This window comes from Puma concolor, chromosome A2 (assembly GCF_028749965.1).
Source record: "Puma concolor isolate L17-30 chromosome A2, mPumCon1.1.hap2, whole genome shotgun sequence".
Lineage (NCBI taxonomy): Eukaryota > Metazoa > Chordata > Mammalia > Carnivora > Felidae > Puma > Puma concolor.
The window spans coordinates 54,308,484-54,596,841 of record NC_141668.1 but is presented as its reverse complement, the minus strand read 5'-3'; the positions used below and the strand labels follow the sequence as shown (position 1 = coordinate 54,596,841).

Here is a 288,358-nt window from a genome sequence, read left to right as displayed (position 1 = left end):
ACGTGTGTATGTACATCTGGTGCTTAAAACACAAGTTCTCTGCTCCCCTCAAGTCCCATCACAGACAGCACTGCTCTGGGCAGCCCCATGAGACCCGGATCAAGTTTCTCCTTCCGTGTGTCCCAGGATGTGGCATGTCTACCACTTAGAGGTACAGGAGATGACTTTACAGTACATTATCTTTCTATAGATAGAAAAAGACACAACTAGTGTATCAAACCCCTGCATTTGGAGTACTATTGTTTAGGATGAGATTAAAGTGTTGATGTAGATTCAAAGATAAATATTAAGTAAAAAGTACACAGAGATGATAAAAACCATAAAGGTGGTACGAGAATGAAGTTGAGGACCCTGCTCTCTCTCATACTGACTAAAACATGGTGCTTCATCAGAGTTCATTAATGTGATGCCTGACCGTCTTCCATGCTTCTTCCAGCAATATTCTTTTTTACATTTTTCAATGTTTATTTATTTATTCTGAGAGAGAGAGAGAGAGCGCACAAGCAGGGGAAGGGCAGAGAGAGGGAGAGAGAGAATCCCAAGCAGGCTCCAGGCTCACCACGGAGCCCCATGTGGGGCTCAGTCTCATGAACTGTGAGATCATGACCTGAGCCAAAATCAAGAGCCGAACGCTTAACTGACTGAGTCACACAGGAGTACCTTAAATTATTTCTTAATGTTTAAGCAATTTTCTTTTTTATTTTTTTATAATTTTTTAAGTTTATTTATTTATTTTGAGGGTGGGGGGAGAAAGAGAATCCCAAGCAGGATCTGTGCTATCAGCACAGAGCCCGATGTGGGGCTTGAACTCACGAACTGTGAGATCATGACCTGAGTCAAAACTAAGAGTCAGATGCTTAATCGACTGAACCACCCAGGCGCCCCTATTTTTTTTAAGCAATATTCTAAATAAGCTGCTGTAGGCAAAGCACATTAACCTAGTGGCTGGCTTTCTGTGTTTGCCTGCTTCCTGCATAGCTGGTGCAACAAGGCAGAACCCACTGGCTTGAATGACTGTGCTGCACTTGGGTATCAGAGAAGGCTTTCAGGCATTTATCTGTTCAGTGGCCAGTGAGTTGATTTGGATTTGTTTTAGTTTTGAGAAAGAGGAAGAGGTTGGTAGTGATCTTCTCCCCAGGAGCCCTGGACAGCTGACTCAGTGTCACGGGCTTGTTGGCCTGGCAGCATTTCAATGGCAGGCTCAGACTCTCGCAGAGCAAATCCCATGACTTCATGGGACTGCCCGGGTCACTGTTGTGCCAGAATGTTCTTGTGGATGATACTGTTGAAGTGAGTAGGTCCTGAAAAATCTTTTTATCTTAAAGGAATTTTATGAGAAGAGGCCACTTGATATAGGGTTTTATTTATTTTTTATATTTCCATTTTTTAAAGGTTTTTATTTTTGAGAGAGAGAGAACAAGTGGGAGAGGGGCTGAGAGAGAGGGAGACAGAGGATCAGAAGCAGGCTCTGTGCTGACAGCAGAGACCCCGATGCACGGCTTAAACTCACAAAATGTGAGATCATGACCTGAGCTGAAGTCAGATGGTTAACTGACTGAGCCACCCCAGTGCCCCTAGGATTTGATTTCTTTTAACAATTGTCATTTAGTTTATTGCATTACAGCTTTTTTCTAGAAAGGATATGAAATGACTTATAAAAATACATACAATAAGATAAAACTTTAATAGATGAGGAAACTGGGGCAAAAGGAGAAGGAAGGCAGGAAAGATAAAATGGAGCCAAGAATGAAGACAGTCACAAATGTATGCATCAGGGGCTCCACGGTGGTGGCACAGCTGGCTCACCTTCCTCACAGCCAGACAGCAAAGGCAACAATGACGTATATGGTCCATAGTGACCCTAATGTTTTCTTTCTAAAAACAAACCACTGCTCAGGAGAAGGCTAAGCATCCCATGTGCTGAGATCAAAAAGAAGTTTCTAGTGTACATGTGATGCTGTCAACAGGGTCCTCAATGATTTCTCTGGGATGCACCATAGTGGCTTCACAGGGCTGTTTTGTACCACATCCTTCAGCAGAGTTGGGGGCTTCAGGCCAAAGCAAGCATTGGAAATCAATGTTACAGGGAACCAAGACTATGCCCTTTGAGGACACATCTCAGCTGGTTAGCCTAACCCCTCGGTGGGTTTCAGAGGGCCTGGTGGCACGGCCAGACGACACCTCCATAGCCATTATTTCTAAGCCAGCTCTGCAAACTCTTCAGCACCGAGGAGTTCAGGGAAACACTCCCTGACAGCCTAGGATGTGGATGTGGCCCTTCCAGGCTGCAATGCTATGTGCTCTAAGACGCCAACTGGAGGCAGGACCCAGACTAGCTCCATAATTTGTGGGCCAAGGGCAAAATGAAAATACAAGTTTCCATGTGCAAAACTTAAGAATTTCAAGATGGTGACAGCAGAGTGGTGAAGCAGCCACAGGGCCCTTGTAAGGATGGAGCCCCGTGGGACTGCACAAGTCACTCACACACCTATGGAGCAGCCCTGGGTGCATTGAATAGCCTCATGAAAAACTGGAGAAACTAGTGAGGACACAATATGTGTTTGTGTTGGCTAGATAATAACTATTTTAATTAATAATTATTGTTTTTTTTTTAATTAATTTATTTTTGAGAGAGAGAGAATGTGTGTGTGAACAGGGGAGGAGAAGAGAGAGAGAGGGAGAGAGAGAATCCCAGGCAGGCTCTGTACTGTCAGTGCAGAATGGTGAGATCATGACCTGAGCCAAAATCAAGAGTCAGACGTTTAACCGACTGAGCTACCTAGGTGCCCCTAATAATTATTGTTTTAATTAATGGTATTGCAAATGCAGATACACAATACACTGTGTTTATTTTATTAGTTTTTGTTGTTACTGTTTTCATTATTATTATTGTTGTTATTATTATTGTTATTTATGTATCTGAAGTTTAGCACGATGGACCAGGCTGGAGATTGTTTGGAGTCAGCAGCATGCAGTAGGCCTTTAAAGCCATGAGAGTAGATGGGCTCACCTAAGGACTGCATGCAGGTAGAGGATTGGAGCACCATGACAGCTAGGGGTCAAAGAGTTGGGAAGAAACCAGCAAAAGAGATTGAGAAGGAGGGAGAGGACAGGAGTGGGTGGGGTGCTGGACTCCAAGAAAAGACAGTGTAAAGAGGAGGAAGGGGATCAGCTGTGTTTGATGATGCTGTTGGGTAAAATAAGATGAAAACTCAGAATGGATCATCAGATTTGACAATATGGAGGTCACAGTGACCTTGGTAAGAGCTGTTCTAATGCAATGGTGGGATGGAAATCCTGACTGAAACGATTTCAAAAAAGAATGGGAGGAAAGGTTGTGGATGCAATGAATGTGGACATACTTTTTAGGAGTCGTGCTGCAAAGAGCAGACAACAGGGACAGCAGCTGACCAGCAAGCATGGGAACCTCAGTCCTATAACCACAAGGGACTGAATTCTGCTAACAACCACTTGAGCTTGGAAGAAGACCCTGGGGTCTAGAAGGGAGATGCAAACCAGCTAACACCTTAATTGAAGTCTGTGGGACTTTGAGCAGAGGGCCCAGGTAAGCCGTGCTCAGACTTCTGACCCATCAAAATCAGCAGACAATGAATTGGTGCTATTTTAAGCCACAAAGTTTGTAGTCATTTGTTATGCAGCAACAGCTAACTAATACAATGGACTAAGTATAAAATGATATTAAGGAATTATTAGAACTGTCACAATTTGGAATTACAAAAAATGTTCTTGCTTTTTTAGTGACGGGCACCGAAGTATTCAGGAAATGTCTGGGATCTATTTTAAAATTATAGCAAAAATAAACAGATGAAAAATATATGAAGAAAATATGGCAAAATGCTGTTAGCGTGAGACCCAGGTAATGGATATACGGGGAATCGTTGCGCTGTTCTGTTTTCATGTATGTCTGAAATTTGTCATAATAAAATGTGAACATATAGACATAGACATGGGTGCCTAGACAGAAAAGTTCAGGCTTAAGTCTCCTTTCTCCTCCCTCTTGTCCTCTTCCTCCTCCTCCTCCTTCTTCGTGTTTTCTAATTGTCACTTTCATTTGTCTCATTTACGAGGCTGCCCCCTACATTGGCCTGCTGTCTTTCTGAAGGATGTACCTGTTAAAGAATATTTTCATAATTCTCTCCTCTTAAAAGTTGGATTAAGCCTCTCAGCTGCAGCCTCGTGTGTCACGGAGCCCAGCGTGAGCTGACCCACAGGGACGGCCACCTCCCCGCAGCAGGTCTGCTGCAGGCCCTGGGGCTGAAGTGTCCTGGAACAATGGCCCTTATTCGCAGCAGGGCCCCCTTTCAGGAGCCTGGTGTGTTCTCCTGATGCCAGCCCCAGCTGTCTTTTTCACCATTCTGAGCTCTCCTCACCACCTCTGATGGGGGCCTTGATTCTTTCTCAGAAACCCGATTCCTTCGGCAGAAGCCACGTGTTCCCCTCAGGCCCCATCTGACAGCTGTGGCCCCTGGCCTGGCCCCACAGACACTCACTGTTCCCTTTCACAGACTTGGAGGTGTTCCTGCCAGAAAAGTCCACTTCCTTTACGCGTCTCTTTCTCATGGTGTCACTCTTTTTGGCCTTGAGTGTCATGCCAATTCCTTGCACACTTAATGAAAAGATGCAGGGGCAGAGAACTTGAATCAATGGGGTCTTTTTATTTTTGAACATCAGTAAACAGCACAAATCAGTTCAATGAGTTCAGACTTTCAATTATTTCCACACTTGCTGCAGTCTCTACCCAGCATTAAATCCCGCTGAAAATGCCTCTTGTTATCTCCAGCTAATGAAGAATGTCGCTCTTTTTTCTGGGTTTGAACACACTCCAAAACATTGGCCTGAAAGATCAATTTAACGCTGGAGAGCCCTGAACACAAGAATCTTTAACTTTGCCTTTTATGCAGTTCACTGGCATTATTCTAATCGTTTTCTTTCCTCTTCATTTTATTCTGCTCACTGACGGTATTTTTATGTTTGGTTGTGTAAAACACAATCATTTATTTTCAAGACTAATGAAGACATGCCAGATCTTTTCCATGGACTAAGTTACAAATGACATAATTTGCAATTAAAAGCTCCAGCTAACCTATTAATTTGCCATGTTTGTAACTCCGTCAAAATGGACTCTTCCCACCGTTGTCATTCTCAATATCCAGGCCCAGGAAGGACACTTCATGGTATATTTGTGGCACCAGCAAAGAACATGGCCCTCTGTCTCTCTCTCTCTCTTTTTTTAAATGTTTATTTATTTTAAAAGAAAGAAAGCACACAGTGGGGAGGGGCAGAGAGAGAGGGAGAGAGAGAATCCCAAGCAGGCTCTGTGCTATCAGTGCAGAGGCCAATGTGGGGCTCAAAACCATGACCCTGAGATCATGAGCCAAAATCAAGTCATTAAACCGACTGAGCCACCCAGGCACCTGGCCCACTATATTTTTTATTTAAAAGTAGTCAGTGGCATATTAAGTTATTGAAAAATAAAACCATAGAGCAAGAATTTTTGAAAAAAGATTTAAGACAAAAAAATCTATGTATTGTCCCTGGTACTACTGAATGCCCCCATATTTTAAAAAAGTTAAGGGGCGCCTGGGTGGCGCAGTCGGTTAAGCGTCCGACTTCAGCCAGGTCACGATCTCGCGGTCCGTGAGTTCGAGCCCCGCGTCAGGCTCTGGGCTGATGGCTCAGAGCCTGGAGCCTGTTTCCGATTCTGTGTCTCCCTCTCTCTCTGCCCCTCCCCCGTTCATGCTCTGTCTCTCTCTGTCCCAAAAATAAATAAAAAACGTTGGAAAAAAAAAAAATTTAAAAAAGTTAAGCCTTTTATAATTAGACCATTAATACCAACAGCATAGTTAAGTGGTGCAAGTGATATAGTGAAACCCTCAGCACAGGAAGAGGATTCAATGGCAGATTCTGGAACCAGACTGCAGGGGATCCAAATCCCAATTCCAGTATTTACTAGCTGTGTGAACTTGAGCAAATTACCTCACCTGTCTGTGCCCTGGTCTTCTCATCTAAAAAATCAGAACAATTAAAGTACCTATCCCAGGCAGGTTGCTATGAGATGTAAAACTCTTAAGTTATGGTCTAGCAAATGAAAAGCAATCAGCATTGCCATTGGTGTCAGGGTCATCTTGGGTGAACGATGTTAACTCTGATCTATCTGGCCTCACACCCCTGCCAGAATGGTCCTCCTGCGGCACTGCTCCAATCCTTCCTCACACACTTGCTCCCTAACACCCGCCCACATCTCACATCTCATCAAGTGGTCCGCCACTCCCCTTAAGAGGAAGCTGCCTTGAAAACACAAATGATCCAGTGAAGAAATGGGCAAAAGACATGAATAGACACTTCTCCAAGGAAGACAACCCATCATGTGCCAACCGACACATGAAAAAATGTTCCACATCACTCATCATCAGGTAAATACAAATCAAAACCACCATGAGATACCACCTCACACCTGTCAGAATGGCTAAACATGAACAACTCAGGCAACAACAGATGTTGGCGAGGATGCGGAGAAAGAGGATCTCTTTTGCATTGCTCGTGGGAATGCAAGCTGGTGCAGCCACTCTGGAAAACAGTATGGAGGTTCCTCAAAAAATTGAAAATAGAACTACCCTACGACCCAGCAATTGCACTACTAGGTATTGATCCAAGGGATACAGGGATGCTGTTTCAAAGGGGCACATGCACCCCAATGTTTATAGCAGCACTATCAACAATAGTCAAAGTATGGGAAGAGCCCAAATGTCCATCGATGGATGAATGGATAAAGAAGATGTGGTATATATATATACAATGGAGTACTAATCGGCAATCAAAAAGAATGAAATCTTGACATTTGCAACTACATGGACGGAACTACAGGCTATTATGCTAAGCAAAATTAGTCAGAGAAAGACAAATATCATATGGCTTCACTCATATGAGGAGTTTAAGACACAGAACAGATGAACATAAGCGAAGGGAAACAAAAATAATATAAAAACAGGGAGGGGGACAAAACATGAGACTTTTAAATATGGGGAACAGACAGAGGGTTACTGGAAGGGTGGTGGGAAGGGGGATAGGCTAAATGATAAGGGGCATTAAGGAATCTACCCCTGAAATCATTGTTGCACTATATGCTAACTAACTTGGATGTAAATTTTAAAAAAAGGGGGAGGGGGGAGGAGGAAGCTGCCTTGCTGTGGCATGATAAATTACCAAACTTTTACTTGGAAGGCAGTCATGATCAGGAAACCGCAGGTCACAACATGAACCAGGTCTGGTTTTTCAAGATGCTTATTACTTTTGTTAAAAATACTAACCTACATGAGGAGAGATCATTTTATTCCTCCTTTTGAAGCATATGCTTGTCATAAATCTCCATGTAAGTCTTTTCCCTTGCTTTATTTATTTATGTATTCCCTTATTCACTTTCCTCACTACCATATGCCTCCACACACATTCTGTGCTGAAGGTGTCTCTCAGTTTCCCAGTGTTTGGTAAAGGGAGTATGCTGGTGAATGCCCTGGTCTTTACGGGTCCTTACTTACATGCATGTTACATGTACCTTTTCCCTATGGTCTTAAGATCCCTGTTGCTATGAGGATTTCAAGGCTTCTGTTCTCCTGGCTGCCTGCATCCTAGATACACATCCTGTCATTTGACGTCCCCCTACCCCAGGTGACAGACACCTAGGTTGCCCCCAGCCATCCTCCACAACAAACCAGGGAAAAGAGGAGTTTCTCAGAAGATGGCCTTGGAAAATCTTGGTACTGCATGGATACAAATAAAACTGGAGCACCACCCAACACTGCATACAGAGTGAACTGCAACTTGATTAAAAATCAAAATCTCAAAGCTGGAACAATGGGATTAATAGAAGAAAGAGCGGGTGAATGCCTCAGTGGTGGGGGTTAGGGGGAGATTCTCAAACCTCAAAAACAGAAAAGCACTTGAATATCTCTTCCATTCACGATGACTTTCAGTCCTCTCCCATCTCTGAGCCCTTCGCAACTGCCCAGAGCTTTTCTTCTGTGTAAGGACAAAAGTGGAAGAACAACAAAATTTTAAAGCTTGTCTTTTCCCTACTTTCAGCTTTCCCTTCCTCTAAATCAAAAAGATTTCTTTTCTGTAGTCCTCCCCTTTTTCCTGCACCAGGGTTGGTGATCTACAGCCCACGGGTCAAATCCAGCCCATCTTCAAGTTAAGTACAACCCACTAAGAAAGGTTTTTACATCCTAGGGGCACCTGGGTGGCTCAGTCAGTTAAGCGTCTGACTTCAGCTCAAGTCATGATCTTTCAGTCTGTGAGTTCGAGCCCCATGTTGGGCTATGTGCTGACAGCTTGGAGCCTGGAGCCTGGTTTAGATTCTATATCTCCGTCTCACTCTCTGTCCCTCAAAAATGAATAAACGTTAAAAAAAATTAGAAAGGTTTTTACACCTTTAGATGGATGAAGAAAAAAAAGAACGTTTTGTGACCCTTGAACAATATGTGAAATACGAATGTCAGTGTCCTTAAACAAAGAACTTGACCTAGTATGTCCTTCTCTTATAGGAGAGGAAAATATTCCCCGAGACTCCCCAGCAGACCTCTCCTCATGGTGTGAGCCAAAAGTGGATCACACACTGGACCAGGGGCCAGACCTCCCTCCCCCGAGAACTAGAGATCTCCTCCCAAAACTCAAAGATCATCAGGGAATGAGGAATAAGAGAATGGCTTTGGGGTATGCAATAAAAAGTGTCCCCCGAGGCTGACAGACAGTGAGGCTGATGTTTTACCTTGGAAAGGCAACCCAGAAGTTTGAACAACGTGTTATGAACGAAACCAAGCAGAAGCTTAATTCCCATCTTTCCTAAGACTGTGACTCGTTTTACAAAAGCGTATCTTTACCAAATATTTTCAGATGGTTTTCAAACCATAGAAGCACCAGAGTTGGCTGAGTAGCTTTTTTAGCTTTTTCTAGACAGTTGGCCCTTTCTAATAAATTGTATTGTTCCCCAGTCCCCAGGACTCTCTGCGGCTGCGCACTCGTGGGTTAAATGGCTCTTGTCCTCAAAACCCTCCTATTCCTAATGTCTGGCTCATCGGGATCGCTGGAGTCCTCTTTTGCAATGGTTAAGCAAGCAATCAAACACACTATTATGTGTAAGTGTAAGTAATGGCTTACAACCAGAGTTCTCCGCTGCATGTAGAAATGAAAGAGTAGGACAAGAACACACAGGCTTGGAGGAGACAGGAGCCGGTGCCCAGCCTGTGATCTGGGGCCTCATGAGTCAGAGCTGTGGGCCCGTGAACATGCAGTGACAGATGGCTCCTTTGATCCTCCAGACCCCGTGCTACACGTTCTGTTTATGTGCCTCTGCTCACTCGATTCAGTACATGTGCAAATGAAGGCACCGTCAAACAAGGACTAACAAGGAAAGTAATATTTTCTTATACCTTTTAAAGTTAGAAAAGTTTAAAAAGTTAGAAATCCTGAAATGCCAACTCCAGAAGCAGAGAGGTGTGATAGGGTGGGTTTTACATACTTTTAAAAACATTTGGCTGCTCTGCTTGCTCCATGGCACCGTTTCTCAATGACCGTTTAGTCTGGTGACTCTGGTGGGATGTGTGCCCACATTCTCTCCCTGTCCCGTTCTGACAACCCCACCTGCCTTAGATCCAGGCATGAACATAAAGGAGTCGATGCACACAGTCCTCCCCACGGAAACTTGGAGGGAATAGGGGTGTGATGAGAAGTTGCTAACTCACACATAGCAAATAAAACACTTTGCTTCACAAAGGCAACTGCCTTGACCAGCCCTGTGCATAGCCCTGACTTTGTAGATGTTTCCTAACGTCAGAAGGTAGTGAGGAATTGGTCAAAGGAACAACAAAACATATTTAAATATTTAAACTTTAAAGCATCGATGACTGCCATGAACTATAGTCTCTCCAAACCTCTCCCAGAAATTCAGATATGGCTATGGAGGCCTCTCTGCTTCAGTCAGACTTCCATTGTTATCAGCACCTCAACCCACTGCACAAGCAGGCACTCAAAATCGTAATCGAATTTGCATTCCCTGGCGAATGGGTGAGAAGGAAGGGAGCCAAGAGAGCCGGCACAGCTTGAAGGCATATCCTCTTTCCAAGCTGGGATCCGCAGATCCTGGGAGAAGTGAGGATGAGGCCTGTGGTGCTGGACCTTAAATCTGATCCTGCTCAGAGGTCTTGGGCTCTGGAACGCCCAACTGAGTTGTGTTACTTTTGCATTTCCATATTTAGCGGTATTGAGCAAAACCCCCGTTTCATTTTTTTTTTAATGTTTATTTATTTATTTTGAGAGGTGGGAGGGTCAGAGGGAGAGGCAGAGAACCCCAAGCAGTCTCCACACTCAGCACAGAGCCCCTCATGGGGTTCCATCTCCATCACAAGATCATGACCTGAGCTGCAATCAAGAGTTGGTCACTCAACCAACTGAGCCACCCAGGCGCCCCACCCCTGTTTCATTTTATAAAGTATGAATGAATATGTACCATTCAGCTACAAAGCTACATAAGCTTTACAATTTACATGATTAATAAAAGAAAGGTAAGTAGATGTTTTTCAAACCCAAAGAACTAAGCAAATGCTGAAGGTAAAGAGGTCAAGCTGGATAACTTCTGGAATGTAGCCTCTTATAAATATTGATCTGTTAGAATAAAGGAAGAGAGTATTCTTGTGTGTGTGAGCTATGTCTCTTTATACCCAGGTGAATGTTTTCAGTGAAATCACATTCTAAATATGTTCAGAACTTTCTCATACATTCTAACATCAGAACAAGATTGCTGCAGTTTATGTGAATGAAACTTTAATTTGTTTTATAAATTTCATGTGACAATTGGAGTAGCCCTCTCTTAGTGACCTAAAGGCCTCCAAACCTCAATCAACAATGCTCCAGGGCCTACTCCATGCCTCACCCTGTGCTAAGAGATTGCATGAATTTCTGGTTAAATCATATCCTCTTAATTTAATGAGCTAAAAGTGATCAACAGATACTGGAAGATGAGATGCTCTGAAAAGGGAGGAATATTATTTATGTGGTATTCCTATTCAGGAATACCTCAGCACAAGGAAATACCAGACAACTCCAAAGTGAGGGGCACTCTATAAAAACTTGGCCAATAGTCTTCACAAATATTAATGATATGAAAGATAAAGTGGGCCAAGGGATTGTTCTAGATTAAATGAGACTAAAGAGACATAACAACCAAATATAGTGCACGATCTTGGATTGGATCCTGAATGGTGGAGCCAGAGGGGGAATTGCTCTAACGGAGGTTATTAGAGGGGCGCCTGGGTGGCTCGGTCAGTTAAGCATCCGACTTTGGCCCAGATCATGATCTCACTGTGCGTGGGTTTGAGCCCCACGGGTGTGAGCCCTGCATCAGGCTTTCTGCTGTCAGCACAGAGCTGGCTTTGGATCCTTTGTCCCCCTCTCTCCTGCCCTTTCCCCACTTGAGCACACTCACTCTCTTTCTTGCTCTCTCTCTCTCTCTCTCTCAAAAATAAATAAACATTTTTTAAAAAGGGATGTTATTGGGGCGCCTGGGTGGCTCAGTCGGTTGGGCGTCCGACTTCAGCTCAGGTCACGATCTCGCGGTCCCTGAGTTCGAGCCCCGCATCGGGCTCTGGGCTGATGGCTCGGAGCCTGGAGCCTGTTTCCGATTCTGTGTCTCCCTCTCTCTCTGCCCCTCCCCCGTTCATGCTCTGTCTCTCTCTGTCCCCAAAATAAATAAACGTTAAAAAAAAAATTAAAAAAAAAAGGGATGTTATTGGAGTATAGGAAAAATTTGAAAAAAACTGGGGATTAGATAGTATATATATATATTTTTTTTCAGCGTTTATTTATTTTTGGGACAGAGAGAGACAGAGCATGAACGGGGGAGGGGCAGAGAGAGAGGGAGACACAGAATCGGAAACAGGCTCCAGGCTCTGAGCCATCAGCCCAGAGCCCGACGCGGGGCTCGAACTCACGGACCGCGAGATCGTGACCTGGCTGAAGTCGGACGCTTAACCGACTGCGCCACCCAGGCGCCCCTAGATAGTATATATTATGTCGATGTTAGATTTCCTGATTTTGATAACTGCACCGTACTTATGTCAACAGATTGCCCTTGATTTTAGGAAATGCTAGCTAAAGAAAAGAAGAGTAAGGGAGCGTAATGTCTGCAATTTATATTTCATTAAAAAATAATAACAGGAATAAATGTGCATATGTATGTATGAGCACATGTATATGTAAGTCAGCGCACACATGTGGCTGAATGTTAAAACTGGTAAATCTGGGTATAGGGTATATGGGAGTTACTCTTCCTGTAACTTTTCTGTGCGTTTGCGATTATTTTGAATTGAAATTAAAGTTTAAAAAGTTATGGGTGGGCACCTGGGTGGCTCAGTCTGTTGAGCATTGGACTTCGGCTCAAGTTATGATCTCATGGCTTCTGAGTTCGGGCCCCGCTTCAGGCTCTGTGCTGACAGCTGCTTTGGATTCTGTCTCCATCTCTCTCTGTCCCTCCCCTGCTCATGCATTTTCTCTCTCTCTCTCTCTCTCTCAAATATAAGTAAACATTAAAAGAATTTTTTTTAAGTTATAGGGACATACGTTACACTTCTGAAATCACTTGCCTTGAGAGATACCACTCTTGGCTAACACTGAAATATTCTCTTGAGCAAGGCACTGATGATTAAGTTGAAATGAACAAGTTTTACAACCAAGTTTTGCAAGATTTATTACCACTTTGAAAAGAATGCTGGAGACGGACAGTCGGGGTGTTGGGGGTGGGGAATAGTCATTAAATCAATTTTGTGTAAGAAAAATCAATTATGCATAATGACAACTCTGCCTCTCTTCTTTATCTCCACTCCTGGGAAATCAGAGAAAAAAAGACCAGATGTTCATTAAAACATACTCCCTGTTACACTCACTTTCCATCAAAACCGGACTGGACCCTCTACCCTGGCTGCTTGTCACCCTCACAGCTGGCAGACAGCAGCCCTCCTCCAGCCTCTGCTCCCCTCTGGGCTGTGGCCCCCACTTGCTCTGCCTGGAGCAGCACAAGTCCCAGGCCATGCCTCACCCGCTGGAGAAGCTTCTCCTGTCCCTCCAGGGTGGCGCTGTCCCACACACCAGCCCCTGGCCCATGCACCAGTGAGCACCGGCTGGTCTAAGCGACATGTGCTGTAAGTGCAAACACTGAATTTCAAAGACCACATGAAAAAAAGAATGTAAAAGATCTTGTTAAAAATTTTATACATTGATTACAGGCTGAAATGATGTTTTAGATATATTGAGTTACATGATGCATAATAGTATTAAAATAATTTCAATTGTTTCTCATTACTTTTTTTAATGTGGCTACCAGGAAGTTTTATGTATGTAATATGTGGCTTACGTTATATTTGTATGGAACTGCGCTACCCAGATGAAACAGAACAGCCACTTTTTTCTGCCCCTACTATGCACCCTGACATATTCCCCCTCTCAGCACCTACACGTGCTCCCTCACTGGGCTGCTGCCTCCAACAGGACTGGAAGCCCCAGAAAGCCAGGTTCCTTATTCTTCTCTGTATCCCAGTTTCTGGTACCACACCTGGCACACCTGACAAAGGGTACTGAGGAGTTGATCATTAAAATTTTTTAAAGAATCATAATTTTTCTTTTTCTTTTTTCTTCTTTAAATTTACATCCAAGTTAGTTAGCATACAGTGCAACAATGATTTCAGGAGTAGATTCCAGTGATTCGTTCCCTACATATAAACACCCAGTGCTCACCCTTAATGCCCCTTGTCCATTTAGTCCATCTCCCCACCTAAAACCCCTCCAGCGACCCTCAGTTTGTTATCTTTATTTAAGAGTCTCTTACGTTTTGTCCCCCTCCCTGTTTTTATATTATTTTTGCTTCTCTTCCCTTGTGTTCAACTGTTCTGTGTCTTAAAGTCTTCATATGAGTGAAGTCATATGATATCTGTCTTTCTCTAACTAATGCCGCTTAGCATAATACCCTGTAGTTCCATCCATGTAGTTGCAAATGGCAAGATTTCATTCTTTTTGATTGCCGATTAATACTCCATTGTATATATATACCACATCTTCTTTATCCATTCATCCATCGATGGACATTTGGGCTCTTTCCATACTTTGGTTATTGCCGGTAGTGCTGCTATAAGCATGGGGGTGCATGTGCCCCTTCGAAACAGCACACCTGTATCCCTTGGATAAATAAATACCTAGTAGTGCAATTGCTGGGTCATAGGCTAGTTCTTTTTTTTTTTTTTTTAATTTTTTGAGGAACCTCCATACAGTTTTCTGGAGTGGCTTCACCAGTTTGCATTCCCACCAGCAGTACAAAAGGTCCTCTTTCTCCACATCCTTGCCAACACCTGTCGTTGCCTGAGTTGTTAATTTTTGACAAGGAATAGTAATTTTTTTAATCAAGGTGAAATTCACATAACATAAAATTAACCATTTTAAAGCGAACATGTAGAGGCATTTAGTACATTGGGGTTCGAGCCCCACGTTGGGCTCTCTGCTGACAGCTTGGATCCTAGAGACTGCTTTGGATTCTATGTCTCCCCCTCTCTCTGCCTCTCCCCCACCCTGCCTCTGTCTGTCTGTCTCTCTCAAAAATAAATAAACATTAAAGAAAAAATTTTTGGAGGGTTCCTAGGGTTAAGCGTCTGACTTCAGCTCAGGTCATGATCTCATGGTTTGCGAGTTAGAGCCCCACATCCGACTCTGTGCTGACAGTTCAGAGCCTGGAGCCTACTTCAGATTATGTGTTTTCCCTCTCTCTCTGCCCCTCCCCCACTCACACTCACACACACACACACACACACACACACACACACACACACTCTCTCTCTCTCTCTCTCTCTCTCTCTCTCTCTCTCTCAAAGCTAAATAAAATTTGAAAAAAATGAAAAATATTTTTTTAAATTTCGTTAAGAAAAAAACAAATTTAGGTATAAGAGTAATGATCCAATATGCTTTTCTATCTTCAGTTTCCTGGCCTTTCTTCTACAGTCAAATCCCTTTTTTATTTCTCTTCTAGCTTCTTCTTTCTTGGACTTACAATAGATTTCTAGTGAATGAGTGCAATGCACTTACTTGCTCCAGTATTCTGAAACATTTCTAGATAATCCCTAATTATCATAAAAGTGGAAGCCAAGTTTCCATTCAGATTTCTATTTTGGCCCCCTCCTTCCTTTCTCTTTCTATAGATCCATTCTATTCCTCCCTTCTCTGTCCCACTGCTCTGTGGGCACCAAAGGTAGAAAGGAAAGGAGCCGATTTTTCTTTGCTACTGCATTCACACAACAAACTTGTGTCTTAGTCTCCTGTTACACTAAGAATACAGAGAAACGAGGACTTCAGTAGTGTGATAATCCACACGTTTCTAAACCTACTGATGTTTTTCATTTCAAATGGGGCCAGTAATTCCATAAGAAGAGTCATGTCAAAAAATATTTGCCATCAGGACTCAAGAAGAAAATCCCTTTGGCCGAATCAAGTAGCCAATTCCTTCAGGTGCAAAATCAGGCTAAAAATACAACAGCTGTTGATGCTTTGTGATTGCTGAAGTGACCAGAAAAGAAGGCATTTACCTTGGTGGTTCATTTTCTCCTCTTTCTCTGAAAATCTAGGAAAAATATTTTGGTGGAAGAGTAATTTCAAAACTTACTAAACCTGGAAACAAGGGAGTTTAATTACTTATTCATGTGGAGAGAAGCCAGACAGGAGAGCCCAAAGAAGTAGACAGTAAACAGAAGTCTGTGAGTCATTTGTTAATGCTTAAATCTGAAAACCATGACTCTGATTATAACACGTTAAAAAGCCCACATTAGGACAAGGCAGTCACATGAGCCTTCTCTCTCTCTGAACTGATTCCTTTATCTTTAGTTTATTCTTGCCTTTCTGCTCTGCCAAATATCAAAGCCTTTGTTTCAACAAGTCTCGTAATCTTTGAGAAGTACTTCCCATGACTGCTCTCATCACAAACTCTTCTTCACAAAAAGAATTTTTGTTAAGTCACCTGTTAAATGACTGTGATAAACAGAATAATGGCCCCTAAAGATGTCTACATCCTAATCTCTGGAATTTGTGAATATGTTATATGGCAAGGGGGGATTAAGACTGCAGATGGAATTAAGGTTGCTAATCAACTGACTTTAAGACAAGGCAAGTAACTGGATTACCCAGGTGAGTTCAATGTAATCATAAGTTCCTTATAAGTGAGAGAGAAAGGAAGGAGATTCAGTGTCAGAATGATTCCATATGAGAAAGACTCAGAGGACTGGCCACCGCTGGCTCTAAAGATGGAAGGGAGTTTTGAACCAGGAAATGAGGGGAGACCTCTTGAAGCCGGAAAAGGCAAGAAAACAAATTCTTCACTAGAGCTTCCCTGCTGACACTTTGATTTGGGCCCAGTGAGACCTACTTCAGAAGTCTGACTTCCGGAAGGTAAGGTAACAGATTTGTGTTGTTTTGAGCTTCTAAGCTTTTGCAGTTTGTTACAGTGACAATTTATAAACAAAAGTTTATAAGAGTTGGGGAGAAAAAGACCTTAATTTTTATTATATTACTTAAAAACACCAGTTTGAACTGAGAAATTTTTAAAGTTTATTTTTTGGAAAGAGCAAAAGAGAGCACGAATGCGAGTGGGGCAGGGGCTGAGAGAGAAGGAGAGACAGAGAATCCCATGCAGCCTCCGCTGACAGCACAGATCCGTAGTGGGGCTCAATCTCAGGAAGATCATGCAAGATCATGACCTGAGCAAGATAATGAGCTGAGCCAGTATCAAGAGTCAGATGCTTAACCAGCATGCTGAGCTACCCAGGCACCCCTGAACTAAGAAATTTCTAAAATTAAAAGTGTTAACTCCCTGCCACCTGCCACTGCCCACATCTCCCTTTGGGTGGCCGCTATAGGGACTTGGGGGCTGCTTCTCAGGTTAGGACTGTGGACACCACACGAGGGGCATCAGGAACCAGGACCCTTAGAGGAAATTTAGTACATTCTCCAAAGCTGACTATTTTCTCAGCATCATTTCCAAACAGAATAATCATGTTGTTAATACCAAGTAACTGAAGGTTCCCTTTTTTCAAATAACTTAATTCTGAGTATGATTTTATAAAAACAAACAAACAAAACACTTGAGCGGCACCTGGGTGGCTCTGTTGATTGAATGTCCAACTTGGGCTCAGGTCATGATCTCACAGTTTGTGAGTTCAAGCCCCTCATGGGACTCACTGTTACCAGTGCAGAGCCTGCTTCGGATCTTTGTCTCCCACTCTCTCTGCTCCTCCCTCACTCTCTTTCTTCCTCTCTCTCTCTCTCTCACAAATAAATAAACACTAAAAAATTTTTTTAATAAAAAAAACACTTGAGAATATTTTTTTTATCCAAAATAACCCCGAATCTACATCCTAAGAAGTACACTACTTCATATGCCATCAGCTTGTGCTAATCAAGGCACAGGCGATCCATGCAATTAGTAGTGCTTTACAATGAACAACTAACTTCTGGTTTCTTCTTCACCTCCGGCCAGCTGCTCCCGGTTTTTCCTATTGCCGTAGTCCTTGCCGTCTGCCCTGGAAGGAGCAGGAAGGAGAGAAGACATAAAAGAAAACTACATCTGTCTCCTTTCTAATTAAGGTTTTATAACAGAAGACTTTGACACTTCCAATTTAGTTAGCAACAGAGGTAGCTAATGTGGCCAAACATAAAAGCTGGAATTGTCTGTAACAAAGGGCAAAAATATTTAAATATCAACAGTAAATTTTCCCTAAAATGAAAAGCCTTTATTATAAAAGTTACACGTTGGTTGGAAAAAAGCAAACAACTATATAGATGATTCACATTACATAAAATAAGTACTTCCGTTAATTTATTCATCCGTATTTGAAAATAGTTTTGTTTCAATCATGAATATGTTCCTTGGGATTTTTTTTTTTTTTTTTCTTTCATACTGTCTTCCAAATCTGTAAAAGGAGCTTTTTAAAGAGCTGCGTTGCAGCCTTAGGGTAGGGGGCTGGCCTGCCACACCTGCTTGATGGGCTTCAGTTTCTTTTCTTTTTTTTTTTTTTTAACGTTTTATTTATCTTTGAGAGAGACCGAGACAGAGTGCGAGCGGGGGAAGGGCAGAGAGAGGGAGTCAAAGAATCCGAAGCAGGCTCCAGGCTCCCAGCTGTCAGCACAGAGCCTGATGCGGGGCTAGAACTCACTAACCCTGAGATCATGACCTGAGCCGAAGTCGGACACTTAACCAACAGAGCCACCCAGGTGCTCCTGGGCTTCAGTTTCTATTCTTTGTTAGCACAGGTGAAACGTAAACTAATACCCCGAGTTTTACCCGCACCCCCACTGGGATTTTTATATGTACTGAAGATGGTCATGTGGACGTGACCTAGACAAACATCACATGCAGTCAAGTGTTCATGTTGCCACATTTTCTGCACACTCTATAACCAAACACGATTTGCTTATATAAAACTCGTGTTCCAGGCAAGAGTGTTTTTTCACTCAGTGCCTGTTCTCTGTAACATGAAATACACAGTATGTTTTATGCAGTTGGCCTTGTGTGGTATGACACAGGAACGCTTGGAGAGCAGTTACCAGAAATGATGCAGGTTGTTCCAAACACTGTATGGAATTGCACAGATCTCCTAAAATGGGCTCATAAGTACATTTCTCAGCAACTGGCAGCCTGTGCAGCTGTTTCCAGCACCTTCTGGTGCAACATATGCTATTATCCATATATGTCATCCCCAATTTCAAGTGATGGAAGAGATCACTCCCCCACTTGTGTCTCCTCTTGGGAAGGGAATGTACAAGCACTGGGAAGAGCTGGTCATCTGAAGCACAGCAAAAGAAGCGCAATTGTGACATGGCCACGTGAGCTGTGGGTGAATGACTCAGTAAAGGAACCATACCAAGTTGATAATGAGGTTGGAGATTGAAATTTTGTTTGATGAAGGATATTAAAGTAGGGTCCAGAGGAAAGGAAGTCCGTTTAACTAGAAATGTGGAATCCCAACATTGAAACGGTGCACATCTGAAAAGAGAGAATAGATGCTAAGAGTGAGTGAGTCAGAAGCACATGAGTTGTAAGAGCTTGAACTCCAGAGACCAGATCAGGCAAGACTGCTTAATACCATCACATGATCTGCCCTGAGGCACCCTGTATTTAATTAAAATAAGGAGTGGGGCGCAGCAGAGGCTAGAAGAGCACTGTTGTTCTTAGCGGGTGGAGCCAAGGGAGTTAAAAGTTAAACCTTGATTGCCTGGGTCTGTGAGAATTCAGCATGGAATGTTTCTCCTGTTTCCTGGGGTTGCTGCTGCTGCTGGCTGCAAGATTGCCTCTTGATGCTGCCAAACGTGAGTAACTGAGTTTCTGTGTTTAACCCGTTCTTTGTCAACTAAAAGGATGGATTGCCTGAAGTATTGTTACCTAAGCCAGAAGGGGACTTCCTGAATCTCTTCAGGAAACTTTCATGCTCATTCATTTCTTCTGGAAACACTTGGGAATGTTGAAACCACAGCAAAATGTCTCCAGCTCCAGCTTTTGCTTCCTGCTCTTGGAAAGTAATAGCCACGCAGCCCCTCTCTTAAGGAGCTTTTTTTCCATTGCACTGGCCACCTTCTCTTGCCACACTCCGGGATCAGGGAGGGTGGAGGTGTGAGGGGAACAGTCTCTGGCCTGAGAACAAAGCAATGGCTCCCACGAAATTTGGTCTAGTTTCTATCCAGTAGCGTAGTCAGCTCAAATGAAATGAGGCCTAAAATCTAGATCTGCTCACTAATCATCCCAGCCCAGAAGCCGTTGCTAGTCTTGTTGAGATTTTTTCACAGACCTGCAGGAGCTCCTTTTCGAGTGAGGTTACTAAGAGAAGAGCCGAAGCCCTGGGTCTCAATTCTAGTCCCACGTTAGAGGTTGGAGATTTTCTAACCATGCTGAGAGGCTCGGATCGATGAAACCAGAATCTTTGGAGATGTGCTTGGAGCCTCCTTGCTTAAAAAGCTCCTCTTGTAATTGGAATGCAAAGCTAGGGTTTCAGTTCCCTGCACTTGTGTGCGTCCCACTTGTCTGTCCAGGGGATGGGTGGCTGTGGTGGCCCCCCACGCTCCTGCAGGTAGTGTGCAGTGGGAGAGGGAAGGTCTCCCAGAAGGTCCACCCCACCTCATTGCAACAGAATAGGGACATTCAGTGATGAGAAGTCTGGGGGTCCTTAGGCACCTGGGTGTCTCTGCTTGACAGCTCAGACCCTGGAGCCTGCTTCTGATTCTGTGTCTCCCTCCCTCGCTACCCCTCCCGCCCTTGCGCTCACGCGCGCACTCTCTCTCTCTCTCTCTCTCTCTCAAAAATAAACATTTAAAAAAAAAAAACCACTTTAAAAGTCCAGGGGTCCTGATTGTGTCAGACCATTCCATGGGGTTTAGAGGGTGGGGGGAGGATGGTAGGCATAGGGAAGGGGCCAGTGTCTACCTCGTGCCCGTGTGTAGCCACTCTGCAGCTATTGCACTTACATCACTCAAGTACTCATCCCCACAACCACCACCGCGGAGCAGATGGTCCTCCCCCTATTCCACAGGTGTGGGAACCAAGAGCCCAGGTCTTGCTTTGCACCTGCTGGGCCCACTTGTGTGTGAGCAGGATCCTGGACACATGGGCTAGGCGCCCACACAAACCCTCTTTTCTCTCCCCTTCCTCCTTGTGGAGGGAAAAGTCCTTTAATTAGGTTGTCCTTGCAGGGTGGGATCCCAGCAGGAATGCTGAGTCTAGAGAGAGGAAGAGGGGGAGCTGCTGGTACCCGTGGAGTGCAGGCAAGGTTCCCCAAGACTGGTGAGGCTGAGAAGGGGCTGTTGGGGGCCACAGGGCCCCCCAGGTGAGGGTGAGGGGCAGGAGCAGAGTGGCCAGAGGCACAGTCCATTTTCCTAGTGGCTGAGCTCTCAGGCTTGGGCTGTGCTGGTCCCCAGAGACGCCAGCCCTGCCATCTCTTGTGACTGGGTCGGGGAAGAGGCACCCTGTCGTTGATGAGGGAGTCCAGACCAAGGATTTCACAGGGTGCCGCGGCTGGGAGGCTGGCACTGTGATGGTCGTGTTTCCTAGACATGGAGCCTAGCCACAAAGAAGGCAAGTAACTTGACCCAGGCTACACAGCAATTAAGAGGAAGAAAGCTCAAGCCAACCATGGTCCTTCCTGCTGTTGGACAGACTTGGGTTCCCTACCAGCTGTGGGACTGGGCCACAAGTGACTTAGCACCATTGAGCTTTCATTCTCTCATTTGAAAAATTGGGTAATAGGGTTCTTGTGACATTAGCTAACAGAAGGGGTTTGGGGTAGGAGTCCTACAAGGTAGCAATTGTATTACCTCAATGTAGCTCCCAGGACAGAATTCCCTAGAGTCTGCAGTCGTAGGAGATAGAGGGACAGAGAAGTTGACAGTCAATGGAGACCCTGTGCCTAATTCTAGCCTTCTTTCCATCAGTGCTAATTTGTTCTGCTCAGTGAAACAGATTAGCCTGATCTTAAATATTGGCTGTGGGTTTGAGAAGAGTCCCAACTTATTAAGCAAAATGTAACAAAACCTGTCATTCCTGTCTTCACCTTGCCCTAGACTAAATATTCTGTCCAGAAAAAAATAAGGATGGGTAGAATTTACCATTGTATCAAACACCACGGGATTCCTTGCCCCTTTTCGATCATAGCCCTGGTAAAAAGGAGGCAAGAGTAGGTATCAATAAAGTTGTTAACAGCCAACCTGGCCACCACCTGTCTGCTGGTAGACACAGCAGAGATTCGAGAGTGGAGACAGAAAAGCCACAGGGGTGCTGCGTGGGATCCATTTCCCTTCACTTCTAGCCCTGCCCTCCCCCCCACACCTCTTTTTTTCTTTTAAAACCTTACTGTTAAGTGTGTCTTATTTTTTAATTTTTTTTTAATGTTTATTTTTGAGAGACAGAGTGTGAGCAGGGGAGGGGCAGAGAGAGAGGAAGACACACAATCTGAAGCAGGCTCCAGGTTCTGAGCTATCAGCACAGAGCCCAACGCAGGGCTTCAATTCACAAACCATGAGTTCATGATCTGAGCCAAAGTTGGACACTTAACTGACTGCGCCACCCAGGTGCCCTGAGTGTGTCTTTTTTTTTTTTAATTTTTTTAATGTTTATTTATTTTTGAAAGAGAGCAAGAGCAGGAGAGGGGGAGAGGGAGACACAGCATCTGAAGCAGGCTCCAGGCTCTAAGCTGTCAGCACAGAGCCCAATGCGGGGCTTGAACTCACAAACCATGAGATCATGACCTGAGTTGAAGTCGGATGCTTAACCATCTGAGCCACCCAGGTGTCCAAGTGTGTCTTATTTTTAATTTCACCTCTTGAGGTCCTTGTAAAGTCACATGCAGTTTTAAGAAATAATGCAAAGAGATTCCCCTATACACTTTATCCCATTTATCCCAATGGTAATATCTTGCAAAATGATTATACAGTATCACAGGCAGGGTATTGATACTGATACAGTCAAAATACCAAATTGTTCCAACACCACAAGGGGCCTTCATACCCTTTTAAACCTACAACCCTTTCCTACCCCACCTCCTGCTCTGGTAACTGCTAATCCATTCTCCATTTTTATAATTTTGTTACTTCAAGGATGTTATATAAAGGGAATCATTACAGTATGTAATTTGAGGGCATTGGCTTTTTTCACTCAACATAATTTACTGAAGCTGTTGCATGTATCAGTAGCTCTTTTTTATCACTGGGTAGTGGTCCACAGTATAGGATATGCCACAGTTTAAACATTCTCCCATTGTGGGACATCTGGATTGTTCCAGTTTGAGCCACTATGAAGAAAGCTGCTATGAACACTCATGTACAGGTTTTTGTGTGATGATAAGTTTCCATTTCTTTGAGACAAATGCCCAAGAGTACAATTGCTTGGTTGCATGTTAATTGCATGTTTAGTTTTACAAGGACCTGCCAAACTGTTATCCAGAGTGGCTGTACCATTTTATGTTCCCACCAGCAACGTATGAGTGATCTGCTGTCTTTAACCCATGCCTACGTTTGGTATGTTACCATTTTTTATTTAGTCATTTGGATAGGTGTATAGTAACATCCCATTGTGTTTTTAATGCACATTTCCCTACCGTTTAATGATACTGGACATGGTTTCATGTGTTTCTTCTGTCATCTGTACATTCTCTTCAGTGTAATATTTGTTCAGGTCTTTTATCCATTTTTAGATTGTTTTTTAATGTCGAGTTTGGGGAATTCTTTATATATTATAGATATCGGTCCTTTATTGGAAATGTGGTTTGCAAATATTCTCTCCTAGTTTGTAATTTGACTTTTCATTTTCTTCACATGATATTTCACAGAGCAAAAGTTTTTCATTTTAATGAGGCCTAACTTATCTCTTTTTTTCTTTTATGGATCATGTTTTTAATGTCAAGTCAAAGAATTCTTGCCTAGTGTAGAGACTGAAAATTCCTCCTATGCTTTTCACTTTTTCAGAGCACCATTCATTGAAAAGGCTGTCTTTCGAAACTCCATTGGGTTGTTTTTGCATCTCTGTCAAAAATCAGTAGGGTGTATTTGAGTTGGTCTATTTCTACATTCTCCATTCTGTTCCATGGACTTGTGTATCTATTCTCTGTCACTCTTTTAAGTTTGTATTTTTCCTTGACTGCTGACATTTAAAATCAGAGGAGAAACCCATGTTTTGATTATGTTTCCGGAAACACCAGCTTTATTCTGGATCTGAGGAAGAGAAAGACTCTTTGGAGCATTGAGAGAAATAGGTCCTGGGAATCAAAAGATGTGAATCTTCATTTCCACTCCATGAAAGGTGACCTGAGTGAATCCTGTCACTTCTCTAGGCCTGAATTTCTTCATCTATAAACTGAAGTGATTTGAACAAATGTTAGTTCTTTCCACATTGAGTATTATAGTACTCCATGACTCAATTCAAATGAATATCCACTTATAAACATTGATTGATAAACCTGCCTTCACCTAGTATCTGTTTCCAAATAAAAACAATCTCACAGACTCACAAGACATTTGGGTTTTGTCTTACTTGTTTTTTCTCTGATTTGGAAGTCTTTAGAAGACCTGGCCTGAGGTTACACAGCTTGTTTAGTAACAAAATCAAGACTAGAAACCAAGTTTCATAACATTCACCCATTGTGAGACATCTGGATTGTTCAGTATTCATTTCAATATTCTTTTCCATTCCATCCGCCTCCCTTATAAGATGGAAACAACAGGCTGCTCCCTCCATCTACCAAAAAGGAGAAATAGGTTAGTGGCATCCATTCAAAATGGCTTCTCTTAGCACCTACCAAATACCACACCTTCTGAAAGTTCTCTTTCAGTATTAAAGAGAAGACAGGATTTCTGGTCCAGATGATACAAGGCCATATGAATTGATGAGAGGAGATTTTAAGACAGTGTATGATTAGGGGCTGGCTGTGAGTTATAGACAATTAAGCTTTTGGTTGTGAATAACAAAATACTAAAAGGGTTTGAGCAAGACATATGTTACCTCAACCAGTACAGATGCAGCCAAGGCTAGATAGATAAAGAGCTCAACAGCATCAAGAACTCTTTTTGCATCCTCACTGTGTTGGCTGCTTCAGATCTGTGCCCTCATGATTAAGTATGGCTGTCACAGCTCTGGGCCTCACATTATATTACCAACTGCCAGATCACTTCTTATGTGAACGAAAATGGAGGCTGTTTATTTTATTTTATTTTATCTTATTTTATTTTATCTTATTTTATTTTATTTATTATGAAGGAGGAAAACCTTTCCCAGAAGCACTCAGAAGACTTCCTCTTAGCTCCGAATGGCCAGGTTCTAATCACCTGCTCCTGCCCATACTGTAAAGAAAGCTAGGAAAGTGAGCCTTTGGAATTTTGAACTGTTAGAATAGAAGCTCTGTAACAAGGCGGGGAGGACAAGCAGGGCTGCAGGCTGGAATGGCTGGTAGGTAGGCAACCAGCAAATCTGCTACAATCCTCAAAGAAAGGAGAGACCATGTGAACCCTGGAATTGTCAGGCAACGCCAAAAGACCAACTCAAGATGAGAAAGAATTTCAAAAGAATTAGAATTTTGTAAACCCTGGAACAGCCACACAAAAAGATATAGCTAATAAGTCAGAAGAAGAGATAAACTCAAAAAATAACCTCGTAATAAAAAAAAAAAGGAACAAGGAACAGATAGGACAAATAGAAAAAGAACAAGATGGTAGATTTAAATCCCACAATATCAATAATTACATTAAATGTAAAATTACCTAAACATGCTGAAGATTAAAAAAAAACCCAATATGTTGTCTATAAGAAACCCACTTCAAATATAAAAACATAAATCAGTTAAAAATAAAAGGGTAGGGGCGCCTGGGTGGCGCAGTCGGTTAAGCGTCCGACTTCAGCCAGGTCACGATCTCGCGGTCCGTGAGTTCGAGCCCCGCGTCGGGCTCTGGGCTGATGGCTCGGAGCCTGGAGCCTGCTTCCGATTCTGTGTCTCCCTCTCTCTCTCTGCCCCTCCCCCGTTCATGCTCTGTCTCTCTCTGTCCCAAAAATAAAAAAAATAAAAAACGTTGAAAAAAAAAATTTAAAATTAAAAAAAAAAAATAAAAAATAAATAAATAAATAAAAGGGTAGAGGGCACCTGGGTGGCTCAGTCAATTAAGCATCTGACTTCAGCTCAGGTCATGATCTCACAGTTGCGTGAGTTCAAGCCCCGCATCGGTTTTGCACTGACAATGCAGAGCCTGCTTGAGATTCTCTCTCTCTTCCTCTCTCTCTCTGCCCCTCCCCTCTTTCTCTCTCTCAAAAATAAACTTTTAAAAATCTTATAAAAAAAAGGATGGAGAAAGATGTACCAGTTAATCACTAAACATTACTGTCAAAGAGTTCTTCAGACAAGGAATATTACCAGACATAAAGGGCAATTCCTACTGGTAAGAGGATCAATTCATGAAAAAGACTGCACAATTCTAAACCAAGCTTCAAAATACATTAAGCAGGGGTGCCTCGGTGGCTTAGCTGAGCATCTGACTCTTGATTTTGGCTCAGGTCATGAGATGGAGCCCTGCATCAGGCTCTGTGCTGGGCATTGAGCCTGCTTAAGATTCTCCCTTCTCTCTCTGCTCATTCTGTCTCTCTCTCTCAAAAATAATAAATAAGCAAAAAGTGATAGAACTGAAGAAATTGGCAAATCCCATAATTATAGTTGAAGATTTCAACAATCCTCTCTGAGTAATTGAAATAACAAGTGGACAGAAAATCAGTAGGAACATAGAAGTTTCAAAAAGCATTATCAGTGTGCCTGTGTGCTCATTCGGTTAAGCGTCTGACTTCGGCTCAGGTCATGCTCCCATGGTTTGTGGGTTTGAGCCCCGCATCGGGCTGTGTGCTGACGGCTCAGGCCTGGAGCCGGTTTCACATTTTGTGTGTCTCTCTCTGCCCCTCCCCCACTTGTGTGCGGTTCCTCTCTCTGTCAAATAAATAAATAAACATTTTTAAAAAAGCTTAAGCATTGTCAACCAGCTCTTAACGTAAATGATATTTAAAAACCAACAACCGGGGTGCCTGGGTGGCGCAGTCGGTTAAGCGTCCGACTTCAGCCAGGTCACGATCTCGCGGTCCGGGAGTTCGAGCCCCGCGACAGGCTCTGGGCTGATGGCTCAGAGCCTGGAGCCTGTTTCCAATTCTGTGTCTTCCTCTCTCTGCCCGTCGCCCATTCATGCTCTGTCTCTCTCTGTCCCCAAAATAAATAAACGTTGAAAAAAAATTTTTTTTTTAAAACCAACAACCGTAGGGGCACCTGGGTGGCTGAGTCATTTGGGCATCAGACTTCGATTCAGGTCGTGATCTCATGGTTTGTGAGTTCGAGCCCCATGTCGGGCTCTGTGCTGACAGCTCAGAGCCTGGAGCCTGCTTTGAATTCTGTGCCTTCTTCTCTCTCTGCTCCTTCCCTGCTCATGTTCTCTCTCCCTCTGAAAAATAAAGACGAAAAACAAAAACAAAAAACAAAACCCCCAACAACTGTAGATTACACATTACATATGGAACATTCACCAAGTCAGACCATATACTGAGCCGTAAAAAAATTAGATTGCTCAACAGTGGGCTCTCCAATACTGGTATGCATCTCTTGAAAACCTGGAGGCATTCCTCATCCTGGCGTTCTTTTAGCCAAGAGAACATTTATCATTGGCAGCAGTGTTTTCCTAATTATATTGTATCAAATTCAATATTCAGAGACTATGTACTGAGAAACCAAATAATGGCTAAGAAATACTGATTTTCAAAAATTTTCCTTTAAATCTTACTCATTTAAACTTCAGAAAGAGGATCTGATTAGTTTTATTTAAGCTATTTCCAGTAGAAATTAAAAAACAAAAACAAAAAACAGGAGTGCTTGGGTGGCTCAGTTGGTTAAGCGTCCAACTTCGGCTCAGGTCATGATCTCACAGTTCATGAGTTTGAGCCCCACATAGGGCTCTCTGCTGTCAGCTCAGAGACTGCCTCAGATCCTCTGTCCCCCTCTCTCTTTACCCCTCCCTGCTCACTCTCTCTCTCTCTCGCCCTCTCTCTCAAAAATACATATTAAAAAAAAATTTTAATACAAAAATAACTTCTATTTGTTTGACATATTGGAAATATCAAGTATTACTTTCCAAGCTTATGAAATGAAAAATTGCTTTAAGATAAGTACTAAATGAAGAATGAAATAGACAAAATAATTTGTTTTTCAAATATTGATATAGGATTTCATGATGTGCTGAGCAATGAAAGAACTTCTGGTTATATGAGGGAGTACAACCAACTCAATGGTTGGTCTTCAGATGAAAATGAGTGGAATGAAAAACTGTATCCAGTGTGGAAAAGGGGAGACTCAAGGTGGAAAAACTCCTGGAAAGGTAAATCAGAAGATTCAAGGCAAACAACTATCATTTCCTATCTAAGTCAGTCTCATAGATTGTAGACTTGGAGATCCCATGGCTTGTGTTGCTTCCATGAACTACAGTACTCTAGTAAGCGGGAGGAACCTGGATTTAGCAATCTTTATCTGAACATGATCACTTTCTAAGTCACACACAAAAAAGTTTAATATCCTCAGAAACTGGTAAATTTGTAGTTCTTGGAAGATTTTGGAGAGCAAGCAGGTTTAGCCTCAAATCTATTTACCTAATATGGGAATGGTCCTCTTCAGAAGATCTGAGACTCTGGAGTAGTTTTGACCATCTCAAAAGTGTGGTTTATCAGAAAGTGAGTATCTTGCCATTTGCATGAAAGAATGAGTCCTTTTGAGTTTAAAAAATACAAACCTTTAAAACTTGTTTTTGTATAATCAAACAGGTTTTTTTTTTTTAATTTTAAGTACATGTTCTTTCTATGCTTAGATAATTCTTTAATTGGTTTGACTTTTTTTTTTTTTTTTTTTTTTTTTTGGTCTTCTAGAATGTTGTGCTCTGAAAGCAAAAGTTAGGAATCCAGAAAATAATTGATGGTAAAGAGGCATAAAAATGGGAGGGTGCCTGCTGACTCAGTAGAGCACAGGACCCTTGATCACAAGAGTCACAAGTTCACAAGGTCACAAGTTCAAGCCCCACACTAGGTGTGGTCCTTATTTTTTAAAAAAAGGACAAATATAGGGGCGCCTGGGTGGCGCAGTCGGTTAAGCGTCCGACTTCAGCCAGGTCACGATCTCGCAGTCCGTGAGTTCGAGCCCCGCGTCGGGCTCTGGGCTGATGGCTCAGAGCCTGGAGCCTGTTTCTGATTCTGTGTCTCCCTCTCTCTCTGCCCCTCCCCCGTTCATGCTCTGTCTCTCTCTGTCCCAAAAAAATAAATAAACGTTAAAAAAAAAAAAAATTAAAAAAAAAAAAAAAAAAAGGACAAATATAAAATAAAATAAAATAAAGGCATAAGGATGCTCTGGTCCTTATTAGTGGATTTAACTCTTCTTTGTTTACTTATCAGTGAAAGGAAAAAGGTGCTTGATCATTAAGCTGCACTTTTTTATGTCTTAGGAGGCCACGTGCAGGCGATTCTGACCAGTGATTCACCAGCACTTGTGGGCTCTACTATAACGTTTGTGGTAAACCTGGTATTCCCCAGATGCCAAACGGAAGATGTTAGTGGCAACATTGTTTATGAGAAGAACTGCAGAAATGGTAAGGAATGTTACTCATGCCACAGGAACAGGCTAGTTCTATTGGAGACCTATCTCATAAACCTAAAGGCTCACAGGTACTTCTATACGTGCAAGATGCTATTATCTCATGTCACCCCCTACTGAAATTGGGTAACAGGGAGGGGTTCCCACATCAACATTAGCCAAACCCACTTGAGCAAACAAACTAATGGCTTTCTGCCTCCTGGAACTTTCTTCAAAAGTTACATTATCACGCTCAGCCTTCTCTTAGTGTCTGGTTGATTAGCCAGAAAATACATTGTTGATTCTCAGATTTTGGTTTGATTACTTGGAATTCTTTTGGCTACTCAGAGAATAGCCAGTTTGACAGATGTTTACTGATGATATTAATTTCTGCTCACAAGTATCACTTATGCAAATGTGTAGCTAACACAAATGCTCAGATGTGTATATTTTGGTTTTGCTTTGCTCTTAAAGCAGGTGAGCTCTTTGTACATGTTAAAGAGCACAAATGAACACAAATGCATCAAGGGAAATTATCTTGAGAACTGCACAGTCTCAAAAACTCCGAGCTAATTACTGAGACTCTTTGATCATTGACAAGACTGTTAAATGCACTTATGATCTGATTGATTGATTGATTGATTGATTGATTGATTTTGAAAGAGGGAGCTTGTGTGAGTGCAGGGGTAGGGGAGAGGGGCAGAAGGAGAGAGAGAATTCCAAGCAGGCTCTGTGCTGACAGCATGGAGCCGATTGCAGGACTCAATCCCACAACCCTGGGATCATGACCTGAGCCAAAACCAAGAGTTGGACGCTTAACTGACTGAGCCACCCAGGCGCCCCATGATCTGATTTTATTACTTACAACTTCTAATAGATTGTCAGTGTGTTCATTCCTTATTAAGTTATCATCTTCCTATTAGGAATTGTACATTAGATTCTGTACAAAAAGGGTTTGATATTTTTAAACTGTTAAGTGCTTAATATTTTGTAGTAATTTTTCTCTTTTCTAAAAAAGCTGATTTTTATGAATATTTCAAGTGACAATCTATCTCTCTGAGCATTTTTATATAAAGGAGTCTCAGTGACTTATGAAAATTTTTATATAATATCTATTACCACGAAAAGGAACTAGGGGATGGGGCGCCTGGGTGGGTCAGTCGATTAAGTGTCCGACTTCGGCTCAGGTCATGATCTCAGGGTCCGTGAGTCTAAGCCTCGCATCAGGCTCTGTGCCGACAGCTCAGCTTCAGATTCTGTGTCTCCCTCTCTGTCTGCCCCACTCTCGCTTGTGCTCTGTCTCTCAAAAAAAAAAAAATGAATAGATGTTAAAAAAAAATTTTTTTTTAAAGGAACTAGGGATCTTTGAGGAAAATACTAATTCCAGGTCGAGGACAGGGAAAGTACCAGGTGAGCCTGCCCCAAAGTGCGGAAATGCTCAAGGACCAATGGGGACACATCACAAGGACACAGGAGCTAGCTTGAAGGGACTCTCACTAGCTATTTGGGACAATTTAAGAATTAAAAAACAATAATAGATTGATAAATAAAAAGTTTCTTCAAAAATATCAGTGACATAAAAAACCAAGAGGGTGAGGAAACTATTCTAGGTGAAAAGATATTTACCATAACCTGTTTAAAATGAAATATGTTGGGACACCTGCCTGGTTCAGTCAGTAGAGCATGCAACTTTTGATCCTGAGTTTGAGCCCCACATTGGGTATAGAGCTTACTTTTAAAAAGAAAAGAAGAAATATATCATATATACAAAAAAGTTGAAATCAGGGTATACTGAACACACAAATACCTTCTACCTAGATTCAACAATTGTAACTTTTTCCATATTTACTTCTATTTTTTTTTCTGATCATTTGAAGAGACAGAATAGCCAAATGTTGTATGTGACCCTTGATTAGACTTTAGTGGGAGTTGTAATGATACTGAGGTTATGTAGGAGAATGTCCTTATTTTTAGGAGAAGCATGCCAAAATCTTTAAAAGTAGAGAGTCATTTGATGCCAAATGACTCAGGAAAGAAAAAAAGAAGAAGCTACAGAAAGCAGTACCAACATAAAAAGATAAAGAAAGCATCCTTCCGTTTGGTTTGAATACAGTTGTGATTCAGAGAACCAATATTAAAAATAAATATATTGTGATATCTCTAGATTGAACCTTTCTAAATAATTGCTTTAGATGAAACTTTTACTGAAATGTAACCTATCTGCAGGAAACAGGCATACATATGCACCACCAGATGAATTCTGAATTTTAGGGTTTTAGTTGTCCAACTGTATTTATATTTATGAAAAATAGGAAAAGATGTTTAATTCAGTGATGAGCATTGAGCATTCTGAGCCCACATGACAAGCTTGGCTTGTGTCTTTCTCTGTTTAGATACTGGTCCATCTTCTGACCAGTATGTTTACAACTGGACGGAGGAGGTTGACTCGGGAAATGGCAACAGCCCAGGCCATCAGAACGTGTTCCCTGACGGAAAGCCTTTCCCTCACCACCCCGGATGGAAGAGATGGAATTTTGTCTACGTCTTTCACACACTTGGTTGGACATTTTACAAAACTCCCTTATCTGCTTCTTTACTTTCCCTTAAAATTTCCCTTTTTTTTCTTTTCTTATTCCATAATCAAGAATTCTAACACTAAGAGTTTCACAACAGTTACTTTGTTAACTTTTCTTAGCTGGGGTGGAGGGTATGGAATAAAAATAAAATCTTGTTTAGCCTTAGCAAATCTTTGGGACACTATAGAATTGAAAGATGGAAAAAAACGAATTCAGCTTTCTTTTTTAAAATAAAACTACTCAATTTATTTCTGTCTAAAACAGCAATATGAAAAAATATTAGTATTTCTTTGAATGGCACACAGATGGGCATTTGATTTTTTCTTTTTTTTTTTTGTCAAGAGAATTTTTTTTTTTCAACGTTTATTTATTTTTGGGACAGAGAGAGACAGAGCATGAACGGGGGAGGGGCAGAGAGAGAGGGAGACACAGAATCGGAAGCAGGCTCCAGGCTCTGAGCCATCAGCCCAGAGCCCGACGCGGGGCTCGAACTCCCGGACCGCGAGATCGTGACCTGGCTGAAGTCGGATGCTTAACCGACTGCGCCACCCAGGCGCCCCTGTCAAGAGAATTTTTAAGAAGGAAACTTATGCTCTTTATAGGAAATTTGGAAAATACAGAAAAGTACAAATTAAAAATGCAAAGTACATAATTAACACCAGTTGTTACCACTGTTAACACAATGGTGGGTTTTTTTTTTTTTGCTAGTGTTTCTTAAGATTATACTGTATACACATTTTTGTTGAATATCATGAGCATTTGGCTATTATTAAAATTATGTACATTATTTTAATGACTGCATAATATTCCATTGTGTAAAAATAACATAATCTAACTACTATTCTTCTTTGACATAGTCTACCTTCTTTTTTTTTTAAGCACAAATGTTATCCACTTTTGTTTTATTATTGTTGAAGTGATTGTTTTTAGGAGGAGCAAATTTAGGTTATAATTAGCAAAACCGCTAAGTTCTTAGTTAAAAACATCACCAGGTCCCACCTCGCTCTGACGTACAAAGACTGCTACCAATCGTACAGGCTCTAAATTTCTAAATGTTTTGTCTTCATAAATTAGAGAAAGTTTCTTTGTCCAATTAACTCATTTATAAATCAAAACAAATATTAACAATGCACATCAGTTTAATGAAGTACAAAATATAGATCAAATATTATGCCCATCTAGTTAAATCAGGGGATTGAAGGCTGGCTTTGTTTCACTGTCTTCATGGCCCTGGCAGTCAACTCACCAAATGTCATCATTTCTTTGACTTTACCATTTGCATGGAGTCGTGTATGCTCACTAACACTCCATTCTCTTCTTAGCCCAGTTAACATCCATTAATTTAGCTAGTTAGGATGTCTTTATTAAAAATCAGCTTTCAGCCCAGAAATTGCCATTTTTCTAACAAGACTTTTGAATTTCCATATTCTGATGTCTCTGAGTTAACTGATAATCTCCTTCAACTACCAAGTACTTCTGTGGTCTTTCAATGCCCAGGCTAACATTTTCCTCACGTATAACTAACTCCCCAAGAGATACCTTCTTCCCCTACAACCTCCAACAGAACTACCCCTGCATTTCAAGATAAAGGGGATCCCACATCACATCTCCCTGAGAAGATTAGTGTATTTTTCTGATACCTTTGACCATGTAATAAATATGGTCCTTAGTCATCCCCACAAGCATCCATCTTACCATCTCTGTTGTTCCAATCACACATCTATGCTGGGTGCCTCAATGGGATTAGAAAAACATCCCTGAATCCTGAAGGACAGAAATTACCTTCACTAGCTAGCCAGTGGTAGTTAGATTTATGTGAGGGCTGGAGAAAGAAAAAGAGTGAGTCAGGAGTGTCCTAGGAATGTGTTTATAGAACCACTGCATTATTTTTTATACTCTTTTTAATCACTTACTGACTGCATTTTTATACATGAATACTATCAGAAAGTGGAAGATTCTAGTCCCCTAAAAAAAAAAAAAAGCTGCTCAATAATAGAGCTGAAATAGTAATATTGTTACAACAATAAGGTAGATTTTTGGATAATTTGTTTTAACTCCCTTGGACACTTTTCTATGGGAAACATATATATTTCAAGTGCCTGATCACTTATAAAAACTTTTTTATTTGTAAACTAAGGACTAACTGTATTATCCCACCAAACAGCTCTTTTCATTTTGACCAACTACATACAATTATATTTATTTAGTTGTGGGTTTGTTATAGAAGGTTTTACATGAAATAAACACTATCTTCCTTTCTGAACCAGTTAGGACCACATCCCCATCCTGTTTTTCTTTTTCCAGAGCACTCTCTAAGTGGCAGTCACAAGTCGTTAAGAAACAACTTCCTAAAATGATCATGTAATGTGCCAATAACTAAAAATTTCCATCTTTTCAAAGGTCAGTATTTCCAGAAATTAGGACGGGGTTCAGCAAGAATTTCTGTAAACACAGCCAATGTGCCACTTGGCCCTCAACTTATGGAAGTAACTGTTTATAGAAGACACCGACGGGCATATGTTCCTATTGCAAAAGTGAAAGATGTGTACGTGGTAACAGGTGAGTCGTGTGAACTCTAACTGATGGTGAAGCACTTAGTTCTGGTGACTAGTTGGTTAAGAAAGAGTTAGAGCCAAGTGTTTGGGTTAGGTTGTGATTCATATAGGTTCCTTCCCAGACTTATCTATTATATTGTACCCCATCTATGATTCCAGAATAACTTGGGAAAACTTGTATAGGAAAAGGGAAAATGATGCTGAATTATCCCTAATTTTAATTTTTTAACCTGAAAACATTATTGAAGTCATCCACTTAAAATCAAGCAATCATGTGTTCTTTCTATTTTCGGGTGTATTTTTTAGATCACATTCCTGTGTTTGTGACTATGTACCAGAAGAATGATCGAAATTTATCTGATGAAACCTTCCTCAGGGACCTCCCCATTATGTTCACTGTCCTGATTCATGACCCCAGTCACTTCCTCAATGAGTCGGCCATTTACTACAAGTGGAACTTCGGGGATAATACTGGTCTGTTTGTTTCCAACAATCCAACTTTGAATCATACATATGTGCTCAATGGAACCTTTAACCTTAACCTCACTGTGCAAGCTGTGGTGCCTGGACCCTGTCCTTCACCTTCACCCAAACCTCCAAAACCCACCTCTTTTCTACGTAAGTGTTTCCAGGTGATCTTTGAGTGGGGGGGGGGGGTTCCTTAACACCTAAGAAACACACACACACACACACACACACACACACAAGAACATAGGTTACATAATTACATCACTAGTTTAAAGGATCGTGTAGAAACTCTGCAGTGATGCCATTCTGTACCTGTTATTCTTTAACTACTTTATCACCATTTTAAGCTGTTAGAATAGAGAAAACAGGAGAGCATGTTTAAAGTCATTTTGCAAGTAGAATTTCATGACTTGTGCGCAGCTCTTTGAACTTCCTAATATGTACTGGTCCTCCTTATGTGTAGAGATGCTTTCCCGGTCTGGCCCATCACATTTCTGTTACTCTCCCATTTTTTCTAGCTATGAGAGGACACCTTGTCCCCTTATAAACATTCAGGCCATCCCCACTTCCAATCTCCTCCCTGCCCTGCCCACATCCACCTAGTGTCCCATGAAACACAGCCGTCCTTGAAAGTAGTTTCCAAATGGCCCAAGAAAGAATGTACCTTGAGAGTATTTCTCAGTGAGCAAGCTGGACAGACACCAGACATAAAAATTGCTCTGGATATAAGGCATAATTAATTAAATCCCACGCTCTACTGATAGTATATAAGGACATTCATGCAGTTGTTAAGAGTCTACTTTGGAAAGTGTTAGGTTGCATCTGATGCCCCATCCTACCCTACATTATTACATCTTAGCATCACTTTATCAGGGGAAGGGTAATAGACTGGCATCCCCCTCACTGGTCACAAGAGGGCGCCATCCCCAAGCCCAGAGGAAATACTCCATCACGACGTCCAGATTTGTTGCAATTCTTTTTTTTTTTTAACCAAATAATAAGCGTTATAATAGTGTGTTATGAATAAAATTAAATCTTGTTAAGTCTGGCCTAGCTAAATCAAGACAATACAAGTCATTACTGATTTTGATTCCTTCTTCTTTGAAACGTTTTAAATTACAAAATTAATGCATGCTCCTTAATAAAAATTCAAGCGATGGAGAAGTCTAGAATAAAAGTGAAAGTCCCTATTCACATTCTCCTCCCAAGCATTAAACCTTATTAATAGTTGAGAGCGTTTCTTTCCAGATCTTTCTCTATGCATCACAAACATATTCTATAAATATACATAGGTGTTGTTGGTTTGATTTTTATGTAAATGAGCTCATGCTATATATATGGTTCTGTAATTTGCTTTTCTTCACTTAACAAACATCATAGACATCGTTCCCTTGTCAGTTCATATAAATATAACTCACTTTATTCAACAGCTACACAGTATTTCGTTGTAGGTATAACACAGTATATAAGTACATAGGGTGTATAAATGTATAATTTATTTAACCATTCTCTTATTGACACTTGATTAGGTTAATCCTAATTCCAGTTAGAAATATAACTGCACTGAACAAATCTAATCATATAGCTTCATTCTGGTATTTCTGTAAGAATATCTTTTTCTATAATTATTGACGATCTTCTTTATAAGTAAGGAGACCAGGTATAAAATTCGAAATACACTGTAGATGCCTGTAATTTTAGAACTGTCCAGAAATTCCTAAATGGTAAAGGATTTAATGTTAGTTTATTTAACATTCATTTTTTTAAGTTGCATTTTTATTAAGCTGTTTTTCTTAGAATGTATTTATATCATACAGCATTTATAAAAAAATATGTTTTAAGTCACTGAGAGGGTATTTCAAATTTTTGTTATTATTTCCATAGGTTGGATCACTAGATATAAGGTAGTAACCTTATGAGTTAATCACATTTTATAGTGAAGGGAAGCTTCACTATAAAGCCTGGCTTTATCTAATTGGTCCTTTAATTATACCTTGATTTTACAGATACATGGATATAGACTTGACCTTATAGATATGTCTACAAAATTCCGTATGAGTTTTTACAAGCATTCTACCAAAGGTAGAATCTTAACTTTTGTCATTTGGGCGTTTTTTAAAAGAAGTTTTATTTTAAAAGGTCATGATTCCATGTTCTAACTTGGTAATTTCTGCCTGTTAAGGGGTCCAGCCATCTTTAATACCCAACGCAAAAGAAATCTCTTGCTGTGTCTCTTTTCCAAAGCGTGTGCCATGCAGCAGTTGTTTCCAGAGAAGCTCTGGGAGTCACTCAGAGAAGACCCTCTGAACAAAGGAGAGTCACAGGGCTCATCCATCTACCCACTAAAGGCTCAGAGGAGCCCTCGAGAAATCTCCCAACCAGCTTCATACCTACATGTCACTACGTTAGGGTGCAGCTCGTCTGAAGTTCTGATGCCCTTCCCACCCCCCAGCTAGGTTCACTTTCATGCCTTTTGAAATTTTCAATATCCTATTTTCCTTCCAGTCTTTTTATTTTAGTAAAGGAATACCAACACCATAATTAGAGCTTTTAAAATTGTAACTAATAGAGCATTAAATTCTTTGCCTTAATCATGTTCGACAAGTCATTTTCTTTTTCCAATGTTTATTTATATTTTTTTTTTGAGAGAGAGTGTGTGTGTGCACAAGCAGGGGATGGGGCAGAGAGAGAGGGAGAGAGAATCCCAGGCAGGCTGCACACACAGCACAGAGCCCAATTCAGGGCTCAATCTCACGACTGTGAAATCGTGATGTGAGCCGAAATCAAGAGTCACCCGCTTAACTGATTGAGCCACACAGGTGCCCCTGGGTTATTTTCAAAGTGTCTGGTATTCATTCCTTTCCTTCCCCACACCTCAGCCCATCAACTGCTGCAAGACTTTTAGAATGTAAGCTTTGGAGCTATGAAACACCCAAACAGGAAAAGAACTACCTTTCTCTTTGTTGCTTGCTTCTTAATCTCTTTTGCACCAAACTTCCTGTCTGTAATTATGTATCTATATATGTTATAGCATATCTACATCTAAATAGATGTATGGAGACACAGCTTGGGACAAGGAAACATATTTATTAAGGACTTCCTATATGGCAGGCATAGTTCAACCTCAGTAGATCAGAAGGTGTTGTTCCTATTTTATAGATGAGCAAATTGAAGCAAGGACAAGTTAAATGATGTGCCCACAGTCTCAAACAGCCAAAACCAAGAGACCTGAAGTCGAGCCCAGAACACCTGCCTCAAAAATTAAACTGTGCTTTTATCGATTACAGCCTGTTTGATTTAATCATGATTGCTGTATCACACATTTTAATATGCCTTTACCTTTCATTTGATTCCTGTGTTTCAAGAAGATACAGGATTTGGTTTACTTATATAATTTAATAATTATATTGCCTCAGCTTTCGCATCTACATGAATCATTACATAGTTCAAATTTCTGCAGTGATTTGATAGCATAGAACTCTTGATGTTTTTCTAAAGGGCAGGTAGATGTTTAAATTTTTGGTTGTCATGTACCTGTTTATATTTTTGGTTATTATGAATTATGTACACCTTTTACATTCTCAGCAACTAATCTAAAATCTTATTCCAACTCTCCAGCATCAGCTAGTGACAACCCTCTGGAACTGAGGGAGAGTCCAGATGAAATGTGCCAGATTTACAGATACGGTTACTTTAAAGCCACCATCACAATTGTAGGTAAGAGCAGCAGGGGGAAGGATGTTAGAATCTACCTTGGGCCACCCTCCTGCTCTGCTGAGTCTGGAGAGATGGGGGCAGGGGCACCCACTCTGTTCAAGGTGACATCACATGTGCCCAGGCAAAGACTGTACTAGTGTCTAGATTCCCACCTGCGTCCCTGGCCTTCCTTAGACATTCTGGTGGAAATGAGCCCAGCATAAGGCCCACATGCTAAGGAGCCTGATCCCCACACTGTGGAGTTCAGAAATTTGAATGAAGGTGCTTTGAAGAAAGGGCAGTAGCAAGTTCCCAAACATCCACTTTGTTCCTCCAGCTGATTTCACAAAGTCAAACTTCTCGTGTGTAAGAAAGGGCCACCAGAGATGGCTGTGCACCATGGGCACTGCCCACAGGTACCCCACAGAGAAGACAGGTGGGGGCTGAAGCCCAAGTTGCGCACGTGGGGCTGAGAGAAGGTGGCCAAGGCCTGAGCCTGAGGACTACATCTTCCCAGGAGGTAGCTTCTTCTGAAATTCTTGCCCAGAAGGAGTGCTGCCTTCTGACACATCCACAGATTCCAGAAATGAAGAGCTGGGTTGGAACGAAGAACAGTTCAGTTCAGTTCAGTTCAGTTCAGTTCAAGCTATGGGGTAGATTCCCAGGTCTGGTGTGCTTCTGGTGCGGGGAGAAGGCTGTGTCTCCTCCATTTTGTGTGGCTTTCTGGTTTATTAGGTAACAGTTTGGTTTGGCATCTGTTGTATTTTGATTTGTTTTTCTCTGGGGGCTGTTTTGTTAGAGGGAATTCTAGAGGTTAACATCGTCCGGATGACAGATGTTCTGATGCCCGTGCCACAGCCTGACAACTCCCTGATGGATTTTGTCGTGACCTGCCAAGGAACGTGAGTACACGTCAGCCAGAGGAGCGGGTCAAGGCCTGAGCAAAGGCCTTAACGCCGTCTCCCCTTCCAAGTTGATTTAGATTCCTGATTTATCAGTCAGCCACGACAAGGAAGGGCCCTATGAGGCGCTCTGACGCGCACAGTTTTGCTGGAGTTCAGCGATGCTCATTACCTTTAACTGTTGATGAAATTGAATAATAATGATTGATTGAATACTTAACTGTGTTCTTAACATTTTATATCTGTTTTCATATTGAATCCTTATCCCATCCCGAGTCTCCTCATTTTACAGATGGGCCCACTGTGGCACACGGTGCCCCGAGATGGTGGGTACCTGCAGAGCATGGTTCATAGGCTGGGAGCTGGCTCGGAACCCAGCTCTTAGGTCCCTGAGGCCCCTCTGAGTGGTGGGAAACCAGTGTAGAATGGCCATGTCCTAGTGATAATTAATAAGAAGGGACAGATAAGAAGCTTGGGAGAGGGGAGGGATGAGGATGGCAGAAAATTGGGAAAAACCTAACGGAGGAATGAAGCCAGCTGAGAAGAGTGCTTGTCCTCCATGCCACCCATACCTCACCAGCCCCTGCATCAGAGCTTGGTCTCTGCTTCCGGGAGGGCCACTCACGGGTGACACAGTGGCTAAGACAGTAATGCATGGCCACTTTGCCTCATGGTTGTCAAACCTCACTTATTCAAGTCCCAGATCCACCTCTGCTTGTGTGACCCTGGGCCAGTCTCTCCCCTTCCTGAGCTGGTTTGTCACCTGCTACACTGGGCTAATCTTACTTTCTTTATCAGGTCATTGAAAGGAATAGGCAAGGTCATGTCACACATCTGCAGCTCTGTGCCTTGCACGTAGTAAATACTGCATAAATAGTTCCTGTTGCTGTCACTGTTGTACCTCTGCAGGGACCCAGGCAGGGCCAGCTCTGGCATTTAATAATAGATTTGCCGGACACCTAAGCCGTCTGTATCTGCAGGCATTCTAGGGAGCTCAGATGTGGAGGAATGACTTGGGCTTCACACAGTTTCCAACAGCCCCTTGCCTTGGGGGTCATGATTTTTTTCTCCTCCACCCCCAGGGCCACACCTTTCTGAGGATACAGGGTAAGCAGTAGCTCACACACAGGCTTTTAAGGAATAAATTATATGTGACAATTTGACATCATATAGTTTGATATTCTTATATTGTATGCAAGAATAAAATAATAAAGTGGAATTCAGTTTTATAGATGCGTAATGATTGTGATTGTCCCTTCTAAACTGATATGACATCTCTCTCCCTTGGTGCCATTTGTACCCTCAGAATCCCCACAGAGGTCTGTACCATAGTTTCTGACCCGACCTGCCAGCTCGCCCACAGCACAGTGTGCGACCCTGTGGATGTGGACGTGGCTGGTATGTGCTTGCTGACCGTGAGAAGAGCCTTCACCGGGTCTGGGACATATTGTGTGAACCTCACCCTGGGTGATGATACCAGTTTGGCCCTTACGAGCACCCTCGTCTCTGTCCCTGCAAGAGGTAAGTTTTGTTTTATGTTGTATGAACATTTCATATTGCAGGTACAGTGTGTGTCTCATACTAAAGCCATTCAAGTCTTTGTTGTCACTGTTTGATATTCAGTGCAAAAATCATTGAACTACCGTTAATGTGGATTTCAGAACTGGCGTTAAAGTCCAACAGCAAATCTACTTAGGGCAGGGATGAGAGAGAGAGAGAGAACGAGAGAGAGACCCAATGAAATAATGACCAAAGGAAAATCGTTTGATGAAAAAAATCAGCTGTGATCATGGAGCAGTAATAATGGGATACGATCACTGCATGTTCAAAGAGATTTATGTTTCAAGGGAAAAGTGTAAAGCCCAACATCAAAAAATAACAATGTTCTTCAATTAAACTATAAAAGGGGGAGACTTGTGTCATGTTTTCATTAGAATCCACCTCGGCAAAGACATGAAGCCGAGAAGAAAAATGAGAAACCAAGTGGACTCCTGGCTCCTTTCTAACTTGCCATATGTCTCCTCTTTCCCTTCCCAAATTCTAGCAAGCATTACAGCGTGACAGTGACAAACCAACCTACGTAGTCCTCACATGTTCACCAGCAAATCTCCTCTCCTCTCTGCCCCCTACTGCCTGGAGAGCTAAAATGGTAGCAGGGTGGACTAAAGGATTTCTTTGAGAGATGTTCATTTACTGGTGGCTTCTAATTTTCCCCAACCACAAATTAGAACTCCACCTGGTGAGCCCAACTGAATTTCACTTGTAATCGACTTTGTTATAAGATACTGCTTTATCTCCTAGAAGAAATGCTTTGTGGTGGAATGGAAAGAGAGATTAAATTGTGTACACATTACAGCACTTATTTTGCTCCTTAATTTGAATCTTGCCAGGTACAATCTAATGACTAACTCACAAAGAACTCCTTTGGGGGGACGCCTGGCTGGTTCAGTTGGTTGAGCATCCAACTCTTGGTTTTGGCTCAGGTCATATCCCAGGGTTGTGGGATTGAGCACCACATCAGGCTCCATGCTAGGCGTTGAGCCTGCTTGGGTTTCTCTCTCTCTCCCTTTGCCCCTCCCCACACCTCACACGTGCTCACTTGCTCTCTCTCTCTTACAAACAAAAACAAAAAAACAGACAAACAAACAAAACAACTCCTTTGGATCTGGAGCCTATCTCATAAGGTAAAATGTACTGAAATACATATTTGCTCATTAACCATATAAAAGGCAGCTTTAACTTCCTTGAAAGAAGAACTTAAGTAGTCATACATATAATTATTTGTATGAGAGCTTACAGTTGGTGAGATCTAAGGTATAGATTTAAAAGAACAAACAAGGATACAAAGGTACCCTGCTTCCTCCAAGACAAGATGCACTGGGACCAGGGTGGAGAGCGGGGAGGGCAGGGAAGAAGGAGGCATGCTGGAGGCCCTGGACCCAAGTGAGCCTCTGTCTTCAAAACTATTGCCTCCAGGAGCTGCCACAGTTACTCCTCTTGTGCTGCTGCGGGGTTTTTTTAGAACAACGTTTTAGGGTCATAACCTATTCTATGAAGCTTCCTCAGTGCTGGCAAACCACTGTTCTCTTATCTGGATTAGATGTTTAGATGTTTGCTTTCCTTTAATTCTCCTTGCAGTGAGTGATAACTTTAGGTGACCTGAGCCATTTTCAAAATCTAAATAAAGGAAGCTCAGAAAGAGAGCCTTTAATCCAGTGGGGATTGTAACTTGATGACTTGGGTTTCAAAGTTGGAATTTCAGAAATATCCTTGTTCAAAGGCAAACCCATATACTTTGAGCAGAAATGACTTTTATTCATTGATCCCATGAACATTTGTGAAGCACCTGCAATTCTTTCAACAAATATTCATTGAGCATCTACTCTGTGTCCAACAGAGATCTAGGCAGGAGATACACAGTTCCAGATGAGTGGGGGAACCAGATGAAGAAGATTCCCACTTTTGTGGGCAGAAAGAACCAACAAATAAGATGACATTGTGAAGAGGGGTGCCTGGGTGGCTCAGTTGGTTAAGCGTCTGACTTCAGCCAGGTCATGATTTCACAGTTTATGAGATCAAGGCCAGCATTGGGCTCTGTGCTGACCTGCTTCGGATCCTCTGTTCCCCTGTGTCTTGGCCCCTCCCCCATTCTCTCTCTCTCTCTCTCTCTCTCTCAAAAATAAATAAACATTAAAAAAAAAAAAGTAGAAGAAGACACTGTGAAGAAAATAAAACCAGGCGGGGACATGGAGAGTAATAAGTATGGGAGAGAAAGGGGTCAAGGTCAGCTCTCTAGATTGGAGGTCAGGGAAAGTCCTGCCCACCCAGCAGCATCTGCTTGGCGAAGGGCCTCCTTTGAACTGAAACCTGAATTTCAAGGGTGGGCAGCCCATTTAGATCATTGTAGACCAGCGGTAGGGCTTGGGTCTTATTCTGTGTGTGAGGGTAGCCACCGGCAAGTTTGAAGCATGATCTGATTGATGCTTTTAAAGATCATTCTGACTGCTGAGTGAAGCAAGGATCCCTGGAAGGTAAAAGTGGAAGCTGGTACACAAGAGGTCCTCTTGGGGAGAAGGCTGGTGTCTGGGACTGCAGTGATGGCTGAGGAGATGGAAGAAAAATAGATAAACCCCAATCATACTTTAGTGGTAGTGATGAGACTAGTTAATTTGCCAGTTTCCAGGAATACAGAGAGTACATAACCCCTGTTTTGTGGCTCTTGTAATCTAGTGGGAGAGAAACATGGGTAAAGCAGTAATTGCAACACAATGTGATCGAGGCAGAGGAAGAGAGGCAGGTAGAGGAGTGACACAGCCAGGTGTCGTGACCCAGTGCCCTCATGAATGTCTGGAAGGCACCCTGAGGGGTGAACACTTACGAGGAGCCAGGGGAAGGACAGTCTTGGCAGAGGGCATGGGGATTTGTAAGAGCATGGGGAGGATAAGCAACTCCCAGGATTTTTAGAACCGCTGGAAGGGAGGTGGTGGGAGATGAGGCCAGAGGAGTGGCCAGGAGGGGCATGGAGCCCTTCACCTTGTGGGTGCTGCAGGGTCAGCTGAGACCTGAGCAGGTGTCTCCAGGACATGACATCTCTCTTCGGAGCCCTTTAACACAGTGTTCCAGACATGCTAACTCATTCTCTAAATGGAAGATAACCTGAACCCAAAGACTATGTATTATTTAATGGAAAAGATTACTGAAAGCCCAGAGGGAGCTATGTATCTTCTGATAGCAACTTTCCTCATTTATTTAATTGCATTATGAGTAGCATGTCCTCTAGGTGGAAGATGTCACTAATACTGTCTTGCTTCTGTTTTAAGACCCACCTTCCCCTTTAAGAATGGCAAATGGTGCCCTCGTCTCCGTTGGCTGCTTGGCCATATTCGTCACTGCGATCACCCTTTTGGTGTACAAGTAAGTTGCTGCTTTTAACACTTTAAGTTCCCATAGTATATTGTCAAAACTTCTGCATATTTCTGCATAAATGGGCCATTTTCCCTATTTTTTGCTTTTAAACATTCTGTGTAGGCGAGGAAAATCTTCCATTGAATGATGAATACCAAACTAGATTATTAATTTTTCTATGGTTTATTTTTAATCCTCAAAATGCTACCAGACATGAGTAACTACAAAATTGTGTCAGCTTAATGTTTAACATATAATCGCAAATTATAGTAGGCAGGCATATTTCTTGAATGAAGAAGGGAAAATAACTATACTTTCATAAGACATCAGTGTTTTAAAAGCTGTGGATTCGGTTAAATGGAATTAACCCTTTTACACTTGGCATGTAAGATTGTAGAAAGTAACAATTCCAGCTGGAGATCTATTTTTAATCTGTCTAACATGTTGTTTTCAGAAAACGCAAGGGATACAAACTGATAGAAAACAGTACTGGGATCGTAGTCAAAGGCAATGGCCTCGGTGTTTCCCTCAACCGTGCAAAGGCCATGTTCCGCCCTGGAAACCAGGAAAAAGATCCACTGCTCAATCACCAACCGGGAATTCTTTAACTCTTCAGCTTTATTTCTGACCAACAGCTTACTCCAGTGCCATTTATGTGAGCTGTGCCAGAATTGATGACTATTAACTTTTTTTCCTAAAAATTATTATTAGAATATATATTGTGGCTTAGGGAGGTCCAAAGGTTTTTTGGGGTTTCGTTTTGTTTTGTTTTGTTTTGTTTTTATGGGCTAAATGACATTTTAGAGAAGTAGAGAGGAATTATACTGTGCACAACCTCAGCCATGTTACAGAACTGATAAAACCAGTTAGCAGTGCTTTTTTTTCATTATGATGTATGTTTCAGTTATAATGTGTTAGGTGATTAGTGGGATAGATACACTCTGTCCAAAGAATAGGGGGAGAAGATACTATTCATTAGAGTCTTGCCTAGGTTCACTGGAAGGAGAGGCTGGACACTTTCTAGCTATCCGTATAACCAAATACATAACTCCAATGTATTCCTGTTCTTAAGATCATGTTCCAACCTAACTGAATTCTACTTCAATGAACATGCATGAGCTCCCAGCAAAACAGTAACAAGCCAAACATGCTTCTTATACTAAAAAATGTGTATATACTAATCTCATAAATAGGTGTGAATATTTTTGTGACAACCTACCTTGCCCAGATGTGTAAAGGAATGGTATTCACCCAAGGGGTACCTGGGTGGCTCAGTCGGTTAAGTGTCCGACTTTGGCTCAGATCATGATCTCATGGTTCATGGGTTCGAGCCCCACGTCAGGCTCTGTGCTGACAGCTCAGAGCCTGGAGACTGCTTCAACTTCTGTGTCTCCCTCTCTCTCTCTCTGTCCCTCCCCCACTCATGCTCTGTTTCTATCTCAAAAATAAATAAACATTTAAAAAAAGTTTAAAAAAAAAAAAAAAGAATGGTATTCACCCATTTATTCCATGGAAATTTATTTAGCACTTTCTGTGTATCAGGCATGTTGCTAGGTACCCGGCCCTGCACTCAGTGTTTATATTCTTGTGTATATATCTGGATTTCTGTACACTCTGGTGCGTGTATTTGAAATTATACATTATGATTTTCCAAAAAGGAGGCCCATGCTTTTCCTATTGGTTTTCCTATTTAAATGATATCGTAACTTGATCAGTAAGGGTTTTACCTCCATTTGTAACTAAAACTACCATATGTCAGACAAGGCCTTCTTTTTCTCTCCTTCCTGAAAAATAAAGTGTGAAAAGAGATAAGATCTTAGAATTGTAATTATTTTTCCAATTTGTTGTTTGCCTTTCTATTGCATTATAGTTTTGACACATAAAAAGCTGTTTAATGCTGCCCCATGGAGTACTGATACTTTCATAAGTATTTTATATTTAAAAATATATAGAGTATGTTAAACTTCAATAAATTTAATATATAAATGTATATAATCAGATAAATCCAAAAAAAGATTTTCTGTGAGTAATCGTCCTGGATTCTTTAAACAGTATTAAATTAAAAGTAAAGGCAAGGAGAGGGAGAGGGGGAAAATGGGGGATGGGCATTGAGGAGGGCACTTGTTGGGATGAGCACCGGGTGTTGTACGTAAGACATGAATCACGGGAATCTACCCCCAAAACCAAGAGCACACTGTATACACTGTATGTTAGCCAACTTGACAATAAATTGTATTTAAATAAGTAAGTAAATAGGCTCGGAGCCTGGAGCCTGTTTCCGATTCTGTGTCTCCCTCTCTCTCTGCCCCTCCCCCGTTCATGCTCTGTCTCCCTCTGTCCCAAAGATAAATAAACGTTGAAAAAAAAAAAAATTAAAAAAAAAATAAGTAAATAAATAAGTAAATAAATAAATAAATAAATAAAGGCAAGAGGATAGTTCTAGGTCACAGATCAGCAAACTTTTTCTGTAATGGGCTAGGGAACAAATATCTTAGGCTTCATGGGCCACATAGTTTCTGTTGTAACTACTCAGTTCTGTTCTTGCAGCACAAAAGCGATCATATATGTAAATGAAAGAGCACGCTGTGTTCCGGTGAAAGCATATTTACAAAGGCAGGTGGTAGGATATTTGGCCCACGGGCCATAGGTTGTTGACTAATGTTCTAAACTAAAAAAGACCAAAGAGACACAGCAACCAAAAGCAATTTAGGAATCTAGACTGCATGTTAGCATCAAAAAAACAAAAAACAAAACAAAACAAAAAAAACAGTAATGAAAGATATTCCTATGATAACTGAGGGGAATTTGAATGCATAATGAATACTAAATGATATGACAGAATTGTTATTGTTAATTTTCTTAAGGAGTAGTCAAGATTTTCTGAAACACTTGTTGTACACCAACATTTAGTCTAGTTCCTTCACTTCGTAGATGTCCTGGAGGCCAAAAAGAAGCTATTTTTTTCTGAAATCATCTCCAAAGAATGCAAAATTTGCAGAACATGGACCGTGAAACTTCTCTCCAATGATGTGCTGGCCATAAGTCAGTGGTCCTCAGCCAAAGGTCACTGTGCCCCTCGGGGGCATTGGCAATATTCGGAGACATTTCTGGTTGTCATAGTTAAGGTGGGGGTGCATCTCGTGCGTAGAGGCCAGAATCTACAGGACAGCACCCCACAACAGAACACCCCATGGTATCTGGCCCCAGATGTCAGAAACCCTGTTGTGGACTAAGTGAAGAGGTCCCGGACCTCTTGTAAATGTGTGTAAATGGATATAAAGATAGAAGACTTAGATTTGGATCCTGCCCTGCCACTTAGAGCTGAGTAGCCCTGGGCAAGTTTTTTGGCCTTTCTTGAACTCCGGTCTCCTCATCTATAAAATGCACATGTGATCCTTCCCTTACTTACTTCGCAGGGTTGCTCCAAATCCACCTGAAAGAACAAATGGACGTGAAAGCACTTTGTATATGGCATAGTGGTATATTCTCCAAGTGAGGCCTCGGGCCACAAGCAATGTGAAGAGGCTGTATCATTTTGATGATTAGGAGACCAGAACGTTAGTTCCTAAAGCAGAAACAGAATAACAAGTTACAGCAGAATCACTTGCAGGTTTGTTAAAACACAGACTGCTGAGCCCCACCCCCAGAATTTCTAATTCAGTGTTCCGGGGTGGGGCCCCATAATCTGGAGTTGTCACCAGTTCCCAGGTGATAAGGGTCCTGCTGGTCCAGGACCTAACTTTGAGAAATATTGGTCTTGAGATCCGCTCTTCCCTTATCATATCAACAGGGGATATTGGAGAGCCACAAACACACAACCACCTAGGAAGCCAGTGGAAATCCTCAAAACTCCCTCCATTCCAGTCTAACAAATGGCAGAAGAGGGGGCTGAAATCATGATTTTTTTTTAGATTTATAGTCTCCATGTGACCTTGGCAACAAGTCATTTAACTTCTGCTGAATCACCGTCTGTAAAATGGGGGAAATAACCTGAAAGACAGTGGGATGACTTGATTAATGTTTGCTGAGAATTAGAACTTCCAAAGAAAATTGAAATGCATAGGTCATAAATTATTCTGGGAATTCCTTATTCCGAGGACTTTTTACAAATGCCTGCACTTTGAACACTTCCAACTCATCCATAAACATTGGTTGCTGTCATTGAATTTCCAATTGTTGAAGAGTTTAGAGGGCAATACTTTCAATGCATTCATTATATCCAAAAGGGATAATAACTCTAGACCCAAGTGACAGGCTAAGAGCAGATGAGAAGATAGTCATTCAGGGGGTGAAGGTGACCACCTTCTGATGAGGCTCCTGGTGGGGAGGAATCCTTTAAGATTTTTGTTTGTTTGTTTGTTTGTTTTGTGTTTTTTTGTGTGTGTGTGTGTTTTTTTGTTGTTGTTGTTGTTTTTTTTTTTTTTTTTACAAAGAAGCATCCCAAAGCTTCTGGAATATGTACTCTAAAAATTCTGAGGTCAGTTCTCAGGAAATATTCTTTGCGGACTGATTTAATCCTTCAACCATCATTTACTGATCCCCAGCATGTTCCAGGCTCTGGTCTGGAGGGGATACAGCTATGAACAAGAGATAAAGACTCTGCTGTCCTGGGCTTGGGTTCCAGATGTTCACTGAAATGAGGGCCCTCATCTCTGGCCTGGGGTCCCCTCCCCCCATCCTGGCCAATCCCCCAATTGGCCTCAGTCTAATCTATGAAACTATTCCTCTGCTACTTATAACTGAACTGCCATTCCTTTTTGAAATTCAGGAATAAAATTTGCTTTGGAGATCATCCATTGGCTTTTTGGAATTTGGGTGTCTTAGTGATATTTTAGAATATCACCAAATTTAATTCTCTGTAATTTCCCCACAAGTATCATCATGTCATCTCACTAGGCAAAATTTCTGATGCAGTTGTCACTGTTGTTTGCATTGTATAGGTTTTAATGATACAAATTAAATATCAAGACTTGAGCTTGGTAAGTCCTTAATTTTAAGGTGTTTATTAGAATAAGTTCTTTTGGGACTAAAAAAGAAGATTGATTGCTGTTGAGAAGTGGTGGAAGGATTTTGTGGCTGTGGATATAGTTTTAGGTTTTGTAATTGAGTTGAGGAAGGTAGTTAGGACTTAAATCAAGACACATGAGCTCCAGCCTGGCCTTGTCACTCACTAGCTATGTGGCCTGAGGCCAGTGATTTTCTCTCTCTGCACCAAAACCTCCTCATCTATAAACTGGAAGAGAGGGAAACTAAACTGGATGAACTCTAAAGTCTAATGCTCTACTGTGGGAAATGCGGAGGATGATATTACCCAGTTTCCTACAGTGATGTCAAGAGGATTGTATTCTAAGTCAGAGATTGGTGCACTATGGTTTATGGGCCAAATCTGGCTTTCTGCCTAGTCTCCAATGGCCTGTAAGCAAAACTTGGTTTTTATATTTCTTAATGTTTGGGAAAGATCAAAAGAGAACATTATTTTGTGCCACATAAGAATTGTATGAAGTTCAAATTTCTGTGTTTATAAAGTTTTATTGGAACATAGCTACACTCATTCATTTATATATTGTCAGTGACTGCTTCTGTGTGAAAGCAACAGAGTTGAGTAGCTGGGACAGAGACCTCCGGTCTGCACAGTCTAAAATATTTACTGCTTAGTCCTTTATAGAAAAAGTTTGCTGATCTTTGCTTCAAAGCATTGTTCAAGTCTATTCTGAACTCAATTGAGAAACAAGAATTCTTCAGAGAATTTCAGTTACATGAATGTAATTTTCTTAACTGAGGACTTTGAGGTCTTACCCTCAATTTCATATCACATTATTCTGTAATGACAACAAATCTATATTTTCAGACATAGTAAGTTAAGTGTACATTGCATATCAACCACTGTGGGGAAATATCAAAAAAAGACCTTTCTGGGGAAAAAATATCTAATAATCCTCTCAGAAATTTCAAATCAGAGAATCACAACATGAAGAACCAAGTGATGTAGGATTTCATAAATCCCCAAAAGCATCAACCATAAAGAAAAATATTGCTGTATTGGATAATGTTACAATTTTGAAGTTCTATATGAAAAAGGCACCACAAACTTCTTGTTTAAAAACAAAAACAACACAGAATTCTCCTATACTGCTGGTTGAAGTGCCAGATGGAAAATAATTCAGCTGTTTGGAAAAACAGTTTGATAATTTCTTATGAGGTTAAATATACACATATCATATGACTTGACCCTTTTACTCCTAGGTATTTATCCAAGAGAAATTGAGACATGTTCACACAACATCCTGTACTTAAATGTTCATAATAATGTTATTTGTAACAACCTAAATTTCCATCACTTGGTGAATGGATAAACCAATGCAATACGTCCATACAATGAAATACTACTTGACAATGAAAAGAAATAAACTATTGATAGATGGAGTAACATGGATAAATCTCAAAGTATTATGCTAAAGGAAAGAAGCCACACATACTGAGTTATGTATTCATAAGACATGTATTCAACAGGCTCATACTTATGACTCTGTTGATATGATATTGAGGAAAAGGAAAACTGTAGTGACTGAGAGCAGATCTGTGCTTGCCTGGGACTAGAGGGGAGGGGAGAGGATTGACTGGGGGTACAAGGGAACTTTGAGGACAAGGGAAACTTTTTTTTTTTTAACGTTTATTTATTTTTGAGAGAGAAACAGAGTATGAGCAGGGTAGGGGCAGAGAGAGAGGGAGACACAGAGTCAGAACAGGTTCCAGGATCTGAGCTGTCAGCACAGAGCCGGACATGAGGCTGGAACCCATGAATTGTGAGATCATGACCTGAGCCAAAGTCAGACACTTAACCAACTGGGCCACCTAGATGCCCCACAAGGGAAACTTTTTATACCATAACTGCTGTAATTACATAACTGTATGCATTTGTAAAGTATCAAATTGTAGGCTTAACTTGATTACGTGTGTTTTATATAACTATACCTCAATAAAGTTGATTAACAATGGAAAGGTACAGGGGCGCCGGGGTGGCCCTGACAGTAAGCGTTCAACTTCGGCTCAGGTCATGATCTCATGGTTCTTGAGTTCGAGCCCTGCGTCGGGCTCTATGCTGACAGCTCAGAGCCTGGAGCCTGTTTCTGATTCTGTGTCTCCCTCTCCCTCTGCTCCTACCCCACTCACACTCTGTCTCTCTCTCAAAAATAAACATTTTAAAAATTTTTTAAAAACAATGGAAAGGTACAGACTAGAATATGTTTGCAATACATGTAACTGATGGAAGATTGGTACCCAGATTATACAAAGAACTGTTAGGGAAATGCAAATCATCACGCAATGAGACTTCGTTTGCCAGTAGATTGGCAAAGATGAAAAAAATCTGACAAAGTTAAGTGTTGGCAAGAAAGAAAACCAGAACACTTCTACTTTGCTGTTGGGAGTTTAAATCAGAACACTGGTTTTTGGAAACAATCTGGCATTATCTGATGAAGCTGAAGATGCGTATACCTGCGATCCAGCAACCTCACTACTAGGTATAGTATGTTCCAGAGAAACTGTTGTGCATGTGTTCCTGAGGACAAGATAAGAACATTCAGAGCAGCACGAGGAACAACCCAAATGCCCCTCAACAGTAGAATGCATACATCACTTGTGACATACAATGGAATACTAATCATCAGTAAAGATGAATGAATCTACAGCTACCAACACCAAGAAGACTCACCAATGTAATATTGACAGAGAAGAGGAAGTTGCAAAAGAATACATGCAATATGATGCCATTTACATAAAGTTTTCAAAAGCAAGGAAAACTAAACAGATGGGAAAGTATAAAAACATGTCATAAACCTACAGGAAGGAAGCAAAAGAATCATTACATGAAATTCAGCCCAGTGGTTGTTCCTGGGGAAGGGGAATGAGGTGCTCTAGGGAGCATCAAAAGTGCTAGCCGTGTTTGATTAGTTAAGCTGACTATGGGTTTGTTTTATTCTTCTTCTTTATATTTTATCTACATTTACGTGTATTCTTTAGCAGTTCTCGAATGTTTTAAGTGGAATAAAATAACTTCTAAAAAGAATTTTAAGATAAAGACAACTTAATAGAAAAAAATTTGTTATGAGCAGATAATTCACAATAGAAAATCTAAATGCCAATACACATGTGAAAGGATGGTCAACCACACTAGTAATTGGGGAAACACAAATGAAAAAAACAAAGCTATGTCCATAATAAGCCATTGGTATAGTATGATAAATAATCAGGTAAAATGTAAAAACAATACTGTAAATTGTTTATGCATATATGGAGAGATAAATAATAGAAATGCATTGGAATGGCACACATCAAACTCAGGGCAGTGGCTACAGCTAATGATTGAGAAAGAGAGACATGGAATTAGGGAAGATTGTAAAGGGGCTTGAGCTGGATCTCTAACATGTCTAAAGGGGGAAAGATCTGAAACAAATATAGCAAAATGAACATCTGGTAAATCTCAGCTCATTTGTTTTTCTCTCCTCTCTTCTATAGGTTTGAAATATAACTTTATAACTTATTAAAAGAGTGAGTTATTAGCAATCTTTTCATTCCTCATATGTAGTCTGGGCAACCCTGTAGAAATGAAATTTAAGCCATTGTATTCAAAACTGTCTAGAGTTTTGAAACTCAAAGCCCTGACTTCCTTGTCTTTTCCTACAAAATCTACCCTCCAACTTAAAGATGTTATTTCTTGTTGGATTCACATTTTTCGATCGCTAACCCAAAATATTACTTCACCTCATATAGGCATACCCTAGAGAAACTGTAGGTTCAGTTCCAGACCACTGCAATAAAGTAAATCAAATTAATTTTTTGGTTTCCTAGTGCATATAAAAGTTATGTTTACACTATACTGTAGTCTATTACGTGTGTGATGGCATTATGTCTAAAAAATAATATACATGCCTTAATTAAAAGTAGTTTGCTGCTAAAAGAAAAAAGTGCTAACCATCATCCAAGCTTTCAGCAACTTTTTGTCATCTTTTTGCTGGTAGAGGGTCTTGTCTGGATGTTGATGGCTGCTGACTGATAGGGGTGGTGGTTGCTGAAGGTTGGGGTGGCTGCGGTAATTTCTTAAAATAAGACAAAATGAAATTTGCCACATGAATGAACTCTTCCTTTCATGAAGTGCTATGGTGTTTGAGAGCATTTTACCCACAGTGGAACTTCTTTCAAAATTGGAGTCAATCCCCTCAAATCCTGCTGCTGCTTGATCAACTAAGTTTATGTCATATTCTAAAGCCTTTGTTGTCATTTCAAACTTTGTTGTTTTTCAAGCTTTGCAACCAGCCACTGAATTCTCTCTGGCTCTGAAAGTCCTAGATGGCATCTTCTTCCAATATTGGGCTGTTTTGTATAGACTGAAAGTCTGTGGTTTAGTGCAGCCACTGTCATCAATTATCTGAGCTGGATCTTCTGGAGAACTGGCTGCAGCTTCTGCATCAGCACTTGCTGCTGCACCTTGCACTTTGATGGTATGGAGACGGCTTCTCTCTTTAAACCTCAAGAACCAACCTGTGCTTCAAGCTTTTTTGTGCTGCTTCCTCACCTCTCTCAGCCTTCACAGAACTGAGGAGAGTTAGGGCCTTGCTCTGGATTAGGCTTTGGTTTAAGGCAATGTTGTGGCTGGTTTGATCTTCTATCTAGACCACTGAAACTTTCTCCATATCAGCGTAAGGCTATTTCGCTTTCTTACTCCTGTGTTTACTGGAAAAGCACCTTTAATTTCTTCTAGTAACTTTTCCATTGCACTGACAACTGGCTAACTGGCAGAAGAGGCCTAGCTTTCAGCCTATCTCAGCTTTTGACATAGCTTCCTCACTAAGCTTAATCATTTCTAGCTTTGGGTTTACAGTGAGAGACGTGTAACTCTTGGTTTCACTTGAACACTTAGAGGCCATTGTAGGGCTATTAATTGGCCTAATTTCAATATTGTTGTATCTCAGGGAATAGGGAAGCCCAAGGAGAGGGAGAGAGATGAGAGGGACAGTCAGAACACACACATTTATTAAGTTTGCCACCTTGTATGGAAGCAATTTGTGGCACCTAAAACAATACAATAATAACATAGAAGATTGCTGATTACGGATCACCATGACAAATACAATAATAATTAAAAAGTTTGAAATATTTCATGAATACCAAAATGTGACACAGAGACGTGAAGTGAGCAAATGAGGTTGGGAAAAGGATGCTCCTGGACTCACTCAACTCAGGGTTGCCACAAACCTTCAATTTGTGAAGAAAAAAAAGCATTATCTGAGAAGTGCAATAAAGGGAAACGCAATAAACTGAGGTATGCCTTTATAACAAAACCGTCAAATGCTGTAAATGTTATTGGTCCTTAAGTAATTATACATTTGATGCTACCACCTTGCTCCAGACAGCAGCTTCTTGCGTCATCAGCAGGAAATGGCTGAAAGAGCCTGGAGGAAATGTGGTGTCCCCAGAAGCCACTCATATCATGGCTAGACTTGGCCTGAGACCTTTCCCCAGGGAGCTAAGAAAGCCTCTCGGGGGGCGCCTGGGTAACTCAGCTTGTTCAGTGTCTGACTCTTGATTTTAACTCAGGTCATGATCTCACGGTTTGTGAGATCAAGCACCGAGTGGGGCTCCTCCCTGACAGAATGAAGCCTGCTTGGGATTCTCTCTCTCTCTCTGCCTCTCTCTCTCCTCCTCCCCCCTTAAAATAAATAAACTTTAAAAAAAAGAAAGCCTCTCTGTATTTTAAGTGGCTTGAATGGACCAGCCCACAGGGCTCCTAATAGTTGCGTGTGTGTGTGTGTGTGTGTGTGTGTGTGTGTGTGTGTGTATACATATATATACATACATTTCTCAGAATTCTATTCAGCACGGATTTGTGAAGCTCCCAGGGACATAGGAGAATGGATGTACCACAATCATGGCATGAATGCCTATTGTCAATTGCTTTCCTTAGGGGTGGTCTAAAACTGTGCAGTTGTGGGTGACTGGGTTGCCCAGTCGGTTGAGCATCTGACTTCGGCTCAGGTCATGATCTCACAGTTCGTGGGTTCGAGCCCTGCATCAGGCTCCATACTGACCGCTTGCTAAAAGCCTGGAGCCTGCTTCGGATTCTGTGTCTCCTTCTCTCTCTGCCCCTCCCCCACCCACGCTTTGTCTCACTGTTTCTCAAAAATAAATAAATGTAAAAAAATTTTTTTAATAAAAATAAAAAAATAAATAAAACTGTGTAGTTGTAAGGATGAGATCCTAAGTTCAAACTTGACCGATCGGTAAGCTGTCCCCTCACTGCCTATGAGCACCCTCCTGTAGTGGTGACTTGGCACCAGCCTGGAAACAACCCAAAGCAGAGACCTAATCAGGTCTGCTGAGGAGGAAGTCTGTTTGCTTTGAACCCACTGTCTGAAGTTTAGCCATCAGAAGCTACACTCATCTGCCCTTGAGAATTACTGAAGTCTTGTAATAATTATGAAATAGAGAAAATTCATAAAACTGGGATTATTATAAGGAAAAGCAAACAGAATTTTTACTGAATTGTCAACAGATCTGAACAGAAAAACTCAGAGTCCAGTCAGAAATTGGGTTTTGGCAAAAAGAAAACAGCCCAAGGTATTGTTCGTGGGGGGTGAAACTTTGATTTACCTTTTGGGTCAAAAGGGCCACAGAGCTTCTGAATCATTATTTAATGCCACCAGAGAAAGTCCATGGATCTGCAGTTCAATTACTCAGAAGGGTCGTGGGGTCTGGGGAGAAACAATGTCCTGTTAGTAATGTTGTTTTAGGTTCCATTAGGGATGTCACAGTTTCATTACCAGCAGAGCTGAGATGCAGACTCAGGGGGCTTGCTCCCGAGAAATGTAAAGTTGAGATAAATGTGGAGAGTTGTGTCTGAAACCCCTTTATCTAAAGTGTTGTACCGGGGATGGAGAGAGAGTTATCAAAACTGCTTCTCAGTGTGAAATGACCCATGTGCCTCTGATGCTTCAAGCAAGCATGAGGTCATGATCAGCTCAGGTCATGATCTCATGGTTTGTGAGTTCGAGCCCTGCATCGAGCTCTCCGCTGTCGTGGAGCCTGCTTCAGATCCTCTGTCTCCCTCTCTCTCTGCCCCTCCCCTTGTCACACTCTCTCAAAGATAAATAAATACTTAAAAAAAAAAAAAAAGAATTCCAAACAGCAGTTTCTCATAATCTATGATTTCATAGGCAATATTTGTCAGCTCTGTGTCCTTAATGTTAGTTAACACAAGTTTTTTTCACAGATTTTCCTTCCTACCTGAGGTAAAGACTTGGGGGGGGTGGAATATTACCCATTAGCGGGACCCACAGAAATACAAAATGCCCCCACTTGAGAACAGGGCTATCTGCTGTTAGGCTTGGATTTTGTTTTCATTCTGTGGTTGCTTCTAAAAGGCAGAATCAGAAGGGGATGACGGCTTGGTAATCTCTACCTTTGAGGTGCTGAGAACAGAGGGTTAAAGCAGCTTACTGAGGGATTCAGGAATTATAAATTAACCAGAGCCCATGACTAAAAGGACTTCCTAAGATTATAGACCCTAATAACATCCTTGGGGTGTTGATTCAGGAGCCTCCCGTTTGCCCTGTTTGCCACAGTCAAAAGGCTCCCAAACTTGTTTCCTGAGGCTTCATGGGAAGTTAGGACAGTGGGAAGCAGCAGTCACAGGGATGTCCTCTGCAGCTAGTCTCAGTGGCTGGAGAGGGTGAGGGTGCTACTTGGGGTGACAACACCTGAGGGGCCTCAGGGACCTGCTTCAAAGAGAATAGAGAGGAAAGAAGAACAGAGCAAGTTGGGACAAAGCAGGGCCCAGGGGCTAAACTAGAGAAAGCCTGAGCAAGCTTCCCTGATGTACACACACATGGGGCACTTAACATCACATCTGACATATAATTGTTTAATAAATTAATGACTGAGGGGCACCTGGGTGTCTCAGTTGGTTAAATAACTGACCCTCGATCTCAGCTCGTGTCTTGATCTCAGGGTCGTGAGCTCAAGTCCCTCATCGGGCTCTATGCTGGGTGTGAAGCATACTTGAAAAAAAAAGTTAATGGGGTGCCTGGGTGGCTCAGTCGGTTGGGCGTCCGACTTCGGCTCAGGTCACGATCTCGTGGTCCGTGAGTTCGAGCCCCGCGTCGGGCTCTGGGCTGACAGCTCAGAGCCTGGAGCCTGTTTCAGATTCTGTGTCTCCCTCTCTCTCTCTGCCCCTCCCCCGTTCATGCTCTGTCTCTCTCTGTCTCAAAAATAAATAAACGTTAAAAAAATTTTTTTTAAAAAGAAAAAAAAAGTTAATGATTGAATTCATATAGTTTGGGGACTGAGAAGTTTATCAAGTCCAACCTTTGCTGATTCTATGCATTAATTTCTTACACATCTTTGTTTCCTAATCTGTAAACCATGAGCCTCCTGTTGGTTGCAAAGGATCCTCAAATCCATATATGGATCAAACATTGTCTTTGGACAGAATAAACATGTTTCCCACAGCAAATGATGCTAATTGGAATTCAATATGATTTTAGTTAAAAATGTTGCTTAGCTCATAGCAGCTTTTTGTCATGCATGTATTCAAAGAGTCACAATTTTTCAAACAAAAGTTTATTAAAATTTAAAAAGTTGGGACCACTACTTTCCAGACTCAGCTGTCCTTCCTGACCTCATAGGACAGTTCATTTCATCGCTGAGCAGTTGTGGGTGAATATTCCTGCCTCATTTAAGTGTCATCCTTTCCCCCAGATTTCCACTTTCTTTGTACTAATCCTGCCCTCAGGAGACCATGCAGAGAGAAGGGCTAGGATTAAAATTACCTCTCTTACAAATCCCATTAGTTACAGCTACTCTAAGTTTATGTATTTCTATTTAAAAATTGTTTTGTCTGGGTGCCTGGGTGGCTCAGTCGGTTGAGCATCTGACTTCAGCTCAGGTCATGATATCACGGTTCGCGAGTTCGAGCCCCGCGTTGGGCTCTGTGCTGACAGCTCGGAGCCCGGAGCCTGCTTCGGATTGTGTGTCTACTCCTCTCTCTGCCCCTCCCATGCTTGTGCTCTCTGTCTCTTAATAATAAGTAAACGTTAAAAAAAAATTTTTTTTAATTGTTTTGTCCTCCTGTTTGTAAACCTCCTAATCGGAAGGGGGAGCAAATCCTTTTAAAGAGAATAGGAGCACTATGGCCTCACTATTTTATAAATGTAGGGATAAGGCACTATCTTTTTTCCCCAAAGTCCCCATGGAGCACAAGTCTGTGTTGCATGCTTTCTCAGATGTTTTGTGTGTTGGTTTGTCTGGCATGATCTTCCTGCTGTAAGGACAGGGAATCCAGTCGAAGTGGGCATCAAGGACTGCCATAAGATGAAGCACTGACCCTGTGGTTTAGGGCATCGCAGAGCACTGCCGGTGGCTTCTCACATGATGGACCATCTGAGAGAGTGGGGGCTACACCTAAATGTTTGAGGTATGTCCTACAGAGTGAGTCTGAGTTCATCATGTGAAAAGGTGGAGGAAGGGCATGCTAAACAATGAAATAGCATGTGCAAAGCTCAGCATTGAAACGTTTTATGGTATTCTTGGAAAACAGCAGGTAGCAGATGAGGCTAAAATAATTCTAGTAGACAGCATGGCATCATGAAGAATGGAAACAGTAGAAATGGATTGGTGATAGGAGAGCTAGGTAGGAGGCCGTCTTGGTAATTAGATAAGAGCTAATGGGGGGCTCAGACTGAGGAAGCGAGAACGAAGACAAGAAGTTAAATTAAAACCAAAACAAACAAACAAAAAAAAAACCTTTGGGTGGTGCCTGGGTGGCTCAGTCAATTAAGTGTCTGACCCTTGGTTTCGGCTCAGGTCATGATCTCATTGTTCATGGGTTTGGACCCCACTTCAGGCTCTGCAGTGCTTGGCTATGCGCAAGTGGTTTTTCCTCCCTAGGTCTCTTTTAGCTCTCAAATCCTATGGTTTAATACTTTAACTGGGCCTCAGCACTCCTTGTTCTCACAGAGGTGGGCACCACAGTACAGGCCGTTGTACTAAACACTACAATATGGGGAGTGTACATGAAGGGCGGATCTGCTAAGAATGTTTTCCCAACGGGCCTTTACACCTCTGCTTCCCATCCCACCTGAGCCCAGAATAACAGATTTTCCTCATGAGATTTCAAATTTGCTAGGGAATCTTGATAATTTTCTTGGTAATAGACGTTTTATGTCCTAATTCTAGCGTAATTGTTGCAGTTTCATTAGCACAATGATCAAGAAAGAATTCTTGAAATGTTTTACAGTGCACCTTATTAAGTCTATTTAAGTAGCATGGGGACAGGACTCTTGGGCAGAAAGAGCCTCATTTTTGCTGTATGAAACGGGTGGTTATATGCTTAGTGCTGGAGGTGGGGAAGGGGATGTACAGGGAATATTAGATCATAAATGTCTTCTTTGAACTTTCACTCACAAAATTACTTTCATAAGATTTCTCTGCTACTTATAATTCAGCCAGATATTAACCCTGGGTGAGAGGTACAGGCAGTCATGAGACCCTTTAAGAATGTAGCAACTAGTAAGCATTTCATCCTTATCAGAACTGTACAGGCCATAGTCAGCCTTTTGGGCTAAAAGTAAACATTTTTCTGCTTCCATCCATCGACAGCAGCATCTTCTAAACATTCAGCCTGTTCCAGGCTTTGTGGAGACAAGAGTTCAAAACAAAAAACAAAACTTTCTGCCTTCATGCTGTTTAGGAAGTGAAGTGAAGGAAGTGGACTTTAAAAAAAAAGGGGGGGGGGGGGACAACGTGGTGCAATGCGCTATGACGAAGGTCACAGCAAGGGTGGGCAGTCAAATTGTCCTTAGACTCCCACAAAACCTAATCCCAACAATCCCTTCCGGGTCATCAGCGTCCCCACTGGCCTTCAGACTCCGCCCATGACCTCCGTATTTGGGTCCTGGTCCCGCCCACTCTCCTTACGTCAATTTTCCAGGCCTTCGCGCATTGGCCTAGCCAATCGAAAGCCGAAGAACCCACTCGGGCTCCATTAAGGCCCGCCCGGTGAATCGTCGCTGGGCTACAGCGATGGGCTCTGGCGGGCTTGTGGCGCGGCGACTCGGGTCGTTGCTGTGGTGCAGGGCCCTTTCCCCGGGAGCTGGGCCTGCGGCAGGCGCGGGGCCCCGGCTTGGGCTGCTGGCCGCGGGGTGGCATAAGGCGGGACAGGCGCTCGACCGGGCCTGCCTGACTCCCGATCACGCGCGCGGCCTGCACGGCGGACCCGGCCTGGAGGAGCGGGCTCAGGGGGCAGCCGGTGAGGGGCAGCCGGAGTCAAGCACAGCAGGTACGGGCTCGGAGGAGGGCGGCGGCGACCCTTCCGGGCAGCCGGGAGCCGGGTCCCAGCGAGGAGGCTCTGAGTTCCCCCGTTTATGGATTTCTCTTGGAGTCACAAAACTCCTACTGCTCTAGAGCTGGAAGGGTTTTCACAGGTGTTGGCGCCAACTGTGTGTTTAACAGGCCAGGAGATGAACTGACGTCTCCAAAACCCCAGGCGTCCGAAAGGCCGCACCTTACCTTTGGCATCACAATCTCACCATCCTCAGCTCCCCTCACACTCTTCTTAGGGTTCCCGAGAATTGGACTTGCCGGAAGTGTTAGGGAGTAAGGATTTTGAGGAAGAGCAAGGGGCTGGGGTCTAAGAGGTGCATAAGAATCGCTAACAGGAGACGGAGCCAATAGAAGTCCTCTAATTATCGCAAGTTTTTAGAAATTTGAGTGGTTGTAGAGTATGTCTGTGAAAAGTTAGGGTGTGAGAGGGAGAGGTCTTAGTGCACTTAGATACTGGATTCTTGGGAATCAGCTTTGGAATGTAAGAGAAAGCTATAAATTTACAAGTTCTTTTTTTTTTTTTTTTTTACGCTTATTTATTTTTGAGACAGAGAGAGACAGAGCATGAACAGGGGAGGGGCAGAGAGAGGGAGACACACAATCCGAAACAGGCTCCAGGCTCTGAGCTGTCAGCCCAGAGCCCGACGCGGGGCTCCAACTCACTGACCGCGAAATCATGACCTGAGCCGAAGTCGGCCGCTTAACCAACTGAGCCACCCAGGCGCCCCTAAATTTACATGTTCTAATACTCCAAGGTAAAGAACAGAAAATATGCACATCTGTACAGAAAAAAAGTTAAGTCTGCACAGATAACAGTTGCTGCATAACCCAAAGGCCTTTCTAAGAAAAACTTGAGGATTCAAAATGAAAATCACTCTTAAAGTTTTAACTCTTTCAAAATGCAAGAGACATTTGCGTGATCAAAGTTCCTCCAGAATTGAAATATACAGATTACTTTGTGATTGGTAGTGGAACTTCTGCCTGACACTTGGATGCCATGGCTTGGGGCTGGTGCACTAATTCTACCAGGGCTAGTTTTCTTCATCTCTCAAGTGAAGGTTGTGGACCACATACTACCTAAGAGCTCCTCCGGCTCACAATTGTAGTTCTGTGTATGTTTGAGGTGTATCGCTCATTTCCTCAAGTATTAGTGAACAGAAAGTCATTTGTGGTGGATGTATGGTTTTATTGCAAACGGTGACAGCAAAGGATGTATGGTGGCTCTGTGTAACCAGAGCACTCTTCCCATGAAAGTTGAGCGGTGCTGTGTGAAACCACAGGTTTAGTTTCCAGGAGGTCTGGGCCCTGCTGTTTTTCAAAACACTTTAGATCTAAACACCCTCATAGAGGAGCAGTTTCATTGTTAGCTGCTGCGTCTCCATGCATGTAGTGTCGTCTCCTTGGCCACGTGACACAAGTGAATCTTTGTGCATTTCAGATCATACTGGCCCCAAGTTTGACATCGATATGCTGGTTTCACTTCTGAGGCAAGAGAATGCAAGAGACATTTGCGTGATCAAGGTTCCTCCAGAATTGAAATACACAGATTACTTTGTGATTGGTAGTGGAACATCTACCCGACACTTGCATGCCATGGCCTACTACATTGTGAAAATGGTAGGATGCTTTCTTTCCTCTTTGGAATCATTGACTTAATGGAATAGTGCCAGTGCATCATGTTGAGGAGTAACACTTAAAAAAAGGAAAGCCATATGAGATCATATAAGAAGCCCAAATTCTCAGAATTTGCATGCTTGTTTTATGTTTTTGATAGTGAAAGTTATGGGGATAAATGGATCAGGGTGTTTCTGATCCCTGTCTCTTGTGGTCATAAATGAGTGATGAACGAACAAACGAATAAAAAGTACAAATAAAAACATAAAAATGAAAATAAAAATAAATAATTTGAGGCAGGCTAGATGACCCAGGGGGATTTCTAGAGCAGCACTGTGCATCGTGGTAGCCACTAGCCATTGTGGCTAATTATAATTTAAAATTAAAAATTCACTTCTTCACTTGTATTAGCCATATTTCAGGTGTTCAGTGACCACTTGTGGCTAATGGCTACCATACTGTGCAGCACAACTATAAAACGTTTCCATAATTGCACAAAAGTTCTGTTGGACCTTGCTGGCCTGTAGTTTAATTTAAATGTTTGAATGTATCCAGCGTTTCCAAGTACTATGCTGGATACTGGGAAGATAAAAATGAAAAAGATTTAATCCTTACCCTCCAGATTCACAGGCCTAATTGAGGAAGGGGAATGCCCTTCTTATTGATTGATTCAGAGAGAGCACAGTAGGGGAGCGGCAGAGAGAGGGGGAGAGAGAGAATCCCAAGCAGGCTCTGAGCAACCAGTGTGCAGAGCCCGACAAAGGGCGCAAACTCACAAAACCGTGAGATCATGACTGAGCCAAAATCAAGAGTTGGACCCTTAACCGACTGAATCACCCAGGCGCCCCAGGCAGTTCATTTTCTAACTGGACTGGATAGGCATCAGAAATGAGGAAGAAAATGTACTTGGAGGCCTTTAGCCGATTCTGATAACACTCTAACATAACCTCTCTGACCTTGTTGAAAACTCGTCATAGAGGGGACAGTTAAGACCCAAACAGTAGCTAGGGTGGCCTAGAGAAGGGTGGCAAAATAAGAGGGGGACCTTTGATGCAGTATGGCAAAGCAAAGGAAGATTCCAAAAAAGTAGTAGTTGGAGAGACAGAGAGGGAACCAAGATAGCATGGAGAAGAGTTTTAAGACAGTCCCAGGGTCACTGTCACGTGTAATAGTGGGACGGAGTAAGATGAAGACTTGGAAGTGACTGTTGGACTGAGAGATCTAAGAAAAATGAGAGGTTTTCCATTTTAACCATTTTTTAGGTGTACAGTTAAGTGGCATCAGTTACATTCACATCATTGTGCAGTCGTTACCACCATCCATCGCCAGAAGGTTCTTCATCTTGCAGGACCGAAGCTTTGTATGCATGAAACAGTGATTTCCCATTCCCTCCATACCCTGGCCGCCACCGTTCTGCTTTCTGTCTCTATGAATTCAGCTACTCTTGGTACCTCGTGTGAGTGGAATCATACCCTGGTTGTCCTCTCAGGACTGGCTTATTTCACTTAGCATGTTTTCAAGGTTCATCCATGTTGTGGCATGTCTCATAATTTCTTCTTTTTAAGGCTTTTTATCTTATTGGATGCGTATATCACATTTTATCTATTCATCCCTCGAGTTTCATTTGGGTTGCTTCCACCTTTGGGAGACAGCGATGCTGCTGTAAACAGGAGTGTAGAATGTTCATGTCTCTGCTTTTAATATCAGAAGTGGAATTACTGGGTCATGGTAATTCTGCTATTAATTTTTTGAGGAACCACCATGATCTTTTCCATAGTGGCCGCACCACTTTACATTCCCACCAACAGTGCACAAGGGTTCCAATTTCTCCATATCTTTGCTGATATTTCTTATTTTCTGGGCTGTTGATCATAGTAATCCTAATGGGTGAGAAGTGGCAGCACTTTGTGATTTTGATGTGCATTCCTTTAACAATGAGTGATGTTGAACATCCTCTCACGTGTTATTGGCCATCTGTATATCTTTGGAAAAATGCCTAATCAAGTCTTTTGCCTGTGGTTTAATCAGATTGAGTTTGTTGTTGTTGCTGTTGTTGTCAAGTTGTAGTTGTGTATATATTCTGGATATTAATCCCAAAGCAAATATGTGATTTGCAAATATTTTCTCCCATTCTGTAGGTTGCCTTGTTACTGTTGATAGTGTCCTTTGATGCACACAAGTTTTTGCTTTTAAAATTTTTTTTTAACATTTATCTATTATTGAAAGAGAGAGACAGGGCATGAGCATGGAGGGGTGAGGGGCGGGCAGAGAGAGGAGACACAGAATCCCAAGCAGGCTCCAGGCTCTGAGCTGTTGGCACAGACCCCGACGCAGGGCTCGAACTCCCAAACCGTGAGATTATGACCTGAGCTGAAGTCAGATGCTTAACCGACTGAGCCACCCAGGCACCCCCAAGGTTTTAATTTTTTTTTCAATGTTTATTTATTTTTTGAGGGAAAGAGAGAGAGACAGAGCATGAGCGGCAGAAGAGCAGAGAGAGGGAGACACAGAATCCGAAGCAGTCTCCAGGCTCTGAGCTGTCAGCACAGCTCAAACCCACAGACCTCTAGATCATGACTTGAGCCAAAGTCGGACACCCAACCGACTGAGCCACCCAGGCGCCCCAAGTTTTTAATTTTGATAAGGTCCAGTTTATCTGTTTTTGTGCCTGTGCCTTCGGTGTCCTATCCAAGAAAGAATTGCCAAATTCAGTGTCATGTATCTATCATCTGTCATGAAGCCTTTCCACTGTTTGTGAAGGCTTTCCTATATTTAAGCCTGAAATGTGGGTCATTTGTTTAAATCTTAGATCCATTTTGAGTCAGTTTTTGTAGATGGTATAAAGTAAGGGTCCCACTTTGTTCCCTTGCATGTAGATATCTAGTTTTCCCAGCACTGTTGGTTGAAAAGACCGCCTTTTTCCTATTGAACGGACTTGGCACCCTTGTTGAAAATCATCTGACTGACTATGGGCTCTTTTTTTCATTCCGTAAGTCTGTCTTGCTCACTGTTTTGATTACTGCAGCTTTGTAGTTCGTTTTGAAATCAGTAAGTTGAGAGCTCCAAATGTGTTCTTCCTTTTCAAGACTGTTTTTGGCTTTTTGGGGTCCTTTTATACATATACATTTTAGGGTGGAATTTTCTATTTTCTATTTCTTTGCTGAATTCATTTATTCTAACAGGTTTTTTTATGTGGAATCTTTAGGGTTTTATACATTTAAGTCATGTTGTCTGTAAACTGTGATAATTTTATTATTTTCTTCCCAATTTGGGTACCCCCCCCCCAACTTGCTCTAATTTCCCTGGCCAGAACTTCCAGCACTGTGTTGAATAGAAGTGGCCAAAGTGGGCATTCTTATCATGTTCCTTATCTTAGAGGACAAACTTTCATTCTTTCACCATTGAGTAGGATAATAGCTGTGAGCTTATCATACATGGCCTTTATTATCTTGAGGTAGTTTCTTTTATTCTTAGTTGAATATTTTTATCATGAAAGGGTGTTGAATTTTGTCAAATGCTTTTCTGCATAAATTTGAGATGATCCTGTGGCTTTTTTCATTTTGTTAATGTGCTCTATTGTATTGATTGATTTTCATGTGGAACCATCCTTACGTTACAGGAATAAATCTCATTCAGTCATGGTGCATAATTCATGTAATATGCTGTTGAAATTTGGCTTGCTAATATTTCATTGAGGATTTTTGCATCAGTATTCATCAAGGATAATGATCCATAGTTTGTAGTGTCTTTGGCCTTGGTTTCAAGGTAATGGTAGGAAGTGTTCCTTCTTTAGTATTTTGAAAGAGTCTGAGAAGAATTTGTGTTAACTTTTGTTTACATATTTGGAAGAATTCACCAGTGAAACAATCTGGTCCAGGGCTTTTCTTTGTTGGGAGATTTTTTTCCCTCTTTGCCACCCCCACCCCCGGAGCTTTTTTTTTTTTTTTTTTTTAATTAAAAAAAATTTTTTTTTCTTAATTTACATCCAAATTAGTTAGCATATAGTGCAACAGTGATTTCAGGAGTAGATTCCTTAGTGCCCCTTACCCATTTAGCCCATCCCCCCTCCCACACTCCTTCCAGTAACCCTCAGTTTGTTCTCCATATTTATGAGTTTCTTATGTTTTGTCCCCCTCCCTATTTTTATATATTTTTTTGTTTCCCTTCCCTTATGTTCATCATTTTGTCTCTTAAAGTCCTCATATGAGTGAAGTCATATGGTGTTTGTTTTTCTCTAATTTCACTTAGCATAATACCCTCTAGTTTCATCCACGTAGTTGTGAATGGCAAGATTTCATTCTTTTTGATTGCTGAGTAATACTCCACTGTATATATATACCACGTCTTCTTTATCCATTCAGCCATCAATGGACTTTGGGCTCTTTCCATCCTTTGGCTATTGTTGATAGTGCTGCTATAAACATGGGGGTGCATGTGTCCCTTCGAAACAGCATACCTGTATCCCTTGGATAAATACCTAGTAGTGCAATTGCTGGATTGTAGGGTAGTTCTATTTTTAATTTTTTGCTGTTTTCCAGAGTGGCTGCACTAGCTTGCATTCCCATTCCCACCAAGCTTTTTTTTTTTTTTTTTAATTGAGATATAATAATGTTTGGAGGTTTTCAATTAGTGATTCAAACTCAGTTCAGTCTTAGTTCTATGTTTTTAGGAATTTGTCCATTTTGTCTAGATTATCCAATTTGCTGGTATATAATTGTTCATAGTACTCATAATCCCTTTTACTTCTTAGTAATGTCCCCTTGCTCTGATTTTAGTTATTTGGGTCTTCTGTTCTTTTCTTACTCTAGCTAAAGATTTGTTAAATAATTTTGTCTATTTTTTTCAAGGCCCAAATCTTGGTTTCCTGAATTTTTGTTAATTTTAGTTTTCTCTTAACATTATTTCCTTCCCTCTGCTAGCTTCAAGTTTAATTTTTTCTTCATTTCCTAGTTCTTTAAGGTGTAAATTTAGGTTGTTGATTTGGGAACTTTTTTTTTTTTCATGGAAGCATTTAGCTATAAATTTCCCTCTTAACACTGCTTTCACTGCATCCCATTAAGTTTTGATGTGTTTTTAATCTCATTTGTCTCAAGAGCTTTTCTAATTTCCCTTGTGATTTCTTGACTCATTGTTTTTGTGGCTTTTCTAGTTTTCCTTCTGTTGATTTCTAGTTTTATTTCATTGTGATCAGAAAATGTACTGTGTGTGATTTAAGTCTTTTTAAATTTATTGAGACTTGTTTGGTGGCCTAACATAGGATCTGTCCTGGAGAATGTTATGTGTGCCCTTTAGAAAAATGTGTATTCTGTTGTTGGGTGGAATGGTCTTTAATGTCTGTTAGGTCCAGTTAGTCTCTAGTGTTAAGTCATCTACTTCTTTATTGATCTTGTCTGTTTTTTAAATCCATTATTGAAAATGGAATATTATGTCTATATTATTGTGTTGTCATCTGTTTCTCCCTTCAGTTCTGTCCATGTTTGTTTCCACATGTTTAGGAATTCTGGTTTTTGGCGCATGTTTGTAATATATTCTCTGGGTTATATGACCCTTTATTATCATATAATATTCTTGTCTCTTGTAATAGTTTTTGATTTAAAGTCTATTTTGTCTGATATTAGTATATCTGTTGTTTTAGACCATTCATAAGACCTGTTGGGAATAGAGACATGGGATGGTAAAATCCAATTAACATTGTCATTTAGGTGGTGGATATAGGTGAGGACTAGATGTTGAGTGAGCTTGGGTCTCTCTGCCTCAGAGATGAGGCATCACCTTGGTGGATGAGTATGATGGCCCTCTCAGAAGGGTTTGGGCAGGAGGATTCAGTAGAGAGGTATAGGAGGTAGGTGGGGTGTAAGGGGAGAAAGTTTCCTCAAGTTATTTATTATGGAGTATAGTTAAGAGGAATGAGTAAGCTAGTTCCAAAATTAAGATCAAGAAAATTATGCCAACAGACCATCCTTGGTGAGAACAGAGACTTCCTCTTTAATATGTAATCTGGCTTTTTTCAGTACAAGTACTTGAAATGTAAAAGCAAACCTCATGTTAAGATTGAAGGGAAGGACACTGATGACTGGCTGTGTGTGGACTTTGGTAAGTTATTTTGACATATTTTACAGATAAATATTTAGTTTTGTCCTAATCTGGAACTGTGTTCACTTGCAAAAGGGTATCAGATTGTGCTTTTCATGTAAAATTTTTGAGGTTTATATTAAGTTTCAATTATAACCCAGGTGGTCTTATTCGCATGTAAAATTCTCACCTAATGTGATGTGTCTCTAACTAGTCATGCAGGTCAGACAGACAGTGGAGAACTGAGCAGATAACATGGCAGAGATGGGAGAGATCCCTTAGTGGTAGTAGAAGGCTTGGGGAGTACATATCTTGGCCCAGGATGACTCAGATGAGGTCAAGTTAAAGGGCATTCCAGGTACTGAGAAGGACAAGAACAGAGGACTGGAATTTCGAAAAGACCTAACAAATTTGGGTATTAATATATACATAGTTTCAAAGTATTTCCCCCTAAGATACTTAATTACAAAGGGAAAAACACTGTCAAGAATTATGAAGGGTCTGAGATTCTTATTCTTAACTAACAAGTTAGCGGCCCAGTTTCATGGGAATTGGTGAAACTCCAGGCTAGTCCTGGGTTAGAGATGAAGGATGGATGATTTTATTACTCATCACAGTAACAGCCAGTAGTTTTGTTTTTTTTTTTTTTTGGGGGGGGTGGGGGGTGGTGGGCAGGTTCCCTGAGCCCATGTCTATCGAGAGAGCAGCAGCATAGGGCCAGATGACATCTGCAGACAATGTTCTGAGAGAGGAACCTGTAGGTTAGGGTAGCTACATCTTTTATGATGGGCAAGAAACAGACCCGCCATTTGCTGTGATGGAAGACACTTTTTCTGCCAAGGCCATTAAGCCAGGGTTTCTCAGCTTTGTCCTTCATAACATTTTGGACCAGGTGATTCAGGTGGGAGTAGGGACATATACCCTGTGCATTGTAGGATGTTTATTAGTCTCCCTTCTCTCCAGCCCCAACTGTGAAAATCTGAAAGGTCTTTGAGATCCACTGCTGTAAGCAAGCCTGTCCTTTGCTCTAGAGGGAGATGGTATGTTTTTGTGACACTATTCACTGCACAGTCATCCTTAAAAGACCTTCTAGAACAAAAGGCAGTCTGTGTTTTGCTCACAGGATGTGCAGAAATGTGACACCCATGGAGAATTGTCTTCCACTAGCCCACCTTTAATCACTAGGATGAAGTTAATTAACATCACTAGTAATGTTATGTATCGATATCATGTACCTCCTGTATGATGCACGGAGAAAAGCACAGCATCATTTCTATGCTATTTTTGTTGGGATGGCATCCAGAATTTGCATTTCAGGCAAGTTCTCAGCTAATGCTAATCTAGGGCCCATACTTTGACAACCACTATTCTATCATAGAGGTGGGTGAGAGCACAAGAATAAAATGAACTGCTTCTTCGTCTTAACTCTTATCTGTCCTTGATTGATAGGCAGCATGGTGATTCATTTGATGCTTCCAGAAACCAGAGAGACCTATGAATTAGAGAAATTATGGACCCTACGTTCTTATGATGACCAGTTAGCTCAGATAGCACCTGAGACATTACCCGAAGACTTCATTCTTGGAGTAGAAGAGGACACTTCATCCCTGACTCCAGTGGAGTTCAGATGAGAAGAAAATGATATGAACTGCTTTAGTCATTATCAGATTTGGACTGAGTCACTTAAAAATTTAACTGAATGAAACCCCACCTACTTGGTCAGGTTGTTGTCAAAACAAGTCTTATTTATGGGCACTCATGCTAAATGAATGTGGAAATTGTAGGTAAGTGAGCTAATCCTCACACCAAGAATCAATACGTTCAAATTAAAATTTTAATATATTTTTATTCCTGAGATCCCAGCAGGATTTCTGGGCGCTAACACTGGCCCCGGCCTCTGTGTTCTCTGTTCACAGTTTAATTTTGCGTAAGTGTAAATCTTATTTGGTAGAATGGAATAGCCAGGTTTTTTTTTTTTTTTTTTTTAATAAAGCAGAAAACACATAACCGCCCCATTGGTGTTGTTACTTAAAACCTACAGTTTTTAGTTCATATGTACCAATATTATAAAGATCCAAAGTAAGTACTATGGAATGTAGAAAATAATGTACCACTTGATATTGGTACTTGCCTTGAGACTGACGTAGTATTACTAAAAATCTGTTTATAGTTTGACCAAATTTGAACATTCATGTTTATTTGAAAAACCAGAAATAAAAGATACCATACACCAAGCTGCACCTAATGATGAAAAACTTTATTCTGCATCAAGGTATCTGGAAAATGAAGCTGCATTTGGGGCACATTACAGATGAGGAATGATCCATGTGCGGTGAGTACAAAACTCAATTACAGAATTAGATACTCCATTACCATTGCTTAATTAAAAGTAAAACATGATTTACCACACTAAAAGGCTAGAAGTGAAATATGACAAAATTTTAAACCAGCAGATATAAATGCAGCACCTGTGTGTGTGTGTACACACACAACAACAACAAATATGGGAAAAATCAAACACTGAGGAAGAGCTCTGGCCTAACCACATCTCACCTGAAATCCAACCAGAAAGCCAGTCTGATTTTTAATTTTTGCAATTAATTGTATGAAAACATAATGCTATATGAATCGTGTGACAAAGGGCACTTTTTGGCTAAAACTACAAAATAAACTGGTTTTCTGGAAACATTTAGGAAAACATTTCAAGTCATTTTCAAAATGTCTAATTGTTAACAGTGATCTTCAGAAAAACTTACCTAGTTCGTAGAAATTCATCTTGAAGTAGAAATGAGGCCATTATTTTCTAAAGGGTTATATATATATGCCCTTCAGATCAGTGTAATATAATGACTGATCATTTACTGAACAAAAGCAACACAATTCTGAGAGCAGAATGGCCTTGGAGACCACCCACACCCACATAATTGTACATACCGGGTTTTGCCATCAAGTTAAGGAATGGGCACGTGAGTTCAGTATCAAATATCAAAGGTCAAATGTGTCCTCATAGTCAAATTATATTTCAAAAAGATTTCTGGTATCCTCCACTTTCTGACTTATTTTCAAATAAGTGGTTGCAGAGAACACAGAAATCCTGCTGTATTGTACATAATATTTTAGGTGGCCTTACATTTTTCTTGATTTATCAGTTTAAAAATCCTCGAAATAGCTTAGCGAGGCTCATGACAGTGCCCGGCCCACGGAGATGGAGCCTGTGCATTGCCTTTAAACACTGTCACACCATCTGAGTGCCCCATTGGTCTTCACAAAGCAATCCTTTTGGGGCCTGCTCCAACCCTAGACCAACTGGTCTGACATGTGTTGGCAAACTAAGCACCCCGTAAGACAAGCTGAAACTTGCTTTTTGCCAGTCAGTTCATGGTCCACGGGCTGCATCTCTTGACTGACACGCTTCCTTTAGGTAGTGATAGTCTAAAGCACAAAGCATTTTTCTGCATTTAATCACAGAGCCAAACAAATAACCGGAGTCTCCTGAAGCCATTTAAACTAGCCGTTCCAAAACCTCCTGCAACCACTTTGCTCTGTTAGTACCATCAAAAACGTTCCCTACCATAAACGAAAAATTAAATGGTATTGCTGCTCTCCAAATATAGGCACTGCTCCATATCACTGAACGTTTATTGGATTTTCCAACTAATGATGTCAAAAGCCTCAAAAAAACCTGAAATTAATTTTCCAGCTTTACTGTCACCAGTCAGGAGTAAAATTTTTCTCAGTTATTTTCCTGTCAGCTAATTAAATTTTAAGTTTTTTTTTTAAAAAACTGTTGGGCTTTTTATCTTTATAAAGTATATAAAATTCTCCAAAAACAAAAACAATTTTGTTTCCATTGCATCACTGAATACCTGAGGTAGTTGAGTAAAAATGCACGTTTAATACCCCTGCCAACACCATTCAGCACTTCCCTTAGGTTATTCGTGTTAGTGTTAGGTACAAATACAACAGAGAACGGTTTTTCTATGCTAATAGCTTAACACTTAAGTTCCCGTAATAACTCTATTCTGATCCAATTTTAACAATTGGATTTGGGAGCAATCTATATTTTATGAATTTAGTGAATGCATCATTAAGCCAATTTCTGGCACCAGGGGGTATATTAAGAAAAATTAGAATATTTGTTACACTGAGAATACAACAAAAGGGAAGTGCAGAGCTCCTCTCTTTCCCTCCCTCCCCCCTTATTTTTTTTTATTTTTTATTTATTTTTTTTAAAGCTGGGTGTCATACATTTCAGAGAGCATAAAGTATACATTCTCACAGAGACAGGAGTTCAAAAGTTGCCTGGTCCTCAGAAACAACTGGCTAGGTAAAAACTTGTGCATGTAATTCTGGATATTAGGGGTTCAGCGCCCGTCTGTTGGTTAAGCAATCTGTCTTTGGTTTGGCATCTGCCTCTGTGGTGGGCTGTTTCCTGAGCCTTTATTTCCGTCTTGACTGAGGTGGTCCACTTTGCAGAGCTTTCTGCTGTTGATGCTGCTTTACCTGAGTCAAAATTTCCTGAATTTTTCTCTGGGCAACCTGCGAAAGGAGAAAGCTTTGAAATTTCTACCCGATCAAAAGTTACTAAAATTTATTTTACCCTTCCGTTTCAACTTCAGATTTGTAGATTAAAGATCCGCACTAGTTTAGTTTGCTAGTAGAGTCTCTGAAATCACCTGCTAAAAAGGGATTGGCATGTTTAGCACCAAACGACTTTAAATATTTATATGTGGTGAGGGCACACCCAGGGGGAAGACTGCTTCCGTTTGTCAAAGAAGCAAAACAGCTTGTTTTATCACATGAGAACCCACTTGCCTGGCAAGCATAGAAGTGACCAGTTATCTTGACAACTACTTGGTCATTCTCATCAGGTGTCTGGTCACGAGGGACAACTACTTCTGCACTTGACAAATTCTGGAGCTCATTCACCTGGAAAAGATAAATACAGATCTTATTAAATCAAGGTTATTAAAAAAAAAATTACCATTTGCTGAGCACTTACTATGTGCCAAACACTAAACTGTGGCTTTACAAATATCTTCAAATCCACCAATAATTCTATCAGGTTATCAGTATTATGCCCATTTCAAGATGATTAAACTAAGACTTAGCCAAGGAAATTGACCAGTTAAACAAGTGAATGGCAGAACCAGATTCAAACCCTGAAAGTCTGATTCCCAATTGTATACTCCCAATTACTTCAAAATTGTAAACAGCTTTGAAAACAACTTAGACGTTACAGGTGTTAAAGAGAAATTGGAAACCATTTGCTTGTTATAGTAATATGTAAAGGTAGATGAAATTAAAAAAAAAATTCTTTCCATAAAGCGTGCAAAAATAGCTGACGTTCCATCAGCTGAAAACTGCCAGCTGCCCCTACTACGTTAGCCCTCTCACACAGAGTGGTCTCAAGGGGCGTTACTTTTCACTAGTAGCGGATACCAACACTCAGGAAGGACAAAAGGCAGTCTTCTCCAAACCTTGGCCCAGATGATCCTGCTTTTTATTAATTAGCCAAAATTCAGGGACTTGGAACTCCTAAGTACCTTTCAACGCTTTCCCTTTCATACCACTGCACAGGTTTTGCTGAAGTACTTGCCGTTTTGCCTCCTTTTCCAATAACTCTGCCAGCAGCAAAGGATGGCACTCTGATATGAGCTTCAAGTTTCACCTCTTCTTTAGGACTAACAAAGTTTTCTTCTTTAATTTTTCCATAAATTCTTCCCTGAGCCTACAGATGAGAACATATCCTATCAGTGTCATTCATGTAGGAAAAAAGATCTATTAACTTTAAAGACGGCTCATATCCAGTGGAATAGCCCCCTTTGCAGGGACACATCTGCATTTAATAGACTGTTGCAGATGGCCTAAGAGGCAAACTTAGGAAGGTTCACATTAACAACCACGCACCACAGAGGTGGCAACTGAATGAATAAAGAATATGGTTTATTCTTTGAACAAAAAGAGTTAAAGGCAATTAGTAGCCAGCCTACCTAGGGGCTCCTGGGTGGCTCAGTCAGTTGAGCATCCGACTTCAGCTCAGGTCATGATCTCACAGTCCAAGAGTTTTAAGCCCCACATTGGGCTCTGTGCTGACAGCTCAGAGCCTGGAGCCTGCTTCAGATTCTCTGTCTCCCTTTCTCTCTGCCCCTCTCCCCCGCCTCCCCCACCCGCCCTCAAAAAATAAACAAAAAATAAACATCAAAAAATAAAAAGTAGTCAGCCTAAGTAAAATTAAATATTTCTGTGGGCAAAAGGCCATTTGCCCTCCTATCCTACTAAACTAGCCAACTAAAAGGTAAAAAACTCTCCTACTGGAGGGAAGAAAGTAATTGCATATTACTTGAGTATAAGAGATGGGGAAAACTACAGAGTGAACTGTGGCAGGCTCATACCTGCTGAAAAGGTACTTTTTTATTTAAACACGTTTCTTTATCTTACCCATGTGGCTTCTACTTTTTGTAATAAGGCTACAAAATCAAGTTAACACACACTTCAGATATTTATAGTCAACACATCCTGATACCTACTGCATATCTAGACACTATACCTAAGAAACTTCTCCTATAGGGGTGTGTAGGTGGCTCAGTCGGTTAAGCATCCAATTCGTGATTTCGCTTCAGGTCATGGTCTCACAATTCATGAGATCAAGCCCCGTGTCAAGCGCTGTGCTGGCAGTGTGGAACTGCTTGGGAGTCTCCCTCGGCCCCTCCCCCGTTTGTGCACACAGGCTCTCTCAAAACATCAATAAATAAACCTCTAAAAAAACCACAAAACTCCTATTACGTACAACCATTAATTTGCTCTAGTATATACCAAAGGATAAAGAAGTCAGAGTTGGTTTAACTTGACAGGCCTCCAGGGCAAATCAAAACAAAAGTACCCAACACATTTTCACTTGTGCAGAAATGATAAACTCATTACAGGGTATTACAGAACAAACAAAATTCATCTTGGTACCCTATATTTCATTCATTCTCAAAAGTCTCAGGCCACAGATAATAGGTATTAACATAGTCGAACGACATAGGGATATATATGCCTCTTTCAAAACAAAAGTTTTTGAATTCTTAAGAAAAAATATGGGTTAGGAAGTTTACCACTCCTTAGATGTCTAAAATAATTCATTTGTAATTATCATTGATCACGTAAATGATATTTAAGCATTACAGTTTTTCTTAACTGTTCCATTTAAGATGACTATACCACATGGGCACTGAAGGATGGAAGGAAACAGACTGAATTTCCCAGCATACAATCATAGGAATAACAAGACAGTAGTCCCACTTATAAAGAAGTAACAGCTCAGCACCAAGAAGAAACATGCAAGAACTGATGTTTACATTTATCTTCTAAGATTTCCAACCAAAGGTGACTGATCCTGTAGGTTCAGGATACGAAGCAGTTTGTAACATTTGTGAGTTAGGACTTGAACTGCCTGGACCAGAAGGCTGGTGTGAGGGAGGAAATGTCTTCACCTGAGTTTGAGCCTAGCCAACTGCACCCACATCTCAAAGCACCTCCTTTTTCTTTCCTGTTCTTCCTGTAAAGGAAGTGAAAAAAGCTTTGGATTTTTTGTGGAAAATGTCCCACAGTGGAGAGGTCAAAGAAAGTGACAATTTAAAAGTGGGGAGTTAGGGAGAGGTAGACATTGTTACTAGCCACATGTTAGAAGTGAGGGAACTGGGGCGCCTGGGTGGCGCAGTCGGTTAAGGGTCTGACTTCAGCCAGGTCACGATCTCACGGTCCGTGAGTTCGAGCCCCGCGTCAGGCTCTGGGCTGATGGCTCAGAGCCTGGAGCCTGTTTCCGATTCTGTGTCTCCCTCTCTCTCTGCCCCTCCCCCGTTCATGCTCTGTCTCTCTCTGTCCCAAAAATAAATAAACGTTGGAAAAAAAAAAAAAAAAGTGAGGGAACTAAGGCTTAAGGTTGAAGAGTTGTCCTGTTACACAGCTACTACTAGGTGCTAAGAAGAAGACACGGGTTTGGGATAAAATAGTTACACTGTAATTCAGTAGTTGCTTTTACAACACTTGTACTAAGTTTTATGGGAGAAATCATGTACTCCAAAGTATTGAGAACTTGGCAGAGTCTTAGTCTGATTCACCCTGAGTGCTGAACATTACCACCAGCATATTCATATTATGTGATAGTCTAAGCACTGGATATATTCTCTACACTTTACAATCTTGTTTCAACCTTTTGGGTATTCTAATCCCTATTTTATAGCTGAGTAACTAGCCAGTCAAAGTTAACTTGCCCAAGGTCATACAAAGGCAAATAACAGAGCTGGGATTTGAACCAGCAGCCCAGCTGGCCAGTCTCTGCTCTTCATCAACTCTCAGTATGCAGGGAGGGGCATTCCAGCTGCAACGGCCCCAAACTCGAATAAATATGAGCAATGGTTCACATCAGGACAAATGCCACAAGAGTTCCTATGATTTTTACTTCTAAAACTGGAAGGATTAGAGTGATTTGTGGTTAGACTATGAACAAGGGCTCAGAATTAACCCAAGGGTAACAAGAAAAGGAGGGCATTTATAGTCAAAGTTAAGGTCTTTCAAGAACAAGATGAAAAATCTGGGGTAAGTTTTCTGAGGCATATTAACCACACAGGTTTGTAAATTTCAGTCTTAAAAGTCTCATCTTCATATAGTAACAAGGCACTGAGCACATTCTCCCTTGGCAGATAGTAAACCCAGCAACCATTATAAAATTCTCAAAATTAAAACAAAGTCTGGTTGATTTTTGAAAATTAAATTTGGGTTCTAAATCTTAGAAATTTCCATTGGGAGATTCCTTCTACTGAGTTTTAGATATATTTTTTTTTTTTAATTTTTTTTTTTTCAACGTTTATTTATTTTTGGGACAGAGAGAGACAGAGCATGAACGGGGGAGGGGCAGAGAGAGAGGGAGACACAGAATCGGAAACAGGCTCCAGGCTCTGAGCCATCAGCCCAGAGCCTGACGCGGGGCTCGAACCCACGGACCGCGAGATCGTGACCTGGCTGAAGTCGGACGCTTAACCGACTGCGCCACCCAGGCGCCCCAAGTTTTAGATATATTTAAGGGAGAAGCCAGGTTATGGAGTTCCTGAAAAGAAAGCATTAACATTCTTCGAATCCATTCATTTGTTACCTGTGCACACAGTAGAGCACATACCTTGAACTGAGCCTCTGGTGGCCCGGTGATAATCACCATCCTCACTTTAGCATCTGGTGCTTCAGCCGGAGCAATCTGTAACAGACACAACAAGGGGAAATGACACTTTCAGGTGACACTGTAATATCATTACACAAACCAGCCTGACATCTGTGTAGGACTTCTTGAAATGTAGAATTAAAGTCTTGTAGAAGAAAGTTGTAGAGCGGCAGTGATTAATCTGTGTTCACTGGTTATGGCTACTGTCGTCAACTATGCACTTAACACCATGACTAGCCTGGATATAAATGTCCGCCCCTAACCTCAGCTAATCCTCACTAGATAGTAATGAGGTGCTGCCTCTACAGAGGGCAAAGTGAAGGCTGAACAAGTTCAGTTACGTGGCCCATCCATAATCACATAGCTAATACAGCTGGAGAGAGCCGGATCTGTCTCCACTACCCATGTTCCTTCCTATACACTAAAACAGTGGTGCTCAAAATGTGGTCTTTGGCCCACATACATCAGAACCCCCAGGCTTTCAGTATTTGCAAGAAGTTGATATGTTCACAAATCTAAGACAATTGGTAAATCGCCCTGAAGAATATGCTCATTAGAGTAACATACGAAATTAACATTAATTTGGCAGAAGCAAAGTAAATGACTTTAATATTTTTGCAGAATATATGAAATCACACAAACAGCCTGAGCTGGGGGAAATGTTGAAAGGAGAGGAAATGAGCATTCTTCCAGAGTTCTAGGATTTGGGGACCCAGCTGGCAGGAGTTGTTCTAAAAGAAGAAAAATTTCCTAGGGGTGCTTGGTTGGCTCAGTCAGTTGAGCATGTGACTCTTGATTTTGGCTCAGGTCATGATCCCAGGGTCATGGGATCAATTTCTGCCATCAGGCTCTGCATTGAATTTGGAGCCTGCTTAAGATTCTCTCTCCCCCATCCCATACCCTCCCCTGCTCAATCTCTCAAATAAAAAAAAAAATTGCTAGACATAATGCTGTGCAAGAAGCAAATTCTTATTTATAAAATATATTATTACTACGTAAGAATAGGAAGCAAAGGATATGATAAAAACTACTTCAAATTCTACCACTCAATATGATCACTTTCAGTTACTTATACAAGCTACTAGACACTTTTCCACATATTTACAAAAAAAAAAAGGGTTTTTTTTTTTTTATACAATTTTTAAAAATTTTAGAGCATGCATACAAGCAGTTAAGGGGCAGAGAGAAAAGAGAGAGAATCCCAAGCAGGCTCCATGCTGTCAGCACAGAGCTGGATATGGGTTCAGACTCACCAAGTGTGAGGTCATGACCTGAGCCAAAATCTAGAGTTGGGTGCTTAATCAACTGAGCCACTCAGGTGCCCCAAGAATGTTTTTATTTTTAATGGAGTCAGTGCTTTCTCCCTCTCTCTGTCACCTTAGAGCCATGCTAATATTATTCCTACTTTATGAGGGACACTTACTAATTTTTAGTCTAAGTTCTTAGAATTATTCACAAGAAACCCCTGGAAAAAAGATAGCATTCTTTATCTTTCTGACTAGATTTCTTTTGTTAATACTGGTGATGGAGGCCTGGGCCTACTCTGAGAAGCCTGAAAACACATGCCCTTTGGCTCACCAGATCTATTTTTATCGACTTACAGAATAAGGTTTTTTTTTAACAATTTGGCAAATTTTGTCCATCACTGCACTATGTGCAGGGTAAGTTAGGAACAATCTTCATGTCCAACAAGTGAACACAAATAATTATATTAACAATACCAGATATATGTCTGTTACTTAACAGACATGAAGCCCAAAAGAGAAACAAGTGAATACGTAAATACTCAATTCTTGTTCATAAAATGTTCATTGCAGGTTTTCCCCCAAGCCAGTCTACTACGTTCTTTTTGCATGTGTCCAAGATTTCTTTTTAGTCAGGAAACTAGCAGGATAGTAAAGTTGGTTCACTACTTGATTGTTTACCATCTCTTTTCCTTTACCTGTTTATTTTGGCCCCATTTCCTGTTCATGTATTTTGTTATCTTTTGCTACAGGAGAGCACATGAGGACTATTACTGTGTTTTGCCTTTTTTATTCACTATTTAATTTACATCAGTAAAATTCATTCTTTTGTAACAAATGCATAGGCAGATCACCACATCAATCAAAATAAAAAGTTCCGTCATTCTCCACAATTCTTCCTGCTATCTCTTTGTATTCAAGCCTCTCTTCCACCTCTAATTCCTAGCAACCACTGACTTTTTCTTTATCCCAGTACTTCTGCCTTTTCCCATATTTTCATAAAAGTGGATCGGAGAGTATGTGGCCTTTTGAGTCTGATCCTTTCCCTTAGCACGTGTCATGAGATTCAACCATGTTCTTATTTTTCAATAGTTTGTTCTTAATATTTATTGTATAGCTTCACCACAGTTTATCCATTTGCCAGTTGATGAACATGTGCTTCTTCCCATTTTGGGACAGCTGGAAATAAACACGCTATTAACATCTGAGTGTAGCTTTGTTGTGTACTATATTCTTTTAAGTAAAATTTTTATAAAACATTAACAAAAAACACCCAAAAGATTGGTAATTTTCATGAAGGAAACTGTCACTGTATCCAACTTTTATCAACTTGTGCATTCCCTAAAACACAATGACCTGTACGTCTGATATTATACTATTTCTCAGCATATCAAAACACAGACTCTTCAGAGCACACAATTATCTATTTGGTGGATACCATTAGTTGTTCCCTGATAATTGTTATCCCACTTTCCGTAACAATAAAACATTTAGGTAAACATACATGGACTGCATTTCCCTTTGGCAGCTAGTAAGAAGCCTTTATAAGAGAAGGGGTCTTAATGTTGTCTTCTCCAGCTGGCTGGACCACAGACTGATTGGGAGAGCAGTGAATAGTGTCATCTGTGAGCTTGAGGGACCAAGGCCCTGCCTAGGGATGATCAGCTGGAAGCAATCTAGGTGGAGGACTTGGTGGGGCAAAACCACCATTATCAGTCCTGGATTACTCAACTCCTATTTTTCCTGGAGACAAAATTCGACTTACTATGTTGAAGCTACTATCGTTTGCGGTTTTGTGTCACACCCTACGTGTAACCCCAGCATACACTGCAATATTTAATTCCAATTATGAAGTGGCAGGACAACTCGTGTTTCTGTAACTTACTGTCATTAAGGCACTAAGAGCCACAGCTGGCAAAAGGGTACCTTAATAGAAGCTCCTGCAAAGCGAGAAAGCTGCTTGATGTGCTGCCCCTGCTTGCCGATAATGGCGCCGACAGACAGGGCTGGGATAAACAGGTGAACAGTCTCCGTTTCTGATTGCTGTTGGAAAGACAGGACATACATGTGAATTGGGTACAAGTCAGGCTATTATCATTGGCATAGGGATGGGGTGTTCTCATACAGTAGAAATATTAGGAAGTTGGCAAGAGTTTACCTAAAGTTGAGAAGATCTCCTGTCCAACCTGAAAGCACTCAATTTAAAAGGTCACTTTACACTATTTGCCTCAACTTTAGAATGTCACTGGTGTACAGATTTAAAAGATACGTAAATGTTGTAAAGTTTAGGTTCTTGACAAGTAAATGAAATTCTGGGCTACACATCAACAAACAACTGTATCCAAGGACACCTATTCTACACCTTATCCATGTAGGTTTTGCTTCGTAAACACACACCTATTCTCAAAGGGAACAACTCCTGAGTGTCATTACATAGGACTAAATAGTGTAAAACCTTACCACTACCATTCAGTATGCACCACACCCAAGCAGAGTACAGGACTAGAAGAAAACTTTATCACTTTAATAGTAAACTGCCCTAAGATTCTCTCCCATATAATTCTTTATTCCTTTTATCTCTGCCCTTCCTTTGCCATTTACACATGGACAAATTGGAAAATCTTTTCTTAAAGATTTGTTTCGAGATAGAGTGTGCAGAGGAGGGGCAGAGAGAGAGGGGAGAGACAATCCTAAACAGGCTCTGCATGACCAGTGTAGAGCCTGACACGGGGCTTGAACCTATAAACCATGAGATCATGATCTGAGCCAAAACCAAGAGTCAGTTGTTCAACTGCATGAGTCACCCTGATGCCCCAGAAAACATTTTGAAGGCTACCTCCTGAAAGATTTTTCAAAAATGGATTTTAACTTCCCCCTTCAAGCCAACTATGTCCTTCCTGAGTTGTCTCCCTTCAAATGGTCATTCTTGTAAGGTTAAAGGACACACTCAAGAGACACAGTGGACTGGGTTCCAAAAAAATAGACTAATCCAAAATTCAGTGATGTTATGGTGAGCTACAGGTTCTAAGATGCCAGAAGCAGTGCACATGTTCACACATTAATACTTACTTTCTAACAACATTAAGAAAACATGCTTCCAGGGAGAATTCTAAGAAATTCATTCCAAGAAATGTTTTTTTAAATATTTTATTTTCTAACACTTAAGAGCAATTTTCAGTTACAGAAAAATTGACAAGCAGGTATAGGTTTCCTACATATGCCAAGAAATATTTTTTATTTATTTATTTATTTGAAGAGAGTGAGAGAGAGCACAAGCAGGAGAGAGGGAGACAGAGAATCCCTGGTAAGGGAAAACAGCTCAATGTGGGGCTCGATCTCATGAACCATGAGATCTTCACCTGAGCCAAAATCAAGAAGCAAACATTTTTATCTGCCTGAGCCACCCAGCTGCCCCTATGCCAAAAATTATTTTAAGATGATACACAACTTAATAAACCAAGTAAAATTTAATACGCATTTAAAAAAAATACAGCTAAGCTAAGATTTACAGAGATATTAGAAGATATATTGCAATAAGAAATGTACACATTAACTACTTGGTAAGAAACACTTCACAGAATTCTGTCTTAAGTCTTCCATTCCTATTATGTAGTATACTATAGATTCCATTGTCCAGTACTCAAGTTGGTCCCTCAGTACTGTCATATGTTCACATTCGGCCATAAAACAGCTTCCATCTAATTTCTAATTTACAAAACTCTTCCCAAATTGGTAAAAAGTCTCAAACATGCCAAAGTTTTGCTTTCAAGCATCCCAGGAACTAGGAAAATCTTTAGAATGTTCAGTTTCTGAAAATCTTAGTCAAAGAAAACAGCAGTACTGGGCTTATTCATTTTTACTGTAAGTGGATACAGATTTTGTGCTATGTAATATTGGTCCACCAGATGACCATCACTCTCACAACACAAAAATTACCAGTAGCATTATCAACTCCATCTTCTCCCTATTAAGCCCAGAGTGCAAGCAGCAAGAATGGAGCACTCAGTACCTTGGGTCTATGGGGAGATAACAATGATCAACAGCAGAAACACATATGGATGCATCAGCCATGCTACTTGGCCCTCAATACGCACTTACCAGAATGCTGTTCCACAGGACAGTTTACTCACATTATTTGGTAGGAATTTTTTTTTTTAGAAGTCTTTATAGTTTCCTTCCTCCAAAGCAAAAAATTTTTATTTTTTATTAAAAAAAATTTTTTTTCATGTTTGTTTTTGAGAGAGAGAGAGAGAGAGAGAGAGAGAGTAGGAGAGGGGCAGATAGAGAGAGGGAGACACAGACTCTGAAGCAGGCTGCAGGCTCCGAGCTGTCAGCACAGAACCCGATGCAGGACTTGAACTCACAAACTGTGAGATCATGACCTGAGCCGAAGTCAGACCCTTAACTGACTGAGCCACCCAGGTGCCCCAAGAAGCAAAGATTTTTTAAACACTAAATTAGTAGGGGCGCCTGGGTGGCTCAGTCAGTTAAGTGTCGAATGCTTGGTCTCGGCTCAGGTCATGATCTCACGGTTGGTGAGTTCAAGCCCTGACTTGGGCTCTGTGCTGACAGTCCAGAGCCTACTTGGGATTCATTCTCTCTCCCTCTCTCTGCCCCTTCCCTATCCACCACTTGCACATGTGTACACACATGCTCTCTCTCAAACTTAAAAATAAAACTATTAAAAAATAATAATAAATTAGTAAACAGTTAACAGTCTGGAAATAACAAAAAGGCCAGACTGGTTCTTTAAAGGAAAACCTTTGCCTATTTACCAGTTAAACTGAAATGAGAAAAAGGAAATATTAGGTAAGATAAAAAGATAAAAGGTCATTAAATCAGAAAATGTAAAAAACTTTTCTTCAAGTTATCAATCAGGAAAATTTACACTGACCCAAATAACTGTTACCTCTACGATCAACTCAATACCCAATGAAGTGCCATGCCCAAAAAGTTCAATTCTTTCAAGCAGAACTCTCTGGAACAATGACTTAAACCCAGTGGAAAAGATGACGTGGAAAACGAGGTAAGGACAGGCAGACCCGTTTCATGGGGAGGAAATAGATTTAATGAACCAAAAATAGTAAATAAATGGGAGCATCCTACAAATAATGTGTTCTAGTTTGTTTTTTTACCATAGAGATACACTTTGCATCTCCTCCTCCCACGTCATTCAGATGCCCCTCCCTCACCTATTAGTAGGGCATTCCTCCAGCTAGACTCGACTACTGATTTATCTTGGTGCATGCGTTCGTGTGTACTTAATTTTCAACTAATTCATGTGATGGTGCAATCAAATCTTTGTACAAAAAGTTGTGCCCTTGTATACCTCTGTTACATAAACTCTTACAGGTAAAATTTAGCTGGAGACAAAGGGTCTGAACATTTAAAATTGATAATTATCAAGTTATACACAAAGTTTCCCACTCAGAATGGTGGGATTCCAGTTAAGCCATTCATGTAACATCTGAGTGCTACCTTTGTGTTTAACATGGTGGGAGATGTGTAGAAAGCCTGCAAAACTTCAGATTTAAGAAGGTATGATCAGGGAGTGTCAAGAGTTTGTGTTTCCTCTGTGAAAGGTACATTACCTCATCTACACCTCACAACCCATCCGACTAACATAAACTAACAACATTCCCATTTCTAAAAACATTTTTGAATGTTTATTTTTGAGAGAGAGACATACAGACAGAGTAGGAGTTGGGTAGGGGCAGAGAGAGAGGGAAGATACAGAATCTGAAGCAGGCTCCAGACTCTGAGCTGTCAGCACAGAGCCCCAAGCAGGGATCAAACTCATGAACCGCAAGATCATAACCTGAGCCGAAGTCGAACACTTAACCAACTGAACCACCCAGGTACCCCAACATTTGCCTTTTAAAGATGAGAAAACTGAGCCAGAGAGATGCACACAGTAATATACTGACTGGTATTGTAACCAGCATTCAAACCTGGGCTTCTCTAGCTCTTGAGCCATATTTATTCTTTTAAAATGGAGGGCAGGGGGGTCCTTGGTGGCTCAGTTTAGAGTCTGACTCCATTTTGGCTCAGGTCATGATCTCATAATCATGAGATAAAATCCTGCGTCAGGATCTGTACTGAGCATGGAGCCTCTTGAGATTCTTTCTCTCTCTCTGCCCCTCTCCCCACTTGTGCTCTCTTAAAAAAAAAAAAAGAAAGAAAGAAAAAGAAGAAAAATTAAAGGACATAACTCTACTTCCAGCAGGTATAGGATGTGCTTTGTAAGTGACTCTTAAGAAAAACAGCCCAACAGAACTTTCATTTGAGGAGGTACTGCCTTATCACTCTTCCATCTGCCTTGGTATGATTTCCTGAGTCAAAACAAATTTCTTATGTTGGCAAAAGCTTAAACCTGTGATCATCAATGTGTAAAAAATGGCATCAAAGATAGCCCCTTGATATGACTATTGTTAATTCTCTATTGCACATTTGAAAGTTGCACCGAGAGATCTTAAAAGTTCTTATCACGAGGAAAAAAAGAATTATGGTAAAGGCTGTTGACTTACTGTGGTGATCATTGTGCAATATATACAAATATCCAATCATTGTGCCCCTGAAACCACAGTTATACGTCAATTATACCGCAATAAAATTTCTTTCAAAAAACCTAATGATTAAGTAGTTTAATTGAATCACCCACCAAAAAAAAAAAAAAAAAAGATGCTCCAAGAGTACAAGCATCTGAAAGCATCAGGTCTGTTGTGCACTGCACACACCCATCTTATGCCTGTTTAAAATACTTTATAACTTAGAGTTTCGATGTTTGTTTCCACTGTTGAGAATAAAATAACCACATCTCCCAGAAGTTCTCAAGAAAAAATTCAAAATTCCTTCATCTTTATCTGTTATTTTGTTGCAGCTGAAGGTGATACTTTCAAGATCTGCAGAAAGTTTGGTTTCTCATTTTTTCACTAATTTATATAATACTGTAATCAAATCTCTAACATAAATCTTGTGCCCCTGTACAAATACTTCTAAGATTTTATGTCATGGAAGCGATGATCAGAGTATTAACATTTAAAATTGACAGATGGGGTTGGGGGGCACCTGGGTGGCTCAATCGGTTAAGCGTCCAACTTTGGCTCAGGTTATGGTCTCACAGTTCGTGAGTTCAAGCTGTGCTGACAGCAGAGAGCCCACTTCGGACCCTCTGTCCCCCATCTCTGCCCTTCCTACCCCCTCATAAATAAAGAAACCTGAAAAAAATAAAATTGACAGGAACACCTGGGTGGCTCAAGTTGAAACCATCTGACCATTGGTTTCAGCTCAGGTCATGATCTCACAGATTGAGCCCCTCGTTGGGCTCTGCGCAGACAGCACAGAGCCTGCTTGGGATTCTCACTCCATCTGTCTCTCTGCCCCTCCCCTGTTGACGTTCTCTCTCTCAAAACAAACAAACAAAAAGATTCTCAAGGGCACTTGGGTGGCTCAGTCGGTGAAGCGTCCAACTCTTGATTTCGGCTCAGGTCATGATCTCACGGTTCATGAGTTCAGTCCCTGCATTTGGCTCCACACTGGCAGTGTGGGGCCTGCTTGGGATTCTCATTCTCTCTCTCTCTCTCTCTCCCTCCTCTCTCCCTCCCTCAAAATAAATAAATAAAGCTTAAAAAAAATCTATTAAAAAAATTCTCTCTCCTCCTGCCCCTCCCGTGCTCACATGCAGGCTCACTCTCTCAAAATAAATTTTTAAAAAGTCAATATAAACAAACAAACAAACCTACCTGACAAGTTATTTCCAAGTTCTCATACTAATAAATTTATCTTATGGTCAATGGATATATTAAGGAAAAGGGAAAATCATTTTATTTTGAACCACGCCTTTCACACTTATGAAAAGTCCAGCAACACAGGATTCTAGACCCTATGCTTAGTTTTCTACAAATGAAAATCATCTAAACTGTGCTCTTCTGTGTCTCTTCCTTGATCTATAACCCACATGTACCTAATATTTCCATTAAGAGTTAATCTAAAATTCAATTCCAGGAAATATTACTGATGAAAATCATTGGGTTTTGTTGCTTTAGCATATGTAGACGTACTTATATTCTTTACAAGCTGGTATTCCCGGTGTTTCCCAGGACATCCTAACACAATGCAGGTCTTAACACAGCTGTCAGCTAAACGAAGCCTCCCTTGTAGCTCCGTAAGCACTCTTAGAACACATACACGAGAAGAGGGTTTACCTTCCCACTGAACCCTTGACTGTGGAGACCTGTGAGAGGGGCCTGTCCAGCACAGCTTGGCCAAGTCACTTCTGTTTCTATTCACCAACGAAGAACACTAAATAAAATTATTTCATTCTTTAGCATTTCCCAGTTCTAAGAATAGTGACTCTGCGTGCAAAGCACTGTATCTCACAGCCTGCCAGTGTTTTATGCAATTACCACGTACCATTTATTCCACAGGGACACTTTAAGGCCTTTCTTATTTTTTAATAACTGAATTAATGTGGACACTGACCATAAACTGTGCTCAATGTTAATACTTTTTCATTCTGGTCCTTATGGTATAACAGACACATTAATCTTAACCAGTTTTTGTTGTTGTTGTTGTTGTTGTTGTTTTTTAAAGATAGGACCTAAGTATTTTATCTGAGAACATCTACATCATGTTCTTCTCAATAATATACTTTTGTTTTGAGACTGACAGTCATAAAGACCTTTTTAATGATCAGACTAACCTAATGTGTAACTTGCTCAGATCTGCCCCATTGTGTTTTGCCATGACTGCATAATTAATTGTTTTCTGGGCCTTGTTCCAGAAAGATTTTAGGCTGCTTAGAAAATACAAGTAATCCAGAAGTAAAACAGAGGCAACGAAGAAATGAGAATATAAAGACCTGAATCTAAAAGATGAAGCCAGGAATGTTGTTGTTATATACATTTAGCTCTAAGCTTTCCAGCAGCTAATTTTAAGACAAATCAGCTGCATAACTCAGTATACCTCTAAGAGAAAAACTATCCATTTGCTTAGTAAAGAACACTCTTCCTGGGATTGATCCCAGAGAGCAACTTCTGTACGTCTTGAGAGGACCAGCGTTAACAGGCATCATCCTTGGAGTGAAAGTTGCAGAGCCTCCCTCACAAGCACAGCATACGCATGTGTCTTCGCCTAGAAGATAACTCAAGACGGCTCTGTGAGGAGAAAAGCTCCAAGGCAAAACCTATGTTGCAGCCTCGAAAGCTGAATAAAAGCAAAATAATCTTTCTGACACAGTGAAGAAAGGCCATCAATGCTTTTTTTGTTGTTGATTTTTAGGAGCGGAAATTGAGTAGGAGATAACAAATCCAATACTAAGAACAAATTTAAAAGTTGTGTGAGGCTTTGGAAAAGGAATAGTGGTCAGTAGAGAAGGGCCGAAAGAACTATTAACAAAGAGGGGGTGAAGACATCAAGGGAGAATCTGTATGCTGACAGAAAAGTATTCTGTGCTGGGATGAAAACAGAAACAAGAAAACCTATCAAACATAAAAAGCAGTGTTAGAAGCAAACCAAACGAGGAGGTGGCACCCCAGATCGATGGGCAGTGCTGTGTCCCTGGCAATAGCACATTAATAAAAAGTTGACTCACCAGACGTCTGAACATCACCCATTTCCCTCTGTGCCAATTCCTTATTCACCAAGTATCTCCCTGACTGTAGGTTACTTTTCAAGGAAATTTTCCTCTGGGAATATAAGGTACTTTGCATAATCATCCTGTCTATTTGATAATCATTAAACTGTCTCTGTGGTACAAATTACTGCTATACAGACATCTGCATAGTAAGCCATGTTTCCAGGATTTGGATACCTAACTTTTACTTACAAAACTAAGTAGCCAGAACAATGGGTTTTGATAAGCCTCTTTCACCTGTGATTCTTAAGTCTCTGAGCTCAAGCTTGAAAAAATTCATCAGCATCACCCTGTTACACATTCTTTGCATTTAAGTTAATGTTCAGCTGCATTATCCTGAATGCTTCTTACAAAACCTTCAGAGGTGAAGGACAGTCACATGACCCAAGCTGCTTCCCAGTGGATTTCTGCCAGATGCCTATCGGCAAAACTTCCTTTGGACTTCTTGGCAGACTCTGTAACTTGAAGTAACGTAAGAACAAAGCTGCTCAATTGAAGTTTGCGTAACTGGTAAAGTCTGCCAATGAGTAATTCCTAATCATCTATCATGAGGAGATACAAGAATGAGCAAACAGTAGGGTTAAGTGCATTTATACTTTGTGGGGAACAGAATCTAAGACATCACAAAGGCATGGAGACATGCGTGCCAGCCAACAAAACCAGCCTTCAGGAACCTGGAAGGATGCCAGTGTTTCCCTTTGGTTTGTAAAATAGATACTCCTGAGTTTTTTGTTTTGTTTTGTTTTAATGGATTTGGGTTTGGAACTGAAATTAAGTTTACTCAACTCTATGACCTGAACAGAATACTGAAGTCTTTAAAAAAAAAGGGGGGGGGAGGGCGCCACAGAAAATTTCTCCCATAGCTACATAACCAAGGCCTCTTAGAGGTAATAAGTGTATACAGTGAGTGATTTACTTTCAAATATTTTACTGACAAAAGACCTGTACCTACAGTAAGAAATCCTAAGGAGTAGAGCACTAAGAACTGATCTCAAAATCCTTTCAACTCACAAAATATTTTGTTTCTGACGGAGCACCTTGAACTAGCTAAAACCTAAGAAAATGTTTATCTTTCTTGCCTCTTTGATAAACAGAAAGTTTGCGATTTTAAGATCACGCTATTGTTTTGGAGATTTCTGGGAAGATTCCAAAGACGGTATCAAAATTATGAAGACAACAGCACTTGAGCTAACTTCTGCCAAACCAAACGCCAGGAAATACCATTCAGCTATGGATGCTGTTCTGTGCTATGCCAATTTCAGCTCTTGCTCTGTGCAGGAGCTGCCAACTGCCTCTTCCCTACTGTTTGAGCATTTCTGAAAGGAGCATTTCTTGTCATTTCTAAACTCAAAGTTTGCCAATTAAGTACTGCATGAGCCAGCTGCTAGGCAGGAACTAGAGACTTTTTGTCTGTTGCAAGAACCAACTCTGGCTGTATTAGGAAAAAATCTACCTGGCAGGTTCCGGTTAGAATACGTTGAGGGGGGAAGGGTGGGCCAAGTCCTGGAATGGAACAGAGGCAAGGGATTTATCCCAAGTCAAGGCACATCAATTCTCCTTTCATGTTACAAAGCAGCAGTCGGAAAACATGAGTAGCAAAATGAAACAACCCTAAAAGAGAGAGAGAGAGAGCTATACATAAAAAGAGAGAGTCTTTGAAACGTTTAGTCATCAAAACCTACTTCTTACCAGGCAATGTACATTGAAAGTAAAAGAGATTCTCTGCTCACCTACAGGCCATCAAGCATAGAGAGATGATCTTGGTAAGTAACCGACTTCCCTGTGAGAACTTCTAAGGAGCAACAAGCTTCTCATCAGCAGCTGTAGATGCTGAATGGCAGCTGCGGTGCATCCTCACGTGCTGAGAGCAAAACCTGCCAACCTTTAATCCTCTAACCCAGTTTTTAAATAAATGTATCATAGACCCCCACAGACCTACAATACTAGGTTCTTCAGCAAGAAGAAAAGTGAAGCCAACGGGAATAAAGGGAATATCAGAAGAAATGGTAAGGAGGAAAAAAAAACAACAACCCATAAAGCTTTAGTAAACTTAATTATTGCCTTTATTTTTTATTAAAAAAATATTTTTTAATGCTTATTTATTTTTTAGAGAGAGGGAGACAGAGTCTGAAGTAAGTTCCAGGTTCTGTCAAGCACAGAGCCAGAGGCGGGGCTCGAATTCACAAACCTCGAGATCATGACCTGAGCTGAAGTCAGACGCTTAACCAACTGAGTCACCCAGGTGCCCCTAATTATTGCCTTTAAAAACAACAGTTCGCTTCTCAAAGTAGTGACTACTAGGTACATTTAAGACTATTAGTGATCGGAGTTTAGAAAAAGAACAAAGTCTAATAATATACAGTGAAGGCAAAGCTATACCAACTAAGTACTCCCCCACAAAGAGGTTATATACTACAACAGAACTTGGTAAAAGAATTGTTCCCTTAAAACATTAAATCAGAAAACTGCCTGACAGCTATCTGGAAGTACAGTTCACTCTAACTGGTATCCAGAAACACAACAATTCTCTGAAAATGGTGTTTTCCCTTTAATTTTCGATGAAAATTATCTGTAAGAGTGGAATCTGAATCATGGAATTCTGTGCTCTAGAATTAATTTAGATCATTCTGGGTTCTTTTTGTGTCGTTTTTGTTTTGTCTCTGAACTTAGAAGCTCACCTCCACCCTCCCAAAGCTCTGTGAGACACCTTTTACAAGTAATACTGCTCAATTCAGTAGGGCAGATTTATTCATCTCTTCAGTTAGAGACACTGCTTCCCAGCTTCTCTTGCAGGTAGACGTAACAGACATTATCTTCTGGCAAACAAGACACCAGTGGAAGTGTAAAAAGCTATCCTCAGGCAGTGTCCTACGAGGTGGCTGTTGATTTTTTTATCCTTCATCCTTGCTGGCTGGAATCAGACTCAATGGCTGAAACCTGAGCAGTCATCCTGGGCTGGGAGGCGGCATGCCAAGCCAATAGGAGCACCTGTCCTAGATGATACAACATAACTACTACCAGCCTTGGATTGTCTACCCTTCAACTCTTCTCATGAAAAAGGAAAACTCATTTAAACCATTTCTTTTCTTGTAATACATAGCCAAAGCTAATCTTGATACACATAGTGTGCCAAAATAGATTTAGAGGCATGAAAACAGACATATGGCAGCATCCCACAGACAGCTTGGCCTGATATTTGCCTGTGAGTTGGAATTAACAGGTGATCCAGAGAAAGGGAGGTTTTCGACCACAGTTTAAAATAAAGCACCAAACAACCTAGAAAGAGGGGCATGCCTGAGTCGTTATGTATTTACATTTATCCCAAATATTATCTATCATGCATTAGCCTTGATAGATATTTTTCCAACATTTGAGTCCATCTTCCATAGAATAGTATCTGTTGCTTGCACAGTAGCAGTTTGACAATGAATGGACAACAAAAAAACTCCTGATGACCTTTACAAAAATCACAAATTTCTAGCTTCCATCTGTTCCCACTGAGATTTTGATTCGTAGAAGCCCAAGGTGAGGTACAGGTTCTTAACCAGTTAAGAAACAGAGCAGCTGGGGCGCCTGGGTGGCTCAGTTGGTTAAGCGCCTGACTTGGGCTCAGGTCATGATGTCGCGGTTCGTGAGTTCGAGCCCTGCATCCAGTTTTGCGCTGACAGCTCAGAGCCTGCTTCAGATTCCTCGTCTCCTTCTCTCTGCCCCACCCCCGCTCTCATTCTCTCTCGTAAATAATAAACATTAAAAAAGAAGAAGAAGAAGAAAAGAAACAGACCAGCTGTTGTTAACCTTGGCTACCTCCACACTCGGGTCAGTCAGAGCTTTCCAAAATAGTGACCCCTGAGAGTTTCATCTCCTCCCCAACCCCTACCCTGGGGGATTCTAATAAAAAAGGTCTGGGGTAATTCTAATGTAAAGAACAAAAAACCATTTTCCCTCACAAAGCACAAAGTAGACAAAGTCTTCTTTACAGAACATTGCCAACTAATAAATGTAAAAAAACAACAGACATAAAAATAGTAATAATGTGATTGGGCAAATGGCAGCAATGGATATTATACCCACTTTGAGAAAGACTAGAGGGCAAGATACATATTCTCTTTTAAAGTATTTTGTTTTATTTTGTTTTTTACATTTATTTATTTTTGGGAGACACCGTGAGACAGAGCACAAGCAGGGGAGGGGCAGAAATAGAAGGAGACACAGAATCTGAAGCAGGCTCCAGGCTCCGAGCAAGCGTTCAGCACAGAGCCTGACACAGGGCTTGAACCCATGAACCATGAGATCATGACCTGAGCCAAGGTTGATCACTTAACCAATGGAGCCACCCAGACGCCAGTCTTAATCATAGGTGGGAAAGGTACCTTTACAATGTGGAAACTGGACAGACACTACCTTAGCTATACGATCAAACAGTATGACCAACAATGAGACACAATGACATCATCTGCTTCCCAGTGAGACACAGAGAAGGTATTCCTTCCCGGAAAAAGGTATAACCTGAGCCTAATCACACAGAGGCATCCGTCAAATCCTAACTAGGCGACACTAACCACTAGCCTGGGTTTTTCAATGCCATAAATAAGAAAACAAGTGGTGGGTAGGGAGTAGGTGACACCAAATGGAACGGATGATGCAGGGATGGACTCCTGCAAAGATAAGAGGGGACTAGAGAGACATGACAACCAACTGCAATGCATAATCCTTAATTGGATTCTTTACTGAAAACACAGCTATATAATAGAACATTACTGGAGTAACTATGAAATTTAAATACGGGCTGCACATTAAATAATGGTCTGGTGCCGAATTTCTTTTTTTTTTTTTTTAACGTTTATTTATTTTTGAGACAGACAGAGACAGAGCATGAACGGGGGAGGGTCAGAGAGAGGGAGACACAGAATCTGAAACAGGCTCCAGGCTCTGAGCTGTCAGCACAGAGCCCGACATGGAACTCAAACTCATGGACCGCGAGATCATGACCTGAGCTGAAGTCGGCCGCTTAACCGACTGAGCCACCCAGGCGCCCCTGGTGCCGAATTTCTTAAAAGTGAGGATACTGTGCTTAATATCAAGATGAATGTCCTTGAGGTGAAAAGTTAAAAATAATACAATGCTCCCATTAATAATTACCTCCAAAGTTTGTAAAAATGTGGGTGCCTGGATGGCTCAGTCAGTTAAATGTCCGACTTCGGCTCAGGTCATGATCTTGCAGTTCGTGGGTTCAAGCCCCACATCGGGCTCTGTGCGGACAGCTCAGAGCCTGGAGCCTGCTTCAGATTCTGTGCCTCCCTCTCTCTCTGCCCCTCCCCTGCTCGTGCTCTCTCTCAAAAACAAATGAACATTAAAAAAGTTTTTTTGGGGGCGCCTAGGTGGCGCAGTCGGTTAAGCGTCCGACTTCGACCAGGTCACGATCTCACGGTCCGTGAGTTCGAGCCCCGCATCGGGCTCTGGGCTGATGGCTCAGAGCCTGGAGCCTGTTTCCGATTCTGTGTCTCCCTCTCTCTCTGCCCCTCGCCCGTTCATGCTCTGTCTCTCTCTGTCCCAAAAATAAATAAACGTTGAAAAAAAAAATTTTACAAAAAAAAAAAAAGTTTTTTTTAAGTTAGTAAAAATATATACCCAATTTCCAAGACAGAATTATATACCTATGTATTTATTTCTAAGAGGAGAGGCAATTGCAAACACGTTAAAACCCACAAAAGCACAGATTTCTTCCATTCTGGATAAAAGGGCAGTTGTCCTTTCCCTTTTAAGTTTTCTGGATGATTCCTGACACATTCTTTAAGGTCTAAGACTAATACACAGAAATAAAGTTAGTAGTAGGTTTAAATCAAGAGAGAAATCACAGTAACACATTCATCCGTAGAAAACACATGCATTATAACCCTAATTTATTAATTATACCAACTAGACAGATGATAGATTTGTCTTTTTTCTTAGCTTTTTGTGTTTTGAATGGTACCTCCTACACCAATTTAGAGAAATGTCCACATATGAACTTGGGGATTCCATTATATCACTACCCAGCATACATGTAGAATCAAAAGCCTACTTGAATTCTGCAAAGAATGCAGGCTAAGATTATCCACATTTCTTCCCTTTAAGACGAGAATTCCCTTGTCCTGTGCACAAAACCACCAGGTCCTTAGGGGGTTCTCAGCTCCTTCCCTTCAGCAGTATTTCTACCTTTACTGCCGGCAGCTTCTCCATCCTCTCCTGATCTCACTGGCTGCTTCTAATTATACCTACTCAGTTTAGTTTTAAAATCTCAGGGAAAACCAAGACCATGTGTTCCAGTGAGATCTTCCTTACATTTACTCATGGTTCACTGACCCCTTTTTCTCCCATTCTTAAAACAAAATCTTTACTTGCTTAAGTCACTAAATATTTAAATCATAAAAGTCCTTTGGAAGGGCACCTGGGTGGCTCAGTCCGTTGAGCGTCCGACTTCAGCTCAGGTCATGATCTCCCAGCCCGTGGGTTCAAGTCCCATGTCGGACTCTATACTGACAGTTCAAAGCCTGGAGCCTGCTTCAGATTCTGTGTCTCCCTCTCTCTGCTCCTTCCCTGCTCGCACTCCGTCTCTGTCTCTCTCTCTCAAAAATAAACATTTAAAAAAAACTAAAAAAAAAAAAAGTCCTTTGGAAATGTTTTAAATACAATCTCACTTTTCTTAAAACAATCCTTATTTTCCTAAGAACACAAGAACCCATTACACAAAACTATATCACTACATCACAAAATTGACTAACTCTAGGTAATATTTATGTATGTATGTATGTATATATGTATGTATCTGTCTATCTTAAAAATAGACACCTAGCAATTCACTTTAGGAGTTTTTGCTACTGAAGCAGCCAGAGAAGTGTAAAAGACAGATGTCCAAGAATGTTCTATAATGTTACCACTCATAATGTTAGAGAGTTTACTGATAACCAGTAAAGGCCTTACCTGTAACCAATAGAGAGGAAAGAATTTAAATGACACCTCAATTTACAAACTAGAAAGTGAGGAGCAGAGAGATTAAGGAGTGTGCCCAAAGACAAAGCTAGTTTAGAGCAGCTAGCAGAGATGTAGTTTAAATAAGAGTTTCTTCAGGGAAGCTCAGTCAGTTCAGCGTCCAACTTTGGGTCAGGTCATGATCTCATGATTCGTGAGTTAGAGCCTTGCATCGAGCTCTGTGTTGATAGCTCGGAGCCTGGAGCCTGCTTCAGATTCTGTGTCTCCCTCTCCCTCTACCCCTCCCCTGCTCATGCTGTCTCTCTCACTCTCAAAAATAAACAAGCATTAATAAATAAATAAATAAATAAATAAATAAATAAATAAATAAGAGCTTCTTCAGCAATGAGTTGTTTTAAATAATCAGCTCCTTACAGATTTTAATCAATGCTGCTTGACACAGAAATGTCAGAGATACATGTGCCTTAAACTCAGTAATATGACAAATTCATCTATTTATAATAAAGAAATAGGCAAATTAGACCTTAAGTCCATATTTTCTCAAATTCCTATTTTAGGTTCACTTTTACCCTCCTCTTAAACTTTTTATATTATTGAATTTTGTAAACACTAGTAATGTCTGATTTGAGAGGAGAGAGAGAAGAGTCCTGGTTCAGTTTCTTCATTGTGCAGCGAGAAGACAAACCCAGGGGGAAGAGGAGAGTGACCTATGGTGATACAAAGCGCAGGCAGAGCTGGGCTGAACCTGGGCTCTCATCCCAGAGATCCTTCCCTTAGCCCCTTTAGCATCAAAGTACAAACATGTCAACTACTTCACATCACCTTTAGCTGTGGTGGAAAGCGTCAGATAATGCATAATAGATCTATTCACACTGTCATGGGGTTGAAATTTTGATGCCTATCCATAGATGAATGGGCTTTGTTATATGGTTTCCAGGACCAAACGTGTTCAGGGTGGCTGGTGAGTTGTAGGGGAAGATGCAAATGTTGCTGACCATAAAAGCAGAAACACTACAAGAAGAGGCCAAAAGTAAACAACACCTAACACAGGTGGTTCAAGACAGGCCTAGGAAATTCTCATTCATACAGGGATAAAATATGAACAATCTCAGCAATCTGTTATCAGTACAATTCCAGGAGCATTTTACTCTACATGTAGTCTAGGCACTGTTATGTTGGAATCCCCAAGCTGTTCCAGCTGGACATTTCCCTGAATTGGAATAGGAGGTACTACTCAAAGCATATAGAAGGAAAGAGTCAAACAGGAAGGGAGAGATGTAAAAACAAATCCATAAGGAAAGATCCTAGAATGTTGTTATTTCCATGATGATTCTCTACCTCTAATTATCATTGATAACGCAACAGAACTGTGAACTACTTTAAAAAAAAAATTACAAGGTGTATGTTATACTGCAATTATTTTTATACTATCACTGGTCTCCTATTTCCAACCTCAGAAAAAAATGCTATTTTTAAGAAATAAATATAAAAATAAGGTTCCTTAATAGTCTACCTGTTTACAAAACAAATAAAAGCTGTCTAATGGTTGCACACATACACACGCACAAGAACCCATGAGCACAACTAGCTGGAGCTGTTTAAAAAGCACAAAGTGGAAAACACACTTTTATTGACCTTTCAAAGCATTTGACTTCCAGGTGAAGTTTAAGATGAAGGAAGCCTTTTAAAAGTCCTACCTTTCAACATTTAAAAATAACTTCTTTCCCCTTCCCAAAGTCTCAAACTTTTCTTTGGAGATTTAAGAGCCCATGGTGACAACCCTACTACCCAAAAACTTCAAAAGAATATTTCACGTGTCCCTTCTACAAAGGGGTAGGTAGGAAGGTTCTACTGATATGAACTAGAGAGCATGTGTTGGCTCTCAACTGATAGATCATATGGGGACCAAGTTTTACAATCAGCATCGAATGTCACCCTACTCGAGAGCAACAAAGTCTAATAACTTTGTCCCTCTGACTGCATCCCGCTCACCCATAGAGAAAGCCAAGGTACATTATCTTACCTCAAACTGTGGGTAAGGAGGAGTCATAGCTGAAGGGGGCCCTGAGGTGGGAGGTGGCATCCCTGAAGTGGGTGGGAACAGACCCAAGGCATTCAGATTTAATCCAGGAATTAAATGTGCTTGAAGCTGCAATAATAAAAAGGTCCCTCATTTTACATTTAAAAAAATCAAGTGTAATTATAAGTGACAATATTCAGATTGTGACCTTGTCTAGTAAAAAAAATTAAAAAAAATCATTTTATGACTCAAATTTTAGAACAGAGCAGATGTTCCATGTTATTATACTTGAGCACATATCTGTTTATATTTCTTGATATGTTAAAATCTGTGTGCTCATTTGCCCCCTCCTTGATCTGAAGCTACACTAGCTTTCTCAAAGCAGGCAACATACCCTCGCTTTCCTTAATTATCAGCTCACAGTGCTTAGACAAATATGTACTCTGTGTGCTATGGGCACGCAGTAAATACAGACTGAAAACCTTGCATTAGTTGAAGAAGTAAGCAAACGAGATTTGTGCACTGAAAAGCAAACCAGATATACAGAAAAAGGTATTATTAAGAGATCTTTACTCCTTGGGTAAAATTTGGCTGTCGTGGGTCTAAAAGTCTAAAACAAAGTCAAGATCTTTGGCAATCAGGTCCCATCCCATACAACTATGGCAACTAGACATATCTTTGGAGTGTATCCAGGAGCCAGAAAGAGGACTTTGTGTTGCCTGAATTTTATAAGGGCTGAGGAAGTGAAGTGGAGATGACAGTTGAGACGTGAGCATACCTGGGAATCTCTTTAAAAGGTGTATGGTTGGATTAACTCGCAACTGACTCTGAAACATCAGATGAGCAGTTATAATGGGAAGATAGATAAGGCAGCCAGTCATGGGAGGTAAAATGATCAGCATATTTCTAGGTTCCTCTCACAAAGGTATTATTTTTATATTTCCCTTCTTTTACATGTAGTGTTTCAGATGACAGGCCCAACCGAGGAGTGTTTTTTTTTTTTCATTTACTTGAAAATTCAAAATGGACTACTGACATGTTACATTTTCTGCACCATTCCATCCACTCAGGAAGGTCAGCAATTCACTTTAATTGCCTTCATTGCTCTACACAGATTATTTTGTCATTTTTAGTTGTTTTAATGCCAAGGTTTATGACTAACCAAATTAAAATTAAAATTTGAATTCTTAACAGTTGCTTTTATATGCGTGGTATCTATTATAATCCCAGTCCTAATAAGCATTCAATGTAGGCACAACAGCCCCATTTCACAGATGAAGAAACCAATGCTTGGAGAACAGGTAAGCTGTCCAAGAGAACAGAGCTGCAGCTAATCAGTGGTTGAACTAGGACTCAAACCCAGTTCACGTACCTCTTAAGCCCACGTTCCTACTCTACTAATCTTCAAATTAACATTGTGCAGAAGATACTCATCTTTTTTTAGGAAAGTATTAGCCTTATTTAACAGATAAGGAAGCTAAGGCTCCAAGACTATACCATTTGCTAAAATCAGAGAGAGCCAAACCTGATGTCAAAGCCTGTGGTCTTCCAAACTATCCCACGGCACACTCACTATGGTGCTAAAAATCAATTAGAAACTACATCTAATGCTGCCACCATTAACGACATCAGGATTAATGCAATTGAAAACATCTTTTAACTGTTCATCAAAATAAAGGCGTGTCCTCCATATTAAAACTAACATTCATAGAAGCAATATCATTTTCGTAAGACTCCCTGATTTTCTTCATGATCTCTTCCTCAGCTTTGGCACATGTTTCAACGTTGCCTTTAACTGTAATGGTGCGCTCTGGATTATACAGCGTCAATTCCTGCAATCTGCAGAATGAAAAAGAGGGAAAAGAAAAAGAATGGAAATTACAGGAGGAAGACAGTTAATAACAGTCCAGCCACAGATGGCAATTAAAACCCAACTGTGGGGGCGCCTGGGTGGCGCAGTCGGTTAAGCGTCCGACTTCAGCCAGGTCACGGTCTCGCAGTCCGTGAGTTCGAGCCCCGCGTCAGGCTCTGGACTGATGGCTCAGAGCCTGGAGCCTGTTTCCGATTCTGTGTCTCCCTCTCTCTCTGCCCCTCCCCCGTTCATGCTCTGTCTCTCTCTGTCCCAAAAATAAAAACGTTGAAAAAAAAAATTAAAAAAAATAAAAATAAAAAAATAAAACCCAACTGTGGTGCCTGGCAGTATGTAAAAGTGGGTGGTCAGACATGATGAAAAATGAGTAAGCCCCAAAAGATAGGAATCCAAGAACTGTAAAGCTGCCGAAGAAAATACTTCCCCTCCAGTCTTCTCAACAGAAATTACTGGGTGTACACAGTTCACTTAAGTCCATGTTTGAAACAAAGTGTACTTCTTGACCACTTAAGTGAACTTTTTTCACAACAATTCAACAGTGAAATGTAAAGAAAATGATCACAGGGGTATACGGTTTTAGTGGAAACCAAGAACCAGATGTACAAAAACTTTAATAAGGATGTTCCTAGACTGCGTGGACCAATTCTAAACATAATTGGCAGTCTCATGCAATTGCATTTTCTGGGTCACCAGCAAGAAATAAACATGGAAATATTCCAAAAAGGCAAACCAGAATTCATGTGTCTAAACTTACTTTTTGCCAGTAATTTTAGAGTTTAAAGTAAGCTGGAGAAAATAACATAAATCAATGTGTCTTGACTAAATTAAAAACATGATCCCTTGATGACCATATAGACCCTACATTAGAAGGCCTTAGCAGTATTCAGAAACCCTCTGCTTGACCAAGATTCTGCTGAAGCTTCATAATCCACTGAGATGACAATTGAGACTGCCTGAGCCTGAGCCACTCAACAGCCTTGAGAGGAAAGCAATGGGAGATTCTTAACCATGGAAAACAAGACTAAGTACATAGATTGAAAGGATACGGAAAACTGGTAGAGCTCTCCTTCGTAATTGTAGAGTTAAAATCCTCATTTTCACTACTTAGCAGAATGCTGTAAGCTCAACTTGAGCCAGATGAATGGGTTATTATTCCTTAACCTTTTCTCTTATTTGCTAAAAATGTAAACATCTACACAAGGAAGACTATTTGTCTTAGACGGAAAAAGTGTATTTCTCATCTCTGGTCTCAACCCACCTCTCCCTGCCAAGCATTTTATATTAGCTTTTTTCTAATAGCTGCTTTACAAAGCTTTTAAGATTTTTTTCTCTGAAAACCCTCTCATTTTGGGGTGTAAAATTCAAGACACTCTGTGTTTTTTGGTTTTTTTTTTTACAATCAGGCAGGACTTTCCTATTTCCTACCACTCCCTTCTTTGAAAACTCCTTGCTGCATGAACATGCTGCCTGTCTTTCCTTAGCATTTTTCCTTAGTTTATCAATCTCCTCTCACCTCATCTTTTTTGGGTACTGTGATGTAAAGAATAGTTACCCCCAGAAAGGGAAACCTTTCCATACAATTTCAGAGCATTCATAGACCCAAGGTGTGACAGCCAGCTTCCAAGATGACCTACTCCCCAGTGGGCCCAGTCCTCTCTCACACTGAATAGAGATGACCTGTGTCAATTATACTAGAAAAATGACAGAGTGTGACTTCTGAGGCTGTGTTATAAAAGACATTGTCATTTCCATCTTGCTCTTTCTTGGATAATCCACTCCGGGGGAAGACAGCTACCACTGTCCTAAAGACACCCAAGCAGCCCTGGGGAGAGGACCATGTGCTAAGGCCTCACATCAACAGTCAGCATGAACTTCTCAGCAACATCAAGTGACCCCCAAGCCAGAAACACCCAGTTAAGCTGCTTCTGCATTCTTGACCCACAGAAACTAGGTGAGCAATAAATGTTTACTATTGTTTCAAGCTGTCAAATGTTGGGATAATTTGTTACACAGCAGTGGATAATAAATTGGGTTACTTATTTCAACTGTGGGAGTAGTGATCAGTAAATCTGACCAAGACTTCAGCCAGAAAGTATGAATGTAAAGTATTTAGTAGTGCTTTCTGCCTCTTTAGGAGGAAAAGATAATGCTTTCAATATGGGTTAGACACAGATAGTAGGTAGTAGATTAAGTTGGAGAAACAAAAAAAAGTATGTTGGTACAGGGTAGCTCAAACTCCTGAAAGATGGGAGCGGCTCTGTATAATACACAACCCACAGCTTCACAGTGCTAGAAAAATTTCTAACTCAAAGAAAGCAAGGCAGCACTTACGGAGATATCGTGATTTTAGTGTCAGTGTCTTGCTCAATTTTTTTAAGATTTCTTCCTTCCTTACCAATAAGACGGCCTACAAAGTTATTATGGGCTAAAATCTTCAAGGGAATCTCTTCTGTGCTGTAAATAAAAAAAGAAAAAGGTCATGCAATCAGGAGAAGTAAACCTTCTCTTGGGTAAAAAGACAGTATCCATTCATTACACATTTACTTCTTACCTACGATATAGGAAGCATTATGCTAGGTTGAGTTTAAAGTCCACTGACCTCCATTCTAGCAATGCATGAATAGAGGGGGCAAAAAAACAATAACAAGTATTTGAAGGTAACTTTCAAAACCATTTTCTTCCATGCATCTCAGGGAATATCTTCCAAGGTAGACTGTTAGCTCATTGAAAACACCTCTTACTCAAACCCACATCCCTAAATCCCCAATACCAGAACACAATGTACAAATGCAAAACAATAGGATTTTACTATGAATTGTGAACTACATTCCTAGAGATACATGCACAATTTGCAGAAGGAAACAGAAGAAACTCAACAGTGATTACTCTTTAGGGGAAGAGTATAAGAGCAGGAAGGGGGGCTTTCACTTTTCATTGTGTACCTTTCTGAATTTCCAAGTGATACATATCACTGCTGAAAAATATTACCGGCATTATCTGGATAGTGAGCCTTTCCGAATTTTTTTTTTTTTTAAAGAATTATGAACTTATAACAAAGCTACATGTAACATCTTACAACTAAAATACATTTAATACATATTAAAGGTCCCTACAAATTAAGTGCTAGTGATTAGGTCCCCAGGCTAACTCCAGTACCTTAGTCTGCTCTCTCCTTTTAGGAGAGTGTTGTGCTATAAGCTCAAGTGGCATAGAACCTAACCACTGTTCAAAGTTCTTGTGGAACAGGCATTTAGAGTTTCAACCTCAAACACCCAAATAAATCTCCAGTTTCCCTTAGCATAGGATTAGAGATTTCTCCACCTCTATACTCCCCGCTGCTGCAGAGTAGGGCTGGGCAGACAATAAGAACAGAGCTCCCATGGGGTCCGAGTAAGGGAGTCAGGGTTTGAGGCCCATTTTCGGTAAATCCCAAGAAGATTTCTTGGTTCTCAGGTGGGCTTCCTATCCCATAGGTGCCTTCTCCTACAGCTAGACTCTCCCCATTAATACCAACCACCCCATATCCAAACATGATTGAAAATAAAATACTTAAAAGACTTCTACTTTATAACCAACTCAGGAGTACCTACCACCACAGCTCTTCAGGACAGCACTGCCCTGTTTGTTGACAATGCCTAAGAATTCTGTCATAGAAGTCCAAAATAAAGCAGCATGAGTATCAACCTCTTCACAGCTTAATCCTCTTTACTCACAATTTTATATCTTGAGCTTCCTTATGCATAATTTCCAGAATAGATTTACAAGCCGCAGAGGTCCCTTCAGGGGTAGAGAGGATAGTAATGGACTTCTCAGCAGCACCTGCATTCTCTTTACGATGGACATCGATTCTTACAGTGAGCACAAGGAGGAAAGGAAAACCGTAAGCATGTATTCACATATACAGAGTCTGGAATATCAACTTCAAAGTAACAGGAAAGCAAACTGGTGCGGCCACTCTGGAGAAGAGTATGGAGGTTCCTCAAAAAACTAAAAATAGAACTACCCTACAACCCAGCAACTGCACTATTAAGTATTTATCCCAAAGGACACAGAAATAAAGATTTGATGGATGCATCCTAATGTTTGTAGCAGCAGTATCAACATTAGCCAAACTAAGGAGAAAGCCCAAATATCTATCAACTGATGTAGGATAAAGAACATGTGGTATATATATACACAGTGCAATATTACCCCATCAAAAACAATGAAATCTTGCATTTGCAATGACGTGGATGGAACTAGAATGTATTATGCTAAGCGAAATAAGTCAATAGACAAATACCTTATGATTGTCACTCGTATGTAGAATTTAAGAAGCAAAACAGATGAATGTATGGGAAGGGGGCAGGGAGATAACAGAGGGAAACAAACCACAAGAGACTTTTTTAATTTTTTAATGCTTATTCATTTATTGAAATAGAGACAGAGCACGAGTGGGGGAGGGGGAGGGGCAGAGAGAGAGACAGACAGACAGACACAGAATCCCAAGCAGGCTCCAGGCTCTGAGCTGTCAGTACAGAGCCCGATGCAGGGCTTGAACTCATGAACTATGAGATCATGACCTGAGCCGAAGTTGGACGCTTAACTGACTGAGCCACCCAGGCACCCCATAAGAGACTCTTAATGATAGACAGCAAACTATGGGTTGATGAAGGGCGGTTGGTGGGGGATGGGCTAGACAGGTGATGGATATTAAGGAGGGCACTTGTGGTGATGAGCCACAAGTGGGTACTGTATATAAGTGATGAATCACTGAATTCTACTCCTGAAACCAATACTGGACTGGTTAAAGTTTAAGTAAAAAAATAATTTAAAAAACATGTTGTGAAGTTACAGATACCAACACAGTAAGAGGTCCTTCATCTTACATGAAAGAAGAAACAATACATATGATAAGGTTTCTTTTTTTTTTTTTTCTTTTTTTTTTAATGTTTATTCACTTTTAAGAGAGAGACAGAGGGCAAGCCGGGGAGGGGCAAAGAGAGAGGGAGACACAGAATCTGAAGCAGGCTCCGAGCTGTCAGCACAGAGCCCGATGCGCAGCTCAAAACCACAAACTAAGATCGTGACCTGAGCAGAAGTCAGACACTTAACCGACTGAGCCACCCAGGCACCCTAGGATTTCTCTTTTAAAGCTACCCATGTTAGCAGATACAAGGAATAAGTCCTATAAAGACAGATTCCCAACTTAACAATACTTCCAGGGATAAGATGAAAGGTAACCGCCCCCTTTTTAAAAATGTGCACACTTATTTTTAATTAAATACAAAGTGAGTCTTCTGTCGTTTAAGAAGTACAAGAAAGAAAATTATCTGAAAAAGTGTGTTTGGGGAAAATTAAATACTTGTTGAGTCCCTCTGGCCATTCAAACACTAGAAGAGCTACACAACTCCTGGCCTTAAGAACGGCTGCTTCACCACACCAATAAAGTCAAGGTTTGCATTTCATTTTTCTAAATGTTTGAAACCTGAAGATTCATCTCTGAATTTAAAGGGCAATGAGTAGGTGGGGTGATGGGTGAGATAAAGGAGTAATATTAAGAATATATTATCATGATAAGCACTGAGTAGTGTATACAATTGCTCAATCATGGTACTATACACCTGAAAATAATACTGTACCTTAATTATACTTAAATTTAAAGACATTTCCAGAACCTTTAAAAAAAAAAAAAAGGCAATGTAGAAATTAAACAAATAAGAGCTGTCTAGAAATAATTTAAAAAAATATTTCAGGTTAAGTCCCAATCTCAGGAACTATCTTTCCAAACCACTATTTCAATTCCCAATCACTGTTAAGTATTGCTTATGTTCTAGTAGGTAAAATGTTAATCTAGTTTATTTCCACCCATTCACCCGTGTTAAGGATTACTAAACTCTGATCCTCTGAGAGAAGGGAATATTGCTTTATAGATCAGGGTAGCCCTCTGAGACCATTCCAGAAACAGAAGATCTAATAATGACTAGTTTCAATGGCCAAGAGTTAATTAAATCCACTGGCAGAACTGTGCAAATGAATCATCGGATATAACAAAAATTGCTTCCCTTCCCTTTCCATCCTCCATCTTCCTGCCTTAATAAAACAAACAGTTCAATTTAATTCATAGAAGCTCTTTCCTCTGACAAGGAAATGAGTAGCTTTAAAAGAATAACTCTAATCTGCCACAGGACAAGGAAGGGAAACCATTTAATAATTAGTTTCTGCAGGTAACAGTGGATAAAGGAAAGCAAGGAGCCCTTCCATTTCAATATTAAAACCAGGCAAATTTAAGATTAAAACTTCCCCACTCCCTACATTATGAAGTCAAAGACCACTGGTTTAACACAAAGGTTACCAGTATCCCACATTTCCTGCTTCAAAGCAGGGGGAGGGAGGGCAGGATCAGACATCACCGTGCAGGTAGAGTGGGCATGCAACCACCACCAAACACAGCTCATTTCGCTTCTGCAGGAGAAATGAGTCAGCTAGTTCAACACTGGCATGGTGCCTGCGATAAATATGAATATCCTGTTAAGCTCAGGGGAACAAACATACATAATCAAGACCTACATAGTACCATAGCTGTACTTTCAGAAAAAGACTGCTTAACTCCATGGACCACATAAAATAAAGTCATTTTCCTTACTTTACTTACAAATTTAAAACACAAAATAATCCATTCATCTTCGTAGCTGGTCCAAAGACATTTCCATTTCCATTGTTGTGTACAATGACACAGCCACCTCTCTCCAGTGCGCTAACTATGGCAGCCACTGTCCCCAGAGAGGTGCTTAGTGCACTTTACAGAACAAGGGGTGAGGACAGTTCATTGTCAAGCTCCTTTGGGTCAAAAGATCCACATAGAGCCTAACAGGATGGTTAATAAGCAAATCAACATATAATGCACTGAAACTTTTAAAGAGTATCTTAGATGTATTTTAAGGGCACTAAATGTAATTTACATACAGTCATTTCATTCATTTGATAAATATGAGAGTCTTCTACCTAGCAGACCATGTGCTCAGCACTGGGGCTACCGTCATAAATAAAAACACACAGCTCTTGCTTTCTACTGCTGCAAAGCTAGCTCCAATGTTTAATGGACAATCTCCAATCCCTTAAAATTTGCATATTAAAACTATCAAATTAACATCCTAAAGAATAAGCCAATCCAACCACATGGCTTAATTATGGGATAAATTTGGACCATAAACTGAATGATTCTTTACCGACATAAAGCATGATTGAAAAACTACGTCTGTACTGGACCCAGAAAATTACTTCCAAAAACACTGAAGGCAGGTATCACTGGGGGTAGGACTGGGGACAGGGATAGGTGAGTAGAGAATAGGCAAGTAGTGGCCCTTTTATTCGCCGGTGCCTCCCGCATCAGAAGTGGATTAGGTATCATTTGTTTTCCATTTATGTGTGCAAATTTGAAGTTCTCTTTGAGATTAAGGTTTTGCCTCAGATTATCAAATCACAAGGTTTTTCCAGATTCCCAAATACTGTACAAGGAGGAATCACGGCCACACTCAGAAGGACATCAAGTACCAGAACAACTTACTGTTATTAAAATTCAAAGGGGAAAATATTAACATCCACTGCAGCCTCACCAATACTCACTTTGACTGAGTCTGTTTGGTAATGTTCCGAATGGTGGCACCTTCTTTTCCTATGATGGCTCCAACAAATTGGGTAGGGACCAGCAGGCGCAGAGGCAAGTCACATGGTTTCTGCTTAGAGATGGATCCTGGAGATCCCTGCCTCGATGAGCCCCTCTGCCCAAACCCACGACGACCCCGGGGCTGCTGTGAGGGGTTCTGCTGGGCAGCCATTTCATCAGGGATGTAGGCCACTTTCAATGTGAAGCTCTCCAACTGGAATCCATTTAGTTTGTCTAAAGCTCTGGAAGATGACAAGGAGCAGAGTATGGGAAGAGAAATTGAGTTATATATAAACCTTTCAGCAAAGCAATACCCATCTCTTTCCACTCTGGATTACCACTTCTAAAAATTCTGAACAAAGCCACTGAGCAAGTAGTAAACTCCGAACACATACAATCCAACCCCCAAACACACAGACACACGCGCACGCATAGAGGACCAAGTTTCCAAAGGGAACATATTTGCCACTTACCAATGAAAAATAGAAAAAAGGTTAATCAACAGAGTTTGATTAAAAATGGTATTACGCGTGAGGTTAATAACAGCTTATGAGTACCTAAACTTCAAAGAAGTGAGTGGACAGTCTTTGTCTTGTCTGGTTTTTCCAAATCAGAATGGAAAAGATGTTAGAAATATGTACATCCCCCACTTCACCCTCTTGAAAAATAAAAATATTAAAACATTTTAAGAATTGCAGGACAAATATCCCTAAAGCACTCATGGGAGACACATACAAATTAATACTTAGGCTAATCAGTCAGTCAATAAATTCTCAGCAGTTCATGAGCAAGTCTCTGAGAAAAAAGCAGTCCCTGACCTTGTGGAATTTATGATCTGATTTGCGGCAGAGGCAGGGGTGCTAGTGAATCAAAAAAAGCAAATGAAGCTATTTTCTACTTTATCTATCTATCCATGCATGCATCCATTTACCCACCCATCTCTCTATTTTGAGAGAAGCTCTATTTTTTTCTTCATTTTTAAACCTCATTACAGAAAAGTACCCACACTTAAGCATACATATCCAGGTGAATGTACATATCCAGATCCAGAACTAGGATGTACCAATGCCCCAAATGCCCCATCAGGGCATTTTTCAGTAATTTCCCCTCCCCTAGATTTCTAACACCATAGATTAATTCTGCCTGTTTTAAAATTCTATACAAGTAAGTACATATGAGTACATGTTATATAGTATCATGTCTCACATCTCATGAGACTCATCTACATTTTTGTGTTGTACCTTACCTATTTTCTAAGTGGATAACTCAACAAAAAAATTGATAGAAAAGATATGGCCAAGATTTCAAAAGCACATAAACACTCCTAAGAATATACACTCCCCAGTACACAACAAAATTAAAAACAAAGATCCCACACTTTTTCTCTAGGGTTACTTCAAATTCTTTGCTCAGATTCTGTCCCAATGGGCATGGAGTTCAGCCCTGGTAAGGGAAAAAACAAAACCAAAGAAACAGGAATGAAGCAGTTTCTCTCTAGTTGCCCAGAGTTATCATTTCTGGTTCACATACTGCCTTCCTTATCTGCAGATTCAGTTTCTGACGTGAATGGAAAGGGGGAAAAAAGAAGAAGATGATGATGATCCTAGCACCAAAAAGGGCACCAGAAGCACGGAATTGCAAGACAGCCTAGGCAACCAGACAAGGCATGCTGCTTGTTCTCAGGACCCAGAATTCTGCCCTCTGTTCTTACTTGAATCCCGTTTCATGGCTATCCCACAGTGCCTAGCACACGAGTGAACTCGTAAGAGATCACAATCGAACAGAGCTTTGTCTGTCCCCATCACCACCACCCCCCACCCCAGACACTTCCCAGAATCATTGTTAACTATGAAAACATCTGCAAATGGACCAGTATTTTCCATACGTTTATACATGTGTGTCTGTGTTCAGTGCCCTCTTTAAAAGCATAACTGAACCTGAAACTAATATAACTTGGTAAGTCAACTATACTCAAATGTTTAAAACATCTTTAAAAAGAGGTAAATATTTCCAGTTTTAAAAGAAGTACTAGGAGTATAATGTACAACACAGTAACAGTTATCTGTGCTTTTGGTGTATTTGAAAGTTGTTACAAGAGTAGATTCTGAACATTCTCATCTCAAAGAAAAACCTCTTTTGTGTATGAGATGACAGGTGTTAACTAATTTACATTGGTAATCATTTCATAATATATTTACATCATTGTGCCTACACCTTAAACTTACACAGTGCTGTAGGTCAATTATTTCTCAATAAAACTGGTAAATAAGAAAATTTATGAATTATACCCACAAATACACACATATATATCTGAACACACATAGAGGAAAGAACAGAGTGTGGCTTCTAGATTATCAATAATACTGCACATTCATTTTTTAATTAAAAATTACTTTAAAATGCCTACAAAGTAAAAGCATAATTGAGTTAATATAGTTTTAGGTCTTGCTTTTTTTCCCCAAATACAGTATATCTTAGAATATTTCTCAGTGATTTCTATTTCACAGGACATTCTTTTCTTGAGTTTCACAGGCTAATGGCAGATACACAGCACAAATTCTTTTATCAATGCTTTTGTAACAGAACCTTAAATTAACACATTGTTTCCTTCCTTCTCCCTCTCCTCTTTTTTCTTAAGGAAAATGTGGATTAAGGACCATAAAATATTTTGGTTATTTCTAAAGGATTACAACAGCTGAGAAATTTTATCAACAATTATGATGTAAACTTATAAAAGTTGGAACTGCCCAAGTTTCAACCAATTAGGTATTCATTCAAAGCAACTTTAAACCTTTTCAAAGGCCATGCTAAAATAGATCACTGAAGGTTCTTAAAACCTAAGAGAAGCTGAACCTAATGAAGGAATCAACGATATCTATGGGCATAAAGGCGATATAGTTTGCTGTAATACCCTTTTTCCCACTATACACTTGAGTATTGCCAGCTTCAGAAGAAAATAAGTAAAATTTGTGGAAATAAGTCAGTAATGTTACCAAAAAAAGGTAAAGAATTGATTTTTGGAGAGAGAGGACCATACAGACATAGACCCCTTTTCTAATGGGGTTAAACAGATATATATATATATCTATATATATATATATATAGATATATATATATATATATACACACACATGTAAATTACCAGCCACTTCTAAGTATAGAGCTATCTATACTTGTATGGCCCCCAAGAAACCACTCTCTCAACTTAGCAGAAAATAACTCCCAAACTTCTATGTTTTACTTTAAAAGGAGATTTTTCTCAGAGGAACAAGAAAAATTCTCTCACTCAGAAAGCCAGACAGCACAGGGCTCCAATAAATCTGTGTATGGCCTAGGTCTCAAACACTCCAGACTCAGACTGCTCCCAGCAGGGAGCATTCAGCACATACTCTGTGTATCCTACTGTCTAATTGCCAACTAAATAGAATCCTGGACCCCTCAAACCACAGTGCTCCAAACTTGGACACAGCCAAAAAGGGATAGGAGTAACCTGTGAGCAATGGCTTCCTTATGATTAAAGATTCTAAGTGTTTGAATTTTAGGTCAACTGCTGTCGTCTTTTTATGCCTGAAGTTTGAATTTCAGCTATGTCATCTGGTGGTCTGCTGAGTCCATGGGGCCAACATTATAATATTTTCACCAAACCTACTATATATGTAAGATGTATGATAAACAATTATCATAATTATTCAAAACACATGTATTTCAGTTCAACTGAACTCAAAGATGTTTATCCAACAAGTACATTACTCAGGATCCTGTTTCCCATCATTACAAGACTGCTCTGATGCGGTTTTAAGGGTTATTCAGAAGGTCCTAAGTAGTTTTGCTAGCTGGTAGCACTTAATTGTATGGATAAAAAGTTTACCGGGGTGGGTCACAGCATAGCGCTGAAAAGACCATGAGAGAGAGACTAAGTGGTTTAAGTCAATGATGAGGAAGAGAGAGAAAGAAGAATTGAGGCACAGAGAAGTTCAACTTGTCCAAGGGTAAATGCATACGGTTCTGAGCAGTACAAAAGAAGATGGACCAGGGACCAGAATTCTATTTCAACTTAAACAGTAAGTAGCCAAGTAACTTGGAAAGGTCTTTTTCTTGTTTGGCATTAGCCTTCTCACTGACAAAACTAAAAGATTAGATTTATGGTCTCCTTCAACTCTAAAATTCCAGACCTCACTATTATATATCACACAGTTCCTAACAAAATGAGGTTTAGCCGTTATGAAAAAGTCACACAGTTCTGTTTTTCCCTTGTAGCAAGAATAAGAGTTTGAGGCACAATTCATGAATAACTACTACACTTTGGGGTGCCTGGGTGGCTCAGCTGGTTAAGCATCCAACTTCAGCTCAGGTCATGATCTCACAGTTTCGTGAGTTCAAGCCCTGCATCAGGCTCTGTGCAGACAGCTTGGAGCCTGAAGCCTGCCTCAGATTCTGTCTCCCTCTCTCTCTTGCCTTTCTCCTGCTCGTGCTCTCTCAAAAATAAACAAACATAAAAAAATTTTTTTTTAATTACTAAATATCTGGTAATAACATTGCAGGGATGCAACCTAAATATTTATCTGCAAAGGCATTTATTACTAAAATGGTTCTAAAAGGGGAAAGGTAACTGCAAGCAACCTAGATGTGCAGTAGAGGACTAGATACATAAGACTACAGCAGGGACAAAAATACTACACAGAGATTACAAATGGTATAAATACAGTTAATGGCAAGACAATCTGCAAAACTCTACAAAATTACCTTTGTCACTTTTTAATTAAGTTAGGACATGGGACAATGTCTGCTAAACTTGATGGCAAATCTAACAGTGTTATCTCTGAATGGCAAAATGACAAGAAATTCCACTGTCTCACTGCTTCATCAGTCATTTCTTTTCCCAAAATCTTCTATTTACATAATTTTCATAAAGATAAATTTCCTCCCCCTTAGCCATCAGTCATATTATTTCAAAAACTCCTTCAAATGGATGTAAAGCATCTGCAATGACAGCTTCAAACTATAGACTGTATTCCTATTCTCTAACAAACAAATAAACATCAGAAATAAGAACCCTAGGAGCACCTGGGTGGTCAGTCGGTTAAGCATCCGACTCTTGATTTTGGTTCAGGTCATGATCTCGAGGTTCTTGAGTTCACACCCACATCAGCTCTGTGCTGACAGTGCAGAGCCTGCTTGGGATCCTGTGTGTGTCTCTCTCTGCTCCTCCCCTGCTCCTGCTCTCTATCTCAACAACAACAACCAAACAAAACAAACAAAAACTTTTAAAAAATCCTGAAGAAAAGAAAGCATAAGAACTAAATGCCTACAAATTCTGAAGGGTTATTTTTTTTGTCACACATTACAAACCTTCGAATGAGTAAGGTCTGTCCTTGACTGTGTTATCTAAGTGTCCCCAGAACACAGAGGAAATAGGTGATCTAGAGACCCAGATCTAGAGATCTTAGAGCTTGTCTTGCTCTAAGGAACAGTACTAAAATATGTACTTCTGTTTTTAATGGTTTTTTAAAAGTTTTCCTCATTTTTTACCCATTTTAAAAATTATTTTAATGAATCAGTAAAGACTTAAGATTAAAACAAATATATGTATCTCCTAGTAATGTATTAATTACTAACCTTCATTTTTCTTAGCCAGAAGGTGGCAGAGATTTCCATGTTAAATTTTTAGAGACATAGCCTTACTGAAGAATCCTCTTAAAAGTGGCAACCATAGGGGCGCCTGGGTGGCGCAGTCGGTTAAGCGCCCGACTTCAGCCAGGTCACGATCTCGCGGTCCGTGAGTTCGAGCCCCGCGTCGGGCTCTGGGCTGATGGCTCGGAGCCTGGAGCCTGTTTCCGATTCTGTGTCTCCCTCTCTCTCTGCCCCTCCCCCGTTCATGCTCTGTCTCTCTCTGTCCCAAAAATAAATAAACGTTGAAAAAAAAAATTAAAAAAAAAAAAAAAAAAGTGGCAACCATAGAGGTTTCAGTAATAAAGAGGCAGTCACAGACCTTTTTCAACTAGGATGTGAATTCCTGAGTGTCGGTGGCCAGTTCTGTTTTGGAGGCATTCTGTTGGTTTTTCTCAACAGCCTCAGTAGCTAAGGACTGTAATTATTCCCCCTTTACAAGATGGGGGTGAGCTCAAACAGATTAATCTGACCAGAGTCACAGCGAGAAAAGTGGTGGCGCAGAGTCCATTCTATGGAACTGGACTCCGGAATATATCCTCTTAGCCTCTGTGCTCTACTCATACCACATAAGCACATCCCAGTTATGTGGACTCTGAGTAACACATGATAAGGAATGAAGTCAAATGAGATTATCAATTCAGCTCTGATTACCTGAAGGTGTGAGCTCAGATGGTTGCCAAGGAAAGGCTGTGGAGAAATCATGCCAGGCTAGTGTAAGCAGCAGACAGTCATGCTAGAGCCCAGAGAGCATGCGTCCAAGGTTCAGTGGGGCCAGTCCTAGAGGGACCAACCTTCCCCAGCTCAAACCACTTCAAGCTACTCTAGAAGCAACCCAGAACCAGAGGGCTGAATGTGAGGTCCTGTTTACTGGGTGCCTATGTGCCAGGCCATTTGATGAGACCATTTTCTGTAAGTATGATGTGTATATGCATGAATATATTTGGTTTTTGTCAATTCTCATGTTGCAGCTGAGAAAACTAAAGATCAGAGAAGGTTATAGTCAGAGTCCTGTGACCCCAGAATCCATACTTTCTCCATTATATCCAATGTCTCTCAAATAAAATTCTCACAGAGAATGTACTCCACATCTTTTTTCAAAACTTACTAAAGAAGTTCAATAGACAATCTTCACAGCATTGCTTCACAAAATTGGTTTTGTCCATTTTTTAAAACTATTAACTTTCTCTAAATACACAATTGTTTTCTAATTCTCTTTGATTTTTTAGGAATTCTTGATGGGGAGAAAACCCAGTATCTTATAAAGAAACTCAACTTGGTCAGGAATTAAAATCAGGTGATCCCCTTCCATTACTTTTATCACAGGGAGGCCCATCCTTGAGGTCAAGGACTTTGCCTTTATTCATTCCTATCTTTTGGTCAATAGCTGGTAATCAATAAATGTTACCTGATTAACTATTAGAATAAGGGATATGATGACTACTTCCCTCACTTAACTGCCCAATTTATTTGTTTAGGTTACCTAACTACCTACATTAGAAATCCCTAAACATTTTTTCCTCCCTCCTTGGGATCAACAGGACCCTGCCAATTTCTAACAACCACTACAAAGTACCTTTAGATTAAAAAAAATGTCTCCACATTCACATTGCTGTCATGTTAAGATTAATGTCCACAGTACTTCTGCTTTGACTAGCCAGTCTACACTTCTTGTGCTTGTACTCTTCTTAAGAAGTTGGAATTTTTTTTAAGGGGGAGGGGAGTGCTAAATGTCAACTTGTCTCTACTTAAGGTCTTTCTATGTCTCCTCAAAGCTATGTAAGTTAAGTCTCCTTATAAGTAACTAACTGTTGGGGCACCTGGGTGGCTCAGTTGGTTAAGTGTCCAACTCTCAATTTTGGATCAAGTCATCATCTCACAGATAGTGAGATAAAGCCCTGTGACGGGCTCTGCACTGACAGTGTGGAGCCTGCTTACGATTCTGTCTCTGTCTCTCTCTGTCTCTCTGATCCTCTCTCATTTGTGCTCTCTCTCAAAACAAATAAACATTAAAAAAAAAAAAATAAGTATTAAGTATTTCCGCCTTTACCTAGCCTCACATAAGTTTTCAAATAAGACAACTAGGAAAGGCCCCTATCTCTGAATATCCTTAGATTTAGATGTTATCTCATATATTCTGTGTAACATAGAGATGACTCTACCAAGTATTCATTACAGATCTTTGTAAAGACTGAAGTATAGAAGACAAAATGGAGCTTCTGCGTTCTTACTGCCCTCACTCTGATACCCCAATCTACTTTCCCGTTTTTCCCCTAACATGATTTGGTTGAAGAAAAAGTTTGTTTTACAACTTGGATATTATAGGAATTATGATGCAAACACCTTCTATGAACTTGAATTTTTTCAAATGAAGGAAGGATACAAACAGAAGTAAAAATAATATACCTTTAAACATAACCAAAGTTTCATTATTAAAACATTAAAGGTGAATCCCCTAGGTCAGCAAAGTCTGATGAAGCCCCGTGTTAGGGAGAATAAAGGGAAATGGACTTTCATAGTGCTGATGAAAATTTGAAGTAGTTCAAACTCTATGAAAGCTAACTTGCCAGCTTCGGTATCCAACAACAAAAAAGTACATACATCCTGACTTAGTAAATTTAACTCCAGGAATTTAATCCTACGGCGATATTCACATATATGCAAAATGACATGCAAAAAGGGATTCACTATAGCACTGATCATAACTGCTAAAAACTTAATAAACAACTTAATATCCATTTTGGGACTAAGTCATTCCACATCCATACAGTCAAATCCTAAGGTATCATGTGTGCAAAAAGGAGGAAATATTCACACATCTGTCTTCTGTGTTGTTAGTTACCTCTGAGAAAGGAAACAAAGTAATTGGGGACAATACTGGAAGGAAGATTTGCACTGTATACATCTTTGCACCTTGTAAAATTTTGAACCATGTTAATATCACCATTTAAAAAAATAAAGCTCCATTTGGGTTATGCAAATTTCCATCTCCCCAGCCCTATCTTTCCTTTCATAGTCCCTCCCTGAGTGGGTACTACTTTTGGTAACCTAGCTTTATTCCCACCCTTGCAGGGGGTTTCATCTTTTCCTTTTAGGGCTCAGCAGCCAGCATGGTCCTTCCTCTCACCTTTCCACACAGAGACAACAGGCAGTCTGTTCCTGCCTGTACTTTATCTGGAGGTGGTTAAGACTTCCATGGTCTATTGACACTCAGCACTTGCATGTCATTCCTAGGCATGTTTGTGCTCTGAGTAGCTCTATCCAAGGCAGTGTGTGTGGCATCCTCACCTTCTTTTCTCTAGTACTCAGCCAGTTCATTAGATCACTCCCAAGCCTACAGAATTATCTTTTCCTAGGGGAGATTTTTTGATCTGCAAAGTTTTGCCTCTCTCAATTGCACTGGAATATGTTTTTCAAATCAAAAAGCAAATTACATTGATCCAATGTCTGCATGCTCCTAAATTATAATTGTCATCAATAAAAAAAAAAAATCAGTGACCAAGAAAACTTAACATTTAACACCGGTGGTAGTTTAACACATGATCAACTTACCCGCTTTACATAAAATAGCAATGTTATGTATCATATCAATAAGAACAACAAGTCTTTACGTAATTTGGCAAGGATACCCAGGCCCAGAGCTTTTTGCAAATAGGATGTAATGCAGCGTCATACAATACCACTCTATTATTGGCATTAAAGACATATGAAAAATGTAGTAAAACTTTACTAATACAGATTCTTATTAGACATTCAAATTTAAAAAGAATTGCAGGGTCAAACTGTGCAAAATAAAATTTATTTCTGCTACCCAACAGCCCAAAATGTAAGCACTAAACTTAACCTAGTTATTACGTATAGATTAAAAGTTTCAAACTGCTTACTGTCTAGCTTGGTCCTTAGTGGAATAGGTTACATTTACGACTGCAGTTTCCGAGTCAGTGTTCACTAGAGGAAGAGAAAAGTGAAGAAAAAAAAGTTAGTTTTCTTTCTATTTCCTTCCTTTTAAAAATTTGAACGCAATTGAGAAGACATGTACCTTGCTCACAGCTTTCCACCACTCCATACTGGACTAGTAAACTATCCAGCACCTATCAGGAGGGGGAGAAAAAATTACAAATTTTCAATTTCCCAAGTTATTAACAAGGGCAGAAATAGGTTTTAAAATCACAAATAACTGTGATGGAAAAGAGCCAAAAAAAAAAAAAAAAAAAAGAAATTAACTGGGGTTTTGGGACTAAAGAAGCAAGGGAAGGGCACCATAGAAAGTTCGTAGAGGGCTTCTCTCTCCTGCCTACTTCCAGATCCCTGACTTTAACCTCATTTCCTTTGGCGAAACAAGAAGTTAAGTGGCTCAGCAAGGTGTTCAAAGCCATAACCGCCTGATTCCTGAGGCTGGAGAATAAAGAAGCATGTAATTCTCATACATTTATCTCATACACATCATCATTTGAGACAAGGCCCCAAGTAAAATGTTCCTTTTCAAAGAACTTCCTTTTACAGCTACTATGGGCACATCAGAACAGACTACTCTCAAGGCAGACTGGTAGTATGAAGAGAATAGTTGATATTCTACCTGTCTTAAAGATTAACCTAAATGACCTGAAATTAATTTAACACTGTTGGAAAATGTACAATTTGAAACTATGTTTTGACCACTTTTCCTGTAGTTGCATTATTCTGAGCATGTTATTCTAAAGAGAAGCTGTTAAAACAGTAACTAAATTCTTTTATAGTATAAAATGTAGATGTACATCTCATCGTCTCATCAGTATAAACCAAATTTGACTGTCCTCAGCTTCCAAGAACTGTAAAAAGTCTTTCTTGAAAAGTAAAACAAGTTTTTATTAATTTATAGTGAACCACTTATCAGTTTAATTGCAAAATTAAAGGACAGCCCCTTCAGAATGTTTTCTGCCTCCAAGAACATAGTAAACCAGTGAGAAACACATTAAATAAATTTTTATGTTAATTCCCAACTTTATGCAATTTCTTCTAAACAAACGTTCATCTCATGTGGTATCTTTCAGGCATTTATTTTGTCTACAGATTCCAGTTTGAAATTTATAGCAAGGTTTGTCTAGGGGTGAGCTTTAATTTTTTTCCCCCATTTTAAAATAGGGTAAATACTTATTTGTTAATGGAATAGTTACCTATTTTTATACTGCATGTGGTGAATTTTGACGTGGTGAATTCCCTTTGAGTGGGGCCTATCACAGAAGCACACTAATCTTTGCCTCTAATGATAGCTATTGTTAAGTCATAAAGCTCAATATTTTATTTTTAATTCAGACTACTTAGCTGACTACATAAATTTTCATTTGCTGGGTCTTGGCCACTAAAATGTACAGTCTGCATCAACAAGAATTTTTTTGTACTATCCCTAGTGCCTAGAATGTACAGGCACAAAAAGATATTTAAATAGTTATAAGTGAAGTGAACACTTACCCAGAGGAAATCCTAGTATAGCTTATTAGAAATAATACTCTTTATAATAGTGCTTACGTGGTTTACAGGTGAATTTCCTGTGCATGTAGTATTGATCACCGACTATTTTATAAAGGCCAAAAAACAGGACACCTCTCACAATGCCATCCAAAGAGGTAATAAGCAGCATATAATGCCTTTGAAAACATTTTTTAAGGCAACCTACTTATAATTTTAAATCACAAATTTTTCAATACCAAAAAATTATGGTACGTAAGTTAACAGAATTCTAACAAGGCACTTTAATTCATTCCATCTTAAGTAAAGCAGCAGGAAAGGTAAATCCAGTATTTAAGATTTAGCTTTAAAGTGGAAGGCACTCTAATAGAGATTTATAGTAACTTGGGTATGTTAAAGGGCAGGGTTGAAGGTGGAGATGGTGGTGGTAGTGACACAGAAGGGGTGTAGGCATTAGGAGTGAATGCCAGTTTAATGTTAATTTAAATAAACATCATTCTTAATTATTTCTAAAAACAATTTGTTCAGCAATACATTAGTCTCCACATAGTTTAGCTTATACCACCTTAACTTGTACTACTATACATATATATACATACATATATTTATATTTAAATATAGAATATATACATATACACAGGCATAAAATAAATACTTTTTTTTTTACTTACAAAAATCAAGGAAATAGACCTCAAAATTTTCAATGCATATATTGTAGAAAGCGTAATATGTTCAAAACAAAATTGCTTGGGGGCACCTGGCTGGCTCAGTTGGTAGAACATGCAACTGATTTCGGGGTCATAAGTTCGAGCCCCAGGTGGACTGTGGAGTTTACTAAAGAAAAAAAAAAGAAGAAGAAAGAAAAAAAACACCAAAATTGCTTGTAGTTGCACCTTCTATTGCTATAATAAATGCTACTGGTTGTCAACGATGTGTTAAAATGCGTAACATCTCTATCAAAGTAATTAGGAACTACAATCTAAAACTAGTGAACTTTATTATATGTAAATTATAATAAAATTAGTGAATTTTATTGTATGTAAATGATACTTAAATAAACCTGACTCTAAAAACCAAAAAACAAAAAACTCTAATCCTTCAAAACAAAACAAAACAAAACAAAACCAATCGGAGGTGCCTGGGTGGCTCAGTCAGTTAAGTGGTTAACTCTTGGCTCAGGGCTTCGTGGGTTCAAGTCCCGCATCTAGCAGCTCCCACACTGGCTCTCTCCCTCTCTCTTTCTGCCCCTTCCCCAATCACACTGTCTCTGTTTCTCTCAAAATAAATAAATAAACTTAAACAAACAAAACAAAAAACCCAGGCCCAACATCAATAATTAAGAAGTACTAGTTAAGAAACAAGTTAACAACACAACCTGTAGTTGGATTTCAATGCGTCTTTGTTGTTTTAATTTAAAGCTTTATACACAAATTTGGGGGCTAATCACAAGTGAGAGATGGAGGAAGGACTGTTAATAGCCCAATCAGATTTCCAAATCCCAAAAGGGTTTCCATCCCCCAAATGATTAGGCAGTGCTATAGCAACCCGTTTCCCTTCAGTCTATTAGTTAGTCATTTATTTGAATGTGCTATGTCAAGCAGGACTACTGAATTCGATCATGCCAGTTCAACCCACTCGAAGAGTAAATACAACTTACCCTTGATAAGTTCTGACATTTTGGTTCACCCTGCATTAACTAGGAAGACAGACATTCCATTTATCTGTCACTGAAACCACCCACCCCCTAGGTTCTGGTCTCCTCTCAGGTGTTAGAACATCTTGTATTTTCTACCTCTCCCATCTATTTCGGCTACAAATGTTTTAAATTAAACAGCCTTGTCTAAAGGTAAAAAATAAAATAAAAACTTCCATTGCCCATTTCCAACATTTCCACAAATCTCTTAAACTCCCAGTCCTAAATGAAATTATTTTACTCAAGCCAGAAAGGAAACATTTCTCTCTGCTTCAGTAAGTTTTAAATTCCAACTGGAGGGGAAAGAAGTCATCAAAACAAAGCCCCAGAGAAAATGTCTTAGTGGAATGTCCCTTTTTTATATATTTAGGACTTAAAATTAAATCTCAAATATTCAGCCTTTTTAAAAAAAGTTCCTCCAAATGCAGAAATAGAATCTCGTGATAAATGCAAAGATTAGCATTGTCCCTTCACACAGCTGCAGAGAATTAAGATCATTCACAATTGTGTAGGGTAGAAACAATCTAAATGCTCATCACCTAATGAATGGATAGACAAAATGTAGTACAGCCATACAATGAAATAGTATTTGGCCACAAAATGGAATGAAGTACTGACATATGCTACAACATGAATGAACATTGAAAACATTATGTTAAGTAAAAGAAGCCAATAACACACACCCACACACAAAATACGTATTAAGTGATTCCATTACTAGGAAACATCCAGAAAAGGGAAATCTAGGGGCACCTGGTGGCTCAGTTGGTTAAGTGCCCAACTCTTGGTTTCGCTCAAGTCATGATCTCACAGTTTGTGAGATTGAGCCCCATGTCAGGCTCTGGGCTGACAGCATGGAGCTTGCTTGGGATTCTTTCTGCCTCTCTCTCTGTCCCTCCAGTGGTCATACTGTCTCTGTCTCTCTAAAAAATAAATAAATTTTAAAAAAGGGGGGGGAATCTATAGAGGCAGAAAGTACATTAGTTGTTGCATAGCGCTGGTGAGTAGGAATGTAGAGGGCGGTAGCAGAAGAGGTTGCTTTTTGAGACAATTAAAAAGGTTTAACATCAACTATGGTGACAGTTGCACTTATCCATTATACTAGAAAACACTGAAAAACACACTTGAAGTGGGTGAACTGTATGTGAATTATATCTCATTAAAGCTGTTAAAGAATAACTAAGATCAGTATTACTAGATAATAGCCTAGGTTTTGGTTTTTTTTTTTTTTTAGCACTGAAGAACTACTGAAGTGTAATAAACTGCACAAAATTTGATCAGTTTTGCCATTATGTATACTCTCCTGAGACCATCACCATAATCAAGGTAAGCTTCTTCATGCCCCTCTTCAATCTAGTAGGCTGGTCTATTCATACACAGAACACTGAGATAAAGATAGTTGAAAAACGATCTTTGTCTCACACATGATCAGATTTCGTCTGCCACAGCAGCACCACATCCACCACCACCACCCTTGCCCCCCACGAAACTAGCTGTGACTCAGCTGATCCCCTATGGGCGTGGAGTAATTCATGCTCTGCAGACAGACCTTCTGCTGACTACTTATTCTTTATACCTGCTGCTCCTGAGGTCCTATCAGCTCTGAACTATCTGAACTGAGAGTCTGACTGGTATCTTACCTCCGGTCCACCACCCCGTGACTATTCTCCTGGTACAAGTTACTACTCTTCAGTGGCTTCAAACTACTGACAGAAACTGTCACAACTTCAACATGGTACAGGAGATCATCAGTGATCTGGTGCTGCCTACCTCTCCCATCATCTTCAATATACTTCCCACACACCTACTGCTCCAGTCACACCCTGAAGACTGAGTAAAGCACCCTCGTTTCCATAGCACCTGAGCTCACCTAATCCTATAAATGAAAGCAGTGTCATTTTATAATCTCTTCACTGATCTTCATTCTCCCACTAGACTAGTCATTATTAACCATAGTGATGTGATCAGTTGTCAGGTGTGTCACAAATAATCTTTTCCTAATGGTTATACTGACTTCCATACTTAAGCTATTTATGATACAACAATAGAATCTAAACCCTCCTTGTTTGCTTCGTGTGTTTCAAAAGATGATGGGACAGTGCTGGGGTTACAGTCTAGTGCACTAATCTCTTCTCTTAAATTGCCTCTAGAAATGCCTCACCATCTTCATTGTGGTTCCTCCACAAAGAGCTATACTAGCCTCTAAACTTTAAAAGGAGAGGTTCCTGGGTGGCTCAATCAGTTGAGTGTCTGACTCTTGGTTTCAGCTCAGGTCATCATCCCAGGGTCGTGAGATTGAGCCCCATTTAATGGGCTCTGCGCTGAGCGTGGAGCCTGCTTAAGATTCTCTCCCCCACCCCTTTGCCCCTCCCCCTGGCCTTGCACACACTCTCTCAAAAACAAATTTTTTTTTCTAAAAAGAAACTATGTACTTGCAATAAAATTTTTTTTAAAAATAAACTTTATAAGGAAAGGGACCATGTCTTTGTTATCTGAGAACTGTGTTTAGCTCAGTGAGGCACAACAAAAACTAAAGGGTTAAAAAAGAAGCCACAAAATAGTTTTTGTCTAAGAGCAAAGGAAACTAATTCCAACTTCCTTTAGAAGTCCATAGTGATTGATATAAGCAAACAAGTATTTATTATGAATTCACATAAAAAAGATAAAGAAGTGTAAAGCCACAGCCATTATAAAAACCAGTTTAGGGCCCCTGGGTGGCTCAGTCCTTTGAGCATCTGACTTCAGTTCAGGTCATTATCTCACGGTTCAGGAGTTTGAGCCCCACATCAAGCTTTCTGCTGTCAGCACAGAGCCTGCTTCAAATCCTGTACCCCTTTCTCTCTGCCCCTCCCCCTGCCTCTTAAAAATAAACAGGGACGCCTGGGTGGCTCAGTCAGCTGAGTGTCTGACTTTGGCTCAGGTCAGGATCTCACAGCTGGTGGGTTCAAGCCCCATGTCAGGCTCTGTGCTGACAGCTCGGAGCCTGGAGCCTGCTTCAGATTCTGTGTCTCCCTCTCTCTCTGCCCCTCCAACTCTCATGCTCTGTTTCTATCTCAAAAATAAATAAGCATAAAAAAATTAAAAAAAAAAAAAGAATAAATATTAAAGAGGTGCCTGGGTTGCTCAGTTAAGTGTCTCTTGGTTTCAGCTCAGGTCATGATCTCTTGGCTCGTGAGTTCGAGCCACGCATCAGGCCCGCACTGATAGTGCAGAGCCTGCTGCTTAGGATTGATTGACTGATTCATTCATTCATTCATTCATTCATTCATTCATTCATTGTCTCTCTCTCTCTTTCTCTCTCTCTCTCCTCTCTGCCCCTCCCGCACTCGCTCTGTCTCTCAAAATAAACTTCAAAATCAATAAACATTAAAAAATGTTAAATTAAAACTCAAAGCAGGTATTTAATGCTCTCTTGCCCTACTACACACCTTCCGAAATACATGCACATGCATCCACACTCACACACCAATAAAGCTTCCAAATACCACAACCAGGCTCAGACTTTGGGGAGGGGTTACCAGAAAGAAGTTATTTTTAACTATTCATTATTCAACAAGAGCAAGGGGGGGGGGGACCTCCACAAGATAATCTCTGGGGAGCCAGGCATGTGGGGGTCAAGGGAACTTCCTTCAACTACAGGTCAACAATAACTCGTTGCTATTTATGGATAAAACCAATCCAGTAATTTTATTCTTTTATATCATCTATAAGAAGACTACCTACATTAATAAACAAAGAACACCTCTATGTTACAGGTACCCCAAAACGTTTGTAAAATTGGTACAAAATAGATACAAAAAATTTTAAAGAAATATCCACCTTGAGGGGAGTGGGGCGCCTGTGTAGCTCAGCCAGTTAAGCCCCCAACTCCTGATCTCAGCTCAGGTCATGATATCATGAAGGTGAGATCGAGCCCTGCGTTGGGTCCCTTGTGGGTGTGGAGCCTGCTTAGGATTCTCTCTCTCTCCCTCTGCCCCTCCTGCACCTGCTCTATTAAAAGAAACAACAACAAAAAGATCCACCTTAATGTAAATTTCCCTAAACTGTTATCATCATACTTATTTGAGTAACAAACCATTTTCTCACATCCAACTCTGTAAGCAAATTTCAACTTCAGAAGGCCAACACACACAGACCCAATCTTCCACAACCTCACAAGTCATGTTGCAAACATCTTTATCACTGATAAAACCCAGAGGGCATCTCTGCCTCCATCATCCCACAAAAACGTCCCAGCATTAGAGGCACACAGAGCAAACTCATAACTTTCTAGCCACCCTCAACTTCCGCAAGTTAGATCCCCTAACATGAGGAAGAAACAGTAATTTAGAATTTTATAAAATCATGTGATCAGAGCAACTAAGAGAGACAAGAGGCCAGGTTACCAAAGACACACACAGAGCTCAAAGTCAGAGAAGACAAGCCCTCAGGAGCTCCTACTGGGCTGGACTTTATGATTGGACATCTATGCCCAAACCCAATGCTGTGTTCACTTCTCCTGTTACTACCTTTTAGAGTCAATGGTGACCCCGTCTAGAGTTACAAATACCAGAAACCTTGCCTCGAAAATTTCACCTCATCCCCAAGAAGCTCATCAGTAAAAGTCCACCTACACATTGCTCTGGGCCTGCATGCTGCTCTCTTCCGCCACACTAGACCAAGCCTCCATGACCTACCTCTCTGCACTACTGTAGAATGCTCCAAGATCGTCTCTCCATACTCATTTCTGATTTCAATGGTTTGTTCTCAAACAGTGAGGCTTGTATTGTCAGTGTGCGAGCCACTGACTACATGTGGCTACTGGGCACTTGAAAAGTGGATTAGCCACATTTGATTAGTACAAAATACGTAATATTTCAATTTTTTAAATAATTGATTACATGTTAAAATTGTAATATTTCAGATATATTAAAATACTATTAAAGTTAATATTCACCTGTTTTCCTTTTTACTTTCTCAACACGGCAATTAGAAAATTTTAAATTGCGTAAGTGGTCTGCATTTTCTTTCTACTGGACTGTACTACCCTAAACTGATTTTTAAAAGTTGAGCTAATCAACTTACACCCTACTATTAACTCTAAGAGCTTCCCTTTGTATTGGGGAAAGGATCCAAAATCCCTAACAAGTGCCCTGAAGGCTCTGTGTGACATGCTCATCATCTAATGCCACTCTCTCCAACTACACTGGCCTTCTTTCAGTAATGAATTATGGCTGATAACATTTGGGTGCTTTCCAGTAGAAGCACTGTCTTAAATATTTTATCTATTTTAACTCATCTCATTCCACAAAATCCCATAAGGGAACATCCCATTTAATAGATGTGTTAATTATGACAAGGGGAAGTTAACAGTGTTTCAACTTGGGTAGTTAAGTGATAGACAAATGATTTAAAACCCCCACTGTCAGATTCCAGAGCCCACATTGTTAACCACTTGGTCAACTACATTGCCTCATTTTCCCCACACAAAATAAAATATAGTGACACATACTGAAGCCAGTTCAATCCTTTCAATGCTGGAAGATGAAAATCAGCCTTTGATACAAAAGATCTTTATCAACCCCAAGGGTCAACAAGACTACATAGTCCTCGTTCCAAGTGCTAAATACTGTATTTCTATATATCTCAATCAGATTAAAGTATTAACCAGCATTAATTTGTCCTACATTTTATTAACAGCAATACTTGTAAAACACTCCAAATAATATAAAGTTAGGGTCCCTTTTGACCACCTGCTTCTAAACCAGTTACTTCCCCCAAACATTTAAGGAAATCTTAAATTTTTGATGCGTCTCTCCAAATGTTTTTACAAGTATGTGTCACATGAAAAGATGCTCAATGCCACCAATCATTAAGGGAATGTAAATGAAAGCCATAGTAAGATTGCTTCACACCCATTAGAATGGGTATCATTTTTTTTTTTTTTTTAAGGAAAATAACAGAGGTCTTGTCAAGGATGTGAAAAAATTACAATTCTCATACTTTGCTGGGAGAAACGTGAAATAGTGCATCCTCTATGGAAAACACTATGGCAGTTCCTCAAAAAATATTAAAAGCAGAATTACCACACAATCCAACAATTCCACTTCTGGATATATACCCAGAAGAATTGACAGCAGGTACCCAAAGAGCTATTTGTACACCTATGTTCCTAACAAGCATTGTTCACAATTGCTGAAAGGGAGAAGCAACCCCAGTGGATAATGTAGGGTTTACATACAAATGGAGTACTTATTAGTCAACCATAAGAAGAAATTAATACAGACACCTGCTATAGTATGGATAAACCATGGAAACATTACCCTAAGTGCAAGTTGAGCCAGACATAAAAGGTAACATATTTATACAACTCCATTTATCAAAATAGGTATATCCATAGAGATATATCCAGTGTTTTCCAGGGGTTGAGAGAAAGGAGAAATGGAGTGACTGCTTACAGGTAGGGTATTTCTGGAGTGATGAAAATGCTCTGGAATTTGCAGTGATGGCTGTACAGTCTTGTCAATATGCAGAAACCCACTGAATTACACACTCTAAAATGATTACTTTCATAATTCTGTCAATGGTAGCTCAAGTTTTGTTTTTTAAATATTTATTTGAGAGAGAGAGCACAAGCCGGGGAGGAGCAGAAAGAGAGAAAGACACAGAATCAGAAGCAAACTCCAGGCTCTGAGCTGTCAGCCCAAAGCCCGATGTGGGGCTTGAACTCATGAGCTGTGAGTTCATGATCTGAGCCGAAGTCAGACGCCCAACCCACTGAGCCACCTGGGCACCCCTCGAGTTTTTTTCTAAGTATGTGTGGATGCTTAGTCACACATCCACCCATAGAAGAGAATTGTTTTAAGTTAATTTTCATAAAATATATTACTGTTCTAAACACTTTACATATATTTTCTCAATTACTCCTCACAGTGTAGCTATTTTCCACATTATGAAGATGAATAAACTGAGGCAGATTTTAAGTAACTTAAAGTAGGACATTACTGATCTTGCTTTTTTTTCCTCTCATCTGTCATCTCAGTGGTCAGTCTATGTTGGTAAAGACAAAATTAGCTTATTCTTTTTAACTGCTGCATGGATTTCCACAGTACAGGCTATTAACCTGCTGTCTTTTCTTCAGTCCCCTCAATCACAGCAGCCTCCAAACCTTGAACACTAAGCTATATGTGGCCTACCCCAACATGCCACAGAGTCTGGAGAGAGTCCAGCAGAAAACTAAGACAGCAGTGACTGCCTGGTTATCCTGCCAGGCCTCAGCCCCCAGCTCTCCAAACAAACATAGAAAGACTAAGGAATCCCAGAAGTAAACACAAGTCTCAATAACTCACTAATTTACTCCTTGAGCAGAAAGGTAGGGATTATTACTCCAAACAGCTACAAATTACTAGAGGGAAAAAGAGGGCAGTTCTAAATCCTCATTACAATTCCAACATTATCATGCGTGAAGGCACTAAAGGGGTGCCTGGGTAGCTCAGTTGGTTAAGCATCCATTTCTTGGTTTTGGCTCAGGTCATGATCTCATGGCTCAGGAGATCAAACCCCAGCATCGAGCTCTGTGCTGACAGTGTGGAACCTGCTTGGGATTCTCTCTGCCTCTCTCCCTTTCTTGTGTGTGCATGCTCTCTCTCTCAAAATAAACTTTAAAAAAAAAAAAAAAAGAGAGGTGCAACTGGGTGGCTCAGTCAGTTAAGCATCCAACTTCAGCTCGGGTCATGATCTCGTGATTTGTGGGTTTGGGTCCCAGGTTGGGTTTTGTGCTGACTCCAGCTCAGAGACTGGAGTCTGCTTTGGATTCTGTGTCTCCCTCTCTCTCCCCTCCCCCACTTGCACTCTCTCTCAAAAACAAACATTAAAAACAATAATAAAAAAGAAAAAGGGAAAAAAAGTGACTCATCTCATGAGGTGAAAAATACCCAAGATTACAGTGGCCTCCAAAAGTGGTAGATCATCCCAGATGCTGGCATTTTATCCACTGCCCCTATTTAAAGTTTCTTTTAAAATGAAAAATAAAAACAGCTGGAGTACAAAAAAGAGGTTGGTTCCAAAGTCAATACTGATAAAGACTATTTCCCATAAGAATTAGTCCTTCAGATATGCATTAGTTATTCTACTGGGTTCTATGGGGCCTTACAATAAAATACCTGCAAATGATAAATGGATAAACAATATATAGTATAATCATACACTAGAATATTGTCTGGCCATAAAAAGGAATGAAGTACATACTATAACATGGGTACACCTTCATAATGTTAAGTGAAAAAGACCCTATAATAATTCCTTTTACATAAGGTCTCCAGAACAAGCAAATCTATAGAGACAAAGTAGAAAAGTGGTTGCTAAGGGCTGGAAGAGGCTGCCAAGGAAAGAAGGTCAGTCACTATTAATGGCTATGGAGTTACTTTTTGGAATAATGGAAAATGTTCCAGAATTACACAGTGGTGGTGATGGTTCTTTATACCTCGTGAATATACTAAAAAACACTGAAATATCTGGTTTGAAATATGAATTGTATGGGGTAGCTGGGTGGTTCAATCAGTTGAGCGCCCAACTGTTGATTTTGGCTCAGGTCACGATGTCACGGTCATGGGATTGAGCCTCACTGACAGCACAAAGTCTGCTTAGGATTCTCTCTCTCTCCCTCTCTCTCTCTGTCCCTCCCTGACTCATGCACCCTTTCTCTGTCTCGCTCTTTGAAAATAAACTGTAAAAAATATATGAGTTTTATAGTATGTGAATTATAGCTCCATTTTCTTAAAAAGAATGTTTAAGACATAACAGTATAAACTTCTACGTATAACACAATCCAACCATGTTGAAAAATGCCTATCCTACCAGATTGAACTAGGAGTCATTTAACAATATTGTCATTGGGAAGAAAGACTCTTTTTCTTCTTTCCTTCTCTCTTTCCAAATATTGTACAATGAACATGTAATCCTACAATCAAGAAAAAAATGACAACATCAAACTGGATTATATTGGCCTTTAAATTGTTTAAAAAAAAAAAAGTAATGCCAGGAAAATAGTGTTCTCCTGTATCCTTAAGGCTCTCACTTGGAGACAGTTATAGAGAAACAAATGAACGAAGGGCAGAGCCAAATGCATGAATTATTTGGGCAGAGGAAAGAAAGATCCTTACCACACCAACACATTATAACCAACCCGAACCCTGCTAAGACAGTGCTAGAAGAGAGAAAAAGTGGGGATAGAAGCAGAATCCTTCCCTCCGTTGCTATTTGTTTCGTAGGACAGACATACATTTCCTAAGTTTAGTTGCTTTTCAACAGTGGGGTGGACAAATCATCACAATATTACCAAGCTATTGATAAAAGACACCCAAACAAACGTTCATGGGATTTCTTCTTTCTGAAACTTACTGGTCCAGTGGGGCAAGAGTGTCTACGGGGCAAACCGGAGTTTCCCCACACTCACCCATCGTTCTCAGTCACTGGTAGTGTGTATTCAAGATCAAAGCCTAACCTGGAGCCCAGCTATATATTTGCTATACTTAAAAACTGCTGATTAGCTCTTGAGTACTACTTTTGGTCCAAAATTCTATTGCACAAGCTTTTCACCCAGATCTTACCCCTCTGATTGTAACATAATCCTGCTATGTGCCATTTAGAAAATATTTTATTTCCAACTTGGATAACGCCTATTACTGAAGAATTGGGACTAGAAGTGGGTATGCTCAAGTAATTTTAAACCTTTTAATAGTAATGAAGGTACACATTAACAGTAAAGTAAAAGTTAGAAGACAATGTAGTTAATGGCAAGCTTTTTAGGAAATCAAGTTCACCTCTTAGCAGCTCTCTTTACTTGCCAACCAAGTTCATTTAAGATTTTTAAAGATGTTGCAAATAAATAAAATCTCAGTTTTCTAGTCTTCAAACCACTCCTCCCTTAACTGCTTCCATCTCCAACTGCACAGATTCCCAGAGTCCGGTCTAGAGTTTGCCATTCCCAGCACATAGTTGGTGTGGAAACCATACGTTCTTCTGGCTTCTACCTGGTCACTTCAAAACATACATCTACTGTATGGAGTTGTTCAATCACTATATTGTACACCTGAAACTAATATAACACTATAAAGAATATAAAACAATATAAAATTATAAGGGCGACTGGGTGGCTCAGTAAGTTAAACATCCGACTTCAGCTCAGGTCATGATCTTCAAATTTGTGAGTTCGAGCCCCACATTGGGCTGTGCTGACAGCTTGAAGCCTGGAGCCTGCTTCAGATTCTGTGTCTCCCTCTCTCTCTGCCCTTCTCCTGCTCATGCTCTCTCTCAAAAATAAATAAATGTCAAAAAAAATTTTTTTAATGAAATAATTAACAAAATATACATTCACATACTTGCCATCCAGATGGTTATGCCATAGCTCTATTATTGCTCACAAATGAATCAGTCTGAGTTTATCTAAGAAGCCAAGCCATGGGCAGCTCTCTACATCCTAGCAGCAGGTGGGACTGGAAATCTGAGCACCAATTTCTAAGAAAGACTGGAATAACTTGTTAAGTTCCTCAATTATATAAAGGCTATTTTCATGTATTCAGCCAGGAACACAACAAAAATCCACTATATTACATGAATTTTGAATGTAAAACCCTTGAGTTTACCCAGGGCTCTCAGGGAAAAAAATCCACACAAACTACTGTTTTTATTTACTATTTAGTTCAAGACTATTATCATGTACCTCTCTCCAACCTCACCTCTCACCCATTCCCAACTACAGGCTGTCCCTAACTCACAATGATTAGATTTATGATTTTTCAACTTTACCAAGGTGCAGAAGTGATATGCATTTAGTAGGAAGTGTAGTTGGCATTTTTAATTTTGATCTTTTCCTGGGCTAGTGATATGTGGTAGGACAGACACCCTTTTGTGATGCTGGGCAGCAGCAGCACAGGCGGCCTCATGATCAAGAGGGTAAACAAGTGATGGACTTCAAACTATTCTGTTTTTCGGGGGTGGCTCAGTCAGTTAAGCATCTGACTCTTGATCTCAGCTCAGGTCATGATCTCACAGTTTGTGAGCTCAAGCCCCATGTCAGGCTTTGCACTGACAGCATAGAGCCTGCTTAGCATTCTGTCTGTCCCTGTCTCTGCCCCTTCCCCTGCTTGCTCTCTCTCAAAATAAATAAACTTAAAAAAATTCTATTTTTAACTTTCAGTATAGTATTCAATAAATTACATGAGGTATTCAACACTTTATTATGACACAGGTTTTCTGTTAGATGGTTATGCCCAACTGTAGGCTAATGTTAAGTGTTCTAACACATTTAAGGTAGGCTAGGCTATGCTATCGTGTTTGGTAGGTTAGGTGTATTTTTCTTTTAAGTCTATGTATTATTGTTTGAGAGAGAGAGAGAGAGAGAGAGAGAGCGCGCGCGCGAGCGAGCAGGGGAGGGGCAGAGAGAGCTGCTGACAGCAGCAAGCCTGATACAGGACTCGAACTCACGACCATGCATGACCTGAGCAAAGTTGGCCACTCAACCGATTGAACCACCAGGCACCCCAGCATGTTAGGTGTATTAAATGCATTTTTGACTCACGATATTCTCAATTTATGATGGGTTTACTCCCACATAATCCCACTGTAAACTGAACAAGATCTGTAATTGCTTAATAACCACTTTTAAAATGAAGCACATTTTAGATCGTATTACCTGCTAGATTGCTATTCCCGATCACCCATAGTCTTGGTTAGCTCCCTGTACTATGTGTGGAATTTAAAAATTCAAGTCCACCAGTATCTGTGAATGTGGTTCTAACTCAATGAGCAGCATCCTTATAAGAGGGAAGTTTGGACACAGGGAAAACACAATGTGACCACCTAGGCAGAGACTGGAGTGATACATCTACAAGCCAAACATACCAAAGACTACTGGCAACCACCAGAAGTGAGGAGACAGGCTTGCCAGCAGCTTGATTTCAGACTGCTTGCCTCCAGAAGTGTGAGGGAATAGATTTATTGTTCTAATTCTCACAGTTTGTGTGAATTTGTTATGGCAGCCCTATGAACCCTAGTACATGTGTCCTCACCCCATCCACCATAGTAAGCACCTTGTATTTAATCCTAGGGCTTGTCTTTTCTATTCATAGGAAAGTATAGAAGAGAACAGAATGGCCATCCGTCTGTCTACGTCAGAATTAGACTCTACCTCACTGTTAGATCTACAGTAGGCCTCAGCACACAGTTACAGACTGGAAATCCAGCATGGCAACGGTGATCCCATTCTCACTGGCAGCTTTATGTTCACATGCTATAATTAGCAGCAAACATTCTTTTGATTCTCTGCATACATTAGCTCATTTAATCATCCAGACAACCTTTGGAGGTAGATATTAAACCTGTTACCAAGATGTGAACACTGAGCTTCGAGGAAAAGGCCACTTGCCCAGTCAAGACAGCAAGGACATGGGGAGTTGGGATTCAGAACCTCCATGACTCTAAAGCCAGTGATCATTACACCAAAATGTGCATTTCTTGAAAGGTCACCACACTGAATGGAAAATTATTCTTCAAAAGCTCTTTAACACCAACAAAAAGGGCAGAAAGTGGATAAATGCTGAATGAAGCTGGTTGACAGGTATAGGAGGATTCATCATCTACTCTCTACTTGGATAAGCTTATATATTAGTAGAGAAAATAGGAAAATAGAAGTTCTTTGTATTCATTAAAGTGATGACTGATTTTTCAAAATTACCTCAAAAGTCAAAGTTACGAATTAACATCAGATTTTCTCAACAATTTTAACAATCATTCTTGGGCAAAGATGTATTATTTGTGCCATTCATTAAAATTTCACCACATAGGTCATAATCTGTAAACACAAGAACAGGTCCACAGAAAAAATGTTCCTCTATTTCAGAGAATAGTGCAGACTTTCTGAGCAAAATGAAATTTAATCTCACCACATTTTTTCCAAGACTAGATTTCCCAGGATTTCAGCTATGCCATAAGGGGGGGGGGGGGGGGGAGTTCTTATTTTATAGACAAAAAAACCAAAATTTTTTAGCAATTTTTCTAAAATTAAAAAAACTCAAGCACCATATCTGTCAGAATTTCATTTATGACCGGAAGTCAAGCTAAATACACACTCACTTATTTCACAACCAGTGCATCATCTGCCACCCCAATAATTATCCCCCACCACTTTTTGTGTGATTGTTGTATTATAACCTCTAAAGTCAAACAAAAATGGCCCTGTTCATTAATGACAAGTATAAAAATCAAAATTCAGAACCCTGTAACAAAATGACTCATTTTCCTTAAGCAAAGCCAGGTGTGGAAACACTAAGTACATAGATCACTCTGATAAGCTAGTCATTAACACTAATTATTCACATACGTTCAATGAATACTGATGGAGGTATAGGACAAACATTAGGACAAGTGAGTGGATGGGTTTACGTGTTTACATGCAGGCCAACATGGAAACCATATAGCTGGTAAGTGACATGTCTATAATATATAAAGAACTCCATAATAAAAGACAACCCAATTTAAAAATGGGTAGAGGGTGGGTGAGTGAAATGGGTGATGGGGATTAAGGACTAGACTTGTAATGAGCACTGGGTGATGCATGGAATTGCTGAATCACTATATTGTACACCTGAAACTAATATTACACTGCATATTAATTAACTAGAATATTTAAAAATAAAATAAAAGTGAGCAGAGGACCTGAACAGACATTTCCCCAAAAAAGATATACAAATTGCCAAAAGCACATGAAAAGATACTTGGCATTCATCATTAGTCACTGGAGAAATGCAAACCAAAACCACAATGATAGATCACTTTAAATCCACTAGGATGGCTATAATCAAAAGGTCAGATAATCACAAAGACAACCGACCAAAGAATGTTAAGAAACTGGAGCTCTACTGCTAAGAATGTAAATTCCAGAGCGGTACAGCCACTCTAAGAAAACAGTTTGGCAGTTCCTCAAAACCTTAAACAGTTACTTCAAGACTCCCAAGAGAAATGTAAACATGTTCACACACATGAATGTTCACAAGAGCATTATTCACAATAGCCAAAAAAAAGTAGAAACAACCAAAATGTCCTTCAATGGATGAATGGGTAAACACAATGTGGTATATCCATACAACAGAGTATTATTTGGCAACAGAAAGGAAGCCAGTACTGATAGATGCTACAACACAGAGATGCCCTGAAAACATTCTGCTAAGTCTAAGAAGCCAGCCACAAAGACTACAATGATGGTGTTTTAATAAAATGCCCAGTATAGGCAACTCTATATAGACAAAAAGATGAGTGGTTGCTTAAGGCTAAAGGGTAGGTGAGGGAAAGAGGTGACAGTGATAGCTAAAAGGTACAGGATTTCTTTCTGAGCTGAAGAAAATATTCTAAAATTAACTGTGGTGACAGTTACACATTATCTGTGAATATACTAAAAACCGCTGATTTGTACACCTTAAACAGAAAATTGTCAGACATGTGGTTATCTCAATGAAGCCATAAAAGGGGGGCCTACTTATAAGAATGAGAAACTTGAAACAATCTATACACCGACAAAAGATAAATTAGTCTCTTCCAATTATATAGCTATTAAAAGAGAATGGCCATGAAGGGATCTCTACAACACACCTGGTAGATACTGAAAACTAGGTCTGCAAAACAGTGCTGATTAGGTCATTCCATGTATGTCAATAACCACATGTGTATAGCCAAAAACTAAAGCATGTTCAGAAACTTCTTCACTAAACCTCTTAGTCAATGGAAATTTTCACTTTGTTTGACCTGTTATTTAAGCAGTATGTATTTTCTTTACAAAAATGAGAGTAACTTTTAGTTTACACATTGGTGTCGTTTACATGTAGTTAGCTTCTTTGCTTTCTTCACACAGGTGTACTGGCGAAAGGACCCAGGAGTCAACCTGAAAGAGCTCCCACCAGCTAAACACAAGACAAACTATCAGTAAAGCTAACAAAAATAGACGGAGACACAAATCAATATTATAAACTCAAGTACTGAGTATATAAACTCCAATATTTGTAAGTCTCCGTTACCACTGAAGAACCCAGAACTGGTAAATAAACAGAATCAAACATTGCCTTTATTGCACGAAATGAATCTCACAGTAACCAAAGAGTATCTCTGCCAAAATTTCTCTTTATAAAAGTGTCTCAATTAACAAATGAAAGGAGAGAACTGAAATGTCCCTTTTTGCCTCCCTTCATGAAATAATCGATTACTCAAAAACTACGGATGCTCAATTACAAAAAGAAAACCAAGTATGTGCTTCCTCACACACATTTGTACTACCACCTATGAATTATTCTTGCTTTAAAAAAAAAAAGAGGGGGGGGGGGCAGTGAAAAAGAAAATCCTGCATATGGCCCAACTTTTTGTGGGCAACCCAGTGGAATCACTCGGAGAAGCTAAAATAGCCCTAACCCTGGAGTTATGATTTAATCAGTTATGTTTAATTTAAATATGGCCTGGACATTCAAATTTTTTGTGAGGCTCCCCAGGTGGTTCTAACACATAGCCAATGTGAAGATCACTGCTCTAGATCTAACTACCACTTCACAAGAATACACAGGACTGAGAAACCAAACTATAAGCGTAAAATCAACTCATCTATTGTAACAGCATAAAAAATCCAGTTTCTTGCACAAATAGCAAGGTAACAAAATGGAATGAAAATCCAAAGATTTAGGGCTTAAAAGCGGGACACTGGCTGGCTCAGTCAGTGGAGCATGGAGACTCCTGATCTCAGGGTTGTGAGTTCAAGACCCATGTTGGGTGTAAAGATAACTTAAAAAATAAAATCTTAAAAAAACGGGGGGGGGGGGGCACCTGGCTCAGTCAGTTAAGCATCTGACTCTTGATTTTGGCTCAGGTCATGATCTTGCAGTTCATGGGATTGAGTCCTTTGTCAGGCTCCGTGCTGACAACATGGAGCCTGTTTGGGATTCCCTGTCCCTCTCTCTCTCTCTCTCTGCCCCTTCCCTACTTGTGCACATGTGCACACTCTGTCTCAAAATACATAAATTAAAAAAAAAAAAAAAGGCTTAAGAGAAATCAACCAGCTGCAAAGTATGGACCTTATTTGGATCTAATGTTGGAAGGGAGGGGTAGCATATAGAGGAAATAAGATTGGCCATAAAATGATAATCGAAGTTAGGGGATAGGCTCATGGAGTCAATCATTATACTACTCTCTTTAAATCTGTATACATTTCAAACTACCCATTTTAGAAAGCTTTAAAGATGTGAAACATTTTTTCAAGTTAAAGATCTACCAATATGGCTAAAGAATGAGCATACTGTTGACACAAATCAGTAAGAAAATGAAAATTACTTCCTATATTCTTTAAATGACACTTTTAAGAAAATGAGGAGACACACAAATGACAAGACTGGAAGCAAATATTTGCAAAGTACTTATCTGATAAAAAGCTTGTATCAGAATACATACTTTATAGATTTATATACATATATATATATAATCAGAAATCTCAAAACTCAGTAGGAAAACAAGTTTTCAAATGTTCAAAAGATTTAAATAGAACATACCACCAAAAAAAAAAAAAATCTATGAACAGCAAATACATGAAAAAAATGTTCACTAATTTTAGTAATTAGGGAAATTCAAATTAAAACTACAATGAGATATCTATCACTTTGTATCCTTTTAGGATGGCTAAAATAAGGATGGCAAAGATGCAGAGAAATTGGAACCCTTACTAGTAGCTAGTGGGACTGTATAATGATCTAATCACTTTGGAATATAGTTTGGCAGTTCCTCAAAACATCAGACATAGGGTTACCACAGGAGTCAGCAATTCCTCATGGAATTGCTATACTAGGTCCCTACTCAGGGAAATGACAACATATGCCCACACAAAAACTTGTACACAAATGTTCACAGCAGCGTTATTCACAATATTTAAAATGTGGAAACCATCCAAATGTCCATCAACTGATGAGTGAATGAGCAAAATGTTACAGCTACACAATGGATTATTATTTAGCAACAAAAAGGGATGAAGAACAAGTAATATTTAGTTTACTCTAATTACAAAGAGATATATTCACAGAAGTGTATATATACAGGTCAGTAAGACAAATGTCCATGGAGAAGAATTCCAAATAATTTATGTTAGATATTCTGCCCTAAGGAGGTAGAACATAACTCCCCACTCTCTGAGTGTGGGCTATACACAGTGATTTCCTTTCAATGAATACAATATGGAAAGGGGATTGGGACAGGGGTCGGGAAGAGGAGTAGCTTTACAGTGAAGCAATCCAACATGCACTATTTCATCCAGGTGATCAAGCCTTAACATCAACAGTGATAAGTCATGTTGACAGTATACATTCTTAATATGATGTAACAGGTACAGCATCTTACCTCTGTGGTTTCCCTCCCAAGAACCCATATATCCAGTCTAATCACGAGATAAGTTTTAGATAAGTCTTCTAGAGACATTCTGCAAAATACCCTATCAACACTCCTCAAAACTGTCAAGGTTATCAAAAATAAGGAAAGCCTAAAAAACTATCAGCCAAGAGGAGGCTAAGGAGGGATGACAACTAAATGTAATGTGATATCCTGGATGGGATCCAGGAAAACATGAGTAACATTAGGTAAGAACTAAGAAAATCTGAATAAAGTATGAACCTTAGTTTATTATAAACTAGGACCTCAAAACACTGGTTCATTAAATGTGAAGAAATGTACCATACTAATATAAGACGTTAATAACAGGGGAGACTGGCTGGCATGTACATGGAAACTTTCTGTACTACCTTCGTAATTTTTCTGTAAATCTACAACTATTCTAAAATTTAAAGTTTACTTTAAAAAGAAAAAAAAAATGAAGTGGGCTCCTGGCTGGCTCAGTCCGTACAGCATTTGCCTCGTGATCTCAGGGTTTTGAGTTCAAGTTCCACACTGGGCGTGGAGCCTAACTCAAAAAAAAAAAAAAAAAGGGCAGCAGCACTGATATATGTTACAACACGCATGAACCTTGAAACATATTAAGTGGAAGCAGTCACAAAAAGCTGCATATTGTATGATGTGTATTTCAAGTGCCCAGAATAGGCAAATCCACAGAGACAAAATAGTTTAGTGGTTGCCAGGGGCTGGAGAGGTGTAAAAGAGAAGTGAGTCTACATGAATACAGGGTTGATTTGGAGGTGATGGGAATGTTCTAAAATTACATAATGGTGATGTTCCACAACTCAATGAATATACTAAGAACCACTGAATTTGTACACTTCAGGAACAAAGCTTTCATAACTTGTTGGTGGGAACATAACACGGTACAACTGTGAAAAGCAGTTTGGCAGTTTCTTAAATATTACACATATATTATGCTCACCTACTGAGAAATGTGTGTACTGAGAAATATTTGATAAAATACACTTTATGAAGCTGCACTAATGATATTTATTTAGCTAATTGTGTACAGGGATCTAAATGTGATTTCAAGTCAAGTAGACTGTTGGCCATATAAATAAGCCTGGCACAGGTGTGCAGAGTTTTAAAAGAATTAGATAACCTTATGACCCAGCTATTCCACTCCTAGAATTCACCCAAGAGAAATACAAGTGTGGGAGGAAAACCTCTTTTCCTCTACCAACTTAGGTTCCATGACTGGGGAGCCTGTGAATTTAACTGACAACAGACAGATTAATGGGGGGGGGGGGGGGGGGGGGGAGTTTATTCATATACACATGTGGAAACACAGAAGAAGTGTTTCTCCAGTAAAGCTGGGGATTTATATGGCTAACTTGATGGAGAATAAGGAGGGATGAGAAAAGGCTTCATTGCTGGAACCCGTGGGAGCTAAGGCTTGTGATAATGTTTGTTTATAAAGGAGCAAATGGTCTTTTTTCAGGCCAGTAAAACTCCCCTGGAAAGGTATTTATGTCAGCCTCCAGAAGTTTCTGTCCTCAGTCAGATAAAGGAAACTCTCAATAGGCTTCTTTCGAAATCTGTTCAGTCTCGAATGTCTTTAGGTTAAAATCATCTTCAAACCAACTCTGGAAGTCCAAGTGTGTCCCCACAAAAGTACACATCCATACAGAGCCCTGCACATGAATTTTTCTATCACCTTTATTTATAATAGTCAAAAACAAAACAATCCAAATGTCCACCAACGGACCAATACACAAATTGTAGTACACCCACACAATGGAATCCTACTCGGATATAAAAAGGAATGAGCTACTGATTCACACAGTTTGGGTAGATCTCCAAGTAATTACGTGGACTGAAAGAAGCCAGACCTAAAGAGTACATAGGACTCTCTATATAAAATTCTAGAAAATGCAAACTAACATAATGACAGAAAGCGGAGCAGTAGGTGCTTGAGGGGAGGAATGGGTGGTACTAAAAGGGCAGAAGGAAACTTTTGGGCAATAGCTATGTTCATTTTTTTATTGTGGTGATTGTTTCACAAGTATATACCTCTGCCAAAACTTAAATTGAATGCTTCAAAACTTTAGGGGCACCTGGTCAGTCAGTTAAGCATCCAACTTTGGCTCAGGTCATGATCTCATGGTTCATGAGTTCCAGCCCTGAATCACAGCTGACAGTGCAGAGCCTGCTTGGGATTCTCTCTCTCAAAACTCAATAAACATTAACCCCCCCCCCCCAAAAAAAGAAAGAAATCCAGTAATACGGTTTAAGTTGTTATAAATCAATAAGAAAATGAGAATTACCATCAACGTTTGACATGAGAAGAGGCTCAAACGTTTAAGAGGGAAGAACAAATGGGAGGAAATTACATGGAATAGTGTCAGTACTGTTTTATAAAATTATAAGCCTACACAGGTGGGGGAAAAAAAGAAATTAGATGATAAATCTTTACTATCTACACATTATAAATACTGCTTGCCCAGGAAGTATGAAAAGTCCTATCAAACATGCACTGAGTAAACAGGCCTGAAATAGAACTAACAGCCAAAGAAAGACGGTCAACATGCATTTAAAAAGTTTCACTACTGGTCAAAGTTAGGTAAATATGTCAACTGAAATAATACTATCAGTTTTTGCAGATAAGCTTGGCTAAGATTTTAAATTATTTGGCACAAATTATGCTGGAGAGAATAAGGGTGAACAATTATTCTCATCTATTACTAGGATAAGTATTAAGAACTCCAAAATTTCAACAGAAGTTTTGTAACCACAAAGGGCCTAAAAATTTACACTCCAATATGCTAATTCAACTTATGTGTATACCTACATAGAAATGAGAACACACCAAGACTTTTTGTCATTTACTTGCTAAGTTTTATCTAACATATCTTTATTACTTATAACGGGGGCAGAGAGGCATTGTAGGTCATTACTTTAGTCAGGGCTTCTGAAAAAAAGCAGTTCAAAACCAAAGTACCAACTAAACAAAACCTGACCTGTCCTGACTGACCAATAGCTAAAGATACAGATAAAACAACTGAGCCAAAGGCAAGCAAAGAATACCACTTGATTGAGTAAACCACTACACCTGTGCCAAGTAGGGCTGGTTGGAAGATTTGGGTAGCAGGCAACCTCCCTGTGACAACCCCATTCTTGCACAGGAATGAAATCTCTCAGATGCCAGCTAGAACTAAACACAGAATCTCTAAGTACACCACCATGCCTTATCCCTTCCCATCCCTCCTCTTGGTCTAAGGTATACAGCACAAAGATGCCAAAGCCACAATTACATACTGCGTAAGACTCTCACTTTGGCAAAGAAGCCTAATCACCTTGGGTTCATCTTTGCCTTTCTTTAATCTCAATTTTGTGCCTACTAAAACAGCCTCACCCCTCCGTAACACTTCCACTCTGTGCAAGGACAGCTAGGATAGCTGTGATGGGCTTTGAAAGACACTCAGACATTCTGACCTATTACTGGGGGCCCATGAAGATCTATTTTTAACTTCTTGAGAACTGAGACCCAAACAAAACACCAAACTAAGAACTGTGTTAACAAAGACCAAGGTACAACAGAGGACTTCCTTTGGACCAAGTATCATCAAACCAAGGCAAAGTAACTCAAATGTTTCATCCAAATGATTTTAAACAAACACACACTGTGGGTAGAAATAAAATAAACACTGACAGTTGTCTGTAGACATGACCGATACATACTCTTGTTGAATAAATTGTACCATACAGAAGGCAAAATAAAATCAAGGTAAGAACTTGCACAAGACAAAGGAATGTTACAGTTTATACGTGAATGTTCATTAACCACCACGTCTAGCCCTTACTCTTAAATGCATTCAGGGGCGACTAGGTGGCTCAGTTCATTGAGCATCGGACTCTTGGTTTTGGCTCACAGGGCATGATCCCAGAATTGTGGGATTGGGCCCCATGGTGGGCTCCGCAATGAGCTGGATGGAGCCTACTTGGGATTCTCTCTCTCACCCTCTCTCTCCGCCTGTCCCCACTCATGCTGTTGCTCTCCGTCTTTCTCAAAATAAATAGACATACATTAAAAACTGCATTTAGTGGGGTGTCTGGGTGGCTCAGCCAGTTAAGCATCTGACTTTGGCTCTGGTCATGATCTCACGGTTTGTGTCTTTGAGCCCCACGTTGGGCTCTACACTGACAACTGCGATCCTGGAGCCTGCTTCAGATTCTGTGTCCCTCTCTCTTTGCCCTGCCCATGCTCACACTCTCTCTCTCAAAAATAAACAAACATTAAAAAACATTTTTTAATGGATTTAGTTCAAGAAGCAAGTACATTCATTGCTAACCATCTCAAAACAAAACTAAAAATTGAACCCAGTAAATTTCATTTATAGTCATTCTAGGATATCATGGCATAAAATATAGTGCTTTTACATTAAATGTACAACACTGGTGTCATCTACTGTCCTAACCAGCTTGGCTAGCCCCATAAAAATAAAAAGACGAGGTATGTGGGTCCAGAAATTATTTGGGGGGGGGGGGTGGAGGGAACATACCAAAAAAGGAAGAGACTGCTCTTCTCTACATTCACAGTTCCTGCTTCGTAGTAAATGGATGGCCAATACTGCCCACGGTATGGCAGATGTGGCCAAGAAGGCAGGACCAGCAGTCCCTACCCTCATTGACCTATAAAAAAAAAATGCCCAACCCTTGGCTAAACCTCAAATGAGAAAAGAAAACACTGTCAGTAAACTTTACAAATTTTTTTAATGTTTATTTATTTTGGGGGGGGGGGGCGGGGGGAGGGAGACACAGAATCCGAAGCAGGCTCCAGGCTACGAGCTGTCAACACAGAGCCCGATGCAGGCCTCAAACCCACGAACCATAAGATCATGACCTGAGCTGAAGTCGGACACTTAACCAACTGAACCACCTAGGTACCCCTCAGTAAACTTTTCAGAGTCCCAGATAACACAAAGGCTCAGCTCAAGAAATAGCTGATATTGTAAGTATCACAAATGGAAAACCATTTTAAAGGAAAAATCCAAAGACACTTAACTAGCTCACCCTATACACAGATCAACAAAATACACAACTATCAATAATGGTTACTTACAGATAATAGCATTACAGGTGTTTTAACACTGTGTTTCAACTGTATTCAGTATTTTTTTTAATTAAAAAATAGAATTAAAATTTTTTAAAAATTTAAATGAACTCCTCATAGCTCCTTGTTCCTTTAAGATGGTGAGTGGTCAATTTCTCAGGAGTTCACAGAGAGGATAACCTGATATCTCAGTACTTTAGGGGGCACTCAGCAAGTCACATCACCTTGCTTAGAGCTAACCTACTTTAACTTCCAGCATCAAGGAGAACTTGCTGCCATCCAATCCAGCATATTCTCTGCCCACATGGTCTTCCAGAAGAGCCCTTCCTCTGCAGAAACTCTGTGCCCATCACCTCACTACTCATCACCTTGATTGGTTCTTCAAGTTAGCACCAAACAGCATAGTTAAGAAGGCAGAACCTCATTCTTAGAAACCTCTACACCCTTTTAACATGTAACTCAGTAATACTTTAAAATTCTTAATACCTAAAAGCTAGTTCAACTGTAATCACAGTGTCATGTCCAGGGAACACGGGCATGTCCTCTCTACTTCACTGAACAAATGTCAAGAAGAGGACAAGTCCTACACTGCAACAAGCGCGGTTTAGATCCATGTAGGATACTATACTCAATTGTGAACCCTGCCCTCTCAGAGACTCAAAAACCATACCCTCCAAAGGAAAACAAGCTGTGAGAGGTCAGAGGTGTAGAACACAGGCAGGACCGATGAATGATCTGGACAGGTACATCTCAGATCAACAATGTACTCCCTGTGCTCTCTTCACACAGTGGGACAAGCTGTATCTATGAGCAAGGTAGCAGATATCTCAAGGAAACAGAACCTAATAGAGACTTATAGAAGTTGAAATGGATAAGCTTTTAAAATATCATTTACCTAAGGAGACGAATAATGTTCTTTGTGCATTTTAGCTTCGTGCATTTAGCTTTTGGTTGTGATTATTTCAAATATTGCTTAAGAAGGAATCTGAGGCTTAATCTAGACTCAGCAGGAAAAGAGTCGCTCTGCTGCAGAGTCCCCCTGTTGTGGTAGGAAGGAGGCATGGCAACCCAAGCACCTTGGACTTCCCACCACTGATCCTTGACCAATGGATCGGATCCTTGAGAGGCCACAGTTACTGTAAGGGGTATACAAATCCATCCACTCTTTCATGATTTTTTGTTAAACTGAGTAATGAATTTTACATATGTGCATACCACAATTTCTTGGATGTATTGGATTTTAAGAACTAACTAGTCTTATTAAGAGTCTCGTTTTCAGGGCATCTGGATGGCTCAGTTGGTTAAGCATCTGACTCTTGATTTCAGCTCAGGTCATGATCTCATCGTTGGTGGGTTTGAGCCCTGTGTTGGGCTTTGCGCTGACAGTGTGGAACCTGCTTCGGAGTCTATCTCTCCCTCTTGTCTCTGTTCCTCTCCGGCTCATGTACTTGGTATCTCAAAATAAACTTAACAAAAATAAAAAAGGCTAATTTTCTAAAAGGAGAGAACCATCAATCTAGTTCATACACCAAGGTGTTTTAGATACAAAAAAAACCCTACATGACTTACAAATAACTACTTTCCAAAAGGATGAAACAACTTACAAGAGACAATCAACACAAGAGTTTTTTTTTTTGTTTTTTTTTTTTTTCCAGGAGAAAAATAAAGCCAGAAGAAATTCAGGGTTAAAAAAATTAAGTATGAAGTCAGGGGTAAAGTTAAAACTCTATACCGTAAGATAGAGGTGACCCTAAACTCAATAAAAAACAACACTGAACCCAGTCAGCAGAAAATAACTGTTCCAAGTAGAAAGGCTCTATCATGTACTACAAAGCTCTGTCTCTAGCAGCAGAGGGAAGCATATGAGCAAAGGTCCTCTTATTAAACACACATTAATTAAACAGCAAGTCAGGGTAAAATTTTTAGCTTACGGAAACAAAGATGTAGGTGATGAAATATTCGCCCATGTTTAGTTAAGCAAGAAATTAACATGATTTTGTCATGTTTTTTATGGAAAAGAAGTCATGAAGATTATTTGAAATCAGAAATACTTGTTCAGCTAGCCAACTTCAGGTCATGATCAACAATACTGGAGTATCGGAAGTACACAGAACAGGCTCAGATTTGATGGGCATGAGATTTGCTGACAAAGGAGAACATAGAGGTAATGATGGGTGCAAACTCAGGAGAGCTTAACATTAATCTATCCTAATGAGGTGAGCATCTGGGGGCACAGCCTGCTCAATAACACAGCCATAAGGAGCATCATTCGATGCTTCTGAGTTCTTTGTGACTCATTCCTTCGACACTAACATTTCTGAGGTTTTTCTTTAAACAAGAAAAAAAAAGAGGGGCGCCTGGGTGCCTCAGTTGGTTGAACGACCGACTCTTGATTTCCACTTGGGTGGTGATCCTGGAGTTGTGCGATCAAGTCCTGCATCAGGCTCCACACATTGAAGATATTCATTCACTCATTCATTCATTCATTCATTCATTCATTCTCTCTCTCTCTCCCCCCCTCCCTGGCTCACCTGTGCTTGAATGCTCTCGAAAAGAAAAGAGAAAAGAAAAGAAAAGAAAAGAAAAGAAAAGAAAAGAAAAGAAAAGAAAAGAAAAGAAAAGAAAAGAAAAGAAAAGAAAAGAAAAGAAAAGAAGGCATCCAGGTGGCTCAGTTGGATTTAAATGTCCAACTCTTGATTTCAGCTTAGGTTATAATCTTGCAGTTTGTGAGATCGAGCCCAGAGCCTGCTTGGAATATTCTCTCTCTCTCTCTCTGCCCCCCCCCCCCGACTCGTGTTCACTCTCTCTCAAACTAAATAAAATAAAACTAAATAAAACTAAAAAAAAATTAACAAGAATTAAAAAAGAAAAGCACTTCCCCCAGAATACAAAGTTAAATTTTAAGTCAAAATACTATTAGAGGCTGGCTCAGTTGGTGGAGCATGTGACTCTTGATCTAGAGGTTCTGAGTTCAAACCCTATATGGGTAGAGAGATTAACTTAAAACAAGTAGCCAAAGCAAGATAAAATATCTGCAAGGTATCTTTTTATTTCCTTTTAGAGAAAGGAAATGCAAGCAGGGAAGAGGGGCAAAGGGGGGTAGGCAGAGAATCTTAAGCAGGCTCCATACTCAGCATGGAGGCCAACTTGGGCTTGATCTCACGCTTACAACCCTTGGATCATGACCTGAGCCAAAATCAGGAGTCAGATGCTCAAATGACTGAGCCACTCAGGCATCCCACTGCAACAAATCTTTCTAAAAGCACAACCTGTTCCCCACTAGTGAAGAGCCCAACATAGTTCCCTATAGCTCTTCAACTGTATCAAGATTTCAATTTTCAATTTACTTTCAAAAAAATAAACACATCATTTAAGAAAAAAAAACTTCAGTGAACTGATTTTTACTTCAATAAAACTCAGTGACCTGGGACAACAAATTTACACTTTTTTTTTTTTAAGTTTCTCTACACCCAACATAGGTCTTGAACTCACAACCCCATGATCAAGAGCCACATGCTCCTCTAACTAAGCCAGCCAGGCGCCCCTACATTCTACTTTCTTTAAACCTACCTTCTCTACCCCTTAAATCCAGAGAGATTATTATTTTTTAAATCTATTACAGAGTTGAGTACATTTCCCACCAATAAATGTTCAGGGTGTGGATAGTGATCAGCTAGTCCACACCAAGGAATGTTCTGGTTCTTTGAGAACAACATGTGGGGGACTGGGGGCATGTCCTCGGCCCCCAAAGTTTAGGGTCTGATGTGGGAACAGAAAACAGTCAGAAGGGGCATCTGGGTGGCTCAGTAAGTTAAGCATCTGACTTCAGCTCAGGTCATGACCACACGGTTCGGTTCCTGAGTTCAAACCCCGTGTCAGATTCTGTGCTGACAACCCAGAGCCTGGAGGCTGCTTCAGATTCTTTGTCTCCCTCTCTCTCTGCCCCCACTTGCACGCTATCTCTATCTCAAAAATAAACATTAAAAATTAAAAACAAAAATAAGACAAAATATGAAGTGCTAAGTGGTACTATAGTGCTAAGTATGGGAGAAATATAGGAGACACACCTAATAATGCAAATATGGCAGAAAAATGGAAGGATCTGTAGAAGAAATGACATCTGGGGCACCTGGATGGTTCAGTTGGTTAAGCATCTGACCTCTGCTCAGGTCATAATCTCATGGTTCCTGAGTTCAAGCCTTACATCAAGCTCCCTGCTGTCAGCACAGAGCCTGCTTTGGATGCTCTGTCCCCCTCTCTCTCTGCCTCTCTCCCACACACCTTCTCTCTTTCAAAAATAAACATTTAAAAACAAAAAAGAAATGACATTTAGTTAGATGGCTAATTAATAGGAATTAAGAAAGAGAGAAAGGAGAGAATGGATTCTTAGAAAACACGTGTGGCAAAAGCGCTGAAACTAAATGCGTGGTGGGGTTAAGGAAGGAAAGTAGTTCACTATAGAGGAGGATAAAAATTCCAGCCAAAGGACATTTCCCTTGCATAAGTGCATTTATAATAAACTATGGGGTGAGGCACTGGTTCTCACAAGTATCCTCAAAGGACCACAGATGGGCAAGAGGCTCTGAATGGGAATCATCTTTACACAAAGTCTCAGTCTGCAAGGAGCTGCCCGCAAACTTCCCAGTCTTTCTACTCTGTCGTTCTGGGGCTTACTTGATGTTTGGTAATGGAAACCCCATCACTTCTGTCTTATATTCTATGAAAACACTTCCCCACATTTATATGGAAAGTAAGCAAGACATTGGAAAGATTTAGGGAAAATCAGGGCAAGGAAGAATCCCATTTTTTTGTAGAGTCCAGAGAAGTTGACTTGAAACAATACAAAGCTGCTCCATGCAGCAGATCCAGCTGTGGCACACAGCAGGGACTCCAACAGTTTCAACAAACACTTATAAAAACAGGTAGGAGCAAAGAAGGGGAAGGGCAGGGCTCAGCAGCTCTGGGAAGGGAGATCACAATAGCACTAGACCCAAGAGAGCACCGTTTTATCAGCTAGCCAAGGTCAAACATGAGATGAGACACATACTGGCATCATCTTGAATCTGATGCTAGACCACAGCAGTCTTTTCTCTTATGTCTCAAAAGACACCAAGCCTGACACAAACATGTGTCTCCTTCTTCCTTGTTATCTGATGGGGATGCCACATACTCTACACAAAATGATAAGCTATGTTCTGAATAGAGATCACCCAGGGAAGCCTGTGCGGCTCAGTCACTTAAGTGTCCGACTTCACCTCAGGTCATAATCTCACGGTTTAGGAGTTCGAGCCCCGTGTCAGGCTCTGTGCTGTCAGCTCACAGCCTGGAGCCTGCTTCAGATTCTGTGTCTCCCTCTCCCTCTGCCCCTCCCCGACTCACACTGTCTCTCTCAAAAATAAAAACATTAAAAACAATTTTTTTTGAAGACTATTTGAATAGAGATCCCTCCAGGTTTTAAGGAATTTAATATTCATGTTTTTCCCTGTGATTAGAGTCCTCACTCTTGGGATTGTAGCCCTGCCATTTATTTGACATTTGAGTGCTGACCACACCGCGTCCTATTGTCATAGTTTGAATAATGGTTCCGAAAGTGTCTGCCTCCTAATCTCTGAAACCTGTGAATGTTATTTCTTATGGCAAAAGACACTTTGCAGATGTAATTTAAAATCTTGAGACAGGGAGATTTTCCAAATGGGCCTAATGTATTCACAAGGGTCCTTATCAAAGGGGCACAAGAGGAATCCAAGTCAGAAGATCATGTGACAAAAGAAGCAGAGCCTGGAATGATACACTCTGAAGATGGAGGAAGAGGCCACAAGCCAAGAAAACCAGGTGGCCTCTAGAAGCTGGAAAACACAAGGAGATGCATTCTCGTCTAGAGTCTCCAGAAGGAACCACCCTGCCAACACCTGACTTTAGCCCACAGAGACTGATCGCAAACTCCTGGCATCAGGAGCCAGGAGCCAATTCTAAGAGCATCAATTTCTGTTGTTTTAAGCCACCAAGTCTGTGGTAATTTCTTACAGCATAACAACAAACTAATATCCCTATGTTTATGTGTAATATCTCAAATTTTCTGTGCCATCAGTTACCCTTGAATTGCTTTAAAATAATACAAAAAATAACAATAAAGTTAAGGGATACAGATGAAACAAGAACAGAATGCTGATCATCTCTGGAGCTGAGTACCTGAGAGCTCATTATACTATTTTCTCTAGGTGTGTAGGTTTGAAATCTTCCCCAATACAGAATTTTGGAAGTCATTTTTAAATTCCTAAGGAAGGTACCACATTCCTACAACTTCATCACCTTGGGATGCTCTAAGAAATACCATACACTGGGTGGCTTAAACAACAGAAATTTTTCATAGTTCTAGAGGTAGTAGTCCAAGACTAGGGTGCCAGCATGACTGGTACCTTGGTGAGGACCCTCTTTCCTGGTCTATCTCCCCTTCTTGGGTCTATCTCCACATAGCAGAGAGCAACCATCTCTCGTGCCTCTTCTTCCAAGGGCTCTAATCCCCTTCACAGGGCTCTACTCTTTTGCTTATTATCTCCCAAAGGCCCCACCTCCAAATACCATCACCTTGGGGATTAGGGCCTCACCATGAACTCTGGGGAGACACAAACACTCAGTCCACAGTACCCACTAAGACCAGATGAGCCAGTTTTTCTTTTGACATTGGAACAAGTTGTTTCTGTGGTTTAAGACCACATTGGGTTATTGACTGGTGGTTATAGGACACATGATATAAAAAGTACACATCTTTAACCAAGTTCTCAGTATGTAGGAGAGGCACACAGAAACTGAGCAACTGAAGAAACATTCCTATTTCCCATATCCTATTTCTCTAGGATGGAAGATCATGGAATAAAACGATGTATAGTAATTCTCCACCCAGTATTACTTTGGGTTTTTGTTTTTTGGTTTTTTTTTTTTTATCATGTATACATAAATCCATCTAAGATGAATACATTTCTAACACAACTCAATTCTGTGAAAGTCAAAAACCAAAACAGCCTCTGAGCCATATGTGAATAGGGTTTTGGCTTCAGAACTACAGCTGGCTTTGTTCTGCTCCTCCAGGGTACACATTTTGAGAACAAGTCTTCTTCAAAGCATACCACCACCTCCATCACACAGACATCACAACCAAAGGAGGCCATCCCAACAAAGCTGACCTAGCTTGGCAAAGCAAGGCAGGCAATAAAATCACATCCTTCAACCAAATTGCGTTTGTTATACACACCACCTAAAGACCTCAGTACTTCCATTTCACTTGAGAACAACTTCAAAAGCCACCTTATGACTCTGTGCCTAGGTCCATCCCATAAATACTTCTACAAACACGCCAAAGCCAACCCTATGTATCACAGTAGAAAGACAGCATGTGAATTGAGTCAGCTGGAAGAGGGTAGGTATTCAAGATGCTATCAAAATTCAGATTTTTAACCCACGTTTGGAGGAAAGGTCCCTATGAAAACCCGATCATTGTTCTGCTGTTCTAGAGGAACCCAAAAGTTAAGAAAACGAAGTTGGTCACAGCGAAGACTGAGTCACTCCAGCAAAACTGGCTCGTTTCCACAGCAGTGCTTACTTCCCACGTGCTTACTCCCCAGCTGAGGGGCTCTGCCATCAGCGTCACCAACATGAACTGCTGAAGCACTTTAGGATCCAGGACCCTTCCTGACTTGTTATGTGAATAATCTTCAATCACTATGACACTCACAGTATGAACAAACAGAGCAGGAAGTCTTCTGAAATTAAGGTTAGAAAAGTCACTGCTTCCCTGTGGATTTGCATGCAGAAAGCAAAGTGGATTTTCAGTATATAAAGCTAAAGTGAAATCAAAAACAGTTTGAGTTACGCCTGTTAAACTACATTGCAAATTTCTATCCTGGAATAAAAAAGCATCCCTGATAGTAAGGGCAGTTAAGCTCATTCCCATTATTACACACTACAGTAGCTTGGTAAAAAGTAATATTTACAGGCAACCGAAGAGGTGCAGGGTATGCAGCATTTGACTAGGGAGAATGGGACCAAAATCTTCTAAGAGGAATAATTTTTCTAGGGAGAGAAAGGGGACAATAAAGAGACCACACAGTGATAAGGTAAATTTAGAAATGGAGATTAAGCATTTAGAAATTTTATGGCACATTGCCAGAGTGCATTTAAATCTAATAATAAAAATCAGTGCTTGTCTTTTTGATGGACTTTAAATTTCATTTCCTGGGGCACCTGGGTGGCTCAGTCGGTTGAGTGTCCAGACCCTTGATTTCTGCTCAGGTCATGATCTCACAGTTTGTGAGATCAACTCTCATGTTAGGCTCTGCGGTGACAATGCAGAGCTTGCTTGTGAGTCTCTTTCTCTAAAATAAATAAACTTAAAAAAAAAAACCCAAAAGGGTATAGTTCCAAGGGTTGAAAATCCAAGTCTACGTATTTAAATATCCAGGTGCTCATTACAAGTCAAACATAGTAAGAAATTATAGTTTATCTAGGGGCGCCTGGGTGGCGCAGTCGGTTAAGCGTCCGACTTCAGCCAGGTCACGATCTCGCGGTCCGTGAGTTCAAGCCCCGCGTCAGGCTCTGGGCTGATGGCTCAGAGCCTGGAGCCTGTTTCCGATTCTGTGTCTCCCTCTCTCTCTGACCCTCCCCCGTTCATGCTCTGTCTCTCTCTGTCCCAAAAATAAATAAACGTTGAAAAAAAAGAAATTATAGTTTATATAAATAAAAACATATATTTTGGTGTTCAAAATTCTATGTAGACTTGCATGGGAGTGTAAAGTAAAGGTCACTCTTAGTTTTACCTAAGAGATGACAGAACTACAAAGTTTATATATAGCACTGGCTAAGAAAGGGGGCTTCACACTCAGGTTCCTGGTATGAATCCCACTCTATGTTAGCTCCAAGACCTTGTCATGTATCTCCATTTCTCATTCATCTGAAGTGTTTAGCACACTGCCCTGCCCATGGTCTGGACTCCCCATGTGAATGCTAAGTTGACCTAACTTAAAAGCAGAGGAGTAAAGAAAGAGGGGGATGTTAAATAAAAACATTTTAAAATTTAAAAAAAAAAGGGGGTGCCTGGGTGGCTCAGTCAGTTAAGTGTCTGACTTCAGCTCAGGTCATGATCTCACAGTTTCTGAGTTCGAGCCCCGCATCGGGCTCTTTGCTGACGGCTTAGAGCATGGAGCCTGCTTCAAGTTCTGTGTCTCCCTCTCTCTCTGCTCTTCCCCCACTCATGCTCTGTCTCTCTCTCCTTCAAAAATAAATAAAAACATTAAAACAATTTAAAAAAAAAGAGGGGGATGAGGAGGAAGAATAAAAAAATACGAAATATCAATTCATTATCATCAACTCAACTAAGCTAATTACACAACTCCAATATTTTCTTATGTTTTTAATTTTTTTTTTTAGCGTTTATTTTTCAGAGACAGAGACAGAGCACAAAATGGGGGAAGGGCAGAGAGCGAGAGGGAGACACAGAATCTGAAGCAGGCTCCAGGCTCTGAGCCGTCAGCACAGAGCCCAATACGGGGCTCAAACTCACAAATTGTGAGATCACAAGTCTGAGCCGAAGTTGGACGCTTAACTGACTGAGCCACTCAGGTGCCCCTTATTCCAATATTTTCTTATAGATACTTGTACACAGAGAAGGGGTGACAGAAAACAACCTTAGACCAATCAAGAATCTACCAAGGTGAACACAGAGGTCTCGATTTGGCTTATGATCATGTTCTGGAAAGCTCAGACTCTCAGCTCAACCAGTGCTTACTCAACACTATCTTTTGTTCACCAGACAAGAACCAAAAACTGAGGAATCCTGAAAAGATGTCAGTGCCTATATACTCAACATCTAGGAAGGACCACAGAAAATTACAGTCTTTCTCATCCCTACATGGGTAGAAATTCTCAACTTAAGTAAGACTGTGTTTTGGTTATGACAAAGTAGGGCACTGAGCCATGCAAAAACACAAAGGAGGAAATGCCCTGAGTACGGAGGCAACCTTGCCTTTCTGGTTGCTGATGCTAAAATTACAATTAGGATTAAGAATGCCCTGCCATTCCCAAGTGGTTTACTGTTCTAAACCCCTGCCTGGGCCCTCTCCCTCCCCGATGTTGACCTTGTATGTTTTGTTCATTAATTTCAGCGGTAGGAAGTAACAGAAAAAGAGCAACAAGTGGAGTTTTTTTTGGTGGAGTTTTGGTTTTTTTTTTTTTAAACGTGTAGTTATTTTTGAGAGACACAGACAGAGCACGAGGAGGAGAGGCACAGAGAGAGGGAGGGAGACACAGAATCCAAAGCAGGCTCCAGGCTCTGAGCTGTCAGCAGAGAGCCCAAAGTGGGGCTTGAACTCACAAACCATGAGATCATGACCTGAGCCTAAGTCGGACACTTAGCTGACTGGGCCACCCAGGCGCCCCAACAAGTGGAGGTTTTTGCACACCCATCTCTAGTGCTGAATCACATGGACAGTTTGAATAGGTTTCTTTTGTTAAATGACAGCTAAGGTTTTGTTCAGCCTTAATTCATTTCAACCAACAGCTACCTTGATCCTAAGTATATGAGTAGTTATTCTATTTTTGAGAAATAAGTGATTCAACTCACCACTTTTAAAATTCAAAAGGAACAAAAAACTCTATTCAAAGGAACGATTTAAACTTTAGTTCCAGGTTCTGGATCCAGATAAAATTGAGTAGGCATATTCTACCCTGTTTCTCTCATGAAACGCTGTGAGAAAAGCTGGATAGAATGTATGAGGCAACTATCTGAAGACTGAAAAGTAAATGGTAGCAGATGAATAGGGGAGTGTGAAACAACACTGCACCTGAGGTGATTTATCACTCCTCCCTCCCTCTGGTATGCTTCAGCCTGGACTCAGGACAGTTCAAAACTTGGAAATTGTTTGAGCGCAAAGTCAGAACTTTAAGACAAGTCCTGTGGCTCTGGCACGAGGAACAGGAAAGCGGCACCCAAAACTCTGGAGGAGAAGAGTGTGGTTCTAAGAGGGTAGGTTGAATTACATTGCTTTTTTTTCTTCTGTCCTCCTACCATTTAGCCCCAGACATGGGTGCAGTTACAAGTGCACAACTAAGGCCCTAGCTTCTGTGGCTAAAGAACCAAAGAGGGAAGCACTAAGGACTCAGCTCATGGAAAGACGCTAGCTCAGGAAAGCAACTGCATGACATTGTTTAGGGGTTCCTAGGTTTAGTCTCAATATATGCATGCTTGTATATGAAACTAAACAACATACCTAAGCTTCTGAGAGCTGAGACCTGGGAAAGGTCACCACCCAGGTCCCAAACTGGCCACCACTGGATGGTGTACACGTGAAACGGATCCAAAGAGTACTTCAAAGGCTTCAAAAATAGAAGTGAAATTGGAACCATAATCCACAGGCTAGTTGCAACTTTCAGCCTGAAGCCAACTGCGTCAACTGCATCTAAAATGAAAATTATTAACCCTCTCCATAGAATCTGAACAAGACCCAGAGTTCATAGTACTGTATGTTCAAGGTGTCCAAGATACAATCCAAACTTAGTTGGCATAAAAAGTAGAAAAATCTCAACTCATATGGGAAAGGGCAATCAACAAATGTAAATGCCAAAAATTCCACAGATGTAGAAATTATGACTTTAAAGAAACTATTATAAAAATGCTCCACAAAGGGGGAGAACTCTTGAAAAGGAAAGATAGAAAATGTCCCAAAAGTACAAAATATGAATACAATAAAAATTTAAAACCTAAATACAATAACCAAAGTAAACTCACTGGACAAATTCAACAGACAACTAGAAACAGGAAACTGCCACTGCTCAGGAAGACAAATCAATAGAAATTATTCAATCTGAACAAATGAGAGAAAAAAGGTTGAACACATGAAGAGGCTCAATGACCTATGGGAAAACATCAAAAGGCCCACTTTCATGTTATCAGTATCCCAGAAAGTCAGACAGGGAAAAGTATTTGTAGAAAATATTTTTGACTAAATGATGGCTGAAGATTTTCCAAATTTGGCAAAAGATATAAACCTACAGATTTGTAAAGTTCAGTGAAGCCCTGTGACGTAGAAAATATTATATTGGTTGGTCTCTGCCTCATAGCCCCTTCCTGGCATAGAGCTCCAAAAGCCCTTATAGTTTCCTAAGTGATGAAAACACTAGGAGCAGCTCTTGTTTTAACATTTGGTCTCTGCCACCACGGACACAAGGCTCCTGAAACTCTTGTAAATTTCTAAGTGGTAAGAGCGCTAGGAGCACCTTCGACCTACGCAACTCTGGGTGAGCTCCCAGATGGGGGCTGGTCATCGTAGCAGACCACACGAAGATTAGAAACTTGGAATTTTTATTAATGTTTATTTATTTTTACAGAGAGAGTGGGGAAAGGGCAGAGACAGAATCGCAAGCAGGGTTCGCACTGCCAGCACAGAGCCCGGGGCTTAAACCCATGAACTGTGAGATCATGACCTGAGCCAAAACCAAGAGTAGGAAGCTTAACCAACTAAGCCACCCAGATGTCCCTAGAAGCTTGGAATTTTTAGGACCACTCCCCATCTTCAAGAAAGGGGAGAGAAGCTAAAAATGGGGTTAATAATTCATCATGACTAACTTTAAAACAAAAAGGGGAGGGGGACACCTGAGGGGCTCCATGTGTCGGGCTCCATGCTGACAGCATGGACCTTGCTTGGGATTCTCACTCTCCTTGTCTCTTTGCTCCTCCCCCAGTCGCAAGCACTCTCTCTGAAAATAAATAAACTTAAAAAAAAAAATTATTGATCATGCCTACATGAGGAAGCCTCTATAAAATCCCAAATGCAGGGGGTTTTGAGAGCTTCCAAGTGGGTGAATATATCCTTATCAAGAGGGGAACAGACCCCAACTCCATGGGAACAGAAGTTCCTACACTTGGGTACCTCCCAGACATCACCCTATGTATTTCTTCATCTGGTCATGGGTAACTTTATCATGTTCTTTAATAAATTAGTAAACACTTAAGTGCTTCTTTCCCTGAGTTCTATGAGCTGCTCTAGAAAATTAACTGAACTCAAGGAGGGAGTCTTTGGAACCTCCTACCTATAGCCAGTTGGCCAGAAGCACAAGTGATGGATAGCCTGGGCTTTCAACTGCCATCTGATGGGGTCAGGAGAGCAGTCTTGTGGGACTGAGCCCCTTACCCTGTTGGATCTGACACTACCCCCAAGTAGACAGTGTAAGAATCAAGTTAAAATTGTAGGCCACCTAGCTAGTGTCACAGAGAATTGCTTACTGTAGGACAAACCACCACACATTTGGTGACCATAAGTGTCAGAATCGAGGTCTTCTATTAATAAAGCAGACATATGAAAAAGAAAAACACACAGTAGGGAAGAACTGGGGTTTTCACTACACAGTGAAAAAACTGTGTCGTTTTCCTTCCACAACCCCAAACAGTGTGAATCCAATGAAATTTATCTCCAGACACATCATAAACTAATTGTTGAAAATCAAAGACAAAAGCTGGGGCACCTGGGTGGCTCAGTTGGTTGAAAGTCTGACTTCAGCTCAGGTCATGATCTCACAGTCTGTGGGTTTGAGCCCCGCATCAAGCTCTGTGCTGACAGCTCGGAGCCTGGAGCCTGCTTTGGACTCTGTCTCTCTCTCTCTGTCCCTCTCCACCTCATGCCCTCTCTCTCTCAATAAATACATACATACATACATACGTACATACATACATACATACATATTAAAAAAAAATCAAAGACAAAAGAAAAATCTTGAAAGCAGCCAGAGAAAAATAACACATTACTTACAGGGCAGTATTTCTCAGCTGGGGGATTATGCTGTCCCCAAGGGGGTATTTGACAATGTCTGGTGACATTTTTATCTTTTTTAAAAGTTTTTATTTAAATTCCAGTTAACATACAGTGTAACATTAGTTTCAGGTGTACAATATAGTGAATGACTCAACACTTCCATACAACACCCAGTGCTCACCACAAAGTGTGTACTCCTTAATCCTCATCAGCTATTTAACCCTCTGTTGACATTTTTGATGATCACAACATAGGGAGGCAGGGAGGTGCTGGCTTCTAATAGATGGAGACTAAGGATGCTACTAACGAGCTTACAAAACCTGTCTTTAAGAAACTCAATGAGGGGTGCCTGGGTGGCTCAGTCAGTTAAGCATATGACTCTTCATTTCAGCTCAGGTCATGATCTCACGGTTAGTGGAATCGAGCCCCACACCAGGCTCAGCACTGACAGCACAGAGCCTGCTTGGTGTTCTCTCTCTCCCCCTCCTCCAATTGTTCCCTGCCCACCCCCACCCTTTCTCAAAATAAATAAACTTAAAAAAACTCAATGCGACTATAATGTTACAGGTAGCCTCAAAGTAAAAGGATACAATAAGATATATCATGCCAACAGTACTCCAAAGAAAGGTGAAGTGATATTTAATCTTAAAGTAGGCACACTTCAGAGCAAAAAAAGTTACCAGAGATAAAAGGTTCAATTCACTTTGAAAACACAGCAAACCCAAAAATATATAGACCTAACAAAAGAGCTTCATAATACATGAACCAAAAAATGACAGAACTATAAAGAAAAACTGAGAAACCCACGATTATACTGAGAGAGTTCAATACTCCACTCTTAGGAATGGATGGACTAAAGACATCAAAAATAACCAAATACACAAAACTGATTAGCATCAACCAAATGCAACTATTTGACTTTTACAGAACACCCTACCCAACAACATGAAACATTCACCAAGACAGACTGTATCTGTCCTAAAACAAAGACATAAAATAAAAATTAACAGATTTTAAAGAAGCATAAACATACAAGGTATGTTCACTAGTCATAATAGAATTAAACTTAAAGTCAGCAACAAAAAGATAACAGGTAAATCTACAATCATTTGGAAAATTAAACTACATACTACAAAATAAACAAAAACAACAAAAACCATAAGTCGAAGAGGAAAAGTCTTAAGGGAAATTAGAAAATATTTTTAAATCAAATTTTAAATTATACCAAGATTTATGGAATTCAGTGTTTAAATTTTTTTTTTTTTCAACGTTTATTTTTATTTTTGGGACAGAGAGAGACAGAGCATGAACGGGGGAGGGGCAGAGAGAGAGGGAGACACAGAATCAGAAACAGGCTCCAGGCTCCGAGCCATCAGCCCAGAGCCCGACGCGGGGCTCGAACTCACGGACCGCGAGATCGTGACCTGGCTGAAGTCGGACGCTTAACCGACTGCGCCACCCAGGCGCCCCTGGAATTCAGTGTTTAAAGGAAAATTCACAGCATCACATGCTTGCATGAGAAAAGGAGAAAGGTCTCAGATTAATAACCCAAGCTTCCACCTTAAAAAAAGTAGAAAAAACACAAAATAAACCCAAAACAAATAGAATTAAATAATGAAGAGCAAAATCAGTAAAACTGAAAACAAAGAAAGCAATCAATGAAACAAATGCTGGTTCTTTGTGGGGAGGGGGACAATAAAATGGATAAACCTCTGGCAAGACTGACAAACATGATGAGAGAGAGAATGAGAGAGAAAAACAGACAAGGCAAAATTATCAATAACAAGAATAAAAAGAGACAGCACTACAGACCCCACAGAATTTAAAGGATAACCATACTACAAAACTTTATTCCCCTCTATACAACAATGTGGGTGAAATAAATCAATTCTTCAGAAACTACAAATCACCAAAACACACCTAAGATGAAAATAGCCAGAGAAGTCCTATAACTATTTAAAAAATTGATTTTGAGTTTAATAAAACAAAACAAGCAAGCAAACAAAACGAAAAACAAAAAAACATACCAATAAAAACTTCTGAGGAAGAAATTTCTTTGCTCAGGTGGTTTCACTGGCAAATGCTATCCAACATTTAAAGAAATAATGCCAACTCGGCACTCTCTCTTGCAGAAATATAAGCACAAACACTTCTCAACACATTTTGACACTGTATTATCCCAGTTACAAAACTAAAGGCAACACAAACACACAAACCAGATCAATATCCCTCAGGAACAAAGACACAGTAAGTCATCAACAAAAGTGTTAGCAAATTGATTCAAGCAATATATCAAAATGAAACACCGTAGGGGCACCTGGGTGGCTCAGTCGACTGGTTAAGCGATCAACTCTTGATTTCAGCTCAGGTCATGATCTCACAGTTGGTGAGCTTGAGTTCCACATCAAGCACCCCAGGACAATGCAGAGCCTGCTTGTGATTTTCTTTCTGCCCCTTCTGTGCTCGCGCTTGCTCTCTTTCTCTCAAAATAAGTAAAATAAACTTTTAAAATAAGTAAAACACCACAAACAAGTAGAGTTTAGCCAAGGAATGCAAAAACTGGTTCAATATTTGAAAATCAATGTAATCCATCATAATAACAGCCTTAAAAAAACTTTGTGATTATATCTATTTATACAGAAAAGGTATTTGACACAATCCAACACTCATTCATTATGAAGACTGTCAACAAACCAGGAATAGAAGAAAACATCCTCAACTTGATAAACAACACCTACAAAACATCTACAGCTAACATTTAACTTAATGGTCAAAAAGTGAGTATTTTATCTCAAGGACTGAGAAAAAGCCAAGGATGTCTATTTTCATTGAAAGTCCTAGGTAGGGGCACCTGGGTGGCTCAGCTGTCTGGGCGTCTGACTTCGGCTCAGGTCACGATCTCACAGCTCTTCAGTTCAAGCCCCGCATCGGGCTCTGGGCGGACAGCTCAGAGCCTGGAGCCTGCTTTGGATTCTGTGTCTCCCTCTCTCTCCTCCCTTCCTCTACTCGCACACTCTCTCAAAAATAAACATTAAAAAAAAAGAAATTAAAAAAAAAAAGTCCTAGGCAATGTAACAGACATGAAAAGGGAATAAAAGGCATAAAGATTGGAAAAGAAGTGTAACCTTGCATTGTAATGACATGATTGTTTAATTAGAAAATTCCAAGCAATCTATTAAAAAATACACAACTTTTAGAACTAGTCATTTGGCAGTGTTACAAAATATTAAGGTCCATATGCAAATTAAACATTTTTGTACATATTAAAACAAATAAAACTTAAGAAAAAAGTAACCTTGGTGTGCCTGGGTGACTCAGTCAATTAAGCACCCAATCTTGATTTTGGCTCAGGTCATGATTTCATGGTTCATGGAATCAAGCATGAAACTCTCAGTCATGAGGTTGTGAGTTCAAGACCCACGACAGGCACAGAGACTGATTTATTTATTTACATATATATATATCTATATCTATATATATATATATATATATATATATATCTCCTATATATAACCTATTTTATATATATATATATATATATATAACCTATATGTATATGAGTGATATATAATGGAATATAATATATATGTTTAAACACATACAATGGAAATCCCGCTTTTTAAAAAATACATCAATTTTTTAAAAATACACAAGTAAGGGGCACCTGGATGGCTCAGACAGTTAAATGTCCAACTTCGGCTGAGCTCATGATCTCCCAGTTCACAAATTCAATCCCCGCATCGGGCTCTGTGCTGACAGCTCAGAGCCTGGAGCCTTTTTCGGATCCTGTGTCTCTCTCTCTCTGCCCGCCCCCCACCCCCCCTGCTGCCTCTCTCAAAAATAAACACTGAAAAAAATTAAAAATAAAATAAAATACATCAGTAAACAACAAGTGTTGGCAAGGATGTGCAACACTTGAGCAATATTGGTAGAAACATAAAATGGTGTAGCTGCTATGGAATATAGTACATCAGTTCCTCAAAAAATTAGAAACAGAACTGCTTTATCATCCAGCAATTCTACTTCAGGATATACCCACATGCACCCCAAAAAATGAAAGCAAGGTCTCAAAGAGATATTTGTACACTTAGGTTCATAGCAGCCTCATAGTCAAAATAGCCAAAAAGTGGAAGCCATACGAGTATCCATCAACAGATGAATGAATAAAATATGGTATATACACACAATAGAATGTTATTTAGACTTCAAAAGGAAATTCTGACACATTCCACAACCTAGATGAACCCTGAAGGCACACTAAGTAAAATAAGTCAGTCACAAAAAGGTAAATACTGTATGGTTCCACTCAGGTGAGGTATCTGGAGTGGTTAAATTCACAGAAACAGAAAGATAGGCGGTTGTCAGGGGCTGGAGAAAGGGAAAAATGGGGAGTTGTTTAATGGGTACAGAGTTTTAGTTTCGCAAGATGAAACAGCTCTGGAGATTGGTTGCACAACAATGTGAATACACTTAACACTACTGAACTATACACTTAAAAATGGTTATATGACCATTTTTATGTGTATTTTACTACCATTAAAGTAGCCTGGAGCCTGCTTCAGATTCTGTCTCCATCTCTGTCTGCCCCTTCCCCACGCGCGAGCTCTCTCTCTCTCTCAAAAATAAAAATTAAATTTTTTCAAATGAAAAAATTAAAAACCATATACAATGATACAAGACCCCTCCCCAAATTTAAACACGTAAGTATGACTCTCACAAAAAACATATAGGATCTGATTGCTCCAAGCAGGATTTTTGTGTAGATACATAGACTTCCTTGTTCTAAAATACATACGTAAAGGCAGAGTAACTAGCACTACTACAACAATTTTGAAAAAGGATAGGGGCGCCTGGGTGGCTCAGTTGGTTAGGCAACCAACTCTTGTTATCGGCTAGGGTCATGATCTCACGATCCTTGGGATGGAACCCCACATCAGGCTCTGTGCAAACTGCTCCTGCTTACAATTTTCTCTCCCTCTCTATCCGCCCCTCTCCTGCTCACTCATTTTCTGTTTCTCTCTCAAAATAAATAAATATTTTAAAAAATTAACTCAAGGGGCTCCTGGGGGGCACAGTCGGTTAAGTGTCTGACTCTTGATTTCGGCTCAGGTCATGATCTCACCGTTTATGAGTTCGAGCCCCACATCAGGCACTGTGCTGACAGCATGGAGCCTTCTTGGGTTTCTCTCTCTCTCTCTCTCTCTCTCTCTGCCCCTTCCTGCTCTCTCAAAATAAAGCATCATAGATCTAAGTGTAAAACTTTACCACAGGAGACAACATTCGTAACCTGGATTTAAAAAAAATTTTTTTTTCAACGTTTATTTATTTTTGGGACAGAGAGAGACAGAGCATGAACGGGGGAGGGGCAGAGAGAGAGGGAGACACAGAATCAGAAACAGGCTCCAGGCTCTGAGCCATCAGCCCAGAGCCCGACGCGGGGCTCGAACTCACGGACCGCGAGATTGTGACCTGGCTGAAGTCGGACGCTTAACCGACTGCGCCACCCAGGCGCCCCCATAACCTGGATTTAGACAGAGTTTTAGACAAGACACCAAAAGTACTATCCATAAAAAGGTGGTAAAAATCAATAAATTGAACTTCATTAAAAATTTAAATTTTTTTGATGTAACAATGGTAAGAAAATGGACAATTAGTCACTAGGAGAAAATATCTGTAAATCATATTTGACTACGGATTTTTATCCATAACATATGAAAAACTCTGAAAACCCAATAAGATAGCAACCCAGTAAACAGCTAAAGACTTAACCAGACACTTCAAAGAGAATACGTGGAAGGTAGGAAGCTCTAGGTTTAACATGGGGCTGGAACTCACGAACCCAAGATCAAGAGTCACATCCTCTACTCACTCAGCCAGCCAGGCACCCCTGATTACACTATAGTTTACATCATGGCGTTAACAGACCCAAATTCACATTTGATTCAGTTCCACTGCAGTCTGCTTAATTACCTTTATAAGCAGTGAAAACCTAAATATGGTAAATTAACATGGTAAATTACTTAAGTAAAAACTTAAAATTTTGCTTTGTTTAAACATATTTCATGGGGCGCCTGGGTGGCGCAGTCGGTTAAGCGTCCGACTTCAGCCAGGTCACGATCTCGCGGTCCGGGAGTTCGAGCCCCGCGTCAGGCTCTGGGCTGATGGCTCAGAGCCTGGAGCCTGTTTCCGATTCTGTGTCTCCCTTTCTCTCTGCCCCTCCCCCGTTCATGCTCTGTCTCTCTCTGTCCCAAAAATAAATAAACGTTTGAAAAAAAAAAAAAATTAAAAAAAAAAAAAAAACATATTTCTGTGTTTTCACCAAAAGTAATTAAAACAGAAAGCTGAGGAGAAGAGAATGCGAGGGGGAGAAGCTCTGTGGCATACCCTGATTTGCATCCTTTATAAGTAAACCACTAACAGTACAGAGAAAGCAAGAGGGGAAGAAAGGTTAGGAAGGGGAAGGGGCCCAAAGTGCTGTACAGGACACTGACATATGGCTTTTAACCACTTTCATCTCACCACAGATCATTTCTTTTGGCCTCTTTTTTCAACTCATGCTACGTGGTAATCTATTTGATTTATGAATGCTTCCTTCTAAATCACCTGAACACACCTCTTGAATAAATTACATGGTTACCATTAGACTTCTTATTCGACCATTCATTCTTTGAAAAGTTTTGTGTCAAGCGATGCCAGGGACTGAAGACACGACAGTCTCCTGAGGCATAAGAAATATATTTGGGGGTGCCGGGGTGGCTCAGTCTGCTAAGCATCTGACTCTTGATTTCAGCTCAGGTCATGATCTCAGGGTAAGTGGGACCGAACCAACCCCTCATCGGACTGCAAGCATGGAGCCTGCTTGGGATTCTGTCTCTCCCCTCTCATGTGCACTCACCCCCTCTCTCAAGTAACTAAAAAAATACACACACACACACACACACACACACAATTTGGTCTTTGTCCCTGGTTCTTGACACAGAGTTTCTAAATCCCTTAGTGTTTCCTAAATGATACGAGTGATCAAAGTGTCTTTTGTTCTGATGAGGCAACTCTTGGTGTACTCCTAGACAGCTTTAGGATGGGGGTTGGTCACCACAGAGACCAAGGCATGATTGGGTTGTTACAACTTATAAGCCCCACTCCCCCAGTCACTGCAAAGAAGAGAAGTGCTCGAGACTGAATCATGGGCCTGAGTGATTAATTCAATCAAGCATGCCCATGTAATGAAGCCTCCATAAAAACCCCCCAAAAAATGGGTTCCAAGCACACCTGGAGAGAGCATGTTAGCTCTGCAACCCTTTCCCCCTATCTTGCCCTATGCATTTCTTCCATTTCTTGAGCTGTATCCTCTATAATAAACTGATGATAGTAAGTGAAGTGCTTTCCTGAGTTCTGTGAGCCATTCTAGTGAATTATCGGGGTGGGGGAGGGCATGCCACTGTGATACCCTCCAAATTTGTCATCAGGCATAAGTGTAAACAACCTGGGCATCCCATTGCATCTGGCATCACAAGTGGAAGCTGTCCTTGGGGCGCCTGGGTGGCTCAGTCAGTTAAGCGTCCGACTTCAGCTCAGGTCATGATCTCATGGTCCGTGAGTTTGAGCCCCGCGTCGGGCTCTGTCCTGACTGCTCGGAGCCTGGAGCCTGTTTCAGATTCTGTGTCTCCCTCTCTCTCTGCCCCTCCCCCGTTCATGCTCTGTCTCTGTCTCAAAAATAAATAAACGTTAAAAAAAAAAAAAGAAGCGGAAGCTGTCCTATTAGACGAATCCCTTAACCTGGAGTTGTGGTACACTTCATTGGTATTGAAGAGTTAGGAGAAGTGGTATTGGAAGAGACACCATTTATTTGGTATTAGAAGTGTTCAAGTAATGACGACACATACCTCCTTCTCTCAGCATTCTTCAGCTGACAACTTCTTTTTTATTTAAAAAAAAATTTTTTTTTCACTTTTTTATTTATTTTTGAGACAGAGCATGAACGGGGGAGGGGCAGAGAGAGAGGGAGACACAGAATCGGAAGCAGGCTCCAGGCTCTGAGCCATCAGCCCAGAGCCTGACACGGGGTTCGAACTCAGGGACCGCGAGATCGTGACCTGAGCTGAAGTCGGACGCTTAACCGACTGAGCCACCCAGGCACCCCAGCTGACAACTTCTTAGCTCACATTCAGGGTACCAACTAGCACAGAAAACAGCAAGGATATGGGTATTTTGAGGGCTCCTGAGGGTTTAGAACATAAAGATCTATCAATCCCATGCAAAAAGAAAAAAAGGTTATAGTTTTTAAATAGGCTTTGTAAAAGTTACTTTGTTTATTTAGCTGTGTGGTCATAAAGCACTGAAGTTTGGATAACTCTTGCCTTATCTCCTACCCCTAGTAGTTAACTTCTTTTCCTCAGTCTTTATTCATAGGATCACACTTATTCCTAATCACCAAACTGAACTGTGAAGCAGTATGGTAATCATGTAGAAAGCTCTGCCTGAAACCCAAATAAATGAAAGAGATTTATTTACTAATTATTCCTTCTTGGATCTGCCAGGACTGCAAGTGAATAGTACTGAAACCAAAGACTCTCTTTACAACCTTTCCTGTTTACAACCATGAACGATCTGTTTGTGGCTGTTGGTAGTTTAATAGGACTGAAACAGAAAGACCAATTGTTTTCATCTGCAAAGTTTCAGGACTCATTTGCAGATTATGAAACTGAAAGAGCAACTTCACAACTTGGCACTAACACTGAATCCTAAAATTAGTGCTCAGGCACTTCTAAAGATAGCTTTAAAGCTTGAGAACACAACGCAGGAGCCCTCATGGTCAGACCTCAGAGGGTGGCTGTACCTACATTCTGGTTTTCTCCATTTATACATGGTAAGATGCTTTATAACGGTTGACTTAGGACTGGATCCTCTACAGGGTGGTGGCCATTGGTACAGGAAAGAACACCAAAGGAAGCATTGCGGGGTGGGAAGGGACAAGAGACTATGGACACTCAGTGTCCTATGGCCAGAAAGCAAAAGGGAGAGAGAACAAAGGTGACCACAAGACCAAGCCTTGAGCAGTATTAAAATTCACAGAGAAAGCCAAGAAATGATTTGAGAAGGAAAGAAACTCAGTTATAGACACCTTAAATTCAAAGCATATTCCAGGCCATGTTTGCTTCCAAGCAAGCAGCAAAGCAACAGGTAGAAACAAGTAGAATTTCTAAGAAAAAACAAGAGTAAATCACAGAGAAATGTTCACATTTAGGAATGGAAAAACATATGTCAGGGCACAGAAGAGTGGCTATAACTAAAACCTTCAGGGAAAGGAACTGAAAGCATAAATGTTATAAACAAAATGATCAATGAAGCAAAGGCCAGTGACTCTGGTCCCAAGAGGGGCATGATCGTTCTGTGGTCTCTCAACACCACTTCCCAAGGAACCAGGCTCCTGAGAGAAAGGGATGATTCCAGACTGTGGAGCAGAAAACATACAAAATGAACCAGGGGTTCTTGAATCCCAAGTCAAGGAAGACTATTGAGATAGCATTGAAAGGACACTGGCATGGTCCCAAAGCATTTTCAAGTCTCTCGGGACTAGAATAATACGAGTGTCCATATGAATGAGTCCAATAATTTTGAAACCCAAATATGTTTAAACCCATGAGCTCAAAAAAACTCATTGGTAAAAACAAAAATCCTCAGTGGTCACCAAGGCTCCCATATTTTATAAGAGAAAATAAATGGAAGAACTAAGTATTTTTCCTGTCTCTCTTATAGGGACTTTGTGTCAGGGTGATCAAAAAACTGATGACAACAAGTCTACAAAGGCATTCCAATAAATAAATGAAGCAACTGTAGAATTAAAATGTCACCATCCTATGACCACACAATAATGAATCTAAGCAACGATCAAATGGCATGTCATATCATAGAGACAGACATTATATACCTCCTAATGGAAGAATACATAACCACCTATTATTTCATTTTGTCTAAAGAAAAAACTGAACTTACATCTAATCCAAGTCCATAAGGGTCAAAGGAACATCGTAAGGGATCACACACGGATGTGGTTCAGCAAAATACAAATGTGTAACTTTCTGCAGAGTAAGTCAACTTCCACAAATACACAACACCAAAAAAAGGGGAGAGGGAGGTCCTACTGATTAAATGTCTTAAAAAAGATCTTGTTTAGGGGCACCTGGGTGGCTTAGTCGGTTAAGCATCCAACCCTTGATTCTGGCTCAGGGCTCAATCTTGCGACTCACAAGTTTGAGTCCCACACAGGGTGCTGCACTGACGGCAGAGCCTGCTTGAGATTTTCTGTCTCCCTCTCTCTCTGCCTGTTGGTCTCTCTCAAAAATAAACAAACATAAAAAAAAAAAAAGTCTTGCTTAGACCTTGATTCAAACAAACCTTTTAGAAATTGACATAATTAAATACAAATGATTAGATTTGTATCGGATATTACAGTTACTATAAATTTAGTATGTGAATTTTTAAGAGACTCTTATGGGTTAAAATGTGTATCCTCAAAACTCATATGATGAAGTCTTAACTCCCAGTACCTCAGACTGTAACCATATTTAGAGACCACATCTTTATAGAGATCAAGTTAAAATTAGGTCATTAGGGGACACCTGGCTGACTCAGTCAGTAGAGCATGTGACTCTTGATCTCCAGGGTCATGAGTTCATGCCCCACATTGGGCATAGCTTACTCAAAACGAAACAGAACAACAACAACAAAAAAAATGAGGTCATTAGGGCGGATCCTAACCCAATAGAACTGGTGTAAAAGGAGAAATTTGGGGGCGTCTGGGTGGTTCAATCAGTTAAGTATCTGATTTTGGTTCAGGTCATGATCTCATGGTTTGTGAGTTTGAGCCCCATATCAGGCTCTGCATGGACAGTGCAGAACCTGCTTGGGATTTTCTCTCTCCTTCCCTCTCTGCCCCTGTCCCACTATCTCTCTCTCAAGATAAATAAATAAACTTTTTGAAAAAAGAGAAATTACTTGCACTACAAGGGATACAGTTATGCTGTTTCAAAGGGGCACACGCACCCCAATGTTTATAGCAGCACTATCGACAATAGCCAAAGTATGGAAAGAGCCCAAATGTCCATCAATGGATGAATGGATAAAGAAGATGTGGTGTGTACACACACACACACACACACAAACACAGGAGTATTACTCAGCAATCAAAAAGAATGAAATCCTGCCATTTGCAACTACACTGATGGAACTAGAGGGTATTATGCTAAGTGAAATTAGTCACAGAAAGACAAACAATATATGACTTCACTCATATGAGGACTTTAAGAGACCAAACAGATGAACATAAGGGAAGGGAAACAAAAATAATATAAAAACAGGGAGGGGGACAAAGCATAAGAGACTCTTAAATATGGAGAACAGACAGAGGGTTACTGGAGGGGTTGTGGGAGGGGGGATGGGCTAAATGGGTAAGGGGCACTAAGGAATCTACTCCTAAAATCATTGTTGCACTATATGCTAACTTGGACGTAAATTTAAAAAATAAAATAAAATAATAAATAAATAAATGACAATCATGTCATTATTGAAAAAATAAATAAATAAAATACTAAAAAAGAGAAATTTGAACGCAGACATACCCACAGCGAAAATAGCACATGAAGATTGAAGTTTCACCACCACAAGCCAGGGAACTACTAGAAGAGAGAAGCCTTGAACAGATGCTTCCCTAACAGCACTCCCAAGAATACAAGTGCACTAACACCTTGTTAGACTTCTAGCCTCCAGAACTGTGACATTAAAAGTTTCTGTTAAGTCCCGCAATTTGTGGTTATTTTGTTACAGCAGCCCTAGTCAACTAATAGAGAGACATTATCTTTTGGAGATACATATTGTAGTATTTACTAAATGAAATCACATCATGTCTAGCTTCAAAATAATCTGGAAAAGGGTGAAGAGAGCAGAGCTATCAACAAAACAGGACTGGCTCACCATATATTAACAATGGCTGACACTGGGTATCAAGTCTGGGCATCAAAATTCTTTTAAAGCTCTCTAGATAATTCTAACGCACAGCAGAATTTGGGAACACAAGTCTAAGAATAAGTAAAATTGAGTCCAGTGAAGACTGTCCTAGCAGAGGAAATAGCACATACAAAGACCCTGAGGTCAGAAAACGTGGTGCCTTATCATACTAGCCTATTTTTATTTTTGATATTGTTTAAATAAAGGTTTAATTTATTATTTAAATAAACCTTTAAATAAAGGTTTAAATAAAGGGCCTGGAAACCTTTGAGATAACCATCTCAGAAGATCCATGGAAGCACAGGACACAAGTTCAAGCAACATAGTGCACGGACATTTGTAAACACAGGGAGGTAGAACCTTGGGACCAGAAATACTTGCCTCAAATACTGTTCATATACAGGCAATAGGTTAACTCTGCCTGTATGCCTGTAACATTTCCCTGCGTGCCTCTCACACCAAGTCATTTCTAATGAGGCCAAGTCCAACCCATCCCAGAGCACTGATGCATAAAGAACGCCGCTGTCCACGGTTCTCTAAAAGTTTACCTGTAACTTCTTCAAATAAGCCGTTCAACCCCATTCATCACTCATCACCATATATTTCCTCCAAGCCTGGTAGAATCCTTTTTCTATTGAGTTCACTATCACACTTTCAGAGGCATGCGGAAAGCAAATAAATGATGATAATTGTAAGAAAGAGAAACTTACCTTTTGGGGGAAGTGTTCTGTTTGAGTAACCTGATTAAGAGCAGAAACTCTACCACTTTCCAGTTGCGTGACCCTGGGCAAGTTACTTCACCTCTCTGTACCTCAGCTGCCTCATCTGTAAAGTGGGGACATGGGACTGTTGTGAAGATAAAACGGGTTAATTCAGCACCTACCACGTAAGTGTTCAATAAGTGTCAGCTATTTATAGGCTAGTGCTCAGAGTCAGGCTGTGGTGAAAAAAGATCACCTGTGTCAACGGTCTCCACTTGCCTCTTCTGGTCCTTCAAAATTTGGTAGAGATCAACTAGCTCTAACAACTGTTCATACTAATTGTCATAGTGATTTTCAAACAGTCCCACAAAACTTCCCCAGGGGCCAAAGAGGAAACCAGCAGACAAGGTTCTATGCCAGCTTTGAAAAGCTCGGTCTTTATATCTGTACACCAGGATTCTGCCATACCATGTGCTTTGAAGAAAAGAGAAAAGCCTGAAAATCACCTACCAAGAGAACACTGCTTATCTACTACTACTTTATTTACAACGCTAAGATATCTGCTGCAAAAGCCAACATTTAAATGGGTTATTTGTAATAATCAACATCAACACCTCCTGTGACTTTTCCTTCAGTTCATGGCTAATGTCAACCCCACTGTGTCTAGAGAGGTATTTTTCTGTTTGAGTATCTTGTATTGTTAGCTTTTCATTGTCAATTATACTTAAATGCTTTGGTCTCATCCAATTTCTGCTCATCATTAATTCACGTATTCACCATGGACCAAACACCATCTGACCAGAGCACCAAACACACATCAGCACTTGGACATATGAAGATGAATCACAATTCCTTCTGCTAAACACATCCACCAGGGACTTTGCCTGACTGACTCCATCCAGGGCCTTGGCCTAAATCTCTTTACTTGGAAGTCATCCCACCTCCCTCCATCTCCAAGACAGTCTTCCAATTCTCAGGACACATTCATCCAAGGCTTACTATAAGGGCTCTTTTTGAACAATTTTAGGTAAATATGCTATAGTTTTGTTGTCTTCCTCCCAGACTAGATAACATGGCATCACTACTTTCTTGCTTACTTCTTTTTTTCTTTCTCAATGAAGACTCCTTTGGTTTCCCTTTTGCTAGAGCCTAGCTTAACAATATTGCTATTTCTACTTCCTAGTAGAACAGCCAAGGTGTCCTCCTGTAATCATTCTTTCTTACTACATTCAGAGTCCATACGGAAAGAAAGTAACAGACTTCACTGAGATGTTACTAGCTTTACAAAGCTAATGGAAGCTAATCTTATGGAAATTTCTGACTCTACAACTTGCCTCCATTAAGCATTCTTCTAAGTGCAATGTGAATTTCTCCATTCTGTAGTACTTGCTTCAGCTCACAAAAGGTCCATTTTCTGAGGTTTCTACCTTGTTTATAGTAGAGTAGGTCTTTCATTGTGGTCTGAAATGCAGGCATCTCTCTAAAGCTTTAGCCCTTCTACCACACAATAGACACTGCTAACATGAATGTAATTTATTCGAAGTTCTGCTACATCCTCCTACTATATCTTACTATTAACCCAACACTCCCCACCACCCAACTACAAAGGAATAAACTTCTTTTCATCGTGAAGGAAGCCTATAAAGTTCTAACATTCCCTATTACCCTAGAAGTCAACTTTCCAAAGCTGGTCACTAGGAATGAGGCTCAAAACAAACTAGCCAAACAGTAGAGTGTTCTGTTAAGGCAGTGCTGTGGCCCTACAAAAGCAGAGCCTCCTAAGATTTCTTACAAGCTACACTCACTTCCAAAAAATTGCTTCAAGCTCATATGAAGCACCACAAAGACCTCTGAAAGATAAAATTAAGAACTCTGCTCGGAGAAGAAAACCAAACAGTATTTTATGCTGCATATTCCAACTTACACCTTTGGTTTTTCATTTTTAGTATAATAGTTACTTGTTTTTCATGTCAAGAACCTGAGATCAACTCATAAATGTCAGAAGACTGGATGCAAATGCAGGATGCTTTTAGTTATAAAGAAACTCCCTTTAATCCCCTATGTTTAGCCTGCGAGACAGCTTCTGCTTCCTTTATTCAATCACACCAGACTACACACATGGCAAAAACAGACCTTACACTGTGGAAATCTCTTTAGTTTCTTCTCAAGATACTCATCTTCCCAGCTCAGTTAAGTCCAGGAAAAACTGGATATCCAATCCCTGAGGTAAAAGCCAGCATACATTCTGGATTTTCTACCAAGACTGTGATTTCAAAGTATGCAATCCTGCTAAGTATTTGACAGACCACATACATATTCAAATCTTTGCCTTAGAAAATACAGTGTCTTCAGTCATGGCCAATGTCAGGGCATCGTCATGTACAACACCTCAGATGAAGACAACTAACTGTAGCTCAGACTGTTTTCCCAGACAGTAAACCAGTAACTCTGGGAACATCATTCTACTATTACTGCCCAACCCAAAAATGAGAACCTAACTCAACCTTTAAAACATTTCATTTACATAATTATTGAGTCTTACATTTCTTTCAGAGAAGGTACTCCTTTTTGGAGTTCTGTGAGTACTTATTAGGAATTTTGATTATTTAGATTGGAAAGTAGCAAGACAATGAAACTGGAAAAAATTCTCCTTGAAAAGTCCTTTCCTGAGGCTTTGGCAATTTTTTTTTTAAATGCAGAAAGACATTCTTTAAATTTAGGAAATGGGGCCCATCTGAGACATTGAGTAAGAAGAAACCGAGTGTTCTCAAAGGCTTTTAAAGTCCGGGGTTCTGCTGGGACTCGAACAATCCCACACCTCCATGCTGTTTGTCCAAGAAGGCATCCCCTCAAATCCTTAGCACTCATGTCCACGTCCCTCTGGGCATCTGAGGACCCAGGCCTGTAGGCCATCAGGACTCTTTGTAGATGTGGCCCTTCTAGCATTTTGGTCACACCAAAAATCTTCCAAGTATCTCAAAAGCAAGGGGATGGGAGGTGGAGAAACAAAATTTTCTTCTATTTCCCTTCTACTGCTACATTCCACATACTGGGGGGAAAACAAAACCACCTAATTCTCCAGCAGTAGGTCCTTCACAAAGTTAGTTTCCTCATATTTTTATCTGCCAAAAACACTTAAGCAGTCAAACAGTTGGCCAATCCAGGGCCCCTAAGTGCTTTATCATTAACCATAACTACATAGTTAGAAACCATTTAACCTCTGCCTGGCATACCCAGGATGCAAGATGCACTATACAGAGAACTTGAAAGGAATCCCCTTCTGATCATTCAGTATATGGCAATATAAAGAAAAAATAAACAATACACGAACACAAATATTAAAAAAAGTCATAATGGAATAAAATAATTAACGATCCAGCAACGGATTTAATAAAATGCCACAGAGCATCACATCCAGTGTTTCTACCAAGGTCCCAGATTCTGTCACCTCTGCAGTGACCTCACAGAAAATGGCTTACAACAGGACTGGCAGAACAGGGGTGGAATTTCACTTGTGGGTTAGAACTCTGGCTGGATATTAAGCTCTTGGTTCCAGGTCCATCTTTCAACATTTCAATGCTGAGCTTAGGACTCTGCACTCTTTAAAAGCACTCCTTTTGGGCACCCAGGTGGCTCAGTTGGTTGAGTGTCCAGCTTCGGCTCAGGTCATGATCTTAGTTTGGGGGTTCGAGCCCTGTGTCAGGCTTTGTGCTGACAGCTCATAGCCTGGAGTCTGCTTTGGATTCTGTGTCTCCCTCTCTCTCTGCTCCTCTCCCGCTCACACACACTCTCTCTCTCTCTCTCTCTCTCTCAAAAATAAACAAACATTAAAAAAAAATTAAAAACAAATAAAAACAAAAGCACTCCTTTGCCTATGGTTCTGTTAGCTTCACAGACTGGAAGACAATGGAGGAGATAAGACAGGCTCTTCCCCCATTTGTCAGCAGTTCGTATCAGCAGTGGGTTTCAGTCTCTAAATGCCATGGGCACTCCTAAAACCAGCTTTCTCACCTCCCTTCTTTCTCCCCTATGCCAGGGAGCAGCTACAACCCTTGTTCACAGTCTCAACTACTCAGGGCTCTCTTTCCAAGTTACAAAGATCTAATCATCTCAACTTCTTGCTTCGACACCTCAGCCTTCAGGATGGTAACTACTCCCTGCAGCCACCGCCTCTGGATCCTCTTTTTTCCCTTGCAGTCTTCCAGCACCTGTGTAATTCTTTACATTAAATTTCCCCTGATGAAATACCTAGCGTTTGCTGGCTCCAGCCTGGACCTGACCGAGATAAGCACCAGAACTCAAGGTTAAGAGGAGGTGAATTTGTTGTTCATTTCCTAAGCTAAAACGTAGTGTGCATTTACACATATCAAGCACTTTTTAAGGGCTTTAGTGTACATCAACCTATAAAGGTTTACAGCAACCCAATGAGGTGGCTACTATCCTCATCCTGATGTTAGAAATTAGGAAAATGAGGCTCAGAAAAACCTGCTCAGAGATCACACAACTATAAAGTAGTGAAGCTAGGATACAATTCCAAGTCTGACCCCAAAGGCCACCTACAAAAAAAACTAAGGCTTTTCTAAATACTTCACACTGCTTGAAGGGACTCTTTATATGATTCACCAATCACTTAATTCTAAGTATATACTTGCTTTTTTGTTATCCTTTTAAGACTTATTCCTTACCAGTTGCCTTCCGTTTTAACATGCCATTGTTTGACTAGTAGAACAGTCTCTTTTGTCCTGTGGAATGTCTCACATTCCGGGCTTGACTAGTTGTTTCTTCGTGGCATCATTTAAAGTTGTGCCTCTATCCTCTCTAGTTTTGGTAATTCAAAGTTAGACTGAAATTGAATACAGTCAAATCTCTATTTTTTTAGACAAGAATATTTCACCCGTGTTTCTGTGTATTTGCTATTTCATCAAATCAGGAAGTACGCAACATCTGGCCATTCCATTATCAGTGAAACTAAGATTAATGAGTGGATTCAAAGTTTAACCCCTCCATTATAAAGGCAATCTGGACTTTTAAATCCAAAATTATCACTGCCTACAATAAGGCTTTGGCACAAGACAGACACCATACTCAGTATGTACAAATAAAACGTTATAAAAAGTGACTCATCTCAAAAAGGAAGTAACAGATGGTGTTCATTCAAGTCTTCAAGGAAAGGAAACATCACAATAACTCATTCTATTCCTCACCAAATTGGTTTTATCAGTATTTCAACCATTTTTAAAAAATGTAAGAGGTCAAAAGTCAAGAGTTTCAAAGTCTACTTCCATGCTTACAATTTAGTATTCATTCCTACTTAATTCTTTGAATCCTGTGCCCATATTTATCCATCTGAAAATGGAGTTAACATCTCCAATTTCACCTTACCTCAAAAGATTAGTGGGAGGATAAAATGAAATATAAAAGAAAAAGTTGTACATGGCAAATAAAGATTTATTCTCATAAATTAAATTTTATCCAGAATGAGAAATAATACAGTAAACTAAAAGCTTGAGAAGCCACCAAAAATACAATAAAGTAAATGCTTCAGAAGTCACTGTAATCTAAATTTGAAGAGATCTTATGAATGAACTGCCACTTGCCTACAGCTGATGTGCTAGTACGCCAATATTCACTCACTTAAAATTGACGACTACCATTTTGACGATTTCATTGAAAGCTACACTAGATTTAGTTCTCAAACAGAAACTCATATTTAACATGGCCCATGTTAAAATAAGGGGATCCAATCAGTAATCTTGATTACCATGACACTTGATTTGGGTACCCATGCTCCAAGCTACTCAAGTTCCTAAACCAATGTTAATCTAAAACAGGAAAATCCATTAGGTTTAATCTTAAAAGTCACTGTTTCCATCTACAAAAATATACTTTCTATACATTATATAACTTGGAAAATATTCAGTATATATCTAAGAACCACCTCTTCCAGCAAAGTTTAAACCCAATTATATTGTTCTGAAAATAAATGCTGTATAAAATATCATGAGCATAAATGATTTGTTACCAACTGAGACATTGGACGAATCATACCTCAGACCAACACACCTTAATTGACCATAAAAGAAACCTTTCAACCATCCTTTGCATTTTGGTGAAGGTTCTGGTTTAGTGACTGACTCATCAAATGTCATTTCAGAAAACTAATATGAAACACACAAAGCTAGTTACTCTTTGTTTTTATATTAAAAATACATGCAAGCTGAGGAGTTTTCCCTGCACCATCTCTCCCAAATAAATTTTAAGAACTTTCAGGTTCCATCATCAGCAAGAGTCAAAAGACATTTTATTTCTTCAACCAGTGATATCTCAAATTCTCACCATGACGTCATTATTATCCTTTGGAAATTACGGACACTGGCTATTCAACTGTGCTAAATGGTTTGTTTATACAGTTACTACAGTGCCACCATCCGAGCAAAAGAAAGCTGAGCTCACATTTTAAAATAAAGTATAAATAGCAGGTAGGTGTCTTTAAAAAATGTGCCAAGGAGGGAAGTTCATATTTAAATATAACTGGCGAACTCATCAGAAAGATCCCAAACAAGATTCTGTTAGGATGGGACTGAATGAGGAAAACTACCCCATTAAAGTATATCAAAGAGCAGATTTTTTTTTTTATTTTAATGAGCAGATTTTTAAGAGAGACACTATGCTCCTGCAGAGAAAAGCCCACAGCAAGACATACACAAGAGAGAATTTTGTGTTTTAGCACAACCCAGAGTTGAGGGAACAAGAAAAACCCTTCGAAAAACTAAAAACAATAAGCTTAAATACAGAAATCTTAACTTTAAATATAGAAATTCTTACCTCCCACTGTAAGTGAGGCGGAATATTCCTTATCTGAAGTTTCCGGATCCTGCAGAAGAATTAAAATGTTTTATAAAAGAAAAAAGAGTATGAAAGCCAAAGACATTAATAGCCACCATGGATGCTTTAAAATATTTACATTAACTACAAGGCAATACGCAGTAAGAAAACACAACCAAAGAAGGAAAAAGGAGACAAAGTTAATCACAGGATGCATACTGAGACCATTTGGAGATCCAGCAGCATTGGATTATTACAGCTTATTTTAAAAGCCACACTGGGGCGCCTGGGTGGCTCAGTCGGTTTCCAACTTCAACTCAGGTCATGATCTCACAGTTGGGGAGTTCAAGCCCGGCATTATGCTCTGTGCTGACAGCTCGGGAGCCTGGAGCCTGCTTCAGATTCTGTCTCCCTTTCTCTCTGCCCCTCCCCTGCTTGTGCTCACTCTCTCTCTCTCAAGAATAAATAAACATTAAAAATTTTTTTAATTTATGGGGCCGTACTACAAATGTTCTTAATCTGAGATCACAGCCAAGGGGACCATAGACAGATTTGGGACATCTGGATGGGTGGAGGGGGAGTAAAAACCACTGATTTATTTTTTCACTATCCCCTACATGAAATTTAGCACTCCTTTAATTATGAATGTTGGCATGTAAGTTTAGTAGAATCACACTACTTGTAATTTTGACATTAACATCAGATATTTTTGTATCACTATAACTTGTTGCAGACCTTTATCATCTACACCCATTACTGTGAAACTTAGACATGTTGCTAGAACTTACTATGTTAAGTACATATTGTAACTATGAGTTTTAACATTTTACTAAATGTATTTCAAAATAATTAACTTCCTACCATCCTATGTATTTTATGCCTTGAAAAACATCCTAAGATATCCCTAACTTTCAGGCTACCAAAGGACTCCATGGTACAAAAAAAAACATTAAAATCCTGACCTTACCACTGTATGTTAACTAACTCAAATTAAAATAAGAACTTAAGGAAAAAGTCGTTTGAATTTTCTAGCTAGTAGTTATATAAAAGATCTTAAATGAAATATGCATTTAGCTAGGTATTACTTTTTGATTATACTTAAATTGATGGTTTCTATTGTCATTGCATAATACTCAAAAATATATTTAAGATTTCTGCCTTCATCAAGTTTATGGACTTTGTTAGGCCTAAAACCTTTCCAAGTGAGGTTATTTTGGCTGCCATTTGGAAATGTGCATCATGTCTTTATTCATCAAAAATGCTGTCAATTTGTCTCCTTACCTACTCAAACTTGCTATTAGAGTTATTTAGCATTCTTTATATTCACTTGTTATATATACAAAATATTACTACATGGTTTTGCTGACACCTAACACAATTGTAAATGTCTCAGCATCTTACATATATGTATCTTTGTGTTGTCCATTAAACTCTTTGGTATTATATGTATGTAAATCGTTTGGATACTGCTTAACTCATTGCATGTGTAATTATTATTAACCACTCTGATTCATTAAATTTTCTTATCGTAATACCAAAAAAAAAAAAAAAAGACCTCAGTTCACATGCCCACATATGTAAATATGTAGGTCACATAATATTGATTATATACAATATTTACTGTAATGTATATATCCTCTCTTCTTCTACCCTTTTTTAAATGTTGTCAGAGGGAGGAAGGGAGGAAGAGATATCAATTATGTGAGATTGTACCATAGGTGTCACACACAAAATCACCTCCTTAGAAGGGAAAGGAATTTATAGTCAACTAGGTATTAAAAAAAAAAAAAAAAGAAAAAAGAAAAAGAAAAAGTTTAGCAACTGGGCTTAACATATCAAGTGAAATAATTAAATTACTTAACTTCTAAAATTAGAAGTTTCCTTCCTGGTCAAATAACCCACTTATTTTGAAGTACCACAGCAAACCACAAGATCAGATTCATAACCTAGTCCTTTGTCTCTGCATTCCCCTCAAAGCACGAGAACAAATACCAGATACCACCTATCCCTTAGGGAACTATAAACAACATGTAAGTTAACCCAACTCAGGTACATCCTGTTTGTAAACTAAGGAAGAAGAAAAAGCAGTTTTAAATTATTTTTATGGGACCGTAAAGCAAAGCACAATCATCAGGGACAATACACCATAGAGATGGTAAGACAGCAGGTCAATTTAAGAGAAAAAAATTTCAACTACCACCATAGTCTCAGAATTTACACATGAAATGCTAAGCCTAGGATTTCTTTCATAGTAACTCATGTGCTATTAATTGTTAAAGCTGCAAGACACATGCGCTCTCTCTGCTTCTGTATATATAAATTTTATATTTCCCATAAAAGCCTTTAAGAATATACTCTACTAAGATGTGTAATACACAGATTACACAATTGCTATATATTGCTGTAGGGAGCAGAAATATTACTCAACATTATGTAATTATTTATCCTGAGTAACCAAGGAAGTTAAGATTTACTACACACATCCAACTACACATATGCAAGTACTAAGTTTTATTCAAGCACCTGACAGTAACAATTAGCAGCACAGTTTTAAGTAACTAAGTATTCATCCCCATTGGACTCTTTTGTGGGTATATGTATTACCGAAAATTTTCTCCACAAGTACACCTGTAAGTGTACATACAGAGTTTAGGTCAACTAGCAGGTAATTATTCTTATCACAAAAACAAGTATCTACCTCACAGGGCTCCCAAGAAATTCTGTGAATAGAATACCATCTTTCATATATTAGAAGTAATCCGTTAGCCATGTTTTCTCAACGCATTCTTCAAAATGTATATCCAACATCCATTTACTTATTGGTAGTTACTCCAAAATAATTCTTTTTCCTAAACGGCTGTCTAGTTTCCATTATCGGATTCTCTCAAGTTTCATTTTAGACAAACATCAGGATTATTTTCATATAGTTACTGTTCTCACATCTAGAGTTGTTCTTTCCCACTTAATCAGTCAGTAACTTATTTAAAACTCTGCAGTTTCTCCTCTGCTCCTAACCCCATGCTCCCTTCTTACCAGTTTAAGAGTCAAAAGGCTCAAGATTACAAGCGTCCCAGCAAAGGTATGAATTCTCACCATCCAGCACAAAAAAACAAACTTCTGACCTGGGAAGTACTTGAGAAAATCCATCCCACCCCACTGTACTTATCAGGTCAGCTGTACACAAAGCCCCATCACTTGCGTGATCCATGCTCCCTTCGGCAGCACATACACTAAAACTGAAACAATAGAGCAATTAGCATGTCCCCTGCATAAGGATGACATGCAAATTCATGAAGCATTCCACATTTTTTATATGTAAATTTGCTATATATAAGTTTTCCAAGTGATTTTTCTTTTCTTCCCCCCCACCTCAGTATTAGGTTTTCCCCCCTATTAATACAAGTAAATCCAGAGGGCACCTGGCTAGCTCAGTTGGTAGGGCATGCAACTCTTTATCTCAGTCATGACTCTGAGCCCCACATTGTATGTAGAGATCACTTTAAACCAACAAATAAATAAAACAAGTTTAGATTTTATGAAAAAATAATATAAGTAAATCAAGTTCATTCATTTTTTGGTTTTTTTAATGTTTATTTTTGAGAGTGAGAGACACAGAATGTGAGCAGCCAAGGGGCAGAGAGAGAGGAAGACACAGAATGCGAAGCATTCTGTCAGTGCAGAGCCCGAAGCAGGGCTCAAACTCACAAACCAAGAGATCCTGACCTGAGCTGAAGTCAGACACTTAACCGACTGAGCCACCCAGGGGCCCTGTCAAGTTCATCCATTTAAAAAAGAAAAAAAAATACTATCACTTGCTTCACTCATCTCCCATCCCAGCTTTTAACATTAGGTTATATTTAGGTTTGATCCTAAATAGTTCAGAGTCAAGAAAATAGATATTGATACATATCTACCGTATGATTACCTAATCATTAAAGTTCAGTTTAACTATCAGGAAGCAAATTAAGTTGGTGTTCTACCTCCAGCTGACATACACCTGAAAAACAATAGGAAACACACACTTTGAGAACAGAGACCAATTAGAGCATCTCATTCTCAGAAACTGGAACAGTGCTTGGCACCTGAGAAGCAATCAACTGATAAACAATCAACTGATACTTAAATCTATATAAATATAGATTATAGAATTTATTATCATCTATAAAGGGGAAGAAAAACACAAGAATTCACAGCTCTAACCAGAAACTACTAGCATTTCCAATGATTTTCTTACACCTCATAAGGAGAGAGAAAAACTGGAACATTTAATCAACTATTGTTTAAAAAAAAAAAAAAAAAAAGCCTTAACAGAATTTATTTTATCATATAGAATTTAAAGGTTTCCCCCCACAAGGAAAAATGAGGTAAAGTTTAAGTTCTCAGATAACAGATAAAAATCTTCAAAAATGCTTACTGTGCTTGAAATATTAGTTATAATGACAATTCAATACTCTTTACTAGGAAAAAATACTATTAGAAGTTTAATTACAGAATAAAGGAGCAACAGAGAAGCTCCCATAGATTCCAAAGAGCATCTTCAAGATCTTTAGTAATCAATGCAACTGATTTAAACTGATTTTGTAACAATTTTCAAAATTACATAAAACTAGAAAAATATCAACCTCCATATGCCATACCAGGTTCATTTATTAAGTACCATCACCTTATCTTGTTTATCTATAACTCAAACCAGTACCAGCCAAGTTCCACTTACATGGCCTGTCATGCAGAAATACATCAGTAAACAGCTATAAAAGGACTTTTGTTTAAAAATAACCATAGAGGTGTCGTGATGACTCAGTCCATTAAGCTTCTGACTTCAGCTCAGGTCATGATCTCAGTTTGCAAGTTCAAGCCCCGCATATGGCTCTGTGCGGACAGCTCAGAGCCTGGAGTCAGCTTCAGATTCTGTTTCTCCCTCTTTTTCCCTCTGCCTCTCTCATGAAAGCATGTGCATGCTTTCAAAATAAATAAAACATTTAAAAAATTTAAATAACTATAAAACTGGCTGACTCAGTCTGTAGAGCACACAACTCTTGATCTTGGGATTTTTAAGTTCAAGCCCCATATGGAGTGTAGAAATTACTTAAAAACAAAATCTTTAAGGATGGCTGGGTGGCTAAGTCGGTAGAGCATGCAACTCTTCATTTTGGGGTTTTAAGTAGGAGTATAGAGATTGCTTAAAAATAAAACATTTAAAACTTAAAAAAAAAAACCTATAAAGCCATCACTGCTCCTCAAAGTGTTTAACAAAAATTCCTTGATATCATATATCCACTCTACTTCCAGTTGTTTAATAAATATCTTTGTACAGCTGGCTTATTCGTATCAGGATTCTGATGAGAGTTAAGGGGTGCATGGCTAGATTAGTTGGTAGAGCATGTGATTCACGAACCTAGGGTTCTGAATTCAAGCCCCACACTGGGTGTGGAGCTTGGGAGGGGAGGGGAGGGGAAGGAAAGAAAAGATCCCAACCAGATGTACATATGTGCAGAATTCTTTTTGCCATTTACTTGACAGGTCATAAATCCTGCATGATTACTCATTCTGAATTTCATCCACTGTATCCCTTTTGTGTCGTTTTCAGTAATTGTTTAGTATATTGAATTTCATATACAATGATATGTAATATTTTTATATTATAAAGCATAAAACATCTAGGAACACAACCACCCAAATAATTAGAACAAGACAATTGAAGCTACCCATGCTTCTCTCCCACTCCAAATACCTGCCTCCTGGAATGTACTCATTGCACCAAATTTGTCATTCTTATACCTTTTATTTATGAATATTCATCTCTTTTAAAATGATTAAGTAGGCAAAATACTATTATCAATCCTTAAAAATGAACAAAAATTTAATATTAAATATCTAGTCACAGTTCTACAATTTATTTTTTTAAATTTTTTTTTCAACGTTTTTATTTATTTTTGGGACAGAGAGAGACAGAGCGTGAACGGGGGAGGGTCAGAGAGAGAGGCAGACACAGAATCGGAAACAGGCTCCAGGCTCCGAGCCATCAGCCCAGAGCCCGACGCGGGGCTCGAACTCACGGACCGCGAGATCGTGACCTGGCTGAAGCCGGACGCTTAACCGACTGCGCCACCCAGGCGCCCCTACAATTTAAAAAAATTAATTTGTTCAATCAGTATCCCAAAAGAGCTATACACTGCATTTGGCTGATTATGATTCTAGTCTCATAACCCATGTTTCCTTTTTTTTTTTCCCCCTTGCAACTTATTTGGGGGAGAAAAAACCCAAATCCTGTCATTTGTCCTATAGATTCTTCACTGCGTGGATTTTGCTAATTACACCCCCATGGTGCTGTTTAGTATTCTCCTCTGTCCCCTGTAAATGTAGTAATTAGATCTGAAGATTCAATTTGTTTTTTGTTGTTGTCTGTTTGGGGAGATACAATAATTTATCACAAGCAGTGTTTTATACTTCCACAAGGAGATGTGTTATCTCTAGCTGTCTTTCTGTGATGCTGCAATCATGAATGATCACTACCTAAATCCATTATTTCATTCAAGGTTGAAACTAACTTTCTCATTTTATCATGGCTTCTGTATTTTTTTTTTTTTTTTTTTAGCTTGAGTTCTTCTATTAAGAACAACTTTCTCAGGTGTCTGAGTGGTTCAGGTGTTAAGCATGACTTCGCTCAGGTCATGATCTCATGGTTCATGAGTTTGAGCCCACTGGGTGAGCTCCCACTTCGGGTAGAACTCAAGCCCCATTTCGCTCATGCGTGCTCTCTCTCTCTCTCTCTCTCTCTCCCTCTGCCCCTCCAGGGATTAACTTGTGCCCTCTCTCAAAAATAAAATGAATGAATAAATAAATGAACCGATCCATCAGTATTAAAAACAAAACAAAAACTTTCTCTTAGGGTGCCTGGGTGGCTCAGTCACTTAAACATCTGACTTCAGCTCAGGTTATCAGGTTATAATCTCACAGTTCATGAGTTTAAGCCCCACATCGGGTCCTCTGGTGTCAGCGCAGAGCCCATTTCCAATCCTCTTTCCTTCTCTCCCCCTCTCCCCCAAATAAGTAACAACATTAAAAAAAACCAAAAACCTAGCGTTATTTAAAAACAAAAAAAAAACACTTTCTCTTGTCAAATATTTGGAACTCTGAAGCACAGTAGGTACAGTGAAGACAGGATAAATAATTGATTATTTCCCTTCTGCAGCGGATGGTTTTGTGCCTCTTATCACAACCCCTCACTCGGGTCTGATTTCATCCACAGCTGTGGCAGACAGGGCCTAGGTACAGTGAGGTTTGCTCTGCCTCCTTCCACCCCTAAGCACACACTCAGACATCTCTGTTTTACTTCAGGGCTTTCTCCAACGCCTCAGAAGAGTAGAAGAGCAGCCTAGAAGCAAAGGAGATGAAACCCTCAAAACAATACACAGTTTACAAGAGAAGGGTACTAGCCAGGACATAAATGCCTCTCTTCATCTGCAAGGCATTCTGTACATTTCTCTAAGGTACCATTTCGTTTCAGCAATTTCATTAAAGCACCTTTCGTTAAAGCACTTTTCGTTCCAAAATAAATCAGCTTCATGAAAATCCTCATCTCCATCTCTTCTTTCAGCAGTTCAAAGGCATTGTTATTTCACAATTGTATTTTCAGAATAAGGAATTGGCGTTCTGGCATTGTCCAAAGAGGACCAAATGTTTACTTCTTTTCAGTATCATAAATTCACAGTCATAGATATTTTGAGTGTATCAATCTAATGCATTAATTCCTTTTGATGCTCCAAATACCTCATCTTTAGTCAGTCAATGCAAGCTTCTTCATATTGACTCCTGCATCTTGTGACAGGACTCCAATAACCTAGGAGAACTCCTTTGCTTTCTGTTACAACAGAACAATCCAGGTTCAGCCGGCACAGTACCTAGCCCCATCTGCAATCAGCTTTTTCTACATAAAGTGCTAGTCCTTTTTAATCAGAAATAATACACTGAGACACAATCTAGTCACTAGAGTGTTCATTATTATTGGGTTGGTCATTACTCCTAGGCCACAGCTGGAAAATATATACATTTTGTGTGAAAGAGAAATAAACCATGTGTTCATGCTGATTACTTTCAATTCAAATTTTAGATTACTAGGTTGTTGCCAAGTGTCTTTGATATTTGCATCTTTTCTTCCACTGTAAGGTCTGACAGCAGGTAAGAAAGTAAACAAGAGGGGCCTAGATGGCTCAGTTGGTTAAGTGTACCACTTTTGATTTCGGCTCACATTACCATCTGACAGTTTGTGAGTTCAAGCTCCACCTTTGGCTCCAAGCTGACAGCAGGAAGCCTGCTTGGGATTATCTTTCTCCCTCTCTCTGCTCCCCCCACCCCCCAATTGCTCACCTGCTCTTTCAAAATAAATAAATAAACTAAAAAAAGAATTTAAACAAGAAAACGCTTCATGTCTGTTATGGACAGAATACTTTTGTTCCTGCACCTCCCACCTCCCAAAATTCCTATGTTGCAGCCATAATCTCCCTTGTAATGGTACCATGTACGAAAGGGGCCTTTGAAAAGTACTAGGATGTAGATGAGGTCATGAGGGTGAAGCCTCCATAATACAAGTATGATTTTTTTTTTTTTTAAGAATTTATTTATTGAAGCTCCGTGATTCGCACCCAACCATAGCTACTCCAGTCATGAGGGACAGACAACAGCTGGATCGACGGCGAGTGGCCCACAGCATTTGCTTATAGTAGCGATGAGTTTGCCCCTCGACCCCAAACATTTCCTGAATGGATTAACAGGAAGGCCGGTAATGGTGAAACTTAAGGGGGAATGGAGTACAAAGGCTACCTTGGTATCTGTAGATGGCTATATGAACATGCAGCTTGCAAACACAGAAGAACACATAGATGGAGTATTGTCTGGACATTTGGGTGAAGTTTTTTAAGTCCTTTATATCAGGGGTGTTGAAGAAGAGGAAGAAGATGGGGAAATGAGAGAATAGCATCTTTTGTGGGGAATTTTTTATATTTCTAGACAACAAACTTTTTCCAAAAAAAAAAAAAAAAACTTATTTATTGTTTAAGTAATCTCTTCCCCCAGTGCTGGGCTCACACTCACAACCCCGAGGTCAAACTCACAATCCCGAGATCAAGAGTCACATGCTCTTCTGACTGAGCCAGCTGGACACCCAGGATTGCGATCTCTGCAAAAAGAAAGACCAGGGGTCTCTCCACCGGCACATGCTGAGGAGAGGCCATGTGAGCCACAGCAAGGAGGTATCTCTCTACAGGCCAGGAAAAGCAGACCCTTATCAAGAACAGAAAGAACTGCCTGCACTTTGAGGGTTTCCCAGGCTCTAGAACTGTGATGAATAAATGTCTATTGTTTAAGCCCCGCAGTCTGTGGTATTTTGTTATAGCAGTACACACTGCTTATGACAGTGTCTGCGTTCAACCCTCACAGCATTTTATCGATTAGGAAACAACAGCTTAAGTTTAACTTGTCCAAACACACACTGCTGGGGTCAGAATACACCTCTGGGCATTCTAGCTCCAGAGCCTATCCCCTTAATTACACTATATTCTATTTTATCGATTTCACTTATAATCCAACCAATAATGTAACCACATCAAATGACTTCAGAAAAATTACAGGCTATAATTTTTGTTAAACCCTAAAGGTCAAGTATAGGTTAATCCTACACAAAACTTTCACTTTTCCCTACAGCTTTAAACCATATGATGATCATTTACACATCAAGACTCAATACTGACATTCAAAGGACAAGGTTACATATTAATAACAAGAAAGGAAGGCAACAATGCTGAAAACTTGGCTAACTCAACTGCCCAGGACAACTGTATACACACGCCATCAGGCACTTCTGAAGCCAGTCATTTCACAATAAGTACCAATGCAAGAAACAAAAATGTATTAAGGCTTGCAACCTTCTGTCCAAACTACCTACAGATCCTGAATGTGTATTTTCTTCATCTTATTTCTTCCAAAAGGCTCTGTCACACCCCTTTCCATCAATACTTATACAAATCAAGGGAATCACTAAATTCCCACTTCATAAGGAGACTCAGGCTCTCATCACAATCTAAGGGGCTAATACCAGCAGAAGGCAGGAAGAGAAAACCAAGTCTAATATTAACAGGTTTCTCTTTGCCTTGTTTTCTTATTCAAACAAGTGGGACACATCGTCCACATTTGGACCATTTTTAAGCCTCTTAAATCCACCACTTGGAGGCACTCTGTACTAGCTCAGATTTTCATTCCAGTTGTGCCCAACCAATTCAATCTATATGTAAAAAGCAGTTTTACTCAGCCAAAATCAAAGCTGCTAATTACCTGTATTAATAGTATTCAATATTTACATACAAGTATCTCCTTTTTTATTTTATACAGTTAAGAATTTTAAGTAGCTCTTTAAAAGGTCAACCTCGGGGCGCCTGGGTGGCGCAGTCGGTTAAGCGTCCGACTTCAGCCAGGTCACGATCTCGCCGTCTGTGAGTTCGAGCCCCGCGTCAGGCTCTAGGCTGATGGCTCGGAGCCTGGAGCCTGTTTCCGATTCTGTGTCTCCCTCTCTCTCTGCCCCTCCCCCGTTCATGCTCTGTCTCTCTCTGTCCCAAAAATAAATAAACGTTGGAAAAAAAAAAAAAGAAGAAAGATAAAAGGTCAACCTCAATTTTTAAAAAGTTTAATATACCTTGCTGATGCAAAGGGGCAACTGGCATAAATAACCCTGACTCATCACTGACTTGGTCATCTCTTATCAAAGCCTCTGACTAGAGATGTAGCCTCTAACTCAAGTATTCTCTTTTTTGTTGTTGTTATTTCCTTATATAAAGCTGTAACATGCTCAAAGACCTTAAACTTGTAAATAGAGAAAACTACAAAGAACCCAGAGATCCAGGTAAAAGGGATCATTACACACTCTGGCTGGTAGAATCATGGGCAGTTTTCAAATTTTGATTTTGTTTTATAAAATAAACCTTACTAATTGTTATGGGGGAATCAGCCTTATTTCCAACCTGTAGTATAACATAAAATGAAGCAAGAGAAACCAGTTCTAGATTCCAACAGTTCTAACTAGTGTTGTAATACCAGTTTTCTCTTTCCCAAACATTTTACAGCCTAGCAAAAGAAATCAGACATTTTAGGACAGTCTTAAAAAATGGTCAGTAGAAACAGGAAGGAGGGAGCAACATGGAGATTTAGGGGTAAATCAGGTACATCTCAGGTAAAGAATTTCTGTGAAAGGGCTCTATAATGGTCGTGGAGCCTATTTAAAAAAAGAAAAAAAAAATAATTTGTTAACAATTGAATTCACTTACGGAATTGACAGAAGGTCACAAGTACTGTAAAGAAAAACATATTTGCTCCAACAGTTAAAGAGGATGCCAGATCCTAGTGAACTAAATACTGGATGGGAGAAAGGAAAATAAGACAAAGTATGTTGTCCCCTCAACTATAAAGGTAAAAAGATATGATTCCAAGTGCGGTCTAAGGATCAATTACGTTAGACCCAGGAGGGCTTTCTTAAAAATTTCAGGACCCCAATGAAGACCTCCTAAATCAGATTCTCTGGGGACCACTGATAATCTACTGATATCAGTAGGGGGCAAGTTCCAGGAAGGCAAAATTATTTCCATCTTATTCACTGTTGTATGTTCAAGTGCTTAGCAAATTGCCTGGCTCATAATTTGCAATTTACTCAACATTGCTCAAACAAGGAATAAACAAAAATTCTTTTTTGCGTAAAGTTTATTATTTTGAGAGAGAATGCACACACATGTGAGGGGGAGAGAGTGTGCATGAGAAAGAGAAGAGAAGAGAAGAGAAGAGAAGAGAAGAGAAGAGAAGAGAAGAGAAGAGAAGAGAAGAGAAGAGAAGAGAAGAGAAGACCCAAGCAAGCCCCACACTGAACTGACACATGGTTCAACCACACAACTACGAGATCATGACTGAGCTGTTATCAGGAGTCAGACGTTCAACCAACTGAGACATCCAGGCACCATCAACAAAAATTCTAAGTAAAAATCTCAAGTGTTTCTTCGTCACCCCCTCGCTCCCACATCCCCACGGGAACACATCCATGTTTTAGTCCCCTCAAATAAAAGAGGTGTATTTGTGTTTTAAAGTTGCACACCTTGGGGAGCCTAGGTGGCTTGGGATTCTCTCTCTCTCTCTCTCCCTTTCTGCCCCTCCCCTGCTTGCGCACTCACATTCTCTCTCCCTGTCAAAATAAACTTTAAAATAAAATAAATAAAATAAAACAAAACAAAACAAAACAAAACAATGTGGCTCAGTCAGCTAAGCGTCCAACTCTTGATTTCAGCTCAGGTCATGATACCAGGGTATCATGGGATCGAGAGTCGCACCTGGCTCCGCGCTGAGCCTGCTTAAGATTCTCTCTCTCTCCCTTTCCCTAAAATACTAATACCAATAATAATAATGTAATAAAAAAATAAAGTTGCACACCTCATCATCTTCATCTATGTACAACAGTCTCATAGCCCTAAATATATGGATGGGGCCCATATACTTGGTGGGGTCCATATACTTGGTGGGGTCCAAGAAAGGCTGAATGTCTATTACTAATGCTTGCAAGTACACACTGCTCACAGGAGACAATGTCCCATCGATAGAGGAATACAAAATTCTTACACTTCTTTAAGATACATCCAAAGCAACATGACAGAACAGTTCGAAAATTGATTTGATCCTTGATTCCTGAATAACCAAAGATTTCTGTAGTCTTCATAACTAACTTAATATGAAAATGAGCCTTTAACCAGAGTCATCACCAGTATTTCAACCAACCATAGGAACACACGCAGTTGAATATTAGGGAGTCACTATTTAAACAAAAAGCTCATGGCCTGTATAACTCTAAAGTACATTAACACAATAAAGCCTATTGCACATATCTTTCTTGAAAATTAGGGTGATCACAAGGGAATACTTAGGTACAAAACCTGTAATATGTTTGAGTCACAATGAAAATTAATCCTTCTCTTAAAAAAGAGACAATCATTCCATATTTTTTCACAGTTAAACTAATTTTATAAATACCAATGCATTTTTTCCAGCAAGACTCATTTTTAAAAAGTTATTTTAAAAGCTGTAGGTCTTAAAACAACTCTGTCCAATGGAATAGCCACTAGCCACATGAGGCTTAAAATGTGGCAAGTCCAGTCTGAATTATTCTGTGAGTATAAAATGTAACAGATTTTGAAGATTTAGTACAGAAAATATAAAATTTCTCAACAATTTTTAATAATGATCACATGTTAAAAGGTTAAAATTTTAGATGAATTGGTTCATATAAAATACAAATATTAATTTTACCAGTTACTTTTTACTTCTTACTGTGGCTAATAGAAACCTTAAAATTGCATATATATACAGTTTACATCTTTCAGCTGGACTGAGCTGTTTTAAAATTTGGTATACTTGATACTGAAAGGTAAAACTAATTTACCAAATTTTGCTTCTCAATGTAATTTCAGGATCAAGAAACAAAGTTTCATATAGATCAGTTATTCCTCACTTAAAAGTCACCATCACTAAGTGAACTATAACTGTATCTGCAAGAAGAGGTGTTTTAAGGTGACTAAACTTTTTTTTTTTTGCAAGTAAATTGTACTCTCAATGTAGAGGTTGAATTCATGACTCCAAGATGAAGAGTCACATGCTCCACTGACTAACCCCAAGGTGATTAAACTCTTAAGCATTGTATTAAAAAAAAAAAAAAAAGTGCTAGATTTTGAATATATGGGTATCTCTACATTAACTTTTTTTTTTTAATGTTTGTTTATTTTTGAGAAACAGACAGATTGTGAACAGGGGAGGAGCAGAGAAAGAGGGAGACACAGAATCTGAAGCAGGCTCCAGGCTCTGAGATGTCAGCACAGAGTCCGACGCAGGGCTTGAACTCACGAACTGTGAGCATGACCTGAGCTGAAGTCGGACACTTGACCAACTGAGCCACCCAGGCACCCCTCTACATTAACGCTTTTTATTTTACATTACTGTGAACTGGATGTAGTCCTTATCTAAGGTAAATCCTAAATCCTTGGATTTTTTTTTTTAAGTGAAAAGGTTAAAGTTTACTGTTATTAAGTTCTATCCCCTACTCATGAATTTTAGAAACTGTAACAATCCAGGGCACCTGGGTGGCTCAGTAGGTTAAACATCTGACTCTTGACTTTGGCTCAGGATATGATGTCACAGTTACTGAGTTTGAGCCCCACACTCAGAACCTGAATGAGGTTCTGCACTGATAGCACAGAGCCTGCTTAGGATTCTCTTTCCCTTTCGCTCTACCCCTCCCCTGCTCCCGCTCTCGAGCTCTCACTCTCTCTCTCAAAATAAAAAAATAAAAAGAATTCTTATGTAGCAAGAAAATGAAGACGCTAAGTTTGATGTAAATACCTTGATCTGACATTCCTTGCCCTAGGTAGGCAACCCAACTCTTGCATTTCTCCAAAGATATAACCTTACTCAACTTTGCAGATAATCAATCTTTCTCTCAGCAGGGAGTACAAACAACAAATAATATAAACACGATGCTACCTTGCCAACCTGACAGTGGCCAATTTTTTCCTGCTTAATAAGATACTTTTCTTTCTGTTTAGACAAAAAATAAACAAAAAAAGTATGTTTATACTACTTAAGGAAGAATACATTGAAGAATCTATGGTTCACTTCACTGCAACATGCTTCCTCATCTATATCTATCCTTGAATTCACAGGAAAAAAACTATTTGAATCTGTTATTCCTTTAAACAAATAAAACTTGGCCAAGATACTAAAACATTCTCATGTCTTGCCTATGACATGTTTGCCAATTAAAAAAAAAAAAAAAGGCATACTGAATATGATTAATTCTCTAGAGCTACGGTGTCCTCTGCAGACAGAGGTACATGTTAAAAGACACCACATCAGCAAAAATCAAGACCCTGGGAAACTCTACAACACAAGTATCTAAGTTTTCTAACAAATTTCAAATAAAAGATGGGGAGCCTAGATATTAAAAAAAAAAAAAAAAAAAAAGACAAAAAAACCCCAAAGACATATCAAGCAATCAGTAATGTACAGAACTTAACATAAATCCTAATTCAAATAAATTCCTAAAAAAATATTTAGGGGACACCTGACTGGCTCAGTCAGTAAAGCATGTGATTCTTGATCTCAGGGTCTTGAGTTCAAGCCCCATGTTAAGCTTACAGCTTACATTAAAAAACAAAATCAGAATGGAAACTTAAGGCTGGCTCAGTCAGCAGAGCATGAGACTCAATCTCGGGGTGGTGAGTTCAAGCCTCAGTTGGGTGTGAAGCCTATTAAAACACACACACACACACAACTGGGAAAAATGAGACTTTTCATTATCAGTGAATTAGTGCCATTGTTTTTTATAATTATGGTATTGTCTATTTTTTTTTTAAGTCCTTGTCTTTAAAGATGCAATCTGAAGAAATTAGGAACATAATATACTTGCTATCTTGAATTTGCTTCAGAAATCAGAGGTATTAATATCCAAAAAGGCTGGTCATCAGCTGGTGATTCTTGAAGCCAGGTGGCAGGTAAGGAGGATTTATTATATTGTTGTTTCTACTGTAGTACTTTTGAAATTTCCACATTTTTTTTCTGCTCTCTAGTATCTGGAAGTCACTATCTTCGAAAATGATAAATTCCATCAAAATCAAACTGTGGGCTTGTTAGTACTTGTAACATGAGAAAGGAAGTTTTAGATGAAAAATATCATTTAAGTTGATATAACTGTCTGAGAGTAAAGAAACTTTAAGTACTTTTCACTCACATGACCTTCAACCACACTAGCATTTCCCATACTTCAGAAACACTAAAAGGTTCTAAAATTGTTGCTTTAGACAACAGTCTCTTTTTGCCTCAGGTGGATAGTGCAAGATTCATTTTGCTCTAATAACTACAGTTAAACTTCAAATATAGAATAACCACAAAACTCTATCTTATAACAATGTATGTTAATGAAATTATCTGTACTATTCACTTAAAAAGAATCGCTGCACTGTGCAAAAATGTTATACAATGTGCATTTATGCCAATTCTGATACAAACAAGAGATGCCACAGATGAAATACATTAAAAAAATTTTTAAGTTTATTTTATTTTGGGAGAGAGAACATGCACAAGCTGGGGGGGGGGGGGTGAGAGGGGGAAAAGGAGAATATCAAGCAGGCTCCACACTGACAGTGCGTAGCCTAATGTGGGGCTCGAACTAATGAACCCACAAGATCATGACCTGAGCCAAGATCAAGAGTCCAACACTTAACTGAGACACCCAGGCACCCCAAAAAGTTTCATTTCCTAGCTAGCCAGACTAAAGTCAGAAATACCCAGGGAGGTTAATCATTTCCAGATTATTTCTGCCCCAAGTACAACTTAAGAATCAATTTTTAAATTTCAACAATATTGATAATTAAAATAACAGATACTATTTATTCAGTTACTCCTAAGGGGTAAAAGATCATGTCAGGCACTTGAAATATATTTACGCTGTGTTCTTATACCAACAACCAAGCTCAGTAGGCATTAATACTCCCACTTTATAGATTAAGGAAATTGTCTCAAGGGATTCTTTTAACCAAGGTCAAAAAGCAGGTAAATGAAAAGCCAAATTCAAATCTGAACTGCAATTTCCATGCTATTTATACATTAATTTTACAGGTCTACTATTTAGCTTCTGTGTAAGAAAAAAATCACTTGCACAGATCTTCAAGAAAACTGTCCAATATAATCATAATAATATAAATCTCAATCTCTTAAAGAAAATACTCGAAATTGTCTAGTTTACATCCACCTTTCAGAGGAGGACCAACGAGGTCACACCAAAACAGAGTAAATCATTTCAAGGTAACCAAAACATCCAGCCTCACCCAGCAGCTAAAAGGACACATGAGTAAGACAAATAACTCTGACAATAAAAGATGTAATGAATTTGGCATTTCAAGAAGTTCCCTTCTTCTGGGAAGTCCCTTCAAGGGCCCCATATGCTTAGATGGGATAGTCGCTTGATAAAATAACATTAAAGTATTAGGCATTAGTCTTTTAGGGGCACCTGGGTGGCTCATTTGGTGGAGCATGCAACTCTTATTCTCAGGGTTGGGAGTTTGAGCCCCACACTGGGTGCAGAGATTACTTAATAAAACTTAAAAAAAAAAAAAAAAAAAACTCTATGATAATCTAGTTATGTTTTTTTTTCTTTAAAACTTCAGTAATATATTTCATGTTTCCAAAACATATTCAGACTTCCAATTATATTCTGAAAAAAAAAAAAAAGATGACAAATTTCCAGGAGCAGTAATGGTAAAATCTACTTAATAAATTTAAACCAAGATGCTAGAAAATTCAATAGCTCCACTTTCAGCATCATATTTAGAAAGTAACATGTTAAAACTGTCTATCATGGGCACCTGGCTGGCTTAGTCTTGAGAATCTAGGATGTAATATCATGCTTATAATCAGTGCTATTAGGGGCACCTGGCTGGCTCAGTCATTGAAGCATGCAACTCTTGATCTCAGGATTCTGAGTTTGAGCCCACATTGGGTGTGGAAATTACTTAGAAAAATAAAATCTTGAACAATAATAACAGGGGCACCTGGGTGGCTCAGTTAAGCATCTCACTTTTGGTTTCGGCTCAGGTCATGATGTCACAGTTCTTGAGACTGAGCCCCGCGTCAGGCTCTGTGCTGACAGCACAGAGACTGCTTAGGATTCTCTCTCCCTCTCTCTCAAAATAAACACATTTTAAAATAAATAAGTATCAGTGTGATTATCTACAAAAACACAGTACCTATGACTAACATCTCCAAATCCATGGAGGACATAGTCTCTCAAAGGTTGTTTGGTTCTCTTTACCATGTTAATGTAACTGGCCAAAAAGTTTAGCATAAACCAAAAGGAGCCAGGGCACTGAGCACCAAAGATATATAAGGCTCTCACCTTTGCACAGAACATACCGTCAAACGTACCCACAGCACATCTACCTACCCTCAGCCTTTCTCTATAATATAGACATCAACAGTTTAAAATGGCCCTTTCCTCCCCTGCACCCCCAGCCCTTTCCTCAAAGCTCTAATCCTTCTGAAAGCTTTTCTAGTAGAAAAACCATCACAAACTAAATCTGTCGTTAACAATCTGCACAGGGCATTAAAATTTTAGTGGGCTGGGCTTTAGACTTTAACACCTTGTAAAAATGTTGAAATAAAAGCTTATGCATTTTCAAAACACTTAAGAACGTGTTAAGCAGCCAAGCACTTTAATTAATTGCCTCAAGACTGACTGGTAGAAACAAATGCAAATAAGCTATCAAGACGGACTATCCACCAGGAGGCAGCACGCCAGAACACAAACACACCACCCATTTCTCCACACATCAGGTCATTTTAATTTTTACCCAGGCTTCAGAAGGGCTGGGAAAGAACCTAGGTCAAAGTTTTAATCTTTTATTTCTAAGAGGTCCTACATCATACACATACACTTACATTTAGCATACTCTACTGATGATTAAAACCCCAACACATCTTATGGGGCGCCTGGGTGGCGCAGTCAGTTAAGCTTCCAACTTCAGCCAGGTCACGATCTCGCGGTCCGTGAGTTCGAGCCCCGCATCAGGCTCTGGGCTGATGGCTCAGAGCCTGGAGCCTGTTTCCGATTCTGTGTCTCCCTCTCTCTCTGCCCCTCCCCCGTTCATGCTCTGTCTCTCTCTGTCCCAAAAATAAATAAACGTTGAAAAAAAAAAAAAACTAAAAAAAAAAAAAAACCCAAGACATCTTAAATTTAAAAATACAATTTCATTTACAAATATTTGGGATTCTAATTCCTTTCCCTACAGAATTGTTTGTTGGATATCATTTAAATATTTATTTACTGCTATGTTTAGAACTGTATTTTGGGACCTGGCAAGGCTTTATAATAAGTAACTAAAAAACTAGAATTATTTTTAAGTTTATTTATTTTGAGACAGAGACAGTTTATTTATTTTGCCCAAGTCGGGAAGGGGCAGTGGAGAGAGAGAATCCCAAACAGGCTCCACACTGTCAGCACGGAACCCAATGCAGAGCTCGAACTCATGAACCATGAGATCATGACCTGAGCCAAAACCAAGAGTCAGACGCTTGACCTATGAGCCACCCACGTGCCCAAAACTAGTAGAATTCTATCTTTATTCTCATACAAGTAGAAATAAGCAACAGGAAAAAAATGCTGTATGTGCAATTTGGTCTATCTTTTCAAGAGCCTATAAGTTCAGAGTCATGACAGGAATCCAAACAAAGAGCATGAAAACAACCAAACAGAACTAAATCTGATTTACTTAGAACACACACACCTTAAAATCCTGTAAACTAAAGAGATTTCCAGAATCTTAATAGCTCCTACCTCCTCCAGAAACTGCAAAGTATCTAATCAGTCTGAAAGACTAAGTCCAGCTATGCAATTAAAGTTACTGCCGATTATGGACAATGGCTAAAAAGATGTTAATGTACATTTCATATAAATTTGTTTCAAATGAATAAAATTACCATAAAATGTTAATTCTTCTCTTTCACAACTGTAGGTTTAATGCTTTTCTATCTCCCTACCATCTGGGCACATTGGTTACCATTGGCAGGGCTCCACAGAAAAGTTGAAAGAAAAAAACTGCAAATAAGTCAGGAAGTCAACCTGCAAATACCAACAGCCTTAAAACAAACAAAAACTTTTTTTGTTGTTTGTTTATTTTTGAGAGAGAGAGTGCAAGCGGGGAAGCGGCAGAGAGAGCAGGAGACACAGAATGCAAAGCAGGCTCCAGGCTCCAAGCTGTCAGCCACAGAGCCTGACGCAGGACTCAAACCACGAGATCATGACCTGAGCCCAAGTCGGACACTTAATTGAAACTGAGTCACCCAGATGCCCCTAAAACAATCTCTTGAAACAGACTTATTATCAATTGGCTATGGGTTCATGTCATCTTGGGAATTTTAAAGTTTTGTTCAAATAATGAAGAATTGTAGTTTCAAAACTTTTAACTCAGCATTATCCTGTTTTATGACTGTAATAACAAGGATACATAATACATACTCAAACTTTCCTGACACCCAACCCCAGATTTCAAGAAGTTGTACTACTTCAAATTAACTAAAAGGTTTAAGTATTGGTGTCTGGCTGCCTCAGTCAGTAGAATATGCAACTCTTGATCTTGAGGCTGTGAGTTCCAGTCCCACAGTGGGTGGACAGATTACTTAAAAATAACATCTTTAAAATAATAAATAAATAAAATATTTCCTTCCTTAAAATCCTTCCTTTAGGCTTACAAATCAAATTGCAGTCTTTTCCAGTTATGTTAATAAGATTTTTCTGCAAAAATTCTAATTTTAAAAATAAACAGCAGTTTAGGAACCCAGAAAAGTAGTTTAAGAACACCATTAGAGGAGGGGAAAAAACAGATCAAAAGTAAAATATTTCAACTCCTTTTAAAAACAAGAATTTGGAGGGTGCCTTGGGTGCCTTAATGGTTTAAGCATCTGACTTCAGCTCAGGTCATGATTTCACCCATCCTGAGTTCAAGCCCCACATCAGGCTCTGTGCTGACACTGAGGAGCCTGCTTTGTATCATCTGTCTCCTTCTCTCTCTGTGATCCTGTCTCCCTCTCTCTCTGTCCCTAATAAACATGCTTGAGCATGTGCTCTCTCTAATAAACATTAAAATTTTTTTTTTTAAACAAACAATTTTGGGGGAAAAAAAACACTAAGAGAATTAAATTTAGAACACTGAACTAGTTCCAGTTAATGTAATATTTTTATGTACATGTTCTTTAAAAGGCCTGCTCTGGGGCGCCTGGGTGGCGCAGTCGGTTAAGCGTCCGACTTCAGCCAGGTCACGATCTCGCGCTCCGTGAGTTCGAGCCCCGCGTCGGGCTCTGGGCTGATGGCTCAGAGCCTGGAGCCTGTTTCCGATTCTGTGTCTCCCTCTCTCTCTGCCCCTCCCCCGTTCATGCTCTGTCTCTCTCTGTCCCCAAAATAAATAAACGTTGAAAAAAAAAAAAATAATTAAAAAAAAAAAAAATAAAAGGCCTGCTCTGAAATTTTCAGAGGCTTGGGGGATTTTTGTTCTTTTTATATTTTTGGTAATTATTGCACAAAAAATTTCTTCCTTCCATAACTGATGATGGAAATAAACCACATGCTGGAATTTTCAGAAAAGTAGAATGATCTTGGGTACCTGGGTGGCTCAGACAGCTAAGCATACAACTTCGGCTCTGGTCATGATCTCACAGTTCATGAGTTTGAGCCCTGCGTCGCTTTGTGCTGACAGCTCAGAGCCTGGAGCCTGCTTTGGATTCTGTGTCTCCCTCTCTCTCTGCCCCTCCCCCACTAACACTCTGTCTCTATCTCAAAAATAAACCTTAAAAATAAAAAAATTTAAAAAAAGAAAATTATAATCATCTGTAACAAGTACTACTAAGGAAACCTAACATATTATTAATATCCTACGAGTAAACAAAGACCTTTAAACAAGTTTTAATGCATTATCAGGCCAGAGATAGGTAAAGATATTCCTCAATCAAGACTCCACTATTTTGCAGGTGCCTGGCTGGCTCAATACACAGATCATGTGACTCTTGAATCTTAGGGTTGTGAGTTCGAGCTCCACGTTGGATGTAGAGTTTACTTAAAAAAAAAAAAAAAAGACTCCACTATTTTTAGTAGTATTGAACATACTGTATTACCACAACTTTCCCTCCTTCCAGCTTCCAAAGCACTCTAAAAACTGCTTTGCTCCGGCTGGCTTAGTCTAGGGGAGCATGAGACTCTTGATCTTGTGGTTTTGAGTTCAACCACCACATTCAGTGTAAGTTACTTAAAAAATAATAATAATACAATTCTTAAAAAAAAGAACTGTTTAAAACTTCTAAACAGTAAGGGGCAGAACTAAGTCGTTTTTGTTTTATTTTCTAAAAAGTGCACATTCATAGATGTTTATGTATATGTATACAAACCTCTCCTCCAAAAACACAAGAAACTACACAGTGGTTGCATTTGGAAAAGGGAAAAAGATCACTTTAATCATGTTTATGGTTTCAACTTTGCCATGTGTATTGTCTTTGTTTTTTTAATCTTCCAACCTCTTTAAAGATTTTATTATTTTTTAAGTTTTTATTAATAAGCTCTATGCCCAAGGTGGGGGCTTGAACTCACAACCCTGAGATCAAGGGTCACATGCTCTACCAACTGAGCCAGCCAGGCACCCCTTAAATCTTCCAACCTTTTTAATTAGCATAGAAAAAACTAGTTTTACCTAATTCTTGTGGGTGTTCTGTATATAATATGTTATCTAAAAAAAACAGCTTAAAATTATACTTGATTTGTTTCAGTGTGCTCATCACTCACCAAGAGACATAAGATTAAACAGAAACACTGAAGAAATGTATGGCAATGTTCTACCAATTTCACACTATCAAGTTAGCACATCAAAATTTACCTGACTGGGAAAAAGGAATGATCATGAGCTAAAATTAAGTTAGGCTGGTATGGAAAAAAATAACGTACATCTGATTAACAGTTTTTATAAGTGATGTGTACATTAGACAGTACTTATTAACACATTTTCAGGGGACACAGTATCTGAATTTAGACTTAATGTGTCCTATACATGAAGAATGACCTCATTTTCACTAGTTCTTTTTTTTTAATTTTTTAAAATTTTTTTTTATTTTTAAAAAAAAATTTTTTTTTCAACGTTTATTTATTTTGGGGACAGAGAGAGACAGAGCATGAACGGGGGAGGGGCAGAGAGAGAGGGAGACACAGAATCAGAAACAGGCTCCAGGCTCCGAGCCATCAGCCCAGAGCCCGACGCGGGGCTCGAACTCACAAACCGCAAGATCGTGACCTGGCTGAAGTCGGACGCTTAACCGACTGCGCCACCCAGGCGCCCCTTTTTAATTTTTTTTTTAACGTGTATTTATTTTTGAGACAGAGAGATGCATGAACGGGGGAGGGGCAGAGAGAGAGGGAGGCACAGAATCGGAAGCAGGCTCCAGGCTCTGAGCCATCAGCCCAGAGCCCGACGCGGGGCTCGAACTCCCAGACCGCGAGATCGTGACCTGAGATGAAGTCGGACACTTAACCGACTGAGCCACCCAGGTGCCCCTCATTTTCACTAGTTCTAAGACATCCCCAGTAGAGAGGGTCAAAGATATTAGATTTATTGCACTTAGGCACTCAAGTGTTCAAAATTAAGTACAAAGCTGCTCCTCTAAAATGAAACACTAGACTAGCATGTAAGATTTCATCTAGTATTTTGGACATTAGATTATCAAAATCATTTTTCCATCTGTGCTGAATCATGCCTTTAGCATACCACCACCATGCTAATACCTCTTAACCTTAAAAACCCTCACTTCAACAGAACAACAAAATAAGAGTAACATGCTATAACCTGTAAAATACAAACCAGTGAGTCCATATTACTGGAAACAAACAAATGAAATGAAGAGGGGAAAACTCTTCCTTAGAGTAAAATTCCAACTAACAAATATAGGAAAAGTAACATTTAGAAAGCCATTATAAGGCAGTCACTACAGTAATAATCGTTTCAAGTGAGAATCCTCATTGAAGACTAAAACTAGTGAAAGTATAAACTGAAATACGATCTTTTCACAGTCTAAAAAAACCCCCCACAAGATTCTTAATACAAAGGAGAAAATATTAATTTTACACTAGAGAAGCCTAGCAGACATAATTACTCTCACGGTATTCCACCGAAAACCCATAACCTGATGCTAACAATGGGAGGAGGGGCATCAGACCAACCAATATTGAGGGACATTCTACAAAATAACTCACTTATACTCCTCAAAAACATGAAGGTCTTAAGAAAACAACAGCAACAAAAACATACAGGAGAGGAAAGACAAAAAACTAGGGAATTGTTCCAGATTAAAAGAAACCAAAGAGGGCCACCTGGGTGGTTCAGTCAACTCGGATCGTGATCTCAAGGTTCCTAAGTTCAAGCCCCAAATGGGGCTGTCAGCACAGTGCCTGCTTCAGATCCTCTTTCTCCCTCTCTCTCTCTCTTAAAGGGGCACCTGGGTGGCTCAGTTGGTTTGTGGGTTCGAACCCCGCGTCAGGCTCTCTGTTGACAGCTCAGAGCCTGGAGCCTGCTTCGGATTCTGTATCTCCCTCTCTTTCTGCCCCTCTCCTGCTTGTGCTCTCTCTCAAAAATAAACATTAAAAAAATTTTAAAAATAAATAAATAAATAAATTAAAAGAAACCAAAGACACATCACAATTAAATACAATATGTAATCCTGGGTTCAATACAGGATCAAAGAAAAAGACATTAGTGGTACAATAGGCAAAATCTGAAGAACATCTACAGATTAAACACTATTGTATCAGTGTTAACTTTTTTATTTTGATACTTTTACTATGTCATGTAACAGAATGTTGAGGGTTTTTTGTTTGTTTGTTTTTTAAGATTTTATTTTTTAAGGGGCGCCTGGGTGGCTCAGTTGGTTAAGCATCTGACTTCAGTTCAGGTCATGATCTCATGGTTGACGGGTTTGAGCCCACGTCAGGCTCTGTGCAGACAGCTCAGAGCCTGAAGCCGGCTTCAGATTCTGTGTCTCCGTCTCACGCTCTGTTTCTCAAAAATAAAAAAATAAATAAATAAATAAATAATAAATAAATAAATAAATAAATAAAAGCGTTGTATGCTCCACCAACTGTACCAGCCAGGTGCCCCTAGAATGTTCTTGTTTTTAGGAAACACACACTGAAGTACTTACAGGTGAAGAGCAGTAGTTCTGCAACCTACTCTTAAATTTTCCAGAAAAAGTAGGGGAGTCAAAACCAACATTTGAGAAAACTAGATAGAGGGTATATGGATAATCTGTACTGTTTTTACATCTTTCCTGTAAATTGAAATAAAGTTTTTAAAGCCTTCCCTTTAAACCACAACTCCTCCAACTCCCATCCCATTCCTCTGATGTCTTTACAGCAATCTACTTGAAAGCCTACCCATGTTTACTGTCTCTACCTTTTCCCCATCTATCCATTCACAAACCCACACCATTCAGGGTTTCAGTCCTAACTGCTCCATCAAAACTCCACCTATCAGGACTCCAATAATGGTAACATTGCCAACTCCATTCTCACCCTATTCTACATTATCTGTCACAGCTGATGACTCTTACTACTTTAAACACTATGGTCAGTATATACCTCCAGGTACTTTTTCAAGATTCTTCTCCTACCTCATGGGCCTGTCCTCAGGCTCCTTCACTGGTTCCCCCTTCCTCCATTTACTATCTAGTCACTGTCCTATCTCCACGTGTCTAATAAGTATCTCAAACTTAACCTGGCAAAACTGAACTGTCTCCCCTATCCCTCATCATACTGCTCCCACAATCTTGCTCATCATGATTAGTGGAAACTTCATTTTTCCAGGTGCTTTAGCTAAAGCAATTTATAAACTGTCGAGGTATCCTTGGTTCTGTCATTACTCCCTACACCCAGCCCCTGTTACTTTGCCCAAAATTTTTTTTTTTTCCTCCAAAGTAGAAGATTCTAACCACTTGGGGTACCTGGGTGGCTCAGGTGGTTGAGCATCCGACTCTTGATTTCAGCTCAGGTCATGTTCCCAGGGTTGTGGGATCGAGCCCCACATCAGGCTCCACGTTGAGCATGGAGCCTGCTTAGGATTCTCTCTCCTTCCCTCTGCCCTCCTCCCCTGCGTTCTCTTTCTATCTTTAAGAAAAAAAAAAAAGATTCTAGCCATTCATCGCTACTACCACACTACTACCACCACACTTCAATAGCTGTGGTCCCACTACCACCATCTCTGACTTGTACAATTTTAATCTCCTAGTCTCCTTGATCCCATTCCATCCCCACCTCCAGCATCAACTGTTCTGAGAGAATTCCCTTTTAAAGATAAATCTCATCAGGGGCACCAGGATGGCTGAGTTGGTTAAGCGCCCAATCTTAATTCTGGCTCAGGTCGTGATCCCTAGGTCGTGGGATCAGGCTCCCCACTAAGTGTGGAGCAGGCCTGAGATTCTCTCTCTCTGCACTTCCCCCACTTGTGCACACATACACTCTCTCATTCCCTCTCAAAAGTAAATAAACATATAAAGATAAATTTTATCAGAACTGTCTCTTCTAAAAACCTTTCCATGGCATCCCCTCATTTCATTCCTATCCACCAACATGCATACTCATCTACAGCTCTCCTGCTCTACTCCAGACACGACGGCCTCCTTATTGACTTAAAGGCAATGAGAATGCATGAGCTTTGGCTGTCCCCTGTGCTTAGGTCACTCTTTCCCACTTGGCACCTACCTGCCTGCTCATCTCACTTGCTTAGCTCTAATAAGCCTCTGTTCATGCAGCACCATATTGGTGAGGATTTCCTTTACCATCTGATATGAAATAATCAAAACCAACCCCCTGCCAATTGTTTCATGCTTCCTTACCCAGGTTTATTTTTCTCTGTAGCCTTCAACACACTTCACATCTGTCCATCTCTCCTCTCTACATCTGTGCTGTCCAACAGAAATAATGCAAGTCACAAATGCAAGGCACATACATAATATTAAATTTCCCTGTAGCCACATTCAGGTAAAAAGCAGTAAGTGAAACATAAAAATTATCAATGAGGGGCACCTGGATGGCTGAGTCAGGTAAGCGTTAGGACTATCGACCTTGGCTCAGGTCATGATCTCACAGTTCATGAGTTCGAATACCCACATCGGGATGTGAGCTAATGGAGCGGAGCCTCCTTGGGATTTTGTCTCTCCTTCTCTTAGCCCCTCCCCCACTTGTGCGCGTGCGCACACACACACACTCCTCCTCTCAAAATAAACAAACTTTAAAAAAAATTACCAACAGAGGGATGCCTGGCTGGCTCAGTCAGTGGAGCATGTAACTCTTGATCTTGGGGTTATGAGTTCAAGCCCGACATTGGGCAGAGATTATTTAAAAATAAAACTTAAAAGAATTCTCTTTTTCAACAAAGTCTTCAAAATCCAGTATGTATTTCACACATACACAGTATCTAAATTTGGAGTACACACATTTCAATTGCTTAGTCACTGTGGCCAGTGCTGCTCCAGTGGGCAAGACAGCCCTACACCTACACCTATGCTTCACGACTGTTTGTATGTTCCATCTAATTCTCTCTCCCAAGAACCTAAAGCAGTCCAGTCCCTAGTAGTAAATACTCAAATATTTGTTGAATCAATCTTTTAAAAACTGCTAAGATCCAAGACCAGCAAAACAGAACCATTTGCAAAAAGATAACATAACAGCAAGCTACTGAGCTTTCTCAAACCAGAAAAAAAATACACAGAATGGAAAAGACTTAGTGAAATACACAAAAGGTCATTCGTTGTATTAAAATTCTTACAAGAAAAAAAAAGAAAAGTATCTCTCCTGTGATAGCAACACAAGTAGTTATTTTCTAAATTTAACCCACAGTTACTTCGGGCAAGGAAAGCTGGCTGAAATAGGTCAGAGGCAGGACTCTTCACTCGGTCATCACTACAAACACAATGAGTCACCACAAGCTTCTAGCTTCAAAACACCCCAACTGTCAGAAGAAACTGGGAAACTGTGATGATGCCCTGATATTCTAACAATTCTATTTCAATGTTTTAGGAATAACTAAGGTACTGAAATTATTCATTTCCTGAGATAAGCCGTGTAGCCAACATGTGGGGTTCACTTTGGCTTAAACAACTTAAACCATGACAGAGGGTCCCTAAATGTCCAAACACACTTCATTTTGCTCATATGCATTTCTGTGAAGTGCTCCCTATTTACACTAAATATTCTATCCTTCGTGCACCTGGATTTTTCCTTTGTGCTTAGTTCCTTTTGTTTTTTTGCTCTTCCCACACCTGTTTGTCACAAACTGACTTGTGAAGACTCCCTATCGAGGCTCACGTGCCATGGAGTTGCACAAAGTCCTCACTTGTTCCTGCCATCTGTTGTGTTATGATATAAATACATATTCACAGGAGAACCTAATCCAAATAATTTCAAACATCACATTAGTGTACAGCAGCCATTCTCAACGTACGATATGTGGACCCCTTTTGGGAGTCCCTGAGGGTTCCCTGAGGGTTCCCTGAGACACTTTCAAGAGGTCAAGAAGTCAAAATGATTTTTATTACACTAAGATGTTATTTGTCTTTTTCACTATGTTGACATCTGTGCTGAAGCAAATGGGACAAAAACAATGCTGGGTAAACTACTGGCACCCTAGCATGAACCAAAGCAGTGGCACTAAACTGTAGTCGTCCCTGCATTCACAGGCACTAGCTGCAAAATACAACCCAAGTTTCTTTTTTTATATGTATACATGTTTTTTTTTTTTTTTTTGAGAGAAAGAGGTAGAGTGAGCAGGATAGGGGCAGAGAGAGAGGGAAAGAGAGAATCCCAAGCAGGCTCCCTGCTGTCAGTATAGAGTCCGAGGTGGGGCTCGAACCTACACACTGAGATCATGACCTGAGATAAAACCAAGAACTGGATGCTTAACCAACTGAGCCACCCAGGTGCCCCAACAAATGGTAGTTTTCTAAAGGCTAGCTGAAATGTGGGTTATCACATTAATGTGAAATCATGTCAGTGAGGGTTTTTTTTTTTATTTTTTATTTTTTTTAAATAAACTTTCACAGGGGCACCTTGGTGGCTCTGTCAGTTAAGCATCTGACTTCGGCTCAGGTCATGTTCTCACAGTTTGTGGGTTCAAGTCCTGCGTCGGGCTCTGTGCTGACAGCTCGGAGCCTGGAGCCTGCTTTGGATTCTGTGTCTCCCTTTCTCTATGCCCCTCCCCTGCTCACTCTGTCTCTCAAAAATAAATTTAAAATGTCAAAAAAAAATTTTTTTAGTTAAAAAAAATAAACTACCACTTGAGTTTTGGTGTAGGAACAAAAAATATCCACAATTATCTAAAAAGATGATTTTTTTTTTTTTAGTGTTTATTTTTAAGAGAGAGTGAAAGTGAGTAAGGAGCAGAGAGGGAGACACAGAATCTTAAGAAAGCTCCAGGCTCCCAGCTGTCAGCGCAGAGCCCTACATGGGGCTCAAACTCATGAACCAGGAGATCATGACCAGAGCCAAAGTCGGATGCTTAACTGACAGAGCCACCCAAGCGCCTCTCTAAAGAGATGATTAAAAATATTCCTTTCCTTTTCTAACTACACATCTGTGTAAATTCCATGAAGTAATCGAGTACCCAGCTATTAGGCCAAACACTAAAGAAATTTGCAGAAATTGCAACTAATTCCATTTTCCTCATTTTTATTCTGGTTTTAGAAGTTTTTTTAAACAAAATTTGTGTGTTAATATATAATGGGTTTATTAGTTATTCATTTAAAAATAGTAATTTTAAACATTATTCGGTTTATTGCTAATGAATTATATATAGATCAATAAAAAAAACAAACAAGAGCTCTTTGGGGGTTCTGAGTTTTTAAGTCTTAAAGGGTCAAAACGAAAAACCTGACAAGCATTAGAACAGGGTATAAAACCAAGGGTCCACCATTAGCCTCTCCCCTCAGCGATTAGTTTCCTTTTGAGGAGATAACCACTCTTTATGGTGGGCAATCTTCCAGACCTCATTCTATGTTTTTACACCATGTGTATATCAAAGGTTTGTTTCCAAAAACCTGTTTTTAAAAAAAAATTTTATGTTTATTTTTGAGAGAGGAGAGAGAGAGAGACAGAGAGACAGAGAGACAGAGAGAGAGAGAGAGAGAGAGAGAGAGAGCAAGCATAAGCAGGGCAGGGGCAGAGAGAGAGGGAGACACAGAATCTGAAGCAGGCTCCAGGCTCTGAGCTGTCAGTACAGAGCCTGATGAGGGGCTCGAACTCATGAACGGTGAGTTTATGACCTGAACTGAAGTCAGACGTTTAACCAACTGAGCCACCCAGACGTCCCATCAAATACTTGTATTTTACGAGTTATCCCATAACTGACTTTTCAATTTCTTCTTCCAGAGTCATCTCATATAAATCTTCATCATTCTTTGTAACTGCTACAACATGTGCCACAGTATAGTTTGTTAGAATATGTACGTTTTCAGGGCACCTGGGTGGCTCAGTCAGTTGAGCATCCGACTTCAGCTCAGGTCATGATCTCACGGTTCGTGGGTTTGAGCCCCATGTCAGGCTCTGTGTTAACAGCTCAGAGCCTAGAGCCTGCTTCAAATTCTGTGTCTCCTCTCTCTCTCTCTCTGCCCCTCCCCTGCTTGTGTGTGCTCTCTCTCTCAAAAACTAATTAAAAAAATAAAAGACAACAGTACATTGTCTTTGGATGGACATTTAAGTTACTTCCAATTTTCCATTAAGTACTGCAAAACTGGGGTGCCTGGTGAGCTCAGTCAGTGGAGCATTCAATCTTGATCTTGGGGTCATGAGTTCAAGCCCCATGTCTGGTGTAGAGCTCTAAAAAAAAAAAAACAAAAACAAAAACAAAAACAAAAAAACAAGGGGCACCTGGGTAGCTCAGATGGTTAAGCATCTGACTATTGATCTCAACTCAGGTCATGATTTCACAGGTTTTTGAGTTCAAGCCCCTCATCAGGCTCTCTGCTGTCAGCAAAGAGCCCGGCTTTGGATCCTCTGCACCCTCCCCTCCTTTCTCTCTGCCCCTCCTCCCAATCATTTTCTCGCTCTCTCAAAATAAACTCTAGTATATGTGCTGCCGAAGCAAGCACTCTCAAAATAAACTCTAACAAAAAAAAATCTACCTTCTAAACCTCAGAAATGGTTAACTGTTAAATGTCCCAGTCAAATTAAGGCTAGAGATCCTCTCTGCTTGAAAAGTAGGCAATGTTAAAAGATCCAGATTATCTGTATATAATACCTATTAAAATGTAATGAGTGATATAATAAAACCAAAACATTTATCTGCAAGTAGTCTGGACTCCTACCCAGAGATTTTTTCACCAAGACCTGTGATTTGGAGATCTTTTACAATATTACTGAAAACTATGCTTACAAATTGCAGAAAACCATGAGAACTGGGTTGTTTTCCATGAAATTTGGTTGAGAGGTATTCCCATTTTAAGTTCTACTAACAGATACTGCTGAATAACAAACCAAGAAGTCTCTGCCAATTTACTCTCTAGCATTCCTCCACACTCTTGCCAACACCAGGCATTATCAACCTTGTTTTCTTCCCAAACTGACAAGGAAGTGACCATTTTAATAGGCAAGTTCTGCCTATTAATTGCCAAGATTAAGCGTCTTTTTAGATATCTCCATCTGAACTGCCACTTTTGTGTACTTTATTTTTTATACATTTTTTGTACTATGTTTTCTCCCTCTTTGAAAATAGTTCTTTATCTCCTAGCTATTTCTGTTTTTAAACAGTATCTCAAGATAAGTTCACAACTAGATACAGATCTTTAGGGATCCTAAAACCTATACATCTAGATATAAAGTACAAAGTCTTATTCACAACACACAACTCATTCTACAAAGAAACGTGAAACCTTTCTATGTGCGTATGAGACATTAATCATGGGATTATGCGAGAATAATTACCTTTTATTTTCAATTGCCATATGTAAACATACAAGCTTATTAATATGAGACAATACCACTTAGGTGTCAGATACTCCAAGGAATCCTTTACAAACATCAGTTAATTCCCAACAACCTTGTGCAATAGGTTTTACTGCCCCTATTTATAGATAAACTGAGAGGCTCGGAAAGTTTAATCAGTTTGCCCAGGATCACAGAGCTGAGCAAGGATTCCAACTGAGGTCTTGGTGATTCCAAGCAAGATGTCACTGGCCCTCCCCACTGTTGTGCTTTACTGCGGCCCCTCATTTTGCTTAACAGTATGTGCACACAGAAAGGTCTCATTTTTCTCCAATGGTTCATTCTATCATTTGATGCCTTAATAAAAATCAAATACCAGGTGCTTTAATCATTGCTACTCAGGACTATCTTGTCATACATAACCTAAAAAAGGTAATAACAACAACACTGGCTCAGACAGCCTTACTAAGGGTTCCTAGTCCTATCATGATTTACCCTAATTACCCCATCAGAAGGCTAAAAACAGCCCTAAATCCCATGGAATGTGCTGGGGCAGTTGTTCTCACAAAGCACTTCAGAGGTAAAAGCATTTCTAGATGATCTCCGGTGAGCAGAACCTAACATTAACCTAGGCATCAAGTCTTGCATAATGATCCCAAATAACCAACTGAGCCCCTAAAGTTAAACACATCAAAAATTAAATAATGGTCGCTCCTCGAGCACACAGACTGCTCTCAGCACTCCTGTAGGCTCAGTCTCCATCACTACGCTGCCTCACACTTGAGCTTCTCTAATCCCAAACAGCTTGTAGTTCCCCTACACAAACCAAGATATTTCACACTTACATGCCTTGGCTCCTGCTGTCCCTCCTGCCTTTTCCATCTCCACTGGACACAGTTAGCCTCTGTCTACCTTAACGTCTCTCCCTGAACCTGTCTCTGGCTGGCTGTACCAATACCCAGCTAAGCCTAATACCCCCCATAATTCTGGGGTATACCATATATACCCCGTGACATATTTACACCTTCTCTTTACCTGCAGAGGTATTCATCCACCCTCTGCCATAGTGAATCACTGCTGGTGTCCAAGACAAAAATATCACCCAGGCATTGAAACAACAAAGCAAAAGCTACTATGTTCCATGTACTTTTTTCTTCAGAACAAGTATCTTACTCTTCTTTCTAGCCCCTGAAACCCAGCACTGCACTAACCACGAGCCCAAGTGCTCAATCTATGCTTGTTAAACTAAAAATTTGCAGAAGCTGCGGCACCTGGGTGGCTCAGTCAGTTGAGCATCTTGACTTTGGCTCAGGTCATGATCTCACAGTTTGTGAGTTAGAGCCCCACATCAAGCTTGCTGATGTGATGCCAGCACAGAGCCAGCTTCAGATCTTCTGTCCCCCACCCCTCTCTGCCCCTTCCCCTCTTGCACTCTTTCTCTCTCAAAAATAAATAAATCTTCAAAAAAAAAAAAAAAAACCATTTGTAGAAGCCACGGGAAATAAACTCATTTCTGAATCTCAAAAGAAAAATGCAGAAATAGGTCAACTAGGGGCACCTGGGTGGCTGAGTCGGTTGCACATCGGACTCTTGATTTGAGCTCAGGTCATGATCTCACAGTTCCTGAGATGGAGCCCCCAATGGGCTTCTCATTGACAGCAGGGATCCTGCTTGGGATTCCCTCCCTCTCCCTCTGCGCTTCCCCCACTCACACGCTCACACTCTCATGCATACTCTCTCTCAAAATAAACATAAAAGAAAGGTATTCTAGCACCCAAAAATACTAAAATTACATTAAAATTTAAATTCTAAACCACACTTATCTCAAAAAAAAAATATCAACACAAGAGCCTCTGTATTTTTGCAAAAGCAACTGTTTTTAATTTTTTCCTAATGTTTATTTATTTTTGAGAGAAAGAGACAGAGCACAAGCGGGGGAGGGGTAGAGAGGGAGATTCAGAATCCGAAGGAGGCCCCAGGCTCTGAGCTGTCAGCACAGAGCCCAACGTGGGATTCGAACCCACCAACCGTGAGATCATGACCTGAGCTGAAGTCGGACGCTTAACCGACTGAGCCACCCAGGAGCCCCTGACTGTTTTTAAAACAGACATTTGGGAATCACAGGGGAGAACACAATCATTTCTTGAACAGCTTTACCATCACAGGTTCTCTATTTGCTAATTCATTATATTTGACGCACAATGTTACATTAGCTTCAGGTGTACAACAAAGTAATTCAACTAGTCTATACATTATGCTCTGCTCACAAGCACAGCCATCATCGCTCACCATACAAGGCTATCAGAGCACCATGGACTACATTCTCTGTGTTGTACCTTTCATCCTCATCCCATGACTTATTCCATAGCTGAAAGCCATCACAAGTGTTTATGGTCTGTTTTCTGTTTTGTTTAGACAGAGGTGGGGAAGAGAGGAGGGGAGAAGGGGAGAGGGGGAGAGGGGGAGAGGGGGAGAGGGGGAGAGGGGGAGAGGGGGAGAGGGGGAGAGGGGGAGAGGGGGAGAGGGGGAGAGGGGGAGAGGGAATATGAATCTTAAGCAGGCTCCACACTCAGTGTGGAGCCAGACACAGGGCTAAATACCAGGACCCTGGGATCAAGACCTGAGCTGAAATCAAGAGTGTGACACTTCTCCCTCTCTCTCTCTGCCCCTCCCCCGTTCATGCTCTGTCTCTCTCTGTCTCAAAAATAAATAAACGTTAAAAAAAAAAAAAAACTTGAATGGGACAAAAAAAAAAAAGAGTGGGACACTTAACCCACTGAGCCACCCAGGTGCCCCATCATCATAGGTTCTTTTCATCAAGCTCTCCAATCATCATCTGCCCAGCTAGTGTGGCAAGATGAGTAGCACTTGGTTTTGGAAACTAATTTTTAATCAAAATTTTCCTCAAAATAGGTCTTAGTCAAGTTCTCACAGATTATTAGTCTCTGAGGTAAAACCCAAACTTCAAAATGCTATGGTTCTAAGTCTAGGAGAACATAAACCCTAGGTGTTCAAGCTACAAGCTGTCACAACTTAATCCTCATAACTTTTACCTTAATTTTTACAAACATTGGGCTCTGTGCTAGCTGGCCACCCGGAGCTTGCTTGGGAGTTTCTCTCTGCCCCTCCCTGACTTGCTCTCTGTCTCACTCAAATACATAAATAAACTTTAAAAAATGTTTATCAACACATACATAGAAGAATTTCTGTAAAATAATAAACCAAATTGCCAGCTGGAAGACCTGGGAAATACATGGAGATGGAGAGGATTGAAAAACAAGTCTTTTCACATTTTATTTCATGTGTTCTGAATTAATTTGAATGTATACACATGTAAAAATTCAAGCTGTTAATATTGTGTCTAGGTTACACCGTGATTTTTTTTTTAAAAAGGTCATACATCACCAAAAACCATAAAATACCTAGGAAGAAATCTAACCAAAGAGGTGAAAAATCTATACGCTGAAAACTATAGAAGGCTTATGAAAGAACTGAAGATTCAAAAAAATGGAAAAAGATTCCATGCTCCTGGATAGGAAGAATATTGTTAAAATGTCAGTATTACCCAAGGCAATCTACATACTCAATGCAATCCCTGTCAAAAGAACACCAGCATTCTTCACAGAGCTAGAACAAATAATCCTAAAATTTTTATGGAACCAGAAAAGACCCCAAATAGCCAAAGCAATCGTGAGAAAAAAAGCCAAAGCAGGAGGCATCACAATCCTGGACTTCAAGCTATACTACAAAGCTGTAATCATCAAGACAGTATGGTACTGGCACAAGAACAGACACTCAGATCAATGGAACAGAATAGAGAACCCAGAAATGGACCCACAAACATATAGCCAACTAATCTTCGACAAGGCAGGAAAGAATATCCAATGGAATAAAGACAGTCTCTTCAGCAAGCAGTGCTGGGAAATCTGGACAGCGACATTCAGAAGAATGAACCTGGACCACTTTTTACACCATACACAAAAATAAACTCAAAATGGATGAAAGACCTAAATGTAAGACAGGAAGCCATCAAAATCCTCGAGTAGAAAGCAGGCAAAAACTTCTTTGATCTTGGCTACAGCAACCCCTTACTCAACACGTCTCTGAAGGCAAGGGAAACAAAAGCAAAAATGAACTACTGGGACCCCATCAAAATAAAAAGCTTCTGCACAGCGAAGGAAACAATCAGCAAAACTAAAAGGAAACCGACAGAATGGGAGAAGATATTTGCAAACGACATATCGCATAAAGGGTTAGTATCCAAAATCTATAAAGAACTTATCAAACTCAACACCCAAAAAACAAATAATCCAGTGAAGAAATGGGCAAAAGACATGAATAGACACTTCTCCAAGAAAGACATCCAGATGGCCAACTGACACATGAAAAAACGATCATCACTCCTCATCAGGGAAATACAAATCAAAACCACAACGAGATACCACCCTACACCTGTCAGAATGGCTCAGGCAACAACAGATGTTGGCAAGGATGTGGAGAAAGAGCATCTTTTGCATTGTTGGTAGGAACGCAAGCTGGTGCAGCCACTCTGGAAAACAGAATGTAGGTTCCTCAAAAAACTAAAAACAGAACTATCCTACGACCCAGCAACTGCACTACTAGGTATTTATCCAAGGGACACAGGGATGCTGTTTAGAAGGGGCACATGCACCCGAATGTTTATAGCAGCACTATCGACAACAGCCAAAGTATGGAAAGAGCCCAAATGTCCATCGATGGATGAATGGATAAAGATGTGGTGTGTGTATATATATATATACATATATATATGTATATATATATATACACAATGAAGTATTACTCGGCAAGCAAAAAGAATGAAATCTTGCCATTTGCAACTACGTGGATGGAACTGGAGGGTATTATGCTAAGTGAAATGAGTCAGAGGAAGACAATCATATGACTTCACTCATATGAGGACTTTAAAAGACAAAACAGATGAACATAAGGGAAGAGAAACAAAAATAATATAAAAATAGGGAGGGGGACAAAACAGAAGAGACTCATAAATATGGAGAACTGAGGGTTACTAGAGGGGTTGTGGGAGGGGGGATGGGCTAAATGGGTAAGGGGTACTAAGGAATCTACTCCTGAAATCATTGTTGCACTAAATGCTAACTAATTTGGATGTAAATTTAAAAATAAATAAATAAAACTAAGTCGTAAAAAAATAAAATGCTCCTCCATTTGCAAAAAAAAAACCCCAATAACACACGACTCACAGATTTCTACTTACATTTCTACTTACATGAATCCACATTCAAAATCAGAACAAAAGTTTTTCTTATTTCTGTTATCACTAATTATAATCTACATCCAGCATTCGTATTTGAATCTCAAGTGGAAAAATACAACATCAACCACTGAGGTTACTACTGAATGATAATGTACATTGATGCTTTAAACATTGTCCCCAAGATCTTATCAGGCATCCTTTACTATTATTCTAACCTCCCCAAGCTTCAATTTCCTCGTCCTTAATCATCAACATGCATTTAAACTTTTTTTTTTTTTTAACGTTTATTTATTTCTGAGAGAAAGAGTGTGAGCTGGGGAGGGACAGAGAGGGGGAGACATGGCATCTGAAACAGGTTCCAGGCTCTGAGCTGTCAGCACAGAGCCCAATGCAGGGCTCAAACCCACAAACCACAAGATCATGACCTGAGCTGAAGCTGGCCGAGCTGAAGTTTAATCAACTGAGCCACCCAAGCACCCCTCAACATCATGCATTTAGAACATGGAGTTGGGATTCAAACCCAGATCTTAGACCTCATGTCCCACATTCTTCTGGCGATGCCCTTCAGTTCACCAAGGGCACATGGTAAAAGCATCAAGGCTCCTAATCAGAAAGTTCCAGCACAATTCCTCCCCCCAGTCTCCTAATTCTTAACAATATCCCAAGTTTAAACAACTTCCTTCTGCAAGCCAGGATCCTACTAAACTTGGTGAAGAGCTGGAACAACGAGGCACCATGGACACCATTCCGGACACGTCTACCTCTTTTGCAATCTAAAACATACCCCAGGAGTCACGATCACATGGCTGCAACAAAGCCATGGCATCTACCTCCTCATGCCGTCTGTTCTACTCTCATACCTCACTGGGCCCTCCTCCAACTTCTCTGCAGTTCATTTATATCAAGATGAAGCTGCTAAAAAAAATTTAAAAAAAAAATACCTTCAAGGAAGAAGCAGTTCCTCTTTCCATCTTGAAACAAGACACCCAGATGTTTTTACTCTATAGTAAGCCCCAGATTCCAGAATACCTATACTTGTCTTTTTCCTACAGGAAGACAATAAATCAACCCTTCAAAGAAGCCAAACAAGATTTCTTTTTTCTTCAGAGAAAGTAAGAAAACAGGACATCTCTGCTCCAACATGCCACTGCAAACATGAGCAAGTTGCTGTGTAAGCCACTTTGAGGATTTGACAACTTAAATGAGAGGAATGAAGGCAGGGCAGAGTCAAAGGATGTGGAAAATGGGTTCCACTAATTACCTGCAGTGCCCTGGGCAAGTCACTTCTCTCAAATCTTTATGGAGAATCCTTTGGTAGAATAACTAATACCACTAAAAAATCTATTGTGCTATCTCATTTTCATTGGTTTTCCTTTCTTAAAATAGAAGGTATTGGACACATTCTGAAAGTAGTACTTTACTGATCAAACGACTTGCATAAACCAAGTCTTAAAAAGCATTAATCAGGGGTGCCTGGGTGGCTCAGTCAGTTGAGAGTCCGACTCTTTATTTTGTTCGGCTAAGACCATAATCTCACGGTTCATGGATTCAAGCCCTGTATCAGGCTCTGCACTGACAAGTGCAGAACCAGGTTGGGATTCTATGTCTCCCTCTCTCTCTGCCCCTCCCACCCCTCCCTCTCTCAAAAATAAATACACATTTTAAAAAGTTAATCAGATCAAGTCATCTGTCTCCAATCAACTGATCTAACACATCACCTGGTTTTGGTGACTTCTGTGGCCAAAACCAGGATTCACAATTTGAGGAGAAAGCCGCTTTACTAAGGACCGGGTTTTTAAATAAGCGAAAATGAGGCAATTTAGGGTACTTTATACAAAAGGTTTCTTGTATTTCTTATAGCTAAAATTGTATGAATAAAATGGAAGGAATGCTTTACTTATTCAGCATCCTAAAATAACAAAATGATTCAAGTATTTTAAACTCAGCCCATGATATCCATAAATGTTTTGGCCAATAGCTTCAACCCTGCTTGTCAAATCAAGTCTTTTTGTTTTTGTTTTTTAAGTTTTTATTTTAATTCCAATTAGTTAACCTCCTCAAATCAAGTCTTTAGAAAACCACAGAGAAACACTGGACTTGGTCTACACTGCCTTGGAACCTAAGCCAGCTTCACAGAATTTTCCAAATGCATATTAATAAAAAGTAGAATGGGTTATCTAGAAAGTGAGCTCAGTCACCACAACTGTTGAAACAGATGCCAGAGAGTAGGTCAACTCAAACAAACAAGTCCTGTCCACGGGCAAGAGGATCTACTAAACTTAGGACTCTTCCATCTCTAGCAAGTTATAAATATAACATGATCAGAGTCGTTTCTGGAAAGTTAAAAAATTAAGATAATGACTTCTGAAAGAAAGGCTACAGTCCAGGTTGCTCCAAAATTTGTAAATCACTCTCCATCTACCTACTGCCCAACGAGAAGACGGAGACTTAATACCAATCCCATTCACATTCATCCATCCAAATCACAAACTCTCACTGATATTCCACAGTGTTGATTACACCTTCCTATCCACAGGCCTTCTCCAAGAATCTCCCTCCCAGAAGCAGTTCACTCTGCTTGCTTTCCTCTACCTTACTGGCCTCCCTCATTCTCCTTTGCTGGTCTCTCCTCCCTCCTAAAGCCCCATACTCAGTCCCTTAGTAATCTTGTCCAATTCTAGGATATTAAATATCACAAGCTAATAACACCTCTAATTTTCACCTCCAATTCCTACGCTCGATTGATATATTCAACTACCTACTTGACTTCTTCACTTAAATTTCTAACCAGCATTAGAGACATAATATGCCAAAAATGAAGCTCTTGATTTCTACCCAAGAATTTGCTCCTTCCCCAATACTCTCCATTGTGGTAAATGACACCACTCTCCATCTAGCTTTTCTGACCTCCCCACCCCCGCGGAAAAAAAAAAAAAAAAGGTTTTTATTGAGAGATTTTTTAAGTTTATTTATTTCGAGAGAGAGAGAGAGAGCGCACAAGCTGGGAGAGGCAGAGAGTCAGAGAAAAAGAATCCCAAGCAGGCTCTGCACTGACAGCAAATAGCTTGACGCAGGACTCAAACTCACTAATCAATAGTGAGATCACAACCTGAGCCAAAACCAAGAGTTGGATGCTTAATCAACTGAGCCACCCAGGCACCCTGACCAAAAAATCTTATCATGCTTTACTTTTCTCAAAGCTTTCATCTAATCTATCAGCAAATCCTCATAACTGTTTCTTTCAAAATACACACTGACCACTATTCATTACCTCCAAAGCTAATATCATCATCTCTTGCCAAAATATTACAATGGAAACTGGTTCCCCATTTCTAGTGCTAAATGCAATTTTCAGATATTTTAGGTTCCCACCACTTTGAAGCCACTACTCCTCCCCTCCTCTCATGTATGGAAAACAATCTACAAAGACAGTCACACTATCAATTCCTTCCCCTCTGTACATTCATACCACTCTACCATCAAGAGATGGAGACTACTTCCATATCCCCCTTGAATCTGTGCTGGCCTTGTGACTTGCTTTGGTCGACAGAATGGGATAGAATAATGTGCCAATTCTGGGCCTAGCCTTTAGGAGGCCTAGCAGTTTCTACTCTCACTTGGCAGCCAAGGGCTACTACCAAGCGTTCAGGTATCTTGTGGGGAAAAGTCACGTAGACCAGCACGAAGAGGCCAGCCATGTTAATGAAGCCTCCTTAGACATTTTAGACCAGCTCAGTAAATGACCCAAAATGACACCACATGGAACAGAAACTATCGCCAAGCAGACCCAGAGAATCATGAGGAAAAATAAGTCGTTTTGAGTCACTAAGTTTTGGGGTAGTTTGTTATGCAGCAAGAGATAACTGGAAACACCAAGATAGCAGTGGAATCAACTTCTAAACAACCAAGTGATAATGCCAGCTATCCTAAGGACTTAAGCCTCTCTTAACTTAGAGAGATCCACTTGGGGGGAGGGGGGGCTGACTGGCTCAGTTGGTGGAATGTGTGACTCTTGATCTCAGGATTTTAAGTTGGAGCCCCACACTGGGTATAAATTAAATCTTTACAAGAAATTTCTAGTTCGATTAGATTTCTCAAAGAATCCATGTATAATAACTTCAAACTACCTCCTAATCAAATTAAATGGTTTCAAGATACCTCTCTACAATGCATAATTTATGTACTATGTATTCCCCTTCAGGGCAAGAAAATCCACATACTATATTAATGTTTACAACTGTGTTTATTTACCAATACTTGCCCAACAGCAGTTTCAGACCGCGATAAATTACACCCTCAGTTTTAACAGAGCACTGAAAAGTATTTGCCACCAGCTTTCAAGCAAAACCCTGGCGATTCACGCCAATTTTTTAAACATCAGATTTATGGGGCAGAGTTCTAACTAAAACGCCAATCCTATCCCTTGGTCACTGCTACCACACTGCCACCTCCTGTCTTGTGACTCTAGAAGCTTGAATCAGAGGCAACAGTTAATAAAGGAAACTTGGCTAAGAATAGCACAGCCTTTCTCCATCCTCCCAGACTAAACCAACTGCCAAAGTTGGTGGATACATAAATCATATAATAAAAAATAGATAGATCCTACAATTCAAAAATTAGTCACCGCTAGGAAAGTTTATATCTCAACACTGTTAAAAACAATTACAAAGAGTTGCTTCAAATATATATCCAGGTGGTTCAACAGCTTCACTTTAATACAAAATCCACGACCTATAACAACACATTAACTGCAATGGTATGGCTCACAAAAGGATTTCAAAATATGACAAAGATTATTTCCCTCTTGCTGACTGCCCTAAAGGGGTACACACGCAAAAGTGACTGAGCTACCAAACAACAGCAAATACAAGCTCCTTACAGGGAAAACCTCATATCTAGTTCCAAAAGGTATTTTTAAGCCTTAGCTGGTAACTCATTTCAAGCAGAACAGCAAACCTCAGAACTATGCCCCGTTAGTTTATTATAGTGGCATTTGGCATGGACAGAGAATGTAAGTGATCACACAAATAAATCAAAAGGAAAGCCAGAAACAGAAGCCAAGATTCTCAATTCCCACTGGCTCCAGGCACATGTCATGTTTCCATAATGTCTTCCTTGTTACTGTGGACAGCCACACAGAAGCTACTTATCAACATTCACTTATATGTTTTAATTCTAATAATGCCAAAGTAAGAAATCTTTTACTCTCCCTCAAGCTGTACTGAGGAAACAACATGAAATCAAGAAAAATCTTGTTGGCTACTATCACTTAAGCAGTCATGCACTACTGACCTTAAACTGAGCACTCCAAAGACACTGCTTATGATTCTTTACCAGCCATGAAGAGTTTCCTAACATTCAGAACCCCACATCTCTGTAAGAGAAATCTAACTCACAATATTCACCTGTATGAAACTAATAAGCAAGGACCAACACAACTGTTCATGCCTACGTTCAAATGTTCAGCATTAAAGAACAAGCTTTTGGGGCACTCTGATTTTGGCTGGGGTCATGATCTCACAGTTTATGAGTTCGAGCCCCACACTGGGCTCTGTGCTGATGGTGCAGATCCTGCTTGGGATTCTGTCTCCCTCTCTCTCTCTCTGCCTTTCCCCTGCTTGTGCTCTGTCTCTCAAAATAAAATAAAAACTTTTAAAGAATTAAATTAGAAAGCAACTTTTCTTGGCCTGAGACAACAGGATCATATGCCCTAGCTAATGTACACACTGCACACCATCCCAGTGGTTAAAATGCAGCACTAGCTTTTAAATAGCCATTCAAAGTAAGATACATTTAAAACTCCAGTAACTTTTTTTTACTATGTCTCTTTGGGGAGCCTGGGTGGCTCAACAGTCGGTTAAGCGTCTGATTTTGGCTCAGGTCATGATCTCACGATTCAGGAGTTCGAGCCCCCGCATCAGGCTCTGTACTGACAGCTCAGAGCCTGGAGCCTACTTTGGAGTCTGTGTCTCCCTCTCTCTCTTCCCCTCCCCTACTCGTATTGTCTCCAAAAAATAAAAAAAATAAATCATTAAAAAAAGTTTATACTATGTCTATCTAATTTACATGTTAACCTCAAGATTGTAATATGGAAATAAGTTGTTCACTTCATTTTCATTTTTTAAGGAAACAAAAAACACCGACATGTGAGCTGAGACACCAGTCTGGTTTAATGGATCCTTCCTGGAAAAAATATTAACTATAATATCCTACTATTTTTTATCCTTTATTCACATATATTTTGCCTTCACATAATCTTAATACTGACAGCTAAATCATAAGTTTAAGCTATAAAAAACCAAAAATGTGAAAAATTTTCATAACTTAAAAAAGTCATCACAAACCAACTAAAACTACCATCCTTTCTGTTCCAAGAGTGTCAGAAACTTTCCTATTCCCTCTCCCAGGCCCAACAGCCCACAATATAAAAAAGGAAATCAGTTCAATTTACATCACAGATGGGCACCTATGAGGTCCCACAAGATACCAGTGGTTCTTCCAATCCAAGAGAGCTACAGTCTTCAAAGCCACACAATTTTTACACCCACCCTTATCCAACAAGGCAGAGCGGGGAGGAGGGAGTGTTTAGGATTATACCTCAGAGGGAAGCCAAGTATTCATGTGCTAGAGCTTTTATTTTAGAAATCGAAAGCACAACACTATCACAGATACTCAGTGCAATTTTCTCTTCATTCTGGACACGGGGCTCTCAAACTCTGTGAAATAGTGCTATAATCCTCCACAACTGAGGGATATCTGAATGCAGCAAAGCAACATTCCTTCCACATTCCCTGGAGACTTCAGTAAATCAGGAGCTAAGCTTGGTCAGAACCAAACTCAACAGTGCCCCTTCCTGAAAGGTTCCTTACCCAGCTCAGCTCCCAGTCAGAGTTGGGCCAGCACGTCAAAGCTTCAAATTGCCTCCTGGGCCTTGTTTAGTTGCTGCAAGCCCATTCATCCATCTCAGAGTGCTGCCATAAGCATTCTTCAGCACCAGGCTCCCAACATGCCTTGCACAGCAGGTATAAAGGTCACTACTGCACATGTGGGTGTGCCTGCCTCAGATGCCCACATGGTGATGGGATGGAATGCAAGGGCTGCTCAGCACAAAGAACTCCACCCAGAAGTCCAGCAGGCTCACTTGGCAAGGACTGGTCTGTAGCATTCAACGAACGGTCACCAGTACAACTGCTTGACCCTTATAGGGGCTAAGCATGACTCACCAGGGTGTCTTCTCAGCCCTCTCCCAAAGCCTATTCAGACAGGGGAACAGTCCAGATAAGGGAAACTGTATCACAGTTCCAAGGTTCAGTTACAAGACTGTAATACAGATTTCCAGCAAATTTCCCTCAGAAAAAGAAACCTCTACTTTTGTTTTTCACCATCTCAACACTAGAAAAGGACTTACTTGATTGTTCCCCCTATCTGTAAATAGTTGTCTCCAATGTACTCATTCCTACTTGCTACTAACATAGTTATTTAAAATCCTGAGCATTTTAGGGGTGCCTGGGTGGCTCAGTCAGTTAAGCGTCCAACTTTGGCTCAGGTCATGGTCTCACAGTTCCTGAGTTGGAGCCCTGCATCTGGCTCTCTGCTGTCAGTGTGGAGCCTACTAAGGATTCTCTGCCTCTGCCTCTCTCACAAATGTTAAAACATTTTTAAAAAAATACTGAGTATTTTAAGTAAGCCAAAATAAAGCCTGAAATTTTAATCTACGTTGTTAATGAAACGAAAAAGCATCCGTTGATATAAATACTTGCTGCCACTGGTGGCATTTTACCTTATATGCTTTCCTAAGAGGAACCCCTGTCCGTTATAAAGTAACAAGTACGTTTTTTAGGTTGGGCAAAAGTCTGTAAGAATAAAACAGGCTGTTACCAGATGTTTTTAATTTAATTCACTACACATGGGGAGAAATTCACACCAGGCTAGAAAAGAAAATCAGGAGAGCAAAGCTAAGTAATCTGCATTTACATGCAGGTCCGTAAATTGTATCTGAAAAATGCCAGACATTTAACGTTTAAATTTAGAAACTCTCAAATGCTCAAATGCCAGTCCGACACAACCATTTGCCTCTTTTTTATTCAACATTTGAAGAAAATTAGGACACACAGGCTAAACATGAAACCAATTAGAATTTGCAGAATGTACTTACATTTTTTTTCCTTAGGTATACAATTTAGACTATGTCTTTAAATTTTTTAAGGAGATAGGACTTTACCCTCAATTTTCTAATTCCTATTAAAGAGAAATCAATTTAGATACTTTTCAGTACCTTTCTATTGTTTTAGAAACTTTTAACAAAGAATACCCCTCTATATGTGAAATAACTTGACCCCACCAAAATTCCCAACTGGAACTAAACCTATCTCATCCAACAAATGTCTTTTCAACTGTCCTAATGAAAATTAAGTACATGAACAAGAGAAATCCACAAAATTCCAGCTAACAAAAAACAAGGTTTGTAAAAATGCTTTACCTGAAAGAGAGCTCAATATAGAAATAAGCAGATGATGACATTTTATACAGCCATCTCTCTCTGCAGAGCACCAGAGAAATGCACAGCAAACCTCTCCTGCCCTCCAGCACACACACTCTCCTATATCCAACCAGACACATGCAGTCCTAGTTTATTTAGATTAACTTTCAGCTAATTACTTAGCCCAGGTTTAGAAGCGGGGAGAATGGGAGGAGAAAAGCAGAAACTCTAACCTCACCTTGTAAAACCCAGAAAAGCACAAGCTAAACCCAGCACCAGTTAGGGAGCAGCGCCTTTCCAGTTAGCGACAGAGGGAGAATCTGGCCTGCTCTTGAGAAAGAAGCCATTTCTTCAAAATACTCCAGAGGTTAAAACAGTCTCCAAACGTTTTGTAAAGTGACACACTACACATGCTCTCCAAAAAGTGCAATCCCAGTACGTAAGTAGTACAGATCTTTAGTCTTCGCTCTCTTGGTGGTTATTTCTAAGCAAAAATATTGTGCGGGGGGGGGGGGGGGGGGGGGGAGAAGGGGCGGGAAACAAAAGGCTGGTATGCAGCAACCTGTGTAACTCTAGAATGACTGAAAAGGCGCTTCTGGGCAGGAGAAGCCCAGGCATTCACTCACGTGTTCCAATCAGCAAATTTCACTCTTCTCGGATACACAGACCGCCTCCGAGGCCTCTCTGACTCCTCGCCGCCAACTGGGGGCAGAGAAGAAAAGGCACTCCACACCCACGCGTGTCTGCAGCAGCTTTCCCCTATCCTGTACTTGTAGGTGGGTAGTGGGGGTGGAAGAGGGTCACCCACTACTTCCTAATTCCCACAGAGTCCCCAAATCACCCTTCAAGACTTTGATTTCCTATTGCAGCACCTTAGAAGAACATACAGCTGTGAGGGCTTGAGAGACTTCTTCACCAGTAATAATCCAGTGGCAAGAACCACACACAAGACCTTTATTCCTTAGCAGCGCGCACGCACACACCTGCCATAAACTTAAATGCAAGGAATAAGAAACGCCGAGCCATCCAGCAATAAAATAAAGCCATCCAAAAAGCATGGGAGAAAAAGAAGTTTTCAGCTGTGTTGAATCGTTCCTCCCAATAAAAAAGTGAGAAAAGGATTAATGAGAACATGATAAATAAGCTCACCTTTGTCTTTTTGGGACTGAGTGCTCAACTTCCATAAATTTCCCGTGCAGTTCCACTTTACCTGCGGACAGACAAGAGGTGGAAGACAGTTGGCCGGGTTTAGCCGCTCTTCCCGCAATAAGGACCCGCCCAGCCTAAGCGGCGACACAAGTGACCAGAGACCCCCACGGCACGGATGCGTCTCAAGGCCGGAAGGGAAGCCCGGACCCGCGCGGGTGGAAAGCTGACCCCTCGGGGCTGTGTGTACAACTTACAGTTGGGCGGGGGTCGACTGGCTAGCCCACCACCTGGGTAACATTCTACCCCCAGGCCGCCTCCGCCCACCTCAGGGGGTCACCCAACCCCACGACAGCCGCAGAACCGACGGCCCTTCCACCCACCTCCCTGGACACTCCCATAAGACAAACTCCGAAGAGCCGGCTACGCTGGCTTTTTTCAGGGAGGGACGCCGGGCCCTTCTCCGGCTTCAAGCCCAGGCCCTCTAGGAACAGGGTAAGCGCAGAGTGCACCGCCAGAGATACACCTCCGCACAGAATGAACAAGGCGCGAAGGACAGCGCGGCGCCCGCCACGCAAAAAAACACAGGCTCCTGGAGGGACTTGAGCGCAGCCCCGCCACGCCAGGTCCCGCGCGCGCGGAGCATGCCCCGCCACCCTCCGAGGCCGGGGCGAAGAGAGAGGCCGAGGCAGGGCGCCGCAGCTGGGGCTCCCTTGCCCGCGACCACCCGCCGCCCTCGCCCACCTGCCCCTCTAGCTCGTGGGACGCGGGGAGGTTGAGCGTGGAACCTAGGTCGCACCAGCCTGCGTCCCGCAGGATCTAGAGGAAGCGCCGGGCCGCCTGTGTTTAGGCACCAGCCCGCGGCCTCACTCTGCAGCAGGGTCGAGGCCACTTTGTGTTCTCCCGCGCCTGGGGTCTGGGGGGAGACGGGGGAACTGCGAAACCAACACCGTAAATAACGTGCAAAGAGAGGAAGGAAGGAAGGAAGGAGGAAGGGAGGGAGCGAGGAAGAAACGGGCGTCCGCGCTCGGCCCCCAAGGCCCGGCGTGCCGGAGACTGGAGCCCGCGCCTGGGCCCGGGCGGGGCAAGCGCTGAGAGTCCGGCGCTCGCGCCTCCCCCAGCCCAGCTCCCGTCCGAGCCCGCACCGGGGCTTTCTGGACAGCGCGTCCGCCGTCTGCCCGCAACGCCCCGGGAGGAGGGGAGCCTGGTTGGAGCCCAAGCTCAAGAAAGCACCCTGGACCTCACGCGCGTGGGCGCCCGGGCCTCGCCCCACCTCCCCGCCCGCTCTCGCCTGGGCCTGGGGCCCTGTGTGGACGTCCCGGTGGCAGCCGCGGGCCTAGCTCCGGGTGCGCGACCCTGGCAGGCCCGGGCGGGCTGCGCGGGGCTGGAGCGGGCGCGCCGGCGGGGCTGGGGCGGGCCCACCTGAAAGCGCCTCGATGGCCTTAAGGGCCCAGCTCTCGTCCGGACAGTCCACGAACGCGTAACCAGTCTTCACCAGGAAGGGTCCCGACACCGGGATCTTGGCGTCCTTGAAGATACTTTCCAGGTCCGAAGGGACCGCATTCTCGCTGAGGTTTCCGATATACAGTTTGTTCATTGTGAAGAGTGGTTGTTATTTAAAAAAAATTTCACAGGAAAACGAAAAATTAAAACCACCCACAGTGATGGAGGGCTCCGGCGGGTTTTGTTCTCTTCGTTTTCTCGCCGTTAAAACACACCAACACAGTTACAACCAAGAACAAGAACGACGAGCGAAAAATCAAATCCGAAGGTTCTTGTTTTTCCTTTTCTGAATATTAAAAAAAAAAAAAAAAGAAAAGAAAAAGCCTTGCTACAACCCAAACGCATCAACGAGTCTTCCTAACTCTGAGGAGGAGGCGGGATTAGCGAAAAAAGGAGAGGAGGAGGAGGGGAGAAGAACTACTTTTTGTCTCTTCCTCCCCAACCCCTTTGGCATCGGCCAGCGGACTGTGAAAATATCACACTACGTGAGGGCGAGCGCCGCCTCCCCTTAAAAAAAAAAAAAAAAAAAAAACAAAAAAAAACCCAGAAGGGTGACTGGCAGGAGGGAGGGGGAAGGGGTGGGGGGGGAGGAAGGCGCAGGAGGCGGAAAAAATCCGCTCCGAGTGTCCGGCTTTTTGAATGAGCCACGTGTTCAAACTACAAATCAACGTCTCACGTGAGGAATCCCAGCGCCTGAATTAGAGTGGGTTTCGGGGGAAAAAGGAGGAAGAGAGGGGGAGGGGAAACGAGCTTGAGCGAGAGACCCTGAGAAGGGAGGAGGAAGAGGGAAAAAAAAATGCTAAAGGAGCCTCAGCCGGGGCGCGGAGGGGAGCGCGGCTGGCGGCGCTGATTGTCACAACAGAGTTTAGAAAGGGTTATCTGGTCGGGGCGGATCCTGAGGGGGAGGGGAGGAAGGGAAGATTTTTTTTTTTTTTTTAATGAGATTCGGGTGGAGGTGCTAATTAGGCAATTTCTCAGCTCTAGTTACCAGAGTTTTAAATATTCGATTTTTTTAAATAGGTAATTAACAAACCCAAAGAGTCGCAATTTCGAACTCGCCTTGTGGCTTTGATGACATTTGAAGTATAACCTCTGCAAAGCCGCAAGCACGTTTCCAGAGCTGGCAAGGGGGGAAACACAGCGAGGGGATGGGATGGGAGGGGGCGAGAGAAGCGGGCAGACGCGCCCCACCTTATGCACCCTTCAAGGGCCCGGGCACGGGGGAAGTGGGGCGGCCCCGAGCCAGGGCGGTGGGGGATGGGAGCCCGCGGCGTCCTGGGCGGGTGTCTGGGCGACACCTCCTCCGCCTGCGCTCGCGTTGGCTCTCGGCTTCGCGTTTGCGATTGGTTGCGCGATTCAGAAAAGGCTCAGAGATAAATGAGGCCGGGGGCGGGCTTGGCCACCAGTGGGGGAGGGGAGCGTAGGGGCGGAGGTATTTGGCGTGGGGATGGGGGGGGGGGTCCCCGAGCCTCGGAGGCCGGAGGAGAGAAGTCATAGTGGGACAAGTCGGTATCTAAACGGAAACCATTTCTTCCTGTAGTTTCCAGAGGAGGAGGAGTGGGGTAGGCTGGTACTTTTATTTAAAGAATTTTAGTTGGAGAACTTGGGACTCTTAAAACAGGAAGACCGCTCTGCGTTACCCCTAGGTGATATTCGCACTTGAAAAATTGTTGAAATCTTTTTCTGCCTCGTTTTTGCCGGCATTTGGCCATGAGAACCATTCATAATTTCCCCTGGATGTAACGAGTACAATGGTGGGTGTGTGGGGGAGGGTCTGGGCCCGGTGAAGCCTTTACTGGGCCAACAAAATGTAGACCGGAGAAGAGGAATACGGAAATGAACACAGTGCTCGGGTTCTTGTGGAAATCTGCAAGTGCCGTTTAATGCTTGTGCACTCTACTCAAAAGCTTCATTTCCACCAGTTACTTGTGGTATATTTTTCACAGGTATTCCATGGAAAAGACGAAAAATGATTAGTTTTAAAAAGCGAATGAAATTCTATGTAGCAGGGAAATATAAACGGGAATCTTTGATGACCTGGTACTCTTAGTAGAAAATATATTGTGTGATAGAGAAAATATGATTTAAGTGGAAACATTTCAGTATTTAAAATTTATGAGTTCGTTTCTCTGTCAAATCTGTGTATGGCATTTAAAAGTGTATGTTTTCCAATTAAAAGATGAATGACAATTTTTTTCAACATGTGGGAATTATTGCATGAAGCATTTACATCTTTTCTTTTAAAAGGAACTTACAATTTTGTGTTAAGGAACCGGAAGGTGTCAGATCATCCATTTTAAATGCAACTGTTCTAACAGGTTTTTCTTTTTCTGCCAAGCAAATCCAACTTTTTAAATATAAAAAATATAAACTCACTTTCACAGTATTTTCATTGACATTTAATTTAGTGAAATGTTTTTACTTTATGAGATCGATGTGCTATTGTGTAATAATACTTAGAACTATATTATGCGTTCTATAAAGAACATTTGGATGGTGAGATTTTAAGTTTATGGTTAGGTTTAACTTTTAAAAAGAGCTTAATTTTCCTTTTCATGTTTTTAAAAAGCCCTTTGTTCTAAAAAAGAAAAAATATGTATTCTTCCTTTAACTTACATAGTACTCAAAATGTAAATATCAAAAATGATTAATTTTTTTTCATGTACCTGTCGCATGTGATCAAAAGCTATTTGGAGAAATGTGTTTTCACTCAGTAATATTTGCTTTTCTAAGTATCTCTTTATTGCAAACCAGTCTTTTGATCATTTAGCTTTTAGTAATTTTTCATTAAGAACAAATCTTCTATATTCAGCTTGCTTCCAGAGTCATGTGAATGGTGCCTTCTGGATTGGTCACTGTATTTGCTCTTACTAAAACTGCGACCTAAGGAAGTATCTACTTCTAAAGCATGGGATAAATTGTTTATTTTCCATAAATACTAGCCCGTGCTGTCGGTCACTATCAAACACATCTAACAGCTGGAATTTAAGACAACTGTGTGCTGTTTTGATGAAATATGTTCCTGGAACTCGTGAACTTAATCTGTGTATTATTTTAACAAACTGGATACTCCGTCTTGGACCTTAGAAACATACAGGAGTTCTATAAGCTCAGACATCAAAGGGTGGTGAATACAGTGCACTCCACTTCCAGTCTTCCAACCATTTAAGGGGTAACTATGTATTCACTGGCTGAGTAAAAAGAACATGGGTAACTGTCTTTTTACTGGCATTTCAAGTGCAAAAGTATCTTTAGTGGATTTTCAAAAATGAATGTAAGGTTAGTTTAACTTCCAGTCTTCCAAGGAGTCACACAGGAAATTAGCACTGCATATGGGCTACTCGAGTTCTTGCCGAAGCAGTTGCAGCTCCTAATTTTAACCCCACGAGAGAATCCCACCTATTGTGTGTGCTCTGATGCGGCTGAGTGTCACCAACTGCAGCCTGTTTACTCTTTGGACAGCTGCACCTACTCCTTATCTCCTGAAGGCAATAAAAATGTTTATGGATCAGTGTACTATTAAAGGAGAAAAACTGTTTAGAAGGTCGGTTACCGTTGCTGTATCCACAGGTTATGAGCGAAGGCTGAGCAGATAGAGGCGAAACAAAGGGCATTCTTAATGCTACCCCTCCTAACACCCGGCCGCTTCTGGGACCACCGGAGAGCCGAAGTCCTTACCGCGGGGTGGGCACGCAATGCCCGCCGCGTCCTCGCCTGGGCCCCATAGGTGTTTTTTAACATACTCTTGCTCCTTCAAACAGCTCTCCTGGACTTTTGTGTTTAAACCAGATGCATGATAAGTGATAACCTAACTCTGCTCTCCAGAATCTGCCTTCAGCAATTTTTGTTTAAAATCAGAAATAGTGCCCCAGGAGATGAGAAGATGGGGCTGTTTCCTTTTGCCCCTGGCTCTGCCCGGAAAAAGAGGGCGGGATTCTTGCAGCTCCCACTGTGAAGATCCTTCGTCGATCGCCTGTTCGCCTCGGAGGGCCTCGATCACTGGCCCTGTGGCGGGACAGGCACTTCCTGGCTCCGCCTCGGGGTCTGTTCCTCCGCGCCGAGCTATGGACGAGTTGGACGTAGGGGTCAGGGGAACCTCTACAGTTCCCCTCGCCACACATCACCTGAGGTCCTCCTCCTCCAGCGTGCGCCCGCCCGCCCGCGGGCCGCGGCAACCGACCAGGCAGCGTGTGTTCAGGCCTATTTCGAGTGTACGAGAGGCTGCCTGGCGCTGGGGGAGGTTTGGTACCCACGGAGAGAGACTGCAAGTAGCCCTGGTTCAGCCCTGAGCCTCGGTCCGGGGCGGGGCGGGGCCGCGAGACGGGGGCACGCGGCGCGCAAACGCGGCCCCGGGGCGGAGTTTCGCGCTCCGCGGGGCCGACTCGCCGAGACCAAGTTGAGCAACCGGCGTGGAGAGAGACACCGCCCCTGGCTGGGGAGGGGGCGGGGGGGCCTTCTTCGCTCACCCGATTGGTGGACGGAGGGAGCCTATCACCGTCGGCTGCCTCCGCCGGAGCTGTTTGCTGGTTTCCATTCATTGGACCCCGAGCCTCCCTTGGATTTCCATTTTTGTGGCGCGAAAATAACTCTTTGCTCCCTCTCATTGGTTTTGTTGTTGAGGGGTGGGATTGAGTTCTCTTCGTGTTCTCATTTTTCCTGCCCTTTAACTTCGAGCCCCCAACCCCAACCCCCAAGGAGGAAAAAGGGAGGTAACTAAGGAAGAGTAGAAAATAGTTCGTGTGCGTGTGGAGCCCGCCCCTTGGGCTGACCGCGTGGTGCCCGCAGAGTCCCCACCCTTCCCCCAACGTCCAGCACCCGGAGGTCCTCGGTTTGCGCCATGCTCACCAGCTGGAGTCACATAGGCTCCCTGCCCCTTTCCAACATCTTAGAATTTATACCTCTTTTTTAGTTAAAACAAGAAAATACGTTTTCAGATACCTGCATTTTCCTGGGCTTCTAGAAAAACCGACTCTTTCTGCCCCCTCCCTTTCTAACCCCCTTTTGTGGTCCACAGGGTTGTTTTAAGCAAAACCAAACAACCCCTCCAAAAAAAGCAAACGAAAAATTCCGGGTAAAGTCAACTATGCCGAGACCACGTTTTCGTTGAAGCTGCCCTAAGACCAAAGAAGCTGAGACCGACCTTGTAGGATTAGCGATTTCTGTAACTGAAATGTTCTAATTTTACTGAGGTTTGGTAGAGACGGTGAGAAACATAAATAAGCGTTTGTCTTGGAAAAGGACAAAACAAACGAATAATCCTTTTTAATTTGGTTAACTGAAAGAGCTAACAGCTGTAGTGCTGTATTCTAGGTAGTGGTGTCTTTGGTGCGTTTGTATTTGTATACATAAGTTGCTATTGTTCTTCTCAAAAATAAAGATCAGAACTCTGGCCATGACAGAAAAGAAGGAAGTGTGAATTTGTTTGTTATATCTAATTTCATAACAGACTCAAATTATTTCATTATCTAAAGAAAATGAAATGTACTAATCAGAAATACAACATAATTTATTCACAAATAATTGTTCATTTTTTAAGTCTTGACAGAGTACTTGATTTGGTTAAAAAAACAGTAAAACAATAATTGCTCAGTAAAAAAAACTTTGAGAGAATCGGTTTAAATCTGTGAGTTCAAAATTTGTCTATATTGTTAACTCTTAGCTAGTAGGGATGTTACATCATCCTCCTAAGTTCTTTTGGAAAAACTGTATTTGTTCTTTCGTTTTAATCTCTAAAAGCCAACTAATTTAAGTAATGTAAATGACTACCTACCATAAAACTAAAAGGTATTTGAGCAACTCTTTAAAACAAAATTTTAAAAACTGACTTAATCAGGAAAGAAAAACTTCTAAAATACAGACCTATTTTGTTTACATTTTGTATATATATTTTCACTACATTTCAATAAAGTGGTTAATAGATATGTATTTTTGAAATTTTCATGTAAAATTATTTCTCAGAAACTGGGTAACTTACAAATGGTTTCTCTTGAGTTGAACAAATTAAAGCTTAGAGGCTACATTTATAGTGTAATGCTGAAGATTATAGAGTTAATAATTTAGATAACCCTTAAACACCTAAAAAATGTTAAATCCGAAGAGGATTATTTGTAAAGTGATTTTGAGTTGGGACTTACATATTCTGTAATATTTATATTTTGAAAATGACACAGTAGAAAAAAACATTAAAGAATTTTTAGAGAAAATTTCAATTTGTAAAAAAAAGTTCCAAATTTAATCTGGACAAGTCAAAACTCTAAAACCTGAGATATTTTCAAATGTTTTCTTGAATTCAAAGATTTCTATAACCAATATTTTTCTTTTAATAAACTTTGTTCTGGTTGGGAGAAATTGATTTATTAAATTTTCAACTAGTATGTCAGGAATGAGAATTTTAATCTATCTGGTAACTTTATACATGATGTTAAAGTGGTAGATAAACATGATTCCTTTTATTGCAATTATATCCTTTATGTTATTGCTTCACTTGAGCGAAACTTTAAAATATTCATTATTATTACTATTCTCCTGGGAGGAAGGAGGAATGAGACCTTTAGTGGAAAGAGTCTTTGGTAATTGGTGTGTGTACATAACTATTTGCTGACCGGCCACAGAAAACAAAGAAGATAGGCATTTGTCTGTTGGGGGAGGGGTGTGGAGAGGCTGAGAAGAGTTGGGCATTTAAATTGGTTTCTGGGTTGTAACTCATTTATCCTGCAGGTTTCCTTGCTAAAGGTGGAGGGAAGGTGGTAGAGAGTATGTATTAACTAATGGAGCAAAATGGGACAGTAATCCAGGCATGAAATCCCACTGGAAAGAACAATAAGAACCTACTCTCCTCTCAGATAACCGGAAAGCAAAGCACATGCTGAGGTTATGGCTAGTGTTCAGCGTTTTCTAACACGTGAATTTAAAAGACATATCTTAAGTTACCATTTTCTTATTAGAACCCTTTGTTTTCCTGACCAGTTCTTTTCCAGAATCCCATTCCACAAAATTTGGGAACTAAAAGTCCCTTTCATGAAACAGCAGGTTTTGTGACCTGTATATACAAATCAGCTATAGACAAATCAGCTCCTAGATGATTTTAGAGATAAACTGAGGAATTCCTCATGTTGTCTATAAATAGAAAGTTAATTTTTAGATTTTAATAAGACAGAGTATATTTGTAAATTCCTTACTTGCAGGAATAATGGTATAGACCATTATTACCATTTCCACTTTGACTCATTAAAATTCATTCCCTCTTGAGTTCAGTTTACATTTTGGTCCTGAGCTTCTTAGTATGATGATCCCAGTTTTAAAGATGGAAACAGCAGGCTAGGTGAGAATTATCATTACTTCAAAGAACTTCAGCTGAAGTTCTTAAGAATCTGAAACCATGAGACATAGCAGAAAAGAAAACAAAACTAAAGATCTGAAATCTTTATCAAAATTGACACTATAAAGATTTGTCCTAAAATTTGTGCCTAACACTTGTTTGGAAATTTTTAACTCTTTTTTGGGGGTAGCTTGCTTAAAAACAAAAGTTGGTGGTATTTTTTATTGCTTTTTTCAAATGACAAATTTACAATAAATTATTTTTAAAATGACAGTTGCCACTGCCTTCCCTAAGGCAAAGTTTTATTTGAGCTGAGGTCTAATATCAATAATTGGACCTGTGTGATAGTTTTCCCTTATTTAATTTTGGCAAGGGGGTGTCCTGTGCCAGTCATTGAAGTAATTTCTCTATTTTTAATGTTATTTTTCTTTGTAAACGATTCATATCTTATTTATAATCTAAAAATGTTTTTCCTAGCACTTTCCAAGACTTGGAGAATAATTTAAAACTAACTAAATCTTACCCCCCAAAATATTAGTAAAGACTTCTTAAAATGTGTGTAATTTGATACAAGTTAGAAATATATTACTATTGAATATTTTGCATTAAGCTAACATAACTGTATGATTCTTTCTAATTCTAATACATTCTGTTTCTAATCCAGCTATTAAAAATCTAATTCATGAAAGGACACTAACAAAGGTCACCAAAAAAAAAGAAAAAAATATCAATTCTATTACTTCAGAAACATGTATGGTCTCTGTTATGTTGACATTTTGTTCTGGGACAATTCAATGTAGAATGCTGTCACCTTGTTTTGTTTTCGTTTGTTGAAAATTGCCTAGAATTTTGCTCCTTGATTCTTTTACCATACATCTTATGGTAATTTTTTTGCTCTTATATTTCTTTACTACCAAGAATAAAATGACATTTTTGGTTTTGATTTAAGTGAATGGCCATCTATAAAAAGCCCAATAAAAAACAAACTAAAAAATCTAAAATTTTAGTGTAATGCATTATATGTGCTTTCCCCTGGCAACAATAGTTCTATTCAAATTTTATTTTAATTTAGAACCAATATTGTGAACTTTTAAAACAAATTAATTTGAATTTTGTTTTAAATATTAATAAACAAAAAAATTGAGTATTTTCATCCATTGAAATAGATAATAGAGTTACAGATAACATTGCTCTTTCCCCTCTACAGCAACAAATCCAGTTGAGGGCAGTTTTGTTGGGTATGGAATGCAGTCAGTGTGTGCAATTGGACATGAGAATATATACACATATTCCTGCTGAGAAGCCTTTTGTGGAGATTTGTGAAGCAAGATAGAACTTGTGTTCAAATTCTGCGGCTGCAGGTTAAAACAGGCAAAGTAAGCACAATTTTATCATTAAACTTTTTTCTTCACCATCAGAATTCTTCAGTTTATTTTGGAAGCTGGAGAGAGAAGAGTAAGTACAGATTGAACTGGAATTAGGATGCTATTAGTACATCAACATTAGAATTTAAATAATTCAAAATGTTTTCATGTTTCTGTGCCTTTTCTATTTTTAAAAGACTATTTTATTATACATGTTAAATACCCAATAACATCTTTAAAACATGTATGTGATCAATTTTAAAAGTTACAGAATAAGATGATGACCTGTTTTGAAAGTGGTGTTGAATTTACTTACAAAATATGAAGTTGTCACAAAACTCTTCTGTTGGATTGTCTACCGCTTCTGTTTGTACACACAATCTATATGTTGATAACTTGTTTTAATCAAAGTAGCATTATTTGACAAAATGTCTTTACAAAAAAAGAGCCAAAGATATGGTCTGCTGCTGTTTTGAAACATGTTTTGAAACCTCAATGTGGAGAGGAAACTCAGATTTTAAGTGAAAGCTGGGTCCTGTTATTTACTGCTCTTTTGATATTTATTGACGGACAAGGAAATGGATTAAACTGTAATGTTGCTTCAGAGATGACCACTAATAAAGTTCTCAGTGGCTCTAAGTTAAGAATGTTGTTTCAATCAATGATAGTCCATTCCTATTACTATTTTCCTATTGTTGTAAGATATTCTCTTTCTTTGATTATTAAATATCCCTAAATTATTTCATTACCAAGAAGATAGGGTAGGGTCACGTTATGTTAGCATAGCCAAACATTTTAACACTTAGAGATTTTAAACAGATGAAGAATAACCATTGCTTTTTAAATAAACAAAACAGTTTATTATCATTTATTTTGCAATAAGTAGTGCATGTATTTTCTTATCTATACCAGTGTTCTGCTAATGTTATAATAAGCTGAATTACTCTCACACATTGCAGTTAATGGAAAAATCTCTTACACCCAAAGACAGAAGATACATAAGCAAGAAAAAAGATCAAAATCAGCATGTTTGTGAAACTCTTTTTGTTTTGTTTTTTGTTTTTGTTATTTGTGGAACTCTTGATTAAGCCAAAAATGAAAGTATCTTCCCACAACAAAATCTAGTAATCAGGTTTCTAGTTTCCATTGATTAAACAGTTAATGGTTAAAACTTGAATGTATGGTTAGTATCCAGATATTACTAATTAACTTGGGAAGAATCTCTTTAATAGTTTACAGTTTCATTTAATGTAACTTTGTGATATAAAAAAATTTTTACTTAACTTGCTAAAGGTTTTTTTTTTCATGTTTCCTTGAGGAAAAGTCAAAAACACGAAAGTTAAGCTGAAGACTATTAATTATTTTGTTAAAATCTATTATCTATAGGTTAAAATGCGTTTATTTTCCTTCTAATTTTTCCATGAAAGCTTGAAATGTAACCTATTAAAAGCCAATATATTAGAGGTGCCTGGCTGGTTCAGTAGGTAGAGCATGCAACTCTTGATCTTCAGGTTTTGAGTTCAAGCCCCACATTGGGTGTAGGGATTACTTAAAAATAAAAAAAGTCTTAAAAAGAAATAAAAGCCAACAGATTTAATGGCATTTATAAACTCATAAAACAGGTTTTACTGATATTTTAAAAAATAAACCAAGAATTTAAGAATATTGGATAATTTGATTTTATGTATATATAACTGATTAGAGGTTGTATATTCAAACAGAAATTTGAAAGCAATACAGTTCAAGCACCTTGCCACATAGTGGCATTATCAAAGTGATTGTGCAATGTAATATGAAGTTATAGGATTTTGAACTCAACTATGGATATACCAATAAAATATGCAAATTAATTATTGTTTTCAAAAATCCAGGCTAGAGTTGATGTAAAGTTAAGAAAGCAGACTCTGTGGTACAGAGTGAAGTCGAAGTGTTTACAGTGCTTGTAACAGGAAAAGGCTGTATGAACCAGAAGATCTAGATTCACTATCGTTAATAGTTACAGTTTCTCATGGGGCGCCTGGGTGGCGCAGTCGGTTGAGCGTCCGACTTCAGCCAGGTCACGATCTCGCGGTCCGGGAGTTCGAGCCCCGCGTCGGGCTCTGGGCTGATGGCTCGGAGCCTGCAGCCTGTTTCCGATTCTGTGTCTCCCTCTGTCTCTGCTCCTCCCCCGTTCATGCTCTGTCTCTGTCTGTCCCATAAATTAAAAAAAAAAAAAAAAAAAAAAAAGTTGAAAAAAAAAAATTAAAAAAAAATAGTTACAGTTTCTCTAAACTATAATTTTGGTAGCTAACATTTTGTCTTTGGAAGTATAAACTAGTAACACATTTTATTTAATAGAAAGAGAAAGAGGTTGAGGCAGTGTATGTTGCAGGCTAGCACTATAAGACTCAATATAGGAAAACATTTCCCCTGTTTTATATATGTATTCTGAATTCTTGGATACTTTGTATAAATAAATTTGGATTTTTTTGTTTGTGTTTTTAATTAGGGAATTATACAAGGTATCTTTTTTAATATGACTTTCAGTAGAAGCTGTTTCATAGTAAAACAATTCTATAATTTGCAGACTGGAAGGATTATTAGGTATTAGGGATTATTAGGTAAAATAGTTTCCCATTTTACAGTTGAGGAAATTGAGGTCAGGGAAGGTCCAATGCACATAGACACACAGCTAATTCAGTGGCAGGGCTGAGATGTGTTTATCATGGAATGAAACCATTTAATAGTTCTGAGTGGGAGATAATATCAAATACTTTTTTCCCTATTTTTGGTGGTAAGTAAACAGACCCAGGGGGAGGTTTGCCCAGATCCAATACATTACTTTAAAACAAACAGACAAACAAAGAAAAAACACCTACATTTATCCTAACAAGAAGTTCTATACATCATTGAAAGTTAAAGCAAAATCCTTGAAGTAAAAGAGATGTTGGGGGAAAAAATAGTGGCTTATCTTAGTAATTTTGCTCAGAATATCATTTAAACTATCCCAAACAGGTAAAAATGAGTTCAATGTAAAAGGCTGGTAAGGAAGAAGATCCCATGATTTCTTTCACCCAGGATTTCTCTTGTGTGCTCTCAAAAACTGGATCCAAGACCCAGCTAGCTACATCAGGACCTCTAGGAGTTAATAACCACCTCACATATTCTTAGCAGCAAGCTAAGAAATTCCTCCTCATATTAAACTTCAAAAATGGGATGTTCCTATTTACTCTATATTAACAATACTTTAACAGTGAGCTTGGATTTTTTCTTTTTGCCTTAGGGAAATTTCAGGGGTGGGGGGAGCTGTGTATTACCACACACACACAAACACACACACGCACGCACGCACATGCACATTCACATCTCCCCATGGTGTAATCCAAACTCTTCCCTCTTCTCCTATGTATTGGATCCTTGGAGAACAGTTTGCAGAAGCACAACTGCCATGAGCTCCTATTTGCTGACACCAGTACAGAGTGTGGTCATTGGTGATAAATGCTCCTGGCTTCCCACTCCTAATGAGATGCATGAACCTAAGAGCACAACAACCAGTTGGCTGTGTCTTTGAATGAGAAGTGGCCCTGGGACATCTGGGTGGCTCAGTTGGTTAAATAGCCTGACTTCTGCTTAAATCATGAATCCATGGTTTGTGAGTTCAAGCCCCACATTGGACTCTGTGCTGACAGATTCTCTGTCTCCCTCTCTCTCTTCCCCTCCCCCACTTGCTCGCTCTTTCTCAAAAATAAATAAGCATTTAAAAAAAAAAAAAAGGGGCGCCTGGGTGGCGCAGTCGGTTAAGCGTCCGACTTCAGCCAGGTCACGATCTCGCGGTCCGTGAGTTCGAGCCCCGCGTCGGGCTCTGGGCTGATGGCTCAGAGCCTGGAGCCTGTTTCCGATTCTGTGTCTCCCTTTCTCTCTGCCCCTCCCCTGTTCATGCTCTGTCTCTCTCTGTCCCAAAAATAAATAAACGTTGAAAAAAAAAAAAATTAAAAAAAAAAACAAAAAAAAAACCTGTGCTTACACTTAAACTTCTAAATCTGTTGATCTTCATAAATTGTGGATACTATACTGGCACCTGTTTTCTATGTATATAGCTGAACCTCCTGTGACCCTGGGTCAGTTTTTTGTTTTTGTTTTTGTTTTTGTTTTTAATCTCCTTGGCTTTTGTTTCCACAGCTGTAAAGACAGTTTAAACTATTTACACCATTCACCATCCTTTACCTTTTTCACAACAACAGAGCACTGAGTAGGCTTTCTACAAATATTTTTGGAATTTAGTTTTCAGGAAAAGGAGTAAGACCAGATACATCAATGAAATTATTGGACCACTTCAGAAAGTTCTATAAAATCCAAGAGGGGAAGAGATTACTGCTGGAAAATAATGCAGAGAACCGTATTTTGTGTACATGTAACCAGTTTCAAAGAAAGCTTATTCAAATACCACAGATCAGGGGCCCCTGGGTGGCCTAGTCAAGCATCTGACTCTTGATTTTGACTCATGTCATGATCTTATGGTTCATGTCCTCACTGACAGCACAGAACCTGCTTGGGATGCTTTCTTTCCCTCTTTCTGACCCTCAAGTGTGCAACACATGCTCTCTCTCAAAATAAACATTAAAAAAATATTTTTAATAAAGTCTTTTTTTTAAAGATTTTATTTTTAAGCACTCTTCATACCCCAAAAGGGGCTTGAACTCACAACCCCAAGACAAAATATCACATGCTACACTGACTTAGCCAGCCAGACACCTCCCCAGTCTTTTATAATCAATGGTTTCCTTTGTTAGAATCAGATCCTCATGCTTCATATGAACTTAGATAAGAAATTATTACCATTTTACAGAATTTATGGGCTAAAGAGAGTAAAAAAAGGAAAAAAAAGGTCAAGAATTTAAAAATTGATGAGTCAAATGTCAAATTAGTAGATGATCAATCGGTATGAATGTTTACTAATAACTATAGTTGGCTTTTGAATTAGTTTTCTAACTGCTTCCTTTAGATTTCTGAAGATATATCAATTTAGATATTTTAATTGTATAGAAACAAATTATAGATAATTAGAACAACAACTGGAGCCTCTTCATGTCACTCTTGATCTTGGGGCTCTGAGTTTGAGCCCTGTGTTAGTGTAGAGATTACAGAAAAAAAAATAAAAAATAAAAACTTAAAAAAAAAAAAACTGCAGCTTCTTGAGACCAATTGGAAAGTATTCTAGATCAAATTAAAGGGAAACGAAATATCATTACATTTAAATCATATATACTGAATTTAAATAATTTAAAGTGCTCAGTTTAAATATTTATGTTTACTTGTATTCTTGGTGGTTTCTTGAAAAATTCTGCAAGAATAACTTAGGAAAAAGACATAAAATTTTCATTTGTGCTGTAGTGACTCTCTCTGGCTTGGGCTTTTCCCCTTTAGAGTTGAAACATTCATCTGTGCAACTTTCAAAAGGAACTTTTCCATAGAATTAAAAAACTTCAGCATGGTTGCTCCTTGCAAAATAGCTTTAGCAGTGGTGCATTTGAAAACCTAGCAAAAATAATGGCAATAGCAGGGCTCAAAGGAAAAATTCTGCCGATGAAACTTGATTTTAATATTTAACATAAGCACAGTTATAGGACTCAAGCTTTAATATCTGTGATTTGAGTATCCCTGTGCATTTTATGTGTTTAATTCATTCTCATGAAATGAAGGAGGGAGAAGTTTGATGGATCAAACTGAGTGATTTAGAAAACATTTTTTAGTTTTCACTTGCTTAAAATAATAAAATTTAATGCCCTCAAAAAAGCAGTTAACTGGAATTTATCAAAAGAGCTTTGGGTGGTGCTTTCACCTATGACATGTCCATTTTTTTCAAAGACTAAAAATTTTAAAGTCTAGGCAAATTGAAAGGGTATTTCGTTAACACAAATTTTTAAATGTGAAAGTAGATGAAGACTTTCAATGATAACTTAGCAGAAAAGATTATTTAGCTTATTTAGTTTATAGTTCCCAGTGCTTACCAAAATAAAAGCCTTTAAAAAAATAAAAGTCTTTTAATCTGGTTCTGCTACTTTGGAGTTATTAATAATGCAATATAAGAGATTTTTATTTGATAAAACTTTTACTTCACTGCAAGATTTTAAATATGTTTTTAATGAAAGAAGTCATTATGGTTAAAATCCAGAACTAATAATTCTTTGAAAACAAGGAAGACAATCAAATTTGTGTTTATTATTTTTTCTTTTAATTCATAAGCTGTTATTTTTTTCAGGTTGAAAATGTTTCACATTCATGACACATTCAAAGGTAGACATATCGTGCACTTTATATTTTAAACTTACCTCTTTTTTTCTGTTCTTTTTGTTATGTAATATAATGAACTTCAAATAATTATATATCGATTATTCAGAGCTTAGACACATACAGGTTTGGCCTCAACTGAAACATTCTCTCTCTCCTCTGATATGAGAACTTTAAAGTATGAATTTGGGGGTGCCTGGCTGGCTCATTTGGTGGAGTGAGTGACTCTTGATTTTGGGGTTGTGACTTCGAGCCCCACGTTGGGCAGAGAGATTACTTACAAATAAAACATTTAAAAAAATAATAGTAAAAGGCATGTGGTGACCGAGTTTCAAAGAAAAAACAAGCCACTGTGGGATTGAGATTATAAACTAATTCTGAACCAAAATATGTTGGAGCTCTGTACTTTTCAGTTTTATAAGGGTGATGAAAAATCTTTGACTGTAATTCATTATCAGTACAGTCAGATCAGATAAGGTATCATGAAGTTTATTCATACATAAACTGGTAAAAATTAAGAATAGAGAGAATTTAGGGGTGCCTGGGTGGCTCAGTTGGTTGAGCGTCTGGCTTCGGCTCAGGTCATGATCTCACAGTTTGTGGGTTTGAGCACTGCATTGGGCTCTGTGCTGGTAGCTTAGAGCCTGGAGCCTGCTTCTGATTCTGTGTGTCTCTCTCTCTGCTCCTCCCCTGTTCATGCTCTGTCTCTCTCTCTCTCCTTCAAAAATAAATAAAAACATTAAAAAATTAAAAAAAAAAAGAATAGAGAAAATTTAATTCAAAGGAAACTTTTTAAAGGCTTATTATGAATGATTTTCATCACGTTTGGCAAAATATCCTGAATAAACATGAAGCTTTTATGATGTAGTCCTAATGAGGTAGTCCTATATGAAAAGAGGAAATGGCAAAATTTTCAGAAAAAGAGCCAATCTGATTTAAACTCCTTAAACAATAGTTCTTGGGTTAAAAAATTAAAGTTGCTGAGAACTTCATATAAAATATCAAATGGGGTTCTAGGAAGTTACAGTAAACTCATTTTACCTTTCACTTAAAAATAGCTATGATTTTCAGATGGTGAAATATATGCTTTTATTTTTATGGAATCCTTCATTTTTACATTAAAAAATTTTTTTAATTTATTTATTTTGACAGAGAGACAGAGACAGAGCACGATTGTGGGGAGGAGCAGAGAGAGAGGGGAGACACAGAATCCCAAGCAGGCTGCTCAGAGTCTGACAAAGCGCTCAAACTCACAAACCGTGAGATCATGACCCAAGCCAAAGTCAGACGCTTGACCAACTGAACCACCCAGCTGCCCCATTTTATGTTTTTTTTTTTAAGTAATCTCTATACCCAAAGTGGGGCTTGAACTCACAACCCCAAGATCAAGTGTTGCATGCCTTACCAATTGAGCCAGCCAGGCACCCCAATTTTTACATTTCTTATTTTATGATAGGCAATATCAAATAGTTAGCATCATCCAAAATGTAGTAGTATAATGTCATAAGGTTTCATTGTTTGGTTAGCTTTAAAAAAAAAAAATTACATATATAATCACTACATTCTGAAAATGATGTGTATGGCAGATACATTTTTCTGTAAAGACTTTTATGTATTGGGTACACTTTGAACTGGATTTGTTCAACTCTGCAATTCTCTGTTTAACAGTGTCATTAAAAGACATTTGAGAGGTGCCTGGGTGGCTCAGTCAGGTTAAGCCTCTGACTCTTGATTTTGGCTCAGGTCATGCTCTCAGGGTTCATGAGTTTGAGCCCCATGTTGGATTGGGGTTCTCTCTCTCCTGTCTCTCTGCCCCTCCCCCTGCTCACGCAGGCACTCTCTCTCTCAAAATAAACAAACTTAAAGAAAAAAGCAACATTTGGTGAAGTAGTGTTTACTTATTTTTTCACCGAATATTTCGGCCCCAAAATGTGTAGGGCACTGTGGAGTATAGAGATTGATGCATACGATGTGGTCCTTGCCCACCATCCCTTAAGAGGCAGCATATAAATGTCATTCATGCAACCCTTAAAAATGTCAGTGATGTGCCCAAAATGCCCTTAATTTTCTTTAATGGCCCATTTTATTTATTTATTTTTTTTTTTTTTTAAATTTTTTTTTTCAACGTTTATTTATTTTTGGGACAGAGAGAGACAGAGCATGAACGGGGGAGGGGCAGAGAGAGAGGGAGACACAGAATTGGAAACAGGCTCCAGGCTCTGAGCCATCAGCCCAGAGCCTGACACGGGGCTCGAACTCACAGACCACGAGATCGTGACCTGGCTGAAGTCGGACGCTTAACCGACTGCGCCACCCAGGCGCCCCTTTAATGGCCGATTTTAAAGCTTTTACTTAGGAACTTCTGTAAACCCTTCTTGAACATATCTGAAATGAAAATACCAAAGTGCCTTCATTAAAATAAAAGTGCCTTCATAAAACAACACTTCTTTATTTTTATTATTATTTTTTTTTAAGTAAACTCCACGTTCAACATGGGGCTTGAACTCATGACCTTGAGATAAAGAGTTGCATGCTCTATGGACTAAGCCATCCAGACACTCCATAAAATAACTTGTATCAAATAAAATATATATTTTTAATGTTTACTTATGTTTTGAGAGAGAGAGAGAGACAGAGTGTGAGCAGGGCAGGGGCAGAGAGAGAGGGAGACACAAAATCTGAAGCAGGCTCCAGGCTCTGAGCTGTCAGTACAGAGCCCAACACAGGGCTCAAACCCATGAACAACAAGATCATGACCTGAGCCGAAGCTGGACGTTTAACCAACTGAGCCACCCAGGAGACCCTCAAATAAAATATTTCTTAATTTTTTGTTGTCACCCAGAGGTCTCTTGGTTTTTCTTGTCATAACAGAAATTGGCAGTCAAGGGACCACAAGAACTTCACTATGTACTCTCTAAAGAACTCCCCCTGAGGTGCCTGGGTGGGTCAGTCGGTTAAGCATCTGACTCTTGGTTTCAGCTCAGGTCATGGTTTCACGGATTCGAGCCCCACATTGGGCTCTGCGCTGGCAGCACGGAGCCTTCTTGGGATTCTCTCTCTCCCCCTCTCTCTGTATCCCTCCCCTACTCGAGCTGTCTCTGTCTCTCTCAAAATAAATATATAACACTTAAAAAAAAGAAAAAGAATGCCCCCTGCCCCCCAAACATCTCTCATGATGGAAAGCACGCTTTCTAATTTTAAATATGTAAGCGATGAATCATGAGAATCCACTCCCGAAGCAAAGAGCACAGTGTATACACTGTATGTTAGCTATCTTGATAATAAATTATATTTAAAAAAAAAAATAGGGGCTCCTGGGTTGCTCAGTCGGTTGAGCGTCCGACTTCAGCTCAGGTCATGATCTCATGGTTCGTGGGTTCTAGCCCCACATAGGGCTCTATACTGACAGCTTGGAGCCTGAAGCCTGCTTCGGATTCTGTGTCTCCCTCTCTCTCTGACCCTCCCCCGTTCATGCTCTGTCTCTGTCTCAAAAATAAACATTAAAAAAATTTTTTTAAATAAAAAAACAAATAAAAAAAATACCTGGATTTAATTAACTAGTTCACACTTGTCCCCCCCTGTTTCTTTCAGCAATTTTTTGAAACTCAGTCATATATCCTCTTATTTTGACTTTCTAGATTATAAATATCCTGGTTCTTCCAGTCTTATCTCTTAAAATTATTCATTGGTGGATGCCTTTGATCATGTGTTGCCTTCTCCCAGACTTCTGTCTTCTTTCCATTGTTTTGGAAGTAATATTCAACATCCAGGCATGGATTCACTATAATTTGTGAAAGTAAAAGTTGTTGTCTAAAGACTTCTTCAGTAATTTGTGAGTATCAGCCAGGGTGAGTAAATTTCAGGCTTCTTGGGACTGCATTTCAGGCTGCTGTTTAAATGCAATTATACATGATAACTCCTCAGTCTCTTTCCAGGGTAATGGTTATTGGCTCAGAGCAAAGCCCCTCATTCTTCCTCTTCACTCTTACCTAGGCTGAAGCTTATTTTGCACTCTTTATGTTCTTGAGCAAATGGACGGAGAAAAAAATAGAAAATTGTTGATCGGTGTGTTGATTGGTGTGTAAAGTGGTTAAGTAGAAATTATCATATCAGCACGTTGTCATATTCCCAAATGTACGATACTCTTACCTAATGATTAATTACTCTTATTAATGATTAAATAAATTGAACTCACCTAAATGATATCACACAGAGGTTTAGCCTTATACGTTTTTATCTAGCTGTTCCCTAATTTGAAAATGAGTGGGCTGGACTAACTGATCTTTAAAGAAAGCCCTTTCCACCTGTAAAATTTTACTGATTCTCCTGAAACAGGAAACTGCTACCCCAGGATGACTTTCTTTACTGCTTAGTTTTTGCCATTTAGTATTTAAATATTGTTTGGAGAAACATATGTCACAGCTAACAGGGAGATATAGATCGTAATTAAGTTATTCTGCTGGGAAGAAATGCAGAATATGATAAGGATAATACATTTCCATCTAAAGTTATACTTGTGACAGGACTCATGTTTTCAAAAACCTCACTTTTTAAAAGGTGAGAGGAGGGGTGAGTGGATTTTTGTCCTCAGGCACCAATCTTTAGAAATTTTAGCATCGGGGTGCCTGGGTGGCTAAGTTGGTTGAGCATCCAACTCTTTTTTTTTTTTTTTTTAATTTTTTTAAATGTTTATTTATTTTTGAGACAGAGAAAGACAGAGGATGAATGGGGAGGGTCAGAGAGAGAGGGAGACATACAATCTGAAACAGGCTCTGGACTCTGAGCTGTCAGCACAGAGCCCGACGTGGGGCTCGAACTCACGGACCGCGAGGTCATGACCTGAGCCGAAGTTGGATGCTTAACCAACTGAGCCACCCAGGCGCCCCGAGCATCCAACTCTTAATTCACTCAGGTCATGACCCCAGGGTCGTGGGATCAAGCCCCATGTCAAGCTCCATGCTGAGCATGGAGTCTGCTTAATATTCTCTCTCCCTCTCTCTCTCTCTCCCCCCCTCCTCCCACCTTGCGTTCTCTCTCTAAAAATAAAAAAATTATTTAAAAAAAGAAATCCTGTGGGTGCCTGGGTGGCTCAGTTGGTTAAGTGTCCGACTCTTGATTTCAGCTCAGGTCTTGATCTCACAGTCGTGAATTCAAGCCCTGCACTGGGCTCCAGACTGGATGTGGAGCCTACTTAAAAAAGAAAAAATCACATGGGGCACCTGGGTGATTCAGTTAATTAAGCATGCAACTTTGGCTCAGGTCATGATCTCACGGCCCTTGGATTCGAGCTCTGCATTGGGTTCTGTGCTGACAGCTCAGAGCCTGGAGCCTGCTTCAGATTCTGTGTCTCCTTTCCTCTCTGCCCCTCCCCACTTGTGCTCTCTCTCTATCAAAAATAAATAAACATTAAAAAAATTTTTTTTAAGTCACCATTTTGATCATATTAAAATGTACATGTTAGTGGTGCCTGGCTGGCTCAGTTGGTAGAGCATGCGACTCTTGATCTTAGGGTTGTGAGTTGGAGCCCCACGGTGGGTATAGAGATTACTTAAAAATAAAATCTTTAAGAAAAATAAAATGTACATATTAAAATGTACAATTCTGTGGCATTTAGTATATCCACTATGTCTTGTGACCATCACCACTATCTAGTTCCAGAACATTTTCATCACCAAGAAGAAACCCTATTAAAGCATCACTTTTAAGGAGAGAGGGAACAAACATATTTCATGGACCTTTGGATATCATTTCCTCTTCTGATTCTACTACCTATAAAATGAAACCTGAATTCTAGTCAAAGGTTCAAAAAAATCAAAACTAATGAAACTAGTCCTTAAGAATACATAGAGTATTCAATAATGAGACACAGTGCTAAGATCAGTGTATTCTTGTCTAGTATGGTATAGCTGTATCTTATAGGTGATCTTTCAAAATCTTTTTAACTTCAAAATCTTTTTAACTTTTCTGCCTATGTACTAAACAATATGACACTAGTTTCTTTTTTCTTACAATATGATGCCATGATTTGTTTTCCAAAGGATTAATCTGCTGAAAAGTATTCTTTTTGTTTGTTTTCTAATGTTTATTTTTGAGAGAGACAGAGTGCGAGCTGAGGAGTGGCAGAAAGAGAGAGGGAGACACAGAATCTGAAGCAGGCTCCAGGCTCTGAGCTGTCAACACAGAGCCCGACACAGGGCTCGAACTCACAGGACTGCAAAATCATGACCTGAGCAGATGTTGGACACTTAACCACCTGAGCTACCCAGGCACCCCTGCTGAAAAGTATTCTAAGCCTACTTGCACTGTAGTTAGCTAAGTGATATTCCATATACTCAACAAGCCCAGGAGTAGTGATTCATACGACATACATTATAGAAATGTTCTTATTGTTGGGGCACCAGTTAAGCGCCCGGCTTTGCTCAGGTCATGATCTCACAGTTCGTGGGTTCCAGCCCTGCATCAGGCTCTGTGCTGACAGCTTGGAACCTGGAGCCTGCTTTGGATTCTGTGTCTCCCTCTGTCTCTGCCCCTCACCCGCTCACACTCTGTCTCTCTCAAAAATAAATAAACATTAGGGGTGCCTGGGTGGCTCAGTCGGTTAAGTGTGTGACTTCGGCTCAGGTCATGATCTCACGGTTTGTGAGTTCAAGCCCCGCATCGGGCTCTGTCTCTGACCCTCCCTCCCTCTCTGACCCTACCCCCACTCGCATTCTGTCTCTCTCTCTCCCTCAAAAATAAACAGTGAAAAATTAAAAATAAATAAATAAACATCAAAAAAATTTTTTTAAAGATGTTCTTATTTTTATTTTATTTTTTTGATGTTTATTTATTTTTGAGAGAGAGAGAGACAGAGCGCAAGGGAGGGAGGGGCAGAGAGAGAGAAGGAGATAGAATCGGAAGCAGACTCCAGGCTCCAAGCTGTCAACACAGAGCCCAACTCGCGGCTTGAACTCACAAACCACGAGATCATGACCTGAGGCGAAATCGGACACTTAACTGACTGAGCCACCAAGGTGCCCCTAGAAATGTTCTTTTTTTTTTTTTTTTTTTTTTTTTAAGTAGCCTCCACGCCCAGCATGGAGCTTGAACTCACAACCTGGGGTTCAAGAGTCACAAGCTCTACCAACTGAGCCAGCCAGCTGCCCCATTATAGAAGTGTTTTTGGAGGAATTGGGTCACTCATTCCTTTCTTTAAAAGAAAAAAGAATTTATTTTATTTTATTTTTAATTAATTAATTAATGTATTTATTTTACAGTGGGGAGGTCTGGTGGTCAACACATTAACAAAGTAATCAAACCTATCATCACCAATAGTGGAACAACACATGTGTCTCCATGAGGTTTTGGTGCCTAAACCCAGGATCATTCTAATCATAAAGGTAAGATTTTTTTCCAGTTTTTTGCTTGTTATTATTGAATATGCTTTAACCACAGTGCTCTCCTTTCAAAATATAGTTTTGAAACATTTTATTCTTTTTTTATTTTCAAAGTAAATTCTCTCCCTAACATGGGGCTCAAACTCATGACCCCAAGATCAAGGGTCGCATGCTCTACCAACTGAGCCAGGCAGGTGCCCCTATTTTAGTTTTTGTTTAAATGAATTTATACTTACAGAAGATTTGAAAGAATACTTTATAAAAAGGGATCAATGTCTTTTCCTGGGTTCATTTTTAAATAACTTTATCTATTTCTTCTAGAAATTGGTCTGTTTAAGCTTTCTGTCTCTCTGGAGGGAGGGCAATACTGATAAAAGGAAATGTTTTTTTAATGTTTATTTATTTTGAGAGAGAAAGAGAGAAAGAGATAGAGAGCAGATGTGTGAGTGGGGAGGGGCAGAGTGAGAGGAAGAGAGAGAATCCCAAAATCCCAGACAGGCTCTGCACCATCAGCTGGACGTGGGGCTCCATCACATGAACTGTGACATCATGACCTGAGAAAAATCAAAATCAAGAGTTGGACGCTTAACTGACTGAGGCACCCAGGAGCCTGAGGAAACATATTTTAATATAAGAAAGCACCAGTTGGTAACTTCCAGTTCAAGTCCTACCAACAGAGATCTTCCTCACCTTCCCTTATTCCATCTTTCTATCTTTCTTTTCTCACAATGAAAAATATGGGCTCCCAACATCCATTATTTCCACTCATGATTTTCAAACCAAAACATAGCTTCAATTCTGTTCTCTAAAAGACCATGATTTTTTATTTGGGCAGGGTTAGGAATAAATCCAATAGGAGTACTAAGCTGTTTAGAAAAAATATCCACACATACAAACACATCTAGTTCTGAGTATATATTCAAATGTTCACAGTCTCTCTAAAGTTCATCCGTTGTTTCTAGCCATGGACCCTAGGTTAAGACTCATTTCCTTAAACTACCTAATCTAAGGGGTATCTTGTTCTTTTTTTTTTTTTTTTTTTTTTTAACGTCTATTTAATTTTGAGACAGAGAGAGACAGAGCATGAACGGGGGAGGGTCATAGAGAGGGAGACACAGAATCTGAAACAGGCTCCAGGCTCTGAGCTGTCAGCACAGAGCCCGACGCAGGGCTCGAACTCACTGACCGCGAGATCATGACCTGAGCCGAAGTCGGATGCTTAACCGACCAAGCCACCCAGGCGCCCCAGGGGTATCTTGTTCTAAAGGGGATTTTATTTTTATTTTGTTTTTAAATGTTTATTTTTCAGAGAGAGAAAGCATGAGTGGGGGAGGTGCAGAGAGAGAGAGGAACAAATGATCCCAAGCGGGCTCTGACCTAACAGCATAGAGCCTGATGAGGGGCTCAAACTCAATGACCTGAGCTGAAGTTGGACATTCAACCGACTGAGCCACTCAGGCGCCCCTGTTTAAATTATTTTAAATAGGCAATAAACATTGATTTTTTAAAAATTGAGATAGTGCTAAAGAATGGACTGTGAGGGGCGCCTGGGTGGCTCAGTCGGTTAAGCGTCCGACCTCAGCTCAGGGTACGATCTCACGGTCCGTGAGTTCGAGCCCCGCGTCAGGCTCTGGGCTGATGGCTCAGAGCCTGGAGCCTGCTTCCGATTCTGCGTCTCCCTCTCTCTCTGCCCCTCCCCCGTTCATGCTCTGTCTCTCTCTGTCTCAAAAAATAAAAAATAAATGTTAAAAAAAAAAAAAAGAATGGACTGTGAAAATTAAGTCTTCTTTCAATATGCGACCTGCAATAAACTTATTTCCTTCCCCAGAGGAAACTGCCGTGTCCATTTCACATGTATTTCCAAAGTATTTATAGCAAATATGTACACATCTGCATTTCATGCATGTACGTATATACACCACACACAAAATCATAAATGGCAGCATAGAATACATACTACTATACACTTTGATGTTTTTCACCTTATGAATATGAATATGTACTGGTTTTATCAGTACATATAGATTGTATCGTTTAAAAAAATTTTTTTTTAATGTTTGGTGCGCCTGGATGGCTCAGTCAGGTGTCCGACTTCAGCTCAGGTCATGATCTCGAGGTCTGTGAATTCGAGCCCCACGTCTGAGCTCTGACAGCTCAGAGCCTGGAGCCTGCTTCAGATTCTGTGTCTCCTTCTCTCTCTCTCTGCCCCTCTCCCACTCACATTCTGTCTCTCTCTCTCTCTCAAAAATAAATAAGCATTAAAAACAATTATAAAAATAAAGGAAATAAAATTATTAAAAATTTTTAATGTTTATTTATTTACTTTTTGAGAGAGAGAGAGAGAGAGAGAGAGAGCGCAAGTCAGGGAGAGGCAGAGAGAGAAAAAGGGAGAGAAAATCCCAAGCAGGCTCCAAACTTACAGCCCAGAGCCCAAAGCGTGGCTTGAACTCACAAACTGTTATTTCATGACCTGAGCCGAAAACAAGAGTCAGATGCCTAACAGACTGAGCCACCCAGGCACCCCTTTAAAAAAAATTTTTTTTAGGGTTTATTTATGCATCTTTTTTTTTTTTTTTTTTCAAACTAGGTTCCATGCCCAGCATGGGGCTTGAATTTTCATCCCTGAGATCAAGAGTCACATGCTCCATAGACTGAGCCACTTAGGTGCCTTAGATTATATCATTTTTAAAGTGTTTTTCTTTTGCAAGTTTTTTTTTTTAATGTTTATTTTTGAGACAGAGAGACAGTAGAGTGGGCAAGGGGCAGTGAGAGAGGCAGACACAGAATCTGAAGCAGGCTCCAGGCTCTGAGCTGTCAGCACAGAGCCCAAGGCAGGGCTCCAACTCACAAACCTGGAGATCATGACCTGAGCCAAAGTTGGATGCTTAACCAACTGAGCCACCCAGGCGCCCCTGCAAGGTTTTTTGTTTTTTGTTTTTTAAGTAATAATCATGCTATTTTTTTGTTTGTTTATTTATTTTGAGAGAAAGAAAGTGCTCATGTGAGTGGGGGAGGGGCAGAGAGAATCCCAAGCAGGCTCCCTGCTGTGAGCATGGAGTTTGACATGGGGCCCAAACTCCCTAATGGTGAGATCATGAGCTGAGCCAAAATCAAGAGTCAGACGCTTAACTGACTGAGATACCCAGGAACCCCTCTTTGGCAAGTTTTAGTAACAGTATTCCATTGAATGGATTGCCATTATATGATTTTACTAGTCTCCTGTTGATGGACTTCTATGCTGCATTGATAAGGAATGTTATACATATTTTCATACATACTTTATACACGTAAACATTTTTATACATATTTATGTATATTCATGTATATGTGCCCACATGCACGTATATCTAAGGTATATTCCTAAAAGTGGTTATTTAAATTTAAGACCAAATAAATAAATTTAAAACCAACCTTTTCATACTAGTTTGGCTATTATTAAGTAAAAAAAATATGGTTTAAAAAAAAATTTTTTTTTTAACGTTTATTTATTTTTGAGACAGAGTGAGACTGAGCATGAACGGGGAGGGTCAGAGAGAGGGAGACACAGAATCTGAAACAGGCTCCAGGCTCTGAGCTGTCAGCACAGAGCCCGACGCAGGGCTCGAACTCACGGACCGCGAGATCATGACCTGAGCCGAAGTCGGCTGGCTAACCGACTGAGCCACCTAGGCGCCCCCAAAAATATATGTTTTGTGTATATTCTAAGATATATAAATAATTTAAACTGTCAATTAGGTTTTTAAATGTATTATTAGTATTCTGTTGTCCAAGAGATGACTGAGAATTCTAAATCTAAATGTCCAATTCAGATTTGAAGTACTATATAATATCAACATAACTTCAACTCAAATTTAGGGCCGTTTCTATGAGCATTCATGTTGAGATAGTAAAGTTTAGATCATGTGTTGGAGTGATCTGGTTAATTGAATTTTCTCAATTGACTTTTGGTGAGAAAGTCCTTTTTTTTTTTAAAGTTTATTTATTTATTTTTGAAGTAGAGAGTGTGGGATGGAGGGAGGGGCAGAGAGACGGGGAAAGAGAGAATCCCAAGCAGGCTCTGCACTGCCACATGGAGCCCAGTGCGGGGCTCGAACTCACAAACCGCGAGATCATGACCTGAGCCGAAATCAAGAGTTGAATGCTTAACTGACTGGGCCACCCAGGTACCCTGAAATAGTATTTTCTTTTTTTTTCTTTATTTTACTTTTTAAATGTTTAGTTATTTATTTTGAGACAGAGAAAGAGCCTGAGCAGCGGAGGGGCAGAGATAGAGAGATTCCTAAGCAGGCTCTTAACTGACTAAGCCACGCAGGTGCACTGACCCTTTATTTCAACTCTTGATGTAAAAATTTTAAATGTGTTAGCCTCCAACTTTTAATCTAATAAACAACTTTTAACAATCTTCACACACCTTAAAATTAAGTCTAATTGTAATTTACTGTGGAAATTATAGGACCTTTACTAAATCTCTACAGACTAAAAGGCCAAAGAATTAAAATTATTTTACTAAATAAAATTTTGGTTATCACTGTTATCACTTTGTTTTGTTATGACACATCTGTTACCTAAGAGTAGATTAACCCTTAGTTTACCAAGGACTTACTTAACTTTTAAGATTAAATTTAACATTCTTTTCACACCAATTCAATCTGTCTGGAAAGTTGATTCAAGAATTAATAAGTACTAAAGAAGTACTAAGTGTAATTGATGATATGAAAAAGTTTCTGTACAGCTCTCTGTAACTGTTGAAGTAGATTATAAAATTAATGTAAGCCCCAGCTGTATACATTTAGTCAAAAATCATATTGTACACTTAAATATGGTGAACTGATTTTGTGTAAACTATACCTCAATGAAACTGATTTTAAGAAGTGCTAGAAGAATGATTAATAAATAGTATGAATCCTTTTGAGTGAAAATAAACCACTTAAAAATATATACTTTTTAGGGGCGCCTGGGTGGCGCAGTCGGTTAAGCGTCCGACTTCAGCCAGGTCACGATCTCACGGTCCGTGAGTTCGAGCCCCGCGTCAGGCTCTGGGCTGATGGCTCGGAGCCTGGAGCCTGTTTCCGATTCTGTGTCTCCCTCTCTCTCTGCCCCTCCCCCGTTCATGCTCTGTCTCTGTCTGTCCCATAAATAAATAAAAACGTTGAAAAAAAAATTAAAAAAAAAATATATATATACTTTTTAAATTTTGTTAACATTTATTTATTTTTGAGAGAGAGAGAGAGTGTGAGCGGGGGAGGGACAGAGAGAGAGACACAGAATCTGAAGCAGGTTCCAGGCTCTGACCTGTCAGCACAGAGCCCGACGCGGGGCTTGAACCCATGAACCATGAGATCATGTCCTGAGCCAAAGTTGGATGCTTAACTGACTGAGACACCCAGGCGCCGCCATTGAAAAATATTTTAAAAACAAAACAATAAGACAAATCATGGCTTGCTTTCGTGTCTTTTCAGTCTCCTTTAATCTGGAATCTTCTGCAATTTTTCTCTTTCATGACATTGGGAATTTTGAAGCATACAGATCAGTTACTTTATAGAATGTCTCTTGACTGGTAGTTATCTGTTTTTCCTTATGATTAGAATCATTATGTATTTTTATGGAATGCAACAAGTGATATTGTCCTTAGTTCATCCCATCAGGAAGCATATAATGTCCATTAGTCCCACTACTGGTGATACTAATTTTGATCACTTAGGTAAGGGGAGTTTGCCAGGTTTCCCTGGTATAAAAATATACAGATTTTTTCCCTTAGTAATTAGCAAGTAGCTTGCAGGGAGAGATTTTCAGACTGTGTTTCTCATCTTTCCTTAAAACTTATACCTTTGGGGTGCCTGCGTGTGGTTTAGTCAGCTAAGCATCTGACTTCAGCTCAGGTCATGATCTCATGGTTTGGTTTGTGACTTTGAATCCCACACTGGGTGAGCCCTAGCCCTGCTTTAGGGGGGCCCCATTCTCTCTCTCTCTCTCTCTCCTTTTTCTCTGTCCCTTGCTCACTTGCGCCCTCTCTCTCTCAAAAGAAAAAAAAAACCTTATACCTACTAGTTTTGGCAACCACTGAGGAGTCTTGCTTGTCTTACTACTATTGTGGTTGTCAAATGGTTAATTTATAGCTTTATTTTTTATATTTACACATTTAATTCACCTGTCATTTATATTAATGTAGTATAAGGCAAGAGTGTAAATTTATTTCCTTCCAAAGAGTCAATTGTACTATCTTCTGTCCTTTTTCTACCAATATGAAATGTCACATTTATCATGTACATTCTCATAGGTACTTGCATCTATTCTGTACTCTATTCCTTTAACAAATCCTGCCCCCTCCTGCATGAGAATTTGACCTTTCAAATGACCTTTCATTGCATTTGTTTTGTTGCATTTGTTTCTCTGGCACCCTGATAACTGTCAAATCTATTACATTTATTTATGGCAAAAATGACCTGATTAGTAAATTGGACTTCTAGACTAGAACTGTATCTGATGGGGACACTGCACTGTGAAGCTCTTCCAAGTGCAGTAACATAACAGGGCATGTTTTCCAGGAATTTTGGAAGCTATACCTATGGAGTTGTTACAAGAGATATTGGGTGCCGATGCATAAAACTTTCAAAGCGAGGAGAGTCCTGCACTTGCAGGATGTGGATTTCCTTTTTTTTTTTTTTAAGAGATGAATTTTGGGGCGCCTGGGTGGCGCAGTCGGTTGAGCGTCCGACTTCAGCCAGGTCACGATCTCGCGGTCCGGGAGTTCGAGCCCCGCGTCGGGCTCTGGGCTGATGGCTCGGAGCCTGGAGCCTGTTTCCGATTCTGTGTCTCCCTCTCTCTCTGCCCCTCCCCCGTTCATGCTCTGTCTCTCTCTGTCCCAAAAATAAATAAACGTTGAAAAAAAAATTAAAAAAAAGATGTATTTTTTTCCCTTTATTTAAAAAAATTTTTTTTCAACTTTTTTTATTTATTTTTGGGACAGAGAGAGACAGAGCATGAACGGGGGAGGGGCAGAGAGAGAGGGAGACACAGAATCGGAAACAGGCTCCAGGCTCCGAGCCATCAGCCCAGAGCCCGACGCGGGGCTCGAACTCCCGGACCGCGAGATCGTGACCTGGCTGAAGTCGGACGCTCAACCGACTGCGCCACCCAGGCGCCCCTCCCTTTATTTTAAAAAAATGTTTATTTTTGAGAGACAGACAGAGCACAAGTCGGGGAGGGGCAGACAGAGAGGGAGACACAGAATTAAAAGCAGGCTCCAGGCTCTAGCTGTCAGCACAGAGCCCAACACGGGCTCCAACCCGTGAACTGTGAGATCATGACCTGAGCTGAAGTCACCTGAGCCACCCAGGTGCACCCCTCCCCCTTTTTAAAATTTTTTGAGAGAGAAACAGAGACAGAGATACTCACAGAGAGAGAGAGAGAGAGAGCATGGGCGGGGCAGACAGAGAAGATGACAGAGAATCCCAAGGAGGCTTCCTTCGTGCTGTCCGTGCAGAGTCCAACCTGGGGCTTGAACTCAAGAACCAAGAGATCATGACCTGAGTCAAAATCAAGAGTCAGACGCTTAACCAACTGAGCCACCCAGGTGCCCCACACAGTGTGGATTTCATCACCTTGCACCAAGTTGTACTGCTGTGTGGACTATACATGAACTTGTGGAATGCCATACTGCCCTACTGCATTCTGCTTCCCACTCTATATTTTCCAAAGTATGATGCCAAATGTGGGCTGAAAGAATTTTCTGTATCTGAATGTCTGCCGGAATTTAAGATGACACCTTGATGAATGTAACAAGAGCATTCTGAAACTCCATTTAAATGTATATATAAATTTGGGATTTATACTGTAATGTTTATATCAGGCTTCCCATTCAGTAGTGCACAAATGGAATCAGGATCCATGTATAGAAAACAACAAATATTTTTTCCTCATGTCTTATACTTAAATTTATGGTATTAATGGGGCACCTGGCTGGTTCAGTTGGAATTCAACTCAATCTCGGAGTCATGAGTTTGGGCCTCACGTTGGATGTAGAGAGGACTTAAAAATAAACTTAAAAAATATAAACTTATGGTATTTAAAAAAGTGTAAACCCTAGGGGCGCCTGGGTGGCTCAGTTAAGCATCCAACTCTTGATTTCTGCTCAGATCATGATCTCATGGTATGTGGGTTTGAGTTCCCATTAGGTTCTGTGCTGACAGTGTGGAGTCTGCTTGAGATTCTCTCTTTCTGCTCCTCCCTGCCTCAAAATAAATACTTAAAGAAAAAAAAGGGTAGGGACACCTGGGTGGCTGTCAGTTGAGCGTCTGATTTAGGCTTAGGTCATGATTTTGCAGTTCATGGATTCAAGCTCTGCATTGTGCTCGCTGCTGTCAGCTCAGAGCCTGCTTTGGATCTTTGCTCCCCGCCTCTTCCTCTGCCTCAATGCCCTTGGGTTCTTTCTCTTAGAAGTAAATAAACATTAGCACTGGGTGTTGTATGGAAACCATTTTGACAATAAATTTCATATATTGAAAAAATAAAAAAATAAAAAAAAATTAAAAAGCTTCAGTATGAAAAAAAAATGGAACCCCTAAAAAAAAAAAAGTAAATAAACATTAAAGAATGTATTTTTTTAAATTTTTTTTTTTTCAACATTTATTTATTTTTGGGACAGAGAGAGACAGAGCATGAACGGGGGAGGGGCAGAGAGAGAGGGAGACACAGAATCGGAAACAGGCTCCAGGCTCTGAGCCATCAGCCCAGAGCCTGACGCGGGGCTCGAACTCACGGACTGCGAGATCGTGACCTGGCTGAAGTCGGACGCTTAACCGACTGCGCCACCCAGGCGCCCCAAGAATGTATTTTTTTAAAAAAGGGAAAACACTAAATCCTGAGGAACCAGAGCATATAAATAACTTATATTGTATTAAAAGTTAAATTACAAATACATGTGTGCCTTTACAAAGAAGTTAGTGAAAATAACTTTTTAAAAAGATTTTTATTTTTTTAAGTTATCTCTACACCCAACGTGGGGCTTGAACTTACAAACCCAAGATCAAGAATCCCATGCTCTACCAACTGAACCAGCCAGGCACCCCCAAAATAATTTGTTTTTCAAGTTTACTCATTTTGAGAGCAAGAGCAGAGAGGGAAAGAACTGCAAGCAGGTTCTGCACCACCAGCGTGGAGCCCCATGCAGGGCACAAACTATGAGATTATGATGTAAGCAGAAACCAAAAGTCTGATGCTCAACTAACTGAGCCACTCAGGTGCCCTGAAAATAATTACCCTTTAAAAGATTTAATTTTTACTCCCGACGTGGTGCTTGAACTCACAACCCTGAGATCGAGTCACAACTCTACCAACTGAGCCAGGCAGGTGCCCGCTTGAAAATAATCTTTAATATACAGAACTCGGAAAACAAAATTCATGTCTTTGTTTTCAAAAAAAAACAACAACAACAACAACAACATTTTGGAGACGCCTGGGTGGCTCAGTCAATTGAGCGTTGGATTTCAGCTCAGGTCATGATCTCATGGTTTGGGAGTTTGAGCCCCACATCAGCTGTCAGCCCAGAGACCTCTCTGCCTCTCCCCCCTGCTTGTGCTATACCTCTCTCAAAAATAAACATTAAAAAAAAATTTTTAAAAATTAAAAAAGGGGCAGCTGGGTGGCTCAGTCTGTTAAGTGTACACCTTTGGCTCAGGTCATGATCTCACAGACTGTGAGTTCAAGCCCTGCATCTGGCTCTGTGCTGACAGCTTGGAGCCTGGAGCCTGCTTTGGATTCTGGGTCTCCCTCTCTCCCTCTGCCCCTCCCCCACTTGCTTGCTTGCACGCGCTATCTCAAAAATAAACATTAAAAAAAATTTTAAAAAAAGAACATTTTCCACTGACATCTCTGCATTTGATTTTGTAAATATCAGAATGCTTCACTTATCTGACATCAGGAATCTCAGTGTTCCATACAAATGAACTTTCAAGGTGACTTAAGCACTCAATCCTTTGCATAATTGTTAAATTGTCATTTCTCTTCCTTTATTAGACAAGTTCATAATAAAACCAATTCTTTTTTTAGGGTCATTATGATTGAATATACTTTCAGCCTAGATCCCTTCTGTATACTCCTTTTATGCTTTAGTTCTTTAACTTAATGGAACTTTTTTTTAATTAAAAAAATTTTCTCTTAATGCTTATTTTTGAGAGAGAAACAGAGTGCAAGCAGGGGAGGGGCAGAGAGAGGAGACACAGAATTGGAAGCAGGGTCCAGGCTCTGGGCTGTGAGCACAGAGCCCAACGGGGGACTTGAACTCACAGACTGAGATCATGACCTGAGCGAAAGTTGGGCACTTAACCAACTAAGTCACCCAGGCGCCCCTAAAAAATATTTTTTTTTAATGTTTAATTGTGAGTGAAACAGAGTGTGAACAGGGGAGGGGCAGAGAGGGAGTCACAATCCAAAGCAGGCTCCAGACTCTGAGTTGTCAGCACAGAGCCTGATGCAGGGCTAGAACTCACGAACTGTGAGATTATGACCTCAGCTGAAGTCAGGCGCTTAACCAACTGAGCCATCCAGGCACCCCTAACTTGATGGAACCTTCTGACTGGGAAGTTAGCTTATGGACCCAACCAATCTTTTTCCCATGTTACTATTCCCATCCATTCATAAAAACATTTATTGGGCACTTACTCCACACCAGGCACCGTTCCAGGCACCAACCATGCAGCAAACTTCATGCCTCCTTGGCTACCTAATCATTTTATAACTATCAAATGGCAGGATACATCAGAGAGAAATAATACCAAATTAGATATGTGTGGATCTTTAAGGAGTTTCAATTTTTTACTATGTCTGTGTGTGGTAAACTACATATTTTTACCATTTTTGTTAACAGCTTATTTAGAGAGAGACAGCACAAGTGGGTAAGGGCAGACAGAAAATACCAAGCAGGTTCTGCACTGCCAGTGCAGAGTCCAATGCAGGGCTCAAACTCATGAACTAGGAGATCACTGACCTGAGCCAAAGCTGGATGCCTGACCCACTGAGCCACCCCAGGCACCCCATACTTGTTAGCAGTGCATAGATCTATGGCATTAAGTACATTCACATTGTGCAAACTTCACTACCATCCATCTCCAACCTTTTCATCTTCTCCAACCAAAACTATACAAATTAAACACCAACACTCCAATGTCCCCTCTGTACATACTTTAAATTTTCCCAAATTAGTGTGATCAGACCACCACTGTTAGAAAACTGTAGCACCTGTACCCATGTGCTCATGCTCGCCTCTGAAGGGAGAGGATAGCCTATTTAGGCCCCCTTTTTATACATATTTAAATAAAGTAAGCTCCACTCCTAACATGGGGCTTGAACCCACAACCCTGACATCAAGAGCTGCAGCGTCCACCAACCTCATGAAGTAGCCAGGTGCTCCTAGGCCCTCTTTTTGATAGTCTGAATTTTCCCAAATTTGTCAACTTTATCCCCAATTCACTGTTCAATGCATCTTGACAGTTACATTTCCTGCATCAAGAGAGTGTCCTCTCCTCTCAGATTTACACACAAAAATGCAGTATTTATATAAGCCTGAAAATTATGCCATAAAAATTTATCCCTGGATTAAATTACTATCAGAGATATGTAAATTGCACAGCACAGTATACCATTGGGACTCATGACTGGTTTGTGCTAAGCAATAGCTTTCTTTCAAATTTTATAAACGCCATGTGTGGGTTTCTCAAGTGGATAGGCTTTTGGGGATCAATTACCCAAATGCACAGAATTAGTGAAGAATCATTTCAAGTATACAGGATTCCACAGTACACATTTTTGTCCTAGCATCATGTAGTGTTACTTTCTCCCTAGTTTCAGTAGTTTTTTCATTAGCTCTTTCTTTTAAACTGTATGCCCAACCTAGGGGTCGAATGCACAACCCTGAGATCTGGAGTCACATGCTTTACCGAGACAGAGGAGTTCCTCCATTAGTTCTTCTGGCCACATTGTTCATGTTTTTATAAAGTGGTAATTTCACTTTGAAACAATTTTGTTGTGTAAATAATTCAGAGTATAGCTTATTTTCCTTTAGTAAAATTTCAACATTTTGTCTCAAGACCTCTCTCTCTCCTATATTGTTGATGGGAGGTTAAATTGGCAAAGCTTGCTATTCTATGTGCACCTGTTTGCTTTCTTGAAAGTTAAAATTTTCTTGTCTATACTCATGACTCCCATCAATGGTACATTTGAGAGAGTGAGTGTGCTCCAGCTTAAGCTTGGGAGGGTCAGAGAGGAAGAGAGAGAATCCCAAGCAGGCTCCACGCTGTCAGCACAGAGCCTGATGTGGGGCTAGATCCCACAAACTGAGATCATGACCTGAGATCAAAACTCAGATACTCAACTGAGTGAGCTACCCAGGCACCCTCATCTTACTTTTCAATGTATACTTCATAGCACAAAAATGGAGACTTTTTTTTTTCCTAATGTTTATTCATTATTGAGAGACAGAGACAGTATGAGCATGGGAGGGGCAGAGAGAGGAGGAGACAAAGATTCCGAAGCAGGCTTCAGGCTCCGAGCTGTCAGCACACAGCCTGACGCAGGGCTTGAACCCACAAACCGTGAGATCGTGACTTGAGCCGAAGTCGGACGTTCAACGGACTGAGCCACCCAGGTGCCCCTAAAAATGCATATTTTGATCATTCAATCCACTTAAATTACTTGGGTGGGAAAAAAAAATTCATACATGCAAAGCATTAAGTTTGGCATTGGTATGAAAGTTTTTTGTTTTGTTTTTTAAGTTTATTTTTGAGAGAAAAAGAGCACACAGAAGGGGCAGAGAGGGAGAAATAAAGAGAATCCCTAGCAGGTTCTGCACCGTCAGTGTGGAGCCTGAGGCAGCGCTTGAACTCACCAACTGTGAGACCATGATCTGAGCTCAAGTCAGACACGTAACTGACTGAGCCACTCAGGTGCCAGCATGGAGCCCACTGTGGGGCTCAATCCCACCAACTGTGAGATCATGACCTGAGTGGAAATCAAGCCACCCAGGCCCTTTAAGGATTATATCTTTAAGTAATTTTTACACCCAATGGGCTTGAACTCACAACCCCAAGATCAGGTTACATGCTCTATCAACTGAGCCAGCCAGGTGCTCCTAAACCTTTTCTAATTGTACATTTACACAATTTAACACATCTACCCTTTAAAGTCCTTGAGCCTAATATCTATCCTAGTATTCAATACATAACATTACACCCACGCACTCACTACTTCTGATAGAAGTTCCCCTTTTGCAGCACCTGGGTGGCTCAGTCGGTTAAGTCTCCAACTTTGGCTCAGGTCATGATCACACAGTTTATGAGTTCAATTCCTGTGTCAGTCTCTGTGCTGACAGCCCAGAGCCTGGAGCCTGCTTCGGATTCTGTGTCTGTCTCTCTCTCTGCCCCTCCCCTGCTCATGCTGTCTCAAAAGTAAATAAAAACATGAAAAAAAAAAAGTTCCCTTTTCTATAAAGGAATTTGCTTCTTGACTGTTGAAACCACCCCTCCCACTCTCTTCCTCTCTTCAGCAGCATACAGCCCTTGGTTACCATCTTGGCCTTCTCTGGCCTCCTCCTCTAACATTTTGGGTATGCTACTGCCTTAAGGCTATTACATTTGCTATTCCCTTTACTTAACATGTTCTTCCTCCAGGTATGCACAAGGCTCCCTCCTTTATCACCCTTAGATTTTACTCAAAATTCCACCTCAGGGAAGCCTGCAAAGACTACCCTATTTAAAATTGTGTCCCCCTCGGGGCGCCTGGGTGGCTCAGTCTTAAGCGTCAGACTTCAGCTCAGGTCACGATCTCGCAGTCCGTGAGTTCGAGCCCCGCGTCAGGCTCTGGGCTGATGGCTCAGAGCCTGGAGCCTGCTTCTGATTCTGTGTCTCCCTCTCTCTCTGCCCCTTCCCCGTTCATGTTCTGTCTCTGTCTCAAAAATAAAAAAAAAAGTTAAAAAAAAATTAAAAAAAATAAATAAAATTGTGTCCCCTACTCCCCTATTCTCCTTCCCATTAGCATGTACATAACATCTACATGTTTTGTTTCTGATGTTTACTGTCTCTTCCCCAAGGTTTTTCTCTAACAGATTGTGGCTAATGTTTTTATTTTTGTTGGTGATAATGTTGCTTAAATCTTTAAAGTACTTTTACAGTCAACAGATTAATGGTTCTTTCAGGGCAATTCCAAGTCTTTTAATAACCTTGCTTAAGGGCATCTGGGTGGGTCAGTCCGTTAAACATCTGCTTAGTCTTGGCTTAGGTCATGATCTCAGGTTGGTGGGTTTGAGCCCCGCATCAGGCTCTGTGCTGACAAGTGTGCAGCCTGCTTGAAATTCCCTCTGCCCCTCCCCTACTCAGTCTCTCTCTCTCTCTCTCTCTCTCTCAAATTAAAAAAGCAGTAACTTGAATTAAAAGAGCTAAATTCTCTAGGAACCAGCAAGAGATTGATCTCTGGCTATTCTTTATTGGCAAAAACTTTTAAAAAGACATTTTGAAAAAGCTTAAAAAAATTTTTTTTTAACTATTTACTTTTGAGAGAGGGGGGAGGGAGGGAGGAAGGGAGGGGCAGAGAAAGAGGGAAACACAGAACCCAAAACAGGCTCCAGGCTGAGCTGTCAGCACAGAGCCCAATGTGGGGCTTAAACTCACGAACCGCTAGATCATGACCTGAGCCGAAGTTGGACGCTTAACTGAGCCACCCAGGCACCCCCGAAAGTTTTTTTAATAGGGACACCTGGCTGGCTCAGTTGGTGGTGTGTGTGACTCTTGATATTGGGGTTATGTTTGAACCCCATGGTGGGTGCAGAAATTGCTTAAAACAAAATCCTTAAAAAATAGCCCAAGGCCACTTCAATCTCATAGATTTCATCAGTCTATTACATACATTAAAATAATCTAATTTTAAATTTTTTTTTTTTTCAAACGTTTTTTATTTATTTTTGGGACAGAGAGAGACAGAGCATGAACGGGGGAGGGGCAGAGAGAGAGGGAGACACAGAATCAGAAACAGGCTCCAGGCTCTGAGCCATCAGCCCAGAGCCCGACGCGGGGCTCGAACTCACAGACCGCGAGATCGTGACCTGGCTGAAGTCGGACGCTTAACCGACTGCGCCACCCAGGCGCCCCTAAAATAATCTAATTTTATCTCTACTGTTTGAGGGAGAAAACAAAGCCCATGCTCCTATCCTTTTTTATAAAAGTTGCCTGAAACATAATCCACCTCTTTGCTAAAACACTTTCACCTAACATTAGAATATGTTCCCTATTAGAATGTGGGCTTCTTGAAGACATAAACCATATTATCTTTCCTTCACCACGGTGCTTGGTATTGAATACTGTTAATATCAACAACTTGGCTGACAGGAAGGGAAGCAGGAGGAAGAGGAAGCACCTGGGTGGCTCAGTTGGTTAAGTGTCTAACTTCAGCTCAGCTCATGATCTGATAGTTCACGAGTTTAAGCCCCCAGTCAGACTCTGTGCTGACAGCTCAGAGCCTGGAGCCTGCTTCAGATTCTGTGTCTCCCTCTCTCTCTGCCCCTCCCCAGCTTGTACTCTGTCTCTCTCTCTCAAGAAATAAACATTAAAAAAATTTTTAAAGACTGAGGAAGAGACAGAATTATACAATCAGGTATAGCAAATATGTTAGGAAAGGGACTGGTTCCCAAATCAATCCAGTTATAGTTTCCCATTCTACCACAATAAAAGAGACAGTCTCATTTTCAAAGAAATTAACTTTTATTTGAAAGGAGACTACTTTTCCTCACACTTATCTTCTAAGGACTCTATACTATACAATAATAGCCTGCTTAACCATTGTCCCAATACCAAAATTTCTAACAGCAAAGTATACAATTGCTCTAAGTAATAAATAAGAGTTGTCCTTCACTGATTAAGGGAATACTTAAACTTCAATAAATTCAACACAAAAATCACACTTTAAATTTTAACAGATGTATTTTAAATACAACATGTTTTGTAGGAGTCCACAAGCTTTTTATCTCTTAAAAAAAAAAAGAAAAGAAAAAAAAGACATAATTTTTAGGGTTCAAAAATTTCGTTCTTCAAAAGAAATGACCAAGTGTTTTCTTTTATAGCTTCAAACTTTCTACACTATTTGACTGCTCCATGCCACCCCAGACAAACTTGACATGACTGAACTACTTTATGTGTTACTATCTTTCCCAAAAGAAGTTAAAAAAGGAGTTTGTTTTAAATGCAGGTCTCTAGTACAATGTCTAATACAATATCTAACACAAAAGAAGCTTTAAAAAGATCATTTCTTTCCTCATTTGATTAGCCAAGAGTTAATTTTCTGTAAAAGCAAAGCAAAGGAAAAAAAAAAAACATTTACAAAGTGTAACACTGGGGATTCCTTTTTTACTTAAGATGTTTAACTACTCAAAATGACAACAATTACATCTTTAAGAGTATACTAAAAGGGGTGGAAACAGCAATACAACTGACAAAGTGTAGATGGTAAATAAACCGAAGATTTTTTTTTTTTCCAAAGGTTCTTTTTAAAGGAGTAAGAAGGATTAGAAGCTTGGGGAAATCCAGAATTAAACAAAACAAAAACCAAACCCAAACCAAAAACAAACAAAAACAAAAACAAAAAACGAAACACACCAAACTAAACCAAAAAAAAAGAAAAAAAAAAAAAAAAAAAGAGAGAAAGATGTCCTCATCTGCAACCATTCTGTTTATCAATAGCGTCCTGAAAGAGAGCAAAAAAAAAAAAGTCAAAATGACAATTATAGTTTGACTTGCCTAGTATTCGTCAAACTATGAACAATCTCCATATATGCTAATTTTCTAAAATAAACCATTGATTACGAATGGTTCCTAATGCCACAAAGTAAAAGTGTACATACGTGGACTGTAGGAACGAGATCTTGATCGTGATCTGTATCGACTATAGTAAGGAGAAGGTGATCTTCTTCTGCAGGAAATAAAAGATTACTTTGCATACCACATAATCACTGAGGCAGATGAAAATAACCATTACATTCTCTGTGTGCCAATTAATACTAGAACAGCAAGCATATGACACAACAAAATATTGGCAAATACAGATTACTGACCTCTGTTCTCAATCTTGAGAAAATAATTTCCCCCTTCCTCAAGAAATCATCATATAAAATCTATTTTTTTTAAAGTTACTTAATTTTGAGAGAAAAAAAAGCACAAGTGGGGGATGGGCAGTGACAGAGGGGGAGAGAATCCCAAGCAGGCTCTGCAAAAGTGCAGAGCCTGAATTTATAAACTGAGATCGTGACCTGAGCTGAAGTCAGTTGCTTAACCAACTGAGCCACCTAGGCATGTCCCTGTAAAATCTATTTTAAATATTTTATTAATGTATACAAAACAAAAATTAAAAGTACTAAATACTATTATAATCTAATTTAGAATGAAAATTACAAATTAAAACATTACCTGTACCGGTAATCATAGTCTTCATATCTGTCATACCCACGATCATATCCTCTATCATAGTAAGAATCCCGACGCCTGCCACCTCCTCCACCTCCACCACCACCTCCGCCACCACCACCGCCACTACTACAGAAAAATATAAAAATTTTACATCAATGTGATTTTCCAGTATCATTTAATACCAACTGGTGCTTAAATAAAACGGAGGAAGGAGGGAAGACAATGTAGAAAGAAAGATTATCGCTTTTCGCGTCGGTTACCTTCACATCTCACTTTGCTGACTCCCATGGTATTATTCTGCTTTGGCTTCCTACTCATTACATAAATAACCAGGAATGATTTCCCAAAACTCTCCAAATTATAAACTGCTCTTTTATACTACTCAAACCAGCAGGACCTTTTCAACAAGGTGAAATGAAGCACTGTGCTAGGAAACAGTACCAAAATGCTTAAGATGTGAGTCCTTAAGACTAATTCAGATGCAATTAATAAACATCATGAATTTAAAAAGGTTAACCAACCCGGAACAGCAAAAAGAATTAACTACCTTACATTGAGGTGCATCACTACAACAATTTTGAGATCTGGTTTATAAGACTTTGGCAGTGAATTTAAACTCTAAGCACTTTCTCCTGTACTTTTCCCAACTCCTAACCATAGGTACATTATTTTCACTTTAGTTTTCTGTAGGCTCTCCTTGCCAAACCCTACATTTTCCTCAGCAAGGCTTCAAAATAACTGAAAGTAATTCCTTCTTTCATTCTTAGCAATACTGTCTTTGGCTGTATTATATTAAAAAAAACATATATAAAAGCCTCTTTATTTTCTGCAATGTGAAAACTGACTTAAAAAAATATGTATCACTATCCAATAACCCTTCCCTATTCACAAGGCTTCCGAAGTCACGTAAGAATAGAAAGAGAATAAATGCTTAAAAGCATACACTATTTTTCTCATCTTTAATAAATTTTCTATTTGTATTAGCATCAAGCAAAGAGTCAGGAACGACTTTGATGGCTTTAATTTGTCCCCCTCCTCAAATAGATATTAGAATATGTACAAATTAAGCTTTCCATTCTAATTACAGGAAAAAATCATTTTATCTGCTAATTAATAAAAAAATTTGCATGCATTTTTGGTGAATTTCTGGCTCTTACAGTTTAGCTTAGAAAACATGTTATCTTACTGAGTTGGTCTGCCCATGTAGATGCCAGGTGTAGGTGTGTGCGCTCTCTTGGTAATAGAATAATCCACACGAATTCTTCGACCATCCAGCTCCATTCCATTTGCTCTTTCCATTGCCTTTAACAGAGAATAGGCACAGAAAGTCATGCATATTTTACTAAGAAGAAACTACTAAAACTGCCAACAAATTTAACACATTTTCCATTTGAAGTTAAAAAAAATTAAAATTCTCTAAACACTTCTTTCCTAAACAATAGGGACCAGGATTTTATATTATTAATTCTTGCTCTATGCATGTCAATAGTATTGAGTTTTCTAATGTACACACAGACACTGAAGCATCCCTCTGCTGAAACACTGGGGGCAGCTACAGAGAAAAAAACCACACAAGTTGGGAAGCCTGCATAACTCTTGAGGCTGCAGTTACTAGTTTCAGTCTAGGCAACTCAAAGCAGAAACTGCCATTCAGCTCACCTAAAACTATTTCTTAGGTAACACACTGCCACCTAGTGAACTCCAAATATAAAAGAACTTTTAAACCGGCCAACAAATGCTCCTGTCTTTATACCTGTGCTCACATTCCCTAACATTCTGCCCTTTGGCAAGAATACCAATAAATGTGACAATAATTCAAGTACATTACAAAGTTCTTTGGAACTACAGTAAAGTTGCCAATTTCATTTTATCTTATAAAGGAAATAAACCAGGCGGAGTGGTTGTGGGAAGAATCAAGAGCTAGGACAAATAAGTTTCATATTAAAAAAAAAATCTTAATTGTGGTATTGTTTTATACTTCACAACCTTCACTTCAGGTCAGATATCCTAGTATTTTTATTAAAAAAAAAAAAAAAAGTTTACTAATTTTTTTTTTTTTTGAGAGAGACAGAGCACACGCAAGAGGCAGAGAGGAGAGAGAATCCCAAGCAAGCTCCATGCTCAGTACGGAGCCCGACACTGGGATGAACCAGATCACCAACTGAGCAGATTATCAAAGAGCAGGCTGCTTAACCAAGTGAGCCACTCAGGCACCTCCTCCAACTACTTTTTAAGTTTATAACTTTATCTCTTGAGACCAGAAATCACAAATATGTAACCAAAAAAGGTAATATTTGACAGATTAAAACATTTAGAGAATGCTAATTAGAACGTCTATTACATAAATGATTTACAACCTGGAGGATTACTTTGTTAGAATTATCTGGGGTTTTTCAACCTTTGCACTTTGGGACTGCTAATTCTATGTTGTGGGTGGCTAACTTGTGCACTATAATTGTAAGATGTTTAGTATCATTTTTTGCCTCTATCCATTAGATGCCACTAGCATCTATTATTTTTGAAAAATATGCGAACTTTTATTATGACTGTTTATGTCGCAATCAAATACTGTTGATACATAGAGCAACAACCCATATCCAACTACTATCACATGTAAAATAGTAATTGGATAACTACTATAGGTAAAACAGTACCAACGTGAGGCTCAAACTCATGACCCTGAGATCAAGAGTCACATGCTCTACCAACTGAACTAGCCAGGTACCTGACATTTATTAAGGTTCGATAAGAACAAAAAAAGTTTTGATAAAAAAACTCAACAACGGGCTTCAAATTCCTTAAAATGGAATTTTCTAACCTGATCACTATGAACTCTAGTATAGAGAAAGTAAGCCTACTGCTCCCTTTATATTCCACTATCAAATACATTAGAATAGCACAACTTCAGGGGTGCCTGGGTGACTAAGCTGGTTAAGCATCCGACCATTGGTTTCGGCTCAGGTCATGATCTCGTGGTTTTGTGAATTCAAGCCCAACATCAGGCTCTGTACTGGCAGCGCAAAGCCTGCTTGGGATTCTCTCTCTCCCCATCCCCAACTTACACTGTGTCTGTCTCTCTCAAAATAAATTTAAGAAATAATTAAAAAAGCAATTTCTTAAAAAAAAAAATAGCACAATTTCAAATCATTGATATTGATTATGATCACGGTTAGGAAAATGAAGAATGGCAATAAAAACAAGAAATGAAAAAAGACCAGTTTTTTCTAGGTATATTTTAATTATAGAAAAATAGATGAGTATGAATGGAAACACACTCTATACATGGGGAGCTCATGTGACACAAAGTTAAACAGATTAACTTAAATATTATATAGTTTCTCTTTAACTTTTAAAAGAAGATTTTATTTTTAAGTAATCTCTACACCCAGCATGGGGCTTGAATTCACAACCCCAAGATCAAGAGTTGCACGCTCCACCAACTGAGCTTGCCAGACAACTGAAAATACCATAGAATTTCTAGAAAGTTAGTTTAATCACCTTCTTGGGAGTATGAATAAGACTTAGTCAAAGAAGAATATTCATATGCTTTATTTTTTCTATTAACTCAAACACATACATCTCACTTTCCAAACTGTAACACTGAGAGGAAGAGTTTGAATAGACTCAGGTCAGGGAATGAAAGAGAACATGTTATGGAACTGGGAGACTATCAGTCAACTTTTAACAATAACCTGACATTATAATTATGTACCTCAAAAATGTCAAATTGACAGATAATTATAAAATTACCTCCTTTGAGTCATCTATTCTTTCAAAATAAACAAAAGCAAATCCTCGTGATCGTCCAGTTCGCTGATCATAAACCACATTGACACCACTCAATGGTCCGTATCGAGAAAATACTTCACGAAGATCTCTCTCTGTTGTGTACAAACTGAGGCCAAACACTCCAAGGCAAGTGTTGGGATCTGGATTTGCCTGTTGAATATTTAAGATGTGATTTAATTTCAAGCTCCAAACTGAAGTAAAAATTAAGCCACACAGAAATACTTTGAACACCTCATCTAATACACAAAGACTATACACTACTTCAAGTTACTTGGAAAGAAGAATTTAAGAGGAAAAAACCCAGATGAGTAATATTTTACAGTTTACATACAGTACACTCACCCCTTCTTTGGAGTATACATCCAGTTGTATCCTAAATAAAAACATCCCTACTTTCTATTTCTAGTCCTGCAATTTTCAGAATGTATCCAAAGAATCCATCCTAGTTTAAATTTAAAGCCTTATTCGTGGCTTATTCAAATGTTTTATACCTTACAGATTTGTACTTAATATGACTTCATCTGTAAGTGCGTTCTCCATTTTCATTAAGGATATTCTTTCAATTTTCCCACAATCCTAATTTGAAAAATGTATTTACACATTTCAAAGCATCATTAAATAACAGCAGATTCCATTACAGTTAAATGATTCAGTATCACATAGAGGGAAAACACAGCACCAAAGTTAAGCACAGGAAGTTTGAGGCAAGCAGCCTGGTTGAAACCTGGACTCTGCCAGTTAGCCAAAATCCAAACATCAATGTCACATATCCAAGGCTCAACTTGCTTATCTATTACATGCATTGAAAACCTCTGCACAGTGCTGAATGTGTGTTAGCTATTATTATTACTACATGTATTTCCCTGCCAGCTTCCCTCAGCCTCCACCAAAAGTTTTTAATCTCAATATTTTCAGCTCAGTTTTTCATTTTAATTCGTAGAACATATATTTTCTTCACAAATTTCAACTTTTCACTCAAAACTCAAGAAAATAAAATATATAAAAAAATATTTTTTTAATATTTAATTTATCTTGAGAGACAGAGAATCCCAAGCAGGCCCTGCAGTTGGGGCTGAAACCCATGAACCATAAGATCACATTTTGAGCTGAAAACAAGAGTTGGACATTTAACTGACTGAACCACCCAGGTACCCCAAGAAAAGAAAATATATTTAAATGAATATAAATATTCATATGCTTAAGGATGTTTCTGGAATATCACTTTATTTATTTTTTATTTCCTTAAGTAATCTCTACACACAATGAGGGGCTCTAACTCATAACCTGAAGATCAAGAGTCGCATGCTCCACCGACTAAATCAGCCAGGTGCCCCCTGGAGTACCACTTTAAAATAACGGTCTAGGGGTGCCTGGGTGGCTCAGTCAGTTAAGTGTCCAACTTTGGCTCAGGTCATGATCTCACTGTTCGTGAGTTCAAGTCCTGCATCAGGCTCTGTGCTGACAGCTCAGAGCCTGAGCCTGCTTTGGATTCTGTGTCTCCCTCTCTGTCTTTCCTGCGCTTATACTATCTCTCTCAAAAAAATGAATGAATGTTAAAAAAAAAAAAACAACAAAAACCCAAAAAATCCAAAAAGATGGTCTAGTCTCATGAAATCAAGATATTATGCTATAACTAAACACCTAAGACAAAATAAGTTTTCATTAATTTTTTAAAACTACATACCCTGCTGCCTGTATGTCTTCTCCGGTTAGACATTGGAGAGTGACTTCGGCTTCTACGACGCCGGTATTCAGGTGTATATGACCTACTTCGAGATCGTCTCCTATGAGAGTGAGAATGGGATCTGGATCGAGTGTAACGTCTATGAGAATGCCTCCTTGACCTCGACCTGTGAGAGAAATAAATTTAAGTGAAAATACTGAAGCAAATGGGTAATGCCAAGGATTTATACATGTACCCCAGCTCCTTTTTACTTTCTGAGGCAAGTATATTCTTCTTGTTCTCTTAATCATACAATCATCTTGTTCTCAGTCTATCCCTTCTACATTCACTCTTTCACACTATACCTTACAAGCATGTTACACCTCTATCTTCTTTTAAAAGAAAAACACAAAACAAGCACTAAGGAAATCCTGCAATATTCTGAGACATGGATGAACCCTGAGGACATTATGCTAAGGCAAACAAGCCAGCCACCAAAAGACAAATACTGTGATTCCACTTATATAAGGTTCTTAGAGTAGTCAAAACCATATAGCCAGCAAGTTAAATGGTGGCTGCCAAGGGGCTGGGAGAGGGGGAAAACAAGGGGCCACTGTTCAATGGGTATAGAGTTTGTTTTACAGGATGAAGAGTTCTGGGACAGATGGTAGTGATGGTTGCACAATGTGAATGTATTTAATACCACTACTCAATAGCACTCTTAAACATGGTTAAGACTGTCAATTTAAAAAAAAAAAAAAATTTTTTTTTCAACGTTTATTTATTTTTGGGACAGAGAGAGACAGAGCATGAACGGGGGAGGGGCAGAGAGAGAGGGAGACACAGAATCGGAAACAGGCTCCAGGCTCTGAGCCATCAGCCCAGAGCCCGACGCGGGGCTCGAACTCACGGACCGCGAGATCGTGACCTGGCTGAAGTCAGACACTTAACCGACTGCACCACCCAGGCGCCCCCAAAAATTTTTTTTAAATGTTTACTTATTTTTGAGAGACAGAATGTGAGTGAGGGAAGGGCGGGGGGGGGGGGGGAGAGGGAGGGGGAGGGAAGAAGGGACAGAGGGAGAGGGAGAGGGAGAAAGAGAGACAGACAGACAAAGAATCTGAAGCAGGCTCCAGGCTCCGAGTTGTTAGCACAGAGCCCAATGAGGGGCTCGAACCCACGAACTGTGAGATCATGACCTGAGCCAAAGCTGGAAGCTCAACTGACTTGAGCCACTCAGGTGCCCCAAGAGTGTAAATTTTGTTATGTGTATCTTACCATAACAAAGACCAATCACCAACTGCCATTATCACCACAGTAAAATCCTTTGATTCTTACCATCTTCTCAATATAGTTCTACATTCCCTTCACTGTTAAGTGTCATTTCCTTTCCAATCTTTCTTTAGCCCACTGCAATCCAGCATCTCCTAAATTAATCCAACAACCTAAATGCCCATGTAATAGTCTTCATGTCTAACAGTCTTCATTTCTTCAAGTTTACTACAGCATCTCATTTGTCTTTCCCCTGCTGATTCCCTAGTTCTTCTTTCTCTATTTCCAGCCACTTTGATTATTTCTTTGCGTCTTAATGTTAACTATTTATTGACTATTCACATGACTCATCTTTGATAAACACACAGACCAGGAGCGAGCGATCACATTTTTTTTTTTTTAACGTTTATTTATTTTTTGAGACAGAGAGAGACAGAGCATGAATGGGGGAGGGGCAGAGAGAGAGGGAGACACAGAATCAGAAGCAGGCTCCAGGCTCTGAGCCATCAGCCCAGAGCCCAACACGGGGCTCGAACTCACGGACCGCGAGATCGTGACCTGAGCTGAAGTCGGACGCTTAACCAACTGAGCCACCCAGGCGCCCCATGGAGCGATCACAGTCTTACAAAATAATTTGTTTAAGGCATTCAATAAATGTTATACATGCTAAGGGCCAGAGTGTCTAAAAAGAGAGCACATGCGTGAAGAGAATTAAACTAACAAGGGAAGATTATTCAAAACAAAGAAGGCTAACAATGAAGCTGGGAGACTATTTTACTAGGTAGACAGGGGAAAAGTATTCTAGGAACAGCAAAAGCAAAAGTTCCTTGGCAAGACCTGGAGATGTAGTTCCTAGCACATTTAAGATATAGAGATTTCCCATTTTCCTTAACACTAATTTACAGCCTCACTGTAAAAGATAAACAAACATTAATAAGAAATCCTGTCACTTAAAGTATCAATTGTTGGGGCGCCTGGGTGGCTCAGTTGGCTTAGTGTCTGACTTTGGCTCAGGTCATGATCTCACGGTTCATGGGTTCAAGCCCCGCATCAGGCTCTGTGTTGACAGCTTAGAGCCTGGACCATGCTTTGGATTCTGTGTCTCCCTCTCTCTCTCTGCTCCTCCCCTATCCATACTCTCTCAAAAATAAATAAACGTTAAAAAAAATGAAAAATGTTTATTTTTTGCGGGGCGGGAAGGGGCAGAGACAGCGAGGGTGACAGAGAATTCAAAGCAGGCTCTGTGCTGACAGCAGAGAGCCTGATGTATGGGTAGAACCAACGAACCTTGAGATATGACCTGAGCCTAAGTCAGACACTTAAGACAACTGAACCACCCAGGTGCCCTTCAACTGTTATTTTTAAACAGTAATGATAAATGACATAAATTAAAAACCCTTCAGGAGTGCCTAAGCTTTTCTCTGAATCAGATAGTGGTTAAGTATCACAAAAAAAAATTAAGAGTAAGGCAATAAGGTGTGTATGCTCTTTAACGTTCTCAGGTGGCACACAGACAGAGAATGAATTAAGTGATTGAATATCTGAGGGAGGAGAATTCTAGGCCGAGAACAACAAGTGTGAAGGTCCTAAAATGAAAACATGCTCATTTCCATTTGCACACCCAAATTCTACACAGTGCTATTCTGCACATGATTTAATTAGAGTGGTTAGTGAATCAAGTTGGATCGTGGATATGACAGAAAAGATAGCTGTGGACTCAAGAAAAGTATAGCCTTTTAATGGATTTTTTTTGTCTCATGCTCCCTTGCAAACAAACTCTACACAAAGAAATTATGTCTCCAATTATGAAATTATAGGGGCGCCTGGGTGGCTCAATTAATTAAGCATCACTATCTGACTCTCAGTTTTGGCCCAGGTCATGACCTCATGGTTTTGTGAGTTTGAGCCCCACATGCAGCCTGCACTGACAGTGCAGAGCCTACTTGGGATTCTCTCTCTGCGATTCCCCGACTCATGTTATCTCCATCTCTATTACAATAAATAAACTCAAAAAAAAAAAAAAAAAGAAAAGAAAAAAGAAATTACATCGACAAGAGTTCCAACCTGGACCTACTGAGTCACAATCTTCAGGTAAAGGATGTAGCTGTAGCTGGAATATGAATCTTGAAACAGCTTCTCAAATCATTGTGATAGCCAGTACAACATAGACACATCAACCTTCTCTGCTCTAAATTACATGCCAAGTATCCAATGGAGAAATTTACCTTTTGGTTGTACAAATACTGAAATAAAATAAAAAACCAATCCTCAGATGCCAAATGCATTTAAATCAATCAACACATATTGAATCTATATTAACAGCCAGCATCTGATAGGTTAACTGGGCTAAAAGATGACTCTGCCTTATCTAAATCTTTATCTAGAACACTCATTTAAAAAAAAAAAATCTTTTATTTATTTATTTTGGGAGAGTGTACATGCATGAGAGTAGGGAAGGGGGTAGGGAGAGAGAGAATCCCAAGCAGGCTCCACACTCAGTGCAGAGCCCAACAGGAGCTAGATTCCATGACCATGAGATCATGAGCTGAAACGAGATCAAGAGACTGACACTTAACTGACTGAGCCACCCAGGCACCCCTAGAACATTCATTTCTAAACTCCACAGTTTGAGAAAAACTACTTCATGTTTTGGGTGAAATTTCTTTGGTCTTTGGTCTAATCTCTATACAAAATGCAGCAAAAACAAGGAATTTAGTAAAAAACCACTTTGCTCTGAAAAATCCAAGGAAAGCATCTTAAGTACTATTTTAAGCACACTTACCTGGATTTTGATCTTGATCGAGAATGGGATTCAGAGTGTTTGGAAACCCTTGATGGACTACGAGATCCTGACCTGCTCTCCGATTTTACACGAGCAGGAGTTCCCGTTGGAGATTTTGACTGAGAGCGAGACTCCTAACAAAGAAGACAGTATTACAAATGGCACTGGTCACGTAGATGCCTAACACCTAACATTTAAAGTACCGTAATTATTTATATTGATTGCTCCTGAAAAACAAATGGTTAGGCAATACCCTCCAGAAAAAATTTCAGCTCATTAATAACCCATTGTTAATACTGCTAACTGTCCTCAATAATTCCCTACTTGAACCAGATCACCAATTCTCTATTAACTAAGTAATCATGCAAATTCATCTACAACTTGATCATACAGACACTGGAACATAAACCATACATTTACTTAACCTAGGACCCATTCATTCTTCCAGATTCTTTTAATTCTACTTCACTCTTGCTTTCTACTTCTCTTCATTCTTCATTGAGTTTTTCATTTTTCATACTTCGTGTATTCTTCCCCAATTCAAACAATTCAAAATAGCCTTAAAAAAAATATTCAAGTGCTTCTATCTGACCAATCTTCTGTTCAATTTTTTCCCCCATTCAATTTTAATTTTCTGATCTTTAATACTTTTCATTAGCCTTCTTTTATCTTGATTTATCTTCCACATTCTTGGAAAAAACTCTTCAATTTCTTCACGAACATTAACCTTAATGGAAAAAGAACATTTAGTATATTTAAGCACGTGGGGATTATAAAACTCTGCTGGAGTTCAGAATGTTATCTACCAAATGGAAAAGCCAGCAGGTAAAGTGCAAATAACTAGTTTATTAAAAAACAATTTTATAATCTTTAAAATTTTTCAAAAGTCTAGTTTCTAACAATTAAAGAAAATTTACTGAATTTCTCTAAATGTTTTTTACCATATTCTTCACCCTCCTCCCCTTTCATGTTTCATCCTATTTCCTAAAATGTGAACAATTTTAATATAAATAATTAATCCAAGCATAAATCTAACATTAACTGTAATCCCCCCCACGTATGTCTTAAGTATTTACTAATTTATAACTTGAAGTCTTAGTTATCTTAAAATGAGCTTTCACTAAGCCATGCTAAGATACCAAGATACAGTTAAAGCAAAGCATTCTGGGCTGAAATTTGCACACATCTACCTAAACTCAATTATTAGAGAACACATGCTGATGTTCAAAGTAAAAAAAAAAAAAAAAAAAAAAAAAAAAAAATTAGTGAAATTACTAACATCTTTTCCCAATTATGTTTGACCACTATCTTTGCACACTCCAACTGAATCAGAAACATATGTTCTGAAATAAAGCACAAAGATAAACTTACGGGGAAAAGAGGACATGAAATTCTTAAGATGCCCCCTTTGGCTTATAAATTACTAATACATGTAATTTTTCAACTGTGCCATTTTAATATTCTGTATTATCATGAAGTATCATAATGTACAAAAAATTATACAATTAGTATCATGGTCTTTATTTTTTGATCCCACCAATTTTATTAATAGTTTTCCATATTTTATGCAGTTACACATACATATATTCCCTTCAGTAACTATATCCTATATCAGAAAACTGACTGGCTTCTGAAAAAGTTGGATAGAAATCAAAACTTTCCAAGTCAAATGATTTAAAACTGAATAAGAGACTGTTTCTTAATCTGACAGATATATGATTATGACCAAAGTAGGATGGGACAGTCCGGTTTCTCTGTCCATTTACGCCTTGATTATCATGTAAATAATTACCCCAACCTCACACCCATTTTCATTTATGCCGTAAGACTATCATGCAACTTACTTAAAACTTTCTGAGTTTAATGTCCAAAGATTTACTTATCAAGAACTGTACAAATGCTGCCAGGCCTATTTATTTTTTCAGATGCAAACAAAACTGAAACATATAGCTACCTTTTCCTTCAGTATCAACCTTTCCCATTTAGCTACCTGTAAGTCTTTCACCACATCTCTCTAAATTCTCTATAGTCTCTAAATTCCTGGACAGATGCCTGGAGCAGGCACAGCAATTTAGGCTTTTTCATTCACTGAAACTGTAAAAGCAGCATATTCTGTACTTCAAAAAAAAAAAAAGTATGGCCAATTTGCTTGTAATTGAAGCATTACACAGGTTGGTTCATTAAGGTGAAAAGAGTATCTTCCCCTCTCTGCCTTCCCTTCTATAACACAGATCCTATGTTATTCATTTATGCTGTTGAACAGCAGTAGATGAAACACTATGAATATGACCACAGTTCATGTTTACATACATATCAGAATGCTCTATGACACCGTAAAATGTTTAATTTTACAACTGTATAATCAGTCTTATATTAAAATCTAAGTTTTTTCTTAAATGCTTATGTGAAGCTTTCTAGTACATGGTAAAAATATTATGGTCCAAATATGTGTATGTTTGATTTTCAAGTCTTCCCTCATAAATAAATATAACTGAAAATTATTCAATAGTGCTGAAAATCGCCATTTCTTAGAAATTAATGTAAACAAGCTAACTTAGTAACATCTTAAAATTTAAAGTTTCAATCTCAGTTCTGGCACAGAACTTACTGGAAAAAACGAAACTTTCCTTTTGGTTTGTTAAAACATTAAGACACGACAGAATATTTTTTCAAAAGACATTAGGCTATTTTAAAAGAAGTCTTGCTGGGGCACCTGGGTGGCTCAGTTGGTTGGGTGGCCAACTGTGGCCCAGGTCATGATCTCCCAGCTCATGAGTTCCAGCCCCTCTTCGGGCTCTGTGCTGACAGCTCAGAGCCTGGAGCCTGGTTCCGATTCTGTGTCTCCCTCTCTCTCTACCCCTCCCCTATTTGCACTCTGTCCATCTGTCTCTCTCAAAAATAAATAAACATTAAAAAAAATAAAAAGTCTTGCTTTTTAATTATCTAAGGTTTCACAAACACCTAATACCTCTTTTGTGGCCTATCCTTCAGTTTTTCTATCATGAAAACTTAAATCTGCATAAATTTCTTCATGGAATCATTCAAGGTTAAGAAACAGTCCTCTTACCTCCCTTGTTAACAACTGGTTACAAAGTTGTCACTATCATTTTAACCTCTGAAAACAATTTAGATACAATCTAAAAAGGTAAAATTAATAACTGTCAGTGAACTTAACTTGAAGAATAAACTACTAATTCTTCAGAATTTTTACTGTAATACAAAAAAAAAGGCCCGTCATTCTAAGAACTGATATAGTTAATAGTCTTCACAAAGAAAAATGGTCATATCAATTAATATTTGCCATTTTTAAGTAACTTATTTGTCAAAAGCTGGTACGAAGTACCATTTTCACTAAATTGTGCATTAGAAACCAACCTACAACCTTTGTGGACAAATGCTAGATTATCCTTTTCTACCTTTGAGACTTATCTTTATTACAAAATCATAACTTCAACTTTTCCCCCGGAGAAATACATAAAACTTAAATAAAATACTGAGAAGGGCTGTTATCTGTCCTGTTTCACTTGGTTACACTGAATCGACTCTTAAAGCTGCCCAGTCAAGAAATTCTGCAAATTCTTCAGTAACCTGCATTCGGATCCAACAACCATTAAAATAAAAAAAAAATGGACAGAATGACTCAATCAAGTCATATCCAAAATTTTATAAGCAATCTTAAACAGGCTTCCAGTCTACCTTACCTACTATAAACCAGAAGCCAGGCAGAAAGTTCTCATAGTACAACCTGCTTAAACGGTGTCGGTTCTTTCAACTATTCTTTATTATCAAGGTACCTCTGGTGGCAGCTGAAGGACACAGCCAAAAATAAAAACGAGAGAGCTAACCACAATACTAGGAATGTACCACGGTATATCCAATTCAAGCAATCTGTGTTAAAATACAGCAGCATTTTACACACCGTACATAACTACAACAACCATGTACTATTCTTTCAATCAAGAAAAAAAGGTTATTAAACACATGCACACATTGTTGCAGAACATGAACAATTCCTAAGGTAAGCAATAATTGCAGTCTTTTAATACAGCTAGTATCATAATAGATGGAAGAAAAAAATTTCAACATAATGTTTAGTACTTGAAAGCCCATTAAAATGAACACATCACAATATAAATGCTAAGCTGTAACCCATTCTAATATAATGGCAATGCAAATTCCATACCAATAGTGCCAAGTTTATACAAATTCAAGTTTCTATGATAATAGTATAAACTTTAAAAAACAAGCTCTCTCAAGATATATTTTCCCACTACTTTATGAAACTGGAAATCTATGTCCATAAAAGTACACTAGTGCATTTAGGCAAATTTTATGTCCCAAAGCGGGGGGGGGGGGGGGGGGGGGGAGGGGGTGTACTTAAAATACTCAAATAGCTTATAATAGTTATTGTACTAAGAACTTCATTCTTTAGGGCTTATTGGAAACCTGTGTTTATCCAATTCTTTAATTTCAGTCTACATAAACAGCTGTTCTGCCTCCTTCCTCTTGAGTATGATAGGCTGCTTCTCTTAGACTCTTAAGCTTATAAAAGAAATACTTTCACTGTCTTTTTCACTGTCTTAACCCATAACTGCTATCAGAGTAATTCCTTAAAAAGAAAACACTTGTGGGGCGCCTGGGTGGCGCAGTCGGTTAAGCGTCCGACTTCAGCCAGGTCACGATCTCGCGGTCCGTGAGTTCGAGCCCCGCGTCGGGCTCTGGGCTGATGGCTCAGAGCCTGGAGCCTGTTTCCGATTCTGTGTCTCCCTCTCTCTCTGCCCCTCCCCCATTCATGCTCTGTCTCTCTCTGTCCCAAAAATAAATAAACGTTGAAAAGAAAACACTTGTGTGCTGCATTCTAAGTGAGGTTAAAGTGGTCTTTCCATCTGCAAAGGCTCACAGATATACTAACACTTTGTCTTTACATTCTCTACAATTTGGAATAATTTTGGAAATGCTTAAAGAAATTTAGAATTGTTACTTATGCATAAATAATGAAATATAAACTAGTCACAACCATGAAATCACCTGAAATATTTATAGCCTTTTCTACAAATTTTAAGTGTGGTCAATAAACTGGCTAGCTGATATGTCATGACCAATTTTAACATGCAAAAAATTTAGTTATATTAAAAGCCAATAAATAATAGCTAAAAAATTTTACTAAGAACCTGCTATAGAATTACTTAGGTTCTCATCTTCTAATATCATGGGAATATTTATGAATCTTGAGTAAACTACAGGGCCTTAGTTTAAAAAAAAATAACTTTTCTTCTACCTCAGATTGGTCAGGCCTAGTCACTCATAATTCAAAATTTCATTTTGGTGAAAATCATGAGGCAATAAGGATTATATACAACTACATATTGGCAATAATCTAGAGGAGGGAGGGGAAACCACATTTCCTTCATTATTCCCCTCTTAACTTTTTTTTTTAAACAGTGTTTCCAGATTCTTTTCCCCATCTGATCATTAACACTTCCTCACCTGCACTTCTGTCCTGCTAAATCTGGTAGGACAGGTGAACAAATAACAATCAGTATTAACTAATTTAGCATGTGAATATATACCTTTTACAAAGGTCCCAGGGTTAGTTATTTGATGCCTGAGCACCCAGTGATAGTATCAAAGAGTAGGTTTTCACACTGTCAGGAAGGTTCTAAGAAACTATTGATTATCCTTGGCCATTTCACACTTGTTACACTACACAGACCATAGGTAAATAAATTCTGTAAATCCATAAACAAAGCTCATTCCTAAATATTTAAATCCCTTCACATTCTTTCAGATCTCAAGATTTTTTATTCTCATTTTTGGAATGGCACAAATCATTAAGCATCTGTGACAAATCTGTGCACTGGGGGTACAATTAGTTACATTGCTCCCTTTAGAAATCCTACCTTCTACCTCTATTGAGCAGCGAAAGAATCTCAAATATTAAAATTTGAGCATTAAAAATGTTTCCTTAAGTTCAGCAATTCCTTGCTTAAAAATCCACAGAGGGAATAAAAAAAAGCATTAAAATTGGATGAAAGCACTTAACTTTAATAAATAAATTGAACCTAAAACAAGACTGTCAAGTTTAATACTGTCACTACTATGGGAAAGAAAGTCTTCCCCTTTTGTAACAAGTTGATGTGATGATATATATGAAATTAAATTGCTTAAGAAACTGAACTAAGTATTTTTAAAAGCTAAACGCTGACATTCTTATCTGTAAAATAGAGATTCTTTTTTATTCGTATTTTTTTAAAAGGAAGGGAGAGCGCAAACCTCCCTTGTACTCCCACATTTATTAAAGTTTCATCAAAAGAAAAATTTTAAGCCCAGTTTTATTTTATTTTTAAAAAGAAGCCAGTCACCAAGATGGGTTTTGAATAGCTCAATCATCACCCCAATTATTACAAATCAGGATTCAGAGAAGAAAAAAGCTTCCGCTATTTCTGCTATTCTTTAACAGAACATCTTAACGCACACACATTTTAATTCCAAACTGGTACAGACGAATTTTTATTTTGCTCTTTGCTTCTGTCATCCAAACCATATCATGTGTTAAGAGGAACACTAGGAGTCACTTAAAAATATTCTAGCTACTCAAGAAGCTCTAACAAACTCTGAAAAGGAGACAAGTAGCATTTTTCCTCTTCAACTGTGGAATTATAAGATAGACCCTACATGAAAATCTTTAACCTCTATTAAAAACCATGGGCCAATGAATGAGAAAAAAAATGGACTTAACGTTATTCTAAGTTACGTTAAAAAAAAAAAAAATTAGGGGTAGAGGGTGAGTAAGTAAAATGAAAATTTCCATTCCCCATTATTTCTATGAAGACCTAAATCCTAACTTTAATCGAAGCTGTGTGAAGCAAACAACTTTTTATGAAGATGACATGGAAAGGCACAGCTCAAGTGCCAGCCTCACTCTCAGCTCAGAAAGACATTTCCATTTAAAATATTTCTGTAAACTTAATATACATGTCCCAAGCAAATTGTTTTAAGGAACCTACTACTTATTTTAAAGTAAAAATGTCTCATTCTTTGCATCCCACTGCTGTCCTGTTTGGACCAGAGTCTTCACAATTTCCTTCCTTAAATACCTCGTGTGCCTTGCTGCTCTTCTTGTACCAGTCCCTCTGTTCTTTGCTAAAATTCCTTTCATTATGCCACTCCCAGAATTAAGAATCCATACATGCCTTCTTATAGCATATTGGATTAAGTCCAAATCCCTAAATCTAGAATTCAAAACCCTCCATTATCTAACTGCATATCTAGTCAAATCTATCATCTATTACTGCACCAGCAACCTCCTCATTGTCATCTATTCCTTAACTGTAAGATCCAGTGTTAGGTAAAGCTTTCCCTTTCCCCTACCTCACAAAACCACCCAGCTTCATTTTCTGAATTCCTTATTACTTCTATCACAGGGAACGTGATTATATACCTTTACCCAGATTTGAGCTGACAGTCATCTCAAATTAGAATCCAAGTTCTATTTCCCTCAAGAACACCTGACCTTTACTTAAAAGGCAGCAGATGCTCGACAGTTTTACCTTAGGCAGAAGGGAATTTTGATTGGGTTAACTATTAGGGTTACTTATAACAAAATTCAGCCAGTTATATTTTCCTTCCCCAAGTTCTTTTATTCCAGTCCTCTACAATGGAAGAAACATTAATCTACAGTGGAAAATTAAGCTCCTGTAAACTGTTTCTCACAAACTCTATTAATGTCTGAGATGCTCAAGTACACGTGCTCCTTTTTAAAAAGTAAATCAAAATATATACAGCATAATGTATGCAATGAGCAATGGACTGGGAACTGTAAATCTCAGATTCCTGGCATGGTCTTCTAGGCCTGCTTTACTTTCTAAAATGGCTAAGAATACTCTAGCCCTCGCAAAAGTATCGTGAGGAATAAGAAAACATATCAAAAATCGGGGGAGGAGGTGTGGCGTGGTTAAGATTCTGAAATGCTATAAAAAAGTTGCCCTCTAATTCTAAATATCTTTTCAGTAACATGGGGTTAATATGTGCTATTTATTCTAAAGGTAAAGCAAATGAAATCTCAACTGACCCATCAATGTTTTCTCTGCTTCATTTTAGTTACAAAATTTGAAGTATAACTACTTAAAAACCTCAAAAACATCATTTGAAAATCCTTTTTTGAGTGTTTCTAAATGGTCATTACATTTAGATACAAAGATAACATGACAACTATATTCTTTAAAAACTTTTTTAAACTGCTGGTTTGTGGCTAGCAGTTAAGAAATCACAACAGTTTAGAAACCAAAAGCACTAGTGAATGTTAAACTGTTGTAAGAAACAATTTTAAAAAAGAAAAAAGCACACCCTCAGAAAAGCTTCTGGCATTCTTCTAATTCTTTAACCAATAACAAATAAAGACAATTACCCCAACCTACAAAAGAAAAAAAAAGATGTAACAGGTAACGGTGGGCGAACGCATTATTCAATCTACTGAGTTCATTTACACTAACATACACTTGGGTATCACATGTCAAAAAATATTTTCTATGACAGTATACACTGTAAGGGGCAGGGAGGAGGAAGAACCCGTTTTCTATTAACATAAAATGTTAATGCCTACATACATTTTAGCTTAAAATTGGGTGGGGATCTTACATATACTGCCTTCTTAGGTGGGTTAGGTGTCAATTACCTCAAACTTGTTCCATTCCTCAATTTGATGACTAATTAAAAAGTAAGAACTTAAAGGACAACAAGGTTCCAGATAGTAGTCCTCTTCACTTCCCCACAAACCAAATCAAAACTAACAACAAAAAAAAAATTTCTGTACTAAAGTCAACGGAAGGAAAGATTAATGGGCAGCCAAATTTCTTCCCACAACTACCTAATGTTATCAAAACAATCAGCTTATAATTATCACCACATATTTTTATTAGAAGATTTTTAAAAAGTTTTGTTGGGACAATCAATACGCCACACTAAAAAATAAGCAGGTTCGACTACTCACTTGTATCTGTGACCCAGATTTCATTTTAAAAATCCAATCTTACAGGCATTAAAAAAGTTTTGTTTCTAACCTATTTAAATCTCTTTCCTCACAAAGAATAAAAGCCTAAATCAACCTTCCGATTTAACTGTCTGCTTCTAAGTACTTTTATTACGAACTTCTAAAAAAGCCAAAATTCATTCCAACCAGCACACACCTTAAAGGCTTTTATGCGTTTCCCCTAGTAACTAGAATACCAACACAACAGCAAGAACATGCTGCCTGGGGATTTTCTTTTCAGGGTTTAACACTAAACCACTTCCACCAATTACCACTGTAAGGTAACTTCGGAAGTAGAACTCAAACACTGATTAACGTTCTAGTGTATTTAGGCTGAGGATAACGTATCTTTATGATGTTTATATTCATCGACCCCAAATAGTGAAAATCCCTGAGGCCCTCTTTGCTGGGGGATGCGGTGAGGAGAGAAATGGGAGAGGGCCTGTAATTTTCAGGTAACGTTTTGAGTAGAGAACAGTATAAACTGACTAGCTATTTTCAAAATACTGAGCCACAAAATTTGTTCAGTTATGTAAGATTTTTTTTTTTTTTTTTTTTTTTTTTACCGTAAAGACCTGTAAAGAAGTGGTTTTTAGATGAAGGATCATAGGAAGGAAAGCATTAGAAGTTGAGATATAAAGAAGAGAGAAAAAAAAACCCAACATCAAGGAATTAAAAAATCAGGCGTTATAGCATTTCCACATTCATTTTGAAGTGAAAAGAAAGTAGAAGGGACATTAAGGGAAAAGGGCTCCTTGCGTAGTTTTCCCCTCACAGCTCCCGTCTTAAGAACGCTTAAGGGTCGGTGCGGTCGTTGACTAACCACTTCATTAGGCTCGTCCCACCTTCAACCTCAAGGCTTTCGCCTTTATAGACGCAACGCCGCCGGTTCCAACAGAGACGCGGCCGCTCACTGCAATAGAGAGCCAAGGAGACACAGGCCCCAGCTAGTCCCACGCCAGCTTCTCCCCGCCCGGACAACAGCCCCGCGCAGTTTCGACCCCGAGACCCTCTACGATGCTCGGGGTCGCCAGAAATGCCACCGCAGGAAGCACCTACCACTATCCGGCCGGAGGGGAACTCCCTGCCGTCTCCTCCCGCCCCACCGCGACGGGGACCCACTCCTCGGAACAGAGATAAGGAAGCCTCAGGGGTGGGGAGAAGGGAGCGCGCCACTGCGGGGGGAAATCGGACCTAGGAGTCCAGGTATCAGTCAGTCTCCAAAAAAAGGGGGAGAGGGGGTTATCCGTGGTGTTTGGGGGAAAGAGTGGAACCCAGAAGCCATCTTGGTATGTGAGGAAACCACCGTGATGGCTCCAGAGGCTGCTCCCCGCGGGACCCCGCAGGACTCCCCGCAACCCCGCCCGACCGCGCTCGTCCCCGTGAAAACCCGAGCATCGGGCCGCCGCCGAAGACGGCTCCCGCGGCTTTGTACTCACTCTGCCCTCGAAGTTGTTCTCCTCTACATCACTCATGTCGGCCAGACGCTCCCCAAAACTAAATGAGAGACAAGTCTCGGCTTGAGGGCCGATGGCCTAATCAACCGCTGACTGGACCGTGGGGAGGAGGAAAGAGTCGGCAACAACTGCCGCTCCACTCCACTCCCACTCGGTCGCAGGCTCCGGCAAAATGGCGCCGGCCCCGCCAGAAACCTTCTGGCCTCCTAGTGCGCGACGTAAGGGGGCGGGACGTCTCTGTGACGGCATGGCCCCGCCTCCCGCGAGGCTTTGTGGCGGTCCCGGCCTAGCGGGTGGGGGAATGGCGTGTATTCTGAGCCTTGGCGCGTTGGAATCGAATCCTTGGCTGAGTGGTCTCAAAACTTAGGACCCCTTTTTAACGTCAGGTGTTTTGAAGATTTTCAGTCGCCAGATGAGCTTTTATTGATCTTGGGCTCTTTAAATATTTTCAAAATGGATTCTGATGGTACAGAAAAAAACTGGGAGCGTATACAGTATTTAATTAATACGGTTTTATTTTGGGGTATTTTCAGCACTTCTATTATTTTTCTTCAACCTTTTGCCCTTTGTAATGTTATTGACATAATACGTGCGCAGGTAGTTTATAATGAAAAATCACAGTTCCTTGCCTCGCTCCTGGCTGGCTCCAGTCTCCACGCAAATACAACTGTGTCAATTTCTTTTAAAATTTTTAATTTATTTTGAGAGAGAGCACTCTGCACGAATGGGAGAGGGGCAGAGAGCTAAGGAAGGAGAGAATCCCAAGCTGACTCCGTGCTGTCAGCGCAGGGTCTGATGAGGGTTCAATTCCACCAACCATGAGATCATGACCTGAACTGAAATCAAGAGTCAAACCACTCCCTGTAATAAGTTCAGTTTTGAATTCCATATCAGACTTTATCAAACACTGTCTCTCCTTGATGCAGTCACTTACTTTGCTCCTCTTTTTCTGCCCTCTTCAACACTGCAGCAGTCTTAAACTCGGTGGTTTCACTACCCATGTAGATGCGTGCTCCAACATCCTAGACTCTCAGTTCCTTGTGTTCCTTTGCTGCAAGACTCTTGCTCTCCACTCTCCTTCAGTCACTTACTTACTTATGAAGTTTGTCGTTGACTTTAACTGCAACCCTTCCATCATCTCAATTCAAGCAGTCCATTTGATTTATTTATTTATTTTTGGTGAGAACACTTAAGTTCTCTCTTAGCAAATTTTAATTATATAATACAGTATTATCAATATAGTTATCATGTTAGATCCTCAGATCTTATTCATAACTTAAAGTTTATACCCATTTATCAGCTTCTCCCTATTTTTCCTGACCTCTTAGCCCTCGTAACCAATGTTCTTTCTCTGGGTTCAACTTTTTTTTTTTTTTAATTCTGTATATGTGATACTGTGCAGTATTTGTCTTTCTTTGCTTGGCTTATTTCACTTAGCGTAATACCCTCAAACTTCATCCATGTTGTCACAAATGGCAAGATTTCCTTCTTTTCAAGGCTGAATATTATATATATATATAGATATATTACATATATATATTGTATATATAGATATATATATCTATATATACAGCTATATAATATATATAGATATATATATACAGCTGTATATCTATATATCTATATATAGATATATATAATGGCTATATAATATATCTAGATATATTATATATATCTATATATATCACATTTTCTTTATCCATTCAGGTGTCAATGGAGACTTAGGTTGTTTCCATACCTTGACTATTGTGGATAGTGGTTCAGTGAACATGGGATAATACCCAGAAGTGGGATTGCTGGATCCTATAGGAGTTCTAATTTTAATTTTTTGAGGAAGCTACTTAGTGTTTTCCATAGTGGCTGCACCAGTTTCTATTCCCACCAACAGTGTACAAGTATTCCCTTTTCTCCACATCCTTGCCAGCATTTGTTATTTTTTATATTTTTGATAATAGACATTCTAACACATATGAGGTAATATCTCATTGTGATTTTGATTTGCACAAGTTATGCAAATCTTGATGATTAGTGATTTTGAGCATCTTTTTTAAAAAAGTTTCTTTGAGAGAGAGAGAGAGAGAGCACGTAAGTGGGGAAGGGGCAGAGAGAAAGTGAGAGAATTCCAAGCAGGCTCCATGCTGTCAGCACAGAGCCCGATCTGGGGCTCCCATCTCACAGTCAATAGGATCAGCTCATGACCTGAGCCCAAATCAAGAGTCAGACACTTAACCAACTGATGCACCCAGGTATCCCAAAGCATCTTTCCATATACCTCTTAGCCATTTGTATTTCTTCTTTGGAAAAATGTCTATTCAGGTCCTTTGCCCATTTTTAAATTGGGTTCTTTGTTTTTTGTATGAGTTCCTTGTATACTTTAGGGATTAACCGCTTATCAGATACAACATGGTTTGCAATTTTTCTCCCATTCCATAGGGTGCTTTTCCCTCTGGTTGATGGTTTCCTTTGCTGTGCAAAAGCTTTGGTATGAATTTGTTAAATCAACATTTGTTAAGGAGAGCCCTGGGGTGGATATGGGTCAATAAACGACCGCAAGAGAAATTGAGATAGAGAAGTTTATTACTCACAACCCTAGACAGAATACATAATATGACGCCTCACAGGGCCACATGGGAGGTCAAGGCAGATACAGGCAGAGAGAGTAATAGGACCTGGGGCACATGCCTTTATTAGGGTCTGAAGGTGGAGAGGTTTGAGGCTCTCGGCTCACATTTTGTTTGTCAGTTCAAATAAAAAAGGGTGAGGTTTTAGTAAACTCTACGTGTGTGTGTGTGGGGGGGGGGGTGTGTGTTTCATCTAAGGTGTGCATAAGGGGAGGCCCTGGGAGGTGGGGGAAACTGTTTATCACAACAGCTATTGGAAGAGTCACAAAATTTGTTGAAATATTTTGGTTACATGATGAGTGATATATAAATCTTGACACATCTTCTGGAGGTTGGCCTGTACCTGTCCTGAGTTGTTAATGTCCATGCAGCAAGAAGTGCCCTGTAAAGAACAGATTCCACCCCCTTCAGCCAATAAGAAATCTAATGCCAATTGGTTATACATCACTACTTTGTACTAGTGAGCATTACTACTGCTGCTTCAGACTCAGAATATGATGTAGTGTCTGCATGTGGTTGGTTAGGGTAGTTGATAATTGCTGAGTGTTTTTTTTTTTTTTCAATATATGAAATTTATTGTCAAAATGGTTTCCATACAACACCCAGTGCTCATCCCAAAAGGTGCCCTCCTCAATACCCATCACCCACCCTCCCCTCCCTCCCACCCCCCATCAACCGTCTGTTCTCAGTTTTTAAGAGTCTCTTATGCTTTGGCTCTCTCCCACTCTAACCTCTTTTTTTTTCCCCTTCCCCTCCCCCATGGGTTTCTGTTAAGTTTCTCAGGATCCACATAAGAGTGAAACCATATGGTATCTGTCTTTCTCTGTATGGCTTATTTCACTTAGCATCACACTCTCCAGTTCCATCCATGTTGCTACAAAGGGCCATATTTCGTTCTTTCTCATTGCCCTGTAGTACTCCATTGTGTATACAAACCACCATTTCTTTATCCATTCATCAGTTGATGGACATTTAGGCTCTTTCCGTAATTTGGCTATTGTTGAGAGTGCTGCTATAAACATTGGGGTACAAGTGCCCCTATGCATCAGTACTCCTGTATCCCTTGGATAAATTCCTAGCAGTGCTATTGCTGGGTCATAAGGTAGGTCTATTTTTAATTTTCTGAGGAACCTCCACACTGTTTTCCAGATCGGCTGCACCAATTTGCATTCCCACCAACAGTGCAAAAGGGTTCCCGTATCTCCACATCCTCTCCAGCATCTATAGTCTCCTGATTTGTTCATTTTGGCGACTCTGACTGGCATGAGGTGATATCTGAGTGTGGTTTGATTTGTATTTCCCTGATAAGGAGCGACGTTGAGCATCTTTTCATGTGCCTGTTGGCCATCCGGATGTCTTCTTTAGAGAAGTGTCTATTCATGTTTTCTGCCCATTTCTTCACTGGGTTATTTGTTTTTCAGGTGTGGAGTTTGGTGAGCTCTTTATAGATTTTGGATACTAGCCCTTTGTCCGATATGTCATTTGCAAATATCTTTTCCCATTCCGTTGGTTGCCTTTTAGTTTTGTTGGTTGTTTCCTTTGCTATGCAGAAGCTTTTTATCTTCATAAGGTCCCAGTAATTCATTTTTGCTTTTAATTCCCTTGCCTTTGGGGGTGTGTTGAGTAAGAGATTGCTACGGCTGAGGTCAGAGAGGTCTTTTCCTTGCTTTCTCCTCTAGGGTTTTGATGGTTTCCTGTCTCACATTCAGGTCCTTTATCCATTTTGAGTTTATTTTTGTGAATGGTGTGAGAAAGTGGTCTAGTTTCAACCTTCTGCATGTTGCCGTCCAGTTCTCCCAGCACCATTTGTTAAAGAGACTTTTTTCCATTGGATGTTCTTTTCTGCTTTGTCAAAGATTAGTGGGCCATATGTTTGTGGGTTTAGTTCTGGGGTTTCTATTCTATTCCATTGGTCTATGTGTCTGTTTTTGTGCCATGCTGAGTGTTGTTTGATATTTGATCTTGTTGGCTAGGATGGAAGCAGTGTTGCTATGCCTATCATCCAGTGGTAATAGGGATAGGGATAAGAATGGCTTTCTTGGCACAACAGCAGGACATATCTAGTGGAGAGGTGCCAGTAGCATAAAGTGTAGCAAAGTGTAGGTAGAATATTAGAGGTAACAATGTTGCAGTAATAAGGGTCATCTCTGGACTGCTTGCAGACTGGACAGGGTCAAGTGAACTTGCTCCTGGTCCCTTGAATTAGGTACACAGTAGAATTTGAATGGGACATTGCTTATTATTATTATTTTTAAGTTTTAACTTTATTTAAGTAATCTCTACACCCCACGTGGGACTTGAACTCACAACCCCGAGATCAAGAGTTGCATGCTCCTCTGACTGATCCAGCCAGGTGCCCTGGGACATTATTTATTATTAAGGGGTTGTGAGTATACAAGGGTGAAGTCCAGCCTTTTGTGTTTCAGTATACTTGGTAGCCTTTAGAAAGTACTGCT

General features: G+C 39.9%; 4 protein-coding genes, 2 long non-coding RNA genes, 1 other non-coding gene and 1 pseudogene across 10 annotated transcripts; 5 read left to right on the top strand and 3 right to left on the bottom strand.

Moving 5' to 3' along the window:
- The first annotated feature begins 19,216 nt into the window (after window positions 1–19,216).
- On the top strand, window positions 19,217–46,118 carry GPNMB (glycoprotein nmb). Its single transcript, XM_025929818.2, has 11 exons — window positions 19,217–19,404; window positions 27,814–27,966; window positions 29,077–29,220; window positions 31,598–31,762; window positions 34,181–34,339; window positions 34,642–34,953; window positions 38,422–38,520; window positions 39,299–39,401; window positions 40,708–40,922; window positions 44,222–44,315; window positions 44,761–46,118. The coding sequence occupies exons 1-11, from the start codon at window positions 19,332–19,334 to the stop codon at window positions 44,912–44,914; spliced, it is 1,671 nt and encodes a 556-aa protein (XP_025785603.1). The 5' UTR covers window positions 19,217–19,331; the 3' UTR covers window positions 44,915–46,118.
- A 14,194-nt stretch (window positions 46,119–60,312) lies between these two features.
- MALSU1 (mitochondrial assembly of ribosomal large subunit 1) lies at window positions 60,313–70,600 on the top strand. The gene is made up of 4 exons (XM_025929980.2): window positions 60,313–60,636; window positions 62,119–62,297; window positions 68,306–68,387; window positions 69,816–70,600. Exons 1-4 carry the CDS (start codon window positions 60,381–60,383, stop codon window positions 69,995–69,997), a joined length of 699 nt encoding a protein of 232 aa, XP_025785765.1. The 5' UTR covers window positions 60,313–60,380; the 3' UTR covers window positions 69,998–70,600.
- Window positions 70,601–70,602: 2 nt separating this feature from the next.
- Window positions 70,603–223,984, bottom strand: IGF2BP3 (insulin like growth factor 2 mRNA binding protein 3). 3 transcript variants are annotated; one of them, XM_086694346.1, is made up of 15 exons: window positions 223,444–223,979; window positions 222,025–222,085; window positions 175,576–175,624; window positions 116,654–116,705; window positions 116,499–116,562; window positions 106,908–107,189; window positions 103,016–103,150; window positions 101,634–101,756; window positions 99,136–99,271; window positions 97,436–97,561; window positions 80,736–80,852; window positions 77,527–77,601; window positions 73,966–74,097; window positions 73,182–73,295; window positions 70,603–72,905 (listed from the first exon to the last, which is right to left on the bottom strand). In XM_086694346.1, the coding sequence occupies exons 1-15, from the start codon at window positions 223,616–223,618 to the stop codon at window positions 72,807–72,809; spliced, it is 1,740 nt and encodes a 579-aa protein (XP_086550472.1). In that variant the 5' UTR covers window positions 223,619–223,979; the 3' UTR covers window positions 70,603–72,806. The 3 variants fall into 3 exon arrangements, with proteins under 3 accessions (XP_086550472.1, XP_086550488.1, XP_086550481.1); XM_086694355.1 differs by lacking the exon at window positions 70,603–72,905 and having other exon boundaries at window positions 73,181–73,295; window positions 73,913–74,097; window positions 223,444–223,984; XM_086694362.1 differs by lacking the exons at window positions 116,499–116,562; window positions 116,654–116,705; window positions 175,576–175,624 and having other exon boundaries at window positions 223,444–223,978.
- On the top strand, window positions 99,610–124,587 carry LOC147583205 (uncharacterized). The gene is made up of 3 exons (XR_015246299.1): window positions 99,610–101,253; window positions 120,987–121,078; window positions 124,268–124,587. It is a non-coding gene; the product is annotated as an uncharacterized LOC147583205 (long non-coding RNA).
- LOC112867152 (U6 spliceosomal RNA) lies at window positions 178,782–178,885 on the top strand. The gene has a single exon (XR_003224193.1). It is a non-coding gene; the product is annotated as a U6 spliceosomal RNA (small nuclear RNA).
- On the top strand, window positions 184,210–184,565 carry LOC112866914 (small nuclear ribonucleoprotein F pseudogene; annotated as a pseudogene).
- Window positions 223,985–261,570: 37,586 nt separating the features above from the next.
- TRA2A (transformer 2 alpha homolog) lies at window positions 261,571–283,472 on the bottom strand. Its single transcript, XM_025929601.2, has 8 exons — window positions 283,264–283,472; window positions 272,797–272,930; window positions 268,764–268,929; window positions 267,041–267,229; window positions 264,477–264,592; window positions 263,291–263,416; window positions 262,729–262,796; window positions 261,571–262,571 (listed from the first exon to the last, which is right to left on the bottom strand). The coding sequence occupies exons 1-8, from the start codon at window positions 283,297–283,299 to the stop codon at window positions 262,561–262,563; spliced, it is 846 nt and encodes a 281-aa protein (XP_025785386.1). The 5' UTR covers window positions 283,300–283,472; the 3' UTR covers window positions 261,571–262,560.
- LOC147583204 (uncharacterized) lies at window positions 273,189–282,641 on the bottom strand. 2 transcript variants are annotated; one of them, XR_015246279.1, is made up of 2 exons: window positions 281,143–282,641; window positions 273,189–273,523 (listed from the first exon to the last, which is right to left on the bottom strand). It is a non-coding gene; the product is annotated as an uncharacterized LOC147583204 (long non-coding RNA). The 2 variants fall into 2 exon arrangements; XR_015246281.1 differs by lacking the exon at window positions 281,143–282,641 and adding an exon at window positions 274,076–277,220.
- Window positions 283,473–288,358: the final 4,886 nt, after the last annotated feature.

Coding starts and splice junctions, on each gene's coding strand:
- TRA2A (XM_025929601.2), bottom strand. CDS start 283,299: ATGAGTGATGTAGAGGAGAACAACTTCGAGGGCAGA. Junction 267,230..268,763: donor GAAGACATACAGGCAGCAGG/GTATGTAGTTTT, acceptor AATATTCAACAG/GCAAATCCAGATCCCAACAC. Junction 262,797..263,290: donor GACTATGATTACCGGTACAG/GTAATGTTTTAA, acceptor TATTTCCTGCAG/AAGAAGATCACCTTCTCCTT.
- GPNMB (XM_025929818.2), top strand. CDS start 19,332: ATGGAATGTTTCTCCTGTTTCCTGGGGTTGCTGCTGCTGCTGGCTGCA. Junction 27,967..29,076: donor GTGGAAAAACTCCTGGAAAG/GTAAATCAGAAG, acceptor TTTATGTCTTAG/GAGGCCACGTGCAGGCGATT. Junction 34,954..38,421: donor AAAACCCACCTCTTTTCTAC/GTAAGTGTTTCC, acceptor CCAACTCTCCAG/CATCAGCTAGTGACAACCCT.
- IGF2BP3 (XM_086694346.1), bottom strand. CDS start 223,618: ATGAACAAACTGTATATCGGAAACCTCAGCGAGAATGCGGTCCCTTCG. Junction 103,151..106,907: donor ACCAAACAGACTCAGTCAAA/GTGAGTATTGGT, acceptor GCTCACTGTAAG/AATCGATGTCCATCGTAAAG. Junction 73,296..73,965: donor TTGGAAAAGGAGGCAAAACG/GCAAGTACTTCA, acceptor TATCTTTTCCAG/GTGAATGAGCTCCAGAATTT.
- MALSU1 (XM_025929980.2), top strand. CDS start 60,381: ATGGGCTCTGGCGGGCTTGTGGCGCGGCGACTCGGGTCGTTGCTGTGG. Junction 60,637..62,118: donor GCCGGAGTCAAGCACAGCAG/GTACGGGCTCGG, acceptor TGTGCATTTCAG/ATCATACTGGCCCCAAGTTT. Junction 62,298..68,305: donor CCTACTACATTGTGAAAATG/GTAGGATGCTTT, acceptor GGCTTTTTTCAG/TACAAGTACTTGAAATGTAA.